The following is a 268,749-nucleotide window of genomic DNA, read 5'->3' on the forward strand; positions in this document are numbered from 1 at the left end:
TTTTCTAGTTTGTTTTTTCTAGTAGTTTGTGCCTCCTACTCAAAGTAGTTTTTTCTACTAGTTTTTTCTAGTTTGAAAGTCTTATATACCTATTAGAGAACAAATAAATACACATTTCAGTAGAAATTACAGAAAATATTTATAAAGCAAAAGATAAAATTGCTCATAATTTTATACCAATAAACATTAAAATTTGGTTTATATGTTTCTGTTAATTTTTGAGGAAGACACCTTTTATCCTGAAATTAAAAAATAAGTTTTTCTTTCAACCTTCTTGGGTGGTTCAGTTGGTTAATTTACAGGTATTTTGCTTTTGATGCCTTTGCTTTTGGAGTCATATCCAAAACATCATTACCAAGGTCAGTGTCAAGGAACTTACCACCTATGTTTGTTTCTAGGGATTTTATGGTTTCAGGTCTTACATTCAGTTCTCTAATCCATTTTAAGTTAATTTTGGTGTATGGTATAAAATAATGGTCCAGTTTCATTCTTTTGCATGTGGCTGTCCAGTTTTCCCAGCACCATTTATTGAAGAGACTGTTCTTTTCCCCATTTATATTTTTTAATCCTTTGTCATAGATTAATTGATCATGTATGTGTGGGTTTATTTCTGGGCTCTTTCTTTTTATGCTAATATAATGTTTTGATTATTATAGCTTTGTAATATAACTTGAAATCGGGGAGTGTGATGCCTCCAGTTTTGTCCTTTCTCAAGTTTGCTTTGGTTGCCCAGAGTCTTTTGTGGTTCCATACAGATTTTAGTATCATTTATTTTATTTCTGTGAAAAATGCCATTTGAATTTTGAAATGGTTTGCATTGAATCTGTAGATGGCTTTGAGTAGTATAGACATTTTAACATTATTCTTCTGTGAGCAGAGAATTTCTTTCCATCTGTTTGCGTCATCTTTATTTTCTTGAATCAGTGTCTTACAGTTTTTAGTCTGTGGGTCTTTTACCTTGATTAAATTTATTCCTAGATATTTTATTCTTTTTGATACAATTGTAGATGGGATTATTAATTTCTCTTTCTGATAGATCATTTTTAGTGTATAGAAATACAACAGATCTTTTGTATATTAATTTCATATCCTGAAATTTTACTGAATTCATTTATTCTAACATTTTAAAATAAAGTCTTCAAGCTCTTCTATATATAAAATCATGTCATCTACAGATAGTGGCAGTTTTATTTCTTTCTTTCCAATTTGGATGTCTTTGTTAATTTTTTACTTGCCTCCTTGCTCTTGATAAGATTTCCAATACTGTTTTCAATAAAAATGGTGAGAGTGGGCATCCTTCTCATGTTCCTGTTTCACCGCTGAGTATGATGTTAGCTCTGGGCTTGTCTATTTTCACCTTGTCCATATATCACCATTACGAAAGAGGGTATGTTCCCTCTATACTCACTCTGTGGAGAGTTTTTGTTGTAAATACATGTTGAATTTTCAAAATGCTATTTTCTGCATCTATTGAGATGATGATATGATTTTTATCATTCATTTTGTTAACGTAGTATATGAAATTGATTTGCAGATGTTGAACCATCTTGCATCCCTGGAATAAATCCTACGTGATCATGGTATATGGTTCTTTTAATGTATTGTGAAATTTGGTTTCCTAATATTTTTTGACAACTTTTGCATTTATGCTCATCAGGGATATTGTCCTGTAATTTTCTTTTCTTGTGGTGTCGTTAGCTGATATTGGTTAGGGTAATATTGGCCTCATAAAATGATTGGAAGCATTCTCTCCTCTTCAGTTTTTTTAGAAGACTTTGAGAATTATTGGTATTAATTCCTTGAATGTTTGGTAGAATTCACCCTTAAAGCCATCTGGTCCTAGACTTTTATTTGTTGGAGGTTTTGATTTTTGATTCAGTCCTCTTACTAGTAATCAGTCTGTTCAGATTCTTTATTTTTTCATGATTCAGTCCTAGAAGACTGTATGTCACTAGGAATTTATCCATTTCTTCTAGGTTGTCCATTTTATTTGCATATAATTAATTATAATAGTCTCAACATCCTTCATGTTTCTGAGGTATCTTTGTAAAATCTGATTTTATTTATCTGAGCCGTCTTTTTTCTTTGATAAGTCTGGCTAAAGGTGTTAAGATTATGTTTATCTTTTCAAAGAACCAGTTCTTAGTTCCATTGATCTTTTTCTGTTGTTTTTAGTCTATTTCATTTTTATTCTCTGATCTGTTACTTTTTTCCTTCTACTAATTTTGGGCTTTTTTTTCTTTTTCTAATTTCTTGCAGTGTGAAGTTAGATAGTTTGAGATTTTTCTTATTTCTTAAGGTAGGCCTGTATTGCTATGATCCCTCTTAGAACTATTTTTGCTGCATCTCATAAATTTTGGTATGTTGTGTTTGCATTTTTGTTTGAGGTATTTTTATTTCTCCTTTGATTACTTTATCGACCCACATTGGCTGTTCACAGTTGCACAGTGTTTAATCTGCACATTTTCCAGTTTTATTCTTGTAATTGGTTTCTAGTTCTGTATCATTATGGTTGGAAAAGATGCTTGATATGATTTGTTCTCTTAAATTTATTAAGAATTGTTTTTGTGACTTTACATGTGATCTGTCCTGGAGAATGTTTCATGTGCACTTGAGAAGAATGTGTTTGCTGCTGCTTTTGGATGGCATGCTCTGTTTATATTTAGTAAGTCCATCTGATCTAATATGTCATTCCAGGCCAATGTTTACTTATTGATTTTCTGTCTGGATGATCTGTTTGTTGATGTCCTACTATAATGTCCTTCTATTACCTCATTGTATTGCTTTGTCTCCCTTTTCCTTTAGGGCTGTTAATACTTGCTTTATATGTTTAGTTGCTTCTATGTTGGGTGTATAAATACTTATAAATATTATGTTGTCTTGTTGGATTGACCCTTTTATCATTATGTAATGCCCTTCTTTGTCTTTTTTACTGTCTTTATTTTAAAGTATTTTGTCTCATATAAGTATTACTATGCCAATTCTCTTTTGGTATATTTTTGTGTGGAAGATCTTATCATTTCATTTCCAATCTATATGTGCCCGTACATCTGAAGTGAATCTTTTGTAGACAGCATAAAGTTGGGTTTTGTTTTCTTTTATCCATTCAAACCACTCTGTGTCTTTTGATTAGAGAATTTAGTCCATTTACATTTAAAGTAATTATTGATAGTTATTAACTTATTGCTATTTTGTTCATTGTTTTCAGCTGCTCATATGTTATTTTTCTAAGTCCTGTTGTTCCTTTATGTTCTCATTTTCAGGTTTTTGTGTTAATAATTTATTAAGGAATCTATTGTTCCTAAGTTTGGGGGCCTAGTCTTTTGTTCTTTCTTTAGGGCAAATTGCTGGGTCAAAACATAAGCGTTTTCTTTTTTAACTCCACCTCCAATGTGGGGCTCGAACTTAAGACTCCAAGATCAAGAGTCATATTCTCTACCAACTGAACCAGCCGGGTCCTCAAAACTTAATCATATTTTTAAAGGCCTTTGTTGTCCATTGCCAAATTGCTCCAGAAAATTTTATCACTTTATATCCTGTCAGTATTGTATGAAACGGCCTTTTTTAAAAAAAATTTTTTTTAATGTTTTTTATTTATTCTTGAGAAAGACAGAGCACGAACGGGGGAGAGGCAGAGTGAGAGAGGGACACAGAATCAGAAGCAGGCTCCAGACTCCGAGCTGTCAGCACAGAGCCCGATGCGGGGCTTGAACTCACAAGCCATGAGATAATGACCTGAGCTGAAGTCGGATGCTTCACCGACTGAGCCACCCAGGTGCCCCTGAAATCGTGTCTTTATCCACACTCTGCCAAATTGGATGTTCTTTTCTAAAGTCTTTGCCACCAGTAGGTTTTACAGGTTTGTTCTTTTAGATTCTCATTGTCGATAGATGATGGCTCATTCAACACTAACCTGTTTGTTTTTTGGTTTTGCTAAATAGGAGTGACCATGTATCCTGAATCTACAGAGAAATCTTCCACTTCCTGAAAGCACTAAGATAAGGATAATTAGGATGGAAAAAGCATTGGTGGCCTCAGGTAGCAAATCCATTGAGGCTCTCTAGGTAAAATTAGATTGGTTTTAACAAGTTATGTTATTCTTCAAAATTTTTTCATCTAATAACTTTTATTTAGTGAGGACTTTATACCAGAGAGTATACTAAATGCTTTACATACATCACTTAATCCTCACACCAGACCTATGATGTAATTTCTATTACTGGCTGCATTTTTATAGATGAGTAGAAAATTATCTCAGTCACTCAGTGAGTGGTGGTGAAGGGGCAGCTAGACCCGTGTCTCCTCACTCCTGTTACATATGGGATCTTTGCCCCATGGTACCACTTCTTTCCAACTTTGTTCCCTTTCCATTTTTTCACATTAATATCCATAATTCATATCCATCCTTTAGGGCTAGGACTCTAGGAAAAAAAAATCCACAACCAAGAAAAAAATTACAGCATGTACTTTTGAAGTCTCCACATCAAGGCCTGGCTCTGTGATGTGTGGGTGAGTACCTGCTGTACCATTACCAAATGGTCTTTGGCATTTGTGTTTATGTTTGGAGAAACTTTAGCTGAGGTCAAATCCTTATTAGGTTAACTATGAAGAAAACGGGCTTTTTAGCTAATAATAATAGCTGCTTATCCTGGATGAGAGGTTGTTTATAACAAAATAAGAACTATGAAACCACTATTTGTATTACCGCTGTCATATACCTAATGAACTTTTAGTGGCCTTTTTCAGGATTGAGTGAATTGAGACATGTGGTGTCGTCTTCAAAGGTATGAAAAACTACCAGGTCTTTCTCTGAAAAGGGAGGAGATAGCAGTTTTTGTCAGTTGTCAGCTTACGGTCTTTTTGGAGTGGTACTTGGAAGTTATTCTGAGACTTACCTACACAGAGATGTTGGTGTTCCCCCACGGTTTGTATTGGCCTTCTTTTCACCATGTACCTTCGAGGTGAAGGAATCTACAGCTGTTTGAGAATATATAGACTTGGGTGTCAAAACTGTCTTTGAGCCTTGGCTTTGCCACTTTGTAGCTTTTTAACCTAAATTATTTAACTTAAGTTGCTTGAGTAACAACTTATCTGTAACATGAGAATAATTTTCTTTTCATTGAGTTTTGATGAATAAATGAATTATATTAAGTGCTTAAGACAGTACCTGCACAGAGAAACTGCACAGCAATTAAGAACTTTTATATTCCATCGTGTGTATTGATGACTTCCAGATCTCTTTGTATAACTTGGTCTTCTCTCCATATCCTTTTCCGGACTGCACACAGGACTTCTCCACTGGCAGCCTAAGCTGAACCCTCCCACCTTTACTGTTTCTGCTCCTCTTGGATTTCTAATCTTGGCGACAGCATCACTTTTCACCCAGTGCCCAATTTAAATAGGAAGTCACTCTGGACTCTCTCTTCCTCTCTTTCCACACCCCCTCCCACTTCTGACTAGTCACCAAGCTGTCCATTTTTTTTTCCAAAACCTATCTAATTCATCTTACAGTTTTCACCATCACCTGCCTTAATTCAGGCTTTGTTCTCTTGCGGATAGGTCAAAGTGGTATCCCCCTTGGACACTTGGTTGACTGCTTGCCTATAGATGTTAGATTTTTCTGTATATTTTACTATAAAAAACCAAAGAGCTGCACATATCTACATGTTATTTGGTTGACTTTTCCTTCCCATGTGGTTTTACTGCTTCCTCTTATTTATGCTTTTATCTACATCCTGTATTCCTCAGCAAAATGAGCAGTTTACAATTTAAAGACTTATCTTGTAGAACTCTATGTGGTGAGGAAGAAGCTGCAAGGAAGAAGATAGTAGTAGGGACAGCAATTGCATGGCCCCAGCCAAATGATTAAGCAGCTGACATGGACTCTGAAATAAAGACAGTTACTGGTTCTTGCTGCTTTGAAGAGGAGGCTAAAAGTTTGCTTTGGTGTTGTTTTTATCCTTTAGTGTTGCAGAGTTGAAAAGATGGTGAATTATTGGAAATTCCTGAAAACACCCACTTAAAAATAAATGTCCAAGATAGTCATGACTGTTCTTAGGTAGTTTTAATGTTACGCAAAGACTTTAAGGAGAGCTAGGAGTAAGCTGAATGTAGTGTTCAGAGAGATCAATCATGAGAAGCTGATCCAGTAGCAGAATTGCTAGGTAAAAACTAAGGATGAAATGGGAAGCAATTATGAGGATTCTCCAGCTTCTGCTGGCATGTAAAGTCAGGGTCCTTTCTCTTTTGGGTTAAAGATGTGATAGTTGAAAAAGCAACCAAAAATTTCCAATTTTGCTTGAGATATTTAGATAACTTGTTTGGAATATTTTTTCTTGAGTGATTCGAATAATTTTGTCAGCTTTTAATTTTTACTTCTATCAGAAACCTAGCAGGTTTCAGGTATGTTTAGAAGCCAAAGCATAAATGTTGTTTCAGCTGTTATGGGTCCTCAATCAGAAAAGAAATAGCCATTTTTGTTTATTCTGTCAGATAAGTGCTTCATGGGATATGGAGAGTTGAATCAGAGTTTATGAAATAGTTTGTGTCATCTTTCAATTAATAAATTAGAATTCTCCTTCTTGATAAGGCTTGTTATGGGCAGGATTACCTTCAAGAAATGTGGATGTGGAACTGTTCCACAACTGGCTTTTCATATTGGAAGAGACGGTGCCCTTCATCTGACTTTCTTCCTTGTCATTATTACACATATTTCTTTGTAAAGCCTTTGTAATACTTAGAAGCATGTTCATATTTCTTAAATTTACTATAAAATTTAAGATATTTTTTATAGTATTTGAGAGTCCCCCCCCCCCCATTTATATTGATGCTTCTCCAAGGAAGAAATGTGTACTTAATATTAAAGTTAAAGCTAACCTAAGGTAGGGATATATATGTTACTAGTGAATGGAATAAAGTACCTGAATATTTTTTCCTATTGTTAATATTACATCTAAATTAGGGTTTATCATAAAATTTGACTGGTAGATGTTTTCTTGAGAAACTTGTATATATCCCATTGAAACCAATAGACTTAAACTTGAAAAGAATCAGGATGAGTTTCCAAAATCTGGTTTAATTAAGATCTGGGGAGGGGAGGGCATTGTGAAATACATATGCACAGGAACCTAATCAATGCTAGACAGACAATGTATTAGTTTACAATACAATAGGATAACCACAAATTTGAAGGCTCAAATTGAGTCCATTAGCGGTAAATACAATTTTCTATTTGGCTCAAGTGGCTACTGAATATCAAGTGATGCTGAGTTCCTCCAAAGCACCTAATGAACCCCTAGCCTTGGAAGGAGTTTCACCAGAGTCTCAGAAGAAATCCCAGTCATGCCTTTAACTCTTTTGGCCCTTGGGAGTCATTGCTGCCCCAGTACAAATACAGGCCAGGGATTTCTAGTGGCCACATGTTATTGCACAGAGAGGTCTGTTCTAAGCCAGACTCTTATGGCTACAAAGGTGTGAGAGCAGCCCTTAAATAGTGGTCTAGCATTAACATGGTCTATCAAAGCGTGTTAAGAAATAGCTCCTTAGTGATTATGTACCAGCTACTAGTTATCACACTAACAGAAAAGGCAACATGGCAGCTTCACATTTCACATGAAAGACTAGCATTCACTGGGCCTGGCGCTGGCTTAATTTTCACATAAATCTAGTGATTGTTTTAATTTAGACCCAGGAATAAATGATTCCATACCAGTCTTATCTTCACATCGGTTTGTGTAGCATTTAAATTGTTACGGGTTAATGACTAGGCCATGAAGGCAAAAAATGTTTACCTCTCCTTTGCCAAAACAGAAACAATCCCTGTTCTGACTCCTGTCCAGTTTCCAAAAAAAACAAAACATACATACACCTTTGTTATTGCACATCTTTCACACAGACTTGTGTATGTATAATATACATATATATTTTTTAAATATGCTACACATAAAAAAAGACTATGGCACTTTACATGTTTAACAAAGATCATTACACCACAGAGGTTTGAAAACTATACAAAAACCCTTACACAATGAATGTAACATTGTTGAATTAGCACACAGGTTTAAAAAAAATCCACAGAATCCAAGGCAGATATTTCTGCCTTCTTGGAGTTCATTGAGAAGCCCAGCCCATCACAAAACTTTAAGCGCAGATGCAGGCAAAAATAAATAAGACTTTTCTGGTAGTAGCAATGGTCCAGGTGTATTAGACTTTGAGACTGAGGTGATGAGGTGATTGATATTAATTACCAAAGTGTGGGTCAACACATTCCTCATATTCAGTGGTTTTTAAACAGCTGTACAGTTTTGGTGTAGACTAGCATGATTTTAATGGTCCATTTTCCCCAAAGCCTAGCTAATGGACTGAAGGTTTAAAAGGCCCAACATTACTTCTTACTCTGTCTCTGCTAGAGAAATTCCATCTCTGATTACTAAGTCAGCATTTAAGTAGTTTTTAGTGGTTTGGGGTTATGTGTGTGTGCATGTGCTTTGTTTTCTGTAGCATTCAGACTGATGGGAGTAGAACACTGGCCAAGTAAGGTTTACACTTGTGACTACTGTTATCAGGGTGTTCCAGATATACATCACCACCTAAGCCGAAGAGCAATCAGACAGTAAGGATGATGGACATGCTCAGAGGAGTGTCAGGGCTTAGGACTTGAACTTGTCTGTAAGAAGGAAAGTTAGAGTATAAAATTAGTGTTAGGGAATGAGGAAATGGGTTCTCTATTTTTTACAGCAAAAAATAGAGTGAATCTTCTGATAAAAGGAATTCTTTTTTTTTTTTTTTTTTTTTATGAAAATTACTGCTCAGGTTTAAAAAGTAGTTACTATGGGCATTGAGGCTTGGTGAGAGCATATAAATGCACAGTCAGGGACAGGAGCCCTGTCCATTGGCTGCCGTAACCTATTTCTGTGTGGTGTTCGATAGGATTGTTTCCTGAGGCTGTACCGAGGGCTGCTATGAGGATACCTATTTACCCCTTCTCTTTTCAAAAGAAGTCCTAGGACTGCATCTTGCTTATTTTGAACTTTGGTGGAACACTGGTGAACTCATTAAGGCCGGGTTCTACACCACCACCCCTCCTGCCCTTAGCTTTTGTGTGATAGGATGATTTGTGGTATAGACCAGAGGCCAGAAGGGAATAAAACTTCAGTCACTCCATTCCATCTACGTATAAAGCAGTTATTTGTTTTGCACCAAGGCATGGTTTTAGAGTCAGCCTGAAGATGATTCACTGGGGCAAGGTCGTAAAATCTGAATCAGGGTTCTATGCCTGATGGCACTTAGAATACAATACCTTACACAGAGCAGGTGCAGAGTAAATTATTTGTTAAGCTTTCAAAACAAAGCAAGCTGTCACGTGAGCAGATTCATAAGCCCAAATAGACCTATCCTTTTAATTCTTCCAGAAATCTCACAGGTCCAACTCCACTTGCTTAAATTTCTGTATCATTCTGCAGTTCTGAAGCTTGGGGCAATACCCAACTGGGTTCTTGCCACTGAGATCATTCCAAAGTAAATTTAAAGTGATGGCTAATACCATTTTTCTCAATCCATTTTATTGGCAACTTACAGAAACTAGATTAAAGTCTCCTGAATCCTTTTTAATAGTGGTGTTCCATTATTTTTGTAAACAGTTAACAGTTATAGGCAGGTGCTTTAGGCTTGGTTTCACTCTCATTTTTGTATTAACTTTCTACTCTGTGCATTTTTGGGTATGAAGCCTTTGATGCAAATTACGCATTGCAGTAATTTTAATGTTATTTTAGTCTGCTTTCAGGATCAATACCAGTAACTGGAGAAACTTGACTTAGATGACTAACTCCTTTTTTCCTGCAAAGAATGTCATTACCACATGGTTACCAGTGGGAAGAGGTCTCCCCACAAGTGCTGAGATTCTGGCAAGTTCTTCCACTGTACATCTGAATGAGCCACAGCTGGCCTAGAGATCTCTGTTCCTGGAATGAGGAAACAGGGTGAGGTTTCCTTTGGCAGTCAAAGCTCAATCCTAACCCTAGGAGAAAAACATGTGATCTCCATTGGAAGAGGAGACTGGGCCAGTACTGGTGCTAGCCTGACTGCTGGGAAGTGGAATGAGTTTGTCTTCACTAGCAGGATTTTCTTCTTTATTCTCATGATCATACAAGTCCTTATTCTTTCCTTAGTCAAATTTCTAAAATCTTGGAATTACAGTTCAATAGATCTACCTTACTCTGGAATTCAGCCTAGAATAAGTTCCATAACAGCATTCCACACTGACGTCGGCTAATTAAGAGGCTGTGTCTTGTATGCCCTTGAGCACACATCCCTATCCCCAGTAAGTATGCAGTCTTCATTTTTAGTCTCTGAGAAAACTTGGAAGAGCTAGGAGGAGACAAAAACACCAACCCCCAAACCTCATTCTGAGGCAGAGATGCTCACAGGCATGCAGCCTTGTGGCAGAAACACATCTCAAAATAGCCTGAAAATCTAGCTCACAATCTCCTCTGTTACCAGAAGAACTGCGGCCTTAATGGTTTAGATCATTATCCTTTGTTGAGCCTTGGGGAAGATGGAGTCAGACAGACTTGTCAACTTGTGTCAGGCTTCGTGCAGTATTTTTATATTCCATCTCTGACATTTTGCACTGTGGTCCTCGAGTGCCATCACTTAGCTGACTGTTGCCTCTCATTGGTCCTGTTAAGGCTCAAGGCTGTGGAATGTAGGCTTTGGTAGATAAAGGCTAGTTCTTCACTTGACTCAGATGATGAAACCAGAGGGGTGCTGTTTCACAAGGTTACATAGGCAGAAAGTGGCATTTGTGTCTCTTCCAAACTAAAGGAGGCATATAAGGCTTTTCCCCTCTTCAATTTCTTCCTGTACTTTGTCACTGGAGGTTGCAATTTCTGCTTGTGCGGAGAAGACAGCACAGATGAAGGTGAGGACTGTGCCTCCGATGGCGGTGTAAAAGGCCCAGCCCAAGGAGCAGTCTCCGGGTTTGTAGGCCGATGCATAGTGTCCACAGTAGCCTATGGCCTTCTGGCAGCCCCAGCCAGCAGGGTAGAGTATCAAACCCAGAATAAGGAACAGTCCTGCAGGGCAGAAGAGAAGACAGGTGAGAACATCCCCTGGCTTTACAGTATAAAGTGAATAACTGTACAGATAGGTTGTAATTGTTACTGATTTCCCTGCTTTGGGCGATGGCATCTGTTTTGCAATATCAAGTGTCAGGGACTATTTTACGCAACTAATCCGACCTGATCAAGAAATCTCATCCCTTTCTTAGAAATATTTTTAGCCTCTTTTATACGTACTGGAATGTGAACTCAGTAATTTCTAGAAAAGCAAATCAAACTTGTTATTTTTTCTTCCCACAAAGCTCTTATAGCACTGAGCATTTTCCTATAGGTCTAAGGCAGACATTGGCAAACTAGGGCCCACAAGTGAAATGCGGACTTGGTTCTATAAATAAAGTTTTATTGGAACATACCCTGTGACCATTCATTTTATGGACTTTGCCTGTGGCTGCTTTGGTGCTGGAACAGCAGAGTAAGTAATTTCTACAGACCCTAGGGCGAGAAAGATCTAAAATATTTATTTACTGTCTGGAATTTTGCAGGAAAAGTTTGCCAACCCCTGTTCTAAGGAAATTCACACAGAACCATGGTTAAATTGCAAGAGACCAGATCTTAACCTGAATTAAAGCCTATGAGGAGTCTTTTTGTTGGCATTCACCAACAACCGACTGCATACCCAAGTCAGAGATTTCTATACTTATATAAGCATTTAGAAACACACCGCAGGGGCTCCTGGGTGGCTCAGGTCCTGATCTTGCAGTTCGTGAGTTCGAGCCCTGCGGCAGGCTCTGTGCTGACAGCTCAGAGCCTGGAGCCTGCTTTGGATTCTGTGTCTCCCTCTCTCTGCCCCTTTCCCACTCATGCTCTGTCTCTCTCTGCCTCTCAGAAAATGAATAAACATTAAAAAAAAAAAAAAAACACACTGCAAATTTAATTGTTTTGTCTGAATTCTTTTAGAATGCTTTTAAATGAATTTGGCCCTGAGTAGACACTAATAAGCTCTGTTGCCACTTTGCTGACCCCACCACCCTATCATTAAATGTCCATTTTCCTGTTCCTTATGGCTTCACTGCTATGTAACTGAGAGTTCTCTTGCCAGCTCTAGGAGTTGAGGACTAAGGCAAAGCAAGTGAGACAAAGTGTAAGGAGACCATCACTTTCAGGGGTCTACCCTGTGGGAGAGAGTGAGTGCATTGCCTGTCCCCCTCTAGCCCTGGCTGCCAGTCCCACGCCAGAAGCTGCTCATAAGGAAGTCCAGAACCTGAAATGACAAAGGCAAGAGAGGGCCCCAAATCTTACCTAATGAAACTTTCTCGGTAGAAAGAATGCCGCAAGAGGATGGCTTTATTTTATGTGGCAGGAGAAAAAAAGTTTTCTCTGCAAAATGACACCTGTATAATCAAGATTGCTAATTTATATCCCCCAAAAGCTTTTTCAGATACCTTGCAGTGGCAATTCTATCCTCATTTAATCTTGGTTCTAAATTCTGTCTTCCTACCTTTACTGAAATTCTCTGAGTTTACCACACCAAAGCTTCCAAGTCATTACAGCAACTTTCCCACAAAAAAGAACGTGACTGAACCTGTGGTAGTATTAGGTTTGAACAAGATCAAGGGCTGCGTTTCAAACCACAGATCACAACTTTCATAGTTCTGTCTTCATCCTATGATGACATCTTCTCACCAAGCATGGCATTTCATGTCTGATTTTGGATCTGACCATCCCTGCTTCCCTAATTAATTCCATTGTTCTACTCTGGAGGCCTTAGAGGACTTTCTAGCAGGGATGGAATAGAGGGAACTGGTTCCTCTGTTCACTGTCTGAAGAAGGGTGCTTCAAAAATGAAGTCTTTCCAACCCTGCAACCCTTTATTTCTCCATAGGTCAGAGTGTTAGAAAGTAGGTAGAGAAATGCCCTCCACAGTCAGATGCGTAAGTGAAAGGAGCTAATTCCCCCAAGGATAAGGCCAGGCAGCCAGTGAAGAATGTGTTGGTACTCTAGAATATGCAAGGTCTTAGCAAAGACTCAGTAAATTAAGAGGTAGGTCAGTTAATAGTTACAAGCTCTGAGTTCAGGGTATGATAGAGGTTTGAACCCAAGCTTTTGCCATTTAAGACTGGTGCCCTTGGAAAAAAATCTCTTTTGTCTGATTATGATTCCTCACCTGTAAAACGGCTAATCCTTAACTCATAAAATAGTTGTGAATGTTAAAAGCACCTAAAAAATACTTTCCATGTCCCTAATAGTAATGGCAGTAACAAAACTGGAACAGACTAACAGCTGACAATAGGTGAAAGCCTTTGGCAGATCCCTCCTATATAAAAGCAGTTTAAACTTCACCAGTTATGAATAAGCAAATTCGTTCAATTTTGAGGGTATATTTTGAAAGGTGTAGTAATTGGGTGGGGAGGAGGGGAGAACCCAAGCTACAACTTAATAACCTTGGAAGAATATATATACTCTCCTCCATCAGAACATACTTTACTCAGCTGGGGAGATTTAAAATTACTGAGCAAATTCTTTTGTATTTCAAAGGGCCTATGATAAAGCCTGATTAATCTCCATCTCGTTCCCTAGGAAACTTCACCCAAGGAACATGGAACTTTGGTAGTCTCCACCCACAGGTACTAAGTTACCACCCTGGAAATGGTGAGGGACCATGGCTGAGACTTCTGCAAGGATTCAGAGACTCTCTGGCATGGAGGCTCTATGGTCAAGCTCTAGGCAAGGGAGCCTAATTAGCTGCTTGTCCCTATAAAAGACCCGAGTGTTCATATTTAAATTGTGGCTCTGATTAAATATTAATTATGTATATCATTTTATTATTGGGCTTAAGCCGCGTAAGTAATGTTTTTTAATATGATCAAGACAGAAAGCATAGAGTTTGCCTTTACACATGGATGGAGTTGGTTTTAGGACATAAAAAATACCTTACTTTGGCTATTTCAGATCCTTGTGGGAAGTAGGCAGTTTCAAAATAAATAATACAGTCTTTATTTTACTATCAGATCCCTCTTCACCAAGCAGTCACAAACATTCACTCCAACACTGCTCCTTAGTGCTTCTAGCTGTTCCCCCTTTCTAATAGCTCAGCTAAGGTTCTAGAAGTGCATCAGCCCAGCTTAAAATCCTGTGGCAGCTACTGGCCAATTTGTGAATAAGGACAGCAGGGAGGCTTTTCTTAACATAGAAGGGTGCCATGCTTATGAGTTTGTCCAAAGCCTCAGCTTGAATATTTATAAGCCCACAGGGCAGTCCATGTGGGAGGGTAAAAAAAAGTGGGCCCTGGTATTTCTGCAAGCCCCGGTGGGTGCCATCTGTGCTGAAACCACAGGCTGCCACCCAGGGCAGCCAGCCTAGACAAACACAAGAGGGCCTGAACCAGATTCTCAGAGGGGGGAAATGGCTACCATGTACCTCGCCGTGGCTTTTGGGATCTCTCCTCTCAACACTCATCAGAGTGGTTACTAACAGTTAATGCCATGAAAATGCAAGACCTACATCTCATTGAAACAAAGGAAACAGTGGGCCTCTGGGTAAGCAAAAAAAAAAAAAGTCCCATTTTTCTTCTCTCTGGTATTTACACACAGGCTCTCTACCAAAGGAATTCCAGAAAGTTTAATGATTCAGGTGGCCCTCTCCAGTGACTGCCACGCTTAGTCCCTACCTTACAATGTCCTAACTCCACTGCTCTCAGGCCCAGTGCATCTTATGAGCAGCCTGGGCCCTAACAAGCATTCCTTAGCACTGAAACACCACTCTAACAGATTTTTTTTGCTTGTTAATAAAAGTGAGAAACAGATCCATTGGGGTTCCCCATCTCAGAGTAAAATCCAGCTTTCTCTTTCTCTCTTTGGCCTTCAAGGCCCTGTCATCCAGCTCCCTATTACCTGTTCAAACTGACCCCTGCCTGCCTTTGTAACCCTGTGCTCTCTGCTCCAGCCTCACCAGCCAGAAGGCTTTTCCACGGACATCCACCCATGCTCGGGCCTTTGCACTTGCTATTCCTCTTCCCAGCAGTGTCTTCCTTCCAGATGGCTTTTAGGCTACAGATGCCACCATGGTAGTGTGGCCTTCCATTCCAATCTATTTAAAATTCCAACCCTGTATCTCCCCCCTGTCCTTGCTTTATTTCTCCTTAGCATTTATGATTACTAACATAGAATATATTACTTTGAATCATATGAAACTTTCAATATTTGACCATTTGTGACCTACAAAAATGGACATAAAATGTAGTTCAACCTACTATTTTACTTTGTTTCCATCTCCATCCTAGACTTTAAACTCCACGAGGGCAGGGACTTTTGTATTATGTGGTTAAGCACTATGAAGCCAGGACTCAGAATAGTGCTGGGAACATAGTTAAACCTGTAATAAAATATCTCTAAACCATGGTGCATCCCGTGACAACCATTTAAAAAAACTTGACAGATACCAGTCAATAAGAATGAAATGTGCCAGCAGGAAAGGAAATGACGACTCTTGGTTTTTGGTTTATCCTGTCACACTGTCCTGTTGCAGGTCTGTGAATCCCAGTGTTTAGAAGCAAACTTAAGCCCTGACCTTCAAAATAGGCTTAATGATACCAGCTAATGAGACAGAATTAAAGTCTTAAACAGGCACGTCAGACAACAGGCAGAAGAATATAGTAAGACCTACCAAGTCTGCTGCATATTGGGAATGGTTCTTCTGGTCCTCAATTTGGAGTATACCACCCAGGGGCACTCAGCTTGGTTGTGGGTTATAGCTAGAAACCAAATGGCAGGTGAAGTGTGCTCTGGAGTGAGTTTAACATAAGAGCCATTCCAGAAAATGGTCTGATCTTCCTCTGCCGCTATTAAAAAAGTAGTTTCTGAAGTTAGGTCAGCCCGTAGTTGTCTCTGGGGTCTATCACCTTGCCCTAAAGCATTACTGTTTGGGGAGAGGGGTGATAGAGAAAGGGACTGGGCCAGTGGGCCTTTGCTTTTCTTCTGACTGGCATATCTCCCCATGTGCCTGGTTGAGCAGTGATTGGCCCAGCTGGGAGGAAGAAAAGCAGGGAGAATGATACTGCCCAGCGACCAAAGAAAACAGCACTGAAAGAGACAGGAAGTCACTCAGAGGGCTGATAACCTCTGCCATGGCTCAACTTGTTAGAACCGTACCAGAGAAGGTACCATTTTCTACAACTATAAAAGATATCCTCATCTCTGTACCCCATCTCCTCTCTTGCTAGCAGCCTCCCAGTTTGTTGCCCCAAGAGGATTAGAAGATGCCAGCATCTGCTCATCATGGGGTCACCTGGGGATGACTTAACTTTGGGGAAGAAAAAAAATGAAAAGAAACTGGTGGTTAGTTACTTGGACTACCCAAGACGCCACCACAGGCCGGAGACAGAGCCCTGACAAGCCCAGTGAGGCCAACCACACGGTGTCAGTTCTCTCATGATGTATCACAAGAGCTATCACAATGCAATGCCCACCACGCCCCTCTGCTGTTTTAGTAATATCTACCCCTACCTGGATGGAGCTTTCAGATTCAACCCTGGATTCCCAGCCGTGTGATCTTGCTGCATATGAGTTTTCAGTCTCTGTGGTCAACCTAAACATGTGGTTTGGATTTAACTCAAATAATTAAACTACATGAGCTCTAAGAGGATAGGAGCTATGTCTTATTACAGCATTTTCAGTGCCTAAAATCTAGAAGGTTCTAAAAAAAAAAACATGAATGAAATGCACCAAGAAGAGTAAAGTCCTCATCCTCTTGCTTTGTGACCCACATTCATTGACTGTGATTAGACCAACCACAGAGTTGTATATCTTATGTAATTTTTGGACTACTGCCCTGGAATCAAATAATGATAGCAAATGTACATTTTAAGGAAATCCTTTAGGTGGGAAGACAAACATCTCCATAATCCTGCCAAGCCCCCAAATTTAGAAAGATTAGGAGTTGCTGAATATAATAAATAATACTTTACTTGAGCTGAAGATGACTACCTCACGTTTTATGAGATGCCAGGAATGGGGGAGCCCAGTCTGAACCATAGCTCTTTAGTCTGTGGAGGAAGTGAAGAAAGTCTCCATGCTGTTTCAGTCTCTCCTTGGCTGTTAGAGCATCACCTCCTTCCCTCAAGATCAACCACACAATTGTCACTCTTTCACCACCAACTGGCCAAGGGTATGGACTCAAGGTTTCTTGTCTTTTGTGGGTCACCCACCATTTTTGTGGAAGAAAGCCATTTTTCCTGGGCTGAAAACATCAGAACCAAAGGCTGGCTCCTCCTCTACAGAAAAAAAAGTGGGTCTTTGGGCATCACATTCCTACCTCCTCTTCAGAGAGGCTTCTAGACAAAACTGCCAAGACAGGCTAGACCTTAGTTTGCAAAGCAATTTTCTAAGGACAGGAAGAAAAGAAGGCCATCTGTTACTGCTACTGTCAACCTGTAGCGAGGCCCCCAGCGAGGGACACAACAGTGAGCCTCTACTACACTGTAATCAAGAAGCTCATTCTAAAGCTATGAAATATCCTAATCTCTGGAGAGTGAGCACACAGCAGATAGTTGACAGTAGGCTTACCAGCTTTAGATAAATGTGGGTTCTAATGAGTTAAGTCACGGGGAGTGTGTGCTGAGTATATACCATATACTTGTCCTGCTGCCCGACACAGTCCAGGGGCCACAGCAGGGGTAGAGGACTGGGGTCATGTAGGGTTTCATAGGCTTTAAATGTTTTTAGGCCAGTAATCCTCAAGGAATCTGGTCACACCACACATATCACCATTCCCTGAACGAGGGACCTTATATTCCTGCTGACCCCTTGGGTAGTCATCTACCTGGAAACATCCCCTGTCCCCCAATTCAGATGTCCCCTCCATGTGAAACATGTGTCATCACTTCCTGCCAGAATGGTATTCTCTGTGTGCTTTCACTACCCTGTGCATATTCCTCTTCAGCTCTTTATCGCATTGTTATTTTTGTATATTTATTCAACAGCTATTTACTGAGTTCTCTCCTCAGTGCCAGTCATTATACTCAGCCCTCAGGATACAGCAGTACCCTGGTAGGACTCTGAGCCCCTTGAGGGCAGAAAATTTTATTTCTTAGTATACATCACAATTTTGTCTTAGCGTTTACCACAAACCTGATGGGTGTGTCACAGTTAACTTTGGATAACAGAGGTCAAGAGTTCAATTTACTTCTTTGAAATAGCCATTGACTCTTCTAGGAACACAGCTGGGGACCCCTTTCAGGTCTACCCTGTGACTCAGAGGTCTGGGATGTGGACCTAGCTTGGCCTGGCTCCAGGTTTTGTGGACCCAGCTCAGTTCACCACAGCATAATGCCAGGAGGCTGCCCCTGACACCACACCCCTACACCTCATTCCCTTTCTCCAAGGCAGCCATCTCTCTAACAAGAAGCAAGGCAAGTAAGACCAGAGAATGACTGACTGGCTTCTAGTATCCCAGCCCCATTCTAGGACACCGTTCAGAGAGCATTCCAGGCTTATGGAGAACTCCAATCAACAAGTTCAAAAAGTACCGACAGTAAAGGATTAAAGCAAAACAGTCCTCCTTGCAAGAATTTTAGCTCATCTGCCATGTTGGCTTTTTCTCCTCAGCATCCTTTGCTGTTCTTCCTTAACTTTCCAATATCTTAACTCTAGAGTGCCCGGGGCTCAATCCTTTGTCCTCTTCTCTGTATTCTCATTGATCACACTTGGTCCCATGGCTTTAAATACTCTAGGCTCTCATCTCCAGATGTGCATATCCAATTGTCTACCTGATCTCTACTTGGATGTCTAACAAGGTACTTGAAAATTATGTGCAAACCTAACTCTTGTCCCTTCCCACTTCACAAGCTTATCTTTGCTCTGTGGACTTCATATCTGCAAATAGGAGTTCAGTTCTTATACCTGCTCAGGCCAAAAACCTTAGCATCATTGTTGACTCTGCTCTTTCTCTCAGAGTCCACAGCTCTCTATCAGCAAGGCCTATGAGCCTGCCTTCTAACTGTTCTCTGGGCCTGGAAAGCTCCTTCTCCTGATTACCCATAGGGCTGACTCCTTTATCACCTTTTAAGTCTTTAAATCTGTTCTCCCTGAATTCTATGCTGACTAGCCTATTTCATATTAGAATCTGTCCTCTTATCATCCCAGCATACCTAACCTCTCTTACCCTGGCTACACCTTTTTTTCTTCTGTAGCATCCATCACCTTTTAATATACTAAATAATTTACTTATTTGGTTTACTGTGTCTCTGCCATCTTCAGTGTAAATTGCATGAAGAGAAAGAACTTAGGTTATTCTTTATCCCAATTGACTAGAACAATGTAAGACATATAAAAGGTGTTCAGTAAATATTTGTGGGATGGATGAAAAGACAGTGCTGTGATGCAGATGTCACATCTTAAAGAAAACTAATATAATATACTTGACAAGTTTTTTAAATGGTTGGAAGAAAAGCTTCAGTCAATAACATGGATCTCTGGTGTTGGTAATTTTGGCCAACACAACAGCCATACTTACTAATGAAACCCACACAAGGTCCAAACCACGGTACTGGCCTTTTACTTGACTGCAGGCAAGGAAAACCTCCTTTCTAGCTATAGAAAATGATGTTCTTTGAGAGAACACAAAGAAAAGGGTATTAAGCCAATTAAATGTAACAGATTTTCAGTTATCTAGCAGTTATCCTTAGTTTAGCCTCAAAACTCTGAAACTGTTTCCAACAATGGCTGGCTGCAATGAGGACAGCTAAAAAGACAGCGAAGCTGTGGCTGACTTGTGGGAACTTTCCAAGACACCAGAGGGGAGGGAATCAGTGCAGGGATAAACCTGGGGAAGTTCAGGAAAAATGGCAGGTGACAGAAGGCAGAGGGATACAAAGGTAAATGAAGGAAGTGGACCATGGCAGTTTGCAAAGAGGTAAGGGTGGTACCTAGAAGCAGCATAAGTCTGGAGAATGTAAAGACCGACAGAAGGTGCCAGAATTGAAGGCAGAGAACACAGAACTGCTCTTTAGCCCAGGAAAAGACTCCCCCCCCCCCCCCAGCCCACACCTCATCAGCAGCCCAGAAGGCAGGGTCACATGTTAGCATCTGATGTGTGTGGTGTGCATTCCAGGAGAGGAATACCATGTTGAGTTATTTACCTCTAAGTCTGGAACCATCATGTGGTACAACAACTGATGTACAGGGTGATTTACAACAAACCTAGGGATGCTGGTTAACATTTACCTAGATGTTTAGCTGTCTCTTCTGTCTAAATTTTAATTCTTCCCCAAATCATCTTTCATGATGACAGTCGGAAGTCATTTTGGCCGTCCTTAATGGCTATTGGTGGGTCATCAACTGTTACTAGGTGAAGACACTTCTCTTTTACAGTACCCCAAGGCAAACATACATCATGAAGAAGGCACACTGTATCAGACTATCTCCAGTTCCCACCCATTGAATCTGTCATCAAGCTTATTCTTTTTTTTTAAACAATTTTTTTTAATGTTTATTTATTTTTGAGAGAGAGAGAGACAGAGTGTGAGCAGGGGAGGGTCACAGAATTAGGGATACAGAATCTGAAGTAGGCTCCAGGCTTTGAGTTGTCACCACAGAGCCTGATGTGGGGCTTGAACCCACGAACCATGAGATCATGACCTGAGCCGAAGTCAGACGCTCCACCAGCTGAGCCACCCAGGAGCCCCTGTCACCAAGCTATTCTTATCCCAATCATCATGGTATGAACCTGTATACTTCTCATGTGCAGGGACTGTGCGAGACATTTCTGTACTGATTGCTCTCAGTAACGATACAAGGCTTCACTAGGTTCTCTCTACTGTTTTAAGAAAGCAGAAAAGTAAGTTTGTTGTTGTTTTTAAATTTTAGAGCATTTGAGCAAGGGAGAGGGACAGAGGGAGAGAGCAAGAGAATCTTAAGGAGGCTCCACACTCAGCATGGAGCCTGACCTGTGGCTGGATCCCACGACCCTGGGATTGTGACATGGCCTGAAATCAAGACTGAGCCACCCAGGTGCCCCGAAGTGTACTTTTTATTTAACAATTTTAGCTATGAAATTTTAAGGTGCAAGTATAGGGTTAACCAACTATCTGGAAAACTATCTAGAACAAGGGTAGTAAAAAAGGGAAGTCTTAACTCTGACATAATGTGCATTTGTCCCATAAAAGAACAGTACTGGTTTTGGCTCAGATGGACTCCCATTCAATTGTAAACTTGTTAACAGCCCTAAGGAGTGTGGCCCCTTTTCCTTGGCTTCTGTGTCTCCATCCCTATCCCAAATCCACACTCAGTCCTTAAGCCATTTTCCTCTACACATGCTGTGTTCTTGACCCAACTTCACAAGTCGTTTCTTATTCCTGTTTTCTTTCTAGTCTTAACATCTTTTCCAGAACCTTTTGGAAAGGTCTTCTATGGCAAAATAGTAGATTCGAAGTAAAGATGACAAGGAGCTAAAGCTATAAACACCCTCCCCATTTTACACATTCACAACTATAACTAAAGTTGGAAGTTTATACGGATGATTAGAACTTTTTAATAGGGCAACCAGGGGCACCTGGTTGGCTCAATCGCCTAAGGGTCCGACTTCAGCTCAGGTCATGATCTCACGGGGTCATGGGTTTGAGCCCTGCATTGGGCTCTGGGCTGCCAGTGCGGAGCCTGCTTGGGATTCTCTCTCTCTCCCTCTCTCTGCCCCTTCCCCATGTGTGCTCTCTCTCTCTCTCAAACATAAATAAACTTAAAAAAAAAATAACAGTGACAAGCATTAATGCTCATTGAGCACTATAATGTGCCAGGCACTGGTGAAGCATTTTAACTCATTTAGTCCTTCTAACAATCTTCGGAGGTTGGCACTATTATCATTTGGTGGATGAGGAAACGGAAGCATGTGGGGTTAAATTAAGTAGGGTTACACAGGTAATGAGTGGTGGGGCTGGGACTCCAATCCAGGCAATATGGCTCCAGAGTCCACTCCTGAGCCCTCGTGCTAGACTACTGCTGCTGCTTCACTGCAAACCAGAGATTAGCTTCTGAAACAAAAGCCTGTGTCCAGCTGAAGAGGGGAGACTCGTATGGCTGGCTTCCTTACACCTACAAGAGGTTAGAGAGCAGATGATGAGGAACACTTATCAAGTGAGAGAACCACAGGAGTGTTGTGAGGGGGTGGTGGGGAGAGGGAGACTGCACCAAAAGGTGAGGACAGGCTGATTTGCTAACCGTACAGCAAGACAACCAAAAGGTAAAGAAGTTCCATCCACAGGACTTTCTCTTCCATTACAGTCTGAGTATCACCAACCTCCTTACTGCCATATAGATGCCACTTGGGAATGGCTGTCCCTGGCCAGAGAAGCTTCTAGGAGGAAAACCTAGTGACCAAGTGAGAACAATTTCAAGTCTGTGGCGATGTCCTCTTCTGAAGGTGTGGAACACCTGTGTGAGAAAACTGCAAGCAAAACATAAACCCCATTGGACTAGAGGGGAAAAATGTAAGCCATACAATCCATACACATTTTTGTCTTTGCTCCGAGATTCTGTATGATTCGGGACCATCTAAAACTGCACATCCACCCAGAACAATGTCATCCACAAGAAAACATTTCCTACGTTCTTCCCAGGACAGCCGATTAGACAAAACACAGCACCTAGAGCATTCTCAGCCCCCAAATTACATCCTCCTCCAGCAGGTCAGCCACTGTTTAACCATCTCACCCCCTTCAGGTGGCTTTTCTTAATCCACAGAATATGGCTGATGATCTTTGTCTCTCTTGACCTCCTCCTCCTCCATCATTGTGCCATTGTCTCTGCATCACAGGCTTAAGCTAACCATGTGTTGGTGAGAGATCTGCTTGTCTCGGTGTCTACAGGACCGGGATATTGCCCTCAATCTTAGGCATCAGGCTCTCATAAAATCTTGCTTAGCACAAGTGCAAACACCAGGATGGTGGCTCCCAGGACCCTTCTTTCCACCCAAGGAGAGTTTTGCTCCCATGCCTCCCAAGTTCCAAAGCTAACTAGCAATGGTATTCCAGCCTGCTTGACTTCTCAGATGCCAGGCCACTATCCTCAGTTCCAAAATGTCAAGTTAGCCATTCAGAGTCAGGGACATTTGAATAGTATTTATAAACAAGTAATTAAGTATTAGTTATAAGGCAAATCAAAGATTTCTGCCCAAGAACTGCCACCTTTGGTTAACCTATACCTTTGAAATCACTTTGCCCATTAAGGTTTTTCAAGTTCTCAATGAAAATTTATTCAAAAGCCAAAACAGAATTTGGTTTTGGTGCTTGCCGGTTCTGAAATGATTCTTTAGTTCTCCAGGTGATGGCTCCATTAATTATTTATGCCTTGTCTAGGCGGGCAGAGGTCATGTCAGGATGGGGCTCAGTAGCACTGGTAAACACTTTACTCATTCTCAAATATCTAGAAACTTATAGCTGTGCTAGTACAGATCATAACACAGATCATGTTTTTATCAGTGAACATACATTTACTGAGGCCCATTCTGAGTAGTAGAGCTAGAACTGTGAAAAAGACACAATCTACACCCTTTAACATTCTTGAAGAGTGTTGCCCACACTTGTGGACCTCACACACTAGTATAACAGCCAGAAAAGTTACTGGAAGGCCAATATTTTTATTTTGCCAATATAAGGACACTGAAAATAACCACAATCTTCTTTCCTCATCATTGCATAGAAGAAAGGATATTTTAAAACAAAAACAGTGAAGGATGTAATCTGACAATGAAGGACAGTTCTATAAATTGAATACATGCAGCTCTAAGAAATCTTACTACACTGTCCTTATCTTTCTCGTTTTTGCTGTGCACCTTTTGCAGTGGAAACCTTCACACAGAGTGGACCAGGATTCACTCAAAGGCAGTAATTGCTGGGCAAGAGGCCCATCTGAGGAGAGGGAAGGGAGGTGGAGAGGGTCCTGTGTCAGGCTGGGGACACCTTTCTAAAAAGCAAGTAATAGGTTCAAGAGTAAAGAGGCTCTTTCAAATTCTCTCTTTGGAATCCAAAATCTAAAATTGTTTTTCTGCACTGAATTTTAAAATGTCAGGAGTTTATGGACAAGCCAGACTAGGCTCAACTCTTATATTTAATAACTCTGCTTTGATAGCCAGGTCAGGAACTGGAGGTCAAAGCGTTCACGGGTAATGAAAGGGTTTTTGACTGATGACCACAGTGTCTTTGTAATGCAGATTATGTCTACATGTCATCTTCCTACAGGGTTAATAACATTAGAGGTTTTTCACCAAGATTTTCTGAAGGGAAGGAGAAGAAAAGGATCAGGTGTCAATTTTTTTAAAAAGCTCTATTAAGACTCCCACCATCTTCCAGAAGGGTCTAGTACGGTACTTGTCTCCTACTAAAAACACTCCCATGGAATTATAATTAGCAAGAAAAATACTTTTCCCGGGTTGGGGGGTGGACAGCGGATGACAGAGCAACATAAAGGGAATTCTTTGGAAGACCATCAGAGCATAGTTGTCACAAAGAGGCTTTACAACCAAGGCCCCAGAGGAAGTTTCTGTTATAATTACTCAGAATTAATGACCACCAATTAAGAATTGTCTGATGCCCTTAGAATATATGGAGAAACAATCTATAAGATGCACTTTCCCTCATGTTGAACCCTCCTTGAAGTCTTTCTCAGCAATGATTCATATTTAAATGCAAATTACTTCACCAGTTTCTAAAGCCTTAACTCTTAAAATGCATCCTAACAAACACAGGTAAAGAAGAATTTACTCAGATTATTCCTTCCTGTGAATTACTGATACAGTTTTACTTTCATTCTAAGTGAGAAGCTATTTTTTAAACTATTTACATGCAACTGGGAAAAGTTTATGAAATATTTTCTTGATAAATTATTCATCCAACATGCAGGATTAAGAAAGAGCTCCTGTTTGGGGCACCTGGGTGGCTCAGTCAGTTGAGCCTCTGACTCTTGGTTTAGGCTCAAGTCATAATCCCAGGGTCATGGCATCACCCCTGGCCCCGCCCTCCCTCCCTGAACATGGAGCCTGCTCGAGATACTCTCTCTCCCTCTGCCCCTCTCCCCTGCTTGCACATTCTGTCTCTATTTTTTTTTTTTTAATTTTTTTTTTCAACATTTTTATTTATTTTTGGGACAGAGAGAGACAGAGCGTGAATGGGGGAGGGGCACAGAGAGAGGGAGACACAGAATCGGAAACAGGCTCCAGGCTCTGAGCCATCAGCCCAGAGCCTGACGCGGGGCTCGAACTCCCGGACCGCGAGATCGTGACCTGGCTGAAGTCGGACGCTTAACCGACTGCGCCACCCAGGCGCCCCTCTGTCTCTCTTTAAAAAAAAAAAAAAAAAAGGAAAAAAAAAGTTCCTGTTTGACTATAACGAAATTACACTGATCATTCAAAATAAACTTCCAAAATAAAATGCAGTGTATAGCAGAGTAAAAGACACTTTAAAAAATGTTGAGCTATGAAATTTTTAGGATAATAAGTAAATCTCTTGCCTGCTAAAGGTCTTAGGGTCCAGATCACGTTAAATAGTTCCTACAGGGAAGCACACATCATCTTTTCAACACTAGGGCCCTGAGGTTAGCCTCAAAACTCTCAACACATAGCAACTGTGCGTTTTGTGTTAAATAAAGTTTTTAATATTGGCTTCATGTCCTATGTTTATTTGAGATTTCATTGGTACTGGGGGCTGTCTTTTAAAAAAGAGACTGATTCCTGGACATTTAATAACACTACTGGAGAGACTGTATACAGTAACTGAGCTCATAAATAATGGCTGACTATGCCATAGCACAGCATCAGACGAGATACAGATTACTTTTCAAGTGGCAATGCAGCCTAGAAAACCATCATTGCATTAAGCTCTTAAAACAGAGTACCTGAACTGCTCATGTAAATATTCAGAGCCATACTTAACGTGATTATTTGTTAATGGAATTTGAACATACAGGATCCATGCCTCCATGATAATTTACATCTGTAATTAAGTGGCTGCCATGGCAAACGGCTTTCCACATTTTATATATGCATATCAATTGCTATATCTGAATTTTAAGAGAATTTGCAATTTTCTTCCAGACCTTCCAACTGATTTTAACTTTTTTTAATGTTTACTTATTTTTGAGAGAAACAGGAGCACGAGCAGTGGAGGGGCAGAGAGAAAGGGAGACAAAGAATCTGAAGCAGGCTCCAGGTTCTGAGCTGTCAGCACAGAGCCCAATGTGAGGCTTGAACCCACGAGCCATGAGATCATGACCTGAGCTGAAGTCGGATGCTCAACCGACTGAGCCACCAGGTGCCCCTAGTTCCATCTCATTCTTAAGATTTCAGCTAAGATGTTGTTTTCCCTGGGAAGCCATCCCTGACTCAAAAACCTCTCAGTGTTAACAGTGCTTCAAACTTGCCTGTTTTCCCATTATGTACTCGGGCAGGATCCTATACATTCTTCAAAAACAGATCCCAGTTCCTAGATTTATTCAAATTAGGTGTCTGCTTGGTCCACTTGCTTTTAGGGAATAGTTTTGTTTTTGTTTTTGGTCTTTTTTTGCTTGTTTTCTGTATCTAACAATATGGTTGAGTTCTCTGTTCCCTTTACACACACACACACACACACACACACACACACACACACATTTTGCTTATCTAGGGTACAGTTTGTAAAACAAAGACTAATATGGCTGGGGATCAGAAACTCAAAAAACTGTAGACCTGGTCTTTGCACTTACTAGGCATCCCATAAAAGCTCCTTGAATTGAAATTTAATTCTACCCTGCTGTAGAACATTTCTGCATTCTTCAGTTTTCACCAAGGGATTACCAGAGATTGATGAATGAGTACATATGTCATAATCGATGGCTTTCTTAAATTGTTTCAGACAGAGAGCTGCTAGACCCAACCTCTGGCACTTTCTGTCTGGAGAGCCAGAATGGAGAGCCTCCTTTTGATGGCCAGAAGCTTCCAGTGCCTTGTTCTAAGAAGGAAAAGCAGGGGATGCTTCCTCTATTTTCCTCATGCCTTTTCTTTGAGGTTATTCTGAAGTTGGATAATCAGGGTCACACTACTTTCGTGGAGAAAGCCAGGTTAATTTTTCAGGTGTGAAACTACGGGACAAGGTCTCTGTGAGAGCCAGGAATCGCTTCCCCTCTCCCTATGCTTTCTAAGTCCCCGTTCTGATTTTTCTCCTCTCCAATGGCTGATCTTTTTGGCCCAGAAGTGAATGGGTAGAGCACGGGATAAGTCAGAATGGATGCTGAGATTGGGGTGAGTCATGGTTATCTTCTTGATGCTAAGGTTACTGTTCACCCTGTGAAAAATAACCGTGGGAATACCAAATCCTAGCTAATGATCATGGTCTATTTTAGATGCCTATCCATACTTGCACATCCATTCTGATTTACGACAAAGCAATTCCACAAGCAGCAAAGGTAAAACCCTCTACTTGTCTGCTCTCACCGATTCTTCTTTTACTCCTTTCCCTTTTTTCATATCGTCCTCCTTCATCCTCAGTCACTGCTCATTTCCCAGAAAGCTGAGCCTGCACCCCCCAGGTGCCGAGCCATGGCGACAGAGAGCGACTCCCATGAGCACACCCTCTATGCCAGCCCAGCGCAGGCAGAGGTCAGCCCCACAGCCATCTATCTGGTCAGACTGGTGGGGCAGCTTGCCGAGGCGATCCTCTAGGACTGAAATGGATGTAGACAGACAGAGGGCTACTGGAGTACAGAGCGTGAGGGCCGACCAGACACAAAGGAGCAAACAAGCAGATGAGGGAAGACTGAAAAGACAGCAGGCAGCCAGGCCCCGCAGCTCATGTGCTAGTCCAACCCTCACGGCGACGCCAGTGGAACGGTCCAAGCCAATGCAAGTGAGCCAAATCCTGAGCTCATTTTAATGGCTTCTGTCCCAAACCTGAGTCACTGGGGATTCCATGGACTTCCAAGAGAGCCCTCCATGCGTTTCTAAAAACAAACCGCTCGATGCTGTCATGGAAAACCTGGATCTTTGCGTTCTATGGTTTCATTATGGATTACATCCAGGTCACAACCTAAGGAAGAGAAGCTGGCAGCAACGACCCTGCCGGCTGCGTGCCCAGCCTTTGTAATCAATCCCAGAGGACGAGGGCCTGATGTGTGCTGCTGGCTCTGCCAAACAAGCCCTCACCTAGGGACACGCAGTCGGCCTGTGAGTTACTCTGTGGGGGGAGCCTGCAAGGGCACCTGCAGTCAAGGCTCCATTGCTCGAAGCGGACGCCAGAAAGGGAAGGAACTACAGACTGTGTGTGTCTGCGGGAAGAGGAGGAGAAGTTCTTGGTTTTCCTGTCAATTCAACTGCTATCTCCTGCTTAAAAAGAAAAAAGAAGAAAAAAAAAGCCCCAAGAACACCCGTAGTCACACCAATGCCGCAGGACTGCTCTACACGCTCTTCAGCCCTGAGACAGGCAGGCTAGGAACGGGCCAGGGAGTGGCCCTATACGACACGGTCATGTTTGACTGTGAGAGAACAAGGTCAATTCTGAGGACTAAAGTAAATACCACTATTCCTTAAGATGCAGCATTTCTAGGGGGCACCTCGGTGGCTCAGTCGGTTTTAAGCGTCCGACTCTTGGTTTCGGCTCAGGTCATGATCTCACGGTTCTTGGGTTCAAGCCCCACTTCAGGCTCTGTGCTGGCAGCACAGAGCCTGCTTGGGATTCTCTTTTTCTCCCTCTCTCTCTGCCCCCTCCACACTGCGTCTCTCTCAATCTCAAAATAAAATAAATAAATAAAAGAATACTTAAAAAAAAAGGCAGCATTTCTAGGAAACATAAAAAAATACTAAAACCTGCCAAGAAAGCAGACACACTTTAGTAGCCAAAGAACTACCACTTATTATTTACCGTGTGCCAACTGTGCTTAAGCCTTTCTTCTCATATATTATCTAATTTCATCCACAAAACAACCCTGAGGGTTGTACTACTATTATACCCATCTTATAAGTGAGAAAAAAGGTTTAGAGAATGAGGTACATCACTAGACATTTCACAGCCACTGTAAGGGAGGTCAGGACTGACCCAGGAGCAGGTGAGGCTTGACGTCTAATCGCTGCTGGGACTGGAAAACTGAACACCAAGGGCATCTGTGCATAGGGATTTCGGAGGTGTCAGATTGGTGCCCAGCAGTAGGCTAGACCTTGAAGGCAAATCCTGTATCTGGGTTAACTTAATAGTCAATACGTGTATTTGATTGTTATTTTTAAGTAAATGAGATTTTGAGATTTCCACTGGGACAGCAAATTCTTTCACACCCACTTCTAAGTTCAAAATATCCAGATTTTGATGATTTATGTTACACTTTCTATAGGCAATGAGGCCACACAAACCTAAGGCCCGTTTATTCTTTAAAATTAGTCGTAACAAAGGAACACGCTTACAACAGCTTGTCATTTTTCTTCTAGTTATATTTTACGAAAGTGTCACTTTTGCCAAAACGAAAGTTGTAAGGACAAACACGGTGTGAGTCGATTTCCCAAGAATGCTTCTGTTGCCCTGGCAACAGCTCCTTTCTCACCGTTTGTTCCAACATCACATAGATCCAGGGCTGAGAAACGGGTTGTGGGGAGGGGAAAGACTGATGCTCACAGCTGCAACAAGTCCTTGGCTGAGGCTGGGGCTGGGGCTGAGCAGATGCTATCACATACTGGCTGACAGGAGAGAAAGCAAGTCAGCGGTTTCAGACACGGGGGGGGGGGGGGGGGCAACTTTCTCAGCTGTAGATTCAAGGACCATGGCTGCCGTGGATGCCGCCTTGAACTACCTGGTAGAGACCTCCACGAGGAAGGGAAGAGCCCACTGAGCATCCATTACAGATGTGCCGCCTGCCCCGAAACATGAGGGAGTCGCCTGCTGAGTGCTTGGTCCATCTTACCTGTGATTTCTGCTCCAAGAGGGGCGCTGCCATGCTGGCAGGAGAAAACAAACTACTTCCTGTACTTCAGTTCTTAGCCTTAGATCGGTAGGCCCTGGAGAGGTAGTCTGACTACACAGGAATCCCGGCCGCTTGCCAATTCCAATTTTTAAGTAATTTCAGACTTTCTGGGGTGCTCTGTGTATGCACGGGGAACATAAGCGATAAAGATGGGGAGAAAGGTCTCTTAGAAAATCTAGACTTTGGGAATTGGACAGGTGACAAACAGACTAGCACCTCAGGTATCCTCCTACTTCCTTCTTTCAACCATCCTTCCCAGAGGCCTGACACAGCCAGAAAGAGAAAAGTCAGGAGTAGTTAACTGGAGTGTATGAATAATACCTAAGATACGTACTGGTCTTTGTGCCAAAATGAATCTTCTTGCCATCTATGTGAAATAGCAAACAAGAGCACCAAAAGATGTGTTGGACCAACCCTCATTCTTAGAGATCAAATTTGCTGGACTAACACCTTATTAAAAACTGCACGTAAACAGTAAGACTGAAAGGGTATCTACAGGTTGCTTCTGAATGAGTGTAAAAGACAGCTTGTGGTGTTACTCCCTCCCCCCCTCCAAGAGGCCCCACTCGTACTATAAATGGCCACTGATTTGCTAGAAGGCACTAAGTTTCTCAGGATGAAAAGCATTCTTAGGGATGATAAGCCAGGAGTTTTGCCTGCATACCAGTGCTTCGATAAAATTCAGAGTAAAGGCATGAATCATCAAGGAGGAGGAAGCACAACATAGTAAGGAAAATTTACGCAGAAATCCACTTCTCTGGTCAACCAGGGCGCTTAGCCAGGATTAATGAATTGTGTATGCTGCCTTCCCTTCATCTACATGTTTATTCTGGCTTTTCAAAAGCCTTTGGTAAGAGTTCTCAGCCAAAGTTTTAAGATATACACGGCATATATGCACATGTGTGCACTGCCTGAGGCACTGTGTGTCCCACGGCAGTAAAGGAGGGGCATTTCTCTGACAAGAAAATATGAATCTGATTTAACATTTCTGGGAGGTAAAACACCAAGCTGAAGGGGATGAACTGCAGATTCCAGAAGTGAATCAAAAAGGGGATAATGAGCTTCACAGAATCAAAAATCTAAGATAAGGTCATATTTTCCAATCTCCCTATTTTTTTGTTAAATTTTTTAATGTCTATTTATTTTTGAGAGAGAAAGAGAGAGAGAAAGCATGAGAGGGAGAGGGACAGAGAGAGACAGAGACACAGAATTAGGAGCAGGCTCCCAGCTCTGAGCTGTCAGCACCGAGCCCGCCGCGGGGCTCGAACTCACAAGCTGTGAGATCATGACCTGAGCCAAGCTGGCTGCTTAACCAACTGAGCCACCCAGGCACCCTGCAATCTCCCTGATTTTGAGAAGAGGAATGCAAAAGTCCAGCAAGGTGGCACATTGATCTCAAGCAAAACTGAAAATCAGAATCCTGGTCTCCCAAATTCTGTGAGTGCGTAGGAGTGCCTGAGTCATTCGTGGTAAGGCTATTCCTCTCAGATCAAGAGATGAAGGCCTTGAGAGTATCCCCCAATGCAGGCAGATCAGGACTGGGGAGCAGGTCGTCTATTTATTTCTCTAGGCCCCTTATCTACCAACCTCCACACACACATATATATGTGGGCTCCTCTAAGATAGGAGAAACAGAAAACATGAACTTATCAGTTGTTTGGAACCTAACTGTTGTCTGATCTGCTGATTTGGAAGCCAGCCCTGTTGAGCTCAATTAGGCAGACTAGAGTTAATTCAGTTGGGGTCTGTTTCTTTACAGGCCTGGACACCAGGCTCCATGTTTCTCTTCACCATCCAAGAGTCCCACATACAAAGCTTTAGGATTTGCTGGGGGATGAGTCACCTGTGCACTTCAGTTAGGGTTGCAGGTGGATTACTGTTCTCCTGTTAGAGATCAGATTAAAAATTCTTTGGTTGTAATCGTTCAAAAAGTGATTTTTTTTCCCCCTGAAAAGTCAAAGCACGACTCTGTTCCTTTAGTTCCTCGAGGATGTCTACAAACTGCCCCATCTGTGTCTACGTGTGTGTATTTCTGCCAACCAGAACAAAGCCCTTGAGCCTAGACAGACAGACTGATTGACACCCTTTCTGTTCAGGATCCACCTTTCAAACCCTTAGGGGAAAGGCTATGAAAGTGCTAGTGGGCATTGAAGTTTTCTCGCAGCTCACAGCTGCCCCTCTGGGGTCACTTTTCTTTCCACCAGTTTCTAACAAGCTCATTAGTGAGAAATTCCCTGAAAGTGGAACACTTAGTTTGTATTTTCTGATCCGAATGCAGAGAACGTTCTGTCAGGCTCCAGGAGACAGACAATTTAAACCAGAACATTATTAAACACAGAGCAGCTGATACTAATTCCTTCCCAGCCTGCAGCTTCTCCTCCTAAAGCTGAAATCATCCTGCGGTTGGGGATGGGGCTGGGCGGGTGGCAGGACCAGGCTCACTGCCTTGGAACGAACGCCCCACACTCACATTCCTTCCCAGCACAGAGCGCCTGCTGCAGGTGGGCCTCTCACACCATGTTTCCAAAAGGGGATGCACTGATGTGGAAAGCATGCTTTTAATTTAACGGGAAAAGCAAAAACCAGGAGAAGTTACTCAAACAAAATCCAACGGCTTAGAACCCAAGGAAATAAGCAATGAAGAAATACGTGAAATAAAGAACAGGGGACACTGTAACAGGGAAACGGGAGCGATGAGGGGAGCACACGCCTGTTGCGCGGGAACACTCTTTACACAGCAAATCTGGACAGAAGCCGGTCTTCAAAACGGGCAGGAAAGGAATGCGGCAGGGGGTGCGCGGCACATGCGATGCCCGGTGCCCGGGTCCCCTCCCTCTTCCCTGCACGCTTACCTGCGATTCCTTGCAGCAGCCCGCAGACGTTGAAAATACTTTTCTTCATGATGCTCTGCACACACATGGTGAAGACGGACACCAAGGCCACCGTGCAGAGAATGAAGATGCCCACGGCCAAGAAAATAGCCGTGGCCTGCCAGAAGCCACTGGCGATCTCGCCGAAGTTCTCTGCGTAGGGCCCGCACAGCGTCTCCCGCTGCACGTGCTGCACGCCCGGGTTGCGGATGCAGCGGGCATAGATGCCCAAGGTCGGGTGGTAGGGCTCCGACGAGCCTCCGCTCTGGTCGTCGGGCGCGGCGCCGCTGCGACTCTTGGCTTTTCCAATCAGCCAGTCGGCGCTCATGAAGGCGATGAGCTCTGCAAAAGCCACCACAATACTCAGGAGGGTCCAGAGCATCGAGCGACAGGTGACAATAACATGACACATATTGATGTTCCAGGCGGAAAAGTCAGGAGTCCACGGGGTGAATAATAAAAGCAGGCCGGGGGGCGGGGAAGGAGGCTCAGGCGGCCGCAGAAGGAAGTCGCTGCTCCGGGCGCTCACTCCCACAGCCTGGGGCTCCCTCTGGCCGGCCTGTGGCAGCGCGGGCCGGGGCCGTCATGCTGCCATGTCAGAGCTCCGAGCGCGGCCTCACCTACAGGAGGGAAGGGAGGAGGGGGGGTTAGCAGCGCCCAGGCTCCGCCCCGCGGCGGCGCCGCCAGCAGACTCGCGGGTCCCGGAGCCCCAGTGCGCTGGCCAAGAGGCTGCTCCCGCGCGGCCGCCCTTCCCCGCCCTCCCCGGCCGGTGCCGCCACTCCGACCTCCATCCTCCGACAGAACGCAGCTGTAGCCGATCCGGGGCCGGAGCCGCCGTTCGCAGCGCACTTAACTGGTTTTCTTTGTTTCCAGTCGTCCCTTCCCGTGCTCTCGCACCGCGCTGGTTCCCTTATCTCCGGGCAGCACAACTCCAGGCCAGTGCCCGTTCCCGCACCCACCCCAGGCGCACCCTTTGGCACAGGAGCTCGTGCCCGAGCTGCTGCACCCTTGGGATGTGTGGCTCCTGCTCCATCATCTCTCACTCGAAAACGTCAAACAGCAGGGAGATCCAGCAACAACTAGATGGGACTTCCAGTCAACCTTGCCAACAGACTGGCTATGTTTTTATAGAGCTTACGGGACCCTCTGCCTGCTGTCTTGGTACGAAATGAGCTAAGTTTTGACACACTTGCACCAAAAGATTTTGGTTAAAGATAGAGAGTAGCAACACCCACTTGTATTGCTGGGAATCAAATTAGTAGCACAGACACAAGAGTATCAGCTTCATAGGTGCATGAGGATACAAAAGGAAACAATGCTCTGAAAAATTACAAAACACTGCTCCCCAAATTTATTTTTATTCATTTCTCACAGGGTGATTTCTGGACCAAAAAAACTACACTAATTAAAACTCAAGAAGAAGAAAAGAAAACCTTGAAGAGTTCATGACTTACTCATTTGGGGAAATTATTCAAAACAGAGGCATGAATGACCACTGACTAAGTGTCATTACCACTGAGTGGACTTGTTGACAACAGAAACTTGCGTATGAAGAATGTGTTCCTTGAACTGTCCCAATTCATCCCATGCGCCTCTGCCTGAGCTTTGATTCACCCCAGGTCTGCAACTCAACATGCCCATTGTTTCTGGTCTCACAAGGGCTCTTTCTGTTCCCAGGGACAAATGGCTTCATAACCAGAGGGCTTTGCTCTAACAGCTCAAATCTCTTTCAGAGGGGCCTGAACCCTGAAACAGGGGTACAGTGCTCATCGGCAGCCCCATCTGCTACCCCTTCTCCAAGGTCAGAAAGAATCGCACAGTTCACATCTGACATCTGGGTGCAAGGCTCTGTTCTGAGTGATGAGATCTTATTAACTGAGGTCACGTCAACTGCACAAGAACCACAAAGAGCCCTCTGGCATGCTGGCAGTGGGGTGGGGCCAGGAGATGTTGAAGAGGAAGGCAAGTGGGGAAAGAAGGAAGCCGAGAGTCAAAGCTTCAAAGCTTCTACACCATGCTGGTTGGCAAGGTGTAGCGACAGAGAACTACTTATCTCATAAAACACAGTACATTTAAAAATCCTCAGGTCATTACAGTTACACAAGATGCTGTTTGGGGAAATTACCTAGCACAGTACTAAAAACACAGGCCATTAATGACTGTCAGTGTGTGTGTGTGTGTGTGTGTGTGTGTGTGTGTGTGTGTGTGTAACGCAGCTCTCCTGAGCGCTGGGGAAGGGAGAAGTGCGTTTCACCCCAAAAGTTTTGGAGTCCATCAGGTCTGGGTTCCAAAAACAGCCCCACCACCAACTGGCCATGTGGATGCCTAGTTCTCAGAGCTGCAGCTTTCCTCATCTACATGGAAACAGTAAAGTATCCCGCGTCACAGTATTGCTTCGAGAAACTATCAAGAATCTGTTAGACCTCAGGGTCTGGCAGAATAAACACTCACTAAATAGCAACTCCTTTCCCTTAGAAGCCTTTCCTCCAACATGGAGGACGCTGATCAGATAACAATTTAACTGCTGGAAGTGCTCTGCCCATCACAGAAACTTGGCTATTTACACACAATCAAAGATTAAGCACAGACTATTTAGAGACGGAACAGGTCACTCGTGTCAGCCTCCCCGGTGGGCTTCTTGGGAGGGTCCTGGTCTTCCTACTTCCCCACTGCCTACCCTGCTGCCAAACTCAACTGTGAAATAAATTAGCATGAGGCCAGAAGCAGAATCTACTCCCACTCGTTGATCTCACCCCCACTCGACCCCAAATACCACCACAGAGAAATGCCTTTTGAGAAAAGAGTTACCAACACAAAAAAGCTTTGGGGGAGATTGTTTAGAATGAAACAATCATTGTGAATGAGAACAAGAAACAAGCCCCTGATGACTCCCAGAGGCCCCATGAGCTGCACCCACCTGCCCGCCCGCCGGGCTCACAGATGCTTTGAATCAACAGGTGGAAAGCCAGCCCATGAGGAGAAGACGAGGCTTCTACAAAGTCTTTCCATTTGATTAGACAACTAGCTCACTGATGTGCCAGCTGATCTCAATCCCTGCTCCTCTTCTGTTTAATGGGAAAATTTCAATGTGAATATAAAACCTCTATATGTTTGTCCTCTTGCAGAGCCTCAGGACTCTGCTGCAACCTCTCAGGTGACCTGGATTGTAATGAACGTGCCAAATGTCCACTGTGCTGGTCAGCAAACTTGGCTCAGAGTCAGGCCCGCAATCAGACTGCTATTTCTGAAGAGAAAGGATGTGAAACTTTGGGAGAACAGAAAGCGGCACATTCAGGCTTAGCAAACGGTCCATGCCACATTTAGGGCGGAATTATTTAGGGAGCCATGTGCTTAAGTTCACAAAACATAGTTCTCTGTCCATCCATGCCACAACAGTCCCCTATCTACTGCACCAAATTCTCACACCCATGCCAGCGTGGCTGGAATGAGGCTTTTATTCTTCTGTTTGGAATAGGGAGATAACATGCTTTGGTCTCTCCAGCCAAGTTTGCTAATTACTACTATAAGTAGAATAGCCATGCTACGCACGGCTGACTGGCTTTCCTGTGCATCCAAGAAAAGTCCTCAGGTCGATGGCACAACAGACAGTCTGGAAAGGCATCAAGTCTGTGCTCTGTACAGCGTCCCAGTTTGGTCATGTCACATGTGCAAGGACAGGCACCTGCTGGGACAAAATCCACAGCAAAGGGGAAACAGATCCTCCTCGTAGATCTTGTTAACTGTCAGGATTCCAGCACAGAGCTCCTCAATATGCTATCCACTGCTATTCCCTGTAATCCCTGCTTCTCCAAAACTCACTTAATTGACATTCCATGTAAAAGTCTTCTCTCCATAGGCCACTAAGTACAATTCCACTCCAGGACAGCTGAGTTTACCATCATTTCCCTGATGGTCATGGATAATCTGGACGGTCCTCTGACTTTCTGAAAATGATGCTATGATTATCACAAAGGCCCACAGAGTAAAGCCTCTCAGCAATATATATATATATAATAATATATACACACAGCCCTCATATTTATAAACTTTTTCAATTTTTTTTTTTTTTTGAGAGAGCATGAGTAGGGGCAGGGAGGTGGGGACAGACAGAGGAGAGAGAGAATCCCAAGCAGGCTCTGCACTGTCAGCACAGAGCCCAATATGGGGCTCGATCTCACAAATCATGAGATCATGATGCAAGCCAAGATCAAGAGTCAGACACTTAACCAACTGAGCCACCCAGGTGCCTCAAAGCCCTCATCTTTAAAACAAGGGTGAAGTTGGGGCGCCTGGGTGGCGCAGTCGGTTAAGCGTCCGACTTCAGCCAGGTCACGATCTCGCGGTCCGTGAGTTCGAGCCCCGCGTCGGGCTCTGGGCTGATGGCTTGGAGCCTGTTTCCGATTCTGTGTCTCCCTCTCTCTCTGCCCCTCCCCCGTTCATGCTCTGTCTCTCTCTGTCCCAAAAATAAATAAACGTTGAAAAAAAAAAAAAAAAGGGTGAAGTTAGTAAGCTGAGCCCAGCTGGGTTTGTACCTTCCACCACAGGGTCCTGTCTTTCGCAGCTTCCTGCTGTCAGTAAGAAGGGAAGAAGGTACGGGTGAAGCAAGATCGCCCTGGGCCGGCTGGTCAGGAAACCACAACAGAAATGAAGGAGCCGAGGGAAAGGACTTCACTGCGAGGCGCACATCACCAGAGCATGCCCCCGTTACTAGAGCAGCAAAGGCCAGGACAGAGTTTTGCTTGTTCACCTTGCTTGCTCACCCTGGTTCTCTTTTGCTACTTTATTATGGAAATCGTCAAACAGAGATACAAGCTGAAAAGAACAGACTATGAACATTCAGATTCAACGGCAGTATACAGCCTCACTCTACCACTCGGCCTTTTTCTTCCTGAGCCATGTGAAAACAAGCCACAGATATCTTGACACTTGAACCCTAAATACTGTAATACACTTCCTAAAAATAAAGACATTTTCCTACAAAACCACAATAAAATTAACACACCCCAAAAAACTGACAATACCTCCCTTATATCCAAAGCCTAGTGCACACTCAAATTTCCCTATCCTGCCCCATTTTTTACAGCTGTTTTCTTAAAACCATGACTCAGTCAAGACTCATGCGCTGCATTTGGCTTTGTGTCTGTAGTTTCTTTTAGTAAAAAATAGTCCTTTCACCTCTAACCCTGTTTGCATTGTTTCCCTTGACACTGACTTTTTTTTTTTTTTTGAGGATACCGGGCCATTTGTATTCTAGAATACTCAACAATGTAGATTTGTCTATATCCTCATGCTGTCATTTAAAGTTGTTCTCTATCCCCTGCTTTATAGAAACGAGGTTAAATCTAAAGGCTAGTTTAGAATCACCTTAAATATTTTGGTGAGACTTCTTTGTAGGTGATGCCGTATTTGTTATTCCTGCTATATCACATTTGGGAGGAACAATACTGAGCTATATCTCAGAATCAGAATAATTTTATACATAAATGGACATACATGAATATGTATGTGTGTGTGTGTGTGTATCTTTATACACATACATATACAGAAAGCAAGACAGACAGGGGCGCCTGGGTGGCTCAGTCACTTAGGTGTCCGACTCTTGGTGTCGGCTCAGGTCGTGATCTCGTGGTTTCATGAGTTTGAGTCCCACAGTGGGCTTCTCACTGGCGGTGCGGGGCCTGCTTCGTGTTCTCTGTCTCCCTCTCTCTCTCTGCCCTCCCCCTCCACTTTTGCTGTCTCTGTCTCTCTCAACATAATTTAAAAAATAAACTTTAAAAAAAAAGACAGACACACAACATACCCAGGGTCCTCTCTGGCCCTGACCAACCAGAATTCTGATGAGGGAGCACACAAAAGGCTGGCTGGGTGAGCTCTGTATGTTTCAAAGAGCTCCTTGGGTGAGTTCTGAAGCCACTGCTGAGAAGCCCTGTCTTAAAAAAATGCCATCCCAGCCATCCCAGAAGCTTAAAGCTCTTTACCGAAGGGATTTTACTTCTAAGAAATATTTGCTGTATTTCTTTGAAATGGAACCACATTTTATATACTACTTATGAAAACACAGAAATATCTGCAAACCTGGGGAGTAAGACACAACTCTGAAGAGCCCTTTCCAGGAGGATTGACTTGAGCCAACAGAGCCTGGGTTTTGCGTGAAAGAAGGAGGGGGCATCTTTCCTCTAACTTCAGAGCCCTCCCTCTCAAAAAGGACAGATCTGGGCTCCCTGAAGCTTCCCTCCGGCCTTGCTCTCTTCCTACCACCCCTGCCCTCAGCCAGTCTGGAGGGAGCATCAGGTGCTGGCAATGCCAGGTTGAGCAGAGGCCACTAAACTGTGAGAGTGTCTTAAGAGCTTTGTACACGGACTCAAGATCCAATCTCAGCTCTGCCACTAAATAGCTGTGTGTCCTGGGGCAGGCTATTTAGATTTAACCTCCGCCAGCCTCAGTTTCTTCATCTGCAAAAAAAGAAAGCAACATCTTCTTCCAAAGGCGGCCATGAGGATTAAAGGAGATGGCATATGGAGAATAATCAGCATATCTTCCCGTTCACTGTGCTTAACATACGTATTATTAATCATTGTCATGTGATTAAATGATAACACATCATCATATGAATCATATGATCATATGACTACATAATAAATTTACTACAGTGACCCATGTGACCCAAAGAATCAATACACTTCCGAGCAGATTGTATTTTGCTCCCACGTCACTGGTGGTTTCTCTGGCAATATGGTCTCCATCCCAGTGTCTTCTGGGAGCCTAAGAGATTAGGTGAGTAGAGTTTATGTGCTTTTGCCTTCCATAAGTTGGAAAGTCCCTCTAGGGACTGCCTCTTGGGTGGTCCCTGGACCACCTTCCACCTCCTAGAGGGAGATGTAGGCCACCTGTTTTAAAAACCCTAAGTTCCTGATCCCCACACACTGAATCAAACTTTCTGGAGGTGTTACCAGAAACTGTGTTTGTAACAACCCCCCAGGTGATTCTTTACACAGTAAAGTCTAAGACTCCATTGGGAGGAAGCCTTGCATTCGGTGAGGTCGCTGGTATCTTGGAGCTGGGGAAGGGGCCAAAGAGAAGAGGTCAGGAAGAGCCTGGCCTGGCTCATTAGGATAGAGCCAGATGACCTGTCTTTGACACAGCTCATGGCGTCACAGACATCTCTGGAACAATGATTCTACAGGGACAGAAGCTGCTTCCCCGTTCACATGTTGTCCAATGGTCCTTGCATTCACAGCGCGAATGAGCTCAAACATTCAGGACCTTCTCTTCAGAGCACAAAAGCAGCTCGCAGAATGGATGGATAGTGCCGGTACAAAAAGATCAGCACTTGGCATGACTTAAAAAAAACAGTTGGGGGCACCTGGGTGGCTCAGTCAGTTAAGTGTCCAACTTTGGCTCAGGTCATGATCTCATGGTCCATGAGTCTGAGCCCCACATCGGGCTCTGTGCTATCAGTGCAGAGCCTGCTTCGGATCCTCTGTCCCCCTGTCTCTCTGCCCCTCCCCCACTGGTTCTGTCTCTTTCTCGCTCTCGCTCTTGCTCTCAAAAATAAAATAAAATAGGGGCGCCTGGGTGGCGCAGTCGGTTAAGCGTCCGACTTCAGCCAGGTCACGATCTCGCGGTCCGTGAGTTCGAGCCCCGCGTCGGGCTCTGGGCTGATGGCTCAGAGCCTGGAGCCTGTTTCCGATTCTGTGTCTCCCTCTCTCTCTGCCCCTCGCCCGTTCATGCTCTGTCTCTCTCTGTCCCAAAAATAAATAAACGTTGAAAAAAAAAAAAAATTAAAAAAAAAAATAAAATAAAATAAACTTAAAAAAAAAAAGTCAGCCACCAAAGGAGGTTTTGCAAACTCTCATTTGCCCTGGCCGCCCCCTCAAAAACACAGATTACGGAAATGTAAACATCTTGACAATATTTAAGAAGAGGGCCCAAATGCTCTAAGAATTCTATTGTTCTTGGAGTTATAGTTCTCAACACGCTCAAATCCTCCAGGATATTGCCACCCTCCTTTCCTCACTACCTCCTCCAGCTCAGCTCTGACCCCACTGGGAAAAGTCACACTGTGCTTCTCAACAGGGACGATTTTGCTCCCTCCCCCTTGCAGACAGCACGTGGTAATGTCTGGAGACATTCTAAGGTGGTCACAACGTGGGGTGGGGGTGGGGGGGCGGGAATGTGTGCTGCTGGCATGTTGTGGGCCAAAGATGCTGCTAACCAGCCTGCGGTGCACAGGCCAGCCCCACAAGAGGGGCAATGTCAGCAGTGTTAACAGTGAGAATCCTTTTCAAGAGGCTTCCTGCATATAGAACAACGTTTACATTTGGAGGCACAACATGACACAGATTGCTAATGCCTGTAGTATTTACAAAGGTCTATTCTAATGAGTAAGCCATGTTCTACAATCTGGATGGGTAGTCACAGTATTAACTATCTGGCTGAAGTCGGACACTCAACCGACTGCGCCACCCAGGCGCCCCCACAGTATTAACTATCTTACTTAATTTTGGGCTGTTTTTCTGAATTTTGGTTTAAGGTCCATGCGAGTCTGTGTGCCCAAGATGGCAAGCTGACAGGACATGGATTCCAACTTGCCAGAGGGAACACACTCAGGGACAGTGCCCTTGACCCTGCCTCTCCTGGGGCCCTGACAGTTTGTTTGGACCACATACAAAAGCCAGCTATTGTTTTCAGTCAGCTCTGTTCTGCAAATTGCAAAATAGGGCGCCCAGGTTATTAAGAGCAGGAGGCCGTTTGCTGCTTTCTTTACCTCCCTGAAGGTCTCGGACTACCTCAGAAAACTTTCAGTTTGACCACATGGCCCTAACTTGTGTCAAATCCCCCTCATCCAGAGTCGGGCTGTCCACTCAGCCCATGCTCAGGTGGCCACTCCAAATGCCAGGAAATCTCAAGGAACTTCCCAAGAAGCCCTGGGTAGTGTTCAAACATTCCAGTTACTACCTGACCCCACCCTGGCTTCCTCTACAAGTCGCCTTCCTCTCCAGCTGGACCTCTCAGCAGCCTCCGCTGCCTGAGGGACCCCCCAGGGCAGCAAGGACCCCGCCCCTCCAAAAGCAACTGAACAAGCCCTTTTTTTTTTCTAGGCTTGGAGCACCCAGTGATCTCTTGCTCACTGTCAAGCTTGCCCCTTAATTCCCTGCTCCCGGCCAGTCACACAGTTCCTTCTTGATGCCCGCTCTCGCTCCTCTGTATCCAGTCCATCTGCTTGCCAAGCACCCATTTCTAGAGATGGACTTTTACACTTCTTCCCGGAGGCGTCAGAACCCACAGGGAGCTGGTCTACTTGCCTGGTCCTATTTTCTAGATGATCTATTCTTTAAGATTTCTGAAGTCCACCAAACTTATTTCATAACTTTTTCCTTGCACAAACCTCATCATCTAAAAAGTTTTAGAAGCCAAGTCTTTCTATACTTGTCTTCTACTCTATCAAACAGGAGGGAATGAAGAACCAATCTCATGAAGTCTGTTCTAGCTCACATCCTATAAGCCAGGGGCCATATGTTTATGCCCTGAACATACTGTGGGGTCCAAATGTTTTTGATTTGTTTCAGTGGAATTAGAACTTGAATTTCAAGAGTTGCCTTTTTATGTCACTATGGTACATAATTTTAAACTGAAGGTGTTTTTCAAGATCATAATGAATTCTGTGATAACAGGCAAAATATAAGTCTTAAAGTGAGTCTCGTTAGTTTTTTCACTATCAATGAGAAAGTAGAGTGTTTTAATGGAGAAAAGTAACAAAGTTTGGAGAACAGAAAGCTCAGGAGAACTTATACATAAAAATCAAGATATATAACTTCCTTCTTCCTGAACGCCCAATGAACACGAGAGACTCCAAGTGCCCTCTGTTTAAGTGCCTCAACTCTGAGAATAAATAACCCTTAGGGAACAGGCTTCTGGCTTGTCTAAGTGGACAGCTGGACAGCTTCTCCCAGCACTGGGGAGCACAGGCATTCATTCTTATAGCAACTGCAGGCTTTCTATTCCTTTCCGTACACAGGCTGCAAGAATCACTGCTGTTCACAAGATACAATGCCATCGGCCAGGTTCCCTTCCAACAGCTTAAGAAAAACCAAACATGATAAATGGAGAGGATTATGCCATCTGTTACTTCTGAGTCTCTCACACAAACTCATAAACCAGCAGAAACCCCAAGAATCAACTAGAACAAGAGTCTCATTCTGACTAGAAGCTTCTGTGAAAGCTTTTGTGAAAGACTGTATTATTCCCTCAAACATACTGTCTCTCCTTGCAGGAGGGTTCTATTTTTCTACCCTGTAGACATCAAGCCCGACTACAGGACTGGCTTCAGCCAATGTGAGAAGTGACACGTGCCACTTCTAAGCAGAAGAGTTCATGAGCCGGTGCCTTATTCTCCAGCTCCCTTATGTCTCCCACGAGATCAAAAAGATCCCAGACAGAGGCCGCCCCATCGGCCTGGGTCCCTGACAACACGAAGCGGGGGCCCTTGATCCCTGATAAACATGCAGTGTGGGCAAAAAAACCAAACGTGTTACTGCCGGTGCTGAGACTGTAGGGTCACAGCACGACCTGACCTCTTCCAACGGCAGTGCTCCCGCTGGGATCCGAGCGCCTGCCTGTCCTGACTCTCTTTGGCACCAGGTTAAATTCTACTTCACCATCCTCTACCACACACGTGCCAAAGAACTTTCTAAGATTAAACGATGATAAACGAGAAACGTTAAAGCTTGGCAACTATCTCAGAAGTACTCACTGTACAATTCAGTGAGGTAAGCTGCTACGATACCGATCTTCCTCTCAATATATTTATCTTAGGGTTAATAAATGGAAGTACTAAGACAGAAGAAAAATTCCCTTTTGAATAAATGCAGACACTTACAAAGTGACTCAGAGGACCAGCTTGAAGAATCGCTTCCACATCAGGCGCTTCTCTGAGGTCTCTCACCCCAGAGCCCTGACTCACTTGGAGCTGCCTCAGCTTTCCCTTCCCTGCTTCTATTTCTTCCACCGTCGGGGTGGCTCCAGCCATCTTCCACTGCCTCCGGCTGGGACCACAGCTAGGAAGTCTGCTCCCTTAGCACAGGGGACCTCTGACCTTTGCCTGAGGGGAAGGCTGGGCCACAGCAGCATTTTTTTTTTTAATGTTTACTTATTTTGAGCGAGAAAGAGAAAATGAATGAATGGATGAATGAATGAGTCCCAAGTAGGTTTCACGCTCAGTGCAGGAGACCCTTGCAGGACCAGCTGGTACCAGGTGTGGGCACAAAACCAAGGTGAGGGCTGCCTAGAGGCCTGTCTGCAACATGCGTCAGGGCAGGTCTTTGCAAGGAACTGGAAACCATAGGGTAGGAGTGAGTGTGTCAACTGACAGAGGGGACAAGAGACCCTTGAGGGCACTGGGCGGGGCAGGACTCAGACCCTGAGCTTCTGGCTGTGGAACAAGAAGTAATGGCCACCCAGAAGGCACGACAGCCAAAGGGGAGAGAGGGCAAAGTCAGTGATGCACGAGGTGGAAGCAGTGAGCCACAGGGCGACAGCCATGACCATACTTTAAATTCTTTCAGGTAATCTCTACCATGAGAATCAGAATATTCCCTCTAGGAATATGGTCACTTCAGAGATAGCAGCTGGGTGCAAACTGGTGGTTTCCAGGAGGAAGACTTTCAACAACTCATGAGAATATCTGTCACTTTAAAAATGAAGTTGTGGGGCTCCTGGGTGGCTCAGTTGGTTAAGCATCTGACTCTTGATCTCAGGGTCATGAGTTCAAGCCCCACGCTGGGCTCTGCGCTGGGTGTGAAGCCTACTTTAAAAAAAAAAAAAAAACAAAGCTCTTGTTTTAGTTTAGGTATTGTCTCTTTGTGAACCAAGTCTTTTTTTGTTGTTCTTAACAGCAATATGGTATCGTTTTATGAACTCAGTAAATAGTGCTAGACATAAACATTAATCTGGAAATAGTCACTGGTAGTTAAAAAACAGCAAAAAAAGTTTTCCTTTCCTTGCACCCCCACTGGCCCTGAAAATCTCACCCATCAGTGTTATTGACACAAGAAAACAGGAGAGGTTAATGTTCAAGCCGGGCCTCGGTGCCAAGGTTCCACCAGCCGCTAAGCAGGTGATGGGTGTGGGCAGAAGTGCCATAGAAACCTCATCCTAGAGGCCAAGGGGACAGGCCAGCTACATGACTCAGAGGAGAGGTTCCCACCTGCTGGTGCAACCTTCACCCAGGAACTTCCCGAAGGGCACAGGGCAGGAGCAGCTCACCACGGCAGCAAACTTCACCCAGAATCCCCTTGAAACAAGCACAGCACAAAGCTGCCAGCTGCCGTCCACTTTGCTTGCAGAGCTCTCTGTGGAGTGATGTATTTCTAAATACCCACTAAAGGTTATTATTAGTGAACTGGGCCTAAAGATGCAAGACAGCCCCTATCTTTAGAAACCAAGAGGCTAATAATGTTGGATTTACCCTGAGACGAAGACATTACTCACCCTCTTTTCAAACCTTTTATATTCTCACGGAAGTCACTTCTGTTTCTAACCAATATTGCTAAGCAGTAGAATTTTACCTTTTGTCATGTTTACTTATTTATTTTCAGAGAGAGAGAGAGAGAGAGAGAGAGACACCATGTGAGCAAAAGTGAGTGGGGGAGGGACAGAGAGGGAGAGAGAGAATCCCAAGCAGGCTCCATCCTCAGTGCAGAGCCCAATGTGGGGCTTGATCCCACAACCAGGATATGAACTGAGCCCAAATCAAGAGTCAGATACTTAATGGACTGAGCCACCCAGGCGCCCCAGCGGTAGAATTTTAAAAAGGTTTTGAATGAGGTAAAGAAAAGGGCCAAAATCTGTTGTAGAGTATACTCCTATTTCTAAGGGCAACCCTGAAATGTTCAAACTCGTTTTTTTATTACTTTGCTCACATCGATACTGGCTTTTTGCAACTGAAGACACAACCTGCCGCCTACAGTCTGAGCCACCCTGTCCTGTGTGCACACACTTCCTGAATGCCAGTGGGCTCGGAGAAGGAACTGACATCAGCCTAAAGCTTTATGCACCGAACACACATGCAACAAAGAATAGAAAGTACAAGGTGGGTGTTCACAAACATGGCTCTTTATAACTCCATGTATCAAAAATCTCCCCTCTCTAGAGCCTTCCTCCTCTTGTCCGTTTAAGACCTATGAATTATACTGTGTGATCAGGAATGTGCACACACGTACATATTTGTAACATTGGATTTTTTTAAACATCTAAAAAATCAGCAAGACAGATTTGCATACTGCCTGCACATCCAGGTCATTAAACACTATCCATTTCACTGATTTCATAGCCAGCCATCAAGCTATCCAGCATTTGTCAACGTTCCCTAATGAGAATGCCAAATTCAAAACCATAAGCAGGTTTAAACTGTCTTCATTTATTAACTAGAGGAATTCCCCAGATATTTAGAATTCAAACTGTTTTGAAAACAGATGGGCTTAAGCGTAGCTCCCAAAGGGATGCACGCTCTTCGAGGAAAAGTGTGCTCAATATACAGCTGCCAGCAGCTTCTGACAGTTGCAAAGACAGAGAAGTCCTCAAATGCAGGCAACAGCCTCGGCCTGTATTACCGAACTGGACCAGTGACGGAGGAACGTGCCCACGGCGGCGGTCCGATGAGCTTCCCGCACTGCAGCCTAGATGGAATCAATGCAGACTCAAAGTTCAAGATGGTCAGAGAAAACCCCCTGTTTTGGAAGTCTGAACCCTTGTACTTGATCATATGATCTAGTACTTTCTTTCTGGAAACAGGGATTTATTGTTACGGTTTCTAACAATAGCAAGGCATAGTGAACAGAGATGAAGTTCAACTGGATGTCTCAGAAAAGAGAGAATGTGTCAGAGGGCCAGGCTGCTTAAAAACAAAGGGAAAAGTGCTCCTCTATGAGAAGAGACGCCCCAACCCTCTGTTCCCAGCTTCTCCCCTGTAAGGGCTGATAGACAAGGTTGGCAAAGAGGAAGCCTGTCCTGGTTTACACACATCCAGTGCTGTGGGCTCCAAGCGCCACACTGGGCTCCTGCCACCCTCCTCCCCAGCACGTGCCCGCTGGAGTGTATGACTCACTGAGAACCCACATGGCTCGGTAAGAGAAAGGTGCTAGGCAAGAAAGCCTGGGGGAATCCGTGGGGGGAAAAAAAATAACTGTATGCTGGGTAAGAAAATGGAGCTTCCCTGAGAAGTCGGAACATACCTCACAGAGGGCGTGAGAACAGACAGACTTCCTGACAGCACGCCATTTCCCACAGCCCCGATCACCGCCAGCCTCACGAGATGATACCCACATATGGCAGAGAAAGTTCTCTTCTTTGCATGTGAAACGCCAAGCTCTTCCATGAGCAGGGTGGCTGATAATTCTGGGTTCCAACATAAAATATGGGCTGGACAGGGCTTGGGGGAGGGTCTCTCAGGCTTCCTCACAGGATGAGGGTGGGCTCGAGAGTCAGCATCTCAAAGTTCCTACAACATAGGCTGCTCCACCCGACTAGACCACTGAGCTCCCCAGAAAGGCAGCACCAGGGGGCGATTCAGTGTGGAGTCAGCCTGCCTGGATTTGAATCCTGGTTCTGCTACTTCCTAGATGGTGACTTTGGCACAGACCTGCCTCTGTGCTTCAGTTCCTGTGTCTGTAAACTGGGGTACCAATACAACCTACCACGCAGGCTTTTTGTAAGGATCTACTAAGTTAAAATAAATAACAAGCTTAGAAGAGGGCTTGGCACTGGGTAAGTGTTCCAGGCACTGGCCTACCCTCCCTGGAACAGGCTCCAGCCTCCCCATCCCCCGATGGGGGTTCTGCACCCAAATGGTCACTTTTGAGGTTGTGCCTGAGGCATTCCTTTTGCCATTTGGATCTCCTTGTTCTAAGGCCCACCTGGCATGTGGTGGTTTCCCTCACCTTCAAATACCAGTCTTTTCCATGTGGGAGTCCTAAGCAGGAAGGATGCAAAATGGAGCTGGGTCTACATTCAATGCTGTCACCCTGGCCATGGACCAGCTCTGTGTCTTTGGACAATGAAGTTCACTTCTCTGAAGTGGGGGTGATCAAAGTATCTACCTCAAAGGCTGTCACACAGGATTACAGAACCTGTCCACGTGAAGTAAAGTTTAACTGTAAGTACTCATTAGGGGGTAGGAAGCATTACTTTTATCACCAGTCAACATTTTTTCTGCTCTCAAAAGGCTGTTTGTCTCCACACGGCCGCAAAAAATCACCTTCTCGTATCAGTAACTCTCTACAGACGGAAGTTTGTCCAATGGCAAAGTAATACGTGGGGAAAAAAGCACTTGATGGGAAGCCTGGAAAACATGGGTGCCGCTCTAAGCTCTTGCCCAACTGACATATGACCGCACAGCTCACTTTAACTGTTATGGCTTCGATGTCTCAGGCACAAAGTGACAGGGATGGGTCTGCGGATCACCACTGTCACTTTCGGTGCCAAAAGTCAGTCATTTCAAGCATAAGACCGCCTCTTACTGCCTTCTCCCAGACCAGGGGCTCCCTTGGAGCAGGCGGCCCCACGTCCTACTTTTCTGGAGCGGGAGGCCTGCGGGGGAGGGCAGAGGGGAGGCCCTGCAGGTTACGAGGAATGCCAAACACAGTGGCTGAAAGGTGGCAGAAGAGGGGCGTCTGGGTGGCTCAGTCGGTTAAGCATCCAACTTCGGCTCAGGTCATAATCTCACAGTTCGTGAGTTCGAGCCCCACGCCGGGCTCTGTGCTGACACCTCAGAGCCTGGAGCCTGCTTCAGATTCTGTGTCTCCCTGTCTTCCTGCCCCTCCCATGCTTGCACTCTAAGAAATAAATAAACATTAAAAAACAAAAAGGCAGCAGAAGAGAAGGTCACATCTGATCACAGCACTGGGGTTGTGGGGTCTGGGGGTCACGCCCTTGGGCAGTGCACAGGGACATTGTCCAAGGGCCATGGTTAGAGGGCTTGAGCTAGATTAGTTCCCTCTTCCCATCATCTTCTTGTTTTCTGCCTGGGGTGGGGCAACCCAGCTCTGAACTTTCATTTCCAGCTCCGACCTTTCATTTCCAGCTCCAGGATGTCTCTTATTCTTGGAAACAAAGCAGAGCAGTACCCCCCACTCGAGTCTTTGGGCTAACAGCTACAAATGAGGCCCCCTCCTGTCCTTGGCCTCAGAGATGAACCCTGAAATTGGAGAACCCTTCCTCAGTTATGAAAATTCAAGGTCATAAAAAGGGCCCTTCCTTTTTCCCCCCCCCAAATTTTATTTATTATGAGAGAGAGAGAGCCTGAGTGTGCAAACGGGGAAGAGGCAGAGAGAGAGGAAGAGAGAATTCCAAGCAGGCTCCACACTGTCAGCACAGAGCCCAAAATAGGGCTCAATTCCACAATCAGGAGATCATGACCTGAGCCGATACTGAGTTGGAGGCCTAACCAACTGAGCCACCCAGGCACCCAAAGCCTCCTTCCTTTCTTAAATACTTTTGCTTCCTGTCCTAGACAAGTAAAATGCTTGATCATGAAGAATTTCACAGCCATATGCCAGAGGACATGATAGAATACAAAGTTTTAATCATTTTAAAGTATTTATATGTTGATTTCTTATGTGTTTTACAAAGGGTACCAGCTGATTCACAAATGCTCCTTAGTATGAATTCTCCAGATGGAGAAGCCAGCAATAAGAGATGTTCCTTTTTAAGGCGTTTAGTTTCAGGCAGGAGTCAAAAGTCATATCCCTTTTATTCCAAAACATAAACCGTATGAAACTGTCCTATAAAATTAATGTTTGCTACTGTTTATTCTCTGTTCTTTGGTGAATTATTAAAGTCAGCCAGTGCAATTCTCTGCTCAGTTATAAACGGCCCCAGAAGGCTGATTTGCATCCATCCAGGGGCACTTATTTCTGATAAGTACTCTTATTAATGATCTAATAAAATGTCTTGTTTTGTTATGATCAACCAAGTGATTCAAATGATGTTTAAAAATTCAGCACTCCAACCCGACAGGCTGGCGATGAAGCTGCTGAACCCACATTAATCTAAAGTGATTTCCAATTTTCTTTGGCATTATCAGTGAGATCATGGATGGATGAAAAAAAATTGTTTTTTTGAATTTTGGTCCCAATGATGTCAAAGGCAATATTTTATCAAGGTTCAGTAAAATCGATCTGATTAGAAACCACAGACAGCAAAGGCCAGGGGGAGGCCAGGGGGGAGAGGTGCTGGTAAGACACATCATCTGGTGGTCAAACACACACATCCTAAACTGGCAGGCAGGCTCCAGGCGTGGGCAGTGAAAATAAAGCTATGTCAACAACAAGAACAACACTCACGAACGCGTCCACGTTCACCCCTCTTAACTTCCTGAACTTTGTTCCAAATGCCCTTTAGCGGAGGTGGCAATTCATAAAAGCAAGGGCTGAACCCTATCAGGCATCTGTGATGAAGAAGGAATAAAAATGCCCATATGTAAGGCCAGCTACGTGCAGGTGCTAATATGCTGATAAATGAGTTGTGCACATGCACAGAAACACCTCCCACCCCGACTGAGAAAGCCAGGGCCCAGATGCTGTAAGGACACAAGGAATGAATTCCTGAGGTAATCGTAAAACTGCCCTATCCTGCAGAAACAACTCTTCTTTTTCCTGGGCCCCAGAATATCTGATTTCTTCTTTTTTCTTCTGCTCTCATCTCGTTAAACCCCACCGTTCTTTGAAAATAATGCTCATTAAATCTGTGCTAAAACCAAAGCACGTAAGGAGTCTTAGGCTGCCAGCTCCCCAAACTGACGAAGTCATAGTCAGATGCATTATTTACCTTTATCTATCACTGGGATTAGCAACCAAGCACTCAAGTTCTCAAGAGGTACAGTAAGACAGTTTCCTCTAGAAACAAATAACCTTGTTCAAGACCTGACCGTCCAAGGCACGTAGAGCAATCCACTGGGTCACGGAGGGAGGAGAGGAGACACAAAGACGCTCACTGCCCTCAAGTGGAATCAAGAAACAGACAATAGAGACTCAGGCCACTGAGGAGCAGGAGCTGAGAACTCAGAAGGTGGGTCAGGGAGGGGGCACTACTGGAGGGGGGAGAATCTTGACTACGATAAGGTCTTACAGGAAGATAGTGACCGGGAAGTAAATCGAAGGGAGAGCTGCAGCTGGTGGAAAAGGAGGTCAGGGGGTTTTTCTGCTTCTGTTGGATAACCCAAGATGCGTGCATAAAAACACTTCTTAAAGGAAGGCTGAATGGGTGGATCCTGCCGACACCCCTTACGTTGTGAGAAAAACAGAAGTAGCTGATCACCCTCTGGGGTTTTTGGTGTATCTAAGTAGAAATGGTGGCTGAGAGGGGGAATAAGATTTAATCCTATATAATATGATGAATTCTAAACAAACTAATTACAATTGACCCGTGTTCTAACAGACCCTCTTCCCCATTCAAATGCATTTGGTCACTGACAGAATTACTTCTGAACTTTTTATAATTATTTCAAGGAACTAGGATGAACTTTTTTTTTTTTAATTTATTTTTGAGACAGAGCACAAGTTGGGGAGGGGCAGAGAGAGAGGGAGACACAGAATCTGAAGCAGGTTCCAGGCTCTGAGCTATCAGCACAGAGCCTGACAGGGACTAGAACCCATGAACCATGAGATCATGACCTGAGCTGAAAATGGACGCTGAACTGACTAAACCATCCAGGCGCCCCATTATGATGAACTTTAAGCGAGTCTGGGTTTCTCATCCAAATTCTATCAAGAAAGAAACTCCTAGAACACATCAGGTTTAGGCAACTTTAAGAGACAAACATGTTCTGTTTGGCATCAAGCTCATTCTGGTTTTGGAGCTAGAGGGGGGTATACCCAGCAGGTCTGCATTGCCTTCATCCACTTCTGCTCCAGAGGATGGTACCCTCTGGTCCTGAAACACTGGTGCAAGCGGGACTCGATCATTCGAAGAAGCAGCGTGCATGTGACAGAATAAGTGCATGTTTATATTTGGCTCAGGAAAAAAATAAAAGACCACATTACTGGAAGAGTTTGTAAATATCAGTGTGATTCCAAAAACAAATCTGCAACCCTTTTTGCAAGCTGTCCCTTCCTGCTCAATTCTCCAGTAGCTCCTGACCACGTGGGACATTTTCAGGAGAGGAAGGAAGGGGGCTTCAGTGGATATGACTGAGAAAAGTACAAGCTTTCCATCTTATGTAAGAAAGACAACTTAATTAGGGACAAGGGTATCCCAATTTCCTCATCAGAAAGAAAGAAAAGCTGCAGCAGTCTGCATGGTAGTGGCCATTCCTCAGAAGCCATGTACCAAATCCAGGCACCGAGGGGTAAACTGATCTCATTTCTGGGTGAAAGATCATATTCACATACCATCAGCATTAACTTACATCTGTTCCCCATGCCTGGATCTGAGGCAGGGCTGGGACACCAAAATGATGAGTCCTCGTCCTCAAAGCACACACAGGTTCGTGGGGCGACAGGTGAGTCAACAGGTGGGCACACTGATTGTCAGTAAAGATGGGGTGCCCTGTTCACCTGGAGGCAGGTAAGGCCACGGGGAACAAGTGCTCAGCACACGCCTTGCTCACATGGGCACTGTCCCATGAAGCAAAGGTGGTGCAGGCAGGAATGTGACAGGGAAAGACAGCAGGAGCCATCAAGGGAGGGGCGGGACATCTTTGGGATTTTGAACTTTGCCCAACACATTTTCAAGAATGGTCTGCAGAATGATTTCAGTCTAAAAGTGACAAAATCAGGTTTGCATTTTGGAAGATCACCTCTAGGATACCTGCAAGGGTTAGCCATGTAACAGGAAGGAGTACAAGTGCCCTGAGTATGTCTGTGTATACACTTTGCACACATGCAAGCAGAGGTACACGCAGGATCTGTGGAGAGCTGGCGATCCCCAGGACCGTTCAAAGGGGGCAGCTGAACCCTATATCTGGGAGACTGCTGCCAAGAAGCCAGGCAGAGCCCGGGCTTCAGTGACATGGCAGGGAGGGGGAACAAGGCCTTTAGGATGCTCTTGCGGTGATCCAGGTGAGAAAAGGTAAGAGTCTGAGTTACTGCCGGGGGAGGGGCAGGTTTGAGAGGGACAGTAAGACTCCGACCCTAACTGAACACGGAGGCTGTTGAGGAATCCAGGATGACTCTCCAGTTTCCGTCTAACCACCTGAATGCTTCCATCCCCTGGAGGAAATGGAAGGAAGAACAAGTGGAGGGAAATCATGTGTCTAGTTTGGGTCAGGAGGAACTTGAGATCTCTGTGGATGTGCACCAGGCACTGGGATGTAGGAGCTCCCAGAGTAAGGAGCAGCAGGGGTTTGAATGACTCTCCAAAGGTGAGGGTATGGAATAAGAGGACAGGAGGGCCAGGGATGTGCCCTGAGGATCCGAGAAAACTGTCAGAGAAACAAGCAGCAGTCCAAGGGGGAAGAACGAGGAGACCATGTGTCCTGGAAAGTATGATGGAGAGAGATGGGAGGGAGTGGCCACTCATGTCCTACAAAACAAACATTTGATCCTAAAAAGCAGTAAAGAGATTCCTGAGCAGGAACTAAAGTGGGTCCCACTGTGGTCTGAGATACACTTCAGAATGTCACGCATTGCATTTTAGCTACATCCTCAATTTGCCAGCCCCAAGCATTTAATTAAATGAAAAAAAAAAAAAAAGGGGGTCCCAAGGAGTAATTTATCGGAGAAGTCATTACAATAAACAGGCAGTTAGCACAAGGTCAAGATGAGGAAGAATGTGAACAATACAGTGCTGTAGATGCTGCTGGGGGGCGTGGGGAGCAGGGCTGGAGGGAAGGAAATGAGCTGGACAATGCACAGATGTCTACGTTTTCGCTGCCAGGAGTTCAGACAAACAGGAAGACCTTAAACTTCTCCAACTGGGAGCGCTCGGTTTTGCCTGATGAGCAGAGGGGCTGAGCACATGACTGGAACACAAAAACAGACGGTTGTGATTAAGGCCATTGCAGAACGTGTATGCAGCCTCGTTCACACAGAAACTCCAGCCTGGCTCACCCTGCGTCCAGACCATGTTCCCTCAGCCTGTGGTCCTCTTCTCCAGGCTGGTCCATAGGGTTTGGGGGTGCATGGCCTGTGAAGTCAGAAGAGCCGCACCCACTCACGGGACCAAAAAGGCCAACACACTAAATTTCACAATTTAAAAATTCCCTGCTGTTATCTCGCAGAGAACCTATGTGCACTGAGACTGTTAAGTGGGACCCAAGGAAAAATGTCTAGCATAATCATCCACGGGACTTGCCCTGTTCCAATAACCATATCACAGCAGAGGATTAGGAATTGTTAGAAATCCTTTGCACTTCACAACTTGGGAATTTTATGAAATATTTTTTTCTTCTAAACAGTTATATATTTTTCTCCCTATTGAGTACCTATGCAAACAAGGGATATTTCTTGAAGTAAGGGATGTTTCAGAACATCACTTGGAAGGGGCCCCTTACCTGTTAAACATAAATGCTCTGCTGTAACTAATAATAGGGTTTCTTAAGCTTCGTACCTTTAACATTGGGGTTGGAGAATTCTCTGTTCTGAGGGGCTGTCCTGCAAGTCAGAGGGTGTTAGCGGCATCTCCAGCCTCTTCCCACTATATGCCAGCAGCAGTCCCCCAGTTGTGACAATGAAAAATGTCTTTCGAGGGGCGCCTGGGTGGCCCAGTAAGTTGGACATCTGACTTCAGCCCAGGTCGTGATCTTACGGTTCATGAGTTCAAGCCCCGCATCAAGCTCTGTGCTGACGGCTCAGAGCCTGGAGCCTGCTGTGGATTTCTGTGTCTCCTTCTCTCTCTGCTCCTCCCCCACTCGTACTCTTTCCCTCTCCATTTAAAAAATTAAAAAAGAAAAGAAAAGAAAAATGTCTTGATACTTCCAAATGCCCTTCAGGGACAGTTTTGCTCAAAAAGGTACCCACTGTGGTTAAGGACACAGGACCTAGATTAAGGTGAGCTTCAAGCCCTGGCTGTGGGACATACTAGCAGAATAAAGTTGGGCAAGTAATAGCCTCCCTGTGCCTCAATTTCTCCAGCTATAAAATGGGGGATAATACTGCCCGCTTCATAGGGTTGAGATGAAGATTAAATGAGGATGTACATGTAAAATGCTTTGCACCGAGCCCGGCACATCCTACACATTCAGTAAACGAAAGCGAAGACAGTGGTTAAAGAAGAGTTGTAGACCTGTGACTCGGGAAGACAGGATGGAGGAGCATACTGCTCATTTGGCCATAAGGTAAGAACAAACCCCCCAGAGAGCTCATGTCTAAACAGTCTGTACAAGGGCACGTATGGCCAATATGCTAGAAACACAACCACTTATTAATATTAACCTTGATGGAAATCAAGCTGCTCTAATTCCTTTCGGGACGAAAGGGAGGAGAAGAGAGAAAAGAAATGAAATAGAAAAATTGCTATATACCACAGAGAAATAACCAGACACAAAGTGGACAAGGTAAAATTCACACTTCTTAAAAACTACTTCGGCCACAAATTAGAGTAAACATGCTGAATTTGGAGACTGAGAGAAGCCTCCCTCGGCCGCTGGCACCCCAGCCCACCCCCACCACCTCCACATACACACATACACACACACACAGAACACAAGAGCACCTCTCCTGTTCAGCCAGTGGGGCTTGGGATTCCCTCACAGCCTGGCTTTGCATGGGAGATCAGAACACAAGCACAGAGTGAACCAGCATCCAAGCCTTCTTGGACTTGGAGAGAGACTTTATCCAGTAGCTGGAGTCTGAAAGAAGCTGTTTCAAACAGTCATCTGACTCACAGACAATGCAACACTAAACTGGAGATCTCTCCTAGTTAGCCATTCAAAAACACAACCAAGCCTTTGTGAGCCAAAGCCTGGAAGTATGTGGCAAAATACCCTCTTCGGTGTCTTTTTTCTGACCTTGCTTTACATGTATCTCAATAACATGCAGTTGTCTATTATGTCACTCAAGTGCACCATATTTTTCTTTTTTCATTAAAGTAAACGAAATAACCCAGAATAGCAGGAGGTGTGTGCCCAGCATGTAAGGATGCACAGGTTAACATTCAACAAAGTGCCCACACATCTATCATCCACGCCTAAGTCTCGTCCACTCAAAACCGCAGTGGAGGCGAGTGATTTTTCACCCTGATCTCCTATTATGTTGTTGTCACTTGAATGCGCTCTAATAACCAGATGAGGAAAACAAGACAACCCTCCGTTCTTTCCTGAAGGAAGGCCATGCAGTGCCCTCTATTTGACCCCGACATCAAATCAAAGACATTACGTGACATTTACATTCCAGGGTAATTTGTGTAAGATTAAAACTTCTACAGCAGAGCTTAAAAAGCGAAAAGTTTGACATAAATAAAGTCCCCTGCACCTAGGAGAAGTCAGACACTAGAATAACAGGCAACAGATATATGGTTAACTTAAAATATCCTAAACCATTGTGACAAACTCCCAAAAGTTGAATGGTAAACTCGCTGTGTCAGAATTAATTTGGGAATCGGTTAGCCCTGCTTGAAGAACTGGATTTCCCCAGCCAACATTCTGTCAAGTCACCGTTTCCATAGTTGGTTGCTGTCAGCGTTCCATCTGAGTAACCAAATGTTCCTCTCCTGCCTTGGCTGGGAGGACTAACATGGGGCCAGACGCCTTGGAGACCGAAAAACAAACGGACCCAGTTACTATGTTTTAAACTCAGTTCTGTCTGGAAATCAGGAAGCAAGACTCAGAAGATCAAGCTTCAGGGAAGCTCTGAATGCTGATGACATTCTTTTCTCAAAAGCCCAGATGAGAAGTCATCAAGAGCTTAGAAGGGAAGAAGGCTAACAAATGGCAACGTGGACTGCCTCCCAGAAGGCCCAGTCCGCCTCCACTGCTTGGGATACTTTTCAATTCAAAAGGATCAGGAATTTGGATCGGCATCCTGCTTCGTTATTTCCACCTGACCGTCTTGTGTTTCCAAATTTTATACACCAAGTCTCTGCCTAAAAGCCGATCTAGGTAGCCACTGTACTTCTAGTGGAGCTAAGGAACGGAGGGTTTTAGATTTTACTTCATTCACACAGAAAGGAGGGGAAAATATCGTGACTTTTCAAATGTCCTTATTACAACAGTCTTTCCCATCAAAAGAAGAACGGAGAAATGTCATTCAATGGGAAAAATCAGCTATCTGTCCTCTATTCCCTCCCACCCTAGCTTTATTTATTCACATACACGATGTTTACGGAGTTCCCGGGATAAGAACGTGAAGTCGGCAACACATCCAGCTGAGTCCTGGAAACAGTAAGCAATGGACGTGAGCTGGGATGATGAAGAGTAACATCCAATATCCACCAACCTCAATGTTTCCTTTCTCTTGTTTCTCAGTTCTGATAACTGTTTCTTCATTTTCTGAAACTGACAGCCACTTCGGGACTTTTCATTCGTTACAACTGATCTCTAAACCACAACCTTCTGCCTAAAACTGGATCTCTCTTTAGGGTAGCTGTGCTCCCCAAAACAGAAAATCCTGAAATGTCTGAACCAAGGCACTTCACGTGGGAAGTCGCCCACGGAACTGTGTCTGCTGGGGGCTTTGGAGTTAAAAATACACCTATCAGACAGACTGCCCTAACAACTCTGTTTGCACACTTCCTACTTTATGCTCTCAGACGGTCCTGAGCTCTGCTTGTTGACTCACAGCCACGTTTGTGCATGTGCTGCAGAATATGCTTATGCAGCAACAGCTAACAGTGATGGTGCCTTTTACAGGCCTTACCAAGGCCCATGCTGCCCAATGGCGCTATGCTGCGTACCACGCGTGCACTGTTGCTGAACTCCCTCACAGTTTCCAGACAGGTGCTGTTCTCTTGCTTCACAGATGAGGACACTGAGCTAAGGGCCTTTTAAGCAAATCAATAAATACAGAGCATTCCCTCCAACATCCAAGATACAGCATCCACATTCAAAAGATGCTAATAGGGGTGCCTGGGTGGCTTAGTCGGTTGAGCGTCCAACTTAGGCTCAGGTCATGATCTCGCGGTTCGTGAGTTTGAGCCCCATGTTGGGCTCTGTGCTGACAGCTCAGAGCCTGGAGCCTGCTTCAGATTCTGTGTGTGTGCGTGTGTGTGTGTGTGTGTGCGTGCGTGTGTGTGTCCCTACCCCACTTGTGCTCTCACTCTCTCTCTCTCAAAAGTAAATACACATTTTTTAAAAAGATACTAATAAATCGCAAAAACAAAGTACTTCTATTTTAACCAGTGTAACCTTAAAATAATCTGAAATACTATTTTAGAAACTTGTTCTTCAACAGGACACAAACAACCACATGTTAATTAGCAGAGCCCTGTCAAAGGTGAGCACCTTCATTCCTTAAAGTTACATGTTCACCCATACCAAAAAAAAAAATTTACCCATACCAACACCTGGAATCCTATAAGAACCAAAGTACTTTTCCTGGTGATCTCATTTTACTGCCTCAGCCTTCCTGTTAAAGATTGAAAAGAACTGATAAACTATAGCACTTTCCCCTGAAGCATGAAGCTTTCACACTGCCTCTGGAAAGCATTTTGTGGTCTGCCGGCAACAGGGATTCATCCAGGATGGAGCCCAGCCATGCATCAAGGCCGGCACCGAGCTGGGTGATAAAATGCTCACAGGTTTAAGCATAGAAAGCATTACACAAGAAGACAGGTGAAAGGATTTGTGAAACAGGTCACTGAATGTTTGAAATACTATATATTTGCAAGAAGGGAAACCATCTGACAGACTGAATCATGAATTTGTGCAATGAAAGAATTTATAAAAGCACCAGGGTATGAATCATAGCCACAAAATGATTTTGTAACACCCTTGTAAAAATCCACCCCATAAATGCAACAGCTCTTCCAAAAGCACTTGTCTTTCTGTTTTAGGTTTGACTCATTTAATGATTTGCAAAGATAATTTATAAAATCTACGTGAGATATGATTTCTGGAAACCAGAAGACGAAAGGGAGCAAAATAAACTAAACCCCAGTACAGCGGACTGTTTGGACGCCATTTTGTCTACACCAGAAGTATTACCAAAAAGAGAGATTATCATGTTTTTCCTTCTGATGATATACTAAGTCAAACCCTAAGATCCAATAAGCACCTTTAGTAATTGCTCAAGAGCACTCCAATTCATAGCTAAACACCATCAACAGGAACTTTTCTAAAATTACGGATACTTTTGTCATGAAATTTTAAATGGGCTTCTCTGAAATGCCATGTGATTGTTAAAAGTTACCCCCAGATTTTAAACTCTATGATCAAATTACATCATTAGGATTTAAAAACATCAAATTAACTGTTTTGGTTTTACGTATACAGGTGGCTTTAGTCTACTGTTTCTCCAATACTCCTTTGTGGAGAAGGCCTTAACCACTAAGGTCCACATGAAACCAACCTGAACGATAAATGGTCATTCTGAGAAGTATGTCTACACATGGAACGGAGAGTTGGAGAGTTTCATCCTGATATGATATCTTCATGAATTTCTCTCCTGATAAGGACCCATCATTTAGTGAAATCATGTGCCCAGTGTTCTAGAGAAACTGGTAAGATGTTGAGTCAGTGGTTCTGCTAAGAAGTTCCAGCTCCAGGGTTGTTGACTCTGAATCTATTGGGCCAGACATCATTAATCACTTTTACAACACAAACGCCAGACTGACCACAACACTCACACGGACTCATCCTTGGTCACCAACAGCACCTAACCCTTCTGAGAATTCCGGAGGCAGAAACAAAGATGTTACTTCTAGGTGACACCCAAAGGACCAGGGTTATTTCTGAGCAGTTCCTGTGTGATGGGAATAATGCCCCCACAGCCCCGCCTTCCAGGGGTATCCCCTCAACCCCAAGTTGACTCATTTCACAACCACCAATGGGTTAAGTACTTGAATAAGTAACAGGTAAGTTTTCCCCAACAGAAGCTTCCAGGTTCCTACCCAATATCCATCCTCCTCTCCTTCACTAGGAAAACTTACGGCCAGAACTGAGGTAAGGAAAGTAAGATACTCACCTTGAGCACAGAATTTAAGGGGATGCCAAAACCCGATGAATTATGACAAATAACATCTTAATATACAATCATGTAAAAAAAATCAACATAATTTAAAACTCCACAATGAACCAAAATAAAATTTTAAATAAATACCAGGTCAGCATTACCAATTATTCCTTTTACCTCAGGCTCAAATATAGCACTGCAGCATTGTATTAAAACACCATTTATCTTAATTACTGGGTTTTTGGTGTTCCCTTAAATTGTGCACAAAGGTAAGTGCCGTACTTGCCTCACCTTACTCCTGGCCCTGAAAGAAATTCTATCCACCCTTTGCAGATAGGGTGACCAATGAGATGTAAACAGACGAGATGGGGAGAGGTTTCTGGGAAAGCTAAAGGACGTGGCTCTGTCACACACACACATACACACAAAAGTAACTAGGTTAAGTGGGGGATGTGTTAACTAACCCAGTGGTGGGAATCCTTTCAAATCATCACATCATAACCTTAAGTTTGTTACAATTTTATTTGTCAATTATACCTCGATGAAGCTGGGGGGGGGGGGTAGAAAACAAAACAAACAAACAAAAAAAACCTGATAAAAACAAAGGACCTGACTCAGCTTTGATACCGGCCTTTCCCCTTTGGGGAAAGTGACCTTAAAGGCTCCAATGGGGCCATCAAGAACGAAATGTCTTGCTGTGCGACAAGAAGACAATGTCATGAAGCTATCATCCTAGTCAGTCTTTCTCAGGATTCTTTATTACCTGAAAACAACACAATTCTTAGTTTGTTTCAAGCACTGTAAGTGGGTCTCAGTTAACTGATAAACACAGTTCTTAACTAGGAATACTTAAAAAAAAAAAAAAAGGCTAATCACAGTGATAAAGCCATCACTTTCACTTAAACGGGATTGTTTTGAAGCGATACCACAAACATCTCAGATACTTCTCTTTCATCTTATTAATTAAAACCCCAATGTTTCCACCCAAATGATTCTAGTGTCAGTTTACTATCATGAAGGGCACATCGCTGGCCTCCCAAGGAACCAAAGAGGCAAAGGTGAGGGAAGGGTATGGATTGGAATCATGAGCAGGGGCTCCGGTGCCAGCCTGGCCACACTCCTACCTGCCGCGTGCTGACAAGTAGACATGTTGGCCAAGCCAATGGTGCCAAAAGAGCCCAATTCTGGTGTGGACCGGGCAGTGTACCAAGTGACTTCAGAGGCTCCTTTCCTGACCTCTCCTCTACTGGGTCTTCTTATAGCCTTACCCACGAGGTCCAGTAGACTGAAATCCTCTGCTGCCTTGGCACGTTCGGGATTCACTGGTCAACCGCAGCAAACAATTAACCTAGGTTTAGCTCAGTGCAGTCACCTTTCAAAAACCAACATTTTAGAAGGCACCTTTCACATTCTGGGTATCGATCTCCCCACCAAAAAGTAACACCTCTGTATGGAAGATGTACCAGGGAGCACTGGACATTAAGCCTTGACATATTTTTTATTTTTTAAACAGATGAAGCTTTGTTCCATCAGGGATGGCAGTAATTCAAACCATACGAACAAACTGTTGCCTGGTGACATTCCTTAGAAGACTTGTGACATATATACGTGAGAATAAATCAGAAGAAAAATAACTAATTAGTTTGTAAATGTACTGCTAACACTGTGAGAGCAGGGGTGGGAGGTGTGGGGCCCCAGGGGTGGGTGGGGAGGAAGGTAAGTAAAAGCCTGTAACTTTTCAATCTCCCTGAACAAAGGAAATGGTGGGGGAAAAGCTCTCTCTGGCTAGGAGGATGTCAGTGCTGGAACTGAAGGCTCCTATTCCAAGGTCAGAGCCCCCTTTTCAGCAGAAGAAAAGAAAAGAAAGTGTCATTTACATTTCTCCCTGCTTGTATGGGTTGTTAAGTAATAAGCCCTGTGCCAAAACCTTAATCTGCAGGATCAGCTCTGAAAAGAGGAAGAGATTTCTGCCAAGCATTTATCAACACCTAAAATTGTTTCTTTTCATTCCTAGAACTGAAGCTGCTTTATTAAATTTATAAACCTGAGGTCCACTACTCCCCTCCAAACCTGCAGGCACTACCTCAGATTATATGCCATGGCTCTAAGAAAGTGGGGAAACACCACACCAAAGAGGCTGCCGAACAAAGACTGGGGGCCCCTGAGCTGCCCCCGGCCCTGTGGGGTGTGGACACCCCCACTCCAGCCGGCAGTCTGGATGGGGCGACTGACAAGTCAAAAGAGCAGTGCCCAGATGGCACCCTAGGAAGAAGAAGGGGTGCAGCTGTGGCCAGACCCCCCTGTGGTGCTAGACGCTGGTGGAGGGGGAGGAGGGAGTGGAAGAAGGGATGGGAAATGGCACGGGCCGCCAGGTTTCCAAAAGGGAGCTCTGTGAGACCTGGAATCCCTCTTAGACGAAAAGCAGAAGAAGCCCCTTGGGGCCAAAGGCTAAAAGAACAGGCAAGGGCAGCTTGGCGGGCCTGGACAGGGCAGTGTGCTGGGAGCCACAGAGAGGAACAGGAAGTCAGTGGGAGTCACACAGGTGCAGAGAGGGGAGTACTGAAGGGAGCACTAAACTGGGAGTCCAGCAAAACACTGGTCCCCTTCCAGTATGGCCCCTAACCAGCTGTGTGTCCTTGGGCAGATTGCTTTGCCCTTCCGGGGCGGGGCTCTACGGACTCCTGCATAAATGAGGCTGTTAGAAAGCAAACGGCCAAAGGACCTTCTGGACTCTAACGTCCATGACTCAGTGATTCCCTGTCCTCAAGCCTCACCCATCCCTGGTGCTGACTCACTCATGTTGTGACTGCTGGGTTTTCTTTTTTCCTGACCATCCTTTGGTTTCAAAGCAAAATAGGAACGTAAAGGCAGAGCGCCAGATGTGGGGTCAATCTTCCCTACTTCCCGCGTTACTGAACTGGCTGCAGATCCTTGGGGGAGCAGTGGCCTAAGCTTTGGTCCCCAGGGCACCACTGAAGCCCTATCAGGCCTTTGCTGTCCCTGCTTGGCTCTGGCAAAACTCCCCGTTCCTGCCAACCTGTGACGGGGGAGTTGGGGGCCGTGACGAGGCCCAGCAATTTCACTTGGACAAACACTGCCAAAATCACAAAGCCACCTCAACTTAAGCTTTTTGAATCTTGGAATATTATTTTTTGCCTGGTACTGTAAGTCCACGGCAAAACTTTAAAGCTTTAATAGCATTTTTGCTTCAAGTTGAACAAGTTTGCTGGAATGCAGGAAGAAAACCCCTCGACTTCTTAGGAATAACTGGGAAGAAACCCCATTTTCCAGTGTCCCAGGACTGCTCCCCATTACATTTCAGTTCTCTGTATCCCACAAAAGGAAATGAGGCTTCCTCTGAACCTTTGCACACACCACAGGTAAGACATAAAGGAGTGGTTCTACCAAGGAATCAGAGACAGCCCTGACTTGGAACACTACACTTAGCCTCCAAGGGCACCGGCACCCCCAGCCTTCCAATGAACTCTGACCCTGAATGAATCACTGTGGGGGAAACAGAGATCAAGATAATACTCAAAAAACCCTCTCTGCTGCAGAGATACCCCTCCCCATCTCAGTCGGCTCCTGCTTGTCTCATTGCCCCAGGTGCCCACAAAGGGGAGAGGGCAATTGAGAAGGGTAAACATCTAGTAGGACCCCTTCCCCACCAGAGCCAAGAGCTGGTATAGCAGGGGGAGAAAAGCCATCCACAGGGGCTCCTCCCAGCCAGCCCCCTTGTCTGGGTCCCCAATCAGCCTGCGAATTCCCAGTCCCACCCACTCGCTAATGCCTTCCAAGCCCTGGAGCCCCATGTATGGGAAGTGAGGAAAGTCTACTGCTTGCTCCCCTGCCAAGCCTGGCTGGGGCCGTCTGTGGAACTCCCATATACACTAACCACAAGCACATCATGATTCTGGCCGTGGACTCCATGACTACAGTTCCTTACCCCAGGGCGGGTCGGCTATGGGCCCTTCCACAGACCTGACCACACCATTTCCACATGACAATGGGCTGTGGATTCTGACTCAAACCGCTAACAATCTAGAATACAATCAAAATCACAAGCTGGAGCTTAATGGCCTCAGAGTTTTAATAATCACACTGGCTGGTCATGCCTTTGGAAGAGACAGGCATTCTCCCTCAGAGAAGTGCAAGTCAACCAAAAGACCCATGCAAAGGGAGCTCACCGGACTTCCCTCTATGAAGATCCCCCCAGTCATGGCTTCTGGCTTCTGCAGCCAGATTTCACCACATTTCCTCAGGGGCCCGTGCCAAGAACAGACCAATGCCACAGACTGAAAATAGCCCAGGCACCCGATGTGATCACATGGGGAGTGGGGGTGGCCCAAAAGAGCATGCGGGATGAACTCCCATAGGCGGTGGGGGGTGGGGTGGGGGGCTGTCAGTATTCAGGTGGAACCTGGCTAGGGCTCTGCCAACTCTTGTTACTTCTATTGTTCAGTCAGCCAGATGCCACAGCAAAAAGACGACCCTCCAGGGAAGTCTCTCAAGGAGACAGAAGAGTACGGTTTCCTCCTTGCCTCTATAAGAAACCCCGGCAGCTTACAGAGTCAGCCCAAGTTTCCCCCTCAGTATCAACCAGGGCCTATCATTCTTGTATTCTTGTTCTCCTACAGACAGGACAAGAACCCTAACTTCTCCAGGAATGGTTTTATTCCTCTGCCACCATGCAAACTACACATATGCTCGTGAAGGCTTTAAAATTATCAAAATGACTTTCACCTTATGGCTTTTTAAAATATATATATATATATATATATACATATTTGTTTAATGTGTATTTATTTTTGAGAGAGAGAGAGACAGACACAGCATGAGCAGGGGAGGGGCGGAGAGAGAGGGAGACACAGAATCCGAAGCAGGCTCCAGACTCTGAGCTGACAGCACAGAGCCCGACACGGGGCTCGAACTCACGAGCTGTGAGATCATGACCTGAGCCGAAGTCGGACGCTCAACCGACTGAGCCACCCAGGCACTCCTCACCTTACGGCTTTCGATGTCTGGGCTGTTCTTTTGCCCTTACGATTTTGGTAAAGTTTGCTCCATTGTTTTAAAAAAGTCTCGGTACACATCAACCAGCACAGGTTTGCGCTTTGCTGAATTAGTCGTTACATCTATAGTGGTCAGTCTGCCCAACCATACGCATTTGTTACCAGGACAATTATAATACACAACACTTGTAATCTCGTTGTTATGTTAAACGTCCTCAGCACCACCAGGCAAGGGAAACATTATCAGTATGACCAGAAGCAGCTATCAAAGTACTTGCCTTTTTTTTTTTTAAAGCTTAGGCCAAAGACAAGATGATGAAAGTGGAGTGGGGTAATTCCTCTGTCTGTGTGCCTTCACCCTTCCTCTGAGGCCTGAAGACCACAGTGGACTCTAACCCTTTACCACTCAAAGTATGTTGCCTGGAACAGCAGCATGGGCATGGCTCTGGAACTTGCGAGAAATGCAGAATCTCAGACTTCCTGAATCAGAATCTGTAGTTAACATTCGCAGCCGCAGCAAAGCATAACAAGCACTGCTCTGAGGCCTTTCTCCTCCCACCTTCACGCCCCTCTACCCATCCTCTACTTGAACATATAATTTGGCCTCAGATCTGAGACCAGCCCATGCTCCCTGGAGGTCACTGAAGCTTTTCCAAGGGGCCCAGTCACCATGGCAACCCCACTCTGCAGACATCCCACACACCTGGCTGCACCCTGCCCAGCGGGCCTCCTCCGATGACCTGTCTGGGATGGTTAGAGATGTGCAAGGCATTTTGTCCCCAAAAAATGTTTATTCGTGAGGAAAAAGATCTATTTTTAGGTGTCAACGGCCAGCCCATCCTGGCTCACCCAGTCCCTCTCCTCCCACTTGTCCAATTAGAAAGATCATATTGTTTCCTGGCATACGGTTCCAAGGGCATTGAACACAGGCAGGGGACATGGAGAGGGCTCCAAGAACAGCTCTTAGTGAATGGAAACAAGATGATTTCTGCTCAAAGCAATTTCCTCAGCACCCACCCTTTCCTCCCACCATGGACCCCATGCTGACGGGACGCCAAGGCCACGTGGAAGTAACAGGACACCAACATATGCAAGACATATTTTTTTTATCCTCTAAATACAGCAGAAAAATAGAGAGCCCATCAGTTAACTCTTTTTCTTTCAACCCACCCAAGTTGAAACCTCAATAGTCTAATCCCAATTTCCCAGATGATAGAGAGGTGAATGAATCCAAGTTTTTCTTGTATGGAGGAGTGTGCCCAAGAAGGAAGGATGCAAAGTCAAAAGCTGCTGACTAGCTGTGTTCTCAAATTCTGACTTTTTAGGGGATCTGGAAGTGACCATCAGCAGCTGATCCACCTTGATATCTGGGTGTGCTACAGGCCCAGCCAACGTGTCAGGCCATGTGCCTTTTCTTTGCTCACAGTAGGTGGCACTAATTCATCACAGTGCTTTTTGCCACTGAGCCTAGATACTGTCTTAGAATCCTTTTCTGCCGAGTCCCTATTCCTGAAGAATCCCAAAACCCACCCCAGAATTCCTCACCCAGGCTGTACATTTGAACAGGACCCCAGGTGATCTGCATGCACACGGAAGTTTGAGAAGGGCTGGCGTGGGCTCACAAAGGGAGATGTACTTGCCTGGTCTCTTGTCTTGGCGGGGGGGGGTCCAAGCTCTATGTTCCTATTTCTATTCCAACTTTTTCAGAGGCTTGAAAACCTGGCAGCTTCTATACAATAGGTGACCCGTTAATTAAAAAAAAAAAAAAAATTAGTAGCATTCAAAGATGGAAAGACAATGTAAAAATCTAGATTTCTGGCTTTTTTGGGGGGAGGAAAAGAACCCATACACCTGGCAATACTGGGCTTACATTTCCACATGACAGAGATGACTAAAGAAGTGGCCCGTCTTTTTAGAAAGGGCATAAATTTTGGGGCACCTGGATGGCTCAGTCAGTTAAGTGTCTGACTTTGGCTCAGGTCATGATCTCACAGTCTGTGAGTTTGAGCCCCGTGTCGGGCTCTGTGCTGACAGCTCAGAGCCTGGAGCCTGCTTTGGATTCTGTGTCTCCCTCTCTCTCTGCCCCTCCCCGCTCACACTCTGTCTGTCTCTCCTTCAAAAATAAATAAACATTAAAAAAAAAAAAGGCATGAATTCCTTAGTTTACCTCAGTCTCCACTACTCCACATTGCTACAGAGCACAGCAGCCTACATTACTCCTTCCTGCTGCCTACCTGAATGTGTGACTGTGGAGGCACAGTGGAGGCTACAACGTTTCCCAAATCAGTAAGAACAGTTGCCCGTAGCGTTAACCTTCCCTTCGACCCTTCTCACTAATTCGGAAGGTAAGCAGCCACATCTGTACTGGCACTTTCCCCATCACATCCCTGTGTGGGCAAAGGAGCCCAGCCGTGGGAGCCACGTCTTCCTATAGTCCTGTCCTGTTTGAGATCCAAGGGTCGCCTGAGGTCTGCAACCCCACACCACATAGCCTCTCCATTGCCGAGTGCCCAGCACCAAGCACACGCCGGGAAACACAGTCCTCGACAGCATGAGCTATAGGTCTGCAGCCTAGTTAAAATTCCTGGCTCTGCCACTCAGGAGCGGTGTGATGACCCTAGGCAGACCCTCTGAGCCTGTTCCCTGCTCTGTGAAATCAGGGAAAGCACTTCATCACTATTCCACTGAGTTACTGAGGGAAACAAACAAAATACTGTGTAGCGTATCTATGCACTCAATAAGGGTGGTTACTGCTATCGTCAGACACAGTTGGTGCTCAACAAACATTTGTTAAGCCATGGACCTTCCCATCACCTTTGACTATCCTACCCCCCAGAGAACCAGAGAGCTTTCAAACCCTCCATGCTGTCACCTAGGGTGGGAAAGAGGCACTGGAGTCGTCCCTGGACAGCCTGCCCCCATCAGCCTCTGAGGATGCAGGCTGCTGGGACAGAGACCTGAAGCTGCACAGCTATGCTGGGCACGGTCCTTATCCCTGCTCACAACATCCGCTCAAACCAGCCAACTTTTTACTTTTTTTTTTTTTTAAGTCATTAACATTTCCATATGCCTCCCTTTGAAGTTAAGATATATTTTTTAATTCCATTCCAACCCATATAAATCTCTGCCTTCTCAGATCTCTAAATGCACTGGGTTAGGACCACACATTTTAGCATCTAACGCTCTCTCAGTATTTCATACAGACCCCATGACTCCTCAGAAAAAGTCTAAGTGGCCTCTAAAGGTGACTTAGCACAATGTGTGGCAAGCAGAAGGTATTTCTTAAAGTACACATATGTACATACACGTATACAACAATTCCCTTCTCAGCATAACAATAAATGTTTTTGCATTTAGTTTGCAACAGCAAAGTGCTAAGCAATGTAACAAAATACATGCCATGCCCATTAATACCCATTCCCTTGTGTGCGAAGAGACATGTTTCATGTTAACTAAACTATGAAATGGAATCCTTCCAGTTTTCTTTGGTAATGTTTGAATGTATAATAAATGAAAAGGGACTGAATTAGGTCACTGCCTTGTTTGTTTCCTTAAAAAGCGACTGGTGATGATCTCTGGGCTGCAGCATTTTATCTGCCAACGCTGCAAAATTGGCGGAAAAAACATGATATGTGTTTCCAAAAACAATGGTTTCATGCTAGTTCCTCCTTTCAGTTCTAAAGTATCCATCACTGATTTCAAGAGGCCACAGACCTTGGTCTCGGCTGTCCTTTTCAGGAACCACAACGGCCTCCCATTCACAGCCTGCAGAATGCAGTGGGCCTGGTGGTCACTAGAAGGCACTGGCTGGGAGAGAACCACAGTGGTCATTTTTAGCCTCCCCAAGTAATGGGGAGGAAGTAGAGGTGTTTGGGACCATTCCCGGCATTTATCCAAGCATCCTGTTACTGCTGCCACACCATGACCAGCTGTGACTCCTAAGTGGCACATCAAAACAGCTACAAAATTCACTGTTTTAATGGCAGTCCTAGATGACAGTTCCTCCTCCATGGGGCAGACAACGGTCTCATTGAAGCGGCTCTCCGGGGTGGATGTGGAGCGATGTGTTTGTCTGAACAAACCTCACAGTCCTGCCAGGCAGCTGTCACCTTGCTATGGGGCACATGGACAGTTGTCATCTCCCCCCCACACCACTGCCCTTAGCAATAAGGAAACCTGAATGTGTCTTTGTGAGGAGGGAGTGCTGACCTCTAGCACTGCCGTGAAAGGATTCTGAGCAGAGCCTGAGGTCTCCAAGAGGGAAAATGGCAGGAACATTAGCACGAAGAATAAAGGAACAGAAAACCCCTTACCTCCCACTGAGAGGGAGTGTGTCCCTTCATTAACCGCTTGACATATCACCAGTGAGTGGCAGCCACACATACACATACACGTATACGACACCTCTATCCACCACCCCCACCTCAGCCCCGACCTGCACGGCACTCGCTCTGCACACAGATGCTAACCTAGCTGCTTTGAAAATTGTCTAACGGGACTTTTCAGTTGGCTGGTGGTGAAGGTGGGGGAGAGGAAACATTTGGGGAACTGGAGGGGATGGGAAAGAGTGGGAAGGGCAGCTTCTAAGCATCTACTGACAACAAAATATGAACACACTGACTGAAGGCCCAAAGGCCTTGTGAGCGCTTCCTTTGTAGTTTCTTGCCCAAGTACCCGCAGCACAGCCGGGAGATGTGGGCATCCACCGAAGGATGCTACAAAGCTCTTATTGCAACTGTGATTGCTGCTTATAGAAACCATTTCTCGGGGCGCCTGTGTGGCTCAGTCGGTTAAGCATCCGACTTCAGCTCAGGTCACGATCTCACGGTCCGTGGGTTCGAGCCCCGCGTCAGGCTCTGGGCTGACGGCTCAGAGCCTGGAACCTGCTTCCGATTCTATGTCTCCCTCTCTCTCTGCCCCTCCCCCGTTCATGCTGTATCTCTCTCTGTCTCAAAAATAAATAAACGTTAAAAAAAAAAAAAAAAGAAACCATTTCTCATTTACTGTTGCACAGAGAACACAGAAGCAGACTGTCACAACCCATTGGACTCCTGGCTGGGCCAGTCACAAAGGCCTCAGGAAAGGGGGGAGGGTCCCTTTCATAAACTCTCGTACTAAGGCCAGCCTGACACCTGATAAATCTGTTACTGAAACAGATCCTGGGGACTCAGTAACACTCAGCGTGGGGGGAATAAAGAATAAACCCATAAAGGAAAACTGTGCTGCAAAACCTACACAAAAGAGAACTTTCAGTTCAGACTTGCACCCCAGGAACATGGTAATAATTAAAGCAGCACCAAGTACCAGGTACCTACTTAGGTGAGGACTGTCATGAACTTGTGCCTACCTGGCCTACAAATGACAGAAGGCTTAACCACTAAGGTTAAATTAAACTAAAAGAAAAAAAAATCATCCCCATTTTTAAAATGCATTTCTAGGGGCGCCTGGGTGGCGCAGTCGGTTAAGCGTCCGACTTCAGCCAGGTCACGATCTCGCGGTCCGTGAGTTCGAGCCCCGCGTCAGGCTCTGGGCTGATGGCTCAGAGCCTGGAGCCTGTTTCCGATTCTGTGTCTCCCTCTCTCTCTGCCCCTCCCCCGTTCATGCTCTGTCTCTCTCTGTCCCAAAAATAAATAAAAAACGTTGAGAAAAAAAAAAATTTAAAAAAAAAAAAATGCATTTCTACAGCAGAAATAACATTAGTATGCTCTGATTTGAATTACGACAAAGGTTCACTTTAAGGGGGAAGCCATTTGTAATTCCAGAATCCTTAAGTTACAGAAATTTAATAGCTCCGTGACCTTTGGATTTTTTTTTTTTAAACCATTGTAGTTATTAAGCTTTTGTCCAACTACCTCTACATCCTTGGGAAATAAATTCTCCAGCATTGTGTATGATGGCTCTGATTTGCCATCAGGAAAAGCAAAGTTAACAATCTCTACTGAGCCTCACATTACCCCAGAGCACGCTTTCCCCAGAAGGGTCCCTTGAGAGGCTCAGGTTTCTGAATGGCAAACGCTGCTGTGAGCCCAGCGGGATGATCTTTACGGAGCTGCCAAACCCACTTGCCTTTGTCCCTCTGTGGAATCTACCAGCAAAGGGAGCTTGTGAATTGCTTCCTGGGACTTTCAAGAATCACCCTGCTGGGCTCCTCTTTGCTGCGGCCCCTGTGTGTGTCCTGGGAGGTGCGGAACACAACTCAGCCTTCCCCGCTGCTCTCAGACCTCCAGTCAAGCAGGTGGCCTGCCGGTGCCCACCGCGATGTTGTTGTCTCCTTACCCCTTCACACCCCACAGGCCGACTTCCCGTGTGGCCTTCGAGGTCTAGCTCCCATGGCATCTCTTCCACGGAAGCCTTTCCCTTTAGACCACCCGCCTCCACTGAATGGGATCCAGCCTTTATCTGTACCCCTTCAATGGCACAACACTTTCTATAGCAGGGGGGGTTTCAGACAACACCTTTTCTCCCTTACTGGACAGCCCCACACACTTCTTGAGCTCCAAATCCTCACCCGACTCCCCGTCCCAAGCCAGCAGGGCTGCATGCTCAGTGCCTACTCAGTAAGCACCTAAGGGAACTTCCCCAGAGCTCTGTTTCTGCCTGTGGGGAGGGCGGCAGGGGTCCATAGACCTTGCCGGAGCAGGCGCTGGGATGGCAGTCTCCCATCCTTCATGCTAAGGCTCTCCAGATTTCCCACCTTCCTTCGCTGCCCTTCGGACAGGGCAGCACACAGCAGGACGGTCATGGCCACAGCCCTGTCCCTAACACAATCCGCAGCCTCAGGCCTGGCCTTCCAGACACAAGGGGAGAAAAAGCGCCTTTCCTCAGCCAGAAAGCCATCCTCAGGTACACACAGCTGGAGGCCTGAAAGAGACAGGGAGATCTGCACGGTGCCAACAAGGATAAAATATCCGCAGCATCAGGGCAAGGCATAAAAGCCACTGCTATATGTGCACCAAGGACAGAAAAGGTGACTGCGGGAGGGGGCAGTCTGTCACAGGCTTTGATTGTGTCTTGCAATTCCAGGCCGGAACGCTAGAGGGCAGACCCAACTCCAGCGGGCCAGGTGGGCTGCAAGCACTCTCTGGCCTGGGTCTTGAGAAGACCACTCGGCTGACCGATCCGGGACCAGGCTGGGGAGGCCTGAGCGCGGCTGAGGAAAATCACTGACCACTCGCCAGTGCTGGGGTAGCAATGAGAGGGAGACACTTGACTTCCCAATGGAGAGTATCCTGTCCTTGGCTCTGCAGCTCCTTGGGTGGCTCTCTTCTAGACATTGTGCGATTCCCTTACTTCAAGCCCCCAGCCTGTGAGAGCCTCACTGCCCAGCCTGCTGTGGACAGCAAACTCCAGAGGGCAGGGACCATGTGTGTCTCCCCTACTCACCATCACAACCTCACACAGCATCTGGTGCACACAACAGGTGTCCAACAATGACCTGTTGAATGACACCTCAGCGGTAAAACAACTGATTTTTGGTTTGGAATCATGAGAGGTAGCACACTTTGAACACAGAGTACAAACAGCAAATGAGCCTCTCCACTCCAGGATTTATGTATTAAGGGTCAGGGTGGGCATATAAAATCTCCAAATCAAAATCGAAAGGTGCCTTCTTAGGGGGCTACCATTTCTCAGAAAAAAATTAGCCAGGAAAACCTCTGTTGTGATTTTTGTCATTAGGATGAATACGTATTATTTCTCTGAATCCCCAAGTCACTGATGTGTACAGATTCAGGGAGGACCCACAGTTCCGATGACAACAGCAGTTTTTTTTTTTTAATTTTTTTTTAACGTTTTTATTTATTTTTGAGACAGAGAGAGATACAGCATGAACGGGGGAGGGGCAGAGAGAGAGGGAGACACAGAATCGGAAGCAGGTTCCAGGCTCTGAGCCGTCAGCCCAGAGCCCGACGCGGGGCTCGAACTCATGGACTGCGAGATCGTGACCTGAGCTGAAGTCGGACGCTTAACCGACTGAGCCACCCAGGCGCCCCGACGACAGCAGTTTTAAAGCAGCTTGTTCTCATGAGATCGGGCCACAGTGGTGAGAAAGCCCACAGCAGAAAAGTGTGCCAGTAAGTCCTAGACCATTTTCTGGCATGTGTACGTACACACACACACACACACCAGAACATGAAAACAAAGACACAACCACTGAAGTGACTGTTCCAGCAAGCGTACAACTAACGGCCTCTTCATCTGCTTTTCAGTAACTGGGTCAGAATCTGAACTTGTCTCTCTTGCCTTCCTTTTTCTAAAAGAAAACATTCCCTGACCAAAATATGGAATTCATCTGTATTGTAATCCCAAGTGGAGAGCAGACTCATTTCCTCTTGATCTGTGTCTCACTCACGCCTACTCACTCTTGTTTCTCATGGACAATGAATGGAAACACTCCCCTGTAGGAATCTCAGCCGCCCTCTTTGAAACAGATGTTTTGGAAACCCCTGACAAGCTGCCTGTCACTGCGAGGCAGATCACACACTTTCACAGCCAGTCGGGTCCAATGCCTCTGCACACCCCGCTCCGACATGAGCTGCAAGACCTCAGATATCTGTTCCATGAGATCAGTTCTAGAACTCTGCAGGTTAGCAACTCTTCCTTCAGGTCCCCTTTCACCAACATTCCCCATCAGGAGGATACTTCTAAGGCCCTACTTCAGCAAAGTCATTGTCACGGGCTACAGAATCTAGGGTGGGGCTTCTCGGGAATGCCTCTGTAAGGATCTAGTATGGTCAAACCCTTCAATGAAAACATTACTTTCAGGAAGTGAGCCAGGCACTTGGGAAAGAAAATGAACTTTTGTAAGCCACCAGGGCACTGTTCATAAATTTCTGCTAGGCAAACAGGGCCCTCGTGGCTTTAAAGAGTTATTGCTCAATACTTCCTAAGCACCCACATAAGTTCATGTTTCTCCCTGAGGGCCTTGCTTGCTCCAGGAGAGAAATGCACTACAAGTTTTCGTCTTGCTTAAAATTGGTGTGCTGCATGGAGGCAGATCATTCGAGCCACCTGGATGTGCTGTGAAATAGTTTCTCAAACAGTTCCAGCTTTTCCAAATGCACCTATAAAAACAAAACTAAATGCCCGTTAAATTCACTCTTTAGGGGACCTACTTTGCTCCAACAGAGTCAACTGACCAGAGAGAAGTTTCAGCAGAATCGAACACACTTGCTCGAACAATCTGGTTATTGGCCACCGCAAGGAGTAAGGTCATGCACGTGTGGAAGGCCTTGAATTAAGCCAAGAGCAGACCGCCCCCCCTCCAAAAGAGACACCTCCTCACCCAGCTTTTGCTAAAAGGATGAACTGGAGAAACTAAGAAATCTGAGAAAAGCACCCAGTATTTAAAAACTGAAAACTGGTGAAATGTTATTCCCCTCTGCCTTAGTAATGGGCTTTGTCAGGTCTGATTTCTACTGCACCAATAAAACTTTGCATGACTGTCTGTGAGCCATTAAATCCAGGCACAAACATACTTATGCAGCTACACACGTCTGCTTAGTATTAGTACACACTATTAGCTCCTTTTCTCTACGTTCTTTTTTCTATCAAAGAGGATTATTTGCATGTAGAACTAAATTTCCACTCTCTATGGAGTAAACTTTGAATAGAACGCCCCACAGATGGAATTGTGATAAGAAAGACGTTTTCTCACACTAGGTATCCTGAGGCACTCCATTCACCAAACCCATTAGGAGGGGGAAAAAATATCCCTACATGCATACACATACACACACACAAAGAGAAAGACAATATAGTAGAATATTTAAGGAGATGAACTCTACCCTAAGGAACCCATCCCCAGTTCCACCACTTTATCAGCTGTGTCACCTTGGGCAAATTCATCTCTGAGCCTCAGCTTACCCATGTGTGAAATGGGGATAACAGGACCTACATTTCCTAGCACGGATGACGCATCTTGAGGCACGGTGTCCAGCAAATGGAAAGCTCTCAATAAACGGTTGCTTTTATCACATGATTCTTGCTCACCTCAACTCCAGGACTCGCCTGTGCTTACTTAAGAACAACACAATGTGCAAGTCACCTGCACTTATGGACCAGAACTAGCCTCTTGTTCACCTTGCCACTTAGAGGTCACAGTCCACATGTTCTGTTTATACTGATGAAGGGTTCCCTGATGACATAGTAGTTACCCAGAAATATCTATTTGTTTAGTTCTTTGCCTTTGCTGCTTCCAAACGTCTGTGGATTGATCTATGTGGATCCCAGAAATGTAATCGTTATTTGCTTGGCTAAAGAGGCTTCTCTCTGTGTTTGTTTTTACTAGAAGTCAGTCCTCTGAACCTGTGGTTTGCAAACTTTCTTTCTGAGCATGGAACACTATTTATCAAACAGAATCTGACACACAACCCCAGTTGTGTATATGAAACAGATAAAAGCAGAGTCATGCTGCTGATAAAATCAGGGGTTGACAAGGGCCACCTTGCTGCCATGACCACCATCACCTCCAGGGAGCCCCTAGAATGCCCCTACATATACTGTAGCACTCTGTGGAAGACGCTCAGAAAAACATGGATCTAAACCACTCTTCTGATTTGGATCACAGGCCACGTGGCCTGAACTTGAGTCTCATTGGTGAGCTCCTGCCTTTCATCTCCTAGCTCCGTCAGGAACAACAAACTCGGAGACCCACAAAACCACGATCTCTTGCTTACTCAACGTTCCAAACATGGCCGTGGTCTGTGCAGATACACAGATTCTTATTGTCTTTGTTTTACTGACTGTACACTGAGTTACAGCAACTCCCCAGAAGAACTGCCTTAGGACTCCAGTGTGCACATGGCCGTGCCAACCAGTATGCACCATGTCTGGTATCGTTATTACTGGGTTCTGGAGGAGCCGTGTTCCACTTACAGTTTTTTGCACCCTTTAGCCCATGACATACAAACCAAGGTCAATCCAGTCTAGCAAGGACTCAAAAAATGTTTGAAAAATCTTCAGTAAACATGCCACTCTCATGGTAAAATACATACCTTTAGAGTACTTATGAAGTACCACAACACGAAATGTTACAGGGACGAAAATATCAGGGAGAAATTCAGCGTAGGGGACTCAGAATGCCGAAGCAGCTGGAGAAAGTCATCACTTCAGAAAGCGCCAAGACCAGGAAGCAGGCCCCTCCTCCTCAGTTTAACTGCTGCTCAGCGGAAGCAAGACAGAGATTTAACTGTGGGAAGGCAAGAGGTAGAGGGAGACTTGCTCAGGGTGGTCTGAGGGAGACTGGCCAGGAGTGATGGGGCTGGAGCCAACCAACAAAAGATCCCAACCAATAGTGAGGGAAATATTTCCTCCACAGAAAAAGCCACTCCATCTCCCAAGGGGGCGGCTGGAAGACTCCCAGCCTGAGTCATTCGGAAACATATTTTACAAACCACTCCAGAGTATCCCGGGGGGGGGAATGATCAGGCCATGATGGAGGAAGAGGCTTCATGACCAAGTGGGTCTTTTCCAGCTCCAACTCCCATGATTCCCAGAACCTTCTGCTTCTTCCCAACTCACTGTGGCCAGCATGGCTATAGCATGACTGTCACAATCCTCCCATGTGAGCACGTTAAGGCCCGAGCCTAGCTACTGAGGTGGCTCCGCCTGAGGCCTCCCAGCTGCAGTAACGAGCCTCCAGTCCTGGCTACCATGTAAATCGCCCCACCTGGCCCCAGGGCACTAAAAACAAGGTGAATGTAGTACCTAGAGGACTAGAGCTACCAGGCCCGGGGGCACTCAGCAATCAGGCCTCAGTGAGGGACACCTCCCGGGGCCTCTCACATTTCCACATCTCAGTGGGGCCTTCTGACATCTGCTAATCAGATTTGCTCCTAGGAGCCGGTAGTAATTAAACCTGCCGTATGGCTGGAACGCTGGCAAGGTCTCACATCCCCGCAGCTGGCCGGCGAGTGGAACAGATGGGCCGCATCCGAAGCTGTGTCTGCTTGAATCTAATCATGAGGCTGAAAGAATGAGCCCTAAGTGACCCTGGTCACCTCAGAGATAGCTGTCAGACAGGCCTCGGGAGCTTGTCACTGACAGCAGGGGAGAAGGCTGTAAGTCCTCCATCAGTTCCTCTAACGTTCTTCCAGAGGGAGTGTTAGCACCACCCGCACTGGGTCACTCACGCCGGGCCTGGAGGCCATTTTCTGGTGCCATTAATCATGTGCCAAACACATTTTTTTCTTGTTAACTATTCACTCGACTCGGGTTTCTAGAAAATCCCTGTCCGTAAATTTCATTTGCAGCTAGGAAAGCCTCACAGAAAGTATCTGATTAGATAAACACCCACATTTTTTGTCTTGTTTCAGTTTTTACTTGGGTGCTACTGCTCATGTCACAGTATCTCTGTTAATGACTGCTGTGTAACAAAGCTTCTCAAGATTCAGTGGCTTAAAACAGTGATTTCTTATGTCCCACAATTCCACGTGTCGGCTAGGCAGCTCCCTCTGTTGGTTTTGTCCAGGCTCACTGCTCTCAGCTGGGTCAGCTAGGCTGGGACACCCACTAAGGCTTCATTCATACATCTGGTGGTCAATACTGCCTGCCGATGGGGGCAGGTCTCCTCCACATGCCTCTCTCTCATCCTCAAGTGGGGTGGACTAGCTTCCTTACATGGAAGTCCCAAGGCAGAGTCCCAAAAGGGCAAAAGCAGAAGCTGCCAGACCTCTCGAGGTCTAAGCTCTGGAACTCACATAATACTTGTGCTGCATCGATCACACCAAGCGAGCCAGAAGGCCCGTCCAGGCTCAAGGAGTAGGGAAATAGGGCTGCAGTTCTGGATGAGAAGAGCAAAAAAGGATCTGTGACGGTTTCACATCTACCCCATGTCCACATCTCCCCCAGTGTGTCAGAGTGACGTGAGTTCTGAGCAATGGTCACAGGCGCTCTTACACCAAAGGGGTCTCGGGACAAACGCCAAATCCTATATCCCACCTTTGAAAGGCTGCTATGCATATTAGCAGGTTAATGTCTCTGAAAAGTGACACAATAAAAATAAATCCTGTTTCATAATGAACAAGTTTTTTTTTTTTTTTCAAGTTTTTATTTATTTTGAGGGAGACAGAGACAGCCCAAGTGGGGGACGGGCAGGGAGAGAGAGAGAATCCCAAGCAGACTCCGCACTGCCAGAGCAGAGCCCAACACGGGGCTCAAACCCACAAACTGTGAGATGGTGACCTGAGCCGAAACCAAGAGTCAGACACTTAACCGACTGAGCCACCCAGGTGCCCTTAAACAAGTAAGTTTAAAGAAGCCAAAGAAGACTACTTTCCTGTAACGCTATTTTGGAAAGCTTGACCATGAATTCTGAATTTTGGGAATAGGTCTTGTTTCGCATGCTTTGCTCTTGATGACCTGTGAAACAAGCCAGAAATGTCACATCTTCTAATATGGAAGTGGTACACAGTACCGTGAGTACTGAGTTGGGGTTATAAAACTAAAAGTCATCACAGTTATCTGTTAGGTAATTAGAGGTGAGGAAACTTCCACTCAAAATCATCTTGATTAGCCGTAGAAAACCTTCCTAAAAGTTGTATGCACAAAGGTGTGGAGGCTTTTTCTTCACTTTTTGAGCATTGATATTAGTCTTGTTTCCTACAGAATGGACATGAACATTCACTATGACTAAATTTCACAAGTTTAAAAACTCAGTGAAAACAGCATAACCAATAGCAGAGCGGGAGGCCAAAGGCTATTCTTCCACAGAAGCTGATTAACCACTAATGAACAACTCTATCTCTTATCTGCCCATTGGTCACCAACCCGTATCCTCTCATAAATTTGTACCCTCTCGTACAAGTTTCTGTTCAACTAGAAAGAAAAAGCTCATTCATCCTCAGGACGTTCTCCACTGGCAGCTTTCAACAGTGATAATATGGAAAAAAATGATCCAGTGCTCTGGTCATGAGACCATAATGGTTCAAACAGTGAGTGAAGACTCACATGGGCCGGGCCAAGTCAAATCACGGTTTAGAGCTGCTGAGATGTGTGCGCTCAAAAGACCAGGAATGACAAGAGCAGTCTTCTCAAATTCAAGGACCAGACCCCCCGCACAGTCCCTGCCCGTGGAGTAGAGTACAGTGCACAGTGAAGGCACAGTGCAATGCTGGATACTACACATAAAACTGAAAAAATATCCTATTTACCTTTGTATTTTCTCTTGTATTGGGGAGAGGGACTCACAAGGAGTAGAGAGAATAATCTATGCATCTGGCTACTGGAACAGTTTCTTAGAACTGATTATTCTTACATTCATTCACTAAAGGACAGTGATTCACCCAAAGATACAGAGCTGTCAGGAGTCAGTTTACTACACTGGATTCAAGACATCTCCGTCTTTCTTTCTTTGGCATTGAAAACTTTTAAGTCTTTATCTTCTGCTGTGAAATCATCGGGGAAAACATCTCCTGGAAGCCTGAATGCCGTTTCAAAGGATGGGATAAAAGTGGATCTACAGAGAAACAGGGGAATTCCATGGGAAAAAAACACCCCATGAGTGATGAAAGAGGAAGCAGAAATTCCTACGGGAGAAAGAATCGTGAGCACACTGGTCAGCCTAAGAAATAAACAAGGTGACTGGCTGAGGGAGTTCTCTACAGCACAGCCACTGGGGGGGGCCTTTTTGAGAGTGGATGAACTACATGCAATTTTGAATTTAAGCAGCAAGAGGTCAGCGCAAGGATCCGGTGAGATAGTAATGGACCAACTTCCTCTGGGATCCTAGAGATGTGTGTGGGAGTCAGTTTTAGCTCCTGCTCCCAATTCACCCTGAGAAACAGTCCCAGGACCTAGACACCATATCGAGTGGTCTTTCCCTCTACCAAGGTAGCTAGCTACTCCATTAGAACCAAAAGACAAAAATAACAACTAAAGGTATTCAGCTGCTTATTGTAATATGGGAGAAAACCCGCGGCCAGCTTACAACTGGCTTCCCTTTCTCAACCCAACTGGTTTCCCTCTCATTCTAAGAGCAGATGCGCTCCTGAAGCATGGCCAAAAGCACCACCACACTATTTCTAGGACACAACTAGAGCAGAGAAGGGAGGAAATTAGGAAAATATAAGCACAAAGATTTCTATATTCTATTATGTACAGCTAGATATTTCCAGAAATGTAGAACACTTCGGCTTGTCAGAATGATAGAAAATACATGGCAAAAAGAGGCTAAGTAGTATATATACTTGTATAATACTGATTACCTGCATGAAGATTGTTGATTTCCCCTTCGACAAGGCACTCACAGGCCATGGAGGATCACTGATCAGCCACTGAGCACAAAATGTTGGTTGCACTACCAAAAAGGCTTCATCTGTGGAACTTTGAACCCCACACAGGTTGTAAAAGCTCCATTCATCACCCTAAGTTATTTCTGTGATAGCAGGATGTTGGCTGGGAAAAAATGAAATGGACAGAAATGATTTGGTTGTAAATGCCATCTGCCTTCTGACGGTGTGGGAGAGACCGTAAAGGCAGTGGCAAGGCCCTTGGGACTTTGACCAGCTGACTTCTTCTGCCTGTATTTCCAGGCTCACTGATTTCTCACTCCGTCATGTAGTGCACACAGCCCCAGCAACCACTCCCTGCTCCCTGACCACACACCATATTCCCAGCCCCCTTGCCTCTGTCCACACTCATCCCCATTTGGATGCCATTCTCTGCCTTCATCCCTTAGTGAAACCTAGTCATCTATAAGGCCCAAGTCAAATGTCACAGCTCTGGGATGCCCTCTCCGAATGGCAGAATTAGTTGTTCCTTCCTCTGTCCCCAATATAATCAGTTCATCACTGAAGCAGTGACTTCTCTGCTGGTCTTCTCATGGCTGGATTGGGAACTCTTGAAGGACAGGGACACTCTCCTACTCTTCACTGCTTCACCATCACACAATAGGTCCGAATGACTAGGTATCTGGTGGCTTCAAGATCTTATGCACTCATCCTCTAAATGACACTCAAGAACAGCCAGCAGGATATTAGACTGTATTTTCCATTTTAAGATGTGTCCTCAAGACTGCTGTGTAACAGAGAGGAATAAAAAAATAATAGAGAAGGGCTCTTTTTAAGGTGCACTAACGGCTTGGACGCCACCTTCTTTCCTTCCCCAGGAATTTCCCAAAGTAATGTAGGTGGCTCTGTTCAGACTTGGCTGGCTACAGATTTCCGTCAGAATTTTGTTTTCTTCCAGATCTGAGTGCATGGAAAAAAAATCGTAATTTCCTTGTGGGCCTGGTTATAATTCTATAGGCTGATTAGCAATGAGCAAACTTCAGGCCTGTACAATCCAGTTGTTCCATTTGTTACTGTAATGGCTGTTCCGTGTTTGTTACTGAGGCATGATATGTCATTTTAGGATCAACACCTAGACACCTCTCCAAGACTGACTCTACAATCTCTTCCCCGTTTCAGTTTCAATGGTATCAAATTCTCATTATATTAAATTCACTTCAACATCTACCAGACACTGATGTAATTTACACTCTACTAGCAGTCTCTGTATGTGCTTTGTTTCTGACCACCTGAGACGTCCCCCTCAAGTGAACTTATCTATCAATGTTAAAAATACTAAAGCAGGGGCGCCTGGGTGGCTCAGTCAGTTGAGCATCCGACTTCGGCTCAGGTCATGATCTCATGGTCTGTGGGTTTTGAGCCCCGCGTCGGGCTCTGTGCTGACAGCTCAGAGCCTGGAGTCTGCTTCGATCCTGTGTCTTCCTCTCTCTCTGCCTCTCCCCCACTCTCACTTTGTCTCATTCTGTCTCTCAAAAATAAAAAAATGTAAAAAAAATTGAAAAAAAAAATTTTTAAATACTAAAGCAGTATACTCAGTAGGCACCATCAGTGCCCCGTGTTTATCCCTCAGCTCCCTGTTCCCACACGTGCTTACAGCAAGCACCCATGATAACCACCCAAGCACAGAGCAGGCTTTAACTGCTGGCCTCAAGAGCAGTCAGCGACGGATGTGAGGTGGAGACGGCCAATCCCAGCTGGCTGGCCCCTCCGATGGTCTGGTTCTGAAGAATGCCTCCTAGAATTCACCAGGGATTCAGCCCCAGGTGCCCACAGCAGTATCTTGTTCAAGGTCATCCCTTTATTACCCTTCTTCTCCTCCCTAGTTCACATACCTATTCCCTTAATGATGCTTTCCAGGATTACCTCCCTAACAACCTTGAATCCTGTCACAGAATCTGGTCTGGGGGAAGTCAATCTAAAAAAAAAATACCAACACTGAAGCAACCTGATACCAATAAAGGAAGGCAGACCACAGGGACACCCCACCTTCAAGTGTAGTAAATATTCACAGTAAATAAAACACTGTCATGGCTTATTTGTGCTGAAGAACCTTTCCGTGTCATAGTCATAATGAGCCTGACAGCCTCAGGAAGCGAAGAGAGCGATCTTAAATCTCTGGGAATTAGTGTGTTATATGTGTTCTAAAAACGGATTGGATTTCAGTGGCTGTTTCCAACTTCCATGGCATTAAATTTCCTTTTATTCTTCCCGGCACCATATTTCCAATAAGCCCTGAAAAAACACACCCCTGGGGAAGGATATTTTGCTATCTTAATAAAGTCTTTCAATCCTTAGGAGACAATTCACCATATTTCATTCTCAAAAATATTAATTTTACTCCTCCAAAGAATCTTATGAAAATATTTGTATTTCTTGCCTGAGTTCCCTGGGAGGTGAAGTTGAAAAGCTAGCTAATACAGGATAATTCCAATATTACAAAAAAACAATACATATTGCAATATGGAAATACTTAATATCCAAAGAAAAAATGTCAAGCCCTCAAATCAAAAGCCTTTTAGCTGGAAAGTAATGTCCAGGGGCTCTCATTTGACTAATATGTATTACATATTATGTGAGGCATACTTTGCTTTAAAACAAATAAGTAGGTACAGAATTCAAGTTTCTACAAAAGGTAAATTCATGGATAAGGATTCACTTTACATTAAAAATTCACAAATATTCCATTAAAATACCATGCCTTGCAAAATACCAATTTTATTTTAGAGAAGCCTGATTAATTTTTATTTTAAATAATATATAAAATAATATTTAAAATATACATTTACCTTTTAAGACCATATCTAATTGGAAAACCACACATTCACTGCTTCTAGGAGTCCAGCCTGGACCAGGGGCAGGAAGAACAGGGGTGCAGATGAAGCATTATGAAGGAGGCAGAACAGACAGGTCTTCATAGAACCCATGGGATGTGGGCAATGAGGGAAAGAGGGATCTCAAGATGCTGCCCCGGTGTCTGGTTTGGTGGATGGACTAGATGTCTTTAGTAGGAGCGAGAATTCAGGCCATAGAGCCAGTCAGAGAGAAGGAATAGGGTCATTTTGGGGCATGACGTATTGTAAATGCCAGTGGGACACCAAGGGCAGATCTACCGTGAGGAGGTGGCTATATGGGCCTGCAGCCTGGAGCAGTTATTTGGTCTGGGGAGGTCTGGCCCATGAGTGGCAGCTGAAGTCATGGGGTGGGCTACGTAATTTGGAGAATGCAAGGAGAAGAAGGAAAGAAGTGGGGAGAGGACTTCCTGGAAACAATGATAAGGAAGAGGTAAAGGAAGTCAGCCAAGCGGTCTGAGAAGAAATGCTGGAGGGAAGCAGGTACAAATCACTTCATGGGTCAGTGAATACTCTATTATAAGCCAGCATTTTGTGTTTATTGTTATTATTTTGTCAACATGAGCTACACCACATGTACCCTGGACAGGCAGAGGGGAAGGAGAAGTACCAGGGTAGGAGGCAGGGTGATGACTGGAGTGCCCACAAGGTCTGGTGCTCACTGGCTAGAGCTGACTTTCCAGATGCTAACAGTCACAACCAAGTACTCACACGAGAACCTCCAGGTGTGTTCTCTTCAACAATTCCACACCTGATTTTACCTCAAATACAGGACAATTTTGTATGCAATTAACCATACCTGAGAAGACAGTATGTGCAAAGTTATGCATCTCAATAAACCTTTCTAGGAAAATGGGTCAACATCATAAACATCACAAGTCACAAATGACAATTTCACCTGAAAAGAAGGACATAATCACAAAAAAGAAAATACAAGCAGGTACTGTGTTCCTGAAAAACATCCAACTTCATTAGTAATAAAAATGGTAAAAATTAAAATGAGGTGCCATTCTTACTTTCTAAACTGGCAACAATGTGGGTCCTTAGGGATCCTTACAGTGGGCTTAAAACAAGCACTGTCTTTTACTGCCACTGAAAGCCCAACTTTCTGGAACACATTTTTAAAACTGAACAAATGTCTATAAAAGGACATTCAAGGTTTATATTCAAGGATTTTAAAAAACCAGAAAACCTAAATATTAAAAATAAAAGGTTACAATGATTTAAATATATACCACAGATACAATATTCAACCAGTGAAATGCTTTCTTTTAACAAGAAACTTCTAATAATACAAGGAAATGAATATAACATCGTATTAAACAAAAAAGTAACTGACTGCAAAGTTGTATACAGAGTAAGCACTCAACTATGTAAAGAAAAGAACATACAAAAAGCGATGCGCCTGGGTGGCTCAGTCAGTTAAGCATCCTTGATCATGATCTCACAGTTCAAGCCCCACGGTGGGCTCTGTGCTGACAACGCGGAGCCTGCTTAGGATTCTCTCTCTGCCCCTCCCTCCACCCCTCTCTCAAAACAAAAAAATAAACTTCAAAAACAAAATGTACAAAAAGAGACACTCTTAGGAGTCTGGCCAGTAGATTGGAAGTGGTGACTTCCAAGGAGACTGATTTTTTTCTCCTGCATGTGTACACTTTCCTGTATGAACCTGGATTATTTTGATAATTGGGAGAAAACACATATACACATCTTTCGGCAATTCTAGTCCGGCAATAATAGTCAGCACATAAGGGTTGCTGCCTGGCTTCAAAAGTATACAAGGCACTAGGGAAGACTGAGGTGTGACCTTTGGGCAGCTGAAGAACTACCTTTGCTTTGAGATGTGCACATAATATAAATATGCAAGCATAAAACATACAATATCACAGCAGCGAAACAAAAATAAAACTCCTGGAGGTCTGCCCAAGTGACCTTCTCTACAACTACCCTTATACCAAAATGCCTGACGGTTACCAGAATGTACATGGTGTAGGGTGTAAATGGTCAAGAAGATGGGTACTCTGACAATAAACAATGATGGGAAGTCCATGAAAGCAGCTGACCACCATGCTAGGCCGGCTGTGTCTTGCCAGTCCACAGCTAGTCCATGAATAGGAGAAAAATGGATTGAACTTCAACTGAAACAGGGATGCAATTTGGGAATGAAGCAGGAAGAGAGAACTGTGGTGATGAGGCAACCAGAGTGGAACCAGCTCTTTCAGATTAGTCACACTAGATTTCTAAAGTGAATTCTCATATTTGCCTTCATTACATGAAAGAGATGACCTAAGCTGTGAGTTAATGACAGGAAGAGCTCATTTCCTAACACAACTTGGCCGCATATACATATTAATTTGGATCAGAATCAGGTACACTTCTAAGTTCATCTGAGCTTGCCAATTAGCTCTTAAGAGTTTTTCACAGGCTGTTGTGGGCCGGTAACAGAAGGCAAAGAGACTAGGGGTCAATCCCATCTTTACAGGTTGCCTGGCACCCTAACTCTAGATATGTGATGAGTGGCTAGCATGTGGTTCAGAGGAGGCTGGTGTCTTAAAAGACAGTATTGATGTATGACTGGCACTTCCCGTAGGCATGAGAGCACAAGGAAAGGAAATGATTACAAAAACTTTATTTTGGCTTTTGAATTAATCCAAAAGGGAATGTAGATTAAATCAATATTTAATTCAAAAGAAGCCAGTTTCTGTTAGGAAATCATGATGAAATTTCAAAGAGCAGAGAGGGTGTTTATGGGGGCAGGATCTCAGAACTTCACAGCTACTACTGCCTTCTTTAGTGGTCAGCAGGGGTTGCTGTGGTTTGACATGGGAAATGATAAAAATATATACAGCTATGAGTTACCTACGTTAACAAGCTTCATGTAAAAGCACACATATATTTTACAGTAACAGTGAAGGAGACACCTCTAGACCATCGCAGTATATATTCATTCAGATGAGGTGAGTTCAACCCTTTCCTTTCAAGGAGAAATTTACAAAATGGATCATTAAGGTGAAAAAGCTTTCTACTTAAGGATCATGGCATTTCTTTGTGTAGCTGGAATGATAAGAGGACTACCAGTTGGAACCAAATCTACTTGATGGAGGAGCTTTTTAGAGCCTCTTTCAGACTTTAGCATTTGATCATAACAAAACTACCTGTTTGTTGATGTGAGATCCAGAACATCCTTGTGGACTTATCTCATCAGATGGAGGACCTGAATTCTCCATGGAATAATCCACCAAGACAGATGACCAGAATTCACAAGAAGATGGACGCTCTTGCCACATCAGCACCGAGAAGAGTTCCTTTCCACACAGGGAAGCATTAACCCCCCACTTCACCTAATCCCCCTCAACAGATGACTTTTTCTACTTTTCAGAAGAAGTTAGGCCAGTACACCAGAATACTCTTCCTATCTATTCCTTGGACTTAAAGCTTATTTATGGTAACTCTCCTATCCAGAGAGCCACCCCAGCTCCTATCCAAAGCTAACCAGATAGATACCCACCCCCTGGGACTGTGCTCCATTCAGTTTAGCTGCAGCCTCGCTCACCTGACCCTCTGAAGCCTCACTTTCCACCCTCATTGTTTCTTGCCAGTGACCCCTTCCTACCTGGTTTCCTAGCCTCTGTCCAATCTGCTAAGCTGCTGCCTTCCTAATGTTTAACCAGACTTCTCTGCTTAAAAGTACCTTTGTGGCTTCCCAAATTATAAATGGGTCAAAATGCCACAACCCCTTATAAATTGGAAGTTATACGTCAGCCCACATTCACGCCTCCATTTGCCCGACATTTATCGAGCACATAACCTATAACAGACATTAGGCTGGGCAGCCCATAATGTGCTTGAAGTAGAGATTTCTTCAGAGAATGTTACAGACCTAGCTCTATGGTCTAACCACAGACATTTACCTCCCATCCATCAACCGATATTCACCAAGCACCTACTATGCATTAGACAATGTACTGGGCACTGAAGATATAATAAAAGACTCACACCAGCCCTCAAAAGCTCACAGTCTACCAAGGAAAGCAACTTTTCACTCTGTCCTTGCTGAGAAGAATCCTCAGGACTCTCTTGTCAAACAGGCACAGGTCTAGCCAAAACTTATCAGAAAAAAGGCAAGCGGTCAACATTCACCTAACAAAAGCAGAAAAAGAACTGCTTTCATTTTCAGTCTTCAATATATCTAATTATTTTGATTTGCTTTTTTTGAAATCTTGAAAATCACAATCTTATTTCTACTTTATCATTTTCCTTTCCAGACACCATTTATTTAATTTATCCTCAGTAAAGGAAGAAAGCTATTTCATCCTCTCCTGTTAAGTGCTTCCAAACTACTGGTGGTAATGAATTCTTTTTTTTTTTTTTTAATTTTTTTTTTAATGTTTATTTATTTTTTTTTTGAGACAGAGAGAGACAGAGCACGAATGGGGGAAGGGCAGAGAGAGAGGGAGACACAGAATCGGAAGCAGGCTCCAGGCTGAGCCATCAGCCCAGAGCCCGACGCGGGGCTCGAACTCACGGACCGTGAGATCGTGACCTGAGCTGAAGTCAGAGGCTTAACCGACTGAGCCACCCAGGCGCCCCGGAAATGAATTCTATACTGTACCACAGGAACTTAAAAGTCTCAGTGTCATAACAGTTAAATTCTATGCAAGGAAAAGCCACTCTTTGGTGGCTAGAGGTTCATCATAAAATGTATAATGGCTTCTATTTAATACAGAAATATCAATCCTGCTTAATTCCTGGGTGGAACAGCATTGGAAAGTAAACCTTCTCATTCATTCACTCCGCCTGGAAAAGTATGAGGATGGCAATGTATTTGCCATGTTTATCACACAAAGGAATGTGCTGTCACAGGTCAAGTACACACAATGCAAGATTTAGACACAGAAAGTGGCTGGTGTTTGTTGACACCAACTACACAGGAGCAGAATCAGAGAGAGCTCAGGAAACCTCACCACCATCACCTTGTGAGCCAGCCATCATGATTCTGAGTCAAACACTCTTCCCCCACCTCTTAGAATACACTTAAGTGTCACCCAGGGCATGAATGAGAAGGAAACACACTGATAACCCTGCTTACATTACCTTCTCATGTTTCATACAGACACTGGTGACAACTAAGCATGTAGCCAGCAATTACGCCCTTGAAAATGTATCTCTCTATTTCTGGTGCCACAGTAAGAAGAAAATGCTCATTCATGTAGGTGGTTAAAAGTCATTTTTCTCGTGGATGACGGTTCCTAAACTGATCTCTCTTGGGCATATCAAAATGTGACCCTGGGAACATGGTACCTGCATCAAATGTCAAAGTTAACAATCATCAAAGAAGCAGAACTTTCAGCTGAAAAGCAGTCTTTGGGTTCCTATCCTGGTGGAACAGTGGTGAGTACCTCCCTTGGCACATTTCCTAAGAAAGCGAGGGGAAAGGTCTACAGCAAAGACATCAGAATTGAGACTTGGGCTGTATAACATAAGGTTCAGGCAACACATCAGAGATGTGCCTTTTCTTTTCTTTTTTTTTCCAACTTTGAATATTTAAAAATATCCCTCTTAACTGCAGACTGTGAAAAAAACTTTAAAAGAATTAAAAAAAAAACAACCACTTTCATACTCCTCACAACCTACTGGAAAAAACTATTTTATTTAATAAATTAGAAATTACCCTGTTCTTGGGGCACCTGGGTGGCTCAATCTGTTAAGTATCCGACTCTTGATTTCTGCTCAGGTCACGATCTCGCAGTTCATGAGATCCAGCTCAGCGTATGGCTCTGTGTTGATAGAGCAGGGCCTGTTTAAGATTCTCTCTCCCTCTCTCTCTGTCCCTACCCCGCACTCACTCACTCTTTCTCTCTCTCTCTCTCAAAATAAATAAACATTAAAAAAAAAAAAAGAAATTACCCTGTTCTTTCAAGAATCTTCTAGAGTATTGTTACCCAATGGTAGTATTATGTGAGCCATGTACAGCATTTAAAAATTTTAGTAAAGGAGCACCTGGGTGGCTCAGTTGGTTGAGCATCTGACTTGAGCTCAGATCATGATCTCAGGGTTCATGAGTTCAAGCCCCATGCTGGGCTGTGGGCTGACAGCACAGAGCCTGCTTTGAATTCTCTGTATCCCTCTTTCTCTGCCACTCCCCCACTCATGCTCTCAAAAATAAATAAACATTAAATATTTTTTTAATTTTAGTAGAAACATTTAAAAAGAAGAAATTGATTTTAATAATGTATTTAATTCTACATATCCAAAACATTATCATTTCAACACATAATCAATGCAAAAAATATTAAAAATATTTTACATCCTTTTTCCTTCACACTAACACTTCAAAATCTGCTGTGTATTTTGCACTTAAAGCACATCTCAATTCAGGTACTAAGTTTTCAGCAGAAATACTTGATCTGATTAAACTATGTAACATGTACAGAAGAAAAAATAAATCTGCATGCCCGAATTATCCCAAACGTACTTAAAACTTTTCCAACAACTTAATTAACCATCAGTTCTAAATTTTCAATGAACTAAGATGAAATAAAATAAAAAATTCCATGCCTCAGTCGCACTAGCCATAATTCAAGTGCTCAAGAGAATGGCTACCATAACAGGCAGTGCAAACCTAGAGCTTTCACTTTGCTCTTCAGTCAATTCCATCAAGAACTCCACCAGATGGGGAAAGATTCATTCACTCGTGAACAGAAAACTGAAGAAGACTAGCACACTTCTGATGAGGGAGTCCCACACTGCAGGATAAGATCACTCTCAGTTTATTCAGGAAAAAGATGATCCTTCCTGGTCTAAATAACATAAGATGATATAAAAGGCAGCTCCTTAAGTCAAAGTTCAAACTCACAAGATTTGAAAACCATGCAAATGTTTTCGAGTCAGATTGTCCGCCTCCCTTCTTGTGTCCTGGCGAATTTATGAGCGTATTTATTGAGATTCACTGGGTGCTAGTTCCATATGCCTCACTCTACACAGAGTACATCATTTAATCTTGCAGCAATCCTGTGAGACAGGTGAGAGCCAGAGAGGGTGTTAATGACTTGTTCAAGGTCATACACCTCATTATAAGGTGTAGAGCTGGGAATCAAGCCCAGAAAGTCTGACTAGATTTTTTTTAAAGCCTGCCCGCTAGAAACCTTCTAATACCAACCAATACCCTAAATTCACACTTTTCAAATATTTCTCACAATTCTCACAGAGTAAGCAGGGCAGAACAGAGGAAGTATAACTTGCGTCTCTACCAGTGAAGCAAGGAGGTACATGGCAGAGCAGTTCCTCCATCCCGTGTCCGGAGTTCTTTCCAAGGTTCCTGATGTCAGCCAGCCAGGTGGGGGATACTTGTTGCCTGCTCTTATACCACACACAGCCTATCTTTGCCTCTCTGAATCTTCCAAACAACTCTGGGAGGAAGGGATATCCACACATAAAGAGATGGGAGATCCATCGGGTAAAGGAACATGCCTTAGGTCACATAGCCAACTGGCACCACATTTGGGGTCCCAACCTGGGTTTGTGTCCAGCAAAGATGGAGCCTCAGCCTAGGACCGCCTGATGATGAGGCTCTCCCCAGACCACAATGACTCTTTGCTCAAGAGAAACCTTTCACCAAGTGGATATAATGTGAGTAGTCACACTGCTCTGTAATTCACATGCTGTTACTTCAGGAAGGCTACTGTTATGTCTGACTTCATAAAGTTTTATGTATTTTTATGGGATGAATTCACAATTAAAAAAAAAAAAAGAGACACAGAAGGTGAGTTTTATCTGGCTAAATCTTCAGAAAGGGGGATTTCAAGGGTGAACATGACTTAGCTTCTGAAGGCACTGGCAGAATGGAATTGGTTTTTCCCCAGAGCTGGATTAAACAGGCCATCCTGGCAGTGATCTAGGGCGACAACCCACAATGGGGGACTAAATCACCACTGGAATACATGGGACATATGGAGCCACTGAACTCAGGGGTTCACATGTGACTCTCCTCATATATAATGGACAAAATGACAATTGGACCTGTTTCCACTCAAATAGACAGTGCCTGGGAGGGGAAATAAACACAGTCCTCACTGGCACAGACCCATCTCTGTTGAGAACATTTCCCCTCAAAGAACTGTGTGAGTGAAAACAGGCCTCACTACCAACCCCAATATCACCTGGCTGACAGCATCTAGAAGTCCAGACCTGAACAATACATGGTAGAGTGTTATTATTAACCAAATTTTAAACAGGCTTCTGAAAAATCACATGTTCAGAAAATCACATGTAATAAATCCCTTATTTTCAACACAGAGGAAAAGATATATATTTTTATTAAAAGTCTTTATTAATAGAAAATCAGTTTCACCTATTCCCAGTAAATAAATATGGGACAGATATTTAAAGATTATCAGTTTGGTAAGGTGCCAATGATTAACCTTCACAGGACACCCACCCATCTTGGGTCAGCCCTAGCTTTCCCATGAGAACTTTGCTCAAATAATTTCATAATTCACAAGTGTTTACAGTTCCCATTAAAAAAAAAAAAGGACAACCCAAGCTTCCTAATCTAACCCAAGCAGTAGTAACTGTTAGAACAATTCAATAACATTTGAGAAATCAACAGTTCAATTCATGGTATAAGAGCAATTTTTCCTTCCCCAGAATCTGTAACCTAAAAAAAAAAATCACCTTTCCACAAATGAGATGGTGTCTGTGAACGTATCCTATGGACTCCCTGCATACGGCAGACCCTCCCGGATGGGGTGTCAATGGGTCCCACATCCAAACCACATCCTGGCTCCCTTGGCATGAGCCACATCCTCAAGTTCATAACAAGGTCCTTAGAGGACCAGGTTGAATACCGTCTCCCTTTAAGAAGCAGAGGTGGATCAAAGTCTTTTAAGATAATTATGTAATTGATTTTCCTGAATGCATACTGTAGGAGATTACTTAACCCCTGGTAATTATTACTAATATTTTCTGACAGTAACTTTTATAAACCAGAATCCATAGACTTAAGCACAAGTCACCTATTAGTCAACTGTTTTCAACTTTTATTTAGGCAGTTCACCTACCAGAGCTGTCATCAAGTAAAAAAAAATGGGTAATTTGAATTGGTCATCTCTACTTCCTCTTTCACAGAGAAACGGTAACAACTGGTAACGTGGCCCACAGAAAACTCAAAAGGAAAGACAACTGAAAGTCACCTGAGCCCATCATAAAGAATTCTGAAATTTGTTTATGAATAGTGACAGAACAAAGGTGTCAGAATGGAAACATGGAAATTATAGCATTAAATTTAATACCATTTTGAAACTTTACAGGGTCTTTTATAACATTTGTGTCTATTCATCCAAGAGGTATTTCTAACAACAACAAAAACATAAACAAACAAAAACTAGTGTTTACCATTCAAGTCCACAAGTTTGACACACTGAACCTGTTTCAAGAAGTAATTTGCTATCCAGCTGGAAAGTATATCCAAGGAATCATCATAATAAGGGTATCTGATTTCAACCACTTACCTATTATATCTGTAGGAATGCTGGTAAGTCTCAATGATCAACTTCAGAAAAATGCCACCTGGAGAAACAAAGTGAAAAAAACTTAGATTTTTTTTTTTAAACATAAAGAAGATTTAGCATACAATTTTATGTCCCATTAAAATATGTGATGTTTTAAATATTGGCCCCCAGGCAGGGGACAGTTAAACCTGCATTAGAACGTAGTCACCCATTCTTGGAAACACTGATGTACTAACACAAGGTCCAAACCAGAACAAATGAGAACAGTGGGGAAGGTACAGCCCATGAATATGGACATTACTACATCCTTTCTTTTCCCCTCACAAGGACATCAATTTGAAGGTACTGCATCCTTGAGGGCACTTTATGAACAGCCATAAAAGGTTCAAATAATTCTGAAACAAATTAAGGAATGAAATATAAAATTGTGAATGAGGAAACTACCCTGGAAGTATTCTATATCCTTTTCAGTTACTCTGTTAACTTTTTTTAAAAGGCAAACTCACAAGGATGCCCAAAACTGGAGAAAGGGAAAAATGGTCATTACAACTCTAACACAGTAAATAAAGGAGTCAAGAAATAAGAATTTCTTCAGTGATTAGTTTATTTAGAAATCATGTATTCCTTTTGGTGTTCTCAAAGTCTTGTGGTAACCCTAGAAAATTATAAGCCTATTAATATATTCACAAAGAATCCAAAAATATCTATTCAGCAAGGCTTTGAAATATTAAATATCAATGAAACAAATTTCTAATGTAAAATATCACAGTTATCATTTGGTCATTTTACATGATCAGTTACATCATGCTGACATTATGTATCATATGTTGATATGTAAGATCAGCACAATGTGACATCAGATTATAACCTGTCCAGACAGGCAGTATTTCCATTGACAGATGAAAAAACTAACAATGAAAGAAACACAGGAACTTCGCCAGCATCACATACACCCAGGGTTTCCAAATTGCAATCCTTTCATCCTACCGTGCTGCCCCTGGAAAACACCTTCTACCCTAACACCTGCTAATCTACTCACTACCTCCCCAGACAGAAACCTGACATTCCGTAACACAAACACTCTGGAAAAGAAACCAACTAGCAGATAAAATGAACTTGTGCTTTTTGTATGCTTAAAAATAATTTCTTCACTTCAAAATGGTTAGCCTAATCATGCTATTTAGGGACTGTAATGTAACACTGTATAGCAGTAAATATTTAGAAATAAAGGGTTTAGAGTTCAAGAAATGGTAAATACATAAACAGGATAAGACAGATGAAACAAAATATTTGAGAGCCTCAATTCTATTGATAAACAGAAAAGCAGGAAAAATCTTCGTGTCCATTTTCTATCATCAAACTTTCAAATATCCCATCATCAAATTTTGATCATGGAGTGTATAATAGCAGGCTAAAATTTTCCACATTTATACCCAGATAACTAGTTTAACAGTAGCAGCATCAGTGTTAATCTAAACGGGACCTGAGGTTGAAAAGCCAGCAAGCGGCTCAAAGCCTCCTCCATCTACATCCGTCATTTTAGTTCAATAACAAATTCGAAGATAGTGAACAATGGTCATTAGGTTCCACTTTATAAAACATAAATACACAGAAGAATTCTAAACTCACAAGGTCTTTTGTTATAATAGCTTAGGGGAGTTATGATTTTTTTAAGTGGTTCTTTATAAGTTAATTACTAGCTAAATTCCAAGCATTTCCCACAATTTAATTTCACCCCTTCAGGGAAAGTCACAGGAAGTCATGATCAGTATTTTTATCTGAAAACTGCTTCTGTGAAATAAGCCGCTAAGATTATTACAAATGGGTCTGTTGTGATGGAGCTCTTGATCAACATTTCATTACCCCTCAAAGCTGAATCAGCACAGTTCAAAATCAAAGATAACATCTAAAAAATATTTTGTTCGATACAACACAAGGAAAACTCTAGACAGTTAGGACAGATCTCCAGCCTCTAACAGTAATAGAGAAGGCAGGGTCATATCCTGACTCCCACCTAAAGCTTTCCAAACTCACAATGCCAGTAAAACGCATTTCCTAGAATAAATAAATTTGGTCTGAAGCTCTGAAGAAAAAACACATTTGAGAATAAGTTTTCAGTATCATGATTAACCTTTTCTGACAACAAAGTCCTATCTTGTAAAATCACCAAAATGACAAGATAACATGTGACAACTGGGCATTAGGTTATTTTTATTTTCTAAAAATGTTATTTTAGAACTTCGGTAGACTAACAATATACTAAGTCATAGAGCCCTCAAAAGTTCACAAAAAAATAATTACTGTATGAGGCATGAACTTTCAGGCACTGTTGTACGTCCTTGGTGGGAGTTAACTCACTTCTCACAAAAACCCTGAAGTAGGTACTAATATTATCCCACTTTAAAGATGAAGAAGCAGGCACAGAGAAGTTTAAAGAACTCTCTGAAAGTTACACGGCTTGTAAGAAGTGAAGATTCAAGTCTGTGCAAAGGAACACACTTACTCCTAACAGCTGAATTATACAGGCAGGGCAAAATAAATTTAGCCCCATTTTAAATTTGAGGGAAATGAAACTCTGAGGAATAAAGGCTGACTTCCCCCCAAACCACACCGCCAGTCAGCAACAGGGTCAAGAAGAGAACCCGGGGCATCCAACTCCAGCGTCAGCGTTATTTTTTTATTTTTTTTCTTTTTTTGCTTGTTTTTGTTTTAAATTCTGTAAATCAACATGTAACTCAGGGCACCTGGGTGGCTCAGTCAGTTAAGTGTCCGACTTGGGCTCAGGTCATGATCTCACAGTGTGCAAGTTCGAGCCGTGCATCGGGCTCTGTGCTGACAGCTCAGAGCCTGGAGCCTGATTCAGAGTCTGTGTCTCCCTCTCTCTCTCCCCTCCCCTACTCATATTCTGTCTCTTTCTCTCTCTCAAAAATAAATAAGCATTAACAAAACAAAACAAAAACATGTAACTCAATGAAGAGAGCGTGTTCTGCCTTTAATCTCTGAGAAGACACTTCAAGGTCCTCCCAAGGGCCGCGGCCACTATAAGAACATCTAGTGTAGTGCATACAGAGGTGTAATCATACTGTCATTTCGCCGGTTTCCATTTCTCTTTGTGCAATTATGTTTTCGCTTGCTGGTTAATAAACACAGAGGAGCTTATAAAAAGCAGAAATATAAGTCTTTATTATTATCATTCGTTCATCTTCATTTTTATAGATCAGTAGTCTCCTTGACCATTGCAATTATTTATAACCCAAGAAAGGCAGGCATTATTTACTTAGCAAGTATCCTAAATGAAATTAAAACCATCGTTCTTTTTGCACATTAAGGAGTTAAAAAGTTTTTCCTTCCCATTCATCTCCATTTGGGTTGCGTGCCCTTCATGCCCTTCTGTTCCACTTCCGGAGATCAGGGGGAGAAACAATAGCTGCCTTTAGGGCCTGAGCACAGCACCCACGTGATAGGCACCAGCTCTTATTTACTGAAATGAATTGAACCGCCAAAAACAGGAAGCAGAGTTGTAAGACCCCTTTCTCAGTTATAAATTTCTGTGACTTGAAATGTGCTGATTTGAGTTGTTTCATGTAACTCTGTAAAACTAGAACCAACAAGTGTAATTTATATTGGAAGTTATAGGGATAAATTTCAGCTCAACTGAAGAAAGAGTGTCATAATAAACAGAGCTGCCACGCAGAGGACCAGGTCGCCTCTGGGGTGGGTTAAGAGGCAGCAGCTCATGATCACAAAAGCCAACGAAGGGGAAAGAATCATTCCATGAACCACACAATAGTTCCCTACACCCATCCTTAGCGAGAACAGGAGTTCCCACGGCAGAGGACTAGAGAAGTTAAATGATACTTGACAACTCATTTTCTCATGTGACCCACACGATGAGTAGAAGGCAGTTGGAGTGAGGGTGCGGGGCAGACGTCATTTATTATTCCTACTTTACAGACTAGGAATTTGAACCACTTACGCTAAGTCACACAATTAGTAAATGCTAGGTCCTTGCAACATGGTGCTTTTCAACCATCATACTTAGTCATCAAGGACGAGGGCAAGGAAGGGACCCTAAAGACTTGAAGCATGGAAATGAAACCAAAGGAGATGTGCTAAAAGCAAAATATGGTAAGAGCCCCGTTATTCTTACAAACTACTCTATCTCCATCTAAAAAGTACTCTGGAGTTTTTAGTAGACAACTCTCTAGGCTCTGCTTTACTTGTATCAACTAAAGGAGTAATTGTCCAAATCCTACTTCACAACGCTCTGTTGATAACCTATATGCTTGTATATGGTTCACATTTTAAGGGGAGTCGGTGGCAGCCTAACAGACACAAAGAGCAGGGTCCCGCTTCTGCATCCAAAGCATAAAATGTTGTTCAAAGACAGGTCCAGGAGAACCTCACACTTATGTCTGACAACGGGAGTTTAACAGAAATGGGTCAGTCACTGAAGACTGCTGAACCTTGCAAGATTTTTTAAGGAAAGACATGAGAGTGTCAAATTTCACAAACCTGTCTACAAGCAGAGAGAGTGGCAGGTTGCCAAAGGCTGGACTGTGTTAACTCATGTGAAAGGCTGGGAACTTGAGCCTCTACAATGCTCGCCCTGCCACTCAGCCTCGCAGTGAATGACTGAAGTTCAAGTTTCTAGAGACCTCACAGTCTATAAGCCAAATGTTGTTAATCACAGAAACTTCCTTTCGCTCTTAAGGAAGGAGAAATTACTTGATTCAAAAATCACATCAACATGAGGCTGTTAAAGGGTAAGTTTTTAAATATGTGAAAACAACAGAAGAACCTACCAGTGTGCCAGAAACAAGTCTGACTCAATTATACTGCCTTTTAACACATCAGGTTTGGGCACCATGTTCATTCACATAATTGTTAGCCTTTCCCCAACATTTAGTGATAAATCTACTGGACCAGAAGCTCCCTGAGACTACACCTTACTCTAGCTTACTCCTTTACGTATCTCCTGCACTTAGCACACTGCATGGCACAGAGTAGACATTCCATAAATGTTTACTAAATAAATAAATGGATTATTTCCTACAGATAGAAAAGGCAGGATAGGGGGAAGAAAGAAATACGGGTTTGACAAGATGGAGAAAATCATCACAAAGATGACAGCAGGAAATCCAGGAGGAGAAAGTACTAGAGACAAAGGATGAGTTGGCAGGCATGAAAGGCAGTGGTTACCCTGACCACACAGGGGGGGAGTCCTCAAGTGGCGTGTGTTTCAAAATACCAAGGTCTAGACCAACTTCCAAGATATCCTTGGAATACAAGTGGCGGAAGAGGGTGACCAGGGCAAGTACGTATAAAGAGTCCTTTAGTGATTCTCAGAAATACTCTTCCAAATGACAACTACTCTTAATATTCTTGGTCTTCTGTTTTTTAACCTTGAATATAGCTATGTGATCATTTTGCAAGACAAAAACACTTGTGAATATTGTCGAGCACTGGCAATGGGCAAGCCTCATCAAATACCTCAAGCACTTGTTTGAGAATAAGTCATTGAAGATGGACAGACAAAGGTCATTAACAGGCAGACAGGGGAGTGCAGCAGGCTCAGAGGGCATGCCAAGGCTAACGGGCAGCCATTCAGGTAGCATGGACCAAAAGCGCAGACAAGCCCTTTCTCTGTGTGACATTTCCTAGCAGTCTGCATTCCAAATCTGGGCATAAACTTGAGATAATAACAGACCAAGATTTCTGAAAAACATGCCAAGATTTAAACTAGAAATAAACAAAGTCTACATATTAAAAACATTTCCAAAGAGGGTAATATGGACACACTCAGGTGAGAGCATATATACAGCAAGTAGAGACACTGTTCCCAGGCTGGCCATCAATTATAATCCCCTTAAAGTCTAGGAATGAGCCCTTCTGGCCTGTGGAAAGACACCAAGACCCTTGCATAGCATCACTTTCACACAGGTGAAATTCACTGAGGGGGCAAGGCTGTTACACCATCAAAACAGGCTAACTCACCATTCTGGAAACGTCTTTCCTTTAAAGGATTTGAAATCTCCTGCAAAAGAAGGCAAGAAATCCGAGAGTCTCTGCATCCAAGCAACGCTGATTCTAGTGATAAAAGACAGTGTGCTTTTGGAGGCCCAGCTCCCATATCAAAAGTATTTATCCTTTTCATTACCTTGCATATGCTAAAAGCATTTATCTGTCCATTACTTTATCCACCCCTTATCAAAAATTATCTCTTGGGCACCCAATCCCTGCCAAGCACCAGGGTGACCAGAACAAACGAGGCGTGATTTGCTACTCCCAAGAGAAGTACTGTCTCTCCTGCACCCTCAGCAGTCCTCTGCCTCGGTGCCGGGTCCCAAGGGTCCACGGGTCCCAAGACAAGGTCCCAAGACCCACGAGGCGTCTGGCAGCCATCGTGTATACCACAACATACGTGGGTCACTGCTATCTCTTCCAGGTGCACTTACATCGTCAGTTTCAAGTCTACATAACCAAAGGCTTTGAGCTTTTCTAAAACCTTGACATTAGCGAGCAAGGAACAGGATTTTGGTGAAGCAGAGCCGGAGAAGAGGAAGATTCGCTCACCCCTTGGAGGGTTCAGAAGGCCTGTATCATCTCAATAGGAGTGAGGACGACTTCTGAATACATTTCAGAGGAATAAAATCACTTCAAACTATGTGAGGACAGTATGGCGAAGCTTTTGCCACTTGCCAAGGGAAGACTTTCAAGAAATTTGTAAAATCTCTGTAGCATAACAAAACAAAGCGTACGTGAACCCTTGGTAACCATTTTTATAAAACTCATGAATTACTAAGTCTTGTTCAGTAATGATGAGTGTGATTTATCAATAAAAATAAACCCCAGAACACCTCACCAGTGGAACCCTGTAATGAGGCCTGCTTCCTACAAGCACTACCCCACAAGGGAGTCCAAGCACAACCACTGCTTTCCAGGGAGGGAGGTGATGAGGTACATACTTACTCATGAAATCTCCCAGAATAGCTCTCTTACCTAAGCAAAGGAACGTACACACCAAAAAGACACACAATGATTTAGTTTTAAAGAATAAAAATTATCATACATAACAGAGATCTCATCACTAAATCACTGCATTTATAAAGTACTCCAAGTAAAACTTAAAGTGGTTGGGGAAGAAATTCTCTAACAAATTAGAGAAAATGAAGGGGCAAATGCAGTGAAACCAAAATAATACCAAAGCTGCGTGTGGAAGACGGCAGCGCTTTCCTGGAGGGTCCCTGCTGCACATTCAGCCCATTCCTAATGGGCACCCTGACCAAGGGTGACTCCAGAGCCCACAGTCCTCCATTAGAAGGGCCACAGCACGTCCTTCCTGTCCCTCCCTCCAGATACCCCATCCTCACCCTGGTGGAGACCAGCCTTCCCTCCCTGAGGCTTTCAAGTATGACAGTCTTCTTGTGACACAACACAACAGAGATTTTTCAAAACACAAAAATGACTAATCTTCTAGCCAAGATGGCAGAGGCTTCTGTAACAGCTCTCAGAACCAGAACCTGCCATGATTGTCTTTATAAACAGAAAGGAAGGACACAGGATAAGGGGGATGTGAGGAAGCAATGCTCTCAGGGAGGCAGCACCCGGGAAGGAGAGAAAGGGGAAAGCCTAACCTTCTTTCTCCCATCTTTCCCTCCCAAGGACAGCATTTAAAGTCCCACTAATGGAATCTGACTTCTTAGAACACACCCGATCCCAGCTCACTTATCCTAGGGATTTGCTGACCACTCTCCTTCACAAGTCACGGTGCTGTGATCCCTCATTATGTGGCCTGCTTTGACCCCAAATCCGATGTCATGTCCTCCAAAGTTCAGTGTTGAGGCTCCAGGGCCTCTGCCTGTGACCGTTTGCCTCTACGTCTTTCCCATCTCCATACATGAAAATCCGCTCAAGACCCAACTCAAGTGCCATCTTCTCTGAAATTTTCTCTAAAGTTACTCGTGCCTTTGCCCTCTTCCCACTCCTCCATTCTCTGAGCTCATGCAGACCTCTGGGCATGGTTCTATGTCACACCCAGCACACTGGATAATAATTATTTGCTTGTCTGCCTCCCTGTTCCAAGCCCACCCACCCAACTGCTAACATTTATAAATGGTGTCTTAGGCAACATTATAAAAATGGCCATGACTCAGTCCTTCACTAGGAAAGACTAACAGGGGCACCTGGGTGGCTCAGTTGGTTAAGCATCTGACTCTTGGTTTCAGCTCAGGTCACGATCTCACAGTTTCATGGGTTCAAGTCCCTTCTCAGGCTCTGCATTGACAGTAATGAGCTTGGTTGGGATTCTCTCTCTCCCTCTCCACCCGCCCCTTCCCAACTCATACCATCTCTTTCTCTCTCTCAAAATGAATAAACTTAAAAAAAAAAAAAAGACTAACAGAGGGTGAGGCAGGACCTCCCCAAATCACAGATATTCATATGCCTTGTCCCCTCATCTCATTCAAGTCTCTGTTCAAAGGTCACCTCCTTCTCTGATCACCCTACATAAAAAAAGAAGCACAACACACATCCTCTCAGTCTGCAGCACTGTCTGCCATCCTTACCTGGCCTTATTTTTCTCCATAGCTCTCCCCACTGCCTAACAGCCATCCACAGAGACAGAAGGATAATAGAGATATATCTAGATTTACAGATAGAAAGGTTGTTTTTTAAGTTAGTTGTTTGTCTACTAGAATATTAGCTCCATTAAGATAAGACCTTTATTTATTTATTTATTTTCTTTTTTTTTTTTTTTTTTTTTTTTTTTTTTAGGTTTATTTTTGACAGAGTGAAAGTGAAGGAGGGGTGGAGAGAGATGGGGACAGAGGATCCAAAGCAGGCTCTGACATGACAGCAGTGAGCCCCACGCGGGGCTCAAACTCACAAACTGGGAGATCATGACCTGAGCCAAAGTCAGACCCTCAACCGGGACTGAGCCACCCAGGCGCCCCTAAGACAAGACCTTTAAGGTGCTTTAGTTTGTGCTATATAGATCCCTAATTTCTGGAGTAGCACTTGAGACAGCGAGTTCTCAATGAGTATCAATTGGTGAACACATGCGTGGGCAGATGATAATGTCTTGACCAAAACAGGAAACCAAGGGAAAAAAGGAGATCAGGTGAGGATATGGAAAAAAAATTTGCTCATTGAGGCTTGAAGGTCCTGGTTGGGCAAACAGGGAAGGGAGATTCAAGCAGGCATGGTGGGGAACTGAGGTAAGATTAGTGCAGGTGATATAGTTTGGGAAATTGGCATCATATAGGAGGTGATTGGAGCCATAGGTAACAGTGAGATTACCTTGAGAAAACCATGTGCAGTGAGTAAGGGAAGAGCTGGCTATTAAAAGCCTCTACCTCGTAGGGATGTATGTACTGTACTGAAGGAATGGGTGTTTGTGAAATTCCCAATCTCTCCATCTCTTCAAGTCTTAGCCAAATTACACAGCAGATGCTCAATAAATACTTACTGAATATATGAATGCTTTTAAGACTGATAAAGACCATTTTTAGTGCCACCTTAGCCTAGAGCATTTGGGCATAACGTGGATTAGAGAACTGTATGTTTACACAGGCTGTGTTTTTCTTTTGGAGGACTCCGAGTTACTCCAGTATGATTGAAGATGAAGAGATTCTCCAACATTACCTAGAGCATGAAATAATGCTGTCTTCCTTTTTTTTTTTTTTATTTTTTTTTTTAACGTTTATTTATTTTTGAGACAGAGAGAGAGCATGAACAGGGGAGGATCAGAGAGAGAGGGAGACACAGAATCTGAAACAGGCTCCAGGCTCTGAGCTGTCAGCAGAGAGCCCGACGCGGGGCTCGAACTCACGGACCGCGAGATCATGACCTGAGCCGAAGTCGGCCGCTTAACTGACTGAGCCACCCAGGCGCCCCATGCTGTCTTCCTTTTTATTATCTAGTGGGGGAAAGACAACAGGCAGGAACACTATTACCAGAAATGGGGTATGAAAGGCAAAAACTCATTGCTATAAGGTCCGTGAACATGAATGTCTACCATGGTGCAAGCACTGTAGTTACAGATTTAGACCTACATCCACAAGGGGGGGGGGGGGAACTTGCTGCCACAGACTAAAGAGTAGTGACAATGTGGCATTTGTGCTAAACTCAAAGGATGAGTTAAATGTAAAGGTCCAATTTCAAGAAAGAAGAAAACAATCACTGGTTGGCTTACGTGGTTTGCTTTTAAGTTTGTGGCTAACTATAGCTTAACTAAAAATAAGCACCCAAAGTCCATGATGGGAAGACAAACGTCACTATGAGTGGCCCATTCAGAAGAGTTAGTCAAGGAGGCAAAGTCCAACACCAATACCAACCAACCACTGAAGCAACTGGGCCAAATGCCTGCTGTAAGCAATGTCGGGTCTTTCCATGGAGGGACCCTGAGGGTTCCACTGGTCAGGGCAGAGGAGGAAGCGAGCAGAATTCTCCCCCAGCTACAACCAGAGTATCTCTGCTTTTGCCTCTTTTTCTTTTCTAAACTGAAACTCCACGGAAAATTGGGTTTGAAGAAAGCACTCACTGTTACAACAAACATTTTGAAAGCCACTGACCTGGCAAAAATTAATTCTGGGGATAAAAAGCAACAAAAGTTTTAAAATTCTAATGTTTATACCCATTTTCACAATTGGCTCATTAAGAGTATGTTAATGGTGATCATGGTGGGGGTCGTTTGTGCAGTGATTAAGAGATGCGTAAGTTTTCTAATTCTGTAATGTTTGAATTCTGTAGAATCAAAATGAACACTTCTCTCACCAAAAAAAAAAAAGGGGGGGTTTGAGATACTTTATTCCAGACTACTTGTCTTTCCTATTGTTCATGGAAAACAAGTTATAACTAAATTTAATTGCTTCCCGAGGCAAAAATGAAATCCTTTGGCTTCATACATTGCTGTGTTTGTGCTAAGAAACAAGAGAAAATGTTCCATATTTAATTAATAGTAAACACCTATTCACATAGCACCATTCTCTAGGGGAATTATATACATTGGAATAGTATTTTTTCCCCAACTTCTGTAAGATGCCTATTCCTTTACAGATGCAAATCAAGGGTTTCAAATTTTCATTAAAAAACTGTGTTTAAATGAAGAAATGAGAACAAGTAGAGGAAATGGATGATGATCTTAAGAACTTAAAAGTGAATTTCTCTTCTAATGGAGCTTCTCCCAGTTTCCGAAAAGGAGGACAGTATATTCACATCGAGAACTATGGAGCACTATTTCAATACTCTCTACTCTAACTTAGCGTAGGGAGTTTTGTCTCCAGACCGGAGAGACCCACAAACAGCAGGCTCTGGCTCACAGAGAATATTTCACATTTTCCTTTTAGCTGTTAAATATGCAAGCTGGGGGCCCTCTAGCCACCAACCTGAATGCCAAGCTGTCCACTACCAGGACAAAGGCCCTACGAGGTCCCAGGAGGAAAAGCTGAGTCCGGATATCCTTCCACACTCTAACCCTCCCTGGGACCCATGGTATACATGTGAGAGGCAGCTGGTCGAGGTTAAAAGTACAGTCTGGCCACACAGCCCCGCCTAGCTAACTGGCCCACAGAGCAACTGAACCCTGACCTTGGCCTCACCATCCCCATTCTCTAACCAAATGTGTTAACTGGCTGCAGATTCTTGAACTATGTCTCAGAGGCGTTCCCAAACTAACACGCGCACACACATACACACGCAAATGTACAAGTGATAGGACATAATTTTCTCTAGTGAGGAAAAATGGTTTTATTTATTAAGAGCTAACCACTTAGTAGCAAATTTGACTACAATCAACGGTAAACAAGAACCTACAATGGTTTAAATCCCTTTCTCCACAAGACTCTTCTGTGTTAGAGGGTTGGAGATGCCTCACTGAAATCTCTGGAAAACATTTTCTTGAGGCAATTCTGCTGATGCATCAATTTTGGTTCCCAAGCTTTCATCTGCATGAACTGAAGACTATTCATGCTAGAACAGGATGACTCTTCCTTCAGCCAGGCCTTCTGCTCTGGCTGTGTGCAATCCTCAGTCACCAAAATGCTACCACCTCGATGCTTTCTATGAGTAACTCAGAACTACCTAGGGCAGGAAGGACATCAGAGATGACCTAGCACAAAGCCATCATTTCACCAAAGCAGTCCAGACATGTGAAGTGACAAAGTATTGGTGGCAGCCTGGGAACAGCAAATGAGGCCCCCCCTCCTAATCCCGTGTTCCTGTCAGGGGATTAAAAACCAGATTCCTTAGGACTGCCCCCCCCCAGGGTGGGGGAGGGGGTGTGTTCAGATGTGCCTCAGAAACCATGGGGCAGGAGGTGGCTGGGGGTTAATTCCCCAGAACGGCTACAGTTTCATAAGGGTTAAACACAAAATTTTATATGAAAGAAAGGGTTTCACTAGAAATAAACAAACAACTTGAAAACCACCACATGGCAGAACTAACTTCAAATAAAAGGAAAGTTAAAAGAGAGAAAGAACTAAAAACATAGGATCTTATTTTAATGAATGTGTCCTTTCTTAAACAGAACAAGGAAAGAAAACAGTACTAAAACCAAATGTTATAGCTTAGAGTTCTCTCCTTTATTTTTGCCTGCCCAAGAAAATAAAACAAACAAACAAACAAACAAAAAAAAAAAAAAAAAAAAAGACAAAGAGAAGAAAAACAAGGGGAGATATTTTAGTTTCAAGCTCCCTGGGAAAGTCTTAAATCCATATTGCACTGACTAGACGATTTCAGGAAATAGAGTCACAAAGGACATTAACTTCCTAATTTAAATTCCTAAGCTAAATCCTTACTAAAAAAGAATTGAAAAAAGAAGAATTTTCATAAACTGTGCAAAAAAAAAAAAAAAATCCATATTCCGCTCTCCTGCTTTCAATGTCCTAAATAAACAAGTCCTTCTTACAGGTGTTCATAAGCCCTCAAACTGTGTCTCTTTAAGGTCAGTAGGCAGGAGGGAAACTGGTTTGTCACTATGTGGTAGGCTAGAGCTGGATACAATTTGCCGAAGGAGGAGAAAGCCCTGGGGATACTGGAAATCCAACAAGTCACCAAGAACTATGCTCGCTGTGGTTTGGCATTCCACAAAGAATCTTTCCTTTGACTTTTTAATTTTTGTCATTCTAGACTCATACTGGATCCAGATGATTTAAAAATCTTGCTTCAGACAATCTTCTTAACTTTCTACAGTTAATAGCTTCCAATGACATTGTACCAAGCAACCTCTTTGCATTTTATAGGCATTTTAAAGCCAGCAAACTAATCATTTAGTAATGCAATAATTCTTTACAGGAAGTGTCCTCACACTAAGCACAGTTCTTTGGGGAGTTTGTTAATATGCTCAGTCAAGTCAGCTCTGCTTAAGCCAAGTATCCTCTTCAGTGCTATCCTCTGAAAAGATCCAGTGTCACTTATAACTGCTCTTACTTCCTCCCTCCCACTCACTCCTCTAAGTTTCCACAGGCAACATTAGCACAATGCAAATGAGAGACACAGCCATTTCTAAGCACCAGGAGCTCAACACATTTTTAAGAAGCTAAAAGATAAGGTGGCAAAGTACTGACTTCCCTTATGCTGTACGGATATATGAATATTAACACAAGTTGTTCTATAAACTTGGAACGCTGCAGGAGGCCATCTTGGTTAGATTCCAAGCAGCCTTACTGAAGTGACCTAATTTTTATGTTCTACTTTTGAAGACCTCCAGGACAGAAATTCCACAATCTCCATTGGTAGACTGACTTGTGGTTTAATTTCCTTCAGAGTCAAAGGGGACTGGTTCTCTCAACTTTTTTAAAAAAGTGAAACAAGAACTAAACTCTTGTGAAAGATGTCATTTGAACCCTGAAATTCATAAATGGAACAACACAAAGGTAAACAACTGAGAATTAGGTTATAGGTTAAAGCACAGGGTGAAATGTCCCCAGGTACTAAAGCCGGTCACGCTGCTCTTTCCTGCCCAGATGAGTGCCTCCCATATGTCTGCATTCACGACTCACGTTCACAAGTTTACGAAATGATGCTACATAGCACCTGGGTGGTTCAGTTGGTTCATTGTCTGGCTCTTGATTCCGTCTCAGGTCATGATCTCACAGTCATGAGATCAAGCCCTGAATCGGGCTCTGTGCTGGTCGTGGAGCCTGCTTAAGAGTCTCTCTCCCTCTGGGGCACCTGGGTGGCTCAGTTGGTTAAGTGTCCAACTTCAGCTCAGGTCATGACTTCACGGTTCATGAGTTCGGGCCCCATCGGGCTCCTGCTGACAGCTCAGAGCCTGGAGCCTGCTTCGGGATTCTGTGTCCCCCTCTCTCTCTGCCCCTCCCCTGCTCGTGCCCTGTCTCTCTCTCTCAAAAATAAACAAACATCAAAAAAAAAACAAAAACAAAACAGTCTCTCTCCCTCTGCCCCACTAATGCTTACTCTATCTCTCTCTCAAAAAAAAAAAAAAAATTTTGTACAAAAACAAATAACTCTACAGTATGGAATTGTTGAATCACTATATTGTACACCTGAAATTAATCTAACACTGTAAGCTAGATTAAAATTTAAAAAAAGAAAAAAAAAAAAAAAAGAAATGAGTACAGTTCCTGGAAGGAAACTAGCTCATGTGCAAGAAAGAAGTATTTCCTAGTCACTGGGGAAAATCTTTCCCAGGCCTTCCACACTTCCCAAATGAGAAGCAATTGTGTTTTTTGGTTTCCTTTTCCTTTTCTATTTTTCTAAGAATCCCCAAAGCAGTATCATACTCAGGTTTCCTAAAAATTTTTTTAAGGTGAACTTTCCACTGAACTACACTCCTTGAAACAAGTCTTCTGGAGATTTTACCCTCGGCCTCCTGGAATTTTTCAATGAAATTCAAAAGAGATGTTTACCTGACCCCAAATGTTATCCTAATGAAGACTCTGTTTTTAATTCCTTGAACTCTTCTCTTTCTCTTTTCTTGTCATGCCCTCTGGGAAATAAAGACACATACAGATGTTGGCTTGACCTCAACTGGCAAACACCAAGTTAATAGAGTTCTAATAGTTTCTCAAGAACTTGGACAACATCACAAAGATTAATTACACCTCCTTCTCTTGGCATGGTCCTTCATACTTCACCTTTTTAGAAGATCAATGTAAAGATATAAAATGCTAGCACTCTATCTTTGTGACAAAAACAAGATGCCAATCACTGGAAGAATAAAAGGAATATTATGGGTTTCTCAAAAGCAATGAGAGAGCAGAAAAAAACAAAACAAAACAAAACCTGTGACCTACAGGGTAGGAAGGAGGAGGAGTTAAAACCATTTTCTGCCAATTAAAGAGTCCAAATGAGGCTGAGTGCGGGCTCTCTCTGGCAGGTGGCATCGTAGAAATGTAAAAATTGGGCACCTACAGCTAGGGTTTAGTTGATAATTTCCTTTTCTTGCAAGAAGGAAGGTTCCCGGCATAGAGATTTGGCAATTCCATTTCCAACAGTCACATTTACCCCTGCTTAGGAGTGGCCTAAGCCACTTTACACATAAATACACAGCCAAGTCAGATGTATTTCAGACACTTCTTCCCCCACCTTTCCTGGCACTTACCTCTACCAACACATCAAGGGGTGAGATCGATGGCTTCATTTTACTGCCAAGTTTCTCTGAGAAGTATCTTCCAGAAATGATTTAGGTATGAGGCTTCTGACACCATTTCACTCTACTCCATCTCAAACTCTTGGTTCCCAGGAGCCTATCTGCTCCTAACTACCTGGGTTGTAATAAGGCAAAACTACGATACTATCCATCAACAACGCACCAAGTCCAGCTCTCTGCCACCTAAGGACTATAATCCAGTAGCAGGGACAGTGCCAATTCACAAATAGCTTCATTTCAAGCAGATCCTTCTAAGCAAGGTGGTATAATAGTGAACACTAACTAAAAGCCAGTGCAAATGTGGAGTTTACTTCCTCCACCTTTTTGAATCTGACTCCACAAAGGAGATGAAAATTGCCCTCATGCAAAGGAAAAAGGCCTTTGTGTGGCCTGTGAAGTGCCCTGAGTTCAGTGGTTTGCTATTTGTTACGGCCTGGTTGTTTCCCTGCACTGCGGGTCGAACCAGTGCAACCACCTGGAGCCATGGCTGGAATCTGCTCAGATTTCAGGACCAAGACAAGTATAAAGATGAAGTTACACAAATGCCCACCATAAATGAGTAGTTTCTACTGTTGACTGGCTGGACTGATTGCTCTTTACCATCTCATTTAATACAAATTTCATTTATATCCTGGGTCAGTATATCCAATCAAGGACTTCAATGGGGATCTCTAGGTGACGAAAAAAAACCACACAAATCACTGGAGTTTCCTCATCTACAGGAATGAGAAGCAAGATGTTGGAGGATGGTGATGGCGGAGGATATATATCTACAATGGAATACTAGCAGTAAAAGGGAATAAGTAAGCAAATAAACAAATATCTTCAACCTGTTTATTTCATCCAGCTCAACTCAGACTGGTTACTTCTTTATCCCTGGGCCACTCTGCATAAACACAAGCCCCAGAATTAAGAACAAGGAAATTTATTTTGTTCCCATTCCATTCAGAGTTTCATTGACTAAGTTTAATATTCATGGCTTAGGGGTTTTTTGCTTGTCTGTTTTTGTTTTTGTGTGATAGTGTGTTTCTGAGTGATAGTTTTAAAAATGGTTTTTCTTCTAGATGCTAAATGAAGGATCTTTAGTCTTAGTTTATGTGGAAACCATCTGGCCTAAATGATGATTTGAAGCTCTTGGCAAGCAGCTGATTTCAAGGACATTGTATATGGAATAGGCAATCTAAGCTCAAGAACATCGTAGCTGGGGAGGAAAGGAGCTAACTGGTCTAGGATTTTCATAAAATTTAGATTAAAACTGACAAAGTTAGAAGAGAAGCATCCTCTAGTCTTTCAAGTTCCCCATGAGTAAGAAAAAACACAAGGATGAAAAACTTACCAAGAAACGTAAGGAAAAGAGCAAGAACATCTATTGGTAAGTACTTCCCATTACACTGAAAATGAGACCCGAGCTTTTGGGTCCTCGTGTGGGCCTGTCTCTACCAGTTTCTAGGAAATGAGATGAGATGATACTTGCCAAGTCCCGGAGAAGTGATGTGGAGGAACATAAAGTCCCTCTTTGGTTCTCCTTGGGATGAAAATATCCCATCCATATGAAGATTATGAAGATCCATAAATCTTCAAAGGATGAATTAAAAGATTAGCTCTGGACAGAGGCTATGAGTGCCATTGGTCCCAGGAAGGCATGGGAGTCAGCAGGCACCACAGGCCCAGCCATCTCCATTGCTGCATGAGGCAGAAGAATCTTCAAAGTTTAAACTGGGGTATGTGGAATGAATAGGAAACAGATGATAAAAGAAGTTCAATAGCTGTTCTCCGTGGAAACTAGCCCCCAGGAAGCTATCATGGGCGTGTGTAACATGGGAAGGTCAAGAGGGGATGTTCAGCCTGAAAACAGCCCAGCCACGCATGGGTCCACAGAGAATTTTCTGCAGTCAAAACCTTAAGAGCACTGAGAACCTTAGCAGTAACAACAATCTTCCTCCTCTTCACTATCATGCAAAGACTGAGGCCTTGCTAGGTGCCATGGAGCTACACACTTAGTATTTATTGCCATGAGTGCTGACTCAAAGGGGCACATGCACCCCAATGCTTATAGCAGCACAATCAACAATAGCCAAATTATGGAAAGAGCCAAATGTGCATCGACAGACGAATGGATAAAGAAGATGTGATATATATCTACAATGGAATACTACTTGGCAATGAAAAATTAAATCTTGCCATCTGTGACAACATGGATGAAACTGGAGGGTATTATGTTAAGTGAAGTCAGTCAAAGACAGACAGATATCACATGATTTCACTCATGTGTGGAACTTGAGAAACTTAACAGATAGGGGAAGAGAAGGAAAAATAAGATAAAAACAGGGAGGCAAACCATAAGCGACTCTTAAATACAGAGAACAAACTGAGGGTTGATGGGGGTGGGGAAAACGGGTGATGGGCATTAAGAAGGGCACTTGTTGGGGCGCCTGGGTGGCTCAGTCGGTTGAGCGTCCGACTTCAGCTCAGGTCGCGATCTCACGGTTCGTGAGTTCAAGCCCCGCGTCCGGCTCTGGGCTGATGGCTCAGAGCCTGGAGCCTGCTTCCGATTCTGTGTCTCCCTCTCTCTCAGCCCCTCCCCCATTCATGCTCTGTCTCTCTCTGTCTCAAAAATAAATAAACATTAGGAAAAAAAATTAAAAGAAAAAAAAGGGCACTTGTTGGGATGAGCATTGGGTGTTATATGTAAGTGACAGATAAATAAATAAATAAATAAATAAATAAATAAATAAATAAATAAATAAGAGAGACAGAGAGAGAGAGAGCACTTATCTCCATGGAACACCCACAACAATTACATTAGACAAGCCATTAACTCTATTATATAGATGGGGACACTGGGAGTTAGGGTGGGATGGGTCAAGTACCTTGCCCAAGGTCATACAGACAACAAGTAGCACAGACCCTTCTCACACTACCTCCCAGTGGTCAAAAAGGCAAGGCAACACCAGAGCTGAAAGTGGGAGGAATGGTAAGGCCATTTTTATCCAATGCTTTTCCATCTCTAAAGACTTGAGGAGGAAGAACAGCACCAACTCTGGAGTTCAGATTCTTGGGTTAAAACCAGCTTCACCATTTGCAGTTTGGGGATGTAAAGATCCCATGGGTGTCCAGTAACTGCCCATTTTATTCTCCTTTCCCAGGAGCAAGTTACTCCAACCTCTAAGAACTTCTGCCCTCATCTCTACCATGGAATCATCATCATGTAATCTCACTAGGCAACTGTTAAGGATTCAGTGAGATGGTTGTATGATGATAAGGCAGTACACAAAAACTAACTGCTGCTATTCCATTTGATTTTCACGTTGTCTTCTTTGCAGAAAGCACTATGCCATCTGGGTTTCCAGAAGCACGGTGTGGAGTACAGAGCAGTGGCACCCGTGTCTCACTAACACAGCAACTGAAGCCCAGCACATGGAGGCATCACACAGCCGTGTTGCCCTGTCACCCATCTTCTGCTCCTTCCTCCACCCTTTATCTCAGTCACCACAAAACCTCACAGGCTCAGGCAACTGGGTCTGTAAAGAGAACTACCACTCAGCACAGTGAAGTGTCCCCACAGTGGTCCCATGCAAGGCTGGGACTCACTCCTGCTCCCCCACCCTGACAGGAGGTATACATATCAAATAAAATACCAGCATAAATTTCTGGACTTTATAGGAAAAAAAGAGTTGCTCCTAAAATTTTGTCCCACTACTCAATTTAGGGTCCTCTGTTTAGTGATACAGTATAAGCTCTGTTTTCTAGCAATTATTTGAAAAGCTCTGGAAAAGGACATTTCAGTATAACAAGAACTAGAATTTTTTTTCATTTTTTAATGTTTATTTTGTGAGAGAGTGAGCGAGTGTGGGAGAGGGGCAGAGAGAGAGGAAGACAGAGAATCCAAAGCAGGCTCCATGTTGTCAATGCAAAGCCCAATGCAGGGCTCGAACCCACAAACCCTGAGATCATGACCAGAGCCAGAGCTGGGCGCTCAACCGACTGAGCCACCCAGGTGCCCTTAGAATTTTATTTTTATACATACCAAGACTTGGAATATTCTTTTTAATTATTTCTGCTGCCTAATAAAGGTTTAATGGATTTTTAAACTCAGTAAGCATATTTCTTTACTGGAGGTGGGAAGAAACCTAGTAGTTATTGCTTCAGAAAGAACAACTGTTAGATGACTATCACTACTCCTATCATTCCAATCTTGTCCTTCATTAGTAATACCAAAGGCATTTCTTACAGTCATTAAAGCCTTTGCCATATGAATGGTGAAAAACAGGTATGAAACAAGGCAAGTCTAAAAACTTTGCTAATGTTAAAATATCTGTTGCACAGCCAATTAAAGTTGGGTCATAGAGACTCACATTTTCCACAATCTATCTGCTGGCACTGTTGATGTCTGTTGGCAAAGAAGCTGATCAGGCCCATCTTACTAAATAGGACAACCAAAGCCTATGTTAGACACTGCACGCTAGCTGTTAGGGAAGAATTTCACTGCTTTTAAGGACCTGTGGGCAAAGAATAAATGATACAAGAGGAAAAGACCACCAGGAAATGCCGACACCTCCAACCTCTGCTTTTGTCTCTGCATCCCACACCTCTTGGACACAGGGACTCGGGTCTGAATCCTAAATATCCTATACTCACATGTAAGCCATTATGAGTAGCTGTTCTTGAAATTTAATTCCACATCTGCTCCTCTGCAGCCTTTAGAAATCTTATAAATTTCTCTGACAACTGTTTGCAAAGGCCATAATCACAGGCATCTGTAACTGGATCCCCAGCTACAGGGCAAAAACACCACATAATTCCAGCAGGCTTTTGGCCCAACCTTATTTGGTTTCTTGTCTCTCTTGCTCTCTTTAAAATTGCGCTGAGCCTTCAATTTGCAGAGAGAGCTGATTAGCACTGGAAGAAGGAGGCCCAGGTCCTCTGCACCATCCCTAACACACAGACGTGAACAAATCCTCATCATCTCCCGTTTGGTTGTGGCTGCTCAGGCACGTTTAGAAAGAGGCCTCAAGACTGTGGCAGGAGACCGTGTGAGCAAACAGCAAGTGGGGTCCCTGGATCACTTTGGTTCCTCCCCGGTGGCTCCAAACTCCCAAAGGGAGGCATGAGGATGCACAATGGCTCCAAGTAGCCTAGAAAATAGATGCATTAGGACTTTTCCAACTCCTGCATTTGGGTCGCTCAGAAGCTGTGTGGCTCTGGGGCTGGATCTGCCCTTTCTAATTATAGTTGGCCACTGGCATGACATGTGGTCTTAAGCAACACAATGAACTTCCCTGTGCCTGTTATGGATTTAAAAATTTTAATAGCATCCACTTCTTAACAGGATTCGTGTACTGTTCTAATCTTTTATTCTAGGAACACTCACAAGAATCAGGTGGGACAAGTTCTCTCACCAATTTAGCCACATACTGACTCAGTAACCCTGGGCAAGCCACCTCCCCTCTTGGAAACCTCAGTATTCTATCCCAATTTCTAGCCATCTCTGATTTTTTATGAGGAACACATGTAACAAGGTAAACAGAAGTGTTCCTCAGAGAACAAAGCGTAAACATCTAGGATTATTATGTCATCCTTATGATCTTCAAAAACTCCATTCCACCGTTAAGAGCCCTAGAGCCAGACAAGCAGGGTTAACACAAGTTATTTAACTACTCTAGCCTCAATTTTCTCATCTTTAAAAAGTGGGGGTGAGGAGCACGTGGATGGCTCAGTCAGTTTAGCGTGTGACTTTCGCTCTGGTCATGATGTCACAGTTCGTGAGTTCAAGACCGGCATCTGGCTCTCTGCTGTCAGCCCAGAGCCTGCTTTGGACCCTCTGTCCCCCCTCTCTGCCCCTCTCCCACTCGTTTTCTCTCTCCTCTCTTTCTCAAAATAAATTTAAAAAAAAAATTAAAATGGGGGCGCCTGGGTGGTTCAGTTGGTTGATCGTCCGACTTCGGCTCAGGTCATGATCTCGTGGTCTGTGAGTTTGAGCACCGTGTCGGGCTCTGTGCTGACAGCTCAGAGCCTGGAGCCTGCTTCCCATTCTGTGTCTCCCTCTCTCTCTGACCCTCTCCTGCTCATGCTCTGTCTCTCTCTCTCTGTCAAAAATAAATAAACATTTAAAAAAAAATTAAAATAGTGCCTAATATTAGGCACCTTTATCCTGTAATTAACCTACTCTCATTATCCTGTAATTAACCCTTTCTTTCTTTTTTTTTTAAAGTGTGTTTATTTTTGAGAGTGAGAGAGAATGCATGAGCAAGGGAGGGGAAGAGAGAGTGTAGGGGAAAGAATCCCAAGCAGGCTCTGCATTGTCAGTGCAGAGCCCAACATAGGGCTCCCACGATTTGTGACATCATGACCTGAGCTGAAATGAAGAGTCGGGAGCTTAACCAAATGAGCCACCCAGGCGCCCCTAACCCTGCTTTCTTTCTTATTTCATCAGGCAGCTTTCAAAGTAAATTGTCTTTTTCAAGGCATCAACTTCAGTGTGCAATGGAGAAATTAATCGTTGTTACATACACAATCTCCTATGCAACCAACACATGAGGCATATTTTATTATCCCCTTTCTGCGTGAAGCTCAGAAAGGTCGAGCAGCTACTAGGTGGCAGCCAGGATTCAAAGGCAGGCAAACAACCCAGGCTATGCTTTCCATTGCCTTGTTTCCATTAGATATGAAGTGGGAGAATAAAAAAAGTCTCCCTCAAAATGAGAAAGTCACCTAATTTATATAATCAGTGTGGTTCAAAGTCTATTGTTATGAAACAGTTTTTGATTTGGACTTAAGAGTCAAGACTCAGCTCAAAGGGCATTCTTCTTCCCTTTGCTCTCCTGTTCCTCCTTAACCTGCACCCCTGTGAGCAGTGAGAAGAGCAGGGGCCTCTGCTGCACATCCCAGCCTGTGTGGACCTGGGCACAGCTCTTGTCACCCAGCAGCACACCGGCTGGTTTGTGTCTGTCTTCCTCCAACAGACCACAGGCTGGTTCCCTGAGGCCCAGCGCCTCTTGCTGACCTCCCGTTAATCCAAAGCCCCACCGGATGCCCAGCTCAGGGCAGAGGACAGCACTGTCGGCTCAATGAATGCATGAATGCTGTCCATCTATGTTATCCTTGCTGCACTGAGGACTGATGTGACAATTAAGAGAGGTTAAAAGGCCCAGAATCAAACCTTGCCACTGCAGAGTATGATCTGTGTAGTACAGAAGACTACATCATACAAAGAGCATTTCATAAGCCTATGTAATTAGAAAGACATCTAACTGTAAAGCATATTTATACCATTATGAAACTTGGCTTGTCATGACTACTATGAAATATTCTTGTCTCAAACACAAAGGCACACAATGTTCACACACATGGCTGGACTATAACCGGTGCCTGGTTATACTTTTTTGGGGGGAGTCGTCCAAGAAAACCCAATCAATAATAACCAAAACATGGGCAATAGGCTTAAAGGTATGTTGTAATGAAAAATTACCTTTGGATCATTATGTTTCCTACTGAAAAGTACCAGGCAAGAGAATAGATACAAACTTAGATAAAGTCATTAAGTGATTATATTAGTAAAATGAACTCCACGTTCTTTATACTATGCTTACAGCCACAAAGTCAATTGGTCTCTCCTCTTGGTTTTTTATTTTTAGTAACTATACTGAGTCCATTTTTTTCCTTCTCATTTTGTGCATTTTTTTCCACTTTATAAGTGGATCTTCCTCTTGGAAAGGTTGAGAATCAGAGAGGCATACAACTGCCTCTCGAAACTTAAGTGAAAAATTGTTGAATAATTGTTTTTAAAAGCTCTATGATGTTTCCTCATGGATTTACTAAAGATCAATGTGCTTTTGTTACAGAGAGTATTTTACATGGAATATGTTAATATTTCATTAAACACTCATACAAAACCTAGAAATAGTTACATCTACGCTGGGACACTTAATCTTACCAAAATTAAGTAGAACAGAAGTTTATAATACCCCTAGAATGACTGTATACAAATGGATAATGCTGATTATGCCTTATGTAACCACAGTCAGTGCTAGGGAGATTTCCTATTCTCTCACGCCTTTAATTCCACTTAGAGATCTTTGACTCTTTATACCTGGGGTTCATGCTACTTCTGAGAAAATCAAACTCTTTACTAGTAAAAATTAACCAAGCTATTTCTTGGTGTGAACCTAGTAACACATTTAATTTGCTATTGTGTGGTGGAAGAGGGAAAAGAGATTTTCTATTTTTCATAAAATCTCCTCAGACGTAGTCCCTGTCCATACAGAAAGCCGTGCTACAGAAGTAAAACACCCAGGACTCATATGCGTATAAATTTATACAGGAGAATTAAGATGAGGACATAACCTTAAATGACCAGTTTATCTGTTCCCATGACCAAGCAACAAATGAAATGCAAAGAACAAGGAGAAGTAGTTGACCTACAGAGCCCTAACATTTTTCCCTCGGCAGCTTTTGAAACAGTTTATAGTTTCTTTATCTTTATTAGGACATTCTCCCTCATCACATTAATGAGTCACTAAACAAAAGGCTTACTGAAATGTTTAAATTTAGGAACAAACTCTCTGTTAGAGCTTGAGCAGAGAAGACGAGCCATACTTTGCCACTGCTTTTCAATAAAATCATCTAGAAAAAGCCAGGCAGAAGAGTTGGGATGGAAACATGGGATGACCACATGGAAAATTCAAAGTGAATCCTGAGACCAATGCGAAGAAAATATATGCCTTCCTTTCTGCCCCATCATCCTTAACATTGTCATCTCCACCTTCCTATCTTTATGGAGCTCCTTCTTTTTGACAGCTATTAAACAAGACATTCTTTTGGAATAATTTGCATTGCTAAAACCATTTGGGTTCAGCTTGTTAGCTGAGGTAACAAAAACATAACTAGGCACATTTAAAACATGGGCAGAAGATAATAAAGGGCAACACATCCATCCATCCAATTTTCTCACGGTTCCATTTGGGTGCGTTCAACTGGCCGAACAAGAGGTGAATGGGGTGGATGACTGAGAGCCAGCACAGGGCCGCTGGGAAGGATGCACTGTAGGCTACATCTGGAAAGCTTCTGAAAAGAAATGGTTCCTCTCAAATCATTTCCGGTTGGCGGTCTTTTCACAGTGGTCAAGAACACCTATTCTTGAATTAGCAAACAGTACGGTATTCTTATTAACAAGCAACACAGACCTACAGTTAGAGATCAAAGGGAAGTTAGAGAGTTCCACCCAGGGAGCTCTGCAAAGACCAGAAGGACTCACAGGTGGCACTTGGTGCCAGCAGCTCAGGAAGGACAGGGCACCACCTCCCAGAAGAAGCCTCTGAGCCTAGCGCCCGTTCCTCTGTCTGAAAGACAGTGGTGATTCCACAGAGGAAGAGCTGACCTGCGTCTGTCTCCTGAGTGGCTGAAATTTCCCAGGGTAAACTGCATAAACCCTCCGCTCCGTGGGGGCAGCGAGTTCCACAGTTACCTACTGAACTGGCCCTTTCGGAACATCCTTCGGTTTCATTGCTTCTCATTTCTTCTACACCAAGTTCTGCCTGATCACTCCTCATATCAGTGAAACGTCCCGGTACATATATAACTAGATAATCAGCTGAATTGCTCCTGGTGATCCAGGTTGTCGTTCTCACTGAATTAAAAAAAAAAAAAAAAATCAGAGCTGTACAGAAGTCCCTTTACCCCAACAGTCACAAGAGACTCTACTCCTGAATCCCTAAGGTCCCATCAGAACAAAAACCAATGGTGATATACCCACAGTCACAGTGGCATCAGTCACAATAACCAAAAAGTAGAGGCAACTCAAGTCCCCATTAACAGATGAGTTGGGTAAACAGCACGTGGCACACACAATGGAATAATGTGAAACCTTAAAAAGGAAGGATATTCTGACACAAGCTACAATACGGATGAGCCCTGAAACATGACACTAAGTGAAACAAGCCAGCCATAAAAGAACAAGTACTGTACAATTCCTCTTACATGAGGCTCCTAGAGTAGTGATATTCACGGAGAGAGAAAGCAGAAGGGTGGCTGCCGGGAGGGGAACAGGGAATAACTATTTAATGGATACAGAATTTCAATTCTGCAAGACAAAGGAAAAAAGATCTGGAGATGGATGGTGGTGATGGATGCACAACAATGTGAATGTACTTAATGGCATTGAACTACATGCTTAAAAATGTAAACATGGGCAATTTTATGTTATGTGTGTTTTACAACAATTAACACAAAAAGCAACACAAAAACCAACAGGCCGTTTCTACATCTGGTTTTGGCAATCTGTGCACAGCCTCCGACACTGAAGCTTTCTGGGTGGCGGCAGTCACTCACCGTGGCAGCGCTGGGTCACTATCTGCACGGCGCTAAGGAGTGGGGTGGGGAGTGGGCAGGACCGCGCTCCTGGGGAGTCCTCTCCCAGGCAGCTCGACCTCTGCACCAGGAATGCCTGACTCACTTCCCTTCCCTGGAATCAGAAGGGAAACACTTCATGCCCTGAAGCGGGATGGGTGACAAGCCCTTCAGGCTCCCTGACTTAAAGAAGGGGAGAGAGAACTCGGAAAGGCCAGAGCACAGGCCCTAAGACCCCTAATGCTGTCTTTCCACCTTGTGGTTTTCTGCCTCCCCCAGGTACTTCTCCCTTCACCTTCACACTCCAGTAATATATCACTTGCATGATACAAAGCTTTTTTAAAAAACTGCTCTACAAGGTACTCACAGACCTGATCCGTGCCTCCAGAAGGTCGTAATTTATGATATACCCTTGTGGCCACACCAGCTGAAACATATGGACAACAGGCTGGGACACTAAATCAATGTTTGAACCGGCAATGATATATTCAAAACACATGCGGTAGAGGTGGAGGACATGCACATTTTGAGGAGAACAGGCAAGCAGACCAGAGACCGGACAGACCGGGTATGTGCAGAAGAACCTGGGAGCTACGCCCACAGCCTAGGGGATAAGAACTGGACAGTGTATGGGAGAGGCCTCACTCCTAAAGCGGCAGGTGACGCCAGTCCCGCCCTACTCCAAAGCATTCCCATAGGCAGACCCAGGGCACCTTGCTTGTTGCGGCAAGAAAGAGGAGATGGAGAAGACATCTCATGCCCATCAGTTTTCGCAATAATATACAAAAATAGCGAATACTTGCATAGTCATCATTACGAGCCATTCTTCTAACACTTCATAGATACTTATTTCAACCTCACAAACACAGGTACTGTCTTATCCACTGATGGGAAAAAAACAAGACATAAAAAGGTAAGGAACTTGCCCAAGGTCTCAGAGCTACTAAGTGTGGGAGTCAGACAGCTGTCCTTGTTCTTCACCATTATGCTATCCAGCTTCTCTGAAAGAAGGGCTATTTACGTATCAATAGACAAGTAGAGAGGCTGAAGGACATTCAGCACTATGTAGCATGACCTTGTTTTCAGGGAGAAAGGCAGTAGAGCTTTGTGTAGACACATCCTCCAAGTCAAGCTGATGTAAATAGCTTTTATAGCTCTTACTAGCTATGTGGTCATGGGCATGTTAATTAACCTCTCTGAGTATTGACTACCCACTGCATCTAATATATGCCACCTAGTAGATCTGTGAGGATTAAACGGAGTTCCTGGCACATATTCAATAGACAGAAGCTATTACGGACTCAGCTCAAAGTTTTCAAAACAAGCATGTGACAGGGGCACCTGGCTGGTTCAGTCAGTAGAGCATGAGACTCTTGATCTTGAGGTTGTGAGTTTGAGCCCCAACATGGGTGGACAGATAACTTAAAAATACAATGTAAAAAAAAAAAAAAAAAGCATCTGACAGTCACCATCTAACAAACTAATCAAAATTCTATAAAAAAGCAATGACTTAGTCTAAACTGGCATGTAATAGTTGGTTCATAGCCACAGCCCTACAAATCTTGAACAGCTCCTTTACCATAGTGTTTGGGGAGAGAGTTGAGAATTTTTCCTAAGAGTTCCCCTGGGATATAAGAACCAAGACAGGAGAAAAAGAAAGGGCACAAACCTAAGTTAGCAAAATGTTTTACTTAAAAACATAGTATTGGGGCGCCTGGGTGGCGCAGTCGGTTAAGCGTCCGACTTCAGCCAGGTCACGATCTCGCGGTCCGTGAGTTCGAGCCCCGCGTCGGGCTCTGGGCTGATGGCTCAGAGCCTGGAGCCTGTTTCCAATTCTGTGTCTCCCTCTCTCTCTGCCCCTCCCCCGTTCATGCTCTGTCTCTCTCTGTCCCAAAAATAAATAAACGTTGAAAAAAAAAAAAATTAAAAAAACAAAAAACAAAAAACATAGTATTAAAGATTTTTAAAAATGACATTTTATAATAGTCTTTGATTCTAGAAAGCCTACTTTCTAGAAAGCATAATTAGCAAACCACATATTAGAAAATGAACAGCCTCCAGTGACCTATGAAACAATATAAATTGGCTCGTCCCATCTTAAACTTCAGAGAGAAACTACCTGAGGACGTTAACCTTCTGTATGGCTGTGAGCACCGGGTTCTCGCCCTCAGAATGGAGCCAGGGGACTGGTACCTGGCTGGCCTATCCTCAGGGTGCACAGCTATCTCTCAGTGACCAGGATAGAGAGTTTCATACCCAGCCTCTTCAGAGCTCACATGCAAGAATATAAAAAGAAACAAAAAAAAGAAGTGGCAATGCCTCTATACATGCACCGGTGGACGTTTCCCAGGACTGCTTCAACCCAGGATCTGAAGTAAAACAAGTTGACAAGCCATGTGCCGACACCCCACCTCCAGTCAGGGCACAGGGATTCTCCTTCCTGGAGACAGACGTATTTTTACAACAAGCTTTTCTATTTTCCTTACAGATTGCTTCAACTATAACAGCACAATCCAAACATCTGAAATAATGAGTCACCTATTGGCTTGCATCCGAAGCAGCAGGTCAAATGCAGTTTAAGCCACGTCAGTGCTTAAAAGCAACCCTAGCACAGTGAGTGGATGGATTTCTGGCACCCATAATTCGCATGCCCTTTCTCCCATGGTACCTGACGGCTCAGTAACAAGAGGCGTGATGAGCAGTCCTGGCTGTTCAGGAGGGCATCAGGAGAGCCCATGGTGCCCCTTCCTTCCGAAACTGCCCCTCTTTAGAGGGGATTCGCAACAAAGAAAAGCCAGAAGAGAAAGGGGGGTTTAAATTAACAGTAATGGTATTAAGTAGTGTCACTCTTATTTGTGGATTTAAGTCAATTTGTTCTTGATTAATAAAGTTGAGACACTGTTTTATTAGAAAAAAGGTAGCACTCTAAGTTCCCCTGCTATTCTCAACTAAACTGAAGAAACAGATTACAAGAGCTGTCATAAATTACAAGCAACTTCATATGACACCCAAATGATCCTTTTTCCCCCCTCCCTTATGATATCATTATAACATCTACCATTGAAGCTAACTAAGCACATTATTAACTGAAATTTGAATTGAAAAGAGGCACAGCTACAAGATGACTTCTCAAGAAAGTTGTAATGAGGGAGGGTTCTCATTCTAAAAGGCTGAACTTCCAAGGAACACGTAGTTCCACATCATCTCATAGGAGAGAAGCAGCCACTTGGAGGAAGACCTCTCAGAGAGAATAAATGAATGAGTGAATAAATGTCAAATAAATGAGTGAGGCATGTAGGCATGAATGAATGATTGATTGTACATTTCAATAAAGTAACTCTAGGACTGCAAAGTTCCAAGAGTACTTTGCATGAGTCTCCCAATGCCCAATTTCCCCTACACATAAATTGGTTTTACCTCTTCTAAAATATACCGGAAATGTGATAGAGAGAAGCACAGTAAAAGTGACTGGTCTTCCTTGGCCAATCCTTGTGATTCTTATCTAATCACTCCAATTCTGCTTAGGGATGAAGGTATCACGTGCCTTCCTGAAACTGTCTACTACAGCTATGTTCTGACTGTCCCAAAGTCAGGCCCCCGGAACCACAATCACTCAGAATCCAGCTAGGTTCCGGGAAGGAGAAAGGGGCCCTGAGCAGGGAAATGTTGTCCAAATCCCAACAATATCCCATCATATTCTGATGTTGATAGAATACAATTTATAAATAAACATCCAGAAAAGACCAATTTCTCCTTTTATGATAACAATGATAGTTTCATCTGCTCTTTCAAGTTTCTGCCTTCTCCCAATTAAACCACAAAAGTTGAGTGACTAAGTTGCCCATGTCCAAAGTCTGTAAATTCATATAAAAATCAAAATTCAAACATTTAAAAACAAATTCAATCTGTAAGTTTTGATTAAATAAATCACAAATATTTAACACACCAAATGTGTTCTTTTCATGAGCAAATTACCAAGCCCAGTTCTCAGCCCTTGTTCTATATCAGAATCACCTGTGAGACGTGAAAAAGTCACAGATGATCCCGTACCATGCCCCAGAGATCAAGTAGCATGATCCAGTTCTGCCCTCCAGAGATCAAGTAGAATGATCCACTACCATCCCCCAGATATCAAGTATGATGATTTAGGACTGCCTCCCAGAGATTAAGTATGATCATCCAGTACTGCTCTCCAGAGATCAGGTGGGCTGTGGTGTAGTGGATAGGCCCCGGGCAAGGAGCCAGGCAATAACTTTCTAAACGTGGCTTTTCACTTCCTGCGTAACCTTGGGACAGCACATGTCTTCCATGTGCTTCCTCAATTCTAACATGGAAGCACTGTATTAAATACCAATCAGAGTATCTTCCAGCCTAACACATATAAATTTAAAATTTTTTCTCCCAATCCCAGAGTTTTTTCCCACTTTGGACACTTACAACTCTTAATACCAGACACAAGCAAGGAAAGGTGGAGACAAATGTGCCAACCGCATCTCAGGGTAGATGAGCAGACTGATTCAACAGTGTGGAGGGATTTGTGTGGAAAAGTGAGGAACTGGTAGGGTAGATTAGGGAAGACCATGGACAGGAGGCTTGGAAAGTTACAAAACCCTAAGATCCCCAATCCTTCCTTCCTTTTTCCTTTTAAGAAGCGAAATTAAAGCTGGGAAGGAGACAGAAGTAAAGTAAGGGACACGACATTAGTTTAAGGCCATTCCAGGAAGATCTGCCAAATGGACATTATGTGCATTACAGGAATAAGATGATTAAAGTGAACAGCAACAAGCTCCCTGAACTCAAGGGATTAGTGATGGTTTTCACTGGCTCTCAAACTACATATGCATTAGCATCACCAGGCAAGCTTGTTAAAAAAATGCAGGTGTCTGGGTGCCGTCGACTCATCCCAAGTATAATAAATCAGAATTTCTAGCATACAGAACCTAGAAATGTTTTTGTTGTTCACCAAAATTTGACAACCACAAACTAACAACAAAAGCCAATTTTTAGATAATACAGTTAATACGGACCCTTTAAGGCAACTCTGACTTGGTTACAGAGAACAAAAACAGATTAAGACGCAGGTCCCCAGACCGTGTGCCAAGGTGCCCTGGAGAGCCAGAGGGAGCTTACAGGAAGGTGGAGGGCATTCCAATTTCTCAGAGAAAACATAGTGAAGTGTTGTTCAAGTTAATTCACAGATTGCATTACATTCCTTTTGATGACATCATTCATATATTTGTGAAAAGGAGTGTGTGTGTGTGTGTGTGTGTGTGTGTGTGTGTTTTGCAATTCCTGTGATAAAAACCCAAGTGTCATTTGAAAATCAATATGGAGCAGGAAATGAGCATGAGATGTCTAATGTAATTCCAAGGTCTGAGAAGCTGTGCAATGTCCAACAAGTAGACACATTATCAGTAAATAATAGTGGTTATTTAAGAATGAAATAAATTTTAAAGTTTTAAGAGAAAAGTATATGTTTTTTACAAATTTATAAGTCTTACTTTTTCAAATGGAAACTCAGTTATTAGGACATAAATACTAATTGGTTTGTGCTTAACTGCTTAATAAAAACTGTCAGGTATTTCTTTTGAAAAACAATTATCAAGACACTTAGAGCACCACAAAGAGAGAAAATCTGGAAACTTCTGGGTCAAGGCAACTTTACAATGAGATTTTTTTCACCGCACGACTTAATTCACTTGCTCAAAACACATCTAACGTTGCATTCTGACAGAAAAAGCATTCTGGAGGAGTTCCAGAATAGTGCTTTCCCAAGTATTCTTAAATGAGAACAATGATAATCATGAATGTCTATCCACTGACAAGCCAGTAACTTCATGAATTATTTTCTTCCATGTTATATTTCAAATAACATTTCAAAGTAAAACAATAAATTATCTTGTTTTCACAGTAAGCATTATTACATTTGTGCAAAGCCTTCAAACAGGAGACAGTCCCATGAATTTCACAAAATTGGAACATACAGACCCATTGGATAATCTAAGCAGTTATGCCTAGTTTTTCAAGCAACGAGTCACAGGAAATGCTGAGCTCGCAATAACTATTGGTATTGTACTACTCTCCTTTTGGCACAGCAGTACTATTTATTTTGTTATACTACACCATTCCTTTGTCCTCCCAAGTGCTATGGATATGGTTTTATTTCTTCAATTAACGCGAAATGCGTTTTGAGACTCCCATGATGTCTACAGATAAAAACTTCCCAAGAATGAAAAGCCAAGGCTAAACTCTCTTCCTAGTAGATAGAACTTCTTCATTAAGAAGAGACCATATGTCTACATACTGGCTCTACCTGCCAGTTCAAAGATACAACGAATGACAAATGTCAAAGCTTACCGCCTAGCCTTGGGATCCTGTCTGCTGGTGACTTGGCATAGATAATGGCACAATGGTGAGCACTTCTTAACCCTCAAATTGAGATTTTTCAAATTATCCCCCAAATTGTTAGCAGTTTCTGGAGTTCTCTTTAGAAAATGCCTGAAGGGGCACCAGGCTGGTTCAGTCGGTAGAGTGTGTGACTCTTGATCTTGGGACTGTAGGTTTGAGCCCCACATTGGGTGCAGAGATTACATAGAAATAAAATCTTAAGGGGAGCCTGGGAGGCTCAGTTGGTTGAGCATCTGACTCTTGATTTCAGCTTAGGTCATGACCCCAGGGTCACGGGATAGAGCCCCACATCAGGCTCTGTGCTGATGGTGCAGTCTGCTTAGGATTCTCTCTCTCTCTCTCTCTCTCTCAAAAGAAAAAAAAATTTTTTTTCAATAAATCTTTAAAAAATGCCTGAAAACACATAATTTCTGAAGTGGCTGTTCAGAGTCAAGTATCTGACCAAAAGAAAATTTTATATAACTAAGCAAATCTTAATTGTGACTCTTAACGATCTTTCACTCAGATGAATAAGGAGGAAGCAATACACTCTTCAGAAAGAGAAGCTTCCTAGGGAAATGCACATCAAATAATGGGAACGTTTTCGTGTGTGAAAAGTATACTGAAAGACTAACGATGATAGCATTGTACTTACTACATTCCTAAGTAGTTTTGAAAATTTCAAGGTGAGGTTTTTCACTTTAAGATGAGCCTTCCAAGTCAAAAACGTACAGAGATATTCTTGTCAAGTGAGCAGACCAGATACTAGTTCTAACAAAGCCCTGTTATTTCATGTTGCTCTCTCAGCATATGGCCCTACCAAAGTTTCACATTAAGAGTTAATCAGTAAGCTCTTCAGTGTGGAGCCGGGGCTCATGAGAAGAGAAGTTAAAATTATGACCAGGGTCAAAAGATAATTTATCTACTTTCTGAGTTTCAAAAATCAAACATAAAGCCTTCAGGGAAATAAATGACTAGTGAATGCAAGCAGACAATATACTTACCCCTCAGAGAGATGTTACTAACAAAATACTCTGAAGGTGGTAACTCAAGTAAATGTTCTGGCTGAGAGAATACTTTCCACAGCGGAAAATCAAGAGCAGACCACCAGGACAACACTCCATTTTAGTCTGTGTCTGAAATCAAGTTAGCCGTTTACAGAAAAAAAAAAAAATTGACTGAAACTCGGAAAACGCTAAAAAGTAAAAGGAAATCACACTTAAGTTTGCCCAACACTTGATGAGCAGGTTTGCCATTTGCCAGACCTCCACGTAAGAGTGACCCTGCAGGCCAGGAGGGCACTCACGTCTGAAAGATCAAGTAACAACAGACAAAGGAGCCTCAGAGGAAAAACTGTGAAGACACAATGAAGCAGAACAACTCCTACCATTTGGTCTGGTGGTGAAAGGCAAAATGAGGTGTCATCGCGGATGATAAATATTTGGAACCTTGACTTCTTTGTGAGGGTAAGGTAACAGAACAAATGCCTTTTCTGGAAGGACTGATGTGGTTTGCCTTGAGATTTATGAAGGTGAGATGATTCTACCATGTTCACAAAGCCACCATTGAGAAATGAGGTCTCAGGGCAGAAGGTCCCAAGAGTGTAGAGTCATGGAGTATTCCCTGAATTCCTCTGCCCAGAGTAAGTGCCCACTAGCCACGCAAATTATTCTTAGGTTTGTATATGAATTAATACTCATACTGAAGGATCCCTGTGAGCTAGGCAGATTTCCCAAGAAATGTTGGTTCTTCAAGAACAAACAGATAAGAACAAAACTTAACAAGAATATCAGCCATCTCTATGTAGCAAACCTATAGCACCAATCAATTCAACAGCACTAGAAGGAAAAAAACAATGGGGCGCCTGGGTGGCTCAGTCGATTAAGCATCTGACTTCGGCTCAGGTCATGATCTCACGGTTCGTGGGTTCGAGCCCCACATCGGGCTCTGTGCTGACAGCTCGGAACCTGGAGCCTGCTTCTGATTCTGATTCTGTGTCTCCGTCTCTCTCTGCCCCTCTCCTGCTCATGCTGTCTCTCTCTGTTTCTCAAAAATAAATAAATACAGAAAAAAAATTTTTTTAATTCAAAAAAAAATTCAAAAAAAAAAAAAGAAGAAGGAAAAAAAAAACAGAACAAAACAAAACAAACCTTCCAACCCTCACAAGCACTCCCCAGGGTCCAGGGTTGGCTGCATTCTCACCAGGCCACTTGCTAACCTGCCAGGGAAAGAAGAGAAGCTGGAGGCCTGGAGAGGGGTGTGGGGTGCTCCTTCTCTGACCTGTCAGTCTCCTCCCCGAGAGTCATTTTCCTCTGAGCCTCAGTTCATCCGGCAGATGTAGACCATCTCCTCCCTAGCTAAACACTGCTGAACAATTGTAAATGTGGCTGGACCTCAATATGAAAAAGTCAGGGAGTGAAGAAGTTTAACTCCTTAGAACCAAAAAATTAAAAACTGTTTTTAAAATATATATTAATGTTGAAAACACACACACAGACATATACTCACACACATTTAGACTCTTCTCTAAAACCATTGATGAAATATGGTACCACATTTAAAAGAGGTTCCACTGAAATTTCCAGAAAAGGAAGAGAGAGAATGACAAATCCTTGATCCCAAAATACACACATTGTTAACAGGGACGATGATGGCAATGAAGAAGAGAAATAAGAAAAAAAAAAAATTAAGGCCCACATGATGTTGATGCTTCTTTGATTTCTTAAAATTAGGTGGTTGTAAGGTAGAGAGATTTCTATTAATGTCACAGGAAAGGAAAAGGTGCAACATTTTCTTACAATACCCAAACAACTTAAAATTTTTATACACGAGCTTCTCTAAAGGCATCTTCTGCAAGCTAAGGAAAGATAGGACTGGAAGGAACACATCCTTCTCAAATTCTGCTTTTATCATCCAAACAAAAAATATGACACCAGAAAGAAAATGATATGTTTGTTACAGAGATGGTTGATATTCTTATAAGATATGCTCCTTATTTGTTTGTTCTTAAAGAACAAACATCTGCCTGGGGCAGGGGTGCCTAAGTCACAGAAACCAATTACCAGTATCCATTCATATACAAACCCAAGAATGAGCACATTGCAAGAACTGACCCCAGGTAGAAGGCTAACCCGGAATTCAGTTGATACACCCAAGAAGCATCCTAGAGCCCAAGGACTTTGGCAACAACCTGCCAACATTACATAAACCCAACTTAGAGGCCTGCTGCCACAGCCCCAGCCCCCCAGTCAGAGCAAATCACAGGAGATGTCATGCACGGAGTACTGAGTATTAGCCAGGCCCAGGCCATGTAATGGCTTCACAGCATAGTAAAGCATTTAGCTCAACACCACCCACAACAAGGCAGGTGTTATTATGTGCACATTATAAAGCTGGAACCTGAGGCTTGGAAAAGCAACAGATGTGAACCCAGGCCTGGCTAAACTACACAGGCTGTGCTCTTAACCACTACACTAATTTATTGATTGGCCAACAGCATGCAAAGTCTCACTTGTTGGTCTCTTGCCAGTGAAAAGTTTTCAGACCTCAGAGACAATTCCTTTTCCTTGCAGCCATCTCCCCCCACTTTTTAAATTGTTTTTAATTTTTTTTTATTTTAGAGAGAGAATGTGTGTGAGCAGGGGAGTGGGGCAGAAGGAAAGAAAATCTCAAGCAGGCTGCATGCCCAGCACAGAGCTCGATACAGGGCTCAATCCCATGACCGTGGGATCATGACTTGAGCTGAAATCAAAATCAGGGTCGATCCCACAACCCGGGGATCATGACCTGAGCCAAAATCAAGAGTTGGACCCTTAACCGACTGAGCCACCCAGACGTCCCTCCCCTTTCTTACAGCATTTCTTCAGAGGACCCTTGAATCAAAGGAGAATCAACAACACGGAACAAGAGCAACAAAAGAGGTCATACTCTTCACCAAGGATTTCTCTCTAGGGAAATATATTACCAAGAAGGACCCCAAGGTGAAGAGAGGGGGAAGCAATCTGCTTAAAGATGCTTACAGGAGGATTATTCATGCCAGTCTCAAACGGAAAAGAGTTCGAATGCCCGAATATGGGGCTAGTGGAGCACATCATGACACATAAAATGATTAATACTAAATGGGCTATTCAAAATGAGGATGTAGTTAATGCAGCTATATGGAATGTGAAATTACAATAACGCTAAATATTTTAAGTGCAATAATACGTACCCACCACTGAAAACCATAAAACAGTCCCACGGAGATACAATTTCAGAACTAAATCAGAGAATGATATAAATGAGAATTCAACTGGCTATAGTTTGTTATGGTAGTTCAAAGCTGCTGAAGAAACACAAAGTATAGAAAGTCAAAATGGAGACCAATAATAGGTTGCTATGTGATCAAAGAAACCTGTATTCATGCCAACATCACATGCATACTCTGATCAGAGAAATTAATTTTTTTTAAGATTTTTATTTTTAAGTAATCTCTACACCCAAGGTGGGGCTTGAATCCAGGAGATCAAGAATTACATGCTCCACCAAATGAGCCAGCCAGACATCCCTAATTTCTTAATTTGTGTTATTAAAATACCTGTCTGCCCTATAGCTTCTTGAAAACTGGCTTTAAAATAAAGTCAACAGTATCCCTGGAGAGAAGGGAGGTATGAGGTTCTATATTAGTGCTGCTCAGGAAACAGTTCCTTTAATCCTTTTTGTTTATGCTAGTCTTTGCATTTATGAACTCTCTAAATCCCTTCTTACTTAAACCATAGCACTAAGCCTAGGATTACAGATGCAGTGAATTTTCTGATAGAATGTACTTAACTTTATGTATGAGCAATGTGTTTACAGCAGTTTTGTACTTGGGTAATTTGCTGAATGAACATCTACAAAATAATGGTGTCTGAAAATTCATCTTTTAAAATGTGTTCTATCAGAAAATATGACAGGAGGTTTCCATTACTTCCGGTAAGAAAAGGTTATCCAGCCCCACTGTAAACTGTGTATATATTAATGGGCTCTGAAGCCAGGTAACAAAAGCCATGACTTAGCTAAGGCTTAAATTATGGTTTAAACATTATTAGGAAGAGGAGTTTAATGAAAAGTGTTTCAATTAACTGTTGATTAGATGACAAAATCAGACATTCTACAAGACAACCAGACAAGCAATGCAACTTCCAAATCTGGCAGGCATTCAGAGGAAAAAAGCACTGATACATTGCCCAGCCTCTGAAGAAGAGGACATGTGTCTTTCCAGGAAATAGATGGCACCACAGGGTCGTCAGCCATTCCAGTAACTTGTTTCATGGGCCACTTCTCCATGCCACAGGCTGTCAATCCTTCCTTCTACCATCCTTCAAAATACTCACCAGGATTTTTAGGATCTTTTATATCATCATTACCACCACCATGGCCATGACGCTACCGATACTGGATAGAATTCAGACACGTCACCTTACAATACACCTAGCTCCTACAATAAGCAAAAATCACAGAAAAGGCAATGCCTTTATGATTCTGTTTTAAGGTATCAATTTTAACTAAATCATCCTTACGAACCCACTTTCTCCTTTGATCTGTCACAAATTTACCTCAGGAATCGAGACACGACAATCTGTGTAAGAGCTGCTTTTGTATTAATCAGTTCCACATCTTAGAATTCCCCAGAGTTTAATATAATGGAAAAATTAATCATTTCTGCATACTACTGTCAGCAGGCAATATTACTTACCTTACATTTACAATCTGGTTTGAGGTCCTTCCAAAGTTTTCACATTTACTATTTAGCCCTCAAAATCCCCATAAACAATGAAATCTCTTTAGGCAGTCACATGTGATAACACATTTAAAAAATTAACATCTCCAATATGAGCTCCGATAAAATAATAACAAAATTAAGCAGGTGTCACCAACAAAAATTCTGGTCTAAAATGTATAACTTAATTTAACTTCACCAATATTTACCGAATGCCTACTATACCCTGCCCTAGACAATGTGCTCCTGAGTCAGGCTTCTTAGGGGGAACAAAACTCCATAAAAAAAAAAAATTTAACAACCTTATGTATGGCCCTAAACATTAAAGACAAACAAAAACAAAAACAAAGTGTGGTCCATTAAATCCAAAAGTCTGGCGACGACGGATTTAAAAAATTTTTATGGCACCTTTACTCTCCCTATGCCTAAGCAACCATCTGGTTTCAGATGAGCATCTCTGGAAGAGGCCACCAGGGACCAGGCTGTGAATTACTGCTCAGAGCTATTTAATGTACAAGACAGAAATGTATTAAATGGCAATGAAGTAGTAATTACAAAATGGTTCCCCAGTGGCTCAAAGAGTCAGTAATTAACTACCACTTAATACACACTAAGATTGTGAGTTATTAAATGACACTAAAGGAACAGTTCATTAAATGGTACCTTAGTGTCCTGAAAGAGTCATTTCCATACAACTCAGCACCAGCATGATTAGACACTGGGGAATCCCACTGTTTGCTGGAAAACAATGTTAATTGCCACACAGTACCAACTCCAGCCTGGAATCCCAGCATTTAGTTGGATGGATGAGCAAGCACTTCATTCTGTGTCCCCTCCCAGAAGTCCTTGGCACTGATTCAGGCTGTAGCCTGAGTACAGGGTGTGGCAAGATGGCAGCCTCACTGAGTCAATTATAGTCTTGTCTCCTGTACCAATCCACACCCAAAGTTGTGGTATATCTTCTCACACAGGTTTATATTTTGCTATTCTGACATGAACGAAGGATATTTAAAAGTAAGTCATGATCAGGGCACCTAGGTGGGTCATTGAGTTAATGATCCGCTGAGCTTGATTTCGGTTCAGTTCATGATCTCATGGTTCATGCGTTTGGGCCCTGCGTTGGGCTCCATGCTAGGATTCCAGAGGCTGCTTGGGGTTCTCTCAACTCTCTCTCTGTCACTCCTCTGCTCACACACACACACACACACACTCTCTCTCTCTCTCTCTCTCTCTCTCTCTCTTTCTGTCTCTCAAGATAAATAAACTAACTTAAAAAATTAAAATAAAAATAAAAATAAGTCATGATCTAATTACAAATAAGATTTGCCATATTTACTCTGACAACCTCCTTTAAAATGTTTTTTTTTTGTATATCCTACTTTCTTTCCTCCTCTTGGTTCCCACCTCTCATTCCCGTTGTATTCTAAGTTAGTTTCTTCCCTAACCATTCCTTATATCCAGTCTTTTAATGATCCCAATCTTTTAATCAAAACTGTACATGAAGAGTCTATCCCCTCTAGAAGGCTTTACCTGATGAGGAGACAAGACATTGAAAAACTCTTCCAAACTACTTTAAAATCATCCCTTCAAATTCCAAATAACTTTACCAAGAAAACTAAGTTGGTGCTTTTTCTCCTAAGCTAAACTGCCTACATCTTGTTATTCCAACAGTCTCAACATACAAATCTATCTTTCGTAGATCCAGACAAAGGGAGCACATAATGAATGTTAAACATTGAATCACTCTGACCTGTAAAAGAACACACAGTACAAAAGCTTTTTAAGATGATATATGATAGCCTTATCATTAGATGAACTCAAGAAAGTGTGAAAGAAAGATAAGCAATTAACCAATGAACTGGTCAAAGTTTCAGGTGACACCAGAGGATGGACAGATGAGATCAAGGAGATAAAGTTCAAAGAGGTAGAACAACAGGTCATCAATCACATGGATCTGGGAAAACTTTCACAGACTGAAACAAATGGGGAAAACATTCTAGAAGAAACCAGAGATGGTCATGAAAGCAGTGTTTCCACAGTAGAAACGTTAGAATACTCACCTAAAGATTATACCTTCAAATAAGAATTTAAGTTATTTTTTAAGAATCCCTATCCAATTACAAAGTGGTATTTGTTACTTTTATTGTCAAAAGCTGTCTTTAACAAAGTTTTAGGAGTAATATGAAAGTACAGACCATGAAAGATTGCTCACAATAAAGACCTAAAGGGGGCAATGGTTTTAATTGCATAACCTCCAATGTGATGATTAACTGCTATCAGAATTGCAAGAAGACACAACTGTGTAAGAGCGTAGGACAGGTGGCTCCAAATGTACCACGATGGCATACCGATTACTTTGAATTGAAGCTACTTGGGAAATAGCCAGTCAAGGACACTCAGACCCCTCCTCTGTCCCCCTGAAAGCAGGAAATGAATCTCCCTTATGAAAAGTACCCTCCCCACTAAGAAGTAAAAAGACATTCTTATCACCAGAGATAGGAACTTTAAAGCTGAGAAAACTAGAGAATCAAACTTTGTTACTTTTTTTTACTCATCTAGTATCTCAGTCTAAATTCCACTTGGAACGTTTTATTAATTAAAGCTTCCAAACACCTGTTTTCTTTATCCTGTCAATTCCCCACCAATTTACTGTCTCTTTGTCTTAAAGGTATAAGAAGGGCCTGCCTTTGGTCACTTGCTTGGTTCTCAATTTCATTATTGGGCTTCTGGGTACACATAATAAAACTTGGATTTTTTTTTTCCTGTTAATCTGTCTCATGTAAACTTAATTCTTAGTCCAGCTAAAAGAAGCTTCTAACCTGAGGAAAATTTCTTCCTCCCATTCAACTGCATACAAGAATGATGTAGGGGAAAATACACACTGGATATACATTTTGGTTTTTAGCCAGTGAAGCTACAAAATTAATCATTAAACCTCCCTCCATTAGTTATCCAAAGTTCACTTGCCAAGAAAAAAAAGTAGCAAAAGAGTTCGAGAAAATTAACCATTTAAAATACATTAAAAGAACAGCATTAAAGAAGTCAGCAACATGTTTTCATTCATTTAGGACAATAAAAAATGATTCAACATTTCTGTAGTTTGTCAGCCTGAGTGAAAATCCAAAATAGTTATTATATTGTGACTCGGCAGTCTAGTGAGAGAATTAGATTAGTACAAGGGTGTTTAATGAAGCATTATTCAAAACAGGGAAAATATTTCATCTTTAAGAGATTGGTCAAATAAATCACAGCACGTTCATACAATGGAATATATTTCAGATATTAAAAAGGAGGGGTCTAAATTGATTGACTTGGAAAGACTACCACAATCTACTGTGAAGAAAAAACAAAACAACGCCCTATAATACAATCTTATATATTTAAGGTTATGAGTGTGCATATGTGCATGATGATCATAAAAAAATAAAGGGCAATAATTATGTTTTAGAAGGTAGGTACTTGGCATGATTTTCCCTTTACCTGTACTTTTACATGTTGTTTAAACTTTCCATAATTAGCATTTCTTTAAACAACAGAAGAAAAAACACACACACAACTGAAAATTTAGCTTCTTTCTTTATATTGGGGGTGGGGTCATTGATACATCTATTTTTTAAAAAACAATACTCTTCTGGAGAGAATAACAGTCATGCTTTATTTACAGGATGATAATTCACTGTCCATATATCAGAAGCTCCAGAAAGGAAATCACCTGATCCGCAGGCTGGTGAAGCACCTGCCTTGGCTAATAGTTCCCAGCACAAGTGGATTCAACTACTCAGACTGCCCCATCAGAGCTGGCAGTGACTCCCAGGGGAGGCCACTGAGGCCACTGGACCACCTGCTCATCAGCACAGGCTCACCTTCCTACTCTGGGACTTCGTGAGAGGCAGGGTAGGATGGTAGGTCCTGGTTCAGGAAATACCAGCTAGGCCCTCTGTACTCAGCCCATGGCACTGAGAAGGGAATTGCTAAATGCAACTTCACCAAGAGAGTGGGAGAAAAGACAAGACCAGATGCCTGAGGCCTGCTCCATTTTTCCAAGAGATGCAGCCAAAAGGCCACTGGGGAAGACAGTCTGGTAAGATCAGTATGCATGCCCACCAAACAGTGGCAAGACTCCACCAAGGAGCCAAGGGTTCCTTGGCTCCTCTAAACTACCAGTTAATAGGTCCAGAAGAGGCCCACTGTGGATCCAGAACTGCAGTATGAGCTGGAGGTGGGAGGACAGTACAGAGCAGGGCAAGATCACTGTGGGGTAAGGAGCTCAGCCTGGGCCTGGAATTCTGTTCCTTGTCAGTCTCTGCACCCAGACAGGGTAAGAATCGCCATGTGACCCTGGCCCGTGGTTCTTCTGGGCTTCCTTCTCAATGACTGATATACCAAAGCCTGAGGTGGTGAGGAGTTGAGCCTTGAGCCCCAGGAAGCCATGACAGAGGCTTGGGGCAAAAGCATTTCAGGCAGGGAAAATGCACACACTGAGGGCCCTGAAAAGGGCAGGAGGTCGGTGGCTGAGGACCAGAAAGACAAGTGTCAGGGCTGGAGCTGAGGAGCACAGAGACAGCTAGAGCAGGGGCTGGAGAAGTTGGCAGGAAGGCATCTTGACAAGGAATTTGGATTTTATCCTAGTGCAACAAGAGAAGGATGGAGGATTTCAAGTAGGATGCAAATGTAGTCAAATTTATAGCCTAATTTACATTTTTAAAGTTTATTTATGTTGAGAGAAAGGGAGAGAGAAAGACCACGAAGGTGGGGCAGAGAGAGAGGGAGAGAATCCCAGGCAGGCTCCGTGCTGTCAGCCTGAGTCCAACACAAGGGCTCGATCCCACCAACCTCGATGCCACCAACAGAGAGACCATGACCTGATCCAAAATCAAGAGTCAAACACCTAACCCACTGAGCCACCCAGGTGCCCCTAATTTACATTCTCAATAATCCTGACAGCTGCTGTGTATCACAGATCATGTAGATCATCAAACTTTTCAAATTTTACTGAAAATCTATTGTTAAGGGGTGCCTGGGTGGCTCAGTCGGTTAAGCGGCTGACTTCGGCTCAGATCATGATCTCACAATCCGTGAGTTCGAGCCCCGCATCGGGCTCTGTGCTGACAGCTTGGAGCCTGGAGCCTGTTTCAGATTCTCTGTCTCCTTCTCTCTGACCCTCCCCCATTCATGCTCTGTCTCTCTCTGTCTCAAAAATAAATAAACGTTAAAAAAAATTTTTAAAAAAAGAAAACCTACGGTTAAAACTCAGAATGTACTGAGGCCACAAAGCACAGCCTTTTCCTAATCCATTTTCCCCACAGGTGGTACAGATAAGCTCCTAGAACGCACACTAGCACACTCTTTAAAAACCAACAGTACATTGTAAGGCGGTCCCTTCTAGGGAATGTATTTCTCTCCAAAAAAACAAAACAACAATTTCAATGTTGGGGTGTTTCTCCTCCAAAAGGCAGGACAGAAGAGAACTGTAAGACAGAAAAAATATACAGTTGATCCTTGAACAACCTGGGGGTTAGAGGTGCCGACCCCTGCACAGTTAAAAAATCCATGTATAACTTGTGAATCCCCAAAACGTGACTATTAGTAGTAGCCTACCCTTGACGAGAAGCCTCACTGACGACAGAGTCAACACATTATTTCGTGTTATATGTATTATACACTGTATTCTTATAATAAAGTAAGCTAGAGAAAAAAAAGTTATTAAGAAAATCATAAGGAAAAGAGAATACATTTATAGTACTGTACTGTGTTTACTGAAAAAAAAAATCCACATATTAAGTGGACCCAGCCATTCAAAACCAGGTGGTTCAAAGGTCAACTGTATTGTTTTATAGCAAAGGGTTGTGCTTTCATAAGATGTTTTGTTACCAATTAATGCAAAGTTAGCCGTTCATTGACTGGAGCACATCCTACTATCTCCTTACTATTCAAACTCTGATACCCTGAAAACATTTCCTCTCAGATTAAGGAGATTTTTTTTAACTAGTTCAATAATGATACGGAAATAGAGAAATCACCCCCGTCTTATGCAAAGCTTTCCCCTTAAAAAGTAAAAGCAGGAAAATAGTCCCTAAAGCAAATGGTAAGTAGCAGAGTATGATTTGCACCTTTTAGAACTGGAATGCCATTGTAAAATCACTCTACAAAACTCGTGAAAGTATGACTACCATTTATCTCGAGCCTTCCATTGAGTAGTTAAAGTGCTTTACAAATATCATCCTCATAATAACCCCATAAAGAGAGGAGAGTTTGCCATAAAAGTTCATTGGGCGTGAAAACTTGGCTCAGTTATTCAACAGCTTGATCCAAAAGTAATTATTAAAATTAATTTTTAACAGCAACAAAAATAATTTGGCTGCAAGAGTAAACTAATAAGCAGTCAACTACCTATCCATGGAACATTTCATCTACACAAAGGCTGCATTCGTTGCCCCAGTACCTGGAATTACTTCTACGAAACCAGCTCCTGTAAATCGCAATAGCCCACAGGCTTGATGTCAGGGGCAGTCTTGAAAGCAGCAGTCTCCATTTCATAGTAGCACTTGGTCCTACATTTACAGCGCCCTGAAGTCTGGCACCAAATGAGCTGGGGAGATGGTGATTTCCTAATGAATTAAGGCTGAGCAAAAGCACCATCCTTCATGGTGCCTGTGGGATAGACCGTTAATTGCTCAAGGACATACAGACTCATCCCAGCCTCTCCTATGCAGCAAGCTTGGCCATGTGCACACTGGCAATCCTGAGGGCCTCCTGGCAGATAAAACACCAAAAGGGAGGGGTAGCTCTGTGGAGCCAGCAGTCGTGCGCAGATGTACCCACTGGTGCAAAAAATTCTGATTGCCATAAGCCCTTTCCCAGCTTCTGAGGAGCAGAGGCCATAGGAATGAGAACAAGTCCATGGCAAGTACGACTTAGAGGCCAGGCCTCTTTTGCCAGCCTTCGACCACCATTGTGTGCTATTTCTCTCTTCAGCCATGGGCAAGCTTCCCTGATGAGAAATGAATTTGCAGCATGAAGGCAGCTGGTTCTGTAAGCTAGATTCTCTAAGATCCTGGCTCTTAAATTCAGGATTTTTTTTTTTTTTTATGTTTATTTATTTCTGAGACAGAGAGAGACAGAGCATGGGCGGAGGAGGGGCAGAGAGAGAGGGAGACGCAGAATCCAAAGCAGGTTCCAGGCTCTGAGCTGTCAGCACACAGCCCGACTCGGGGCTCAAACCCACAGATGGTGAGATCATGACCTGAGCCAAAGTCGGTCGCTCAACCGACTAAGCCACCCAGGCGCCGCTAAATTCAGGATTATCCCATGCACCCTAGACGTGACTAGAAGTCACTAGGCAAAGAAACTTCCCCAGACTCTTCACAGCATGGCATGGTGAAAAAAGGATTCACAACCCTCCTTTGCTACCTACTAATTGTGTCATTTACACAAGTGACTTATATTCACTGAGCCTCTGCCTCATCTGTAAAATGGGTCTAATACTGCACAGGGAGGTTGTGAAGTTTAAATATGCTAATGAATGTGCAATGCATTACACATTCAATGCATACAACAGATGCCAATTATTACTCTCTTCTGTTGGCATGAAGTCAACCTCCTCCTATTTTTAGTGAGTTCCATTCTTCCGTGCTTGTATCTTTCGAATTTTTTAATCCATTCAAAATGGACTACCCATATCTACTTCATACTAACAGAAAGGCCAGGGTGGTGATTTAAAACTGGGTTTAGATCAAACAGAGCTGTGGTCAGAAACCCAGCTCCACTACTTCCTGGTTGTATGATCTTGGGAAAGTTTATGGAACCTGTGATGCCGTTTCACCAGGTACATGGTGGGACATTAACATCACAGTTAATGGCTTACTGGGAACATACCTGCAGGGAGTAAACGGCTGTCTTTGTAGACAACCCTGGCCGGTATCCTCCCTGGGGCCTTGGACACCCTAAGCAAATGCCACTTAATAACAACACTTTCTCTGCTTGGTCACCGGGCACCAGATGGTAGCCCACTATCATTGCAGAGCAGACCTTAGAAATAATGCTTGCTGACTGATGTTGATTTGGGTGCCCATGCTATGTTTGTAACATTAGTGGATAACAGGGGTTAGCTCTAAGTTTCAAGAGCCTTTATAGGTAAAATATGCCTGAACAGTCCTAGCCCTGAATCTGGTCTGGTCACCCTCAATGCCCCTGGGCAGACTGGCCTGGTTTGCCTGGGCACTTGCAGTAGAATCAGGACCATTTCTAGTTGGCCCCTTAGGAACAGGATCCAACAGAGAAATGCTACTGGAACAACTGTATCCATCTTTTTTTTTTTTTTAACTTTATTTATTTTGAGAGACCGAGAGAGAGAGAGAAAGAGCGGGGGGGGGGGGGGGGTGGCGCAGAGGGAGGAAGAGGGAGAGGAAGAGAATCCCAAGCAGGCTCCGTGCTGTCAGTGCAGAGCCCAGCGTGGGGCTTGAACCCACGAACAGCAAGATCATATCCTGAGCCAAAATCAGGAGTCGGCCGCTTAACCGACTGAGCCACCCAGGTGCCCCATTATAACCAACTTCTTTGGCCAGGGAATCTATTCACATCTCCACTGGGTCTCAGGACAGTGGGAGATAGCAAGAAAGCCCCTCCTTCCCATACTCTGAGCATCTAAGCGTCTGAGTAAAGCCCACTCATTTTATAGAGAAAGAACCTACTTCCGAAGTCCATCTCTAAAATTAGAAAAGCAGTCCTAAATCAAACTGTTGTAAGTGCTCCTCACACTGTCTGGCACACAAACTCACTGTTTTCTATTGCAAGACTCTACCCATTTTATTAAAAGTCTCTATGAAGTATTCTAAAATTATTGTTATATTTGAGTTTAAAATCTATAAATATAAAATACTTCTAGATTTATAAAAATAAAATGGGAATATCAATATAGCTCATGTTTAGAAAAAGGAAAAAAAAGACTAAAAGATTCAGACATAGGAAGAAGGTTCTTGGAACCTTATGGAATGATACTCTTTTACCAAAAGATATAATCATTGAACATACTTAAAATATGCCAAGTATTATTGTAATCTATTTGATTGTCACAAAAACCTTTAAGGCATTATTGACCACAATTCACAGATGAAGGGACTGAAGCAAAGAAACTTTAAGTAACTTCCCAAAATCACCCAGCTGGTAAATGTTAGAGTTGGTTTCAAATCCCAGTAGTCTAACTCCAAAGCCTGGGCTTTTAACCACTCTACACTTAGTCACAGTTTACAAATCAAAGTTCAAGACTATTTCTCCATTCCAATTTGCAGAAGACCCTATGCCTTCCATCTACAATGCGGGGAGTATTAACATTTCAGGAGTGATTCCCATGCAGGCATTTAGGATTCCCCATCCCTATTCTCTTAAAGCCTTAGGGCAGTCTAATCCCCCTCCCAGATCCAAACACCCCCAGTAAATGGAGGAGAAAGGGGGAGAGGACAGAAGGCAACCAGGCCCCAATTGAGAACCATTATAGTAAACAGAAAAGGAAATCAAAAGGACATCAAGAAAATTTAAACAAGCGGGGCGCCTGGGTTACTCAGTCAGCTGAGTGTCATACTTTGGCTCAGGTCATGACCTCATGGTTTATGGGTTCGAGCCCCACATCAGGATCTGTGCTGACAGCTCAGAGCTGGGAACCTGCTTTGTATTCTGTCTCCCTCTCCTTCTTCCCTCACCCCATCATGCGCGCGCTCTCTCTCTCTCTCTCTCTCTCTCTCTCTCAAAAAATGAATAAACATTTAAAAAAATTTTTAAATGAAAAATGAAATAAAAAAGAAAATTTAAACAAGAAATGCTAACAAGATAAATGAGAGACAAAGGGAAGACACACATCAAATTTCCTTCCTTTTCCTGCACTGTTCAACTGGTAATTAGACTAAAAACAATCCAAACTTTTGAAAAGTCATCAGTACTCAGCAGCTAATAGAAAATTGCTTTCTAAAAACAACTCCATATATGGTAGGCATTCTTAATCTGTTCTTTTGTAAACTCTAAGCCCAAGATTTCAAATTAACTTATGACCTGCCAGACAATCTTCAATCTACAAATCTGACCTCTTGACGGGGGCACGGTGAAAAGCCCTCAACTGTGTTCAGCCTAATTTAAAAGAACTCAGACTGTCCCAGAATAAAGATTGAATTTGGATTCAAAACCTGATTGCTACAATTAGTAAGAATCTATATTCTAGGGCTCCTGGGCAGTTCAGTCAGTTGAGAGTGCGACTCTTGATTTCGGTTCAGGTCATGATCTCATGGTCATGAGACAGAGCCGGGTATCTAGCTCTGCATGTGGAGCCTGCTTGGGATTTTCTCTCCCCCTCTGCACTTCACCCCTGCTCTCGCTCTCGCTCTTTCTCACTCACTCTCTCTCTCTCTGAAATAAAAAAAGTTACGAGGCACCTGGGTGGCTCAGTCAGTTAAGTGTCCGACTTCAGCTCAGGTCATGATCTCACGGCTTGTGACTTTAAGCCCTGCATCAGGCTCTGTGCTGGCAGCTTGGAGCCTGGAGCCTGCTTCGGATTCTGTGTCTCCCTCGCTCTCTGCCCCTCCCCCACTTACACTCTGTGTCTCTCTCTCTCTCTCAAAAATAAAGATTAAAGGGGCGCCTGGGTGGCGCAGTCGGTTAAGCGTCCGACTTCAGCCAGGTCACGATCTCGCGGTCCGGGAGTTCGAGCCCCGCGTCAGGCTCTGGGCTGATGGCTCAGAGCCTGGAGCCTGTTTCGGATTCTGTGTCTCCCTGTCTCTCTGCCCCTCCCCCGTTCATGCTCTGTCTCTCTCTGTCCCAAAAATAAATAAACGTTGAAAAAAAAAATAAAGATTAAAAAAAAATTTTTTTTTTAATGAAGTTAAAAAAAGAAAAGAACCTATATTCTGACAAGGGGACCACTCATTTGGCTTCAAAAATATAGACTGCTAAGAAGGTCAAGGTGATAGATACACAACAAATACAACACCCATACTCCTTCCTCAGGCTGCCCTCCCTTCTCTACCAATGTGGTGTCACTCTGGAATGACCAGCCAAAGGCAGCTCCCCTAGCTGACTAGAGAGAGGTTTATGTTTGCAAAGCTGGGGCTTGGATGTAGGATTTGAAGTGCCCTATGGTGCTCATGCTCCTCAGACCCGCAGCACCTACAAAAGAGTTACAGTGCCCCACCACCTACTCACCCCTCCTCTTCTTGCCCTCCTTCTTCATTCTGCCCTCTACTCCTCTCTTCCCCTTTCTTCAATCCCTGGGCAGATCCAACCCTCTCTCCCCAGGCTTCCTTTGTAACAATGGATTGCTTCTGAGGACACTTTACACAGAAACCACAGAGCTAGAAAAGGGTTTTGCCAAGAATTCCAAAGCAGTCACATCCAGATTTCAGAAAACCATGCCAGGAGATGTTCAGCTCCCCTAATCCCTTGGTCTGTGTGCTGACATGTCCCAGAGAGAAAAGGAAAGGCTGCTACAAGGGATGCAGGATGAGGGTGACAGAAACAGCTCACCCTCAGGAAGTCCCGTTTACCCTCACAGTCCTTCACAGCCTTTGCGGAAGATAACCACAGCTCTCCTTGCAGGACCACAGCCAATAATGCCTCATATTAATTAGCCTGACCCTCCTCACTGATGTTAGCATTAACAATGACATCCCTGGAGGTCCACACCCCCACAACCCGGACTTGTTTGCACTCTGGCACCAATCTGCAAAAAGGCAGCTTCTTCCGCCCGCCTGCCCTAACTCAGGAGAAGCCATCCCTGATGCTGACTTCCTTGAAGCACACCCTGGCTTCTGGGAGAGCTCCTGATGCAGGCCTCAAAATCTGAAGTGTCACAAGTCTCCTCTAATGTTGGTCACTGTGTTATTTCCAGGCTTTCCTAGAAGTGTAACTTCACATTTACAAGGACACTATTAGTTCTCTCATAGGATGCGTTCAAATGATTGTGTATCTCTCCTCCCTAACCAGCTAAACATAAGGGATATTCCGTTATATACCCAAGGTGTGATTTTTACAACCTATACTTTAATGCTGTTCATCTCTAGGAAAAGATACCTTTTAGAGTGCCTCCAACCCCAGGACAGGATTTAGGACTCACTGATCTAATCTTCTAAGAACTGAAAAGCTCTGCCAAAGTGTATACTTCAGGGAGGGCCCAAAGAGTCATTGGGTCTTGGGACATCAGAGCAATAATCCAGAATAAGGCACCAAATGAAGGCAAGGACTCTGACCCTAATATCCAGGTTAAACCAGAGCAACTTCACGTCTAGTTAATAGTTACTATTTTTAAAATTTTTTTTTCAACGTTTTTTTTTTTTTTTTTTTTTTTTTTTTTGGGACAGAGAGAGACAGAGCATGAACGGGGGGAGGGGCAGAGAGAGAGGGAGACACAGAATCGGAAACAGGCTCCAGGCTCCGAGCCATCAGCCCAGAGCCCGACGCGGGGCTCGAACTCACGGACCGCGAGATCGTGACCTGGCTGAAGTCGGACGCTTAACCGACTGCGCCACCCAGGCGCCCCTAGAACAAGTTTTCAGTAGAGCACTAGATGAAATGGTTGATGTGATTTTTTTTTCTTTTCTTTTTATTTATGTTTATTTTTGAGAGAGAGTGCAAGCAGGGGAGGGGCAGAGAGAGAGGGGGACAGAAGATCCAAATCGGGCTCCACACTGACAGCAAGGAGGCCGATGCAGGGCTCAAACTCACGAACCACAATATCATGACCAGAGCCGAAGTAGGACATTCACTCAACCGACTGAGCCACCCAGGAGCCCCTGATCTGTTTTTATAGGAGTCTTTTAAAACAACAACTTTTTAGGGGTCACCTGGGTGGCTCAGTCAGTTGAGCGTTGGACTTCGGTTCTGGTCATGATCTCATGGTTCGTAAGTCCGAGCCCCGCATCGGGCCCACTGCTGTCAGCGTGGAGCCTGATTTGGATCCTCCGGCCCCCCTCTCTCTCTGCCCCTCCCCTGCTTGTGCTGTCTCTCAAAAATAAATAAACATTAGGGGCGCCTGGGTGGCGCAGTCGGTTAGGCGTCCGACTTCAGCCAGGTCACGATCTCGCAGTCCGTGAGTTCGAGCCCCGCGTCAGGCTCTGGGCTGATGGCTCGGAGCCTGGAGCCTGTTTCCGATTCTGTGTCTCCCTCTCTCTCTGCCCCTCCCCCGTTCATGCTCTGTCTCTCTCTGTCCCAAAAATAAACATTGAAAAAAATTAAAAAAAAAAAAAATAAATAAATAAATAAACATTAAATGAATAAGTGAATGAATAATTAATTAATTAATTAATTTTTAAAAACAGTTTTTTATAGTGTCTCACATTTCATGGGTTAGGAATTTGGGCAAAAGGAACAGTTGGATGATGCTTCTGTTCCACGGGGCAAGTCAGAGGTGGCATGCAGTGGCCGGATGGGCCAGTCTACAGGATCGAGGTGGCTTCGTTCACATTTCAGTGGGAATGGATGGGAGGCTGGGTTCAGCCGAGATGGTCCACCACCATCACCTGCCACAATGGCCACAGAGCAGACTTCTTAAATGGCAGCTCATGGCTTGAAAAGCAGTCTTCCCATAAACAAGGCAGGAACTGCATGGCCTTCCACGACCTAGGGTCGGAAGTCACACGATGACAATTTTTGTCATACCCTCCTGGTCAAGTGGTGACAAACCCACCCAGATTCCAGGAGGTACGACTTGTTTTAAAATCCAGAACTTTCCCAGCCATATTGTATAACATATATTTCAAAGACTTTGAAGTAAAGGTAACTTGCACCCACCATTTATAACATATACACTCAGAATTGCTTGTTTCAAGGGCTGAACCTGACAAAAAAGAAACAGAGTGACAGCTTTTAAAAAAAACTGGTCAAGGGGCGCCTGGGTGGCGCAGTCGGTTAAGCGTCCGACTTCAGCCAGGTCACGATCTCGCGGTCCGTGAGTTCGAGCCCCGCGTCGGGCTCTGGGCTGATGGCTCGGAGCCTGGAGCCTGTTTCCGATTCTGCATCTCCCTGTCTCTCTGCCCCTCCCCCGTTCATGCTCTGTCTCTCTCTGTCCCAAAAATAAATAAAAAACGTTGAAAAAAAAAATTAAAAAAAAAAAAAAAACTGGTCAAAAACAGCAGGGAAATTGGCCAATTAGAAATTGGCCATAGGGGCGCCTGGGTGGCGCAGTCGGTTAAGCGTCCGACTTCAGCCAGGTCACGATCTCGCGGTCCGTGAGTTCGAGCCCCGCGTCGGGCTCTGGGCTGATGGCTCAGAGCCTGGAGCCTGTTTCCGATTCTGTGTCTCCCTCTCTCTTTGCCCCTCCCCCGTTCATGCTCTGTCTCTCTCTGTCCCAAAAATAAATAAAAACGTTGAAAAAAAAATTTAAAAACAAAAAAAAAAAAAAAAAAAGAAATTGGCCATAAGCCCTACTGTTACCAAGAAATTCTGAACTGACAAGGCAAAGAGTTGTGTAACGGAACCAATCACTCTTCTTTGTACAGCTTTGGCCTTTAGAAATTTCCAGGAGATATTTCACTGGGGTTGCCTTCCCTTGAGGAGTAAGTAAATCCCTAATGCTTTCCACTCATCATCTCTTAGTCATCCCTTGCAGTTTACCCTCACTATTTTATTTTCTCTTACTCACTCATAGTCAATAAGGCAAGATGATGTGTGAGAGGACTTTGAGCCAAGATCACCTGGGTGAACAACCAAATGAAAACACCTCCTAGCACACTCAGTCCAAGGCAGTGGTTCTAGCCAAGATGGTTTGGCCCTCCCTGCCCCCATCCTAGGACAACTGGCAATGTCTAGGGGTGGGAGTTCTGACATCTAGGCACCAGAGGCCAGGGACCCTTCCTCAACATCCTACAATGCACAGTCTGGCCCCGCAACAAAGAACTATTCCACACAAAACGTCAAGAGTGCCAACCCTGCTACCGTCAGTAGCTGTGCAACCCTGCTCGAAGGCACACACTCTGAGCAGACTGTTAAGCAGACGTTAGAGTCACCATCATCTCTCCCTTCATGTTTCTGAACCACGCACATACAATAATCGACTTTCTCACAAGCGCTAGGAGTTATCTCAATTTTAAAAAGAAGTCTCCCAAGCCTGAAAATCCTAATTCTCAGGAAACCATTCTTTAATTTTTAAAAGTTACTTTTAATTTAGACGATCCAGTCATTCGGAAACACCGAAGACAGACAAGAAAACAAACGTCAAAGGATTCAGTACTCAGTAACTTGCTCAGTTCTTTTGTTTCTTGAGATAATGAGCTGAAATGTTTGTGCAAGGGCAGAAGCAGACCCAGTCACAAATTAGCAGCCACTCTTTCAGTACCAGCACCTGTGCAGTACGGAAGGGTCCTGTACATCTGACATCTCCCAGCAGTGACGCAGACATGGCCTAAGCTGGCCAAACACACCCTCACCCTCAGCCACCCGCCCCTCAGACAACGCAGATACCTGCCTGCATGTCCCGTGGAGTCACCATCCTCCCTGCAGTCATGCTCCCTCGCATGCCTTGCTCTGTTTGTGCCTCTCATACTCTGGTTTATACTTACAAATCAAAAGCTGTCAACCTACCAGACAGAAACCACCATTTATAAACTCTTATGTTCACCTTTAGGGAACTCCTGATGGTCATTTTTATTGGGTTTCGTCCACCACAAATGTGTAAAGCTACTTCCTATTTCAAACGTTAATTGCTATTTTCCTCTCCAAACAAGGTCTCAATGACACCGATACATGGCACATAAAACCACAAGTCCCTCAGTGAAATAAATTACACTGTTGGGTTAGTGCAAACTGCGGCACCGGACTATTAGCAGGCCAGGCCCGTTAACAGCGTGCGACGTGTTGCCACTCTCCCAGGACAAACATAAACACTTTCTGAAGAATTTTTGGCTTTGCATCCTTCTTTCCAACTAACATTTTACTCCAGGAGGCCGAATCGTAGCTGCCCCACAGAGCAGATCGCCACTGAGCAAGGGCCCTCACCCAGTAGGTATTCCTCCCAACAAACACAGACTCTCAAACAAAGCTGCCACAGGGCTCATTTAATTTCTAAATGACTATTAATTTTACCTCATGTCAAATACACACTCTAGAACTCCTTTGATCCTAAAGGCAAAGGACGCCCTGGGAAAAGCCCGTTTATGAAAGGTATCAGCCACGGAAAAAGGGTAAACACAGGCCCTGAACAGTAGGAAACTTGGTCCACAGCAGGCTTTGATATGGAAACAGCAGCACTCCCCACCCCCACCCCCCATTACACTCACTACAGGCCTCAAAATAACATCAGCTACAAAAATGCTTTGAGCACCTCAGCTGAGGGGGGCAACAATTCAAGAAGAAATTTCAGAAATCACTGTATTACTCAGGTCAACTTGCTCCCATTGTAGTAGGAGTGATGATCACCACTTACTGTGCTCTAGGTATGCCTTACAAAAGTGATCTCAGTTAATTCTCCTAACAAGTATCCCCATTTTACAGAGAAGGAAGCTAAGCCTTGAAAGAGAAGTGACTTGCCTAAGGTCTTAGAGCCTGGGTACCCAGAGCAGAGACTGAACCCACGCCTCCTTGATACTAGGCGGGGTCTTCCTTACCACAGAACCCATCCAAATACCAGAACCACTCAGTCCAGCCCTAGCCCCAGCGGCAAAATGGGGCTGGAAAGGGCTGTCTCCCAAGAATTCTCTTTCCCAAGAGCCTGATAATAATGTTTATCATTACTCTAATATTTATTAATTGGTAAAACACTTAATCAGACTGCACAATCACCAAACAAAATCCAATCCTGTATATCTAATCATTACCATTTTTAGGCTACAGAAAATGCATGGTCCTTAGGTTCAGGGTGAGCTGGGCTGATTGTGAGGTACAACTGGGCTCCAGTAAGGACCACAAAACAAGGACCAAGATATCTTTGGGACCTGGCCAGACTGGAGGAAAAACTTGGTCCTCTCATGAAGACCCTAGAGTTCAGGCATTACAGAGGCTGATTAAACTGGGGTGGAGATCAGGGATTTAATCCCAGTTCTCAGGAAAGAGCACAGCAGGGGAAGTGATCAGCTAGAGAAAACACAGAAGGAATAAATGCAAGAGAAGACAGATGGAGCATATTAAAGACTTCTCCAAATTTTACAACTCTCTGAATTGTAAAAACAAGAGCAAGATACTTGCAAAATAACCACAAACTTTGATTCTTACACTCCTATTCTCCATAAAACTATACTTACATGATTTATACCTTTTTTGGGGGGGAGCAATTAATGAGTGTATATATACTATTTCACTGCACAATAAAAAATCATGAATACGAACCAATCTTCTAACTTATTAACATTACATTTTTACAGTAAGTTGGAATCCTACGAATACACAATTCTATCACATCTGAGCATTTAATTTTATAAATATGAACAGTATTATATAAAGTCCCATTAACTTTTCTTCTGCCACTGTGGTTACAGACCCCCATAGATGGCTAGAAAAATAAAAAGAAAAAGAAAAAAAAAAAAGATAAGGAGAGGGGCACCTGGGTGGCCAGTCGGGTAACCATCCAGCTTTGGCTCAGGTCATGATCTCAAGGTCTGAGTTGGAGCCCCACATCAGGCTCTGCACTGAGAGCAAGCACAGGGCCCACTTCGGATGCTTTGTCTCCTCTCTCCCTCCCGTGCTGGTTTTCTCTCTCTCTCAAAATAAATTAAAAACTGAAAGAAGGAAAGAAGGAAAGAAGGAAAGAAGGAAAGAAAGAAAGAAAGAAAGAAAGAAAGAAAGAAAGAAAGAATAAGGAGAACTACACAAATGAAACTATGCTACATGCAGTAAAATAAGTAAAGAGGTAAAAAGTGTGCCTTCATGAAGAAGCAATACTAAAACACTTTTCCACTAAAAGGTCTGCTTCCTAAATTACCCTTCACAAATGCTCAAGGCTCACACCCCACCTTTGTTTATACTTGTAATAATTCTGAAGAGAGGGGCGCCTGGGTGGTTCAGTTAAGCACCTGACTCTTGATTTCCTCCACTCAGGTCATGATCTCACAGATCTGATAATGCAGAGCCTGCTTGAGATTCTCTCTTTCTTTCTCTCTCTGCCCCTCCCTCCCTCTCCCCCTCTTTCTCTCCCTCTCAAAAATAAATAAATAAACATTAAAAAAAAAAAAAAAAGAATCCTGAAGAGAATAATCAGGTTTTCCCCACATGTAAATGATTTCAAGAAACTAGATATTCCCCAAAAGCTGTTTTTGTCAACACATATGCAGTCTTAAAAATTGAATTTGTTTCTAATTTGCATGGTTTTGCACACAGAATATTTTCAGTTCAAGTAAAACATTCACTGTTCACTTCCAAAGCATCATGCTAGCTCTGCACAATAGGACCAGCTCACAAATAACTACAGCAGTGCCAAAGAATAGCCCCCATGGGAAGTTCAAACACCAGACTATGAGGGCACTACCAGAGAATCACTTCTCAGGGTCTGGTTTTTATACACACACACACACACAAAAGTAATGATTAATGCCACTGGACAAGATTAAGCTTGCTCTTTTTATTGAAGCTCTAATAGTCCAGCCAATGGTAATCATTCTTCTTCCCACTACAGAGACCTGGTCAGACCCACCTCTGGCCTGCAGAATGCCTGCCCACTTTGGATCAATAAGCCCTGTGATCCTTAATACGGAACAGAAGCCGCTAACCCAGCTGATTCTTTCTGTACTCATCAATCAGGGTCAGACTACAGCTTGGCTTATGACCCACCGGGAGATGGGATGTCTGCTGCATAGTTCCTGGAAAAAAGCAAGGAGACATCGTATGAAGTCAATGAAGCAGCAGAAGTCAGGTGAACTAGAGAAAGGACCAATAGGGAGGAAGAATTTCCAGAAGAAACAGGGTTCTCTCCCAGAGGTGGCACAGAAAATTCCACATGAAAGTGGTCAGTTGCCAAGGGTTCCAGAGGAAGCACACTCAACTCTGGACATTAAGGTCGTGTGGTAGAGCCCAAAGGTCAATTTAAAGAGATACATACACGTCCATCCAGGCTGGGAAGATAGGGGGATGGGTAGACAGACCAGGTTCATTGGGTAGATGAAACTCACCAAGTAGCAAACAATAACACGTCCTTACTCAATATTTGTGAATTTAAACAAAAATCTTGATCTTATAATCTCTTTGGCAACTTTTAGAAAACAAATTTTTTTTTTTTTAATTAAGTAAACTCTACTCCCAATGTAGGGCTCGAACTCACAATCCTGAGATCAAGCGTGCTCTACTGACTGAGCCAGCCAGGTGCCCCCTCTTTGGCCACTCTTAATCTTGAAATAACCTCCTTTAATGATTCTAAATGTTAGAACTCCACATAATGGTAGATCTTATTTCGTGGGTTAACTGGGAAGTTAAACAAGGGAGAGAAATGAACAGCAATGCCTTGCCTCATGGGCCTGACAGCAATGGTATGGCTTACCTGGTGGGTTTCTAAGTACTAAGTACACTGCAGTGACCTCATTTACTTGCTTGAGCCCAGTGACAGAAGCCACTGCTGCAATTTTCAAAATGAGCTTGGGTGGTGACAGAGACCCCGATTTGCTGGCTAATGGGGCCTGGCAGTAGAGAGAACAGAGTCCTCCTCCCATCCCTGAAACGCTCAAGCACATCCTGACCTCCAGTCACACCACAGCGTCTCGTACACATGCACCTCCACAAATAGACTCAAAGTTCCATGAGCCCCAGGTAGTACGTCCCTCTGAAAGTGAAGGCACTGGGCCACAGAAGGAGGGGTAGCTCCCAGCTGCGGGTACTATGCGTGGGTGGAAGAACAAGTTCAGACCTGTCTGTTCCATGGCTGTGTCGATCCCCCCGGGGAACCTGCGAGGGGGAACATCACCTCTCCACAGCCCAGGCCCTGCCCAGCTCCACCAGGCACCGGTCACACACACAACAACGTGGCAGTCCTGCCTCCCCCCCACCCCTAAGCCTGAGAAGGCCTCTCTCCCCCTCAACTTCACCACCAACCTTAAGGAATCAGTTTAATCTCACCACGTCTCAATTTTTCCATCGACGTGTAATCACAATCAACTACATAAAAGTTACTTGGCACCACTTCTTACACTTTTTTCAGCCTATAAAAATACCTCAAAGATACACCTCAAACACTTCCACTGGACTAGGAGTCAGAAGTCCTATCTTCATTTATATCAGTCATTCACCCGACAAGGGCATATTAAACACCTACGACCTGCAAGGAACCAGAGTTATGAAGGTGAACAAGCATGACAGTCTGGAGTCCCTGCCCTCATGGGGTTTTGGTCAAGTTATCTGGTGCCTCTAATTGAAATCAAAGCCTTGGATAAGCTCTTTTAAGTCCCTTCCAGCTCTTCTATCCCCTCCCTCTCTGCTTTAGTGCCAAGAGGAGAATGAAGCATTCTGGAATGTTCTGCTTTCCTGAACAGATGCTATTTTTATTCCACGTACATATAGCTCAGGCTGCAGACGTGTGACTTATCTCCATTCTGCCAAGCAAAAACGACTCGTTTTCATCCCAGAGTTTCATTAGACTACGTGGAGCCCTACTCTAGAAGGCCCAGTGGCATGCACACCTCAGGCTCCTTGGCACAGGGACCCTCACTGCCCCATTTCTTCCACATGGAGGAAATCTGATTCCTTCAGATCAAAACGACATAAAAACAGGAGCTGGGCTGCCAAGGCTTCCTCACATGTTGCCTGGATTTGTTTATTTCTTCTTCATCAACTCACATCATTTCTGACACTGCACTTCAACTTCCTGGACACAGCCACGGAGAAAAGCTTTTAAGAGGCACTGAAGTGCAGCCAACTTCTGATTAGCCGCAGTCATGAAGGAAAGGAACAGCACCCGGCCAAGGCAGGAGGACTCTTGCCTCTAAGGACCACAGGGCAAAGATTCTTGAACAGAATGTGGAGAAACATTAGTGAAACAAGTGAAATGCACCCTACCCACCAGAAACATTCCCCTCAGCTAACATTTCAGGAAAACACTTGGCTGGAGTTTTACTTTCTGGAAGTTCCCAAGAGCCCCACATCTACCAGAAAGGGAGGGGTGTACACTTTCCATTATCAACAGACAGGGGGAAACATCAGCTCCTGAATCAATGGGGGAATCGATTTTGGTAAGAACTACACAAAAGGAATCTAGGATTAAAGGCACTTAACAGTGGTTAAGGTTAATAGAAGTGCTCTTTTGCTCAGAGCTAAGTTCACAAATATTAAGCAGAAATGTATGCAGTACAGGGAGGGAGAAACTAGAGAGAAGAAAATAAGACCACGAATGAAGATAGACGTGGGAAAAGCTGGGCCTCAGAAATAAACTATCAACAGGCAAGACTTGATGTCACTGTCCCTCCTGATCATATGCAGAGGCTTTCCAGAAGTTACTCAATGCTTTATGACTGCTTCAGATAGACAAATAGCCCTTCCCACCCTCCCTTTTTCAATCTCCCCCAATTCCCACCTCGTCTTGTCCAGCCCACCCTGGTCACTCTTCTCCCCTTCAGAAAAAAACCAGGCTGCCTTGAGGGATGGTGCCAGCTGGTGGCTGGTGTGGAGAACTATCTATTAACCACTACTTTTCTCTCCCTTCTCTTGGAAGAATCTGGATCATTCTCCTCCTCCTCTTTCCTCTGTGCCTTCAATAATAATCACAGAGAACTTAATTTGAAAGTTGAAAGTCCCCGGAGAGAGAATCCCGGCTCCCCTACTTCCCTCCTGGGGAACCTAGAACAAGTCCCAGAACCTCTGCCTTACTCCCTTCTCTGCAAACATGGATGGGAATAGCCACCTACCGAGTGAGGCTTTCGGAAGCAGCGGACGGGAACATACACTAGGAACAGAACAGGACTAAGCAAACAGAAGGCACAGCTTCCACTTTTACGCCAACTCTCCTCCATAAGATTGAACACTTTGAACACTGCTCAGCTCAAAGGAATGTCATGACCATCATGCTCCAAATAAATCACATCAACAGGTGACAGGCAAGCCTTCCTCAGAAGTAAAAGATATGATGTCAATTCTAACAGAGCTCTCGTCTGGTGGATTTCTTTATTTTCAGTGTGGATGACACACTGGCAGAGTGGTATGTTGGGACACGCATCAGCTGTCCTGAGTCACTAACTCTCATCACTTAGAGCAGGAGAAACTATGTTCCTGATCACAGTGCCCGGAATGGTGTCTGTGCCTCCCCAGGCCGTCCCCCGGTGCCAAGGAAATCCAGCTGTCAGGCCCCTGAAGGGGAAAGGTCAGCACCCACGAGGCTCTGCTCATCCCCAAATGCCATCTCACCGTGATAAAGGTCTCAAAGGGGCTAATGAAATTATCTCCTCTGCCTTTTATTCCTCAGTAACAACCACAAAATTAGATGAAATGACCCCCTGCTCCTCTAATTTAAGGCCTATTTTATTACCTTCAACCCCAATTCTCTTTTAAATGGATGTAAGTCCCTGAAGACCCACAAGCCAATGAGATTAGTAACTGACAGCCCCTTCCTCCAGGCCTGTTCTCCAGAGGGCGCTTCTCCTTCCCCCAGGGTGGGGTCACAATCAGTTCAATCTTCATGCTTCAGAGACATCCCCTTTGAACAGGATCAACTGTTTCTCCAGCCCTGCCTGGTGCTGCGCTCAAAGGAGCAGCGGGCCCCTTCTCACTCGGAGCATTAACGTCAGCTCAGCCAGTAAGGCGAAGGCAAAAAGGAGGAGGTCAGCACGGTTAATTGTCCACCAGGCTCAGATGCAGGCCCCCTCAAACCAGCACCTTGGGAGGGCTGATCACCCCCATAAAATGTGAAGTGCACTTTGAACCCAGGAACAAGGAGAATGAGAACTATTTGCCCCAGCCTGCTGGGCTTCAATGGGAGCTTCAGCTGTTTGTTTTCTTTTTCAGCTCGTAGCCATCAAGGGTAGGAGGATACTCTGCAGTCACCCCAGGCAGGGAGGCAAGCACCATGGCCTGCCCATCAGGAAAGAAAGGAGAAGAAAGATAAGCATCAGTGGAGGTGGTCTAAAGGGAGCCAAACAGGGCGGCCACCAGCTTTGAAGAAGGAACCTGAGAGAACAGGATTCCGGAAGCCTAAGAAACCGCTTAATGTAAGAAATGCTCCATAGAGAAAAGGAATCATTTAAAATGCAGAATATTTATTCTTCGTCATTAAAAGAGATGAAAGGGGAAATCTTTTCAGTCTCTTTTGCCTCTTTGGAAAAGTTACTTTTATTAACTAGTTATCTGAAGGCCTCCTTCCAACTCAGGTCCATAATTGTAAAAAGATGCTAAGAAACAGGAAATAGCCATTTCTTAACTGAAAGGGGACATGAGAGTGACCAAAACAATAGTCCTTTCATAAAGCAAGGTCCAAGATATTCCATTTACAAGCAAGTTTTCCTGGAAACAAGTACTTATAAGTTATCTTTGAAATCAACAACAAGCTTCTACACTGGATAAGACAGACCAGCCCACATATCACAGCTCAGAAGTGACCTGATCAAAGTAAAAAGTGGCTCCTAAGTGATGCACTGATTGTGCCCTGGAAATGGAAAAAAGCAAACTCTTCCCATAAACGTCAATGCCTGGGTGCAGCTTTACCATGAACCTCAAAAGCCTATTTTGGAGACTTGGCTGCTTCTTTCAGAAGAAGAAAAGATAAAGGCTTCACCTGAGAAAACCAAAGACACCCGGTGGGGTTGGGAGGGGGATGTGCCATTTACTTTTTGCATGTGTCTATAACCAGCTACAGACTGGGTTCCCAGACACTTCGGCAATAAAGGAAATGGTCAGTCAGAGACCAGCAAGCTAATGACACTGGAGTCTGAGACCAGCAGAACAGTCGCTATGCCCGCTAGTTGCCTTCGCTCTGATGGCTCCCAAATGTCTACTGTGGACACTAGGGGCCCAGGCTGGACAGTGTCTTTGGATCAAGGCCAGCGCTCCAAAACAGCCATCTTAACCACACACACACACACACACACACACACACACACACCCTGATACACAAATTCTACAGGTGGGGTGCTAGCAGGCTCATCTTTAGAAACAGTAACCATTCCATGAAAGAACACCACAGCGTAAGTCCAAAACACAAAGTTTGGAAGCTCTAGGAAAATCCAAGAACTGTAGCACTTCTTGGGCTAGTCCAAATGATGTGGGGTAGTCAAGATTCAACCAGAGAAGGCAGTGAAGTGTGCCTGAACGCACACCTATGTGTGAGAACCCCATATGGAGGAGGACAGCTGAATAACTTGACCTACCACATTTTTTTCTAACCAGATTAGAACTGTATTGTAAAACAGGAGTCACTCCGAGAATCACATCTCCCAGAAGCTCAATGCGTTGCCAGTTCTTACCAATCTGTAAGCACTCCTCATGCATTTGGCAGCATAAAAACTAGACACACAACAACCACCTTGCATTCGGGTTCTGCAGGAATGGTGCAAAACAGTCAATAGTCAAATTTCAAAACCTACTATAAAGCTAAAACTCCTCATATTTTAACACGTGGGCTTTTAAACTGCAATTAATTTCCTTAATTTATTTTTCAAATATGGCAGACAAACTGGCTTACATGGAGACTGGAAATTCCTGAGCAAAGCTGAAGTCCTCACTCTACCCAAGCCCTAGGAAATTTTAAGAACACGAGTAGGGTTAACTGAGAGTCACATTTCTTGTACTGCTTTGTCTTTCACTAAATTCTCCCATACGGCTGTACAACCGGGGCTCAGCACCAGGTAAAAGAAACCACAGTTATGTGATTGCTTTTACATGGATTTATTGGCCAGTACCTCTACTAGGAATGCAGAAACCAGAAGACAACTTTTTTCTCTTTGCTTTAGTGCCACACACACCCAACCAAAGCAGCTGGAAAGGCTGAACAATGAGCAGTGTTAATCTAGAACAGGATAGGAAGGCAAGAGTAAAGACTCAATACCATATTCTCCTAGATTCTCCCATTCTGGCTTCAATATTCAGTGAGCCACCACCCTGGGGGTTGCTAATCCCAACCCACAGGATGAAGCCAATCAGTGCACCTCTCAAAGAACCCAATGACCTGAGAAGTCTGGGGAGGATTGAGGTGCACTGATTTAAAAGCTTTTCATTAAAGGGGTGCCTGGATGGATCAGTTGGCTGACCATCCGACTCTTGATTTCGGCTCAGGTCATGATCCCAGGGTTATGGGATCAAGCCCCGCACTGGCCTCCACACTGACCATGGACCCTGCTTTGGATTTCTTTTCTTTTCTTTTCTTTTCTTTTCTTTTCTTTTCTTTTCTTTTCTTTTCTTTTCTTTTCTTTTCTTTTCTTCCTTCCTTTCCTTCCTTCCTTTCTTTTTCTGTCTTTCTCTCCCTCCCCCCTCCCTCCCTCCCCCTCCCTGTTCTCCTTCTGCCCCTCTCCTCTACCCCTCTTTCTAAAATTAAAAAAAAAAATTCTTAAGCTTTTTGTAAAATTATTTAAACCTGAACTGTGTTTTAAAACAAATGGTCAAGGGAAAAAAAAAAAAAGAGGTTAGAGTGGGAGAGAGCCAAAGCATAAGAGACTGTTAAAAACTGAGAACAAACTGAGGGTTGATGGGGGGTGGGAGGGAGGGGAGGGTGGGTGATGGGTATTGAGGAGGGCACCTTTTGGGATGAGCACTGGGTGTTGTATGGAAACCAATTTGTCAATAAATTTCATATATATAAAAAAATAAAAAAATAAAAAAAATAAAATAAAAAAATAAAACAAATGGTCAAACCACTCAGAAATATTTTCATTGCCTCCAGGTTATATATTGGGAAAGTCTGTTGACTGCTCCCTTGCTGCCTATACATTTAGACACATGTCCAGCCCTAGAGCTGACCAGGGCTCCCAGGGTCCCGGTGACAATGGTCTCTCCAAGAGCAAACTCAGAGCTGCAGGTTGTCATTTAGCACATTAGTGCTTCATGACCTACATCACTTATTACTCCATAGAAAGACAATGACACGAAAACTCCTGACTTTTTATCCCTTTCATTAGGGGGAAGAGTCTAAACTCCTACTAATTTAATATATTAGGGTAAATTCTCAATTATGCATGTTTATATGAGCAAACAGGCACAGAATTAATCCAAAAGAGCAATTTACGTATCATTTCATTGGCTTAGAAATACATTATGATTTTTTTTGTGGTTGTGCCTTAGCTGAGCTTACTAGGGGTTGTTGTTTTTTTTTTGTTTTGTTTTGTCAGACATATTTATTCATTTACTGAAAGTCTGTTTCATGCCGGAAAATATGCTAGATGGGAGACTACAGCCAAAGAACTCACAGACTAGAAGAAAAAAATGCACACAAACACTTAAGTAAAGCTCATATAGCAAGCAAGTGTGCTGTCTGAGCAGATAAGCAGTGATTGGTTGTGCTGTAAAGGTGAGGAAAAGGCTATGCTCCAAGAAGCCTCTTCCTGATGCAGTTTGATAAATAACAAAAGAAATTCGGACTGGGTCTTAAATGAAGAAAAAGAATTAAAAAAATATTGTTTAATGTTTATTTTTGAGACAGAGTATATGTGAGCAGGGGAGGGGCAGAGAGAGAGGGAGACACAGAATCTGAAGCAGGCTCCAGGCTCCGAGCTGTCAGCACAGAGCCCGACACGGGGATCAAACTCACAGACCGCGAGATCATTACCTGAGCCGAAGTTGGGCGCTCAACCGACTGAGCCACCCAAGTACCCCTAGAAAAAGAATTAAGCACGAGCTTACACGGATGGGAGAAGGGAGCCCTGCACAAAGAAAAGAATGTTGGGTGGTGAAAAGGCCAGCAACACCCAGGAGAAAGCCAGCCAAGTAAACACCTTCACCCCATAAACTCTCAACAGGGGTGGGGGACCACCTCACACCTTTCCTCATTTAAGGATTTTCTTGTTATTGAATGAGAACTCTGGGAGTTACCAGGGTGCATCATCATGACTAGAGTTTTCCTACAACCCACCTAAGCATGAGGAGCATGTCCCAAGAACTAACCCCTTACCTGTATGATGAGTGCGCTTTAACGAGATGCAAAAACCACAAGCCAGCTGTGAATTCAAGAGTCTGCTTCCCAGTTTACCTAAAAAACAACAGGAAAGGACCATTTTTGTTAATTTGGAATAGCCAGTCTTTTAATGCTCCCAGGAAAGGTCTGCAGACCATGCCTGAGGCTCTTGGTCTCAAAGCAGGAAGCCTGGCTAGGGGGTCAGGTTGAAGAGACCTGAATGAGAATCCCAGGGTTGTAACTCAGTGACAGGGTAACTGAACTGTAAGCCAGGTACTTAACCTACCTTTGCCTCAGTTTCCTCCCCTGCAGTATCTACCTCACAGAACCACCATGACAAGCCAGGGATCACATGAATGATCATGTGATGGGCTTGCAGCCCCTCCACAGAGACAGAGAAATAAACAGGCAGTAATCAGGACCTTGATGCAGCCGATATGAGCCAAAGTGAGAAAACTTTGAGGTGATGTGAAGCCTTTACAGAAGCCCTAACTGGTTCCAGAGGGGTCAACGGAAGCTCACCAGAGCAAGTGATAGCTAAGCTGAGGTCTAACAAGCAGGAGATGTCAGACTAAGAGGACAAGCAAACAGCATACCAGGGAAAGCCACCAGCAAAATGGGATGCCCTGAAATGGGATGTGAGTTCATAAAAGAGTGAATTTAGTGGGGCGCCTGGGTGGCTCAGTCGGTTAAGTGCCCGACTCTTCATTTCAGCTTAGGTGATGATCTCTCGGTTCGTGAGCTTGAGGCCCACACTGGGCTCTGTGCTGACAGTGCGGAGCCTGCTTGGGATCTCTCTCTCCCTCTCTCTGCCCCTCCCTCTCTCTCTCAAAATAAATAAATAAACTTAAAAAAAAAAAAAAAGAAAAGAAAAGAAAGAGGTTAGTGACCACTGGAGTATTTCAGAGGCCAAGATGGAGGCTGGCAAGAGACAAAGCTGTAAAGGTAGAGAATCACAAAAGGCCTTGCAGCCATTTTAGGACTTTGGACTTTATCTTAAGACCAATGGCAAGCCCAGGAAGGATCTTACATAGGAAAGCAACATGGTCCAGGAAGTTTTCTGCAACACCTGAGACAAGAAGGTCTTAGATGGAGGCAATGAGAGCCCAAATCAGCAACTCCAAATGCCACATCCCCGGTCTGTGTGGAAAGAGCCAATAGAGAAGGCTCTAGGGCCAGGGCCCCTGTGGCACTCCAATGAACCACTGCTTCTGAATTACTGGCTCTTCCAGCACCAGGCAATTCCCAACAGGTAGACACGCCATCAGGAGTGGAGTCTGCTTGTCCCAACACACCCTCCAGAAGGTCAAGGAGTGCCTAGTGTCACAGTGGTTCTCAAAGCGTGGTCCCCAGACCAGCAGTATCAGCATCAACTGTGAATGTGCTAGAAATGCAAATTCTCAGCCCACCACAGACCTAGCAACTCAGAATCTCTGGGGATGGGAGTAATGTGTTATTAAAAGCCCTCCAGGTGATCTGGACGCTCCCTTAAGGCAGTGGCACCAAACGCGGGCAGTGCCAGGACAGGGGCTGGGGAGGGTACAGAGCACAGAGCTGGCCTGGCCTATGACCCACAATGTCCATTTTTGTTTACAAGAAAATACACAACTCCGTTGAGGCTTGGAATCCCTCCTAGCCCTGCAGACTGATGGGTAGAGGGCCCAGAACCCACCGCTGAGGTGGGGATATGGTGCTGCAGGAGGATTTTGTTTCCTCAAGACGTGCCCCATCCCCTTCTACAGCCTGCATTTGCTTCAGGGCAGGAAAATGAACTCCAGCTTCAGGCAAGTGGACACATACTTCTCTTTTTTATTCACTCATTCATCTTTTTAAAATATGGATTGCTTCACAGATGTGTGTGTCATCCTTGCACAGGGGCCGTGCTAATCTCTGTATCGTCCCAATGTTAGTTTAAGTGCTGCCAAAGTGAGCACGCACGTCTCCTTGCAGACTGTGTTTCTTCCCCCACCTAGGCACAGAATCTGACCACTCCAGAAAAAGAAATGGGCCATCCGGAAAGCTCCAAGTGGTTTTATGTGAGGGTCAAGTTTCCTTCTGGAGTGTGGAACACACTCCGTGGTTACAAAGATACCAAGGCCCAGGAGCCATAACGTAATTCAGGATGAGAATAGCTCAGCTCAGCTGCCTCTCTAAGTATCTATTGTCTCCATAGAAGAAAGAAAAAATTATCCCTTCCACCCCCCAACAAAAAGGATATTTCTGTAAAGAGCAGACAAATCCTCACATTCTTATGTTTCTATAGTTCTTGTTTTGCTTAACAAAAGGGGGGGAAATGGGGTCCAAAACATAAAAACAGGGGCACCTGGAAGGCCCAGCCAGTTAAGTGTCCAACTTTAGCTCAGGTCATGATACCACAAGTTTGTGGGTTCGGGCCCTGAGTTGGGCTCTGTGCTGATACCTCAGAGCTTGCAGCCTGCTTCAGATTCCGTGTCTCCCTCCCCCGCTCACACTCTGTCTCTGTCTCTCTCTCTCAAAAATAAATAGACTTAAAAAAAAATTTTTTTTTAATAAAAACAGTATTCAGATCGGGGCACCTGGGTGGCTCAGTCGGTTGAGCATCCAACTTCAGCTCAGGTCATGATCTTACATCTCTTGAGTTCGAGCCCCACATCAGTCCCTGCGCTAACAGCCTAGAGCCTGCTTCGGATTCTGTGTCTCCCTCTCTCTGCCCCTTCCCTGCTCACACTCTGTTGCTCTCTCTCTCTAAAATAAATAAATATTAAAAAAAATTAAAGGGGCGCCTGGGTGGCTCAGTCAGTTGGGCATCTGACTTCAGCTCAGGCCATCATCTCATGGTTCAGGAGTTCGAGCCCCGCATTGGGTTCTGGGCTGACAGCTCAGAGCCTGGAGCCTATTTCAGATTCTGTGTATCCCTCTCTCTCTGCCCCTCCCCCACTCACGCTCGCGCATGCTCGCTCTCTCTCTCAAAAAAAAATAAACATTAAAAAAAATTTGTTTAATGAAAAAAAAAAAAACTGTTCAGATCAACACAGATCATAGCCATATACTGCATACCCCAACCATACTCAGCTTCCAGAGTCTGCCCCTCTTGCCAACATCACAAAGAGGGTGGCTGGGCTACAGGATCTCATAACAGGTCAAGCAAATACGTGTGGTCCAGGGGAACAAGCAATGCTGCAGAAATCCCTAGCACCTTCCCTATACTACAGCCTCCACCTGCACACCCCGGCTCTCCAGCCTCCCCACCCACTCTGTGCATGTGGAACGCACAACTGTAAAGGCTTCATACATGTCTCGCATGGTCTATGTCTCCTGCACTGCACACATAGCTAACCACATTAAGGTAACGGCTCTTAGGGCACCTGGGCGGCTCAGTCAGTTGAGTGTCCAACTTCAGCTCAGGTCATGATCTCACTGTTCCCGGGTTTGAGCCCCGCATCTGTCTCTGCACTGACAGTGTGGAGCCTACTTGGGATTCTCTCTGTCTTTCCCTCTCTCTCTGCCCCTGCCCCCTCTGTTGCTGGCATGCTCTCTCTCTCTCTCTCTCTCTCTGAAAAATAAATAAAATTTTAAAAATAAATAAAGATAATGACTCTTCTACAGCCTCTCTTATCAGACTGTCAGCTCCCTGGGGGGCTCAATAAGCTTGTGTTGATTAAATGACTGAACACACAGACATACAGACTCACCTAGAATAAGAATTTCAGGCCTGGATTCATCCCTTAACTGTCTCTAGCCCAAACAGGTAAAATGACTTGTCCAAGGTCACAGAGCAAGCTAATGATCACACTACAGGAGTCAGTATAGATGGTTCTCAGTGCTTTCTGACTTTCACAGGCTGTGTGTTCCCACCTTTCCTGGGTACCAGGAAACCAGTACCCCTTGAAGACAAAGGTATTTTGTTTGTAATAGGATGTATTCATTTTTTGTGTGCTTTATTTCAAGACCCTGACTAAGAGCATGAAGGAACATCTTGTGAATCTCAGAATCAGGGGCACCAAGCCCAATCTAAAGACAGAGCAGGGGCTCTAGGAGAAGCAGGGGCAGGAAATGGCTGTGGGTGAGAGTGTGGGTCAGTCTTCGTAGAAGTTCCCAGAGTTCTGGGGGCGCCTGGGTGGCGCAGTCGGTTAAGCGTCCGACTTCAGCCAGGTCACGATCTCGAGGTCCGTGAGTTCGAGCCCCGCGTCGGGCTCTGGGCTGATGGCTCGGAGCCTGGAGCCTGTTTCCGATTCTGTGTCTCCCTCTCTCTCTGCCCCTCCCCCGTTCATGCTCTGTCTCTCTCTGTCCCAAAAATAAATAAACGTTGAAAAAAAAAAAAAAGAAGTTCCCAGAGTTCTGGTCCTGAGATGTACTTCTGTGTAACTTCTCTATTAGTTCAGGCTTACTCAGACAGCGGGGGTAAGATAATCTCCCAACCCATCATTATACTTTTCTGAAAACACATTGTATCACTCAAACAAGCTTTGGCTTTGGTAAGAGGGTATCTAAGTTCAGAGCTCACCCAGGAGCTGTGAACTGTTCTTTGCAGACATGACAAGAAGGCATGCATTACAGCACACTTTCTAGGTGGCATGGAGTCTCAGAAGAATCAAGCCCTTCTCAAAACAGACTGGGAAAAAGCCCCTCAGTAGAGGAAGGGAGGTCTCTCCTACTGGCCAATTTCACCTGTTAAGTAGGCACAGAACAGCATCATTTCCTGAGCTTTGCTCTCAAAATTAAACACACTTTTTAAAGACAGCAAAATAACCCCAAGTACAACTGGGATGTTTAATCTTAATTTCCTTATGTAGATCACCTGGCTTTTCATTACAACTGGTCAAGTATATGGGAAATAGCCCCATTCGATAGAAATATGCCACACACATCATCAAGGCTATTCAAGTCCCTACAACACAGTATGTGTGCGCACACGCAAAGTAAAGAGGGACTAGTTTTGCCTCGGGCCGTTCTAGGTAGCCTGGCTCCTGGTGAGCTGGCCTGTGTACCTGCTGCCTCTAGCTATCCTCTGTGGCACTGCCCTCCTTGTCCAGTGCCCACACTCCACCCCATTAAAGTCAGAGTCCCCTCTCTCATTCCCTGACCTTAGCTGCTTTTGAGAAGCATGTTATGAAATTATTCCTGTTAAGGTATAAATAAAAAATATGCTACCTGTCCTATACAGATCCTTATGTGTTGAATAAGAGTTGTTTAAAGAGAAGTGTTTGGACCAAATTTCTCTAATGATAGAATTTTAGGCAAAACAGTTAAGTGAATTCCACTTTCCTTTTTTTTTTATTTTAATTTTTAATAGATCAAGAAGTTCATCACTCCCATTCAGCAGTTCCTAGGGGCTTTGATGCTGTCATACATGATTCCAGAAATACCAAGAATCTTCTTAATCTCAGTGACCGTCTTTAACACCAACGACAAGAATCTCTCTGCCAGATGGTGCAGGTGTACCAATCAGGAAATCACTAGTAATAAAGGCTCAAATAGCCTCAGATCTCGGGCATGAAGGCTGCTTCTAATGTGCGTTCTGATGGAAATGTAACGGTGTCCAAATCACCAGGCAAGAAACCCTTTTCCACACCCTTCCAATCTCATCACACAGACCATTTCCTACTTCATCTGTTTCACAAACTGACTTGGCCTCTTGCGTGGGGCTGAGATGGACCCTGCATTTGCAGAAAGGGGAGGTTAATGTTGATATAATGATACAGAAAGCCCAACTCCTCAACCTGTCAGTTCACCTGGATCAGAACCAAACTGGTCTGTGGAGGATGAAGGGCCCCTCCTCATCCATTTCTGGTCAGCATTTACTTAGAAAGGGGACACTCATTATCCCCAGCTGTCTGTCTAAACCAAAGTGGGAGAGGGTGTGGGAAAAGTCAGCTGCAGGACATTCCTGAGACTTCTCCGTAGAGGCCCAAAGCTTAAAGCCTAGAATTTCCAAGCATGCCCAAAAGCACTTAATAGTCAGTGTCTGTAAAACCTTCCTAAAAATAACAGCTTCACAGAACTGAGCTCTTACGCTGTTGAAAAAGGCCTCTCTGCTTCGGTTCCACCCAAGATAAGGGCCTCTGTAAGAATAAAAGCATGTGTCAAGATAAAAATTAAAGTGATCCCACAGGGACAGAAACCAGTTCTTCACAACCAAGTACCCAAGAGGCCAAGAAAAGAACTTGTAAGGGCATCCATCCCCCAGACATGGTCAACATCACAGGCTCAGATAGATGTGTTTCTAAATTGATGTTTCTTTACACTGGTGTTTCTAGAACCAGCCTGACCATAAGAACTACCTGGAAGCTTTGTTTAAAAGCTATAGGTCCCCAGGATCTACTCCAGCCTTATCAAGTCAAAACCTCAGGGGAGAGGTCTGAGAACATCTATACATTCTAGCCAGCTAGCCCAGCAGAATATCAAGCAAGTTTCATAAAAAAATGCTCCAAATAAAGTAAGAGGTAACTTTTTACAAAACTCTGTAATTACATTAACTGAAGTTACAGGGCCTATGAGAAAATGCAGGTTTAATTAAAGAAAGGTAAAGCCTTCTTTATCTAGTTAAAATTATGGAATATACTCAACATGCAGTGAGGAAATCAATTTAACTAAAACTTAGCAAAAACAAAACCTGCCCTTTAGCTTAATCGTATCTCACCTAAGAGACCCTCCAGAACGTCCCTGCCCTAAGGACTACGGGGAAACACTGTGCAGCTGCTCCTGGTGGCCATTATGGGTCCTAAGGACAGTGACTAGGCTCAGGGCCCTTGGTCTCATCCCAATAGAGGCCAGCCCTAGGTAGCAGGCAACCAATTCTAAGTCAGACCCCACAGATGCCTCCTGGTTATCAGACTGTACAGGTTTTAGCCTCCAGCTGACTAGTCCACAGTCTTATCCACGACCCACCTTTGTGTGAGCCTGGCTACATGGAACCAGCAGCATGAGCGTGGCAGGAAGCTTGCTAGAAATACAGAATCCCAGTCCCCACGTGGGCCTGCTGAATCCAAATCTACATCTTAACAAGGTCCCAGGTCATTCTTGCACACACTGAAATTTGAGTGTTTTACCCCCACCTGTGGAACACCCAGGTCATCAGCCCACCCGCTTATGCTCCAGATTCTCAGAGGCCTTCTGCCCTCACACTCTTGTCAGTCTTGGTTTGTCTTGGGACCAAACCACCATCAACAGGGTCCAATGACTAATCTGACAATCCAAAGCCTGACTTTTCAGTAGTTAGAAAGAGGCAGTAAGTACTGATCATCTCTTACATTCTGAAATAGGGAGCCCATTACCATAAATCAATAGAGACAATCCAAAGTCAAACAATACCACGGAATGCTGGCTCTTTTGGTTCCAACACAGTGTTAATGAGGGCAAGGTCACAAGCATGATTAGCTTCCTCTGTATCTTGGCAATGACTCCAACCCTCTAACCTCTGGCCGCCTACAAAGGCTGACACACCCCTGGTTACAAAGAAGACGCAGAAGAATGACATGGGGAGGTCTAACAGAGCAGTACCAGTAAATAACTCAAAGAACTTCAATGACTGATGAGCAGAATGTGTCGAGGAACACAACACGCAGCCCAGAGGGATGGCTGACATGGCAGATGACCAGGTCAGAATTCAGAATTATCTGGACAGAAACAGGAAGTCCCATGGTCAAGATTTAAAAAAAATCAAACACACATATATAAGCAAGAGGAATCTAACATGATGGCACTTCTCATTTTAAAATGTTTTAAGGGGCGCCTGGGTGGCTCAGTCGGTTAAGCATCCGACTTCAGCTCAGGTCACGATCTCGTGGTCCGTGAGTTCGAGCCCCGCGTCGGGCTCTGGGCTGATGGCTCAGAGCCTGGAGCCTGCTTCCCATTCTGTGTCTCCCTCTCTCTCTGCCCCACCCCCGTTCATGCTCTCTCTCTGTCTCAAAAATAAATGTTAAAAAAAAATCTTTTTTTAAATAATAAATAAAAAAAATAAAATGTTTTAAAACATGCCAGTTGTGTTGACTAATACACCTGCTGAGAAAGCTAACCAATTTACTGTTAGGGTCCACCAGTCTGGTTTCCAGACCAAGGAAGTAGTGGTCCCTCTGCAGCATAGCTGATAAGACTATCCTAAACAGGCCCCCAGCCACCTGTCCACACAGATGAACACACAACCTATCACACTTTTTCATCACCACTACCAATTGTGTTCTTATAATAAAGTGTGGCCTCCTTACCGGGCTATAGCTCTTTTAGGCCCTGAGTTATAGTTTAAACATTCCACACATCAGCTTAGCTCCTTCGAAGCTGTCGTTTCTTTACTAATAGAGAAAAGAACTATAGGCCTAAGCACCATCTCGAAAAAACACATAAACAGACAGGACAACCTAAGCACACTCATTTACCGAAAGGATTCAGATCAAAAAGACCTACCATCGCCTGTTTAAGCCAGCACACTATGCTACCTAGTACAGCATAAATCCATGCAGAATTAGTAATTAGGCCAGTAAATTATGAGCTTCTAGTACAGAAGAACCTTGAAAGGACTACTATAAAAATGAGCAAATGACAGAGTAGGTATCTGTTTAGACATACTTCTATGTGGGATCATCATCTAGGAATAGACAGCCATTACAAAAATTGGATGTGATTTTAGACTGTTTTTAAAGATGTGACCCATGTTTTTTTTAAGTCTGTATTGAATACCCAAGTAATAGTCATTTATAAAGACAAAAACACTGCTTACTGGTACAGCTTGCAGTTCCCAGACTATCCATTATTTTTAATTCCAGAATATTTGGTCTCTACAAGCAAGAGGGAAAAAAAAAAAAAGGAGTTGAAAATTGTTAAGAGGTTAATTTGTCCTCAATATGTATGTGCTATGCACCACTTACCTAAAGATTAAACAACCCTACTGTCCGTGCAGTTACAACCATCCTTAAACAACTGGCTAACTGCCTGAAAACTGGAAAACAACATGTGAAATCCAGCCCAACTGCAGCCTGTCCCAGGAGAAGGGAAGCTTGAACCCCAGGTGCCCTTGACAGCACAGCTCAGTGTGGAAAGAAAGAAAATGCTGAACGAAAGAATCAGTAGAGGAAAAAGAGCCCCTCTAATTTTCCAGGCATGTGCAGGGGTTGCTGCTAAAGGGATATTTAAGATCTCACTGCTGGTTTGGGTTGTACTGAACACTGAAACAATTTTTAAAAAGAAAGAATCCCAACATGTCAGTATAGCACATATTTAATTCAGTACTTATCAGATTTGATTCAAGACTTCTTATCAGACAGCCATTTACACACCTAGATGTATAAGTGAAACACCTCTCAAATCACATTTACAATGTTTATAAAAACGTACAAAATATACACTAAGGAGTCGGCTTCTGTATAGTTCTGAGAGAGCTGTCCCACTCTGGCTGTGGGTCACAGCACCTAATCACGGTTGTATTCCCTAGCCTCCCAGTATGAGCAACTACAGTTATAGCAAATGCGAATTTTAATTCTTTTTAAAGACAAAAACCTCCTTTACAATGGATGCACCACAGTTGTAAGGAGAGGTACGGTGTTGTGGCGAACATGTTTACACACACACACACACACACACACACACACACACACACAGACCCACCAACTCTTTTGCTCTGGTTTTAAAAGTAACAAGCTATTGGGGCGCCTGGATGCCTCAGTTGGTTAAGCATCTGACTCATGATTTCAGCTCAGGCCATGATCTCATGGTTGTGAGATCAAGCCCCACATCAGGCTCTGCACTGGGCATGAGGCCTGCTTGAGATTCTCCATTTCCCCACACCCCTCTGCCCCTTCCCCACTCTCTCTCAAAATAAATCAATACACGTTAAAAAAAATTAATAAAAAAGTAACTGCTATTTACAGAAAATCTGAAAATATTACAGAAAACAGAAAAATAAAGAAAATAACTAGTCACTTGTAATCACCAGACCAAGGCGAACAGTTAAAATTTTAGTCTACATCCTTTGAGTCTGTCTATGGCTACCATCTTTCCTTCCGATGGCACCCCAGTTAAGCAGGCAAGGGTGAGGGGAGATGTTCTTGGTCATTACACAGACTGACAATCATTAGTCACCCCCACTGGCCTTACCCTAGATCCACAGCCGTAAGGGGAGTAATAGCTGTGCACAAATCAAATAGCATGCCTGCAATTTAACAAGCATTCACTGGGGTCTATTTTGCACACTTTTAATTATTTCACAAATGAATGAAATTCATAGTAACAGCAATAGCCCTGGAGGGCCAGATGGTAACTTCAAAAAAAGAAGGTGGATAAGCCTCTCCTTCGTGGACATGAAAACAAAAGTTAGTTCTCACAATATAAGGTCTCATGGCACCTATGGATTCGGAGGCTTCTCCTTTGTCTTGTAGACAGCCGCCTTCTCCCCGTGTCTTCTCCCGGGAAAGCCTGACCACCCTCTTTAAGGGGAGAAAATTAGTGTTGGGGAGAAAGGGTGTATGGAGCATTTGGAAATAAAGACCTGGGAACCCCAAATGTGTGTGGAGCTCCCTACCAGCAATCCAGGGATGGCTGCAAGTCTGTGCACTTATAGGATGAGAGATATTCAGCCCATAATCAAATATCCTTAGTTCCACAAACAGGGATGCTTTAAAAGGCCACATATTCACTGTTATAACATCCTAGCTTCATACATTAGCCTAGGCTGCAAATCCTCAATGTATTACCCGTAAGTTGCCAAAAGCCAGGAAACCTGGTGACATCATTGAACCATTCTCTGTACATACAGAAGACACAAGGAAAGAACTGCTTTTACAGCTAATGTCACCTCAGTAATTGTTAAACTTTGTTTGCAGTGAACCCGCTGAAACCCTCAATATTCTTCATTCAAATACCATAATTGACTACAGAATTCAGTACTTATTATTTTAGAAACCATGTGAAGAGTTTTAAAAGCGAGTTTGGTTGTGATGTCCTAAATGGAACCGCAACAATTCACCCAAGTAAACACCTCTGTAGTCTTACTCAATTTTGATGAAAGTATTTTTTTAAATAGGGTCCAAAACACCACTTAATCAACAAATGTAGTATCAAATCAAAATCAGAACCTACAGGAGGAAAACTCAAATACACTGAGGCTCTTCCTTCTTAACTGGCAAATCTCAAAGTCAAAGTTGGGAACTTCTCTTGACCTAGCTGACGATATTACAGTTTAACTAAGAAAACACACAGATAACACACCTCTATGTTCAGTACTTTCTAGATGTGCACAAAACTACTTTACTTCCTCAGCAAGTAAAGGTCATCTTACATTTTCTTAAACACAACACATACCTGTGTAATAATCGGTCCAAGCTGCTATAACAAAATACCAGAGACTGGATAATTTAAACAGTATTTATTTCTCGCTGTTCTAGAGGCTGGGAGTCCAAGGTCAAGGCACTGTGAGATTTGGTTCCTGATGAGAACCCTCTTACAGGTTTGCAATGACAGCCTCCTCTCTGTGGTGGAGAGAGAGCTGATGTGCTCTGATCTCTCTTTCTCTTTGGGTAAGGACACTACTCCCACCAGGGAGGTCCAGACTCACGACCTCATCCAAATCTAATCACCTCCCAAAGACCCCACCTCCAAATACCACCATGCTGGGGGTTAGGGTTTCCACATATGAACTTGGAGAAGAACATGGTCTATAACGTATGTGTGCATGTGTGTGTCTGTGTGTCTGTGTTGGGGGAGTGGTAATCAATTTCACCAGTTATACATCCTAGCTACTTAAGTATGTTCACAGCCATTCTACATATATTCCTTTCAATGATCCCAGTTCAAAGTAACATAAACAGATATCACCAGGTCTGTAAAATAACAGTGAGAGACTGGTCATTTAAGGCCAAGGTCAGAGGTTTAATTATCCCAGTGAGGCCTGTTGCAAGGATAAAAGAGAAAAATTCAGTTACAAGTATACAGATCACTCCCATCCTGAGCACTGTTTAGTAAATCTCAACAATCCAGGCAACTACTTGCCACCACTATAAAAACAACTCCATCTTTCATCTCTAATCCAGACTCTCTTCCTGCCCGTGTTTTCAGCTCTCTGCTGGACATCTCTCCCTGGAAGGCTCACAGTTCTGTTCGGGATCCAACTGAACTCATTACTCCATACCATCTCCTCAAATTGAAGTTCCCCACAGTTGTTCACCTCAGTGAATGGTGCCATGACCACACCAGTCACCCTGGACTCCCTCTTGGTGTCCACAACTGAGAGAAGACCCAGGAAGGGTAAGCAGTCTCTCCCAACCTCTCCCTCTCCAAGTCCCTCAAGGATTCCCACACTAGCCTCTCAGCTCAACTTCTGTCCCCACTCTGGTCTCCTTGTCACCCAACCCACCTCATGGCCACCAAGTTCTTTCTAAAGCACTATAAAACAAGTCATTTACCTGCTGCAAATTCTCTTTCAGCCAGCTTTAGAGATGAAGTTCAGGTTCCTCAGCTCAGTACCCAACCCCAGCACCCTCAGGTACTTCCCTCTCGACCTTGCCTCCATACACACGATTACTATCAGAGCCCTACCTGCCTTATACCTTTGCCAGCCTTCTAGACTCCAAACGTGTGATTATTACTGCATCACGTATTAATGTCTTTTTAAAAGTAATAAAAAAGAAAACCAGGAACCAAGTATCCACTCTTCCTTTTCCTCCTTCAGCCACGCCTTATACAGCAAGAGAGAGTGAGGTGTCTCAAGTGCCACACCAGATTCTTCCCTGGGCACACCTGGGTTTTACAGGGTGATGACCAGAAGTGACCTTTAATTCCTTCTTTGTCTTTCTAAGGCTCAGAAATCTCACTTTTGAGAAAGAAACTCTTTGTTTTCATGGCATGTTGGCTGATGGTTCTCCTCACCCACTACCCAAATGGACACAGACTTGTATTAAGCACAGAAGAAATAGTCTCTTTCTCCCTTATCCCGAGGGAGAACCCATAAGCCCGGCTGCCCCCATCACTACCCGCAGCCAGGTCCCTTCCCTCTGAGCAGGCTGGTTTGTGGAAGGGAAGCACGCCCAGTGCTCTGCTTTCCCAGTACAAGCTGTCTGAAATCATAAAAGGAGTTTCCCGGGTTGATGGAGGTCATTTGCACATGGAGTTTGCTTCTCCAACTAGCACGCGTGCACTGGGTGGGAGGAAGCCCGCTCTTGGTTCTCGCTATGTCACCAGAGGCCAGAACAGAGCCCAGCCCATGGGACAGGCTTCATGGATATTTGCTGAATGACAGGATAAAACAGTGGGTGAATGACCAAATAGGCAGTCCTCCTAAGTTAGAAGAGCAGTATACAGTATAGTTGCCCTGCTCAAGAACTAGCGTTTTGCTAAGAACGCCTTTTGTTCACTTAGCCGTTAGATACAACCTTAATAAAAACTGGCCAGTGTATCCTTAATCCCAAAACATGCCTTAACCATTGCTTTTTGGAACAAATTCTAGAGATTGGATATTCACTGTTTATATCTTTCCAAGAGCAGTATGCATGGAGTAAAATGTTGCTTTTAGGATTCCCAAAGAGGCATGCACCTTGCCCACTGCTGGTTTGTTTTTTTTGTTTGTTTGTTTTTGTTCTCTCAAACATGGACCAGAAACCTGAGAACCTGCCATCACAGAGTCAGTGAGGCCTGCAGGTGAACACCCACACCTGTGCTCTTGCCCTCAGAGCCAAACACAGCCTGTGCTACACTCTCCAGAACTGGAGTCCCAGAGAAGGCTGACCACAATGGGCCAAAAGGATGTGGCATGTAAGTTCTAGAAAGATCAAGTGTTTATGCCTGTGGGCTGCCCGAGGCAGGGGTACAGCCTCAGCTCAGGGTCTGCCTGAGGCAGCCACAGCTTACTCTAAATCAGGTATCCATTCCAGCTCTTTGAATGGCACTGCTTTTTCCAGGGCATTTGAAATACTTGACAACCATCATTAACGTTTTCTGAGCACTTAGCAGGAGGCATCACCTAAATCCTATGCAAAAGTAATCCTAGTTAATCTTCAAGGTTAGTCTTTGACTTGCACTCTTACTGCCACCAATTTATAGATACAGAAACCAAGGCTGAGAGAAATTAAATAACTTGTCCAAGGTTCAGATAGTAAGTGGCACCTCTAGGAACTCAACAGTACCAGTCTGGGTCCTCCTGGGGTTTAGCCTCCTCCTTTGTCAATTTAAAGTTAAGAAGCTGTATACAATGTTCATTTAAAAAGACTATATACTTTTCATACATTGTTTCTCTGTCTTCTCCTTTGGAATTTTCCTTCCTGCCCTGCCTGCTCTGTGCAGTGAAATCTCTTTCTTTAATTCATCACTCTACACATCTTTGTAAGCAGGTTCCATCAATTTTGAGCCCATCTACATGCATGAACAGTACACATTACTTTTTCCAGAAGGGATCGCTTTGCTCTCATCCACAAAGAGCCTTTTTCCTAACTAAAGACAAATTACTGGTTCGTGTATCATGATTCAAATTATATTTGAGAATGTTCATTTGCAGTGTAATTATTCTTCCTAATTGGACTGCTCTAAAGACAAATGATTCTCCCTCTCCACCCCCATCATCTCCTGCAACACACCGTGTCTTCTTTCCTGGCATTTTATAAAATGTTCGCCCCACCCTTTGCAAACCACAACCAGACACACTACCTGCTCTCTGTGTGACCACTTGGAAAAAATAGCATTATAACATAATGGTGGTATGACTTCAAACCCCTCAAATATTTCACCAGCATGAGATTTCTGACACAGATTAATAACAAGCCTATCACAGTATGACAGCAAAAAGAAATGGTCATCTTGGGTTTTATTTCTTTTCTCTGTCTTCAAGACATTTAATCTCCCTACTAGCATGTGCTCCCTATCTCCTAAATTTGAAAAGAAGTCGTTTTTTAAAGAACAACAGGAGGAAAGAATCAGAAACACGCAGGAAAGGGCAACGCCAAAGAAATTAGCATCAATCCTGGCTTAAACCTGGCGGGGGTGGAGCTCTCAAGCTCGAGAGGGAAGCAAAAGCAACGTGCCCATGATAAACGGTCCTTCGAACTTGGTTACTCAGGTTTAACTCTCTGGGACCGGGCTCTAACAGTTCCCTTCCCCTTCCCCCTCACACCTCTCCTCCCTCTGGCTCAAACCCACTCTGGTCCACAGGGGCTGCTTTGCGATTTCCAACAGAAGTTCTACTTTCACATGTGGGTCACCGATGGCAACCTCCACGCACGCACACAATCACAGAGAGAAAACGGGAAATACAGGAAATGGTCCGGGGCGGGGGGGGGGGGGGGAGTGAAGATGGGGGTGGGGGATAAGACTTTGTCTTCACTCTCATTTACTCCCACTGAAACGGCTCGCGGACTCCCCTGAAACTCAGGACGCTCCTGGATTAAGAGAAAAGTTGAACGGGATCGAAGAAAAACCCTTTTGCTGTTCTGAATTCAAAGAACACCAGACCACTGAATGGAAGGGAAAAAGGGGGGGGGGGGACTCTGAGCCTAAAAACATCCCGAAACAAGTACACAGTCTCCTCCAGTTCTTTACCCCATCTCATGGGCTCAACCCACCCATCCCAGATGTAGTCTTCCCCACTACACGCCCACCTCCTCCAGCAGGCACCCCAAATCACTGCGCTGCCCACAAAAATGCAGCCCAGATCTGAAAAGCAGCTGACGTCTGTGGCCGGCGTGACCCACACGCCACACACCAGGCCCCACGCGGGCGACCAAGGGGCAACCAGCCAGCGACCCCCACCCCCCGAGGCGCGGTACCAGGCGCGCAGTGCCCGGCGCCGAGCTGCGCCCAAGACCCGTGCGCCCTGGGTGCCCGCGGGAACGGCCGGACGAAGCCCGTCGGTGGCGGCGGGAGAGCTCGGCTCACGCCGGCTTCCCGGCAAGTCGCCGTTCCAGGCACAATTTTTCCACTTCTGCTGCCGGCAGCCGCGGCGGTGAGAGCAGAAACAGCCGATCCCTCCCATTCCCAGCCCCCGACACCCGTCCCAGTCCCGGGGACGGTCCTCTTCCCTCCCGGCGGGTTCCGGGAGCGCGGGAGCGCGGTTTCCCGCGCCAGCCGCCGCGCACACAGCCCCGGCTCCGCCGGCCGCGACGGTTCCGCCAGCGCCCGGGCTGGGTACCCCCTCGCCGGCGCCGCCCGGCCCCACCTGGCCGGGGCTGCGGGCTCTCCCTCCTGCAGCACGCGCGGGGCCCGGCGACTCCAACTCACCCGGCCCGGCTCTGCGTCTCCGGCCCCGAGCTCGCAGCCTTCCCCCGCCGGGGCTTTCCGTTACGCCTCCTCGCAGCCAGCCGCTCCGGGAGGGAGGAGGCGGCGGGAGGAGCGGGCGAGGGAGGGGAGGGGAGAGGAGAGGGTCCCCGGGTGGGGGAGGAGGCGAGGCGAGAGTGCCGAACTCGGCCGCCGCCGGCGGGGCTAGCGAGGAGGAAGGAGAGAGAGGGGCGGGGGCAGAGAAAGAAAAAAGCAGCCGAGCCTCCCTGCCCAGGACCCGGCCCCGCGCCGCAGCCCAGTCACCCTCGCCGCCCGGGTCCCGCTCTCGGGCCGGGCGTCCGGGGGGAGGGGTCGGGGCCCGGGGCTCTCCCGGCGCGGCGCGCGGGCGGGGCGGGGCGGCCGGGGGCTAGGCGGGGGCGGTGGCGGGCCGACGAGGCCCGGCCTCCGGAGGGGAGTGTCCTGCGGGGCCCGGGAGGCTGTTGGCGAAAGGGGATCCCCGGGAGGAGGGGCAGAGGCCCCGGGGCCTGGGAGCGGGTCACTGCGCCCGCCGGGTGGCGGCGGCGGCGGCGCCTCCTGGAATCCTGCGGGGGACCCCGGGGCCGCGGCGGGGAGCCTTCGGGGGGCAGTTTCGGGAAACCGTCTCAGGAGCGCCGGCAATGAGCACGGCGCAGGCGGGGAGCTGCAAAGTCGGAGTCGAGGGTGATAGGCCGGACGCCTTCCGCGGATCGCCGGCCCTGGAGTGCCCAAAGCAGTTCCCCAGGCCGGGGCGGGGAGCGGGAAAACGTCCGTCCGGTGATCCCCGGGGATCCAAAGCGGGAGGGTGGGTTGGGGCTGCCTGGACCCCCATCCTCACCTTCCTCTCCCGGAGAGGAGGCTCCAGGAATAAGTTTCTTTGCCCTGTGATTTTGTAGGTGAGGAAACTGCAAGCCGTCACAAAGAATAATTGTACATAGATAGCTTGGGTTTTGGAACATTCTCCTCTGCCCAAAATACGGTTTCAGGATGAATTCCTAAGTCACTTTAGCCGACAGTCTGAAAAGGCATCCTTGCTGGAGAGGGGACTGATTCCCCTCTGCCACCCCAGAGTGGCACCAAAAACTACAGTTAAATGGCCACGAATTAAGGTGGCAATATTTCTTGTGATTTAAACTTGGGGACGTGGCCGGGCACACCCTTCTTGTCTTTTTTTCCTGTCAGACTTGCTCCTGTCCCCAACTTCTCTGCCTCTGGTCTGGGATACCTGTATCCACCAGTCGCCTGAACTCAGACCCTACCGGTCAATCCGGAACCTCTCTTTCAATGCCATAGCCGCTCCCACTGGATTCTGCATTTTAAGGTCTTCCCACTTGCCCTGTCCTTTCCAAGTCCAAGTCCACCTTCCTGCTTCTCGCTGTTTGGGGGCCTTAATGATCTCAGCGGCCTTGCCCCCCTTCCTTGCTCTGACCCTCTTTGCAGAGGCATCCATCTGCACATGCCCACAGGGTAATGGTTCTAGAGCGCTGCTCAGGCAGGCCACTTCCTGTTTGAAAAGCTCTCCGGAGGCACTTCGCCACAGAAAATCCTGAATTTAAACCTCTTGTGTTCAAACCCGTCCACTTACCCACTCCTCAGAGCCTCACTTGCCAGCTGGGACTCCTTCCCTCCTCCCAGAAGGTTCCATACTGTATCCACTTGGGAGTTGCTGATGCTCTTGCCAGAAATGGAGTGCTCTCTTTTATCTTCTCCCACAGCTAAATCCTACTTATCTTCATTGAACTTGAAGTTTGTAGTACATTTCTTCTATAAAAGGATGTGTGTGTTCTTCCCATTTTGTGAAATCATATGCTAGAAATAACAAGGCTTATGGGGAAAATAGGGTTAGCAACAAACGAGCCCAAATCTATGTAACACTGCAACTGGAACACTAACAAAACAGTAACGGATCCAAAAAACATACTAGCAGAGTTTATGGCCGTGTTAAATGCCTAATAAATATTACGGTAAATATATAGGACTTTACCTTTAAAAAAGGATGCAGGTAACTGATGAAGAGATTGGAAGGAGAGTTGTTTGAGGCTGTTGCATTAGGAAGAGAAGCACAAAACCTAAACATAAGAGGTGAATTCCCCCTTGACAATAAGCCCTCCCAAATTAGAACTCATGGCGAGACCAAAATCCAAAAGAAAGAACACAAGGTGAATGGGCATCAGCCATAGCACTGTGTATTCTCCACAACTGGTGGTCTGCTGTGTTTTTGCTTGTCGCTGCTGTTACTTGGTAGTGCAAAATAGTAAAGCGCTGGGAACAATTGCTTGTGAACCAACACAACCACCCCAGTTTATTAATATCCTTTCCCTACATATCAATCACGAATGAGTTCGTTTGTGTTACGTATATTCTCATTACAGAAACAGGCTGGTAACGGAGGAGACTGGACTTAATTCTACGTTTAGAAATTAGAATATACTTCATTCCACACATCTATCCAGCACCTTACCATGTGCCAGGAACCATTTCAGGCACAGAGGGTGCCTCAGTGAACCAAGAGAAGCACAAACATGTCCGCCCTCATGGGCTGTGGTGAGTACCTAAACGTGGCATCACAGGGTGGTATTACATACTTCATATGTGTGTAATTTAAATTAGTGCCTCATCTACATCTCAATCTCTCTGAAGCCTAGAGTTGAGCTTTATGTTTTTGTATCTTTCAGAATGGCTGACACAGTAAATACCTACTGGGACATGTAAATTAGGAAGTCTACGCTCATTTTATGAATTCACAGGAGAATCGCCTGAGTGATCAGAAAGTAAAGTTTTCTCAGAACTGTGTTTGTTGCGATTTGGGTTAAAATTTCCCCATATAGGATCATTTGGATCCGAAGACTAGAAAAATGACACTTGATGAGAAGGAGAAAATTAACGATGGGAAAGGGAGGGACAACAGAGGAAAGAGATGCTACAATATACAGTTCAAGAAGAAAGTACTTCAGTTTTCTGGAAAAGTAGCTGGAGAAAGAGGGATAATAAGAGGAATTTTGAGATACTGTTAATGCTGCTTCTTTCATGTGCTCCAGCCACATGTTCAAGAAACACTTGATGGGAGACGAGTGAGGAAGAAATTATAAGAAATTAAAGGGTACCTGAAGAGTTTGGTCAAATGACAAGGAGGCCTTAGAAGAAAATAATTATGAGCCACTAGATAGGTCACAAGGTAAAATTATAGTGGTGCCTGGCTAAAATGTTGTGATTCTGAACTTACTTGCCTGTACAAATCACTCATTTCTCTGAACATTATACTCCACCTAATGTAACTTGCATCAACAGGGCTAGGTATTTTTCATGTGCGAACATTTTGTATCCTATTCTGAGTGTGAATCTGCTTGGAATGCAAATAAAATCTGCACTTACAACAGACAGATTTGATATATTTTCATGATTGTCAGCATACTGAATATAGATTAACTTCAAATTTTCCTATTCATCTTCATAAAAACTACCCTCTCAAATCCACCTCCCCCGTGTTTTAGAGATTGATATTCCCTAAACCATGGTCTAGATACACACTCAGAAATCAATGTCTTTTGAAGATCACCTGAAAGATGAAATGATTTAAGCAGAGAATCTCTTCAAGGAAACTAGCAAAATTGCAGTTCACCAAACTGAGATCCTGTGAAAAGTCACAGTCTCTTAAAAACCATCACTATGCGTTTTTACCCATGAATCTAATCATACAAAGAAGTCATCTGAAATTCTAAGAATCCATTTTCCTTAACAAATATGGATGGAGAAAAGGCAGTTTTGAGCACAAAGACTTGAAAAGCTCTCCTGATTAAAAAGGGCTCTGGCCAATTAAAACCAGTGCTCTCATCCACATGAGACAGAGTGGTCTTTTTGGCTACAGAAATTGGCTTGGCCGAAGTATCCAATGGACTCAGCCATATCATAGTTAATTTTCTGCTTCTAACTGGCAGTTTTTAACTCAAAGGTGAACATGACGCTCGTAAATACTAAAGAAATTTCCCCATTTGTACTGAAATCTCATTACCAAGATGCTAGGCTATTTGTTGAATGAGGATAGCAAAATGTCTCCAAGTGAGAACAAATATTACAGATGCAAATCAGCTCATAGGATTTTTCAGTAACTGCATTACAGGAGGGCAGTAGGATCAAGTCAGATATAAAGGGCCAAGAGCTCCTGATAAAGAAAATCTCAATGATTTGTAGAAAACACTTCCTTAGTTTTCACACATGTATTGAGGACACCGTCCACACAGGAGCCAAAGGAAAACATGGTTCTAAAAATACACTGTGGCTAAGTCATAAAAGAAAAGAGCACACAGAACTTTGGGCATTTGCTGTCTTCTGACAAAACTAAAAGTTGTTGGCCACTTTTGTCTTCAAACCACAGCCTCTACCTTGCAGCCTTCCTTTTTTCTGTAAGTGACACAAGGGTTTTAATTTGTCATTGACTTCTCTTAAAGAAGTGCTCTGCTTTCCTGCCTATAGTTCCAAAACTTGATTCCACATGACTAGCAAAACTCAGCTCAAGAAGGTGCTCTGTTCATTTCCTCCTATTATGTCACTGCTACCATAAACAAATCCATCTGGCCCTCATCCAATTGAGATTGCCCCTGAAGTGAGGTGGAAATTTCCATACAGTGAGAATGTTCAACTGCAATATTACTTCATACGTTGCATGTAAATTCAGCAACATTCTTAGCTGCTCAATAACATGCAACTGGTAAATTAAATTCATTCCAAATATTCACCTGCAGACATTTTCCTGGATTACAAACTTTTCTCTGAAGAGGTACAAAATACAAAGAAGCTTGGGGGATTAGCTGTCTTATGGTGTTCATGACAGGCATAAAACCACCCAATGAAAGCATGCTTTAGCCTTTTATTACAACAATGCTGTACATCTGGTCCCTGACTTGTGCTTTATCTTTTCTATTATGAATTATCTGTTGCTCTCAAAACCTCTAAGAGGTAAGATTTTACAATTAGGCTCATTAGTACCTACAATAAAATTTGGAACATTCTCAGTGTTATTCAGTAGCAATGCTGGGATGAGATTTTGAGGAAACCACTGCTGTTTTTTGCAGTGAAGAGGATGCTTGTCCCTAATCTGGACCAGACTGAAAAACCCAATCTCCAAGCTGAAAACCTTGCCTTGAAGGAAAACTTTTCCTTTCCTCTCTTTCAATTGTCTTCTGAAAACAGGAAGTGCAACATGTATATCTATAAAACTAGCAATTGCTGGATACCCTATTTTCACACAGTGCTAGAGTTAGAAGATGCATTATTTTCTATTGGCAATATAATTATTAAGTATTATTGACCATAACATGTATTCTGCCTATCTCCATATGGCCCTGGGGTTACTTGATATTAAAAACAATAGAAGGCAAGGGGTGCCTGGGCGGCTCAGTTGGTGAAGCATCCGATTCTTGGTTTCAGCTCAGGTCATGATCTCACAGTTTGTGAGTTCGAGCCCACTCACTTAGGATTCTCTCTCCCTTTCTCTCTACCCCTCCCTGCACTCTCACTCTCTCTCTCTCCCTAAATAAATAAACTTAAAAAAAATAATAGAAGGCAATAAGTTCTTTTACCAATCTTGACTTACCACAGTTGAGCATTAAATTTAGCTCTGGGCTTCCCAGAGCCAAGGCAAGAATGACATACAATGAATAATACAGTTCTCATGGTCTGGTAAAAGAATCAGAGTTGTTCTTCAAGTTAGACAAACTTTTTCCTGGCATTAACTTCTAAGAGGAATTGAATCATGGGAATCCTTACATAAGAGCCACTGGGCAATCTAAACATCTGGGTGCAGCATCTTCACTGAGAGAAAGCAGTAGACTCGTGCCCTGCAGAGCAGAGAGGGTAAAAAGTTCACAAGAAATGACAGAATTGTCTAGACTGTGTTTCTGTCATGGCTGAAACCGCATTATCTAAACTGAACTCTCTAGATCCTGAGACCCAAAGGATACTGTCCCTGCCCTCCATTAAAAAAAAATTAAAATTAAAATAATAATGAAAAAATGTAAAAGCTTTGTATTAAATGAATTTTGCAAAAAAAATGCCATTACTTCACTGATTTCGTAAATCTTTCTCAGTTATAAACCTTCTATTATTTCACATAGAATGCATTTGACAGCTGTGACCTGTGTTCATTTCAGAACAACCTTGGGAAGGTTTTCAATGAAAAAAGAATTAAGGACAAGGCCAACCCACACAACTAAGACTCGTTCTAGTTTTTCTTCCAACTAAATGGCATTGTGCTATGCTAATTATACAAAATAATGTTCAATCATTTTGAGTCATATAAATGAAACTAACATTAGCTGTGAAATTAAAGTGAGCCAATAAACTAGTTTTTATCGTTGAAAAATGATTTCTCTAAATATCTTGTGAAATGCTGCTTTTAGACAATGGTCTCAAAGTCGTATATATATTAGTATAAGTATAATATAAGTACCTCTTTAATTTTCTGGAGTGTCATGAGAAAAATGTTTGATATTAATGAATTCAAGTACCTCTACTGCCTTCAGATGCAGTTTGTGTTCACTAAGCATGCAGTAATAAAAGCTCCTTGTTATGAAAGATCATGGACTTTGGATTCCTAGGGACTGTGTATAAATACCACTTCCTTCTCCATTGGTTAAAAAAGGATCATAAGCAAGTTACTTTACTTTCACGAACTTTACTTTTCTTGCCTTTTAAATATTTAAAAAAAAATTTTTTTTTGTTTTAAGTAGGCTCCACACCCAATATGGGGCTTGAACTCATGATCCTGAGATCAAGAGTCACATGCTCCACCCACTGAGCCAGCAAAGCACCCCTATTTTTCTTGTCTTTAAGTGAGGATAATGCTACCTATTGCATGGAATTATTATGACTTTACATGATTGTTATTACAATGTGTGTGAAGGTTTCTACCAAAATGCCTAACATATAATAGGTGCCCAACAGATGTTTATTCCCTCCCCTTGACATCCATATTCCTGCAAAAAGAATTTTCTCCAAGTTAAAGAGGCCACTCTTCCAATTTGCCTATTACACAGTTTTCCTATACTGTTTTTTTTTTTTTTTTAATGACATGAAAATCAAAACACTGTGGTACTGGTATAAGCATAGATGGCATAAAATGGAAAGTCCAGAATAAACCCACATTTATGGTCAACTGATTTTCAACAAGGGTGCCAAGACATTTCTGTGGGGAAAGAATAGTTTTTTCAACAAATGGTGCTGGGACAACTGGATATACACTTGCAAAAGAATTAATAGAACCCCTATCTCACAACATAGAAAAAGGTTGCTCAAAGTGGATTAAGACCTAAATATAAGAGTTAAAACTATAAAACTCCTAGAACACAGAGGAGTAAATCTTCATGACCTTGGGTAAGTCAGTAATTTCTTAGATATGATACCAAAATCATAATTAACAAAAGAAAAAATACATAAATTGTACTTCATAAAAACTAAAAACTTTTGTATGATAAGGGGACACTATCAAGAAAGTAGGAAAAAAAACACAGAACTGGTTAAAATATTTGCAAAACAAGTATCTGATTAGGCACCTTATCCAGAATATATAAAGAACTCTTACAAGTCAGTAATAAAAAGACAATCCAATTAAAAAATGGACAAAGGATCTGAATAGATATTTTCCCAAAGAATATATACAAATGGCTAATTAGCACCTGAAAAGATGCTCACCATCATTAGTGATCAGGGAAATGCAAACCAGGAAATGCAAAACCACACTACACGCGCCAGTGTGACTAAAATAAAGAAGCCAGGAGCAAAAGAGCACAAATTGTATGATTCCATATATAGGAAATGTCTAAAATATGCAAATCTGTAGGGAAACAGAAAATAGTTTAGTGTTGCCTAGGGCTGGGGTGGAGGTTGGGGGTAGGAGGAAGTGAGCAGTGACTACTAACGGGTATGGATTTCTTTCGGGGGCCCCAAATATGTTCATAAAATTAGATTGTGGTGATGGTTACACAGCTCTGTGAATACACACTGAAAACTACTGAACTATACACTTGAGACGAGTGAATTTTATGGTATGTGAAATATATCTCAATTTATAAAAAGAAATTAAGAAAAAGGTGATAGGAGAAATGATTCTACTGTCAACAACCAGGAATTATTTTGGCAAACATTTGCTTACTATGTGTAAGGAGGATACAAAGATGATGAAGCATGGGCTTTATACTCAAAGAGCTTAAAATCTAGTGAATGGATACAGTTCAATGAGGATCAATGCATATTTTTTTAAATTTATTTATTTTGAGAGAGAGAGTGGGAGAGAGAGAGAGAGACAGAATGCACAGGGGAGGGACAGAGAGAAAGAGAGAGAGAGAGTCCCAAGCAGGCTCCAGGCTGTCAGCACAGAGCCTGAGGTGGGGCTCAAACTCATGAACCACAAGATCATGACCTGAGCTGAAACCGAGGGTTGGATGGTTAGGGGCTCCTGGGTGACTCAGTCAGTTAAGCATCCAAACATGATCTCGTATCTTGTGGGTTCAAGCCCTGTGTCAAGGTCTGTGCTGACAACTCAGAGCCTGGAGCCTGCTTCCTAGTCTGTGTCTCCCTCTCTCCCTGCCCCTTTCCTGATCACACTCTGTCTTCTTCTCTCTCTCAAAAATAAAACAAAAAATATTAAAAAATTATTTTAGGGGCGCCTGGGTGGCGCAGTCGGTTAAGCGTCCGACTTCAGCCAGGTCACGATCTCGCGGTCCGTGAGTTCGAGCCCCGCGTCGGGCTCTGGGCTGATGGCTCAGAGCCTGGAGCCTGTTTCCGATTCTGTGTCTCCCTCTCTCTTTGCCCCTCCCCCATTCATGCTCCGTCTCTCTCTGTCCCAAAAATAAATAAACGTTGAAAAAAAAATTATTTAAAAAAAAAGAGTTGGACACTTAACCGATTGAGCCACACAGGCACCCCAAGATCAATGCATGTTTTGATCACCAGTGGAACCACAATTAAATAAATAACTGGAATGCATAGTGTTCATCTAATACACACTGCTGAGCACCATGCTAAGCCTGGGGATATAAAGTTTGCATGTTCTAGCCCTCTATAGGCACCCAGCCTTTTGGAGTGATAGAGAACCGTCTAGGTAAAAATGCCATGCTAAAGGTAAGAGCAGGTGCCAAAGAAGCTCATCAGTATTGAAAAACAGTTGGAGAAGGAGAAGAGCATTACAGGAGGTCTTCTGGGGGTGATGACATTGTTTTCAGGAGGGAGCAGGAGTTCATAACGTGAAAAGTAGAAGGCAATCCACTCAGATAAAGGAGACTGCATGCACAAAGGCCCTGAAGACCAGCAAGCACAAGGCTGAAGAACACACACAGAAGAAAAGCAAGAGATGAGAAGAAACTGACTGGGGAGTGGGAGTGGGGGACTCCTATGAGTCCCACTATGAAGTTTATCCCGAGGTCTCCAGGAAGCCGCTAAAAGTTTTCAATCCCAGGATGGTCCAGTCTTGTTGTAGGTTGCTCTGCCTGGAATGGAACTGGGTAAGAGGAGAGGGACTGGATGAGAACAAGACCAGAAGTGGAGAGACCACGCTTCCAGGAGAGTGGGGATGAGGACCTCTATCAGGGCTGATGGTGGGCTCACAGCACCAGCTGGGTGGTCAGTGAAGGAAAACAAGTCAAGGATGGCCTCCAGGTTTCCAGGCCGGGTGGTACATGGCGGGCTGTGTCATCCACAGAGGTAATAAACATGTCATAAGAGATGGATTCCAGTGGAGGTATGGTAAACGTGAGGTGCCCCTCATATGAGTATGTTAGAAGGTGGGGAGGAACAGTAAAGCATCCCCCAAACTGAGAATGCACTCTGAGGCCAGAAAACAAATCAAGTGACTCTGTCCAGTTTACACAGAGTTTTAATCAGGGTAACTTACTTGTGGGGGGGGGGGGCGGTAGGCAGACTGGGCAGAGGACAATCGACGGGAGCTGCATAGTTATTCTCTAAAAAGTCTGGACCTTAGTCTAGATTTTACAGAGCGAGGGGACACACATAAGGGCATTGTCGTGAGATCAGAGGGTTTGCATGTACCTAACTGACAGCTAACCTTTAATCAGATTTCGTGGCACTACCTGTGTGTCAGGAAGGGGAAAACCATCCTATCTCTAACAGATTCCCAGGAGGCCAAAATAAGCCTCCCCCCATTCCTGGCCTTAATGGGTATTTGTAAGGTATGCATGTATATTAATCTTCAGAACACGCAGCTGCAAGAGAGGTCATCAAGTAAACACAAACAAGATAGAGGGCCACAGATGGAATCAGGACTCCTACAGAGTGCAAAGTTGTCGTAGGCCACGGATAGGCAGAACTGGAGCTTCCCTCCTGGAAACATTAAAGACCAGGGTCAAATCCTTCCCTTCGCCACCAGATTGTGGAGTCAGGTCCTGTTATACCTTCCTCAGTACCCGAGTCAAGGGCAAGCCTTCAGGCACTAGAAGACACCAATTTCTCTCTCACTCAGACCATACCAACAATTAGGCCTGAAAAATCTCAGCATACTAAATGCATTCTAACCAAACGAAATATTGTTAACAGGCTGTGGGAAACATTCCCTCAAAAGACTTCACCGTCCAGGTTCTGATGGAGGCTGGGAGACTCTCTAGTTGGGTTGAATCAAATATCATTGTCATTTATTTTGGGGACATGTGAAATGCACCAGTTGTCTAAACTGGCTTTCCTGATAGGCATCATCTTACTAATTAGTTCCACAACTTAATAACAAAAAGAAATTTCCCCTTGTTTCGAGTTGTTCTTTTGCACTTCTGCATACGACTACTTCAGGAGCCTCCATGACTTTATAAACCAGGTAAGGCCTTCACATCCAAATGGAAGTATTGATTCTCAAGTCAAAATAAAGTTTCAGCGCAACTCATAATGCATTTATTGATTGCTGATGGGATCAAAATTAACATGAAAAAATAATCAGTAAAACCATCCTAAAAATAAAGCCGCATCAGAAACAATCTCTGTGTCTTGTAATGTGGGACTCTGTCAGTGCATAGTTCCCTTAGAAACCTGAACTTTCTTTGACCTGGCAGAAAGTAGCCATTTCAGCATAGGATGAAAGACAATATGATATGCCTGTTGAAAAGTAAACAATCGTTCAAAGTGCGTTTTAACCTCAGAGCCCTCAAAAGAAAAAGCAACTACCATGTTTACTGATAACACAAAAGGAATTCAGGAGAAACATTTCAAACTTAGAAAACAAATTGTTAAATCTCTCTTACCCTTTGTCTGAAACTGGCTGTGGTCCAGAAGCATAGATTCTTTCTCTCAGCCCAGCACACTTCCCAAAGCTTCTACGTTCATGACATTGTAAGTGAAGGAAATCTGCCAAAGCCTGAACGTAACAGTGCCAACAACCTGCTAACATTTTTAAAATTTTTTTAAACATTTATTTATTTTTGAGAGACAGAACATGAGTGGGGGAGGGGCAGAGAGAGAGAGACAGACAGACAGACAGACAGAATCCAAAGCAGGCTCCAGGCTCTGAGCTGTCAGTATAGAGCCCGATGTGGGACTCCGAACCCATGAACTAGGAGATCATGACCTGAGCCGAAGTCAGACACTCAACAGACTGACCCACCCAGACGCCCCACCTGCTAATATTTTAATGTAAGAGACTGTGCATTTATTGTGTCCTTCAAGGAACTACCTTGAGAAAATCTCTCATTTTTCAACATTGTAAAATCAAGCCATTTAATAATGTTTGTTTATATGCATAAGTTGAATTTTAATAAATTTATAGTCTTATTATACTTTTTATAACCCAAGTCTCTCAAATCTTCATGGAAATTATTAGCAATAGTATATGGCATCTTACAAAGTATAAATGGCAGCTATGGTGATTCAATTATTATCTCAGGCCATTCTAGGTAGTGGTGAATGAGAGAATTAAATGTTGGTTTCTATTTTTGTGTTTATTGTCCAAGTCCTAAGCAAGCCCAGGATTTAACTGTAGGCCATTTTTCTAATGAAGAACCTAACCAAACATTCTATGTGGCAGTTGGATGGTATGAAAATGCTTTTAGAAGATTCATTTCTAAGTTTTATTTTATTTGTATCTTGAGAGAACTTATGTTAGACTATATCTCTCATTAAGACAAACTCATGATGGAATCATTTGCTGAGTGGGGAGTTCCAGCACAAACCAAGTGTCTAATGACCCAAGTCTTACTCTTCAGTTAATATCTTGTGGTCAATTTATAGGAACCTCTCAAGCAGAAGAGTAAGTTGAACCCTTACCTCACACCATATAAAACAACTCAGAATGGATACAAGACCTAATGTAAGAGCTGAAACTATAAGACTCGTAGAAGAAAACTTGGGAGCAGATCTTCATGAACTTAGATTTGGCGATGGATTATTAACTACGGCACCCACAAGAAACAAACAAAAGATAAATCACACTTTATCAAAATTTAAAACACTTGTGCATCAGAGTACACCATGAAGAAAGTAAAAAGACAACTCACAGAAGGGGAGAAAATATTTGCAAATCATATATCTGATAAGGCTTTAGTATCCAAAACATAAAAATAATTCTTTTAACTCAGTAACAAAAAGACAACCCAAATCAAAATGGGCAAAGGATCTGAATAAACATTTCTCCAAAGAAGACATACAAATGGCCAATAAGCACATAAAAAGATATTCAACATCATTAGTCATTAGGAAAAGGCAAATCAAAACCATAAAGAGATACCACTTTACACCCACTAGGACGGTTATAATTTAAAAAAAAAAAAAAGAAGGAAAACAACAAGTGCTGCCAAGGATACAGAGAAATTGGAATCCTCCTACACTGCTGGCAGGAATGTAAAATGAGGCAGTTGCTTGAGAAAACAGTTTGGCAGTTTCTCAAAAAGTTAAACGTAGGGTTAAAACACGACCCAACAATTCCACTCCTATGTATCTACCTGAGAGAACTGCAAACAGGTGTCCAAACAAAAACTTGTTCAGGAATGTTTATAGCAGTTTTGTTAGTCAAAAAGTAAAAAATAAACCAAATGTCCAAGCTAAACGTGGTATATTCATATAGCATGATATTATTAAGCCAAAAAAGGAATGAAATACTGATACATGCTACAGTATAGATACACGTCAAAAACATTAGGCTAAATGAAAGAAGCCAGACACAAAAGGTCACGGAGGAGTCCAGTTATATGAGATGCCCAGAATAGGCAAACCTATAGAGACAGAAAGCAGATTAGTGGTCACTAGGGGCTTGGGGAGGGGGAAATGGTGAATGATTGCCAATGTGTATGGGATTTCTTTTTGGAGGTGATGAAAATGTCCTGAAATCAGTGGTGGTGGTGGTTGCACAACCTTGTGAATGTACTACGCAAGCCACGGGACAGTAAACTTTAAAACAGTTAAAATGCTGAGTTTTGTGTTTTGTGAATTTTATCTCAAATAAAAAAGCATATTTTCTGAAACCAACAAGTACTGAGTGGGAAGAGTAACATTGTTTTATAATTTTGCAAATCTTTTTTTTTTTTACTTATGACCTAGTAGAAAAGAGTTGGGTGCTCATACTTGCTTCTGCATTCGAACTGTTACAATGTTGTTTTGTTGAAGTAAAGGAAGAAAAGCCAGCCTCACATAGACATATAGCTGGAAGAGGAGACTTTAATGTCTTTATAGATAATAGTGGCTATTGATTCTTCTCTGATATGATGCCAAAATTCAACAAACAGATTTTTAGAGGTTAATTGTGATGTGGAATCTGAAAACAAATCTATCAGCTTTTCATGTTCTATTATATTAAAACCCACTGGTTTATCTTGCAAAGTAAAAAAGTAGAAGGGTAAGACGAAAGGATGGTAAGGTTTCTTTCTTTGTGTGTATATAACCCCGATTTAATTTCGATAAAGACAATGCGGAAAAGGATAAAGATAACATTCAAAGTTATTAGCGAATGATTAGCAATGGAGTTGTTCAGCTTTAAGGAACATTTTACGCTGAGTGAAAGGGAGAGATGTACTTTTAGTCCACACATGGTAAGCGCCTTTGTATATGCCAGGATTTTGGCTGGGTGGTAGGAGCAGGACTCAGTAAGGAGTTGGTAGGAAATGTACAGCATACCTCCATTTACTTCAAAAGTCTTCCCAGCCAGGCTGAGTTCAGGCTGCTTTGCCTGGCCAGGGTGGTGATAGAGAGCAGACCTCACAGCCCAGCCACCAGCACCAGAATGCAGACTTCTCTGGGCAAGGCAGAGGTGCCCGTGTCACTGAGCCAGCAACACAGTAGGTGCTCAAAACTCCCTGTGGGGGTTCCTGGGTGGTGGCTCAGTCGGTTAAGTGACCGACTTTGGCTCAGGTCATGTTCTCACGGTGCGGTTTGTGAGTTTGAGCCCCGTGTCGGGCTCTCGGCTGTCAGCATGGAGACTGCTGGGATCCTCTGTCCTCTCTCTGCCCCTCCCCCACTCATTCTTGCTCTTTCTCTCTCTCTCAAAAATAAACATTAAAAAAAAGAAGAAAGAAAGAAATAAGAAATGTACACCAGTAGAAAGATTTTTCTTTATTGTTGCTTGGCAAACATTTTTTAACATCTTTTTTGAAAAACTGTAAGCTCATTGATTTCATCATTTTTAAATGTTTATTTGATTTGAGAGAGAGAGAGCTGGACGGGCAGAGAGAGGGAGAGAGAGAATCTCAAGCAGGCTCCACGCTGTCAGCACGGAACCCCATGAAGGGTTCAATCCCAAGAATGGTGAGATCATGACCTGAGCCGAAATCAAGAGTCAGATGTTTAACCCACTGAGCCACCCAGGCACCCCTGGTTTCATCATTTTTGTGCATCTTTTACATCACTGAGATCATACTGTAGATAGCCCTGTAGCTTTTTTCCCCCCACTTAACACCACGACCTAAGCATTTCCTCATGTTAGTAAAAATTCTGTCTGTTCCAATTTTAATCCTGTTTAAGCAAGGCCTATTTCTGTGCTTGCTGGTGACCATCCCAGAGTGCACATCCCATTAGAGAATCCCCAACTGTTTCCATACAGCTCTGTTAAGAACCCCAAATATTTCAATAATCATTTTTTTAAAAACTTTTCTTTTTTTTTAAATTTTTGAATTTTACTTAAATCCAAGTTAGTTAGCATATAGTGGAATACTGAGTTCAGGAGTAGAATTTAGTGATTCATCACTTATGTAGAACACAGAGTGCTCATCCCAACAAGTGTCCTCCTTAATGCCCATCACCCATTTAGCCCATCCCCCCACCCACCTCCCGAACAGCAACCCTCAGTTTGTTCTCTGTATTTAAGAGTCTCTTATTGTTTGCCTCTCTGTGTTTTTATCTTCTTTTTCCTTCTCTTCCCCTGTGTTCATCTGTTTAAAAACCCTAATTTTCTATCATACCAATTGCCCTACATTGCTGTTTAATGATACCTTCTGCCACCAGCCTGAGAAGGCCTAGGCAGGCCAAGTAAAGGAGACCCTAGGACTCTCAGGGGAAGCAGCTAGACCACTTTTCTAGGTTCAGACCCAGCCATGGCCACATAATACTGTGATCTCAGACAAATTATTTAATCTTTTTGTACTTCAGTTTTCTCATAAGTAAAAGGAAGAAAATGATAATAATAGCTCCTGCTTCATAGGATTATTGTCAGTGGGTACATGCAGGGGCTTATAACAATGTTTGGTGGGTGGGGGTGTGGGGGAGATGGTGTTTAAAGAGACAAACTCACAGCCAGTAAATAAATAAGTCCTGGAGATCTAATGCACAGCATAGTGATTATGGGGAACAATATAATATTATAAATTTTAGTATTGCTAAAAGACTAAATCTTAATGGTTCCCAACACACACGTGCACACAGAGGAGATAATTACGCGACATTGATAGAAGTGTTAGCTAAGCTAACTTACACAATGTTATATGTCAATTTTATCTCAGTAAAATAAAAGAAACAATGCTTGACAGGTAATACATGTTAAGCGTCCCCATTATTATTAACTAGACTCAGACAGCCCTGGGTTGAAAGCCCTTATTTTCCACTTGCCCCCAAGTCTCAGTGTTCAACTTCTCTCTCTGCTTTGTTTTCCTGCCCTCTAAATCTGTATTCTAATACCTATATCACAGAGTTGACATTTAAATGAGCTCAGTGCAGAGCAGCTAGAGAGCTTGCTCACGGTGGGGACACAGGAAACAGGTATTATGTCTCAGGCCTCTGTTACAAGTCCCCACCCCCAACACCATAGAGCAGGTGTTTAGCTGAGGAGAGAGATTTAGGGACAGTTTTCAGGGGAAGAAGAAGGCACAAGGCTGGCATTCGGTAATTTCCTTCTTACCACCCCCAGATCACTGACTGATGAGGCCTCAGGAGTCTCCACTACCCAGAGACCCACCCATCAAGGGAGAGGGATGCCCCTGGGTCAACAGACTGTTTTCTTAATTTGTTTCTAATCAAGTGTTCTGTTGGAGGACTTTTCCAGCTGTGGTAGGGTGGGAATGTTTCAATAAATGTGTTATCAGAAAGATCTAGTTCCTCTGTTTAAAAAATATCTATCACTTGTGGGATCACAGAAATGGAAGGCTTTGTGATGAAACAGGCACCCCGGCAAGTTCCCAAACAGAAGGCTCCTTTGCAGGGTTTTCTTTGGGTGACTTTTCAAAGGCTCCTGCCTGGCTGGCCGCCCCAGGCTAGTCCTCAGAATGCAGGACTCCAGCAGGAAAACACCCGGTTCTCAGCAGACACGGTCCCTGACAGTCTATCCCTCCCTTAGGCCTCCTTTACTGCAGCCTAGCACATGTGGAAGTGCCCAACTACTTAGGCAATTGGGTAAGAGAATAAAGGAATCAATTAATATGTAAGTCTGCCACTCACCTAATTCATAAGTGATGAAAACATGGCTCAAGAAGTTGATCTGTCTCTAAGCGGGCCTCCTTCCTCTGCCTCCAATCTCTCACTTCCTCTTCCAACTCCACCTTGGGAGAGTTCCTTTTCTGCATTTCACTGACTTCCAGTCCCTTAGCCACATCTGCTTTCTCTCCTCTAATACCCTCAGACCCTGGAGATTCCACCTATCTGCCTGGGCCAGAGGGTACCCTCTCTCCAGTTGAAAGCTGTCTCCTCAAGCCCTTGAGATGCAGCTTGTATGCAGTTCCTCTCCATCATCATGGACTTTCACTCTCAGAACCCTGCTCTTGGCTCACCTGGGCTGAAATGAGTTCCTGTGGTCACACAGCTTATCTTTGTTTGTGGATATAAGGGGTTAGAAGACTCACTGTTGTCCCCACATCCTGCCTTGGATCCCCAGCATTGGTTTTCTTCTATCACATGCTCCCTATCTAGTTTTGGTCATACCTGCCAAGGCAAAGGACTATGCCAGTGGCCAGAGAATAGTAGGTTGTAAGCCTTGGCTTCACTGCCAAAGAGCTTCTGATCTAACTTAGGGCCAAATAAGACTACAAGCCTTAGGTGCCAGTGAGTGTACTCATAATGGCAAGCAGGAAGGACTTTCTTCCCTGGCAAGGGTCAGGGAAGGCTTCCCAGGAGAGGTGAGATTTGAATTGAACACTAATAGATTAGGCAGGCCAGTGGTTCTCAATGCAAAGAAATATATGCTCTCTGGGCTGTAGCCCCAGAGTTGTGACACACAGGTCTGGGGTTGGGTATTGTTGCTGAATAATTCTTCCTCTTCCTCCTCTTCTTCTTCTTCTTCTTCTTCTTCTTCTTCTTCTTCTTCTTCCTCTTTTTTCTTCTTCTTCTTCTTCTTCTTCTTCTTCTTCTTCTTCTTCTTCTTCCTCTTTTTTCTTCCTCTTCTTCTCCTTCTCCTCCTCCTCTTCCTCCTCCTCCTCCTCCTTCTTCTTCTTCTTTACGTTTCATGGGTGACTGACTTAGGTGATCAGTGTTGAAAATTGTCGGTTTTGGTGAGGCTGAGAGAAGTAAGGCATATCAGATAGAAGAAACAGCTAAAGAGGAAAGAGACCAAAGAGGAAAGGCAGGAAAGCACAGAGCTTTTATGCGGGGTGGGACAGGCAAGAAATAGATTCATTTGGCAGGTAGGTATTAGTGCTTGAAAGGCAGCTCAGAAGTTTAGATTCTATACTTGAAACAATGGGGAACCATTGACGGTTTTGGAGGGAGGGGTGTCTTAGGAGATACGAAAATGTTTCTACAGCAAGCAGTTGCTCTGCCTAGAATTCTCTCTCTTCTCAGACTTGAAAGAGGCACACTACTTTCCTGTGTCCTGGTCTTTTTTGCAACTGCAGGTCAAGCTAAACCTCAATGTCATGTTGAATCCTGTCCCAGGATGATTGGCAGTGAATATATGCATTGCTTTATTCCCATGCCTTCCAAAAGACAGTCATAAAAATGAGTCTGATGTTGCATTTCCCAAAATTTCAGCCAGGTGATCATGTCTATGGAGAGGTAGTTTTCACAGACGTGCAGGTAAAGGTGATAGAAAATAAAGAAAGGACAATTTAAGAGATGGAGCGAAGGAAGAAATGTAGGACTTGGAATGCAGAACAGGCAATCAGGATGGCAAATAAGAATTTCTTAAGGAAAATAAGGCTATGTGATTTACAGAGTAGCTGCCTTCAAAGACCCGAAGGCTATCACATGATAGAAGCACTAGGCTTGTTGTGTATATTGCTAAGTTTCCTAAGAAGTCAACGATTGGGAATGTTCAAACAGGTCATGGAGGCTAAGTTATAACATCATGGTGTTCCAGGTTCTATGAAGTGCTTAAATGTATAGAGTCAGCCATTACTCTCAGTAAACCAAGACTGTAACAACAGCACTGCTTATAATAATAACATCTTTCATTTGTATAATGTCAGCCATTAAATTTCTTTCGAACGCTGCACAAAACCTTGCATGATTTTGGGCTGTATGAAAAAAACTGCTGATGAAAAATATATTACTTAGGGCTCCTGCCCTTCTTTAGCCTGGTGGCCCGAATGAACAAATACATTATCCAAAAGAAAATAAATGTTATACTTACAGAACATAGTCCTTTTCCCTCTAAAAATTACAAATGTCTTTTTCAAGTCCTGCCCACTATTACTGAGGATGTATACTAGTGCTCTATTCTCTCTGGGGTAAAAAGCACCCCCTAGGAACAAGTTAGATGCTCGACTATATCCATGAGCTCTGCAAGAAATCCTGATAAATAAGACCTTTAGCAGTAAATGATATAACACAAAAATAGGAAAAGGGCAGCTTGATAGCCAGGCTACCGAAATATATGTAGAATTCTCATTAGGAGAATGCTGGGGAAAAGGTATTCACTGTACTAAGAATAAGAAAACATAGTCTTGGGGAACTTGGGTGGCTTAGTCGGTGAAGTGTCCAACTTGATTTTGGCTCAGGTCATGATCTCATGGTTCGTGGGATCGACTCATGGTTTCTAGATTCCAGCCCCACATCCAGCTCCACACTAACAGCGTTGAGCCTGCTTGGGATTCTCTCTCTCCCTCTCTCTGCCCCTTCCCTGCTCATGTGTGCTCGCTCACTCGCTCTCTCTCTCTCTCTCTCAAAATAAATAAATAAACTTTACGGGGAAAAAGAAAAAAATAGTCTTAACTTTAATAATGATGTCAAGAATGACCCTCAAGAGGATGTAATAAAATATTTTCTCTGAACAATACAGTTCTTTTCTTGAGATGAGTGTTAAACTGGGCCCCTATGAGCACCATGAGGGCAGGTGCGTCGTTGTCATTGTTTCTACAATTGCCATCACTGCACCCTGGGATCAAGCACAGTGCCTGGCTCATGACAGGCACTCACTGAGATTTTGATTAAAGAAAGGATGGATAGATTTGATTACCTACTGCCTAAAAGTATTGCATAGCTTATTTTTTATTTATGAAAGCAAAGGAGTAGCCAAAAAGAAAACCACCAATCCCCCCACATAATACGCAGTTTGGCAAATAAAGAACCTTGGATCACAGAGAAGCGCTGTGAGGAGGCAATCACTGGAAATTGTATAGACTTGGAAAAGGACCAGAAATGTTCAGGCAGATCCTAAGTTCAGCCTGTACAAGATTAGAGCAATAAATTGAGTGTATTTATCATTTAAATGAACAACAAATGGGAATGTGAGATAAGCTGACATTCAAACTCACTAAACTCTGTATTTACAGAACAAACACTTTGCAAATGGCCCCAAGGTTACAGTTCTTTTAAATTTTTCACATTATTGCTCTAAGATGTGGTGGGCCTGAAAGACCACAATGGTGTGACAATTGTGCCAAAAAGCAAGCAACGTAAATACCCAGGAAAGGAGAACATTACCTTTTTCTCTCCCTGGTTGGAGGTTTGAGAGAACCAGTATTTTTAAAAAGATAAAAAATTGGAAAGGAAACTTTCTAAAAAGAAGGAAGGAAATTGGTAGAAAGAAAAGCATAAGTGAAAAACAGTGTAATACTTGGGAAAAGAAGAAAAAGGGTTGAGGACAAGCAAAGGAAAAGAAAACATGAGTACAAGTCAGGATTCTAGGACCTTGTGAGTATAAGAAGAGGGCCTCTGAAGCTCTATTTGCAAGGATAGTAAACACATAGCCACACAGCAGAGGTCTCTGAGAAGCCTTGAAATTTGAAGATACATAATCTCTAAGTCTGTGAAGACAACATGGGGTTTTATGTTGACATTGTGACAACAAGCCAGACTTCCTATGAATCCCTTCTTCTCTCAAGGAGAACTGTTTCCAAGCAGACACAACCCAGTTATGAGTACACCTTAGAAAGCTGTGTATGGAGGGGGGGAGGCGTGGGGGACGGCAGCTGGGTGGCTCAGTCGGTTGGACGATCTCGCAGTGAGTTTGAGCCCCACGTCGGTCTCTGTGCTGACAGCTCAGAGCCTGGAGCCTGTTTCAGTTTCTGTGTCTCTCTCTCTCTGCTCCTCTCCTGCTTGCACTCTGTCTCTCTCTGTCAAAGATAAACATTAAAAAATTAAAAAAAAAAAAAAAAAGAAAGCTGTGCATGGGTTACATGGTCATAGCCAACCTTGTCACCTCTACCAAAATCCTTCTTCCCATCAACTCCAGATAGCAGCCAAACTAAATGGCAGAGATGACAAGCATGGATAATAGCTTTTCCTCTGTTCCTTCCCCACCACTTCCTTTATCTCCTCAATTTTCATCTTGCCCATGAGTCCTTTTTCACCTCCGTTTCCACCATTCACAGAACATTGACTTTCACCTCAGGCAACTTATATTCCATACAGACTTACCAAACATAAGACACCAGCATCATCAGTCTCTAAAGAACCTGAAACAGCCCAGAAAGTCCCTCCGGAAGCTCCACAAAAATCTCCGTTGGTTCCTTGCTGCATACTCCAACGTTTACCATAAATGAACACCACTGCTTTTTCTGTTATTATTTTTCTGTCTTGTTTAAATACAGGCATGTTACTTGCTAATGCTCTTCATTCCAATTACATCTTAGCTATCTTTTAAGTGAAATACCCTTTCTGAAAGTTGACCACGGCGCAGAGATAGGGCCTGGTGAAATGGCGCGTCGGGTCTCATCTGGCTCTTTTGCTTCAGTGGGCACCGGGAGTGTCAAGCCTGGCCCAAGACTGCCTCCCTGATCATGTGTCCAAAATACACTCCTAGCCAGAGTCTCTGTTCAAACTCTTGACGATCCAAACGGTAGAGCCCTGTTGTGGCTTTACTTCTTTCAAATGTGAAGGCTTGAACTATAAGCTCTCCATCCCTGGTGGACAGACAGGGCCAGGAGGGGAGGCAAGTTCTATAAGGAGGGGATATGAGGGGGATAAAGAGTGGCATCTTTTCTACGATTCCCTACAGTGTCCCACTCTATCATGGTCCACCTGAGTAATGAGTAAATTCTTGCTTCTCTCAACCTCAGGCTCTTAACTTTAATAATTAATGCAAGTATCCATCAAACTAGTTATGAAACAGATTCTGTGAGAATTAGCATCTCATTTTCCAGCCTCTGGTATTCTATAAAAAGACGAATTCTGGGAACACCTTTGGGATTAAGTCCTTTCAGGTTTACACAGGGCAAAGGAGCTTGATATAAGGGCAGAGCAAAGTCCTGTGCATACTGTCTTCTAGGTGTAATCACTCAGAACAGGCCTCAGGAAAACATTCAGAATGGTGAGGTTTCTATGCCCCTCTTTGAGACTTTTCTCCCACCTCCTAGCAAGTTATTATAATGACTTTAGTTTGCATAGCACTTTACAGTTTAGCAACATTTTGATATAAATTATCTCATGGACACGCCAAGACAGGCGAAGATACTGGGGATGATTCAGCTGCTATTTATACAGTAATGACTGTGTGTCAGGCCCAGTGGAGACAAGATGATCAATAATGCAGTTCCTACCTTCAAGGAGGCCAGTAGAGAACACTCACCACCAGCAAGAATTGACGACACAGCCCTAGACTATCAGGGCCCATAGAAGAGCCAATGATCCAAGAATAGAAAAGCTTTCTGCAAGAGCTGTTACCTGATCTTTAGAGAACTGGGTTAATAAAGCAACAAGAGACACAGGAAGAGTGTTCTAGATGCCCCAACCTATTCATATTTGACCACTTTAAGAGGAAATCTATGAACTCGAATAAACATCTAATGGTGGGGTTTCAGACCTTATAAGAAAGCCCAAGGAGGTACGTGGAACAGGTAATGTGTGGGGAAGTTTGGGCTCAGCTATATCATCCCCTAGTCCCTAGACTGAATGTGCCTCTTCGAGGAAGCCTTACCAGCATCTAGGATGTTCCTGTAAAGTAGGCCTGTCTACAAACTATAGCCTCTTCCCCAAAGACAGACACAGAGTAACTCTCCCTAACTCTTCTCCTTAATACAAAGATACCCGTATAGATAGGTCACATATACCACGTGGAGAGTGGCCCTTCTGGAAGCGACAACCAGGAAAACGATGTCAGAGCTTTTCAACCACAAAATGTAGTCTAACACATTCAAGCACCGACAAGTGTTACCATTTATTGTTTGTGGTTAGAGGTTGAGTCCAGGACAACTTTTCCTGCGTCTTCACATCTCCCTGGAAAGGAAGAGATACTCTTGAGTCCCCCATATGTCCCCTCAAACAGTGGTCCAAAGGTAGCTAATACCTGAAGGCAGCAAACAAATCTCCAGAATTTTGTCCCAAGAGACCAGTCCAGCATCTCCAGGGGTTGTCGGACATTACCACCACAGTGTACCTTCGATTTTTCTCACGGTTGGACACAATAACATCATGTAAATTGTTTTGAAGAAGGATTAAACATCACTTCTGGTCATGCTGACCCTCCTTTTTAAAAATGTCTGGGATAGCAAAATGGGTGAGATAAGCGTAAAATAACTTTAAAAGATGCCATTTCTAGAAACGGCACGGAACTGCTTCCTTGTGTGGCCTGTGAGGTGGCCAGGGGTCTGCAGACTATCCTGGATCCAGGCCTAGGAAGTGACTCAGACGTGGCAAAGCAGCGATGTTGTTGGAGAAATCCTGGGGCTGGATTTGGGAATGGCACCTACTTGATGATGATATAAATTCTGGTCTTGTGCACATATTGTTTTGCAAAATCCAGGCATGAGATCATTTGGCCTGAATGTTTGCTCTGAGGGTTTCTCACAGACAAACACAGTTATCTGAATTGAGTTAGGCCAGGGGAAAGGCATTTGGGGGATTATCTGATTGTGCATGTGGACCTTTAAACGTTTCTCAGTTGGGCTTAAGACCAAAGATTTTATATTTGTTTTCTAGAGGGCCCACAGAGGAGGAGCCCACAGATTTCTAATCATGTAATATTTTCCTACTACTTTATGGAGACGAACTGAAACACTCTCTCCAATCATGGACAAGGAGACAGAACAGCCGCCACTATTCTTTTGGGCAGCATTTATTTGATTACATGGGTGAGCGTTTCTGTTTGTTTTTTGTTTTAGACTTTTCAGAAGAAGAGTCTCTGAGAATGCCCATCATTTTACGTAGGATTTTCTATCTCAAGTCAGAGGTCGTGAATAACTGCAGTTTTAGATCAGCGACACTGCATCTTTCCAGAAGAAAACACATCACTGCACTGTTTCTGACCACTGGCATCAGAATCGTTCCCCAGGGAAACCAGTCAAAGAGAAGATTCCTGGACTCCTCTCCAGAGATCCCTACTCACCAGGTCTGGGTCAGGCCCTGGAATCTGCAGGTAGACTTGTGATCCACTGAACTTGCGAGTGCTAGATAAAGTGGTCATTTTCTCTCTCTCCCACATCCTTTGCTTGATTTTGCTCAAAGGAATGTGTGATGTAATATAAAAGTTATATGTGTAAATACAAAATGCAAAAATATAAATATAATCTTAAAACTATTTAAAAATTTAATATAGCTAAGACTAAAATGTTAGCACTCATCAGAAAGGTAGGGGATATTTGGCGTCTCAACGGTGTGGAACACCAAAAGGCAACAAAAAACCTGAGGTCTAATTGGCTATCATTTCTTGAGCAGAGAGAGAGGAACAGGTGTCCTAAAGGCAGACCTGCAGGGCAGGGGGGGAAAGGAGATGATGTCCAACAAAGGGAGGCTTGTGAAGGCAGCCAGATAGGATAGGTTTTACCTGTTCTTTCATCTGCAAAATGTTCAGAATCAACTTCTGTAATGAAGAGGCTTGCTTACGAAGGAGGACAGGCTCAGACTCAGAAAAAGAATATTCTTTATTTTTGAGAGAGAGCAAGTGGGGAGGGACAGAGAGGGGGACAGAGGATCTGAAGCAGGCTCTGCACTGACAGCAGAGAGCCCGATGTGGGGCTCAAACCCATGAACTATGAGATCATGACACTTAACTGATGAGTCACTCAGGCACCCCAGAAGCTGAATATTTTTTGTAATTTTTAAAATGTATTTTAATTTTGAGACAGAGAGAAAGAGAGAGAGAGTGAGCGCATGAGCAGGGAAGGGGCAGAGAGAGAGGGAGAGATAGGATCGGAAGCAGGCTCCAGGCTCTGAGCTGCTAGCCCAGAGCCCCATGCGGGGCGCGAACTCACCAACAGAGAGATTATGACCTGAGCCCAAGTCAGCACTTAACCGACTGAGCCACTCAGGCGCCCCTGTATATTCTTAATTAAGGAGGAAGATATGAGCAAATTTTATGAAACTCTGCAAGCATAGCTAGGGAAAGAATGTGCACCTCAAAACTCAGAACACCAACGATGGGGAATACCCACTGAAGATTGAAAAATGTTTTAGGTGTATATAAAAGCAATAATGAATAACACAATTGGCCGTAAATGTAAGGCATATTATCGCAAGAGCTAGTCTGGGTTAGAACTATCAACAAATTTAAGAAATATTAGGAAATTTAGGGATTAAAGACCTTTATCAGATTATTAAGGAAATCAGTGCTATTTCAGATGCATGCCCTAAATTTTGAGGTCGATTTCCTTGGAAGGGAAGTGAGGTATTTCAGCCATTTTCCTTGGCATCATAGATCAAAATATGATGTTATTAGAGTTTCTGTGTCCTTAGGTCTTTGGGGGTTTGTAGCTGTTACTTGCCAGTAGCCATATACCAAGACTTCACCTTCAGTTCTCTTTCTCCTGCTTACTAGCTCTGACATTGTGGGCAAGTTATTTTACCTTTCTGGTCTTTGGTCTTCTCATCTTTAAAATTAAATATAGGGGCGCCTGGGTGGCTCAGTCGGTTGAGCGTCCAACTTCGGCCCAGGTCATGATCTTACAGTCTGTGAGTTCGAGTCCCGCATTGGGCTCTGTGCTGATGGCTCAGAACCTGGAGCCTGCTTCCGATTCTGTCTCTCTCTCTCCCTCTGCCCCTTCCCTGCTCATGCTCTGTCTCTCTCTGTCTCAAAAATAAATAAAAACATTAAGAAAAAAAAAATTTAAAAATAAAAAAAATTAAAAAAATAAAATTAAATATAAATAAATGTAATACCTAGCTTGGAATTATCATGAGAATGAACTGTGATCCTGTATGAATGTAACTGTCCGGAGGTGGACAAGTGCTTAGTGAATGCTTTGGACTCATGGCATTTCAGGTTGGGTTCTGAGTAAACAGTATGTTCTATGTGTCTGCCCACACAAATAATTTCAGTTTATGCTGTACATATCAGCATGTCCACACTAAAAATGTATGGACGGGACACCTGGGTGCCTCAGTCAGTTGGGCATTTGACTTCAGTTCAGGTCATGATCTCACAGTCAGTGAGTTGAGCCCCGCGTAGGGCTCTGTGCTGACAGCTCAGAGCCTGGAGCCTGCTTTCGATTCTGTCTCTCTCTCTCTGTCTCTAACCCTCCCCTGCTCATGCGCTCGCTCTCTCTCTCTCTCTCTCTCTCTCTCAGAAATAAATAATAAACATTAAAAAAATTAAAAAAATAAACATACATGGAAAAGATAATGTATGAACACATTCATCCATTAGCAAATTCAAAACACAACTCATTTATTCCTGAGTTTTAAAAACTCAGGTTCATGATAAATGTTCTTTTATTTAGCAGAAAAGTGACTTATTAAATAAGAAATGCTAAATGCCTACATTTGAGAATCCACCTCAACTAGATAAGCCTGAGGGTCAGCTGTGTCAACGCTGTGTCAAAGGCCGCCTTCTCTAACTCTACTTTGGAAGTAGACTTTCTTCCAAAGACAGATAAGGACCAGACCCTGCAGGTGCAGGTCCTGAGGAAAAGACATGATTTAGAAGCTTAGGCTGAGTGTCTGGCCGTACTCATGCCATGGAAGGCATAATTAATTCTTTTCCATTCTGAAGACACATAGCCTCTCTGTCCCCAAATGCAACACTGTACTTTATATTCTATTCCCCCACAAGGTTCCAATGGAGAGCTAAATAACGTACATTTCTATGAAAACTTTCCCGGTGCTGTCAAAAATTCCGTTGCACAAAAAGATTTTTTCATTCAATTCATAGGGGCTCCAAAAGGATTGCAAGTAACATACTCAAACTCAAGGGTCCTCCAAGCAAGTGAAAGGAGATGTTCGGATGCACGGACAAACCATTTTCCTGCAGCTTCTGAAATACCGTGGTGAATTCAGCATGTTAACCTGCTATAGGGTGTGAAAGGTGTCAGGTGTGTGTTCTACCCTGGAAGTACATTAGTGCTGGTTGGAGACCAACAGAGTAGTTTGGTCTCCTTGGTACCAATTTCTTACATCTTTTATTTTCGTAGCACTTGGCTGCAATCTTTCCCAGGTATCAGTTTATTCTTTCCCCTATAATGTAAGGAAAAGGACGTTTTATAAAGGATACCATGACCTGAAAGTTTCCAACTCAATCTCTGATAAAAGTTCTCTTCAGGGCACCTGGGTGGTTCAGTGAGTTGAGTGTCTGACTTCAGCTCAGACCATGATCTCCCCATTCATGAGTTCCAGCCCTGCATCAGGTTTGCTGTTGTCAGGGCAGAGCCGGCTTCGGATCTTCTGTCCCCGTTTCCCTCTGCCCCTCCCCCGCTTGCGCCCTCTCTCTCAAATAAATGTTAAAAAAAAAAAAAAAGTTCTTTTCTAAAACTCTTACTGGTGGCAAATATGCCCATAACACTTTGCAGTTTACAGTGTTCGGTTTTCCTGAGCTTCACATCAAACCTATGAGAGAGGCACAGCAAGAATTCTTACCCCTGCTTTACAGATTAGGAAACTGAGGTCAGCAGGTTTAGAAAGGAGGCAAAAAGACTTGTGGGTGGTCATTCCAAATAACTACAGATACCTTTTTTCAGTGATAAAACATCCTTTCCAGTTTCCTGTGGCTTTCTTGAGTTCTAAATTATTATCCAGAAGAAACCCCAAAGAAGTAAAGTCTGTGGTATATATATTCTCATATGGTTAAACCCTACTACAGGATACTTTTCCAAAGAAGGTACTTAGGATTATGAGTACAGATGATCCTTGAACAACATGGGTTTCACCTGTGTGGGTCTGCTTATATGCATGTTTTTTTTCAGTAAATGTACATACAGTGCTGCGAATGTATTTTCTCTTCCTTAGGATTTAAAAAAAAATTTTTTTTTAATGTTTGTTTATTTTTGAGACAGAGAGAGACACAGCATGAGCAGGAAAGGGGCAGAGAGAGAGAGGAAGACACAGAATGTGAAGCAGGCTCCAGGCTCTGGGCTGTCAGCACAGAGCCCGACACGGGGCTTGAACTCACGAACTGTGAAATCGTGACCTGAGCCAAAGTAGGACGCTTAACCGACTGAGCCATCCAGGCACCCCTCCTTAGGATTTTCTTAACAACATTCTTTTTGCTAGCCTATTTTATTGTAAGAATACAGCATATAGCACACATAACATACAAAATATGTGTCAACCAACTGTTTATATTATCAGCAAGGCTTCTGGTCAAGAGCAGAAGTGGTTATATTTGGGGCAGTTAAAAGTTATATGTGGATTTTTGACTGCGTGGGGCGGGTGGGGGGGGGGTTGTTCTGCAGACCTATCTCTGTGTTGTTCAAGGGTCAAGTGTAATTTATACTAATCATTTACTACATGCCAGGTTCTGTATTAAGCACTTGATAGGTTTTATCTCAATTGATCCTCACAACATGCCTAAGCAGAGGCACCATTATGATCACCATTTCACAACTGGGAGAAATAGGCTTAGAGAGATGTAGTGACTTTTCCTGAATTACAGAAGCAATACTGTCAACTTGGTCACTCCAGCACTCCTAAACAATGCTTTATACAAAGCTAATTCTCTGTCTGTGCTGATGACACAAAATCAAGGTCAATTCAATTCAAAGATGAATAGTCATTGTGAAAAACTCCGGTACTACATTGCTGACATAAATGCGAAAGGCAGAGCCACTTTGAAAAATAGCTGGTCAATGAAAGTAAACATACACTTAGCATATAACAACCCCACTCCTAGATATTTAACCAAAAGAAATGAAAATGGGAATCTTCAGAGAAGAATTAGTCATAATAGCCCCAAACTGGAAACAACCCAAACGTCTGTTAACTGCTGAGTGGATACCTTGTGGAAGTCCACACAGTGGAATACTACTCGGCAAGAGAGAGGAAAGCCTACCGATAGATGCAGCGGTGTTGGACGTATCTCAGAAGCATTATGCTACATGAAAGAAGCCAGACACAAAAAGCTCCGTTCCGTGTGATTCCTTTTACATGGAACTTTAGAAAGCTTGAAACTATACTGACAGAAAACAAATCAGTGCTTGGGGGTTGGGGTCGTTGGGGCTGGGAAAGGCAGAAGGAATGGACTCAAAAGGGATTCAGGGAACATTTGAGGTAATGGAAATATTCTGCATCTTGATGGTTATAGCGGTCATGTGAATTTATGCATTTGCCAAAACTTATCCAACATTCTACTTTAAAAGGGTGGTTTTATTGTGTGTAAATTACACCTCAGTTTGTCTTACTTAAACGCAAATCTAGCATTAAAAATAGGCCCAGCTCTGCCCCTGCTGCTTTCCAAAATTATTTGATTATGGGCTGTTGTCACAGCAGGGTTATAGCAAGGTCATCACGGCATTTTTGTTCACTCATAAAGCAGCAACTAGCTTTCAACTCCCCTCATCCCTTCAGAAGAATACTACAACTCTCTTAATCTCTTCTTTTCTCAAATATTCTATGCATTCCCCTCAACGAAGAGCCAGGGCTACAGTTCAAAGCTAAAGCTATCTGCTGAAGACTTCTCTCTTGCTTGGAGAAGGTCAGTGTTTCTGTTCCTTGTAGGCCTTCAACTGATTGCATGAGTCTCACCCATTATGGAGAGAATCTACTTAAGGTGCATTGATTGATTGATTGATTTTTTAGAAAGAGAGAGTGCGAGTGGGCAAGAGAGGCCAAGGGAGAGGTAAGAATCTTTTTAAAAAAATTTTTTTTAATGTTTATTTTTGACAGAGAGAGAGACAGAACATGAGAGGGGGAGGGGCAGAGTGAGAGGGAGACACAGAATCGAAAGCAGGCTCCAGGCTCTGAGCTGTCAGCACAGAGCCCGACACAGGGCTCGAACTCACAGACTGCGATATCATGACCTGAGCCGAAGTCAGACGCTCAACCGACTGAGTCACCCAGGTGTCCCAAGAGGGAGAATCTTAAGCTGGTCCACAGTCACCACAGACCCCAATGCTGGACTTGATCCCATGACCCTGCAATCATGACCCAACCCGAAATCAAGAGTTGGATGCACAACCGACTGAGCCACCCATGCATCCCTTAAGTACACTGATATAAAAGTTAGTTTCATTGAAGGGACACCTGGCTGGCTCAATCAGTGGAGTGTGCAACTCTTGATCTCAGGGTTGGGAATTCAAGTCCCCCAGGGGGTGTAGAGATGACTTAAAAAATATAATCTTTAAATAAATAAATAAATGTTAATCTCATCCCAAAACACCCTCATAGAAATATCCACAACAGGGGCGCCTGGGTGGCGCAGTCGGTTAAGCGTCCGACTTCAGCCAGGTCACGATCTCGCGGTCCGTGGGTTCGAGCCTCGCGTCAGGCTCTGGGCTGATGGCTCAGAGCCTGGAGCCTGTTTCCGATTCTGTGTCTCCCTCTCTCTCTGCCCCTCCCCCGTTCATGCTCTGTCTCTCTCTGTCCCAAAATAAACGTTGAAAAAAAAAAATTAAAAAAAAAAAAAAAAAAGAAATATCCACAACAATGGTGGACTGTGTATCTGAGCACTATGACCCAGCTAAGATGACACAAAAAAATAACACAAACACAAAATTAATCACAGTCTTCCTTTAGCTCTGTTCCTACTCCAATTTTTAAAAGAATAAAATTTCTGGCAACGAACTCCTCAAAACAGTGTTTTCCAAATTTGGGTGATGATGATAATCCCTTGGAGAGGCTGATTAAAATTTCAGTTCCCCACCCCCTGCAGATTTTGCCTTAGGAGGTCTGGGGTGGGGTCTAGGACGCTGTGGTTTAAATAAACTCCCCAGGGATTGTGATCAGGAAAATTTGGGCAATGACATTGCAAAACAAACCTACTTGTAACCAAGGTGCCGGGCTATCTGGGGGGATTTATATGGGTATTTGCTCAGTGTCAATCCTATCACTTGAAGCTGTTTTAATGGCACACAACAAAGTCTATTTCGGATCTCCTTTATTAAGCAATTAATCCTGCCCAGGACTCAGCTGAGTCTCTTCCTGAGGAAACTCCATTAGAAGTTGTGTAACATCAGGGGCTGAGGTACTAGAAGCTCCCAGCTTACCCAGACCCACCTGGGCCCTTCACAAAGGTGGGGTTGGGCCAGACCCTCAGTCATTCTCTGGGTAGCGACTCCCAGCCACACACTAAAGAGATCTAGTGTTTGCCCTTTTATGAGGCTAAACCAGTGGTCCTACAGTGCCATACAGGGGAAAAGAACTTAGATACTGAAGGGAGAAGTACAGTTAATACCTTTAAAACAGATATGGATCTTCTTTTTATTTATTTATTTATTTTTAAAGAAAGCTCTAGCCTGGAGTGGAAACATCAGATAAATATCTTGAAATAGCTGCAGAGAGCTCATGTGGAAGAGAGGTTGGCTTTGCCCTCTATGCTCCTGAGAGAGAAAAAATTGTCCAAGCGGGTGAAAGCTATGGAGAGGGGGGTATTATGGGCTGGACAAAAGGAAGCATGAGTAGGAAGAATGAGGACTTATAGCCAGATAGGCTCGTATGCACCTGCTGGCCCTGCTGCTCACCAGGTGTGGGATCTCGGGCAAGCAATTAATCTCTCTGAGTTTTCTGAATTGCAAAAAGGGAATAATAACACTTCCAGGGCTGTGGTGGGGATTACATGAGATGTTTGTTACACTCTCAGCAGAGAGTTGGGCCCATAATTGGCACTCAATAAGCCATAGATGATAAAAATAAGAATAGTTAAAGCTGTGAAGGGTGAAGAGGTTGCCTAAAGGAGGAGTAAATTCCCATCCCCAGAGGTGCCCAAGCCTGGTTACAAACCTTCTTTATGGGGAGTGAGGGATGACAGGGAGTGGGGGCTCTGAGCATGGTGTGAGTGGTTGGGATGGACCACTGTTGACACCTTTTCACCTTGAGCAACTTTACGGTTCGTACAACAGGTGGAGAACACAGTCTTGTGCTTGCAGAAAGATCGTTCTTTTGCTTTTAGTGAAAAAAACATTGACTCTCTCTAGGCAGCCAACCCTTAGCCTTTGAGTTTAAGGATCCGAGGGCTTATGATTTTTTTTTTTTTTTTTTTTTGCTGGGAAGTTATGACTTCACACCATGTTTGCTTCTATTCCACCCTTAATACCAAAGCTTGGAATATGAATCACAAAACAAAGTGATGGCAGACGACATTCCAAACTAGCAAGGAAAATAACTGGAGCCTTGACAAACATGTACAATGCATAAAGAACACGGTGTTTCATCCAGGACAATTAAGGAAACAATATTATCTAAGAGTCATGGGAGGCCGGGATGACTATTAAAAATAGAACCTGGAAGTGCGGTTTTCCCTCAGTGTGTTATAAGGATGCCCAAATCTTCACAACAATTGGAATAAAGGTAGAGAGAAATGAAAACCCCTGTGGCTTTCCCCCTCTCCAACCCCGCAGGCAGCTACCTCCTTCCCCGCACTGCCTAGTCTGGAAATTAGATGTTTATTCTCTGGAAATTTGAATGTAAAGAGACCCTCATTCTGGGATATCAGCGCATTTTAGATCTTAGGAGAGGATGGGTGGGAGATGCTCTACTGAAAACAGGGAGGTTGAATAAAAATCTTTCTACTAGCTGAAGAGTCCCTCAGCCCCTTTCCTTCCTGGCTTTCAAAACAGTGGTAGCCAGGATCATAGCACACAGAAGACTAGAGTCTCCCTCTTTGAAAAAAACTTAAAGGTTCCAATGAAAACTCCTGCAGATCCTGACCTTTTAGGACCCCCTCCCCATTGAAAGGCTAGCTTACCACTTGATCACCTTAAAGCACAACCTACCAGTCATACATCTTTTAATGTGCTGTATGTATGATGTGTTGCTCTTAAATTTGATCATTCAACTAGGGATCCAGATATTTGAGGAAAACCTTTAGCGTGAAGGACAGAAAATATAACATACAAGAACATGGGAGAAAATAGAACATGGAGGAAAACAAGATAATGTAGAGAGATTTAAAATTTTTCTTAAAAAAAATTTTTTTAACATTTATTTATTTTTGAGAGACAGAGCACGAGCAGGGGAGGGGCAAAGAGAGAGGGGGTACACAGAATCCGATGCAGGCTCCAGGCTCTGAGCTGTCAGCACACAGCCTGATGCGGGGCTTGAACCCACGGACCGTGAAATCATGACCTGAGCCGAAGTCAGATGCTTAACCAATGGCACCACCCAGACACCGCACCCCCCCCCCCGCCAAATTTCTAATATCCTCAAAGAAATGGGAGAAGATACTGTGTCTATGAAACAAGAAATGGATATTACAAAGCAACAATTTGAGAATAGAAAAAATGCTTTCGGAAATTTTAGTCGTGGTATCTGAAGTTAAGAATTCAATGGAAAGATTGGATGATAAACTGAGAATATGGCAAGCGGCCAGGGAAACAGGTGACAGAGTAAGAATAGTTACCTCTGGGAATGAGACTGGAGCAGAGGGTGGAGGGGCGCTGCTTTCCTTCACAGGTCTTGTAAGGCAATTTGACTTTAGCTCTGTGCGTGCATAAAAATATAAATGAATGTGGGGCGCCTGGCTGGCTCAGTTAGTTGAGCGTCTGTCTGACTCTTGATCTCGGCTCAGGTCATGATCTCATAGTTCAGTGAGATGGAGCCCCAAGCCTTGAGCTCTGCACTGACAGTATGGAGCCCACTTGTGATTCTTTCTCCTTCTCTGTCCCTCCCCCGCTCGCATGCTCTCTCTCTCTCAAAATAAATAAATAAATATTAAAAAAAATAAATGAACAGGGGCGCCTGGTGGGCTCAGTCGGTTGAGTGTCCGACTTCAGCTCAGGTCATGATCTCACGGTTCGTGTGTTCGACCACGTCGGGCTCTGTGCCGACAGCTCGGAGACTGGATGGAGCCTGCTTCGGATCCTGTGCCTCCCTCTCTCTCTGCCCCTCCCCTGCTCACGCTCTGTCTTTGTCTCTCTCAAAAGTAAAAAAAAAAAAAAAAATTTAAATAAATGAATTTACGAAAAGAAAGAAAACGCCCAGGCAAGAAGCGGAAAGCTCATCAGTAGGCATTGGTTCCTAGAGGCAATTTGCAGAAATACCAAGGGAAGAATGGCCTGAAATTGCCCTCGTCTCAGGGCTGCAAGATCCCTCCATTACGATCCTCTGGTCCTTGTGTATCCTAAGCTGGGAGTCCCTACGGGTAAGTCTGTTCTCCATTTACTTTCCCTCCCCATCAAAGTTGAAATGTCCTGGCCTGGTGCAGGCAATATTACTGATCCTGGCTGGAATTTGCGTATGGGAAGAGACGAGAAAAACAAAGAATTATTATTGACCAGCTGGCTAGGGAGATTCCAAATATGAAACAAAAGAAGGAGAGGAAACACATCAAGTTCAATGGGCTGCTTTTGTCAGAGAATATTTTCAACCTTCTGCCTGGTGGTCGGTGTCTGTGATAAAGGACAGCAAGGCAGGCTTGGGCAGAGATTAAAAAGCAGGCCATGGAGGAGGAAAGTGGCAGCAGGTCAGGATGAGGAAGAAACCCTGTGTGTTTGCTCCCTATGCTGACGAACAGCCTGCGGGAAGAAGCGTGGGTGGGTGTGTGCTCAAATAAAGCGTGGTGAAGGGGGCTAGAGGAAGGTCACATACACACAGCAGACAGGGAGAGGTGAGTGAAAGCCATCTTAAATGACAGCTCTCAGAAACAGAGATGGGGTACATGGTGATGATGCTGAACAATGGTGGGTGCTCTGATTTGGAACTTTTTTGGAACTGCTTCAGCACTCTTGAAGGATGATTCAGGGAAAACCAAAGGTGCTGTTCAGCAGTCACAGCTTTTCCTATAAAAGTTTAAAGAAAAATTTTTTTTACTTTAACTTTGTGAATTTACTTATAGGTTCATAGGAAGTTGCAAAGATAGAACAGAGAGATCCCATGTTCTGTTTACCCAGTTGCCCCTAATGGTTATGTAAATACATACAAGACCCAGAATATTCCATCACCACAAATATCTCCTTCTTACTACCTGTTTACGGCCACACCCACCACTTCTCTTCCTCCTGCCCTATTATAGTTGCACTTACCACCCTTTTCCTCCACCATCCCTAATCCTTCGCAACCACTAATATCTTCTCCATCTCTTTAATTTTGTCATTTCAAGAATGTAATACAAGTAGATTCATACAATACGTGACCTTGTGTGATGGGCTTTTTTCACTTGGCATAACGTCTTGGAGGTCCATCCAAGTTTTTGCCTGTATCAATAATTGTGCACAATAGTTTGACTGTTCACATACCAAAGGACATATTTGTTGTTTCCAGTTTTGGGCTATTGCAAATAAAGCTGCTGTGAACACTGTGTCCAGGTTTTGTGTGCAAAAACGTTTTCATCTCTCTGGGATAAAGTCCCAGGAGTGCAATTGCTAGCTTGTATGGCATGAGTATGTTTAGTTTTGGAAGAAACTGCCACCCTATTTTCTAGAGTGACAGTAACATTTGACAATTCCACCTGCTGTGTATGAAAGATCCACTATGTCCACATCCTCACTAGCAGCTGGCATTGCGTTATTTCTTTTTTGAAAGATCAGGAACATCCTGCTACCTTCCTTTTTCACCCTTTAAGTAAAAAAGGAAAAAATTCAGGATTATATATAGGTGTGTATATGTGTGTGGATGGATTTTATATAAGTTCAAAGCATACTAAGACAAACGCCTATGAACACAGCACCCAATTTAAAAACTAGAGCATATTCCCAATTCCCAATTCCACCCTCTGCTTCCCCCACCCAGAGAGCAATCACTCTTGACGGTGTAAACCAGTTCTCTGGGGGAAAGGCTCTGACTTACAGGGCTTGTCGATTTCTGGGGAGTAAATACTCCCACATGACTGACTTCAAGCTACCAATCTGAGGTGACAGAGTGTGGAGCTGGGAAGAGACGTGCGTAATCAGCTCTTACAAGATAGTAGAAACCGGTTCCGGCACCGCTGATCCTGAACTTAGTATTTATCATCCTAGGAGGAAGTGACTCTTGAACAACGTGGGGGTTTAGGGGCACCCACCCTCACACCGTCAAAAACCCACAAATAACCTTTGACCCCTCCAAAACTTAACTACACATAGCCTAATGTTGACTGGAAGCTTTACCAAAAATGTAAACATATTTTGGTGTGATATGTATTATAAACCATATTCTTTTTTTTTAATTTTTTAATGTTTATTTATTTTTGAGAGAGAGACACAGACAGAGTGTAAACAGGGGAGGAGCAGAGAGAGAGGGAGACAGAATCAGAAGCAGCCTCCAGGCTCCGAGCTGTCCGCATAGAGCCAGACACGGGGCTTGAACTCACAAACCGTGAGATCATGACCTGAGCCGAAGTCAGATACTTAACCGACTGAGCCACCCAGGCACCCCTTTTATATGCCATGTTCTTACAATAAAGTAAGCTACAGAGAAGAAAAAGCTATTAAGAAAATCATAAGGAAGAGAAAATAGTGGTAGGCTTAATAACAGACCCCAAAGAGATCCTATCTCAGGAACCTGTGAATGTTACCTTATATGACAAAGACAGCAGATGTGGTTAAATTAAGAATTTTGAGATGGGAGATTATCTTGGATTATCCAAGTGGGCCTAAATATAATCCTTAGGAAATGGAGGCAGAGGGAGACTTGACTACAGAAGAGGAGAAAGCAATGTGACCACGGAGGCTCAGACACCAGAGTGATGTGGCCAAGGAATGTTGGCAGCCACGAGAAGCTGGAAGATGCAGGGAAGGGATTCTTTCCTAGGAAGGAAGCACAGCCCTTCTGACACCTTGATATTGGCCCAGTGAAACTGATTTCAGACTTTAGGCCTCTAGAACTGTGAGAGAATGATTCGTGTCATTTTAAGTCACCAAGTTCGTGATGCTTTGTTACAGCAGCCACAGGAAACTAATGCACAGACACCTTGTTTTGTACATATGTGCTACTAAACTACCTACCTAAACAGTTCATTTAGCTAGATTTTGTCTTTATAAAATTGCTATGTTATTATAGCAATTAGCAATCCTTCTACATAGAAAGATTCTGGGAGCTGCTACTTTTTTTTGCTCAACATTGTTTCTAACACTCATCCATTTTGTTGCACACCATAATTCATTGAGTCTTACTGCTGGGCAATATTCCATTATGTACTTATTCTTTGTCAGTGGATTTTTGTAGGTTTCCTTTATCAGATTAAAGAAAACTGTTTTTTCCCCCCAAACTAAGCTTATACCCAGATGCCATATTTCCCATGTTCTCTCACTTCAAATATTGAGTCAGATAAAAATTGTGGAAAGTGAGTTGAAATAAATGTTTTAAGATTATGGGATTCCAAATACTCCACCAAGAGTAAATGTGAGTGAAATTTCCTCATCAGGAGGGAGGGAAACCCGGGTAAGGTAAATTGGGATGAGGTGTGCACAGGGTTTCTCTTCAGCCCCCTGCAGATGCACTCAAACACCTGCTCCCCACCCCCTTACTGTGATTAGTGAGGAATCAGGGCCTCTCTGCTCAAGGAAGAGGCAGATGTGGCTAAAAGGACCACTTGAGACGCAGTGACTCATCAATGTGAGACTGACCCATTACCTGAAAATCAAGAATAAACAAGATGACCTCAAAAAGACTTCTGACTTCTAGTTAGACTCAGGACCCCTACTTCTCCTTAATATCCAGGAAGGTAAAAGGCATGAATGAATCTGAAAGAACTAAGGATGACTCAGCCTGGGATGAAATGGGTGAGTGTCCCTGAGACATTTTCTCCTTCTCCCTGCAAAGGTTTGCCCTGGACAAAATCTTGCTTGACTCGCAGGTGAGTCAGCTCACAAACCTGTGGGTCATTATCCTACCTCTTACTATTCAGCCACCTGTCTCTTCACCCCTCACCATATTTGTGAGCTCTTTCCTCAGCTGCCATTAAAGCCATTCTCTTTCCTGAGAATCACAGAATTTATTGATGATTTCGGGGGGTTGGGGGGACATGGAAGGCGGTCTCATTTTGCACCACAGCCCAAGCAACTGAGAAATCCGTTTTTCAAATCAATGCCCTCTGAAGTTTTCACCCGAGATGGCTGAGTCATTTCCAATGTAATTTCTGCACTGCTGAGAAATGCAGGTGCATTTCTTATTTTGATATATTTCCTTTTCCTTGGAGCATCATCACTAATTCCTAAACAGTTTATATGGAGAAACAGCTCCTCACTTCTCCAGAAGCAGAGACACTCACGGGGATGACCTTAGTAAGGGAAGACACTTGGCCAGGCAGGTCAGCCTGGCAGCTTCCAGGTAGGCAAGTGGCAAGCACCTTGGGTCCTGGACAAAAGCTTCCTCTTGGCACCATCTCGGGGGCTGGGGGATAGGCTGAGCTCATCCCTTACCGTCGTCCTTCCTACATATTTACAGGCAACTGTCAACTGCTTAGCATCTAGTTCTCCAGCCTGAGAATGACTTCAGTTTTTCCTTTCACTCTTTTCCACTGCTTGTCCTTTGGCCACTAATTTCTCAAGTGCTATCTTCCAGAAACTGGGTAAAAATCTGGCCCTTATCAATTAGGGACTATCTAGTACAGTCTGTATGCAACCACCTCCTATTTATGAGTTATTCAGCAGCCTTCCTCTCCAGAGCCTGGTGAGAGATTTTACCTAGACAGAGCACATCCAGACTATATTCAGATCTTCTGATTCTCCATCCAAAGTTCTCTTTCCATTACACCATATCCTATTTTTTAGAATTGAAATTGAAGACGTCGGTGGTTCAGTAGGACACTCAACAGGTCACTCCTGGCTCTTGTTGTCATGATAGGCAGATGGTAACTCTGAAGGTCTTTGCCAACAGTTGGCAGTAGTCTTTATTTCCATAATCAAAGACAGAGATGATAAATTCACTTGCAAGTCCGTGTCTAATGCCTTTAGGAGCAACGCTAAGATTGGCTGTGTTGCCAAATGCTCCCGACATTCCTAGATCTATTCAAAATCAATGGTTCTTTTTGCAAAGCACCAAGGCAAACACCAAACGATCCAAAATCAATAAAAAATGATAGACAGGGAAATAGGACTGGGTAGTATAAAGGATAAAGAAATAATAAAGCCAAAGGTTATGCAGTGATTGCTTTCTAATTTGTCTTTATAAAAAGGAAAAAGAATCAAATGAAAAACTGGCAAGTTGCAGAGTGAAAATGTCAGAAACGTTTTACATTCAAAGGCTTTGCCACACACTGTCTTGCACAATGTTAGAGGAAGCAAGGTTGACATGGAGAATATTTTCACAAGTCTGAGCCAGCCAGGAAGCCAGGGAAAAATGCTCTCAAATTTGGGAAAATTACAGGCCTGCTATTTGACATTAGTTGGGGAAAAACATCAAACTTCAGAACTTATTCTGAGAACTTGAACAAGAGAAGTACTTCAAGCCCTGTGTTTGGCCCAGAGGAGGGTGGATCCCACTAGAACTTGGAAGCACTACTGGTGGAGGCCTTTAGGGATGCCCTTGCCAAAGGGGGATGGATGAGTGGGCTCACATTTATGTAAACTATCTCCTAATTGTGCCTGGAGAACAAAGAGAACCTGACTCAGGACTGGGGCCTGGGAAGAACACATGAGTTAGCTTGGAGAGCCAGATCCCCCTCTTAGGTCTGGGCCCAGCAACACAGTTAAATCTAGAAAAAACAAGTTTACTATTTTGAAAAAGAAAAGTGACGAGAGCACAATTTATTTATTTTTCTGAAAGTAAAACATGTTATCAAAATACAATAAGCCAAACTGTGTGGTACTGACACACGAATAGTCAAAAACTTCAATGAGATAGACTTGAAGGTCCATAAATAGGTCCAAATACAAACCAGTGGTAGCAGTGGTCCTAAAAAGTGGGCTCTCAGAATGGGAGTCTGGAGTGTGGTGGGGATACCCCCAGGCATGCAGTAGCATTGCAGTCACAGACTCTCACCTGTACAGGTAGAAGGTAAATGCGGGGTTATGTGACAGCTAGGACACTAAATGAAGCAGGGGTGAGAATTACAAAGACTGGGGAGCTCGTCTGATTTAAACTCTCTGGAAGCCATAAAAACCAATGATTCAGGTTAGCTAACTATCAACTGAAGGTATGACATGAAAGCTAGAAGGCCTCCAGCAGTCACAGAGTAGAATGTGCTCAATTGGTCCGGGGATCTAATTGTAACAGTGGCGAAGAAGCCAAGGAATTAATTCACAGCTTCAACAAATTTCTTGTATCAAATTCAAGGTAGAAAAAGGATAAGACCCTGAGATTTGGATGGGGATATATGGGTGGATGAGCCTGAGAAGCAAGAATCTTTGTGTTCCTCTGAACCCTCTCTCCTTCTAGAGGAGAGAGCAAAGTACCCTTGCTGAGAGAGAGTACTGAAGCCCCACTTGATATCTATGCTCCTCAATATAGTTTCTTTTAGTGTCTTCAGAGAATAATAAAGATGAGGTCTCAGTAGCCTGAGTAGAAAACACAGATACTTCTCCAGGAATAAAAATCATAGACACCAAAGACATTGTGAGACTTTGTTCGTATGTACCAGTAAGAGCCAAGGATCACATGAGGATGTGGATATAAAAAGAAGCAGTTAGGGGAGAAGGTGGAATCATTAGCAACGGCAGATTATAAGGCTGGATGGGGGAATTAACTGATAAAGGAGCCCTCTCCCATGGTTTGGACATCACGGAAAGGATACCCAGGAATGATCCTAAGACATTGTAATAACTGTTCCTTGAATTTGGACCAAACAATGGCCACAGGAAATGAGGTAAAAATGCTGGAATTGCCTTGGCATTGTGTTGATGAAGGGGTCAGAAAGCTCAGGTCTGTGGGAATATTAGAAGAGATTTGTTGTTCAAGACCATAGAAGCCACCGATGTCCTGTATTCCTCAGGAAGGCAGAGGGAGTGTTCCCTTCACTAAGACAATGAGGATTACAGGTGAAGGAGGCACTGACATCCTAGAGAAGTTTGACGGTAGCTCTCCTTGGTAGGGACCAGGGCTGACAGTAGGAGATCCTGTCCTGGAAGTAGGCTCCCTAGTATCAATGGAAATGACAGAATGCCGAAAGAGACTAAATGGTAGTAGATAACGATCAGAACAAAGAAGGCAGAATGATCTTAATGAACAGCGAGTCCAGGGCAACAAACAGGTTGCTTTGACCAAAAGAGAGGGATCTACAGCAATGGCTAATAGATCCTGGTGTTAACCAGGAGCAAGGTACATGGATAGCCTGCTAGGATATTACTTAACTTGTGAAGAATCATGAAGGGTTTGGAATCTGGCCCTAATTGCAGACTAACAAAGTAGTCTACCATATTTTCATGGATGCTGGCAGGAGACATGAGACTCTTGAGTCAGAGACAAAGAATTGTATTGCTCACAGCATACAAGCAGCATGAGCACTGGTGTCTCTTGCCCCCACACCCCACAGGGGCAATGCTGAGGGACGCAGGTGAATGTCGTATGTACACCAAATGGTTTTGTGTCACAAATGAGAAACCCTGAGCTTGGGAAACTTGGATCTTTTATAAAGGGACTAAGCACATTTGCCTGACTTTTGCTCTGGAGGGAGATATCTCCCCTCTGCTGTTTGCTCCACAGGGAGCCCCTATCTCTATCTTCCAAGGCTATTTGCTATACAAACATACTTGAAAATATAATTAGGAGCAAATGGCAGTTAGTGCCTCTGCTCACAAGACATGAAGAAAAGGAGAGATCCATGGAGAATCATCTCCCAACACTTACCAAAACAATAAAAAACAAAGAAAAAACAACTTTGTAGCAAACATTTTTTGTTATAAACACTCCAAGGAAAAGATCTTTCTCTATATCATTCATGGAGACAAAGAACTGACTTTGTTGGCTATAACTCATCACTCTGTTGGGATTGCTGTCACGGAAGTTCACTCTCTCAGTGGAGTTAGCCTAACACCAGGTGAGACCAGGATGAGGGTGATATTTGCGACACTCCCTGACCCAACATCCTCTCACTAAAGAGGCAGTCTATTTCCCTACTCCTTGACTCCGGGCTTGACTCTGCGACTTACTTTGCCTAGCAGGATGTTAGCAACATCTTGCAGAGGATAGAATAGCTCCCATGATTCCAGGCTCTCTCTTGTGTTCCTCCACATGGCAGGAGCACATGCCTGGGCTAGCCTTCTGAAGGATGGGCGGGGTGTGCAGCCGAGCTGAGTCACCTCGCCAACCGACCAACAGCCAGCCAACAACACCCCAGTGGAGCTGCCTGGCTGACCACCCCGGACATGTCAGCACAACAAACGGCCACTGGTATATGTCACAGAGGTTCTGTGGTTATTTATCATGCACGATTATTGTGGTAAGAGATCAATGGTGGCACTAATACGTAGGGATAAGTAAGGAAGATATATAAAGGATGACCAAGGCAGATATATAAGGAAGACTATTCTTCTTCTCTGTGCCACAGTTGCACAGTTGGAACCTGGATGGAAGGAAGAATACAAGTAGTGGGTTTGGCAATAATAACACCACACACTCACCCCATACGTCCAAGCAAAGTGGACTAGGTGGAAACGGACCCACATCTCCCCTCCTACCTGAGGGTTGACTGTACCAACAGGAAGAAAGTATGTGGTGTGGAGCCAGGATAAAAGGGGGCCAGGAAGCAAGATGATGCCAGGTTTATTGAAGGCCATGCTAGGGAGGAAGAACCTGGCCTGAGGGTGGGCATTTTGGGGGTCATAGGCTTCTCCACACCTGGCTGAGACCCCTCAGAGGACTGATCCTATACTTATGGCTTCCTTCCCTCCTGCATGAGGGAAAATGCACACTGGTTCCTTGGATTTGCTTCTTCTGACCCTGTGGGTGAGCGTCTCATCCGGTTCTTCCTATGCCAGCAACTCGATACCCTGGAGGCAAGCCCCGTGGCAGGGGGCCTGTGGGTTTGTCCTGGCTCTTCTCCAGGATTCTCTGTTGAGACTCCATGCCTTCGGGCAGCTTTCAGCAATTAATTCAGCCCCAGACAATGGCCCCCCCCCCCCCCGCCCCCAATCAGGGTAGAAGATCCCTGCATGGAGTCACATGCTTGCTGGCATTCTGAGTAAAAGTACTTCACAGGGCCAGCTTTGGAGGTAGAGCATTTATTGCAGGGTGGGGCTTAGAAATTCAGCCAGGGCAGGAAATGCTGAGCTCCTGCAAAACTGCTCTGATTTGTGACTAGTGTCACACTGCAGCACAAACTGACAATGACCCCGTCTAGACCCTGCTGGACGCTGGAGGGATTGGGGCAAGTTCAGATTATCTGTAAATTCTATGTGTATGGACCAGAGCTCAAGATAATGGTCTGTCTGGTCAGCAAAATGATAACTCAGCCTTTGGTCGTTATCCACTCAGCCTGGGGCCTAGGAGACGGTGCCTCTTCCTCTTCTAGAACCAAGACACCTGTTGGTTCATGGCAGCCCTCCTGGTAAGGACATGTCCACTAGCAGCACCAAACCTATCCCCAGCTCTGGCGGGGCATGTTCTCCCTGCTTCTAGCATCACGCCGGCAGCCATGCAGATACTCGCTTTTAAACCCTCATCCTGGCTCCCCTTGGGACCCGCTCAGAGCCCTTGGCAAAGCTCAGGAGCTCCTGCCCTGTCAAGAGTTCATCTGGCCTTGCACTGTGTATAAACAGGAACTCTTGAGGTTCCGAGGGGGCACCTTCTTCAAGCAATAAAGGCACTTAACAAGCACTGCAGTAAAAGACACTGAACCAGAAAAGTAAACTTTCACAGAGGGGCGACTGCGTTAATGGAGTTGACCGGTCATTAGTACTAACCCTCTAGCTGTAATGATTTGCACAGATGACCTTCCAAAGAAATATAAAAGCAGGCCTTCCAAAGCGGAGCAGAGCACCAGAATTTGGGGAGTGAAGCCCACAGGTAGGAAGCTCCAGGTACTTATTGAAGGGAATGAAAGAGAAAAAGAATCTCACTAAAACTCTGGGAGGAGTTGAAGGGAAATGAACTGTGGAAGGAAAAGGGAACAAAAGCAAAGAGAAGTAAGGTCATCTCTGACAGGGGAGAATGTTCGTGGAGCAGACCAGGAAGGCCAAGTGTGTATTGTTAGTAGGTGATTTCCCAGCAGCAACAGCGGCAACAGCCAACAAGCAGCACAGGGGAAAGGTAAACAGGACGCTGGAGTGAACTGGAAGACGGTACAATATTAGAGGAAGTGCTCTTATTCCCATGTAAGGTTTCGGTTAGAATCTCATTTAGGCTTTATTAGCCTGAAGAAAGTTGACACATTTTCAGCCTTTCTCCCATGTTGAAAATTCCTAAAATGCCCTTTAAAAAAGTCACATCTGAAAAAAAAAAAAAAAAAGAGAGAGAGAGAGGTTAGAGTGGGAGAGAGCCAAAGCATAAGAGACTCTTAAAAACTGAGAACAAACTGAGGGCTGATGGGGGGTGGGGGAGGAGAGGAGGGTGGGTGATGGGTATTGAGGAGGGCATTTTTTGGGATGAGCACTGGGTGTTGTATGGAAACCAATTTGACAAATAATTTATAAATCAATCAATCAATCAATCAATCACATCTGGGGTGCTTGGGTGGCTCATCGGTTAAGCGTCTGACTTCAGCTCTTGTCGTGATCTCACTGCTTGTGGGTTCTAGCCCCGTGTTGGGCTCTGTGCTGACAGTGCAGAGCCTGCTTGGGATTCTGTGTCCCCCTCTTTCTCTCTGCCCCTCCCCCACTTGCTCTCTCTCTCTCTCTCTCAAAATAAATAAATATACTTAAAAAAAGTCACATCCATCACACTTGCAAATGAACCACAAAAAAGAAAAAAAATACCAAAAATGGAAACAAATACCATTACGATTTCGAAAGATGGAGTTGCAATCTCTCTAATGCCAGATTTTTTATTTGATAATAAATGTAAAACTTAGGGGAAAAATAGGGGTGCCTGGGGGGCCCACTTGGTTAACCACCTGACTTCGGCTCAGGTCATGATCTCGTGGCTTTGTGGGTTCAAACCCCACATTGGGCTCTGCACTGATAGCACAGAGCCTGCTTGGGATTCTCTCTCTGACTCCCTCTTTCTCTGCCCTCCCCCACTCACGCTTTCTCTCTCTCTCTCTTTCTCAAAAATAACTAAATAGGGGCACCTGGGTGGCTCAGTCGGTCAAGCGTCCGACTTCGGCTCAGGTCATGATCTCGCAGTCCGTGAGTTCAAGCCCTGCGTCGGGCTCTGTGCTGACAGCTCAGAGTCTGGAGCCTGTTTCAGATTCTGTGTCTCCCTCTCTCTCTGACCCTCCCCCGTTCATGCTCTGTCTCTCTCTGTCCCAAAAATAAATAAACGTAAAAAAAATAAATAAAAAAAAATAACTAAATAAACCTTATAAAAAAAGTTTAAAAAAAAAACTTAGGGGAAAAAATATTCATTCCCTTCGGCCACAATAATAGCAAAGGCTGGTCTTATTTTTTTCACACGTTTTGGAGAGAGGGCCAGTTTGGAAAGAACTAAGAGCGCAAGGAGCTCTTCTGTGGCATTTACTGCCTGCTAAGCACTATTCTCAATGGTTTACGTGGATTAGCGCTTTAAATCCTAACACCAGTTACACGTGGCAGCTACTGTTATTATTTCCTCTTTACGGATGCTGAAAGCCCAGGCACAGAGAGATTCAGTGACTCACTCAGGCTGACACAACTAGTAAATAGCGAAGCTGGGATTTGAACCCAGGTAGTCTGGTTTGACAGTCTGAACTTTCAAACGGTGCTGCTAGCAACAAGGCTCTGGAATCACAGTTGTGTCTGACAGGAGACAATGGACTTCAAATGGATGTAGCAGTGAATTATCAGATCACAAGTGAGACTGCAGCACAGGGTGCACTTAAAGGTAATTTTAAAGGATCCCAAATATTTTATCTTCTTTTGGGGGGGGGGGAGAGCATGAGCAGGGAGGGGCAGGGGGGAGGGAGAGAAAGAGAGAGAGACAGAGAGACAGAAATGCCCCCCAAGCAGTGTCCATGCTCAGCGAGGTTGGGCTTCCATCCTGTGACACTGGGATCAAGACCTGGGCCAAAATCAATAGTCTGATGATCCACGGACTGAGCCACCCAGGCGTCCCCTGGTGTTTTATATTAAAGCCTAAAGAGTTAACCTTTCTCAGTTTAATTTTCTCTAAACCTATCTTCCTTCTGAGGTGAGACAGACCCCTGTGTATACTTCCTTCTAGAAATGAGAGTCGCCTCAGTGCGTTAGGCTTAGATCAGCTATTTCTGGAGCAACTGTGAAGTTGCTGTGAAAGAGCAAGGAGCCATCATTACAGCAGACGAAACAAGATTTTGGAGAAGAAACCAAACTGGATCAGAAAATCACAAGTTTTGGGCAATCATTTTCATCTTTTTAATCCTCCCCTCACCACCTTGATTGTGAAAGATTTATTTCAGTTCCATTAAAGAGCAATTTCCAGAACGAGGGGTCTGAGTGGCTCAGTCAGTTAAGCATCCTAATCTTGGTTTCTGCTCAGGTCATGATCTTGATCTTACAGTTGGTGGGTTTGAGCCCCTCTGGCTTTGTTCTGATAGCCAGAGCCTGCTTGAGATTCTCTCTCTCCCTTCTCTCTGTCCCTCCCCCGCTTGTGCTCTCTCTCCAAATAAACTTAAAAAAATTTTTTTTTAATAGAGCAATTTCCAGACCAAAAGCTGTGGGTTGATGAACTGCCACGGAGTCAAATTTACTCCTACCCCTGTTTTGTGGAACTCCTCGGTGCCTCTGGCCTGCATGGAGATCCCATGCCATCCCCGGGCCCATCTGGAAATGCACGCTGCAAGTGAGCCAGTTTTAAAACCGGTTTACTATCAACATTTTCACCCTGTAACTTTAAACCCAGCAATGAAATAAAAAACAGCATGTTTGTATGCTTTCCACCATATTAGAAACAAAATCTGATGACCACCCAGCCCAGAGTTAAGGAAAACGAAATTCATAGTCTTGAACGCATTAAGATGCTTACTGAAAATCTTATCCCATGCATTAAATAATCACTGGTCACAAACTGTAATTCAGAGTTATTGTTTCCTTAAGACCTATAACTACAACCTAAGTTCTTTGGATGGTAATTTTGATGTGTGTGAATGTCTTTGATCAGTTTTGTAAATCCCTCCACCATCTGAAAAGCAATTTTAGTTGATGTGATTATGTGTTAAGAAGCACTGTTTAACTGCTCTTAGAAATTTTGTCCTAATGCCCTTGTCTCAGACTTCTCTAAGAGATACTTTGTAATCCTTTAGGGGAATGGATTTCTATTGGTGGTTACTTTTTTTTTTTTTTTTTTCCCCAAACGGTACAGATGCTAATGAAGATTTGCTGGTTACTTGTTTAAAGAAAATCATTAAGGCATTTTAAAGTGTCTTTATAGGCCTGGTACTCGGTGCTTTCTTTCATAAGCTTGGAGAGAGAGGAGACCAATGCCAATAAATAACAGATGAACAATTCTATGAAGCATATTTGCTAATATTAACAGCATTTTTCTGAATGTTGTTTATTATGTAAACTAAAGGGCTGTTGTTCTACAGTGAAAAGGAGCAGATAAGCCAATCACTATGGAAAATGGGTTTCTAAATGGTTTGTAACATAAAATGTTATTCTATTAATATGTTTTATACATTCATTATAGGAGATAATGAAAATACTAAAAAAGTTTAAAGAAAACAGTAAAATCCCTCATAATCTCACCTCCCACAGGAAAAAATATTAACATTTATCTCACTTTTCTACGCATATCCCACACATATTTTTAAAATCTGTTTTTGTGATCCAGCTTTGCTCAGGTTTTTTCCCTTTCCTCAATGATCAAGGCGTGGTGACAGGTCAAGCTGGTCCCTAAGGCTTATTCCTTCCCTGGATGAGTTCATTCCTAACAAGGTCTTCACAGCCTCATTCAGCCTCTGACAGACATACCCCGGGCAGTGACAGAAAAGCCCAGGCATTTCTGCATTTTAGCTTGGACCCAGCCTGGGCCATCTGTCCCTACATTTAGTGTGAAGAATGAGAACTATGGCAGCCGCCTTCTTATGGTGGGAGGGTGGTCACAGTGGGAAGGGGCACTGTGGCTCTGTGCAGTTCTAGGGGATGAGGCTGAGACTGATGGGAAATGGAATGGTCTTACTTGAGAAGCATTAGGTTTTCTGCCCTCGGTTATAGTCACTTGTCAGGATGGTTGTGGGACGTAGAGGATGTGGAGCAGAGACACCTGATGACAGTGTGCTTCCCGGAGGCTCTGAGACTCCACTTGTCTCTAGGGTTGACCTTCTAACTCTCTCCGCATCAACATCTTGAACATGGCTATAGCCACAGGGCTCACAATGGTGTGTGGTACATTGTCGGTGCTCAGTATTTGTTCGAAGAAATAAATGAATGCCTCAGTGAACCTGACTGCTGTGATTACTCCTTTGCCCTCCGTTCTGGAGACTGTGTACAAACAACTAGGCTGGAATTTTGCACAGGCTTTGATGGAAAGGATGAACTGCTGGCTTCTTAGCTCACAGAATTACCCATTCTCTGTTGTTTCTTGGGAAGACCCAGGGTCTGGGTTTTCACACAGTGGTATGTGGAATGGACTGGGAGACAGCCAATTTGGGCTTCTTCGTCTACCAAACAAAACAAACCCAAACATCTGATGTGATGGATGGAATCCCCAAATGGATGATTTCACTCACTTTTTTAAACAATGCTGAGAGACCACTGGCCTCCTGCAGGCTTTCTCTTGGTGGGGGGTGAGGGAGGAGTAGTGGGCTGCAATGGGGAGCAATTACAAGTGCGAAAGGATTAAAAAGACAGGCAATTACTTTAAACTAGCAAACACCCTTTTCAGGGATCCAATGTTACAGACAACCCAGACCGACAATACAGAGATCTAAAACTAAGTATTGCTATGTTTTTGTAACGCGAGGAACCGATGTCTTTTTTAAACCTCTGTACCAAATGACACTTTAGGACTTCATCATATTAATATTTTCTGGCCTGCTTGAGTGAATACAAACAGCAGTCCCATGAGCAGAGAGCAACTCACATACAGATTTGAAGCGAAGGCTTTAGAAATTATATACCTCAGTTAATTCTACGTTGAGGAGTGGAGAGGAAACCATCAGCCAGGAGTGAAGGTCTGTTTTTTGCTTTGTCATGTGCACGTGGGGATGCCTGGGAATCTCCACAGAGCTGTGGTCAGAGAAGCTTTCAATTTGAAAGAGTGATAAGGGATGGGTGTTTCTTAGAGGTGGCCTCGGGGTGATGCAGGTAACTGGAAATACCTTTCTCCACCCTACACAAGAATGCTGAAGGTCAACCTACTCGCCCCCTTCATTCACACCAGTGTGGTTTACAGAGACTGAACAACATGAGTGGGCACATTCTCAGGGTTTTTAGGGAACACATTGTATCTTGAGGCATTTCATCTGTAGAACCTGTTTAGGTAGGATACTGTTGGATCTTTACTCAGGGCAAATAAAAACTTCTTTGTGCTGCTTGAGCGAGAAAATATGTCCGGTGTTCCCTTCCGGAACTGGCAGTTACCACAATATACACTGGCTTTGGACCAGTTTGGACACAGGTGAGTTCAGCCAGACATACAACCACCAACTAGTTGTGTAGAGATAGCACTTTCTAGACTAACATGTCAATTACCGGTATTTACTGACTAGGCAAATAATGTTATACCCCTCAGCAACACATCCAGGAGCCAGAGGGAATGTTACAGGGCAGTAATTTTGAATCTGGCTAGGAAAATAGCCCACAATAATTGGGCAGGAGGGATATACACAGCATGACTTTAGCCCTGGGACTAAATCTGATCTGCTGTCAGTCAGGAAGGAGGCTTGAGGCTTCAGTACTCTTCCTGGACTCCTTGCCTGGCCCCCAGAACTAGACCGCCATCAGTCCTGCTTAGCCTCCTCCTTCCCTAGTAACTAGACCTGCCCCAATCGGGCTGTGCCTGCCAACCTTTCCTTTTATTTTTTCCTCATTATTTTTCCAAGCTGAGGGACTAAATGAAAATGTAGAGGGGCACCTGGGTGGCTCAGTTGGTTAAACATCCAACTTTTGATTTCAGCTCAGGTCGTGATCTCACGCTTCATGGGTTGCAGCCCTGGACTGGACTCTACACTGACAGGGCAGAGCCTCTCTCCCTCTCTCTGCCCCTCCCACATGCTCTCTCTGCCTCAAAATAAAAAAATAAATTTTAAAAAAAGTGTACAGCGATTGTCTTCGTGATCTCTCTGAGGCTGGTTAGCTCAGCCCTCCCCCTTCATTTGAGTGAGTTCTATGGAAGCTTACTTCTCCATTCTAGCAAGGCTACAATATACTAACCCCCACTGCCCCATCTTCTGCTCTCACCCTTGATAAACACTTCTCTGTCCCCCTCAAAGATTCCTAAGAAATTGTTCTTTTATATAAAAGGTTTGCCAGGGTGAGGGGAGGGAGGGAGTTAGAGGTGGGGTAAGGAGGCAGGGGAGTTACATCACTCACACACAGAATTACACTTAGAAAAGTCCTCTAGGGGCACCTGTGTGGCTCAGTGGGTTAAGCTTCTGACTTTGATTCAGGTCATGATCTTATGGTTCATGGGTTCAAGCCCTGCGTCGAGCTCTGTCCTGACAGCTCAGAGCCTGGAGCCTGCTTCAGATTCTGTGTCTTCCTCTTTCTCTCTCTGCCCCTCCTCTGCTCATGCTCTGTGCCCCTCTCTCTCAAAAATGAATAAACATTAAAAAAAAAAAAGTCCCCTAGATGTGCCTCTTTTCCCCTAAATCTCTGCCTTTGTATGCTTCTCCCTCAGCTTCAGTATCCCATCCTTCCTCTTCACCCCAAATTTCCCATCACATGCACCTCACCCCTTTGCTTATGCCAAATAATTGGCTCTTGGACTGGCAGAAGATGACTTTGGGGTCCAAAAACAAGAACTCCCCCAGACACCAGGCTCCTGGTGGAGAAAATTTTAAGTATCAGGCCATTTTTTTCTGTTTTCTCTTTTCTTCCATCACCTGCACCACCTCATCTAGCCAACCTGCACATTCCCTCCTTTGAGTCCCCAAGCCAAGCCCACATCTCTGATAGTGGCAGCTTCTCTTTGTGCCACACCAATTTCTGGAATGAGCTCAAGTCCACAAATAGACACCTACTGATGCAAGTTAACACAGCCCCTCTGTTCTGACTCAAAGCTTTCAGTGACCCCCACACAGGGCCAGCTTCATGGCTGTGAAGCCTGTGTGGTGGCACAGGGTCCCATGTTTAGAAGGGCCCTGATATTGGGGCACCTGGGTGGTTCAGGGAGTTGAGATTCTGACTCTTGATTTGAGCTCAGGTCATGATCCCAGGATCATGGGATCGAGGCCTATACTGGGCTCCACACTGAATGTGGAGCCTGCTCAGGATTCTCTCTCTCTCTCTCTCTCTCTCTCTCTCGGTCTCTCTCTCTCCTGCCCCTCTCCCCTGCATGCACTCTCTCTCTTTCAGAAGAAGGAGGGGGGGCCTGACATGGTTTAATGCTCTGCTGTCACCATGATGAAATTCTTAATATGTATGCGCAGGGAGCCCCACATTTTTATTTTGTACTGGGCTGTGAAAATTAGGTAGCCGTTCAGCCCACACATGACCTTCACAGAAAATCTCACTTTGGGGGTGACTGTGTGGCTCAGTTGGTTAAGCATTCAACTTTGGTTGAGTCATGATCTCACGGTTCATTAGTTCGAGCCTTGCATCCGGTGAGCTTGAGCCCCACATTGGGTGAACTTGAGCCTCACTTCTGGTGAGCATGAGCCCCACTGGGATTCTCTCTCCCTATCTCTCTCCCTTTCTCTCTACCCCCCACTCACTTGCACCCTCTCTCTCTCTCTCTCAAAAAAAAAAAAAAAAAAATCTCCCTTCCTTCAAAGCAGTTTCTCCACGAACCTTAACCTCCAGGCCAATCTGTCTTGCCCAAACTGGCCCCCACTCGCCGTGGCATGCTGTGCCTGGAGAGGGCAGTTGTGTAGATGGAGATAGTGGGGTCCCTCTTTCACTCTAAAGAAGCCATGGAAACCAGGATTCCTGGCAAAGAGTTGAGGGGGAGAAGGCACGGAGGTCTGAGGACGGAAGAAGAGCCTCTGCAAAAGTATCCACCTCGCCCACGTGTTAATTCTAGAGATTATACCAGAAGAGAGAATTCCTCTGTGGTAAAGTCCTTTCCATCTGTTTTAAAGATAAGAATTTTCCTCAGAGGGTCAACACCCCACATTATTGTTCTCTACCACGCTGTGAACAAGCTGTTGTAAGCTGATCACCGGTGGAGGTCTTGGCACAGGAAAAGATTTGAAGAGGAAATGAGGGTACTTTTGTGACTTGGAAGAGAGTGACTCACAAAGGAGCAATCTGAATGAGGCCTGACACAGTGGACACCAGGGCAGGAAAGTCAAAAGAAGGAGAACCGGGTGGAGGCAGAAAGCTGCTGAAGAAATATTTCTTCTACTTCACAAGTGTGCTGGACTCGGAGTGCCTGAGTGGCCCCAGTCGGTTGAGCCTCTGACTTCGGCTCAGGTGGTGATCTCACGGTTTGTGTGTTCGAGCCTGCATTGAGCTCTGTGCTGACCGCTTGGAGCCTGGAGCCTGCTTCAGATTCTGTATCTCCGTCTCTCTACCCTCCTCCACTTGCACTCTGCCTCTCTCTCTCGAAAATAAATAAACATTAAAAAAAATTTTTTTAAAAACCCACACACACAAATAGCAAAACACAAGTGTGCTAGATTCAGAACAAAAGCTTTCCTTCCCAGCCTCTCCTGACAGGGCTATATTAATTTCCTATGGCTGCCATTTTTTTTTTCCAATAACAAATTACCATAGCCTAGGTGGCTTAAATCAGCAGAAACGTATTCTCTTACAGTTCTGCAGACTAGAAGTCCGAAATCAAGGTGCTAGCGAGGTTGGTTCTTTCCAGAGGCCCTCAGGGAGAATCTGTTTCATGCCTGTCTCCTAGCTTTTGGTCACTACCTGCAATCTTTAGTTTTTTGTGGCTTGTGAATGCATCATTCCAATCCTCGCCTCCACCTACATGGCGTCCTCTCCTCTGTGTCTCTGTGTGTCAAATCTTCCCCTTTTTCTCACAGAGACACCAGTTACTAGATTAAAGGCCCAGTCTAAATGCAGGATGATTTCATCTAGAGAACCTTAACTAATCATACCTCCAAAGAGCTTATTCCCAATAGTCAACAATATGGAATTACATACTTCAAAATTACTAAGAGACTAGATCTTAAATATTCTCACCACAAAAAAAAAAAAAAATGATAGTTATGTGAGGTGATAGAGGTATTAACTAAAGCCATGGTGACAATCATATTGCAATATATAAATGTATCAAATCAACATGTTAGAACCTTAAACTTTAAGAAATAACTTACTTTCACAAAAGGTCACATTCATAGGTATAGAGGTTAGGATTTGTATACATCTTTTTGGAGCTACAATTCAATACATGACAGGGTCTTCACATTTTCAGTTTGTTTGCTTCGTATTCATGCTTTTCTTGAATTTTGAGCTTTGCTTTTTCCCTGGATAGGAATCGCAAAATCCTAAGACTGATTATTAAATAATAACAGCAAAACCTCAATAAATCCAAGAATTTTATAAGTATGGACCACAAGAGATTCTGCAGTATCTCCCAGATCCCAGGAAAATGGAGAAAGAGTAATAGCAAAATGCCTTTGATCCCTTCAGTAGGAAAGTTTCAATATGAGCCAAGTCTTAGGCTTTAAATATTGTTGTGCATTAGTCACAACATAGAAACGTGTGTTTACAGTCCTGAAACTGAAATGGAAAAGTAACAAAAATGTGCTTCTAGGAGACTTCATTAGACTTATTTGTTTGTGGGAAATCATGTAAAAGCCCAACACAATATTTGTGAATAAAACCTCTAATGACTGAATCCTATCTACTACTCCCTTCTATGCTTTTAGGAAAAAATTGCTTTTCTGCAAATTATACCAAAACACCACCACAGATGAACAATCAGAAATAATGCATGACTCCTAGTCACTAAAGAGAGATTCCATTACCCTGAGAGATCTGGCACACTAAAATTATTAAAAGAGGAAAACGATCTTATAAAAAGTTAGGGTTTTTTTCTTCTCATTAATCTTCAGCACCCTGGTTCATTTCTATAGCATTGTCATGGATTGGATCAAGGCCATAGAATATTCTGCAGGTTTAAGATTGAAATTCATGCCTCCGAGTGCCAATTTTCTTTTTAGGATGCCAGGTTACCTCCCATTTCCTTCTTTTATGTGCAGAAAAATCCCAAACACCCCAGGGTGTCATCCTAATCACATTTAATGACTGGTAATATCACCATGCAATTAACTTAAGGAATTGTTTTCACGGATCACTTCTCGGCCTTTTGGCTAAGATCAAGTGTAGGAATTGTTTTCATGGAAAAGTAAACTAGAAGGAATAACCCAGAACATCATGAAAATGATAAATAAGGGGAAGTAGACTACCAGGTATTAAAATACATCACGTGGCTACGATTCCTAAAACTGTGGGGAGAAAAAAATGAACTGTTGCCAGAGCTGGAGCTGCCCGATAGCCACCAGACTGAGCAGGCTGGGGTCCAGACAGGAGTCCCCAGATCTCTACGTCCTCAACCAGGACCGCATGGGCAAGATGCACCTGGCCACATGGTACATGCAGTTCGATGACGATGAGGAACGGGTTGAATGAGGAGGTGCACGCGTAACCACCGTGCGAGATCAATCACACCAACCTGGTGGAGGTATGCATTTCTAGATCACTTCCCAATGCTAGGCAATCCACAACTTCGTGGAGGTCTTAAAGGAGTATTTCCACAATGTCTGTGAACTGGACCTGGTGTTCAACTTCTACAACGTTTACACGGTTGTGGACAAGGTGTTCCCGGCTGGCAAGATCCCAGAGACCAGCCAGCAGATGGTGAAACAGCTGCAGACGCTCCACTCCCTGGGGTGAGGGCAGCCAGCCCCTCCACCCTGGCCACTGGCTCCCTGCTCACCCCCTTTCCAGGTGGGGGCCACCCTGGTGCCCTCCTCAGCTGCCCGGGAGGAAGGCACCAGCTGGGCCTGGGCCACCGGGGAGAAGACTGCACCCCACTGCCTCTGGGCACAGCCTTGGGCAGAAGCCACCTCGTGGGCACTGAGTAACCATGCAGTTGTTGGGTGACATCGTGAGTGCATGTGTGGAGCCCCCAATAAATCTGTGGTCCCATCAAAGACACATGGAACTATCACGTAAACACCCACATGAATGAATGGGACAGAAGAACGAGACAAAAATGAGACAAATCTCATGAATGTGACATGACATAGGTAACATTTTAAATCAACTGGATACCTTTTGGAAAAAAAGACATTTGAATCCCTTCTTCACAACTTAAAGTAAAAATACTAATCTAATACTAAAAATGCATCAAAGGGAAACATGTTAAAAAACAAAGCAAGCTAAGTAGCCCTATCAACAATAGCCCAAGTATTGAAAGAGCCCAAATGTCCACTGACAGATGAATGGATAAAGAAGATGTGGTATATAATATATATATACACACACACACACATACACACATACCTACAGTGAAGTATTACTCGGTGAGCAAAAAGGATGAAATCTTGCCATTTGCAACTACATAGATGGAACTGGAGGGTATTATGCTAAGTGAAATTAGTCAGAGAAAGACACGTATCATATGACTTCACTTGTATGAGGAATTTAAGATAGAAAACAGATGAACATAAGGGAAGGGAAGCAAAAATAATATAAAAACAGGGAGGGGGACAAAACATAAGAGACTCTTAAATACAGAGAACAAACTGAGGGTTACTGGAGGGGTTGTGGATGGGGGGGTGGACTAAAGGTCCACCATTTAGTGGGCATTAGGGAGGACATTTGTTGGTATGAGTGCTGGGTGTTATACATAGGGGATGAATCACTGGAATCTACTCCTGAAATCATTATAGCATTATATGCTAACTAACTTGGATATAAATTTAAAAATAAATAAATAATAAATTTAAAAAAAAAGCAAGCTAAACACACATACACAGGAGTAGAGAACATGAAAAAACTTTTATAATTTCAGAGTGATACAGGCCTTTCCAAGCATGACAGAAAATACAGAAGGCTAAAAGACAAATTTCACTACAGAAAAATACATTTTTTCATGAAAAAGCTATCATAAACAAAGTCAAATGGTGAACAATAAACTGAGATAATGTTCACAACTCACATCACAGACAAAAGATTGGTTAACCCTTCACACATTGAGTTAACTGATAGAAAAAATGGGTGAAAACCAATAGAAAACCAACAGAAAAATGAGCAAAGGCTATAAAGACAATTAGCCAAAGAAAAAGCAGACTGCAAAATATATTTACCTCACTTATAATAAGAGGAATGTAAGTTAAAAGTATAATCTCACTACATTCAGAAAGAAGTTTATTTTATTTTAATGTTTATTTATTTTGGGGAGGGGTGGAAGGGCAGACAGAGAGGGGGACAGAGGATCCAAAGCAGGCTCCTCACTGACAGCAGAGAGCCAGACCTGGAGCTTGAACACATGAACTTTGAGATCATGACCGGAGCTGAAGTCAGACACTCAAGTGAATGAGCCACTCAGGCGACTCAGAAAGAAGTTTATTTTGAAATAGAAAGCCATGCTTTACTCGTCAGACTGGCAAGGTACAGAGCTTGAATGTACATTCAATATATTCTTTGTACAAGGTGAATGACACTCTTCCCATCAAGATGGAGTTCTCTCCTCTGCACCTCCTCCCCTTGCCTCTGGGTGGGCTTGTTATTCTTCAGAAGAATGGTGTGTAGGAGGGATGTCATGTGACGTGTAAGCAGGGCCAGGACCAAGGTGAGGCAAGAAATATGCCAGGTCCCAAAATGTAAAAAAGCACTCATCCTCGGGGCACCTGGGTGGCTTAGTCAGTTAAGCATTTGACTTCGGTCCAGGTCATGATCTCCCAGTTCGTGAGTGCTGCCCCGGGTTGGGCTCTGTGCTAACAGCCCTGAGCCTGGAGCCTGCTTCAGATTCTGTGTCTCCCTCTCTCTGCCCCTCCCCCTCCTCCACTCATGCTCTCTCTCTCTCTCAAAAATAAATAAACATTCAAAAAAAAAAAAAAAAAAGAAAAAAAGCACTCGTTCTCAATGTTGTGCCAATGCAGGGTCAGCCTTAAAAAAAGAATGCCTCCTTAAATTCTATGCCCTGGGCACCTATCTTGCCTCTTGTTTCCAAAGAAGTCCGGCCACCCTGATGCCACCAGGCTAGAGTAACTATGTGGAAAGACCACAAAAGGGTAGAAAGAGACATTTCAGTGGACCCAGCAATTTCATTGCCCAACGATTTGGCTCCACCCAGTCCTACACCAGACACAGGACTGAGGAAGTCTTCAAAATGACGCCAGCCCTGCTGCCATCTGAACATAACCTTCGGAAGGATCCCAAACCAGAACAACCCAGCCAAGTCATTCCTCGGCTGGACCCACAGAAACTGAAAGAAATTATTATTGTTGTTTGAAGCCACTAAGTTTTGGGGTGATTTGTTATGCAGTAATAGTTACAGATTTTATAGATAACATAGGCACTCTTAGTGTTGGCTGGTGGTAGATTAAATTGGTACATCCTCTTTGGAGATGAGCACTCTACTAATGTTTAATCAAAATAATACATACACAGGACTTTTGCCCAGACATCCCACTTTTAGAAGTTTCCCAACAGGCGTGCCTGGGTGGCTCAGTCGGTTGAGCGTCAGACTTCGGCTCAGGTCATGATCTCACCGCTGGTGAGTTCGAGCCCCGCGTCAGGCTCTGTGCTGACAGCTCGGAGCCTGGAGGCTGCTTCGGATTCTGTGTCTCCCTCTCTCTCTCTGCCCCTAACCCACTCGCGTTCTGTCTCTGTCTCTCTCAAAAATAAATAAACATTAAAAAAAAAAGAAGTTTCCCAACAAATCCATTCACACAGATGCAAAGTCATACATGAACAACACATTTATCTCAGTATTATCTTAATAGAAATGATTGGAAATAACCTAAAAGGCTATCAATTTGGGCATGTTTAAGCCAAATGTAACATTCAATAAAATATTGTTCAGTCCAACAAACGTGATTGTTCACATGATGGCATGAAAAAAAATCTCCAGTGTAATTTCTAAGCAAAACAGTAACAAAATAGTAAGGCACAATGCAACGTGTAAAGTGGCAGTTGCAAAAGAGGAAGAAGTATATCTGTTGATAATTGCATGAATATGCACAGACTATCTTTGCGAATTTCACAGGAAACCGTCACACCCATTCCCTGGAGAAAAGAACTGATGGCTGACAGACAAGAGTGGGAGGGCAAAGGTTTACTATATACCCTTTAATGTCTTTTAATTTTATTCCAGTGAACATATTACCGAATCATAAGTAAATAAAATTAACTTAATAAAAAGAAAAGAAATTTCTGACAGTTCTTGAACGCTGTCGATGTTTTTAGATATTGGTGCTGGATCTTCAGAGTGAGGTACATGTAGCCCTGAGCATCAGGAAGATTTTCTTTCAGGGTGTATATTTGTGGGTTAGAGGCTAAGGGAATCAGTTTCCAGATTTATGAGCACAGGGGCTCTTGGCTGAAATTCATTTGCCTGGGAAAGTCCCTTGCCTGGCTGGTTCTACTTTTCTCACTTCCTCTCTTTTAGCCTTTTTTCTCTCACTTTTGACAAAAGGCAGGAATACTTCCCACCTGTCCTGTACTGCATTCTGGGTGTTGCTCCAGAGAGGAAAGACCCCAGGGATTCCAAACTAGGGAACAGTTCAAAATATTGGCATTGCTTTTGAGAAAGTGAACAACTTTAAAGATTGGGAAATAAATTGTTTAGTAAGTCCAATTCTTGCAAAAGCTAGTTTCCAAGTTTTTACTTTCCAAAAAGGTGAAAGTGAACCTATTGTCAGCTGATAGCACATTATAAATTATTTTTGAGGGGCACCTGGGTGGTTCAGTCAGCTGAGCATCTGACTCTTGATTTCTGCTCAGGTCGTGATCCCAGGGTGGTGGGACCAAGCCCTGTGTAGGGCTCCACACTGAGCGTGGAGCCTGCTTAAGATTCTCTGTCTCTCTCTCCCTCCACCCCTCTTGCTCACTCGCACTCTTACTCTCTAAAATAAAAAAATTTTAAAAATGTATCTTGAGAACAGATTACTGGCTCATTTTTTACCTATAACTCTGGACTTCAGAGAAATGAATGACGTTGCTAGAAGAAAAGTCCTTTCATTGCTTATTTATATAAATAATGCTCCTCAGCACTGACGTTTGAAAAATAAAAAAGGTAATACAATTGATACAATAAATTATACTCAGCCAAAAATAACTGAACTTGCTTAAAAACCAAAGCAGCCCCATCCATCTTACTAAGTGATATATTTCCAGTGAAATTTTACTTTCATGGTTAATGATTATAGTTGGTGAAAACAATTATAGTGACAGGACCACCTTAAGTTTTCTTTCTTTTTTTACCCTTAGAGCTTTACAGTCACAAGAATTTTTTTCTAATTTCAATTTGTTCACATACTTTTGTTGAAATATGATAGGATAATTTAAAAAAAAAGATTTTCAAGCATATAGACATCAGAAGTGAAATTCTTTGGGGGACGTATAATGAAATTAGCCTAATGTAAAAAGGAAACAATGTAAAATCTCTATGTACTAAAGAATAATTTTTTTAATTTAGAGCGTGCGCATGTATGCACACACATGCGAGCAGGGAAGGGGCAGACAGACAGGGACCGAGTATCCGAAGCTCCGAAGAGGGCTCTGTGCTGACAGCAGACAGCCTGATGTAGGGCTTGAATGCACAAAACACAGGATCATGACCTTAGCCAATCACAAACCGTGAGATCAAGACCTGAACCAAAGTTTGATGCTTAACCGAGTGAGCCACCCAGGAGCCCCCGAGACACTGGCATCTTCTTAACTTTGCTTTGATAGCTCTGCAGTCTCTTTTTCTCAACCTAGATGTGCCTTCCAGCTTTGCTCAAATTCATTCAGCAGCAAGCAGAGTTACCACATAACTTCTTTTTCAAATTAGCGTACATTTGAAAGGGGGTGGGGGTAAGTACATGAATTAATAATTATGCTAGAGAAACAGACACCAGAACGATCCGGGACATATGGTCACCATAGCTACAGGGCTCCTGGTGAAGAGGAAGGAAGGAGAATGCTGCTCAAAATGTTGGGTTGGACATCGGGACTGTTAGAGCAGTGGATAGATCAGGGAGATCTGGCCCAGAATTGAGTGATAAGGCCTAAATGAGAGGAAAAAATGTATAGATAATTAATGTCTGTTGTGTTGCTTTGGTCTAACATCCAAACTACCTGCATGCAAAATCAGCAGCTATTCACTGGATGTAATTCAGGGAGTCCAAAAAAATCCAGAAATACACATATGTGACCAATGACTTCTTCAGTAACTGACAGCCCCCAGACTAGTTATTGTTTAGGCCTTCTGGACACTAGTTCATTTTTCTGGGGTGGTATAACTTGGTGGGAATATCATAAAGGCATCCTTCTTTATCTTACAGGGAAGAATGATGATAACATGGGTCACAGGACAGGTAAGTTTTGAAGTGGGGACTAGAGCTGACATAGTAAAAGATCCAGAACATAAGCACTGAACAAAGTTTGTTGGGAGGAGGCAGCTATGGCCTCTGGGACAGGCATTCAGTATGGCACAATCACCCTTCCTACAACCTCGTTTAACCCTTCCTACAACCACATAAGTGGGCATAGTCTTCCCTGCTTTACTCAGGATGTTATGCCCAGATGGTCTGTAACCCCTCTGAAATTTCTTTGAAAGATAATTACAGGACATAGATTGTACCAGAAATCAAAAGAATAACATCTTGTATTCACACAGTTCTTTGTGTTGACAAATGCTTTCACATGCATTATGTTGTAACAGGGAGAAATGTGGCATGTCTGACTCCATATTGCTTCTATTTCCCCTGCTGCTGTGACCTATAGCTTAAGGAACTTTTGATTAGCCCTGCACGTAGGTATGTTAATCATGGAAGGAATTTTGCTTACAGATGAGATTTGCCAAAAACTGCTTTTGTACCTGAAACCTACCTGACATGAGGAGATAAGGCAGTACAAACTTTTTTTACCTGAAACCTACCTCACTCGAGGAGATAAGGAAGGACAGCCGTGACTGGTTTGGTGCTTTTCCTATAGGCTACAGAGCTCTATGCAGTTTATGAGATCAGTCCTGACAAATTTCCTTGGCCTTCTAAGAAGGATAATTGGATCCCTTCAGTCATGCATATTGAGAAAATATTCACTTACAATTGGACCAACATGCAATCTACCAAGGCCTCTAGGTTCCTAAAAACCTGATTCCTGCCCATCCTAGGGTGCCCTCCTTTCTAGTCTTTGATGATAGCAAATCCTTTCTCACTGGTTATTCCCTCTGCCTGAACTTCCTTCTCCCCAGATCTTTACATGACTGACTTATTCACATGCCTCAGGCCAAGGTGATTGCTTTAGACTCTCCTTTACCCTCTTATCTGAAGTGGCCTTCTTGATTACTCTCTCTCTCATCATCTTGCTATTTCCTGGGATGCACAGCACAACCTACAATTCTCTTGCCTATTTATTATGTACTTTCATCATGTTTTCTCCACTAGAACAGAAGTCCCATGAGGCAAAGACCAAGTCTGACTTTTAATTGCTCTATTCCCAGGGCTGATACTTAGGACATACTCAACAAATGCAATGCCATTTCATGAATAAAAATGAATAAGCAACTTCAACTGAGGATGCTTGACCTAGGTCTGTGGCCTACGGGCATTTCTCCCACGGATAACAAGAGTTCATTCAGGAAAGCTATAATCAGTCACCCACCCACCTGTGATGGAAGCGAGCCATTGCCATTATCTACTTGAAAGGATCTTCTAATCTGCAGGCCTCAGGAAAGGGAGTATCAAGAACATATTGGGCAAACTTATCACATCCAAATCCTCCGATCTATGTATAAAGTGCTTGATTTTTAAAAAAAGCAAATCCCATATGCTCTCATCCAATAGCAAAATCATGAGGAATCATAGCATATAGGATTATTTAATTGAAAATTATATCAAGCAAAAAACACTCTTTAATCTGTTTTGACAAAATGCTGAGCTCAAGCTTGGGAATTATTCAATCACAAGAGATTCCTGAGGCTCCAGGGCACATAATCTGAGAGCAACGTCACTGCACTCTGGTCATCTCAGACCTTAAATGCTGTTGCTTGTTTAATAAAAAAGAAAAAAAATGGACTTTTCCTGCTATCTTCTGACCATGATGCTGGTTCCTTTAAAGCAATGATTTCTCAGGATTCTGGCACAAGATAGCAATCAGAGGGGAAGGAGATAAAAACTCTATGGGAAGGAGGAAAAATCTTAGAAATACAGAATAGAAAAAAATTCAAGACTAATTTTTTTTCAAAGGCCAAAACATTTTCAAATTTCCCCTAGCAGAACAGAGGCCAATCCAGAATTTATGTAATTCTACATTAATATATTTTTACCCTGTGAGCATATATCCAAAATAAATAAAAAATTACAATTGAAGACAGGAAATGGAGACAGATCTCCTAACAGCTTACTTTATATCATAATAAAAAACCTAAAAATTCCCAAATTGTCATTATAATTTTGCAATTTCCCTCATAGACGCTAAAGTAGGGAAAGTAATTTTTATACTCTAATATTGGTATAGAAATGGAATATATCACCCTGGAAGCAAGATATACATTTTTAGCCCTAGTTATATAATGGTGTAATGTCATTAAGTAGATTCTGTAACTCATTTTTTTTTAATAACTTAGATTTTAGTAATGATAGACTTATCAATTTAAACCAATCTACCCACTGAGGAAAATTAGAGGAATTTTTCAGCAGAATATTAGAAATGTCTGTCTGAAGACATCTGAGAACTCTCAAGATAGTAAAGAATCCCCAGGCTGGAGGATAGAGGTACAGGGAGGTGACCCAACATGTGGAGATAATTTTTTTCCTGGGGACTTTTGCCAACTCTGAAAGAAGAGGTTGAGAGGCTATAAGTTGCTTTTGACAGCCATACTGGGCTAGGCACCCCAGCAAGGGGATCTCTGGTGAGCTACAAATTGAGACCCTTGGGGATCACTCTAGGAAAAAGGGTGGATTAGGTTTATAAAGCTTTATAAAGATTAAATCTCTACTTCAAATGACCTCATCTCTAAAGTTGAATTGAGATAATCCAAACTGGTGGTGTTCCTCTCTGGAGGGAAATGTCATCCTAGGCCTAAAATTAATTTTACAAACAATGTTGAAAATACAACATTAGGGGCGCCTGGGTGGCGCAGTCGGTTGAACGTCCGACTTCAGCCAGGTCGCGATCTCGCGGTCCGGGAGTTCGAGCCCCGCGTCGGGCTCTGGGCTGATGGCTCGGAGCCTGGAGCCTGTTTCCGATTCTGTGTCTCCCTCTCTCTCTGCCCCTCCCCCGTTCATGCTCTGTCTCTCTCTGTCCCAAAAATAAATAAACGTTGAAAAAAAAAATTTAAAAAGAAAATACAACATTAGGCACCCAATAAAAAATAACAAGGTAAGTGATGAGATAAGGCAACATGAACATAAATCAATCAATCAAACAAACCCAGAAAAAAACCAACCAACCACAAAACAGACCCGTAAGAGCTTCAGATACGCAAATTAGCAGTAAAAGTCTTATTTAACTGTTCACTATGCCCAAGGAGATAAATGAAAAGATGGGTAATTTTGATAAGAACTAGAAACTATACAAGTAAACAAATGAAAATTGTAGAACTGAAAGAAGATAACTGAAATTAACTCAGCGGATGAGTTTAACACAGATGAAGAGAGAAGTGGTGAAATGGAAGATAGGTCAGAGGAAATAATTCATTTATTCATAAATAAATCATGTAGAGATAGATTAATGGACAATATCTAATCTAGGATAAGTAAAAGAGGATATAATAAGACGATATCACATACTTGAGAAAGAGAGAATAAAGTAAAATTCATTTACCATGATGAAATTATGGTAAGAATTTTCTAAAGCTGATCAAGATATTAAGCCATATATTCAACAAATCTTAACCAATTCCAAACAAATCTTTAAAAAAGAAAAGAGGAAACCATATCTAGTCATATTACAGTAAAACTTCCAAAACTAAAGACAAAGAATAATGGTGAACAGATGCTGATTATAATACAAACATTCAAAGGAGCAAAAATGAGACAGAAAACTGATTTTAACAGAAGCAATATAAAACAAAAGACAATGGAGTATTATCTTTTAAAAGCTGAAAAAATAACTGTAAATGTACTAGAATGAATGGGAAACACATCTTTAGATAAAATCTGATAGAATTTGTCACTAACAGACTTAAACTAAAGGGCATTATTCAGGGAGAAGGAAAAAGACTCCAGATGAAAGCTTGAAGATTCAGGAGAAGTCAGGGGTGGGAGGAGTTTAATTTAACTTAATAATGACCTTATCACACAATAAAAATTAGAATATACAACCACAATGTCAGGTAAAAGTGGGGGGAATAAATGGAATTAAAATACTCTAAGATCCTTACATTGTTTAGGAAGAAGATAAAAATAACAATCACATTAGACTTATGAAGAGTTTGTTTATTATCTACATGCAAAGGAGGATATAACTTCTTTTTTTTTTTTAATGTTTATTTATTTTTTAGACAGAGACAGAGCGTGAACAGGGGAGGGGCAGAGAGAGAGGGAGACACAGAATCTGAAATAGGCTCCAGGCTCTGAGCTGTCAGCACAGAGCCCAAAGCAGGGCTCAAACCCACAAACTGTGAGATCATGACCTGAGCTGAAGTCAGACGCTTAGCTGACTGAGCCACCCAGGCACTCCAGCAGGATATAACTTCTAAGCTAGAGGAGGGGAAAAAATAAAATAATAATAATTCAAAAAATTCAAAGTAAAAACAAAGAAAGGAGACAAAAAAAAAATGAATGTAGACCAGGGTAACAATAAGTTACTTAATTCAATAAGATTATAAACCCCAACATAGTAATCATATATACTGCAATGAGACAAAGTCGAATATCTTCAAACTGACATACAAAATTATATTTTTAAGAATTATCTATATCTCTATATGAATACAAAAATGTTGGAAGAGATGGATAAAGAAATACAATATAAATACCAATGAAAAGAAAGTGAATATAGCTATGTTAATATCAGATCCAGTAAACTATATCTGTAAAGAAGGACAGAATGATAAAACTTGCATTAGGAAATTTATAATGTGACCATTATAAATTAATATCCATTTCAAAAATCTAGCTTCAAAATAATATAAAGCAGAAGTTGACAGAAACATATGGGAAAATAGACAAAAATACTTTAGGGGGAGTTTTTATTAACATACTTTGTAACTGATAGAACAAACAAAATCAATAAGAACACAGAGGACTTCAGCAAAATGATCAAGAAATAACATGAGAAGGTCACCTGTGTGGCTCAGTCAGTTAAGCATCTGACTTCAGCTCAGATCATCATCTCACAGTTTGTGGGTTTTGAGCCCCACGTCGAGCTCTGTGCTGACAACTCAGAACCTGAAGCCTGCTTCAGATTCTGTCTCTGCATCTCTCTGCCCCTCCCACACTCACTCTCACTCTCTCTCTCAAAATAAACATTAAAAAAAAAAAAAAAAAGAAATAGCATGAGAGAACATGGGGCATTCAACAACTTCAGAGCATATATTGTTTTAAAGCATATATGGAAAAATTGATCATATATTGTGTCACAAAGCAAATTTCAACACATTTCCAAGGATTGAAGTCATACAGCATCTACTCTCTGACCACATTGCAATTGAAAAGAAATCAGTCATAAAAATATAGTAGAAAACCTTCATATATATGGAGATTAAGAAATAAGCTTCTAAATAATCCCTTGCTCAAATAAGAAATGACAATGGAAATTTGAAAATATTTTGGATGAGCTATCTATATATTTAATGCAATCTCTATCAAAATAACACCAGTATTCTTCACAGAGCTAGAACAAACAATTATAAAACTTGTATGGAACCAGAAAGACCCCAAATATCCAAAGTAATGTTGAAAAAGAAATCCAAAGCCGGAGGCATCACAGTTCTGGACTTCATGCTGTATTACAAAGCTGTGATCATCAAGATAGTATGGTACTGACACAAAAATAGATACTCAGATCAATGGAATAGAATAGAGAACTCAGAAATGGACCCACAAACGTATGGCCAACTCATCTTTCACAAAGCAGGAAAGAATACCCGATGGAAAAAAAGACAGTATCTTCAGCAAGTGGTGCTGGGAATACTGGACAGCAACATGCAAAAGAATGAACCTGGACCATTTTCTTATTCCACACACAAAAATAAACTCAAAATGAATGAAAGACCTAAACATAAGACAGGAAGCCATCAAAATCCTATAGGAGAAAACAGTCAACAACCTCTTTGACCTTGGGCACAGCAACTTCTTACTTACTATGTCTATGGAGGCAAGGGAAACAAAAGCAAAAATGAATTATTGGGACTTCCTCAAGATGAAAAGCTTCTGCGCAACAAGGGAAACAATCAGCAAAATTAAAGGCAACTGATGGAATAGAAGATATTTGCAAACAACATAGCAAAGGGTTAGTATCCAAAATCTATAAAGAACTTATCAAACTCAATGTCCAAAAACCAAATAATCTAGTGAAGAAATGGGCAAAATACATGAATACACACTTTTCCAAAGAAGACATCCAGATGGCTAACAGACACATGACAAGATGCTCAACATCACTTATCATCAGGGAAATACAAGCCAAACCACAATGAGATACCACCACACGCCTGTCAGAATGGGTAACATTAACAACTCAGGCAATAACAGATGTTGGCAAGGATATGGAGCAAGAGGAAGCCTTTTGCACTACTGGTGGGAATGCAAACTGGTACAACCACTCTGGAAAACAGTATGGAGTTTCCTCAAAAGACTAAAAATAGAACTACCCTACGACCCAGCAATTTCACTACTAGGTACTTATCTGAAGGATACAGGAATGCTTATTCAAAGGTGCACATGCACCCCAATGTTTATAACAGCACTATTAACCAAAGTATGGAAAGAGCCGAAATGTCCATCAACTGATGAATAAAGAAGATATGGTGTGTATGTGTGTGTGTGTGCGCACATACACACATACACACACACACACACACACACACAATGGAATATCAGTCGGTGATCAAAAAGAATGAAATCTTGTCATTTGCAACAATGTGGATGGAATTAGAGTGTATTATGCTAAGCGAAATAAGTCAGAGAAAGACAAATATCATATGATTTCACGTATATGTGGAATGTAAGATACAAAACAGGTTAACATAGGGGAAGGGAAGCAAAAATAAGATAAAAATAGAGAGGTAAACAAACCATAAGAGACCCTTAAATACAGAGAACTGAGGGGTGCTGGAGGGGAGGTGGCCGGGGAGATGGGCTAAATGGGTGATGGGCCTTAAGGATGGCACTTGTTGGGATGAGCACTGGGTATTATATAGAAGCGATGAATCACTACATTCTATCCCTGAAATAATTATTACACTATATGCTAACTAACTTGGATCTAAATGTAAAAAATACGTAAAATGAGAAAAAATATTTTGGATGGCATGAAATGAATATAAGTGATATACATTAAAACATGGGGGCAATTTCCTGATTTTAAATTGTTGGATATTGTCTATTGACTTCCTACTATGGAAGAGCTAGATTTAACTTTTCAAAACCTTCTCATGCTCCCCCCACAAAAATATATCCTTCCTTTCCCACTTCACACCATCCCACATAATTATAGCACACTTTGATTCAATTAATATTCACTATTTATTATTTTCACTGAGTAATATTTTTCACAAAATATAAATGGGGTAGATGTTGCCTTTCAGGCAGACCACTCTCTACTTCTCATCTACATTAGTGACTTCCCTTTGCCATCCCTAAAACTCCTTACTCCAGCGCCCAGTGACATCATGGATCAGTGAAGTAGCTCAAAATCTCCAAAAGCTTGAACTACTGGCAACTTAAGATGGAAAGAGATGCGCTTGCATATTGCAAATGGCAAGAGCAAAGGTAAGGAATGCACAAAGGAAATAGTATTTAAAAATAATTTAAAAAGAGTAGATGCTCTCAGAGAGGAAGAGAGTAGCTTTTTCATTTTGGCTTACTGTAAGAACGCAGAGCAAGAGTCAAGCATTCTGAATGATTTTATTACAGGGGAAAAATAAAAGGTCCAACTGTCTTGTTATTTTCCTTTTTTCAATACCTAAAAATAAGCAAACTAATAAAAAGAGAAGAGAGATAAAGAGGGAGAAAAAGGGGCAGTTTCCAGGATACAAATCCATTGCTTAAAGAATGTTCTCTCTGATACAAACATGTGCTTATGAATGTGAGTAGGTGGTGTTCCTTCTGCTGTGACCCCAGGAGACACCCTCTCTATGCATGAAGTGCAGGGAATGGTGTATAAAGAAAAGAAAGGGAGCGGTGCCTGGGTGGCTGAGTTGGTTGAGTGTCTGACTTGGGCCCAGGTCATGATCTCAATGGTTCATGAGTTCAAGCCCCAAGTCAGGCTCTGTGCTGACCCCTCAGAGCCTGGAGCCTGCTTCATATTCTGTTTCCCTCTCTCTCTGCCCCTCCTCCCCTCCCTCTCTCTCTCTTAAAAACAAACATTAAAATATAATAATAATAATAATAATAATAATAAAGTAAAGAAAGGGAAAGAACCCTTCTCACAGCCAGAGCAGGTGGGGAGGCAGAGAGTAATTGTCTTCAGGAAGGGAACTGAAGCAAGATGAACAAGGTTTTAGTGTCCTGAGCTCCAGCTGGAAGCCATGTGCATTTGCCAACAGAAGCAGTGGGATTCTATAGAACATGTGGGATATAGTCTGGGATCAGGATGGGAGAAGAAAACACAGATATAACCTATAAAAAATAAGAGTTAGAGTCGTATTTTTTTCCTGTTAAAAAATATAGGTTTCTCTTTATTTTGAGAGAGAGAGATGTGAGGGAGGGGCAGAGAGAGAAGGAGAGAGAGAATCCCAAGCAGGATCCATGTTGTCAACACAGAATCCATCATTGGGCTTGATCTAATGATCCTGATATCACCACCTGGGCTGATATCACCAGTCACTTAACCGACTGAGCCACCCAGGAGCCCCACAAAATATATAGGTTTCTATGGAAGCGCTGGAAACTTCACCACTATTTTTTTTAATTATTATTAATTCAACAGATATTTACAGAACACCTACTGAGTACCCAGGGCTGAGCTAAAGCTGGAGAGTTTCTCAAAATGAACTTAGAGTTCAATAGGGAATACAGACACAAGAAGGCAACTACAACAGTGTAATAAGGCTAAAATTGGGTGGATTTAGGTATTACAAAGATCCAGAGAGAGGTCATCCCCAGTGCAGCCTGGGTGGATGGATAGAGGCTTCCAGAAACTGTCATCTAAGGTCACATCTGAAACATATGGATCTGTGACACTGTAACTGTGTGAAAATGCTATAAATCCAAACTTCAGACTTAACTACTTTATCAGACCTGCTTGGCATTTAAATTTCAGATTAATTGCATGCTATTTCTTTCTAAAACAGACATAGAAGTCAATCATACTCATTGTTACTAAGACCTTTTTCTCCCAATTGTCTTAAGCCCGAAGCCCTTTCTGTTGCTTTCCTTTCCAGATCACCACCTAAAAAGGTCCCAATCCACTCATCTGCTTTGCCCTACTTCTTTCTGACCCATTATGCACTGTTGCCTCAAAATATTACTTGGGAATTAAAGGAGAGTTGCTGGTGGGAAAGTTGCTGGTGGGAAAGGATGTCTTTTTAGAACTGGCTCTCAGAAAACACCATCAAAAGGTAACTGGCCACATCCAGCTTTTGATCAAATTTTAATGATCACACTGGTATAAACCACTTTCTGTTCCTGATCCATTTCCCAGGGTCTTTCCTGCAATTAATCACCAGCTGAATGGACTCTGGGGCTCCGGGCCAAAGTGAAAATGCTCCAAGGCTTGGTCTCAACAGTTTGTATGGGAACATTACAGAGCACTTTTTATTAGCTCTGACTCACCCTGGGCTGTCTCCACAGCCTGAAGTAAGGCTGCCTGTTACCTTTGTTTCCTCCAGTTTCCATGAATACCATCCCAAAGGGCTCTGAAAGCTTCTAACACAGGCTTCCTCTGTTTTTTGATCCTTCCCTTGGAAATCCATGGTAGGTCCCTCTTAGCTCTTGCTTTTGAGATGACATGGCATTCTCTTGATCACCTGCCTCCGTGTGGCACCGCTTCCCCTCAGGGGTGACACTGCGATGACCAAAACATTGTATGTAGCTGCCTCTAGAAGCAGCCTCTTGGATTTGGGATTCGAACCTTGTTAGGAGCAAGGCAGTTAACTGAGCTCCCTGTAAGTTGGCTGGACAAATGAAGTGAGGCAGAAAACAGAATTAATTTTCTAAAATAGTCGGGAGAGAAATAAATAAATAAATAATAGCAACCTAGCATTGGGCCACCTGAGTGGTGGAGTCAGTTAAGCGTCTGACTCTTGATTGCGGCTTGGGTCATGATCTCACAATGGTGGGATCAAGCCCCACATTGGACTCTGGGCCGACATCGTAGAGCCTGCTTAGGATCCTCTCTCTCCCTTTCTCTCTGTCCCCCTCTGCCACTCGTGCTCTTACCTTCTCTCTCAAAATAAATGAATAGACTTCAAAAAAATAAAAAGCAACCTAACTTCAATTTTCCAGATATTTTCAGTAAAAGAATTTTAGCCCAAATGATCAGGAGAACTGCCTGCACTTCACACTGTATGTGTGGACACAGCCTTGGGCAGTCCAACCCCATCCCCCCCCTCAGTTCCCCACCTGGCCCCTATCGAGGTATCTCAAACCTGCACACACTTTTATAGGTGTGCAGAAGGGCTTCTTGGTTCCATTTATCCTTATATTACAAATAGAGGAGAGAATCATTTACACTTCTTTTTCTTTTCCAAGCAAAGCTTGTACTTGGTCACAGCTGGAAACTGTAACAAGCACAAAGGAAGAAATCAGGTTCCAGCCACAGCTAGTAGGGGAACCAGCAAATTAATTACTCACAGAGATGCTCCAAGCAAGTTGTTAAAGAGCCAGGTAACGTTTGCAGATCAGCTAAGTGCAGGTAGGCTGTCCTTAGCTGAGGCCCAGTTCCTCCCACGTGTCTGGGCAGTCCAGAGGGTAGGGTAAGAGGCAGGGGAAAGGGCAGTGGGGAATTTTGTATCTTTGGCAGCCCGTGTGCTGAGGTCATGAACGAGCTCCACTCAGGCTTCCCTGCCATGCCGGTCTAAGGGGTGGTCTCTCACACTCACACTTGACCAGCTACACAGCACAGCCCTGCTTCTGGCCTCTGCCAAAGTGTTTATTAGGAGCCTTGACTTCTTGGAAGACTAAATAGCTAGAACTTTTATAATTAAAGACTTCATTAGTTTCCTACTGCCAATTTCCATGGTTAATGGGACTTGGGTCTGTATTATTTATAGCATTGGAAGGCACACCATCCATCCATCAATCTTGGCTATCCTCTTACACCCAGGTGCCCACCGTATACCTTGCCCCATGAGTCTGTCCTCAGAACAGAAGGTAGTCAATGCCAGAGTTAACAAGAAAAAGACTCCCAGGGTCTCCACATTGGTCTGCATAAATTTGTTCTGTGGCCAAAACCAGGCCGGGAAATGTAGCAAGTCCAACACCCATTTATCATCCTTTAATTGGCTTCTATTCTGAGCTCATCCCACAGTGAATGAGGCATTCCAGAGATAGAGCTGGACCTTCTCCGCGGCTTGTCTTTCAGGACTGTCACCAGCAAGTGTTTTAGATGCTCTCTGGGGCAGAGGAACGGCACTTAGAGAAAAGGGGCTGAGCGATGTGCTCAGAGTTGCCAAAGGAAGCTGGCAGAATAGGACTGTGAGACCAGTACATGTTTCCTAGAAAGAGTCATTTTGTGGCCTAATTTGAGGAAAAGCTTTCTTTCCTAATTCCTAAAGAATGAGAGACTACTACTAAAACAGCTAATATTTGAGGGCTACCTTTTGTCAGGAAATATTCTGAGTACTTTATATGCATTATCTCACCTACAGTGGCTTTCCAGCAAACTCTGTTTTTCCTCTCTGTCAAGAGTTGTAGCTGGAACATGGCCGTCCATCCTGGAACTACATTTCCCAGCCTGCTTGGGGCCAGGTGAGGTTGAGTGTCTATACCTTCTCAAATGGAAGGTGAGCGCGAGGATGCTACACTCAAGCTGGAGCCTTTAGGGAATAGTCTGCCTCCTCCATGCCTTCTCCCCTTTCCTGTTGGTTGAGTTGACAAAAAATGTAATGGTTTTAAAATCCATGAGTTGCTATCAGACTTGTTGCCTAAGCCCCCGACAACCCAGAGCACCTGTCATAGATGGTTTCGTGACAGAGATAGAAATGGCCTGTTTCTTAGCTCATCACATTTGAAGGATCTTTATTAAAAAGCTTATGTCACTCTAACATACTTTGCAACAACTCTCCAAGGCAAATTTTTTTTTTAATTAACCTCGTCATTAATTAATGATAAAATCGCAGCTCTGACAAGTTAGGTGATTTGTCTGAAGTCATACGGTTAATAATTAACAGCACTGGAATTCAAATCCAGGTTTCCTGACAATCTACGAAGATAGAGGTCAGAATAGAGTTCCTTCCGGAAGAGGGCATTGAATGAAAGGTGCACAAGGGAGACTCCCCCCCACCCTGCCTTTTCTTTTCTTTTCTTTTCTTTTCTTTTCTTTTCTTTTCTTTTCTTTTCTTTTCTTTTCCTTTTCTCTTCTTTTCTTTTGGAGAAACATGCTTGGATTAGTAATTCACATTGAGATAACATTTTATCATTATACAAAGCACTTTCACACACTTAGCTCATTTAATCCTCACAAATACCTTGGACTCTGTACGGATGAAGAAGCTGAGGTTTGGACAAATTCTAGGTCTTGAACACGGTTAATAGGAACCGGATCTAGGCTTTGAATGTAGGTCTTCACTCCAAATCCTGTACCCAATCCATTACATGCATGCTGAAGCAACTTGCAACTCTTTCAGGTATAAATTGCAAAAACCAACTCATACTAGTTTAAACAAAAACCAAACAGCCCCTCTAATCACCACAACCATACACACCCCTACCCTGTCATTTGCTTCACTGATGGGGCACAAAGTAGAACTGGCCAGAGTAGCGTGGCTGTCATCACGCTTCTCGTTCTCTCACTCTGCCCGTAGGGTTCCTCCACGTGGCTAGAGGAAAACGTGGCCAAAGCGTCCAAGATTAGCAACCCCTTGAGAAAACTCAGTTCTTGCCTACAGCTTTAATATTTCCAAGTCCTAGACATAGACCCTGATTGGGCTGGCTTGGGCCGATTGCCTTCTCCATGGACCGAGTTGAAGCCAGGGGGATGGGGCAAGATACTGTGATGGCCTGTCCCACTAGAACCATATGGAATGGGTAGCAGGACAGGAACAATTACCCATAGGAAGTGGAGACTGTGGATGCTGATGTCAAAATCAGGAAGGGATACTGGATGAACAGATCCATCATATGCATACCCTGCATTATAGAAAGGATTTCCCGTAGAACTGGCAGCAGCATCCCTTAATTTTGAAAGTGTGTGTGTGTGTCCCCATGGGCCCAACTGCTGGTCACAGACCTGAACTTCACGTTGTCCTGGGCCAAGAAAGCAAGCAGTCAGAGCTGCCCAGCCCAGTAGAGACCCTTCGTCTCTATTCTGGCATGTGGCCTAACAACTTGTGACACACTTTGAAGACTCCAGACACCTCTGTTCCAGGCATTGCATTTGCTTCTAAACTTCAAGTAAAAAAAAAAAGTTAAACCCACAGTAAAACATAATTTTTACATTGGTTTTGTACACAGGCACACAAAATGTAGCCAAAAATATTTTTTTTAATTTTTTTTTTAACATTTATTTATTTTTGAGACAGAGAGAGACAGAGCATGAACGAGGGAGGGGCAGAGAGAGAGGGAGACACAGAATCAGAAGCAGACTCCAGGCTCTGAGCCATCAGCCCAGAGTCCGACGTGGGGCTCGAACTCACGGACCGTGAGATAGTGACCTGAGCCGAAGTCGGACGCTCAACCGACTGAGCCACCCAGGTGCCCCAGCCAAAAATATTTCTTGAAAAACATCTACTACCTATCTTTATCCTGGGTGTTGCACTCTGATATATTCTATTCAATTTTACTTCCGTTTTTAAAAACTGCAAGGCATAACTGACTACAATGACTTCACGGCAGGTTGCGACCGTTGGAGAGTACACAGTCCGACCATTCTGTGCACTGCCTCCAGTGCATCATCAGTTTGAACGGTGAGTACCCTCCCACCAAATGCTTCAAAAGCCTTTTGTTTCAGGACTCCAGCCCAGGAGGGTACGAACTTGCTACGTTGGGTAGGCGGGTCCTGGGCCTAACATCATCTCTCTGCTTCCTCATGAGGCGTCTCCGAGTTAGAATGGACACTTTCTCATACAGGCCCTGCTTCAGGCCTCCAGCAGTCAGATGCTCACTGCCTGCTGCTTTCGCTGAATTATTAAAAAGTTCTTTAACTTTGGGTCTGGGTTCTGGAGTTAGACCTAGGTTCAAATCCTAAACCTGACACTTAACCAACTGTGTGACTTTGAGCAAACATTTCGTGCTCTCTGTGCCTCAGTTATCTCGTCTACCAAGGGAGGATGGTGGTATTTACTCAATAGGCTGTTGTGAGAGTAAATGAGATAGTATCTACAAAGCAGTTAGTGAGCAGTAAGAATTCAACAATCCACATTATCCTATTCTATATTCCATGTCAGTGAATGCTGAAAACCATTGGTTCCCTTCAACATGGATTTGTCTCCTTAACATTTTATTATAAACAATTTCAAACACACAGAAAAGTTGAAAATTGTATAGCGAACATCCATATACCTACCACCTAGATTCCATAATTAGCACTTTGCTATATATCTTTTATTATATAGTTATCTCTTATCCACCCATCAATCCATTTTTAAAATACATTTTATTTATTTTTTAAGATATTTACTTTTTTATTTATTCTTGAGAGAGAGAGCATAAGAGAGCTCTCTTGGGAGAGGGGGAGAGAGAGGGAGACACAGAATCCGAAGCAGGCTCCAGGCTCTGAGCGGTCAGCATAGAACCAGACACACAGGGCTCAAACCCACAAACCATGGAATCATGACCTGAGCTGAAGTTGGATGCTTAACCAACTGACGACCCAGGTGCCTGTACTTATTTATTTTTTAAAGTTTATTTATTTATTTTGAGGCGGTGGGGGGAGAGGGAGAAGGTGAGGGAGAGGGAGAGAGAGAGGGAACATGAGCAGGGGAGGAGCAGAGAAAGAGAGGGAGAAAGAGAATCCCAAGCAGGCTCCATGCTGTCAGCACAGAGCCTGAGGCAGGACTGGAACCCATGAACCACAAGATCATGACCTGAGCTGAAATCTGAGCTGTCATCACAGAACCCAACACATGGCTTGAACCCACAACTGTGGAATCATGACCTGAGCTGAAGTTGGATGCTTAACCAACTGAGCCACTCAGGTGCCCCAGACATCAGTACTTTTTACAATGCATGTCATTATCTAGTTTTTTTAAAGGTAAAATTTGCATTTGGTGAATTATACAAACCTTAAGTATACCATGAATGCATCTATCTTGGACACTTAATTCTATGTCCTTGGCCTCTATTGTCATAGATACTGCTCTGCCATAGGTCCTCCTCTTCCAGGTAGGGGTGGGGTGGTAGGGGAACACACAGGAGGGGAGGGGCCCATCTAGAGGCCATTCATCCTTTGAGGTCCGGCAAGGTCCTGCTCCTCTGGGAGATCCAGACTGAGCTGATGTTCTAGTAACTGTACACATCACCACTTCATAGATCCAAGAGAGTTGAAGATGTCATTTAATTTATGTGGTGTGGAAAGTCCTTTTGCAGTATCCTTAACAAATGATATTCAGTCTCTCTTTGCATGCCTCCAGCATCCGCACTAGGTTGGCTTTCCCAACTCAGTTCTTTTTATTGATGGGCTGGAATTTTTCTTCCCATAACTGCCAAATTCTTCCTTCAGAACACAGATTCAAGATCCCTGTTAAAATAGGAAGCCTCATTTCTCATTTGCTGTATATTTTCTCTCAATTTCTCTAGGTTTTTCTATTCTTCCTCATTTGGCACTTTATCACATCCTGCCTTGAATTGTTCACTAATGTTTCATATCTTCTGTCTCCTTAATGAAGTTTCCTGAGGGCAAGGACCACATCTAAGGCTTCCGTATGCCAGTCTGAAACACCGCCCTCCTAGAAGGTGCTCAATGCATGGGTGTGATTGACGTAGAGAAAAATAAGAATATTTCAGGTGTCAGATATAAATGTAACTGATCTTTGGGTGCCAACAACTTAATGAGCTTTAGTCTTTTCAATATATTTGAACATGATAAGCAAGAAAGTTTGTACATCACCCCGTCTATATTGTGTAGAGGAAACAGCCTTGGAATATAACACCTTAATGAAGATCCTTGATTAATGAAGCTACAAATAAAAACACTGGTCCACTAACTCTGTTGTCAAAGTTGGGCTGCCTGAGCCGCCATGACTGTATACTTTGGATTATTAGGATCATAATTTTGGAGAAGAAAACCTTGCTGTTCACGAATCTTCTCTGAAATGTCCACCCCAAGGCCAGGGCTGGGGAAACCATATTTCAGTCCAGGGCACATTCAAAGGGTTTTCTGGTGTGAAGTTTCTTCAAATCCCCCAGACCCATCTTCCAAACAAAATCTCCCTGTTTCCCATAAAGGGTCCTGGTTTTTGGTGGATCATGTAAATGAAGATAGTCCAGTTCCATCCAGGTCTTATCCACTCACTTTCTTCCCAATTCATTCATGGGAAACCCAACTTGAAATGTCTCTATAAACTTTCTTTAATTCCATAAACGCCTCCATTTGGGGCAAGTAAGTACTCTGTTGACTCAGCTGGTTTCCATTTTTTCCCGTTGTGTTTGCAGAAAAGAGAACGGAGCTAATTTTTACCAAACCTTCTCCTCTCTGCTTCTCATGAGACCAAAAGTTAGCCAGATGCCAAATAATCACTCTAACAACATAACTGTGTTCCTGCCCTGTACATTTTTCTTTTCTTCCAAAATTAAGGGACCCCCCCCCCCTTACCCACCACCAAACCCATGATCATGTATAGATTTCACAAGAGGCAAGAGCTGTTGACACTACCCAGATGGGGCCTGGGAGGCACTGGTTCTTCCCTGGACATGGAGAGCACTTTCAGAGAGCACAGAGAATTGGTGTAGAAGCCTCTGATATACTTGTGATGACTCGTGTCCACTGGGAGCTTAGTAAATGTAAAATAAGTCTATGCAGATTTTTAAAGGCACATCATGCCAGCAGCATGATGGCACTCAAAAGGGCTTCTCTGGGGAGACATCTTAAAATAAGAGCAACTTAGGATCTCAAGGTTTTGGGATAAATATGTCTTGTTCACTCCTGCTGTAAACCCACACGTCATATATGGTCCCATGATAAGCATAGGAGTTACCTACTATTACAGTGACTGTTCTCCAGAGAGGCTGGGCCTTGTCTGGTGGAGGTGCTGAGAGGGAGTTCCTGCAAAAGCCGAGATCAAGAAGGCCAGAGCAAGTATGTCCAGCTGCCTGGGGTGCATCAGGGGAAGCCTGGGGAAGCTCAGTTCTGTGTTCGGTGCACTTAACATGGTGCCCAAAACAAGTACAAAAAACCCACTGGGTTGACTGCAAAAATGGATGGACAGTAAAAGAAGGGATAGGAGATGATGGGGAGAGGCCAGGACAATCTTCTGAATTGTCCTGGGTAATCAGGACAGTTTCCCTGAGCAGAAATAGCATCCACGCTTGTATTTAATTGCTTGCTTGGTGCATGGATGGTGAGTCTATTTGGTTTACATGAAAGTATGGCACCAAATAAAACAGCTGCCTTCAAAACAAGATGATTTTGCCTTCTGGAGCTGACTTATTAACTCTAGCAGTTTCTCCTTCACTTGGGAGCAAAAAGATCTGCCCCTTGTGTGTACAAGTCAAAGCTAACCTGTGTCAACTTTTTTTGAACCTATGACTTCTAACCATGCTATTAATTCACAATGTCAAAAGGCTCTTCTTTTGCACTGAACAGGTTAAAGATACTTAGCACAGAGTTGGATACTGGATCTACATTTTAAAAATATCTCGGAGCACCTGGGTGGCTGAGTGGTTGAGCTTCTGACTCTTGATTTTGGCTTGGGTCATGGTTTGTGGGTTCTAGCCCCACATTGGGCTCCACATTGACAGTGCAAAGCCTGCTGGGGTTCTCTCTGTTCTTCTCTATCTGCCCCTCTCTTGCTCGCTTGCTCTCTTGAAATAAATAAACTTGAAACTTAAAAAAAACCTTTCATCTCAGCTAGAAGAGCTTTATTTTAATAGTCACAGCACTGCCTGAAGGACTGATAAACTATGACCATTAAATTATGAACCTTTTAAATGATCTTTAAATGGCCATAAAAAAACCCAAATACATTACAATGTATAACACAAATATGTTATATATACCTAAATAAATGTTTTTCTTGAAACCATCTTTTTACTCAAATGATGCCATTATTGCTAGAAATTCAGAATCTCTCTCTCAAAGTAGCCTTCAGATAAATCAGCACATAAAACAACAACAACTAGCATAAAAGCAAAACGATGTCACCTGACTTGAGGGTCCCAGGTTTGCTTCTTTGAGCCAATGCAATTTTCTGTCTTTCACACTTTTTGCAACTTTGTCCCCGCCCATCTCCCCTCTTTCACATCATGAACTAATAACTGAGAGATCCCAACAGATGTGTTTTTATAGTGCTGAGAATGGAAATGTCCAGCAAAAAGACAGAGCAGCCAACTGCAGCCTGTAATGTCAGAGACCAAGGGGCATGGCCACTGACCCAAATCTATAAACACTGTAAGAAATGTAGTGGGGGTGCCTGGAGGGCTCAGTCAGTTAAGCGTTCGACTTTTGATTTCAGCTCAGGTCGTGATCTCACGCTTCATGGGATCAAGGCCCACTTCGGCCTCTGTGCTGACAGTGCAGAGCCTGCTTGGGATTCTGTCTCTGCCTCTCCCCTGCTTGTGTCCTCTCTTTCAAAATAAATAAATAAATAAACTTCAAAAAAAAAAAAAAAAAGAAGAAATGTAAGTGGTTAACTGGCCAAAGTGTCCTCAACTCAAATCAAGTTGAACCTCCATTAAGCCAGAGAATATTCCTTGGTTAGAGCCAAGAGGTACCACCATTCATCCAATGCAGACCTTGATTTGGTCAAAATCCTTTTCTGCAACAAGCCAGAACATGAGCACTGACCAGCCATGCTGGAGCTGGTTGCCACTGGATGTTGGGGAAGTTTGAGGCTCAGAGATAAGGTAAAAAAGAATCAATTGTTGTTTGAATCCCCTCAATGGCAGCAGCTTTAAGAGAGACTTACGAGACTTGTCTTGGGCCAGTATTTAGGGAAGATTAATTTGTGAGAGTTCTAGTTGTGTGGAGCTATAGGAGAGAACACCAGCTCAGGTAGCCAAGGGTAATAAAGAACCTGGGGTGTGTCAAGATTTGGAACTAGCCAGAAAACCTGGTTGGCTTGTTTTGATTATTAAACATTTATGTGATTGTTTTAAAACCATAAAATGCTTTTGTTGATATGTTATTACCCACCATGAAAGCAAACAAGCTTCAACCTTTCCGTCCTTCCAGTTATCACTTAGGCACATTCACCCCTATCTCCTTTGCTCTTTGCTCTTTCCATATCTGTTCCTGTTCTTATCCATCCCAGACTAATAACCCGTGCAACATCTGTTCTCTTCTAAATCCATTCCTTCCTGCTTCCTGAGTTCCTGTTCCACCCATTATGCCCCACCCATTCACCTCGTCAATCTCTCTCTCCCTCTTCCCCATCATCATTCAAATATGCTCTAAGATCTCCTAACAAAGGGAGAAACAGCTCTCTCATGCCATTCCATGCTTAGAGGTACTTCTTGTTTCTCACACTATCATGGTTTTTGTTTGTTTGCTTATAGTCAGCCTTCTGGAAAGGGAACACTCTACTCACCACCTCCAATTGCTTACATCCCATTCATACTCGAGCTCACAGCAAGTCTGGTTCCTGAATCCATCACTTCACTGAAATTGGTTTTGTCAAGTGACTACCTCCACCAAATCCAATGGACATCCCCCTCCCCCCCATTAATCCACTTTCTCGACTCGCTTCCTCAGTGTCTATGGGAACACAATCTCCTAGTGTTTCTCCCATTTTCCCAACTGTTCCATTTCATCTTTCTTCCTCCACTCATTCCTCAAACATTGGGTATCGTTCTTGGCCTCTAAGGGCACTGATATTTCTTCAGCTCTTAGGAGGAAGCTCATTGACAAACAGTTAGTTCACAGTCAAGGCCCTATCTTGAGCCAAAGGGTCTGGAGTTGGTGCTTTCTCCCTCTTTTGGGGGCTCTTATCTTCCAGATATCTGGTTTAGTGAGTCAGCCTGTGGCCACTTGCTGCTGGGAAAGCACATCTTATAAAGGCACAGTTTCACCAACAATGCTCTAGACACCAAAATGAACCCCTTTTTGTTTCCTTACCCTTTTTTTCATCATGCCTTTTCTAGGATTCACCTTTCTGCTCTATAAAAAGGGTAAGACAGAGTGGAGACTTGCATCTGGGTTTATGAAGACACGTGGCCGTTCAGTCTGTTGGATCTTAGATGTGTCCACTGCAGGCCAGAGAATCTGTGGCTTCATGAGTTAGACCCAGCACACCAGGGCCAGGGGCCAGTCCCTGAAGGCAGGGGCTAAAGCCATCAAACATCAAACCTGCATAGGTAGGTTCTTTATAAACTTATCTGTCCCAGAGTCCCAGAACAGGATTTAGGGGTTGAGGTCCATCTTTATCTCACGGTTTGTAGCCATAGCCTTTTTCTTCTCTATATACACTTGTCCTGAGAGATCTGACCTACCCACAGGGATCCAAATATTGCATGTGGGTGATGATGCCAAATCACCATCTCAAACACAGAGACAGGGTTCCTGACCTTCAGGCCCATATCTAATTACAGGATCAACACATCTAAAAGTTAATTCATTAGCAGTCCCCAAACGCCTCCCTTCATTTCCTTCTCCCCATTCTGTCTTTACCTGCCTCCCCCCTCCCTTTCTGTATGGTTAGATGTTACTTCTTCATAAAAATGAGCCAAACCAAGATATCACTTCACTGGAAGGTTTCCCTGGCCCCTAAGATTGGGTTGGCCTTCCACTATGTTCGTACAGTGACCTGCACTTTCGCAATATGAAATTGCATTATAACCACTCGTTCCCTTTCCAGTGTTCCTACTACAATGCATTCTTCCAGGGCAGGAATGCTATCTTGGATGTGAAAGTCCAAGAATAAGTACACAGGTAAAATGGAAAAACTGTCCTGTTGCAGATTGAAACACTAGCCTTCCTCAAACACAAGCCATCAGTTTATTGAGCTAGCTGAATTTGTAACATTGTTTTTCTTCCACCATTGCCTTCAAATGAACTCTGTGTCTCCTTTATTACTCTTTAGTGATTTCTCCAGGCTGAGTCCAAAACTTCAGTCTCATTCAGGTACTAGAACATTCCTATCTGGGGATATTAAAAGCTCCAATCTAAACCCACACTTGAGTCTCATATCTGGTTTAGTTCCTTTCCACTATTCAGCCTAGCTCTTACATAAGTGTTAAGAGTCTCCAGTGGGGAAGGTGGTATGTCTGTTCTTTCATTCTTCCAGATTTGCCTTTTTCACTTACTGCCCCCACACCGCCCGCCCAGCCTCCCAGTCTCCCAGTCTTCTTCAGGATCCACTAGGGATGAGAAAAATGAGAGGAATTGATGAGGCCATTATGTTCAACAGGTGCAGTTTGTAGCTATCGCCTGAGGGCCTGAAGTCTTCTTCATTCCAAGCCCAACTCTTTTATAGGGCACGCTAGGACTTTTGAGATGCCCTCCACTACTCCCACCACGGAGTCTTCCCACAGTGCACCACAAGTGATGCACTATCTGGCTGATCTGGGTCTCTCTCTGCTGAGACCCTTGCAAGGCAGCTCTCTGGCTATCACTTGGCCCATGGGAATCAATTCACTCTTATCCTTCCAAAATCAAGAGTTGGATGCCTGACTGAGCCACCCAGGTACCCTCACTCTTAACCTTCCAAATGGCAGAATCACATCTTGCTATCCCTGCTGCCCTCTCTCACCTTACCCCACCACCCAGCTCCAGCTGGCTGGCTGCACTCACAGCTCCCTGAGAGCCAGGTGCCAGGCCTCATGCCCCCAGACTCCAAGAGACACATGGTAACTTCTCCCAAGACACTTCCATTCTCCGCTGTGGTAACAGCACTCCATAGTCTGAAATGTTTTTGCCACTCAACAAGCTTCTGTCCACAGACTAAGAGACCAGTTTGTCTCCTCTTCTTGCACGACCTGTCTCCCAAGCCTGAGGCTCTCTTGCCCCCACTCTTTGCTTCCTTTGGGTGAAGGATTCCCCTTTCCAGCGGGGAACAGAGGAAAAAGCAAAGCTGGCATGTCTTATGAATTCCCTTCAAAGCACTTTCTCTCCTGAACCTCTAGTCTTTCCTTAGCAAGTCCTGTGGGATTTCTTTAGCATCTTCAGAACGTGGGGGTCCTTATCACCACCGACTTCAGCTTTAAAGCTGTAGCCAACACCTGCGACAACAGGAAAAGTGCCATCGCACATCCTGTCAGCTGTTGCCTCTGCTTAAAACATTCTTTCTCCTTCCTTGAACCTGCCTTCAGCCTCACATCACTGCCCCATCAACTTCATCTAAAATATCATAGTAAATAGTGAGAAAAAAAGGGTTCTACTGGAACTTTATCTTCAAACAAAACAAAAACATCACAAAAACATATTCTGTCTCTTTTATAAAATGGATGTTGTATGATTGTACACTAATTCGTAGAATGAAAAAAGAAAGTTCTCTTTTTTTGGCATTAGCTGTTTGATAAAATTATAAGACAGCACAGTATGTCTTCCTCCATTTTACATTCAAGGACAGGAAGATAAAGAGGAATAATTTTGCAAAAAAATATTCAAGAGTTTCATCGGTTTCCTGAGGGCCCCTCTTCGGCCTTTGATATTCAAATCACCTTCCTTTGAAGAGCCTGATGTGTCAGTTTCCTTGTCAATTTTCCCTCCTCTGCTAACTGAGCTAGTTCCTCTGCCAGATCCTTCTTTGTTAAGTTTACCCATGAGCGAGTAATTCTCCAACTTCACTGCCCACTTCCTGAAAGTGCATTTGATTTGCATCTTATTTCTGCATATGCACAACATTGGAAACAGCTGGAGGATGGCTGGCCAGGAGGATGAAGCAGCTGGCTAGGAAGGAGGCTGCTTTAATTAGGATCAAGGTACTTGCATATGGACACATTTTATGAGTGCTAAATTCCCCAGCCACCACTGGGTTGTAACAACTTTTGCTTTCCCTTGCCACCTTATGACTTTGGGCTTAGATACTGAACTGTGGGATAACCAGGGGTCTCTGCCAGCCCCCAGGAAGGAGTCGTACCTTAAGTGCTTCTTAGCTAAGATTAGGAGGCAGGGACTGATTGGAGCCAGTGGAGAGCTCACAGGAGACACGGATGGTCAGGGCTGAGGATGGCTAGGCTGAGCCGCAGAACCAGGAAAGGATTGGAAGGGTCTGAGAGAAGGTAAGGGAGCTCCAAGACCATTTTGGCTTCTGTGACCAAATGGGTGAGGCTCAGCCCTGAGATGGCACAGAAACTATCCAGTTTGGCAAGACAGCTTTTCAGTCCCGAGCCATCAACAGGACTATAAGCATCTTTATAAGATAGCAGACTACTTAGCAGCACCAAGGGAAAGCCTGGAGCTTCACGTCATAATTTGCAAAATGGCTCCCCTCTCTAGCCAAACACTTTAAGAAATGGCTTTTTCCTAAATCTGCTTTCTCCCACCCAGTACTTGGCCTCTATAGCTGAGGCTCTGCCAGCAGAAGTCCTTCTGGGTCCACTATGTGTAAAAGCAGAATATTCAACCTAATGTCCTGTTTTGACTTAAGACCATTCCCCAGTCTTGGTGGCACAGAGGAAGGAGGGAAGCCATCACCGGTCCTTTCCATAAGCACTTCCTGAACTAGGAAGGAAGCAGGGAGACAGAAAGGAGAATGGGACTGGGTAGAGGGACACAGTGGGCATCTGAGACGGTGCCCAGAGATTGCTGCCTCTGGTATCCACAGCCTTGAGTAACCTCCTCCCCTAACGTGGGCTGGATTTAGTGCCTGGCTTCTAACACATAGAATATGGCAGACATAATGGGTGTCATTTCTGAGAGATTAGTTATGAATGGCTGTGCCTTCCATCATGGTACTCACGCTCTCTCTTGAATCCTACTCACCCTCCTCCAAATCAAGCCTTCAGCTGAGATGCCCACCCCACGAGAGCCTTTAGTCAGAGCCACCCAGCTAAGATGGACTCAGATTCCTGATCCCTAGAAACTGGAGGAGGTTATATTTTTTGTTGACCGTTAGCATGATAGATGGTTCTCCATCCCCTTATTTTCAATCTGAAGGTGTCTTTCGGTCTAAAGTGGGTCTCTTGTAAACAGCATATAGATGGATCTTTTTTCTTATCCATTCTGTTACCCGATGTCTTTTGATTGGAGCATTGAGTCCATTGACGTTTAGAGCGAGCACTGAAAGATATGAATTTATTGCCTTTATGATGCTTGTAGAGTTGGAGGAGGTTATATTTTTTTGTCTCCAGATGTAATTTTGTGATAATTTGTTACACAGCAATAAACAATGCACAGGGCAGGGGGGATTGTGTAGGGGTTGTTTCCCTGAATTCTGAGTCCAGGTGAGAGGAAAATATCAGAATCTCCAGTCTTCATTACCATGGAAGACACCTGTGATCCTGGGCCCCAGGAGTTTGATTTTTTAAGAAATGGCTCTCTAGCTTCCATTGCCACAGTCAGGTCAAGGGACATATGTGTAACTCAAATGGCTCTGCTCTTCCTGTCATGGTCTCCCAGCTCTATTTGGTGCTACTACCTTAACTAACTGTGGGCTCCTTGAATGGAAAGACCGTGCCTTATTTATGTTAGTTACCTGCCGGGCCAGATGTTGGCATACATAGGAGATGCTTAACAAATGTGAATATATGTGGTCTTAAATACGTTTGTGCCTTACACTTTTCACCAAGATTCATGCTATCCTCATCTGCACCTAGGGGACCAAGCTTACACCTCTACTGTCCCCAACCCCTGCCTTTAAAAATGTGTTCAACTCCACTTTCCTGAAGGAGACCACTGGTTTATTTCCACTGTCTCTATACCAAAAAAACCACCCACTCCCACCCTGTGGAAGGAAGAAAGCCTGAGTAAATATGGATCGATAACAAAAGAGCATCAGGAAATAGGCCATCTGCCCTTTCCAGCTAGCCTTTGGCATTTGCAAGGCTAATCTCAGCACCAAAAGTAAGCTATGAAGCCAGTTTTCTGCAGGGAAAGCCACACATGGAAAAGCATTTGTAATACAGCTTGAACAAATGAAAGGAGGAAAATCTTAGGGAAGGATTGGAAGATGAAGGAGGAAAATCTGAGTCTGTCCAAATCTGAGGCCATAAAAAGTGTTTGAAGCCATCAGCTGGTATCTTGGAGGAGATCCCAGGATAAACAAAACCTGCCTGCGGAGTCTGGATAGTGTAATGTTCACCCTGATTTGAGGAAGGCGCTGAAGTCCTTCCAGCTGATACAGACAAAGCCTTTGAAGATAGCCAACATTCCAGACACCGAGCAGGCCACAGGGCGGGGTTACCATCAGGCTGGGTACACAGGGTCTGCAGGTCGGGTGGAAACCAGGCCTGCAGGTCAGGAACAAGGACCAGCATTTGAAGTTAGGGAAGAGAATGGCGTCCTAAAACTAAAAGATGATTGAGTCCTATGAATTCAATGAAAGGAACATTCATTCAACTCCTATTGTCTAAGTGTCAAGCACGGCTCCACGAGACAAAAATATTCCATTAAACACATCAGACATGAGACTTCCGCCTGGTGGGGAGACAGACGTTTCTACACGAATAACAACTCAGTGTGATGTCCACTCTCATAGGAAAACATTCCGGTTCAGCTGCACTAAGGAAAGCTTCCCGAGGGAAGGAACCGTTGATGTTTAGACCCAAGGAGGAGCTAGGTCCTCCAGAAAAGAGCAGAAGGAACTGTGTGAAGGGACGAGCCTGTGTTAAGGCCCAGAATCACCAGAGGGCTGGCGTTGGAAGATTTGACAGAAGGGCAGAAAGTGAGATGAAACCATCAGGATTATTCACACTAAAAAGAAAAGGCTACAAGTGGAACGAAAGTTTTCAATCATTAGTTGTTTACACAGAGGACGCTCACTGACCTCCCCCACTGAGTCTCACTCAGGGCGGGGGGTGGAAAGGAGCTTCAGGAACCCCACTCAGGTGGGTCAGCCCATGTATAAGAGCCTGAAGGTACAACAGCACTGTCACCAGGGAGAGACAGGTGGTCCTCAGAACTTCTGTGGGGTGGGGTAGGATCAACCCCAGGGGAATGCTTAGGAAGAAGCAAGCTGTTGTTCCACGGACTCTCAGGGTGAGTCTGTTACCCGCAGGGCTTTCGTGTTGCCAAGTGCGCGTGCAGGTTGGGACCAGGCTTGCTGAGTTTGGGATCACAGGGGAGTCCTGGGGTAACTGCCAGAGGCCTTCCCTCTCCACCCTGCCCCCCACCACGGTACCCCCATTCCCATATTAAAAGAACATCACTTTGAAGGACCACCATTTTTTTGCGTTTCTCACAAGTGTCAGTTTGACTCTGTCTATAAGAAAGGAGAAGGATCTTGCCCGTTCTTTCTCCTCTTCTTTCCTTTTCCCTGCCTGCCGACAACATCCCAAAGACTGAGCATAAAGCAGAGACAGCTGAGCACTCCAAATGCACCACCTGCGGGAGGCATTAGCAGCTCTAGCTGAGATGGTGGCTGCAGTGGGAACTAACGCCCCCTTTTAGCTGGGGCTCCCGTTCCACCCCTCCCGCTCCTGCTCCCTCTGGGCCGAACCAGTAGAACTGGGGAGGAAGGACGGTGATCAGGATGCTCAAAAAAGAGCCATAGGGGCCAATAAAAATATGGAAAAGTCCAATCTCCTGGTACTGAACGAAACACAAAATCATGTAACATTTTAAAGGCTGTCAAGCCAATTGAATGATAATAAGGACTAGTGAAAGTAAGGGCAAGTTCTAGTTATTGAAAGTTACACGTAAAAAAGGGGAGCGATTAATGGCACCACCTTCTCACTTCTCTGTTCCACCATCCCTGTGCAAAGACAGGCCGTTTCTCCCCTACTGGGGAAGGATTAGCTACCCCCTGGCATGGCTGCACTTGGTGACTAGGTGGGCTTGCAGCAGGGACAGGAGAGGGAAATCACTGCCGTGGCTTATCCTGAAAGCCAGCAGATGCCCTTCAGTGGCCCAGCCCATGTGCAGCACCAGACCAGACACCCCAGACCTGCGTGAGAAGCAGGGCATTCTCTCTCGCTGACACTTATCCTTCTAACTAGTAACTGGTAAGAGGAGTTGTGGGCATAATTACTTATGGCCCAGCCACATAACTTGTTACTTAAAGCAACAATGTTTAGCTAACTACAGAAATCAAAGCATTTCTTAAACTAAGAGAAGCCAAGAAAAAGCCTGGGTCCTGTTCACCAATACAGAGCTCTCTAATTTATAACATTTTATTTATTTTTAAAAAACTTTTGTTGATGGGGGCGTCTGGGTGGCCCAGTTGGTTAAGTACCCGACTTAGGCTCAGGTGGTAATCTCATGGTTTATGGGTTCGAGCCCTGTGTCGGGTTCTGTGCTGACAGCTCAGAGCCTGGAAACTTCTTTGGATTCTGTGTCTCCTCCTCTCTTTGCCCCTCCCCTGCCCACACTCTCTCTGTCTGTCTCTCTCTCCCTCAAAATAAATAAACAGTAAATTTTTTTTTAATTTGTTGATGTTTATTTATTTTGGGGACAGAAACACAGAGCACAAGCAAGGGAGGAGCAGAGAGAGAGAGGGAGACAGAGAATCTGAAACAGGCTCCAGGCTCCGAGCTGTCAGCACAGAGGTCAATGTGGGGCTTGAACTCATGAACCACAAGATCATGACCTGAGCCGAAGTCGGACGCTTAACTAACTGAGCCACCCAGGTGCCCCTAATTTATAACATTTTAAACCAAAACATAGTACAGTATTTGAATCTAAACACAGTCATTATTTGTCCCATTTCAAGGAGAGACCCTCACAAGGCAATATTCCTCATAGCCTCTGGGTCATTTTGTTTCATCCCAATCCCCCCGGAGAGAAATCATTACAAATGGAACTTTAAGAAATACCAGTGTATCTGAATTGTTACTCTTCATCTCAGAGCCTTAAACACAGAGGGAGAATGAGGTCCTATTGACCTTATATAAAAGAGAGTAGTCCATGTTGCTGGTAGAAACCACCTCCAGAATTCAGCAAGATGGGAACTGATTGTAACCAAAGATGAAAGACTGGTTGATGCTGGCTGGTCATAGAACAAGATAGAACATTAGATTCTATTTTCCATGCATCAGAAGCTTCAGTGCTCTTTAAAAACTAACCTGTCAACCTTGCATCCCTTCCTCACATCAGCACTGTGCTGGGGGTAACCTCTGTGCGTTCGCTGGGACGATGGTTACCAGCCTCCGTCACCTCCGTGTGGAAATGCAGCTTTCCTATGAAATGTATGCAAAACATGCATAAACTTCCTTTCCAGGCTGAATAATTCAAGCTCCTTTCAAATGTGTTTTATTTTCTAAGCCTCTGTTTAGTGTTTTATCCCCCTACTTTCATACCTCTGTAGCTGCGGTTAATTCTTGGCTAAACTGTTGCACTGGCCTCCTCACCGGCTTCCCTGCCGTCTGCTCATCCCAGGCGCTCTGCCAGCCTGAAGGCTCCCCAAGTCCTGAGCTGTAAGAACAGGACTTCCTACAATTGCTCCTCTGTCCTTAAAGTGCAAGACAAAGGGAAGGGAAGGCAGGCAAGGCTGGAGGTTGCTAGGGAGCATAGTAGTCAGCAGGGGCTTTTTGAGAGCAATCTGGGCTCCTGATCCCAATTCTACTGGCTGTATGACTTCCCGCAAGGTAATTTTTAAATTGGAAAAAACTTTACCTAAGGATTAGGTATTACTGCGTGGAGTTTGGTAGCCACTGCAAAAGTCAAATGTGTCTGCTGTATAGAATGTCCTCAATAAAGGTTAATTCCTTGCCTTGCCTCTACAATTGGCAAAATATGGCATACTTCATGGGCTAAATTACAGTATCCAAACAGGCTGTGTGAATTTGGGCCAGACGATGCCACGTGGGCACCCAGGGGAGGTGAAGTGGCTGGTAGGGCAGAGCAGGCATTTCTAAGCATTTGTGACACTGAGTCTCCCTCCCAGGCTTTGTGACCAGATGCCAGAGATTATAGTCCTGGAAATGAAGGCTCAAGGAACTTCTTAGCTCAAGAAACGTCTGTGTTGTCTCTTTTTTCCCTCTTCTCAATGTTTATTTCTTCCTAATATTTCATCTCTGTATGTCGCGTCTCCACCAACTTGTTTATTGACTTTCTTGGCCTCTTCCTTTGCTGGATCCTCTGTGACTTTTCTACTGTATTGCAGAGGATGTGTATGTTGGTTTCATTTTGTGTTTATACATTAACTCATTTAGAATGCTTCCCTTGTTTCGGGGTCTCCAGGCACACGAGCAAAACAAACTGTTAGAAGCCAAGTGCAGCTGAGATCCTTCTTGGAGGAAAGGGCAAATGGAGGGGACAGTAACAATTCAGGAAGTTACCAGTCACCGTGGAGTGGCACTCAGCACCCCCACTGGGCCTGGGCACACACATGCCTGCCCTCAGGGAGTTTCCCTGTCTCCACACCAGTGTTGCCAAGTCACAGACCTGGCACTGATGACCTCGCATCACGTAGTGAAGAAGTTATTCACTCTTCAGTTATTCAGTGCTTTCCCTCCAGGCCAGAAATAGTTCCAAGCTCGGGTTTAAGAACAATTTGTATTCATCGTATGTATTTGTATGATTACCAATGACACTAGTTTTCTCTTTACCATAGTCACAAAAAAGCATCACTTTACATTACTTATTTTAGTACAGAGTGTACATTTAAGAAGAAGCACCATGTTACGACTCCCAGCAGTGTAAGGCCTTATGTGAGTTACAGAGTCTTGGGTGGGGCCTCGAGGAGCTTTGGGGTTTCCTGGGGTGTCCTCCTGGCCTGGCTGAAGCCGCTTTTGGGGGGGAAAGGAATAGGTGGACCTCAGTGACAGGACACATGCAGGTCCCAGGGAGACAGGCCCGTCTCCTTGTCCTGAAGTCCTGGATGTGGGAGCCACATCTTTCCACTCCCTGTATGTATTAAGCCCAAACACTTTCATTTAAGCTTTAGCTTAAGAACCAAGAAAACCCAGCATACTCTTGTGAAGTCCAAACAAGTAACATTTTTCAAATCAGCCAGCTATTTCTCTAACAGATCCAGAGGATCCTCTAATCAAAGGCTTTCATTTTAAAAATAGCTTATTCAGGGGCGCCTGGGTGGCGCAGTCGGTTAAGCGTCCGACTTCAGCCAGGTCACGATCTCGCGGTCCGTGAGTTCGAGCCCCGTGTCAGGCTCTGGGCTGATGGCTCAGAGCCTGGAGCCTGTTTCGGATTCTGTGTGTGTCTCTCTCTCTGCCCTTCCCCGTTCATGCTCTGTCTCTCTCTGTCCCAAAAATAAATAAACGTTGAAAAAAAAAATTAAAAAAAAATAAATAAAAATAGCTTATTCAGAAAGAACTCACTGCTTTCATGGGTATATAGATACAAAGCAAAAATTACACAGCAGGTGCCTGCTTGCTGGTTTGAGCTTTCATGGGTATATAGATACAAAGCAAAAATTACACAGCAGGTGCCTGCTTGCTGGTTTGATTGGTTGGTCAACATCCCACATGTGTGAAGGCCCACACCTCTTGAGGCCTGTGGAGAAGATGGGGTGCAGAGAAAGAGAGCTAATGTGTGTGTGTGTGTGTGTGTGAAATCATGTTCCTTTGGAGTGAAAACCTGGGAAGATCTATACCTCATTAGTGGGATTAAAATGAAGAGTTCCAAAAGAGGTGATATTTCATTTATCTGCCATCTTGAATCTCCAGTGAAGGCTCAGCTGGGCACAGTGGGATTTGCAAACCCATCTGGGAGTTGGGCCACCTAATTACTCTCTTAAAGGGGTGTAAAAGGTTAATGGTGGCTATATGTTGGTGGCTGCTTTATGGGTTAATTTTCTTTATGTGTTTTCTGTATTTTCCAAAAATGATTACAGTGATATATGCTTTTGTTGTCAGAAAAATAATAAAGGTTATTAAATGAAATATCCTAAGCTCAATGATTTGTTACTTGGGCGAATTAGTTTGAGAATTAAATTGCCCTTCCAGTTTCCTGATAGTCACAAAGCCCTGAAGTCAGGCCCCAGGCAGAATAAATCTCCCGCTCTGCTTCGTGCCTTCCGGTGGGTGGCTCCCATGGCAACGGGGCAAAGGTGAAAGAGATGTTGTAGGCACCCCTACAGCCGTTCAAACCTACCTGCTCTCGGCGATCGATAAAGAAGATGTCCAGGTGAGCATTCTGGTCTTTGGACAGCCTGAAAATGAATTAGTCTGCATATGTTGTGGCTATTCTCCACTTGGACAAAAAATTAGATTTTAAAGTTTAAGTGGTGACTGGGAAGGATAGTAACTACTTCAATCTGTTTAGCATTGGCTGGAATGTTCTTAAAAACTGTTTAGTTGGAAAGAACTTGGTACAACAGAATTGGGTGGTAAGCCTCTTGGGGCAGAGGACCCCCCTGCCGTTTCATTCCAATCATTTCCTCGTCTTTGCACCTCTCCCCCAGCACCAACACGTGGGTGGGTGTGAATCCTTCAGGAAGGCCAGCATAGCAAAATCTCAATTTAGGAACCCCAATTCAATGTATTCAGGTTTTGTAAAAATAAACCCCTAAATTTGTGTTTATGAAAGGAATCACAAAAAGGCTTCTTCAAATAGTGCATATCTTTGCAGCATTTAAAATGTTTTGTTTATAATTGTTTGATGTTTCCAAGCCCATTTGGGTAACATATGAGATAAGTATGTACTCTAAGGGCAGGTGTTTTTTATTTAATTTTTTTATTTTTATTTTTTTTATTTTTATTTTCATTTTTATTTTTTTCAATATATGAAATTTATTGACAAATTGGTTTCCATACAACACCCAGTGCTCATCCCAAAAGGTGCCCTCCTCAATACCCATCACCCACCCTCCCCTCCCTCCCACCCACCATCAACCCTCAGTTTGTTCTCAGTTTTTTTTTTTTTTTTGTATTTTTTTTCAACGTTTTTTATTTATTTTTGGGACAGAGAGAGACAGAGCATGAACGGGGGAGGGGCAGAGAGAGAGGGAGACACAGAATCAGAAACAGGCTCCAGGCTCCCAGCCGTCAGCCCAGAGCCTGATGCGGGGCTCGAACTCACGGACCGCGAGATCGTGACCTGGCTGAAGTCGGACGCTTAACCGACTGCGCCACCCAGGCGCCCCTGTTCTCAGTTTTTAACAGTCTCTTATGCTTTGGCTCTCTCCCACTCTGACCTCTTTTCTTTTTTTTTTTCCCCTTCCCCTCCCCCATGAGTTTCTGTTAAGTTTCTCAGGATCCACATAAGAGCGAAAACATATGGTATCTTTCTCTCTCTGTATGGCTTATTTCACGTAGCATCACACTCTCCAGTTCCATCCATATTTCGTTCTTTCTCATTGCCATGTAGTACTCCATTGTGTATATAAACCACAATTTCTTTATCCATTCATCAGTTGATGGACATTTAGGCTCTTTCCATAATTTGGCTATTGTTGAGAGTGATGCTACAAACATTGGGGTACAAGTGAAGGGCAGGTGTTTTTTAATTAGAGAGAGAGAGAGAGAGGAAAGAGAGAGAGAGCTGTAACATACAAAGTACAAAACTTGAATATACTTCTTAGTGAATTTTTACATATGTATACACCCATTAACAGACCAGGATATAAAGCATTTTCTGAACCCCAAAATGTTTCATCATGCCCCTTCCCAGTCTATATTCCTTCCCCTCAAGGAAAGAATTTTGTTGACTTCTACCACCATCCATTACTTTTGTCTTACATGGAAGATTCATCTATAAGAGAACTAAAAGTGCAGTTACTTAAGTAGGTGGAAGGATCTAGACCCCATCTCTCTCTCGATACATATATATCTCATACAATTTGCCATTTCAAACAATTTTAAGCATACAATTTAATGGTGTTAATTACATTCACATTGTTGGGCAATCATCACCACTATTTCTAAAACTTTTACATCACCCCAAAAGGAACTCTATTCGTTGAACAATGGCTGCCACTATTCCTTCCTCTAGCCTCTGGAAACCTCTAACTTACTTTCTGTCTCTGTTAATTTGCCTATTCTTGACATTTCATGTAACTGGAATCGCACAAGACCTACTCTTCTGTGTCTGGCTTCTTAGCATGATAGTTTCAAGGTTCATCCATGCTGTAGCATGTATCAGAACTCCATTCCTTTTTATGACTGAATAATATTCCATTGTGTGGATATAGCACATTTTGTTCATCCATTTGTTTGTTGATCAACACTTGGGTTATTTCTCTGGTGTGCTTTTTACTCATTTTTATTTTTTATTATTACTATTTTTTTAACACATATATTTTTCGAGACAGAAAAGACAGAGTGTGAGTGGGAGAGGGGCAGAGAGCGGGAGACACAAAATCTGAAGCGGACTCCAGGCTCTGAGCTGTCAGCACACAGCCCGGTGTGGGGCTGGAACCCATGCATTATGAGACTGTGACCTGAGCCAAGGTTGGGCGCTTAATTGGCTAAGCTACCCAGGCATCCCTCTGGTATACTTTTTAAAAAGACAAAATAATTCTTTTCATTTTCTTAAGTAACTATATGTTTGGATAAAGGTTAGATATTTTTAAAATGTAAGGGGTGAAACCAAATATGCCTTTAATAATTAAGATTGAACAGATTTTAGGGGTGCCTAGGTGGCTCAGTCAGGTTGAGCGCCTGACTTTGGCTCAGGTCATGATCTCACGGTTTATGAGTTCAAAACCCACGTCAAGCTCTGTGCTGACAGCTCAGAGCCTGGAGCCTGCTACAGATTCTGTGTGTGTGTCTCTCTCTCTGCCCTTCCTCTCTTTGCATTCTCTCTCTCTCTCAAAAATAAGTAAACATTAAAAAAAAAAAAAGATTGAACAGATTTTATAAACATTACCTGTGGCTAGTTTAAAATTATATTGAATAAGATCTTTATTTATTTATTTATTAAAATTTTAAGAAGAAAATTGCTTTTATTTTCCTTAGGCAACAAGATAATTCCCCCTTTTTTTTTTTTAAAGTGGGCTTCATGCCCTGTGCAGAGCTCACTGTGGGGCTTGACCTCACAACGGTGAGATCAAGACCTGAGCTGAGATCAAAAGTTGGAAACTTAACCAACTGAGCCACTCGGGTTCCCCAAGACAATTCTTTTAAAGCACCTTGTACAATGCTTGGAATATAGTAAGCATTCAAAAAATTAGTTTTTAAAATCATATTTTCAGGAAATGAATGCTTTTTCAAGATGGAGCAGAATCTCTGGCTATTTCTAGCACAGTTT

The 268,749-nt window shown here is 43.5% G+C and overlaps 1 protein-coding gene, 1 long non-coding RNA gene, 1 other non-coding gene and 1 pseudogene across 14 annotated transcripts; 2 read left to right on the forward strand and 2 right to left on the reverse strand.

Annotated features, from left to right (window-relative positions):
• Positions 1–7,055: 7,055 nt before the first annotated feature.
• On the reverse strand, positions 7,056–185,104 carry LHFPL2 (LHFPL tetraspan subfamily member 2). Of its 12 annotated transcripts, XM_030323554.1 has the most exons (6): positions 185,056–185,104; positions 157,640–157,717; positions 117,661–117,822; positions 92,585–92,642; positions 32,869–33,228; positions 7,056–11,072 (listed from the first exon to the last, which is right to left on the reverse strand). In XM_030323554.1, the coding sequence occupies exons 1-6, from the start codon at positions 185,087–185,089 to the stop codon at positions 10,868–10,870; spliced, it is 897 nt and encodes a 298-aa protein (XP_030179414.1). In that variant the 5' UTR covers positions 185,090–185,104; the 3' UTR covers positions 7,056–10,867. The 12 variants fall into 12 exon arrangements, with proteins under 12 accessions (XP_030179414.1, XP_030179425.1, XP_030179488.1 ...); XM_030323565.1 differs by lacking the exon at positions 117,661–117,822; XM_030323628.1 differs by lacking the exons at positions 117,661–117,822; positions 185,056–185,104 and adding an exon at positions 173,810–174,126.
• Positions 159,473–159,576, reverse strand: LOC115526280. Its single transcript, XR_003972582.1, has one exon. It is a non-coding gene; the product is annotated as a U6 spliceosomal RNA (small nuclear RNA).
• Positions 174,405–177,199, forward strand: LOC115519727. The gene is made up of 3 exons (XR_003970626.1): positions 174,405–174,589; positions 176,194–176,365; positions 176,497–177,199. It is a non-coding gene; the product is annotated as an uncharacterized LOC115519727 (long non-coding RNA).
• A 43,283-nt stretch (positions 185,105–228,387) lies between the features above and the next one.
• Positions 228,388–228,819, forward strand: LOC115518389 (annotated as a pseudogene).
• The last annotated feature ends 39,930 nt before the right edge of the window (positions 228,820–268,749 follow it).

The sequence above is a fragment of the Lynx canadensis genome, chromosome A1 (assembly GCF_007474595.2).
Source record: "Lynx canadensis isolate LIC74 chromosome A1, mLynCan4.pri.v2, whole genome shotgun sequence".
Lineage (NCBI taxonomy): Eukaryota > Metazoa > Chordata > Mammalia > Carnivora > Felidae > Lynx > Lynx canadensis.

Bases quoted from the DNA above. Each gene is read 5' to 3' on its own strand.
- LHFPL2 (XM_030323554.1), bottom strand. From the start codon at position 185,089: ATGCTTCTGGACCACAGCCAGTTTCAGACAAAGG. The intron at 157,718-185,055 runs GTAAGAGAGATT...GTTGTTTTTTAG, and splicing joins CAGCCAGTTTCAGACAAAGG to GTAAACTGGGAAGCAGACTC. The intron at 117,823-157,639 runs GTAAGGGGTTAG...TTTTTAATTCAG, and splicing joins AAAGCGCACTCATCATACAG to TGAGAACGACAACCTGGATC.